General features: G+C 39.8%; 3 protein-coding genes across 6 annotated transcripts; 2 read left to right on the top strand and 1 right to left on the bottom strand.

Moving 5' to 3' along the window:
* Positions 1-7,208: 7,208 nt before the first annotated feature.
* On the top strand, positions 7,209-56,043 carry cnga1b (cyclic nucleotide gated channel subunit alpha 1b). Its single transcript, XM_072568855.1, has 8 exons — positions 7,209-7,503; positions 24,099-24,223; positions 29,061-29,123; positions 30,406-30,456; positions 30,555-30,707; positions 35,027-35,143; positions 42,301-42,407; positions 52,952-56,043. Exons 2-8 carry the CDS (start codon positions 24,120-24,122, stop codon positions 54,364-54,366), a joined length of 2,010 nt encoding a protein of 669 aa, XP_072424956.1. The 5' UTR covers positions 7,209-7,503; positions 24,099-24,119; the 3' UTR covers positions 54,367-56,043.
* A 14,681-nt stretch (positions 56,044-70,724) lies between these two features.
* On the bottom strand, positions 70,725-106,823 carry LOC140476354 (ubiquitin-protein ligase E3A-like). Of its 2 annotated transcripts, none has more exons than XM_072568833.1 (10): positions 106,664-106,823; positions 105,106-105,422; positions 101,877-103,096; positions 91,688-91,832; positions 90,886-91,091; positions 86,533-86,697; positions 77,186-77,341; positions 73,066-73,139; positions 72,264-72,407; positions 70,725-71,850 (listed from the first exon to the last, which is right to left on the bottom strand). In XM_072568833.1, the coding sequence occupies exons 1-10, from the start codon at positions 106,726-106,728 to the stop codon at positions 71,730-71,732; spliced, it is 2,613 nt and encodes an 870-aa protein (XP_072424934.1). In that variant the 5' UTR covers positions 106,729-106,823; the 3' UTR covers positions 70,725-71,729. The 2 variants fall into 2 exon arrangements, with proteins under 2 accessions (XP_072424934.1, XP_072424942.1); XM_072568841.1 differs by lacking the exon at positions 106,664-106,823 and adding an exon at positions 103,753-103,844 and having other exon boundaries at positions 105,106-105,192.
* A 1,968-nt stretch (positions 106,824-108,791) lies between these two features.
* nfxl1 (nuclear transcription factor, X-box binding-like 1) lies at positions 108,792-275,856 on the top strand. 3 transcript variants are annotated; one of them, XM_072568801.1, is made up of 22 exons: positions 108,792-109,106; positions 121,945-122,112; positions 133,969-134,081; positions 135,336-135,466; positions 139,439-139,617; positions 139,703-139,864; positions 141,631-141,731; positions 144,397-144,511; positions 151,669-151,793; positions 157,351-157,473; positions 170,527-170,617; positions 176,682-176,802; positions 185,037-185,196; positions 192,110-192,201; positions 194,636-194,657; positions 213,913-214,050; positions 217,635-217,801; positions 221,914-221,983; positions 246,157-246,261; positions 261,499-261,585; positions 265,723-265,776; positions 274,335-275,856. In XM_072568801.1, exons 1-22 carry the CDS (start codon positions 108,902-108,904, stop codon positions 274,506-274,508), a joined length of 2,703 nt encoding a protein of 900 aa, XP_072424902.1. In that variant the 5' UTR covers positions 108,792-108,901; the 3' UTR covers positions 274,509-275,856. The 3 variants fall into 3 exon arrangements, with proteins under 3 accessions (XP_072424902.1, XP_072424921.1, XP_072424912.1); XM_072568820.1 differs by lacking the exon at positions 274,335-275,856 and adding an exon at positions 269,784-270,140; XM_072568811.1 differs by lacking the exon at positions 261,499-261,585.
* Positions 275,857-288,358: the final 12,502 nt, after the last annotated feature.

Genomic DNA, 288,358 nt, shown 5'->3' with positions numbered 1-288,358 from the left:
CATTCACATAACTAATCCTATCTATTGTAAATTTCTTATTTCTTCATTGCAACTCCCACCTATTTTAGTGTTGACTATATTATATTCTGTTTTTCCGCTAAAGTCATTAATATAGATTGTAAATAGTGTGTCCGATGAAAACATAGAGTGTTCATCAGTTGTGATACTGTTGCTCCCATTGTCCAACTCATTCTTTTCTGAAGCATTGTTTCATGTGGATGGATCAGTGAGCTATAGGTCTTACAATTTACATTGTACAGTAGGCCACCTATAAATAGTGTGAGGTTGATATATTTCCATAATCTCTGGATATCTGGGCTTATTCCTCATGATATGTTGGAAGTTCCAAGACGAATTATTGTATAAGCAGTCCGCAATGGGATATTAGATGCCTATTGTGTGCTGAGTTTGGGTGTGGGGCAAGACATTAAGTGCAGTGACACAGAGAAAATAATTTAGGTTTACCAGAATCCATGGTGCCTACACACCAAGAGATGAGAATCATAAATTTCTTTTGCTTTTGACTTTGGTCTCCCTTTCTGTGTTTCTTCAGCTACAGCACTGTCCAGGTGTCTCCACCTGTGTTATAAGGTAGCCACTTTAATTTGTAGCAAAGTCAAAGGTTTTATAATCCTCATAGGCAATGTACATGCCTCCAACTACTTCTGCACCAACACTACATTAAAGGTGTCTTAGACCTCTTCACATTTAAAAAAAAGTTTTTTTGCAGAATGTGGGTGTTGCAAACTGGCCAGCATTTGTTGCCTATCTATATTTGCCCTTCAGAAGGTGGTGGTGAACTGCCTAATTGCCTGATGAAGGGCTTTTGCCTGAAACATCGATTTTCCTGCTCCTCAGATGCAGTCTGACCTGCTGTGCTTTTCCAGCACCACTCTAGTCTTGACTTTAATCTCTAGCATCTGCAGTACCAACGTCTGCCTTCTTGAACAGTTCCAGTCCACCTGCTGTGGATTGACTCACAGTGCCATTAGGGAGGGATTTCTAGGATTTTGATCCAGCGACAATGAATGTTCAGTGATATATTTTCAAGTCAGGATGGTGAGTGGCTCGGAGGGGAATTTGAAGGTGGTGGTATTACCATGTATCTGTTGCCCTTGTCCTTTGAGATGGATGTGGTCATGGTTTAGAAGGTACTGTCCGTGGTTCTTTGGTGAGTTTCTGCAGTGCAGCTTGTGGATAGGACACATGCTGCTAATAAGTGTCGGTGGTGGAGGAAGTGGGTGCTTGTGAATGTCGTACCAATCAAATGTGCTGCTTTGTCCTGGATGGTGTCAAGCTTCTTGAATGTTGTTAAAACTGCACCCATCCAGGTAAGTGGGGAGTGTAACATCACATTCCTGACTTGTGCCTTGTAAATGGTGACAAGCTTTGGGGAGTCAGGAGATGAGTTACTCACCACAGTATTCCTAGCCTCTGACCTGCTGTTATATCCACTATGTTTATGTGGCAAGTCCAGTTGAGGTTTTGGTTAATGGTAACTCCCATGATGATGAGAGATTCAGTGATGGTAACACCATTGAATGTCAAGTGGTGGTGGTTAAATAGTCTCTTATTGGTGATGGTCATAGCCTGGCATTTGTGTGGCATGAATGTTACTTACCACTTGTCAGCCCAAGCCTGGATATTGTCCAAATCTTGTGCATTTGTACATGGACTGCATGTTGATCTGAGGAGTTGTGAATAGTGCTGAACATGGAGAAAAGTGAGGACTGCAGATGCTGGAGAAATGTGGTGCTGGAAAAACACAGCAGGCCAGGCAGCATCTGAGAAGCAGGAGAATCGCCGTTTCGGGCATAAGCCCTTCTTCAGGAATGAGGCTGGTATGCCAAGCGGGCTGAGATAAAGGGTAGGGGGGAGGGGCGCTGGTAATGCGATAGGTGGAAGGAGGTGAGGGTGATAGGCCGGAGAGGGGGTGGGGGCGGAGAGCTCGGGAAGAAGATTGCAGGTCAAGAGGGTGGTGCTGAATCCGGGGGTTGGGACTGAGATAAGGTGGGGGGAGGGGAAATGAGGAAGCTGGAGAAATCTACATTCATCTCGTGTGGTTGGAGGGATTCCTAGGTGGAAGATGAGGCGCTCTTCCTCCAGGAGTCGTGTGGTCAGGGTCTGGCAATGGAGGAGGCCAAGGACCTGCATGTCCTTGGCGGAGTGGGAGGGGGGGTTAAAGTGTTCAGCCATGGGGCGGTTGGGTTGGTTGGTGCAGGTGTCCCAGAGGTGTTCCCTGAAACATTCCGCAAGTAGGCGGCCTGTCTCCCCAATGTAGAGGAGACCACATCGGGTGCAACGGATACAGTAAATGATGTGTGTGGAGGTGCAGTGAATTTGCGATGGATATGGAAAGATCAATTGGGGCCTTGGAGGGAGGTGTGGGTGCAAGTTTTGCACTTCTTGCGGTTGCTGAACATCCCCACTTCTGATGTTATGATCATGTTATGGACCAGGCCAAACCCCTTCAAAACATTTCAAGAAAGTAGCCCGGACCCTAACTTTGCTAGTTGTTTCGAGCAGGAGAAAGTGAATATTGCAGGAGTGATGCAGCTGGCACAACCACTTAGTTTTAGATAAAACAGAACCTATTTGCAAGATTACCAAATTAAACACTAACAAAAGAGAACAGAACATAGAATAACAAACTATCTGAAAACCCAACAGATTATCCCAACATAATGATGCTGTTCCAAATTCCTGCAACTGTTCCCATAAACACCTCTTGGCAAAAAAGGCAACATCAAACACAGCGTCTTACAGGAGAGAGAGATGGCAGAGGGATTCAGAATGGAACACCTTTTTCCATGTAGCTGTTTCTTGGACCAGCAGCCTCAAAACTGACTGACTGTTTTCCCTGAACAGCCAGACTGCTAGAACCCAAACCAACCCAACCTAAACTACAGAAAAGCTGAGCTGGGAGAAATAGGCACTCCCCTTTCATTGAACAAGTGTTTTTAAAAAACTTTTTAAAGTAGATCAAGCCAGACATTTCGGAACCTGTGTCTAAAAACAGTTTTGAAAAAAAACCAAGGACACCACAACCTTGTTAAAGAAGCAGCATCATCACAATGAAGGGAAAGCCATTAATGAAGCAGCTGAAGATGGTTTGGCCTAGGACACTACCCTGAGGAATTCCTGCAGAAATGTCCTGCAACTGAGATGACTGACCTCCAACAACCACTACATCATCCCATGTGCCAGGCATGACTCCAACCAGGTACGCATCCTGGTACCATTTATTGCAGTTTTGCTAGGGGTCCTTGATGTATCAAGGGCTATCTCTCTCACCCAGCCTCTGGAATTCAGCTCTTTTGTCCATGTTTAAAGCAAGACTGTAATGAGGTCAGGAGCTGAGTGGCCCTGGCGGAACTCAAACTGGGTGTCACTGAGCACTATTGATAGCACTGTTGATGACACCTTCTGTCACTTTTCTGATGATTGAGAGTAGACTGATGGGGCAGTTATTGCTGGGTTGGATTTATCCGGCTTTTATGTACAGGGCATGCCTTAGCAAATTTCCTCATTGCCAGTGTTGTAGCTGTATTGGAACAGCTTAGATAGGAGGTCAGCAAGTTCTGGAGCACAAGTCTTCAGCATTATTGACGGAATGTTATCAGGGCCCATAGCCTTTTCAGTATCCCGTGCCTCCAACTGTTTCTTAATATCACATGGATTGAATTGAATTGGCTGAAGACAGGTATCTGCAATGCTGGGGACTAACTGGAGGAAGCAAGGTGGATCATCCACTCGGCACTTCTGGCTGAAGATTCATGTGCATGCTTCAGCCTTATCTTTTGCACTGATGCGCTGGGCTCTTCCATCATTGAGGATGGGGCTATTTGTGGAACTGCCTCCTCCAGCAAGCTGTATAATTGTCCACCATCATTCATGACTGGTTGTGGCAGGACTGCAGAACTTGGATCTGATTGTGGGATCGCTTAGCTCTGTCTATCACTTGCTGCTAATGCTGTTTGGCATGCAAGGAGAGTCCTGTTCACCAGGTTAACACCTTATTTTCAGATATGCCTGGTGCTGCTCCTGGCATGCCCTCACTCTTCACTGAACCAGGATTGATCCCCTGGCTTGAGGTAATGGTTAAGTAGAGAATATGCCAGGCCATGAGATTGCAGATTGTGCTGGAGTACAATTCTACTGTTGATGGCCCACAGCGCCTCATGGATTCATAGTTTCAAATGGCTAGATCTATTTGAACTCTGTCCCATATAGCACGGTGATAGTGCCACACAGTACAATGGAGGTTATTCTCATTGTGAAAGTAGGACTTTGTCTCCAGAAGGGCTATACAGTAGTCACTCTTACCGATTCTGTCAGGGACAGCCAATAATATGCACCCAATAATGTAGGGAATGGATATCAGAATGAATTTATAATATTAAATTTCCACCATTGCCTTATCTGCCCTTATTTCTTATGCTTCAACTGACTGCACGCAATCTATTTTTAAAATTATACACTGATTAGGCTTACAGATGAGTTGGTTCTAATAGGATTTGGGAGAATTACACAAAGCTGACCAAGCAGCATTTGATTTGAGATTAAACCTAGCCTAGTAAAAGAACAATCCCAATGCAACATTAGCGATTGCTCAAGGTTACCCAATTGAAGGAATGTGTAACAGAACTTAACACGTGAAGGTGTAAACAAAAAGATGTCAGAATAGATACAAGGCCGATTCATTATTACTGTTAACAGATGTCTGAAATATTAGTGAAAAGACTTTTTCCATAATGATGTGTAACTGTGGGCCTAGTTGCATCAGCGGGTTATTCTTCTGGGGAAATTCTAAATGTAAAGTGACTCATAGCAAAATTAATTTCATTTGTAAATGTACTTGATTTCAAAGGATAAACATGAACAGTGACAGTTACAGCATAATACTTGGTGTATCTTGTGACCCCTTTCTCATGTATTCAATGCCAATGAACATATTTGTATGAGCCATGGGCTAATAACATTAATCAGGTACATATGACATCATGATTCAACAGTCAGGAAAATTATGCAAAAATAGTACTTTCAAGAATGTTGGGGTCTATCATGCAATTTCCTGAACATAGGGTATACTGGTAGATCTGGTAGTCCCAGCAAACAAGAAAATGTGAGATAAAATACAGTTCAAATAAATAGAGAAGCAAAATATAATTAATCTAATAATTGCCTCTCTTGCTCTCACTCTCACTTTCACTCTCACTCTTACTCTTCTCTCTCTGTCCCTCTCTCTCCACCTATCCTTGTTGACATATCTTATTGTGGGGTTGGCAATCTGTGTTTTGCCAATCAACTATCTAAACCCTTTTCGGCCTCAGACAGCTACTCATGATGTGAGGATGAACATTGCCCCCATGCCCACCTTTACCTGAGGGTTAGCTTAACATGCTGTTGAACAAGAAAACTTGTAATTTTCCTGAAAAAAAGCAACTATAGGATAGTGTAGTGCCCAATACATTTTTGGTGTCAGTTATAAGCTCAGTGATTCTTTTCCTTTGTTTTCACATACTTGAGATCTGTTTATATTTGTAGAAAACTCGTTACTGCTGTAATACTTTACACAGTAAATACTAAATATGAAATACTAAAAGAATTCAAACTTTTAAAGGATGGCCCCAATTTCCAACACCACCACCACTTATAAGTTGTACCTCCAAGTCACACCATACTGACTTAGAACTATATCATCATCCCTTTACTATGGCTAGGGAAAATTCCTGGAATTTTGTCCCAAACAATCCTAAACCACATGGACAGCAGCAGTTCATGAGGCAGCTCACCATCATCCTCTCAGGGGCAATTGGGAATGGGCAGTAACTGTGGACCTAGCCAGAAACAAGCACGAGCCATCAATGAATAAAGTAAAATTGCTTTTTTAAAAATTTGTCTGTTGCCTTCAAATAATTCTGTAATTACACCTCCAGATCTCTGTCTGGCTCTGCATGCCCTTTAATATTTTACCGTTTGGTTTACATTCTTTCTTTCAAAATTCATCATGACACCATTCTGTGCATTAAAGTTCTCCCAAGTATTTTCCTACTTCACTCATTTGTCCATGTTCTCTTCATGCCTGTTATTACCTTCTGTTCAGTTCCATTCAGTACCACAGATGACAGGCTTAATATTTATCAGAAAAACATTTAATTTGAGTACAATTTTCTAGTTTTCTCCTGAATTCTGGCTTTATTTCACACATTTTTATCTCACAAAGATGCTGAATAGAAATGTTATAATATCTGGAAGCATATAATATAATTTATTTAACTTCAAACATTTTGATGAATTTTGTTATGGAAATGCTTGAAGTAGATTCATCAGAACCAGTTTTGTGTGGTTATGAACACTTGACAAAGGTTAACTTGTTATGATTTGGAGGTATCAGTGTTGGACTGGGGTGTACAAAGTTAAAAATCACACAATACTAGGTTATAGTCCAACAGTTTATTTGGAAGCACAATTCTGTAAAAACTTGATGTTTGTGTTGATGTGTGCAAACTTCTTGGAGGTCGTCTTCCAAATAAACCTGTTGGACTATAACCTGGTGTTGTGTGATTTTTAAAAAAAACTTTTAACTTGTTAATCACAGTGAATAAATCAGAATACTTAAAACAGCCCCAACATCCTGATTTGGTTTGAAAGTTACCTTTGCCATTATTAGCAAAGATTTTTAAAATGCTGCTGTGCTGTGCAATATGAATCCCAAAAACAGCATTACCAGAACTAAGTACAATATTTTGTTGTTAAAAATCCAAAGAACTGCAGATGGTGGAAATCTGAAACAAAAACAGAAATTGATGGAAAAGCCCCAGAGACCCAGAAACGTTAATTATGTTTCTCTTTCTACAGATACTGCCAGACCTGCTGAGTTTTTTCAGCAATTTCTGTTTTTGTATGAATAATTGTTTATAAATAATCTTCCTAGACATACATTTACTGTCATTTTCTTGCATTACAACTGTGACCAGCTTGCAGTTAAATCTTTTAATATTATTGGAAAAAGTTTCAAATGCAGCTGCATTTGATTTTGGTTCGTCCATCTATATTTTTATTTTCATTGGGACTGACATCATCTCATTTCATCCACATACTGGGAAGTTAAAATCAAAATTGATGTTGTGGTTGATTATGCTAATATAGGAATAGGAGATTAAGTCATAATGCACAGTATTACAGTTAGTAGGCTGGCTCTGATAATCACCTGAGATGGTTCCAATTCTTTCAAGGTGGACAGTGAAGGAGATGTCGGAGTTATGGGTCTGCAGATTTGCTGATCTTTCATCGTAACTGCAGATATTTGCTTAACTTTTCTGTTATCTTTCACATAATGTGTGAATTTTCAATCTCAACTGGGCTGAGGATTCTTGCTGCCATTGAATGAAGGAGGAGGCTTCCACATCGATTAATAACCTAGTGTTTTACGTGGATCCAAATTAAATGTAGATTATTTGTGGGAATCCAGGACTTGTTCAAGTGGTCCATTCCACTGTGGTAAGTTTCATTTAATTCTGTATCAAATGGGTGTATTGTGGATATTGTTTTCTTTGTGGGTTTTTAAAAAATATCGATTCATTGAATTTGATGGTTTGGACATATTCTGCACAATGGCTCACTTATTCAGCATTGTGAAACTTAATTGATCAATGCCCGAACTCATTTCCATTTCATGTTGGGGAGATGTATGATTAACTTGTAATTGTTTTCCTCAGTCATTGATTTTCAATGTTAAATTACTGATTAATTATTCTATGTAATCTTCAAGAGTCTCTCAGAGCAATGTATTGGGTTAAGTGATATCCAAACATGTGCCATTGAGAGAATGAAAGTATAGTACTTATATTAATTATATACTGTGTATAATTAAATCATGCAGTTCTCTTTTCTTTCAATAGAAAGCAATTTTATGTCATTAAAACTGAACTGAAAATGAAATGGAGGATATTCTAATACACATTTTTCAAAGATTATTTTATGTTTACTGTAATTACTCTTTAAGCACCTCATTACTTCACTTATTTATTATCAGATAGATCTGGATTTTTTGAATGGATGGAACAGGAAGTGCAAATTTGTTTCACAGAGGATGCTAAACCAATTTAATGTATCTGGAAGTTTAGATGTTAGGTAAATGTGGAGCATACTTCTTGCACAACGGTATGCTATTGCCATCTTCATACTTAGTTCCATTCTTTGATAACTTTGGGCCAGTTTTTATTTTTTTGCTCTGATAATATTAGAGCCTGCTGCTTTATGCTCCAGCATTAATTAGTTAATAAACACAATATTGAAAATCCAATTCTCCTATTAATTCTAGAATAAGGACAACTATATTTATGTTGCTTTATGTGCACTCTGCATTGGAAATTATCCAGATTTCCCCCGTAAAACAAAGAGGAACATAATTTTCTCAAAGGGGAGGAAAAGTCTTAAGTGGAGAGTGGAGAAACTACATTTTCAGTTTAATTATTTAGGTGCAAATAAAGCCCAAAATGGCAACAAAAAAAGTGCACCTGGTCAAAAGGGAGTAAAAGTCCTTTTGTGTCCATCATTTTAAGTTGCTTTCACACATTCCCTAGTGGATGTAAAACACTGAGGAGTTTTTGGCAATTTTTAAATTACAACTTTGTTTGTAAATAAGTGACATTGACTTGGATAGGAAATGTAAGGTGGTGGAGCATTCTGGACAGACTAGACAAGTTAGGTGTTTTGGAGCAGAATAGATTTTATTCTGGATCTATTCTTCACTACACCTGACTAGAATATTTGTTGTTAACAATGAATGCTAAATAGGGAAAACATTCAATTTCTGAAAACTGACATTTTTCACTTTGAAGATCATAAATGCCACACAAAAAAAATAAAAAGGCAAAGAAATTGGACTGATAATGATGCCGAGAATGGTAATTAAAATACTGTTGTGTTAATGTATTATTCTAGGTTTGAATTTTTATGAGTATCTGGCAATACCTAGCATTTAAGCGTCAAATATGAAAGTAATTCAAGATCAGCAACTAAGAAAATTTGAATTAGTTAGGCTAACTTAACCAGTTATGTCAATGCATGAACTTCTAAATGATTTGTGTAACACAGTGCTTGGACTAACACTGGAAATCTGTGGTTTTATTATTTCATTATTTATGTTTATTCGCTGCCTTTCTAATAGAAGTGGAATTTAGCTATAAATCTGTTTTCCTTTCCATCTGGATACAACTGATTACAAGAAATACCAGAAATTTAATAGGATTAATGAACTCTTATGACTTTGTAGTGTTACTGAATGTTCAACAATATACCCACCATTGTTAATTAATTTGCAATGCTTCTAAACCTGGGCTAGAAAAGGAATGATGTGACTGGTAAACCGATCATTACTTTATGCAATGTATGATTTTAGCAGTTAACACAGACCAGTAAATCCAAGTTCTTATTGTCACATTGCATTAGTTGTAATGGATGGTAATAAGGGTCCACTTAGCAAAGTAGATCGCCATTGAAATGACCTGGTTCTCAGTGTGAAGATTAGGAGGATGATAACGAGTATTGTGTGTATCTGTGGTGTTGCTTATCATGTAATTCTCACCTGTATGAAGAGGTTAAATGTACAAATTTACAAACTAAGAGCTAACAAATGTATGTTTCAAAAATCAATGATGCTTGGTTAAATGGTTAACTAAGGTTAAAACAGGAGAGCAGAAAGCTCATTGCTGCTGTTGCACAATCTAACTTGTGGGGCAGGAGGGGCACTCAGAGAGCGATGGCAATGAAAAATTGTGTTCCAGTGAACTTTAAAAGAACTTAAAAGAGAGACAATCAATAAGAAATATAAAAAGAAAAAAAAAAGTTCTGAAAACTTGAATTAGATTCAGAAAACCTAATCCATCTGTAGCATTTTCTCAAAGAGGGTCAGGGTCAAAACATAGCAGGCAACAATGAAAAGGCGTAAAGAACTTTTACAAATGTGTGTTTATAATTTAGTACATTTTGTAAAGAAAGCAAATCTGTCTTTAAAATGGACAAAAGGATTCATAAAATGGGTCTCAAAAGCCACATGACTTCTCTTGTGGATTCATCTACAACAAATATTCAGACTGTGTTATCTTCACAGTCAATCATAAAGAGTCATTAAATAATTCAAGAACTCCAGAGCACCCACTCAACCCCCAAAGGCATGAAGACTTAAAGCTTCAGTGTTAAATAGGGGTCAGAAGGGATATTACAAGGAATTCCAACAAGATTGACTTTGCTTTGTGGAACAATGATTCATTTTAAAGTTAACATTTAGCTGTTTAATTTAGCAATTGTTGATTTGTAATAAAAGCCAGAGGAGAACACCATCAGAGTGAGACATCTAGAAACCGCAATAAAGACTGAAAAGATGGAGAACTTCATCAGATCTGGCAGCATCAGTGGAGTGAGAAAGAGTTAATGATTTGAGTCCAAAATGGATTTGAAGAAGAATCTTGGACACAAAACATTAACTTTGTTTATTTCTTCACAGATTTTGGGGAATGTGCTTCATTTTTGTTTTTTCTATTTCCAATAAGACTTCCTCATCGTCATCCCTAATTTCCCCTGAGAAGTTAGTTGTGAGCCATCTTTTTGAATGACTGCAGATTCTACAGTGCAGGGACAGCCCAGTGCTTTAGGGAAGGGTGTTCCAGGTGAACGTTGTGTAATCATCAGTGAATATCCCACTGGGGATGACGACACTCTGAGAAACTCCTGTAGAATTGTCCTGAGATTGAAATAATTAAAATCAACAGCTTGAAAATGAGACAAACTGAAATTTGTTAACGGTTTCTTCAAGAGATACATGCTTCTGGACAATCTATAATCATTCTTACTTTTAAACACTGTATTTTCCAGCAGTCTGATTTATTTTCAGGGTTTTAAAAAATAAATTGTGATGCTTTTACGTTTTACTGATAACATCATCAATTATGGACGCACTTCCTTTCACTTTTAATCTGATGCAAGGTTAATTAATGATATGTACTGAAATAGTCCACAATTGCGCAAATAAAATGCTCTTTGTGTTCTGTGTACTGATTGAGGAAATAATGAGATAGTTTTTCCAATTATCAAACTTGGGTAAGTGCCTATCTTATTAACAGACACTTTTTCAATTGCTATTCAACACATGATTCTGGAGACATAGAAACAATAAGAACATTTAAAAATCTATAATTGAGTTTTAGGATAAATTATTCCTGTTTGTCACAGGAGCAGATTTTTTCAAAAAAATTCTCCAGTGAGGACGTAGGGCAGAACCTTCCCATTCCCTGAATGACATGGGCATTGGTAAGTCAATTTAGAAAACAAGGAAGGCAAAAATGGCCACTCCAGCTTTCTATTTGCTCCTCCCGGCTTCAATCTATAATCCCTGAGGCATGCTGCATAGGCAATGACTGACCATAACCGTGTCCACAGACATCTCCCCCTCACTTATACATTGTGTTGCCCCTCCATGTATGATTGTTATTCCCTTTGCATCCCAGCAAACTGCATCCCAACCTGACATACACTTTGAATGCACCAGCAAATGACAGTTCTGTCATAATGCCCCAGAACATCCTCATTTGGTGGTGTCACAGTGCCTCACTCATCTGGAGGACATTCTATCAAAGACCAAAGTCTGTGGTCCTCCTGCACTTTCCCTGTAATGTGAGGGCACCATTGCCTGAAAACTCTAAATTTTGAGGCTGCTACACATCCACCAGTCCTGGAATGCTGGTTCTGGACTTTCAGATGCAGGTGCTCCTCACCTACTCCTGTGGACATTCATGGTTCAACAAACAGAGGTGACAACAGCTTCCATTGGTGGTGATCTCAACGTGTGAGGAACATCTGAAATAAAGCAGCTCCTCATAATGTGATCAGTGAGCAGTTGCACAAATAACTTATGACCATTATCTTTCACATACTGGAACATGGAGGTCTCCAAAGTGGAGGGAAATGGCATACCTCTTCATGGACCATTTACAGGTGGAAATATTTCAGCTGTATGCCACACAAACCATGTGGCATATATATAGGAGGAGTTTGCAAGTGTGGTAGGAACAATCTCATGACCCAAGCATTGCATGTAAGAAAATAACAGTCAAAGGATCTCAGATTACTCACAAGTAGAATCCACTCCCTCAGCCAAATCAATTACACTAATTGCACCTACTCAAAGTTTGGTAGCAGATATGCTTCATTTCCATTGCGCATTTGTGATTCAAGTTAGGAAGTAGCACTTGATAGAGTAAGTAGCAGGTTCAACCATCGACAAAAGTGACCCCAAAAACTGGTGACAGTCTTTGAACCACACCCCCCACCCCAAAATGCCCCCATAATCTCTTGCAGTGGTTCCCAAACTTTTCAATTACAAGGCACACTTCAATAAGTCAAACAATTCCATGGCACACTACATTTTTCAGCTGAACTGATTGCTCATAAATGTCACTTCAATTTGCATTTCTTATGAATACAATCTTACCAGAGAGGTTTGCAAAATAGTTGCCTACAGCAAGCCCTTGATAGTTTCATTTGGCGTCATGTTCAGCACAACATCGTGGGCCGAATGGACCACTCCTCTGCTGTACTGTTCTATGTTCTATATCGAGTAAATTGCAATTTTCCAGGTTAGTGACTGACCATGGCTAACCCCTGTACTGGAGTAGAATGAGCCCCTTGAATAGTGTCATTTGACTGACTTTAGTCCCTCTTTACACCACAAAGGACTGGTCCCCTTTGACTTTCACACATGGCCATTAGCTTGAAACACATGAAATTTGTTTGCTGCACAATGCTGACACATGCTACAAGTATGACATTAACATAATGCAATGTTGCACAGTGACATTTCCACCCCCTTGACTGTTCAGTGATTCCCATCTTGACAAGTGCTAGCTTTCCCCTAAAAGGCAACATAATACATCGTGATGGGCACCCAGTAGAGGACTAAAGACCCTATACATTGAGAAAGCAATATTTGTGAAAGAGATACATGCATACAAAGAGACCTGGCAATAGGATGCAAGTTGTAAGTAACCTGAGCTTCAAAGTAAAGTTTGGAATGGCTGAAGTGGTCGATGAGTTGATTCAAGAGAAGAGGTGAGGAGGCAATGGGTTTGCTGATGCTGATTTGTGTGCCTGGTGATTCAAGGAGGATGCTGGCCATCGAGCAAGCAGTGATGATGTTTTCTGAAGGCCAGGACAAGTATTCAACATGCGGCAGCTGCCTGGTACCTACTCTGATTTACTTTTGGAATTTCTCATGAAAGGAGTGGAAAATTAGTATGTAACTAAGGCAAGTTGGAACTTTTTGTAGATATTAAGGCACAGAAATTAGATAATGGCTAACCAACAATGATGCCATTTCAAGGTTTGATAGAAAATTGCAAACATTTTTCTCAACATCAGGATTCAGATTTTATCATTCTTCGTGTGTTGATCCACCTTTCTCACATTGTTCATGCCACATCTGACAAGAAAGAATTCTGGTCAATGTCTTCTAATATTTTCTAGTACTGAACTTTCTTATTAATCACACCAATATAAACTGGGAAGTATACAGGCATGTATTAAAAGACTCAATGTTAAGAACTTGTCAGGTACCAAAATTCTTGATTATCATTTCCTGTTACGTTGTGGGCTTTAATGAGTATGAATTCCATAGAACATAGAACAGTACAGCACAGCACAGGCCCTTTGGCCCTTGATGTCGCGCTGACCTTTAATCCTACTCTAAAATCAAACTAACCTACATACCTGTCAATTTACTATCATCCATGTGTCTATTCATGACTCGCTTAAATGTTCCTAATGTATCTGACTCTGCTACCACCACTGGCAATGAATTCCATGTACCCACCACTCTCTGTGTAAAGAACCAACCTCTGACATCTCCCTCAAACCTTCCTTGAATCACCATAAAATGATGCTCTCTTGTGATAACCATTTCTGCCCTGGGAAAAAGTCTCTGAGAATTCACTCTGTCTATGCCTCTCACCATGTTATACACTTCTATCAAGTCACTTTTCACCCTTCTTCACTCCAAAGGAAAAACCCTAGCTCCCTCAACCTTTCTTCATAAGACATGCCCTCCAGACCAGGCAGCATCCTGGTAAATCTCCTCTGCACTCTCTCTGAAGCTTCTACATCCTTCCTATAATGAGGCGATCAGAACTGAACACAATATTCCAAGTGTGGTCTAACCAAGGCTCTATAGAGCTGCAGCATAACCTCACAGCTCTTAAACTGAATCCCCCTTCTAGTGAAAGCCAACACACCATATGCCTTCTTAACAACCCTATTAACTTGTGTGGCAACTTTGAGGGATCTATGGACATAGACCCCAAAATCCTTCTGTTCCTCCACACTGCCAAGAATCCTGCCTTTAACCCTGTAAACTGCATTCAAATTTGATCTTCTAAATGAATCACTTCACACTTTTCCAGGTTGACTCCATCTGCCACTTATGAGCGCAGTCCTGCATCCTGTCAATGTCCCACTGCAACCTACAACAGTTCTCCACACTATTGACAACTCCACAAACCTTTGTGCCATCAGCAAAGTTACAAACCCAGCCGTCCACTTCCTCATCCATGTCATTCATAAATATCACAAAGAGCAGAGATCCAAGAACTGGTCACCGAGCTCCAGGCTGAATACTGACAATCTGCTACCACCCCTGGTCTTCTATGGGCCAGTCAATTCTGGATCCAGACAGCCAAATTTCCCTTTATCCCATGCCTCTTTATTTTCTAAATGAGCCTACTATGGGGAACCTTGCCAAATGCCTTGTTAAATCCATGTACTCCACATGAACTGCTCTACTTTCATCAATGTGTTTTGCCACATCCTCAAAAAATCCAATAAGGTTTGTGAGGCATGACCATAGTTGGCCATGCTGACTATCTCTATTCAAATTATAGTTTTCCAAGTAATCATAAATCCTGTCTCAGAGAATCCTGTCCAATAATTTTCCCACCACAGATGTAAGACTGACTGGTCTTTAGTTCTCAGGATTATTGATATTCCTTTTCATGAACAAGGGAGTAACATTTGCCACCCTCTAATCACCTGGCACTACTCCAGTGGACAGTGAGGATGCAAAGATCATCGCCAAAGGTGCAGCAATCTCTTCTCTTGCTTCCTGTAGAAACCAAGGGTATATCCCATCTGGCCCAGGTGACTAATCTATCCTTATGTTTTTCAAGGTTTTCAGCACATCCTACTTCTTAACATCAATCTGTTTGAGCATATCAGTCTGTTTCATGCTGTCCTCACAAACGACAAGGTCTCTCTCAGTAGTGAATACTGAAGCAAAGTGTTCATTAAGGACCTCCGACTTGAGGCACAAGTTCCCTCCACTATCCCTTATCGGTCCTACTCTCACTCTGGCCATCCTCTTTCTCCTCACATAAGTGTAGAATGCCTTAGGGTTTTCCTTAATCCCTACCCTCTAAAGCTATTTCATCCCTTCTCGCTCTCCTAAGTCTATTCTTCAGTTCCTTCCTGGCTACCTTGTAACCCTCAGGAGCCCTGTCTGATCCTTGTCTCCACAGTCTTAAGTAAGCTTCCTTCTTCCTCTTGACTCGAGGTTCTACATCCCTTGTCCTCCAAGGTTCCTTCTCCCTAGCATCCCTTCCTTACCTCAGTGAGACAAACCTATCCAGCCTTCTCAGCAAGTGTTCCCTAAACAGCCTCCACATTTCTGTTGTGCATTTTCCTGAGAACACCTTTTCCCAATTTAGGCACCCCAGTCCTGCCTAATGGCATCATACTTCCCCCTCCACTAATTAAATACTTTCCCATGCCATCTACTCCTATCCCTTTCCATGACTATAGTAAAGGTCAGGGAGCTGTAATTACTATTACCAAAGCGCTCTCCCACCAAGAGATCTGACACCTGGCCTGGTTTGTAACCAAGCACCAAATCCAGTATGGCCTCCCTTCTAGTCAGCCTACCTATATATTGAGTCATGAATCCTTCCTGGACACACTTGACAAAAACTGCTCCATCCAAACTATTTGAATTAAGGAGATTCCAATCAATATTAGGGAAGTTAAAATCACCCTTGATAACAACCCTGTTACTTCTGCACATCTGCCTCCCAATCTGCTCAGCTGTGTCTCAGTTGCTGTTGGGGACTCTGGAGAAAACTCTCAATAAAGTGACTGCTCCTCTCCTGTTTCTGACTTGCACCCATACTGACTCTGTAGACAAACCATCCCCAACAACTTCCCTTTCTTCCCATTAATTGTCTCAATTGCTTTCATTTGGAGATGAGACTGAGGTGAAAGTAACTGCCTTTTAGCATCATGGCGCCATTTTACTGAGTGCAGTATCAAGGAGCACTCACAAAATTAAGTTCAATAGGAATTGGGGTTAACTCACAATTGGTGGAAGTCATACATTGCACAAAGGAAGATGGTTTTGGTTGTTAGAGGTCAGTCATTGTAGCTCCAGGACATCTCTTCAGGGTAGTGTCCAAGGCCTAATCATCTTCAGCTACTTGATCATTATAAGGTCAGATGTGGTGATGATCACTAATGGTTTCACAATGGTCAACACTATTTGCAACTTCTCAGATCTTAAAATAGTCCAATAGACCCGGACAATTTTTCAAATTGGCTAAATGTCAATTACCAGGCAATTTTCATCTCTAACAAGAGAGAAGATATAACTGTCGCATCTTGATATTCAATGGCATTACCATCACTAAATCCCCCACTTCAACACCCTGGCCAATTACCATTGACAAGAAACTGAACTGGACTAGCCACATAAATTCTGTGGCTATAAGAGCATGTCAGAGGCTAGGAATCCTGAAGCAAGCAACACACACCTCTGGTTTACCAAAGCCTGTCCACCATGTATAAAGCACAAGCCAGGAATTTCTTGGAATATTCCACATTTGTCTGGTTGAGTGTTGCTCCAACATCACTTAAGAAGCTTGATACCATCCAAATCAAAGCAGCACACTTTATTGGTATGAATCCCTAAACTTTCATCTCTCCACCAATAATGCATAGTGACAGCAGAATGAACCACCATCAAGATGCACTGCAGAAATTTGTCAAGGCTCCTTAAACAGCACCTTATAAGCCCATCTTGAAGAAAAAGGCAGCAAATACATGGGAACATCACCACCTGCAAGTTTCCCTCTAAGCAACACACCACTCTGATTTGGAAATATATTGCTGTTCCTTTAGTGTCATTGAGTCAAAGTCATAGAACTGACTCCCGAACAGCATTATGTGTCTACCTACATCAAATAGACTGATAGCAAGATGGCAGCTCACCACCACCTTCTCAAGCACACCTAGAGATGAGCAATGAATGTTGGTCCAGCCAGTAGCACCCACTTCCCAATTTAAAAAAGTCCAGTTGAATCTTAGGGCCCTAGTTTAGTTTATTATGAACATACTGTGCCGAATAATCAAGAAAACATTTTGATACCTGTCGACAAGATTGCATTTAGGTTTCTCATCAGACAAAGTAATGGCCATTTCTTCCAAGCAGTGGCAATGATCATGGTCAGAGTGCCACTGCTCTCACAATTTCTCTTGACACTGATGTGAATTTATTTCACGGTCTTCTAAACCCAGCTTTCCCAGGAATGGCCAGTACAGTGTCTCTCAGTTGAGGGTCATTGGAAGGGAATAGAGCTAGGGAAGGCAGGATGTAGCACCTTTTTTTTTGGTGCTAGCTCCCATATGGTAAGTTTAAATGTCCAGTTTGAGTGTTAGTGAGTGAATGGGTGGGTGGGTGGGTGGATCAGTGGATAGTCAAAATAGTTTAGGGGGTGTAGTCAGGCCAGGGGTTGGGCAGTTCTTGTTAGGGGAATAGTTGGATGCTAAGGATAATCTAGTTGGGGAAGTGTTCAGGTCAGATCAGGTAGGATGCTTTGGTTGGTTTGGGTGGTGATCGTGTCAGATTGGGGGTTTAGTTGGGTGATTAATGGGGGCTGGATCTGGGCTCAGATTAATGGGGTACTGGCCTAGTTGGTTCAGGACCTAATTAGGTAGTCAGTGCGGATAGTTGGTTGATGAGACTTTAATAGTGTGCATAGTCAGGTACTCAGGGTTATATTGCAGGATGGTGGAGGTAATGGAGAGTCAGTTGTGGAGGTGTCCAGCTGTTATAATAGGTTTTAATCTACCTTACAATTTCTGTGTAACTATTCAGGAATGTATGGCAGAGTAGTCCAAAGTCGCCAACTCTAGCTCAGAGTCGGAGATATTCATGGAGTCTCCCAGTGAGGAGGTAAATTGGCCATCAGGAGTTGAATCATCAAGGGCACTTCCCATATATGTTCATACATCAGGGCTTCCACAGGTCCTGATGGCCATTTTCAATTGTATGTTTGGGGTTCAGTGACCTGGCCTTTTATATGTTGTTATATGTAGTGAAATTGATTAAAGGACATCATTATATGATTAGAAAATATAACAGGCATAGCAATCTTACACTAAAACCAAGAAATTTAGAGATTATTTTCTCTGAAATAGCAAAGAAAATGTCAGTGAATTATCCTAGATATGGTAATTTCATAATTCACAATTCCAACAAAATTCAACTTCGCATTGCCAGTGGTGTCAGTGATACTGAAGCCTGGAATCTGAAAATGGCAGATGATCCATTGTCAGCACACCCAGTACAACCCATTTTGCATACCATATTTGTGAGGGAGTTAGTGTGTATGTGTCAGGGGTATGCAGAGTGGAGCGATTGTGGTGACACTCAGTATCCAACAATGACTTGGTCCCCTTACTTGTCATTCTGTGCCTCATGGATCTCATTGATGTATATTTTAAACACTCCCAGCTGATCATGTATTCAAGTGAGTGGGCAACCTGATAGGCCTGATAGAAGTATATGAAATAATGATAGGATGGATAGATGGAGCCTTTTTCCCCAGGGTATAAATGACAAATACTAAAGGATATAGGTTTAATGTTAGAGGGGGAAAGTTTTTTTACACAGAGGTGCTTGGAATGCACTGCCAGGGGAGGTGGTAGATACGGGCACAATAGCAAACTTTCAGAGGATTTAGATAGACACATGAACAGGCAGGGAATAGAGGGATATGGACCGTGTGCAAGCAGATGAGATTAATTTAAAATGGCATCCTGGTTGAAGCAGACATTGTGTTCTTGTGTTGTAGTGTTCTATGTTCTGAGTGCACAAGGAACCACAAACTACTGCTATTTAAGAAGATCAGTGTGGAACTTTAAGGCGAGGTGCTTTTGACATTAACTGTTGGAAAGTTAGTGAAAGTGCTGTGAGGTAGAACAGCTGTTAGAGTCAGAGTGGAGTGTTGCTGGACTTCAATGAGAATATTGATAAGTGAATGGGCAAAGAGCTGGCAAATGGAATATAATGCAGAAAAATGAGAAATTGTTCATTTTGGCATGCAGAATAGAAAAGGAGCATGTTATTTAAATAGTGAGAGATTGCAGACCCCTGAAATGCAGGAAGATCTCGGTGTTCTCATGCGTGAATCACCGATATTTAGTATACAGGAACAGAAGGTATTTAGGAAAGCTAATAGAATGTTATCATTTATCACAAGGGGAACTGAATTGAAAAGAAGTGAGTTCATGCTTTAGTTATACAGGGAACTAGTGAGACACATGTGGAGTACTCTGTAAAGTATTGATCACCTTATTTAAGGAAGTACGTAAAGCATCGTAGAAAAGTTTGGAGAAGGTTTATTAGGCTAATACTTGGAATGAGCAGATGGTCTAATGAGGATAAGTTTGTATCTGCTGGAGCATAGGAGAAGAAGAGATGAATTGTTTGAAACATACAAAATCCTGAAGAACCTTGAAAAGGGTAGTTGTAGAGAGGACATTTGGTTTTGTGGGAGAATCTAAAATAATGGGCAATGTTTAAAGATCAGGGGTCACCCCTTTGAAATGGGGGTGGGGGGGTGGAAATAATTTCTTTGAGTGGATCGTGAGTCTTTGGAGCATTGTCCCTGAAAAGGCAGTGGAAGCAGAATCCTTAAATATTTTGAAGCCTGAGATAGGTTCTTGTTAGTCAAGAAGTTGAAATGTTATTGTGGGTAACTGGAAACGTGGATTTGAGAGTACAGTCATATCAGCTATAATCCACACACATTATTTAGCTGTGTACTGTAGTGAGGATCTCTGTTTGATTCTCTCTTAGCAGTGACAGTGGTTCAGTGATGTTCATTTTTGCAGCAATGGGAACTACCATGAGCTTGAATTTTCAGAGTTCCAAAGCCAGTCTAGTGGTTCTGGCATAGGGTTTGAATCTGGCAGGATAGACCACCTCTAATGGTTTGTGGTTCATAAAATTAAGTAATTCCGACCCAATGCTGGACTAGCACGTGTAGAATCTGTCAGAGATCTACTTGCATTGGTATTAGTCGCAGGCACTCCTCATCCTTTGGACTGGCATCTACAATGACTTCTGTTGGCACATGTGGGTCATAGTATCCCAGGGTTTGAGGAACTGTGAAGTTATTTTTCAAAGATTTGAAAGCACCTTCTCTCCTTCTGCAAATATGAACTGTTCCTTCTTCATGGTTAATTTCCTCAATGGATCAGCCAGGGTAGCAACATTTGAGATATACCTCGGTCAATAGTTCACAAGTCCCAGAGAACATCTCACTTGATTGGAATGTTGTGGTTCACGTGCCTTTTGTTTTTGCTTCTCTCTTGTCTGTGTCTCAATTGATTCAGTCGCTTGTAAATTTATTTCCCATGAATATTTGCTCTATAACACCCAGCAAGGACTTTGCTGCATTAACAGTAAGTGCTGTTGACTGTACTCGAGCAAACAAAAATCTAAGCCTTCCACCATGTTCCTTTCTGTTGGCTGTATTTGGGATCCCTTATATCCTATTATAGATGTCATGTTGCTGGATCTCCAGTGCCAAATTTGTGCCAAATGTTAATCACCTGTATGAGTACAGTCCATAATGAGTGAAAATTGTCACTTTCCTCAAATCCGGATGTAGCTCCAGCTGCTTTAGCACTAATTTAGAGAACATTTTGCTTGTTAACAACCTTTGAAAGACTTTGTCCGCTGTGGAATTTAATGTCATTCTCTCACAACCATTTCACTAATTTGTTGCATATCAACACAGAGTTTGATGCTACCATAACAGCACTCACCTCAGTGTTGGATCAAGACATCATAGAGCCCATTGAAGAATCATCAGTTCCTTGAACCTTGCCTCAAGTTGCCCTCTCAGTCAAGAAGGCATTCTGTGTACTGGCTGAGCTATAGGCTTCACATTCTCATCAACGGTTAATCTCACTTGGTGGATGTGCAACTTTCAATTCCTAAAAACACTGCTCAAAACTGCTCTCTAAATTTTACATAGAATTTTACTGAATTCACTTTCAATCCAATGTATTGCACCCCCAAGGATTAGGCAGCTCCTTTGATCAGAAGAAACTTCCTTTAATGTGTTAAATTCTGGCTCTATGTTCTGATTCCCAGCTCTCACACCCATGGAAGAGTTTGAAGTGGGATATAAGGTGTGTGAGGATAATACCTTTTGGCACATTTTCAAGATGTGCACTTGATCCTCTGTCTTCAGCTCCTCCCACAATGTTCTGCCAATAACAATGCGGTCAATTCAACACCAGCAGAAATCACTGGCATGTTCACACGGTTGTTTTCACTGAACAAAAACATGTCTTCATGATTGCTAGTTATTGTTAGGTTAAAAATCACACAACACCAGGTTATAGTCCAACAGGTTTATTTGGAAGCACTAGCTTCCAAGGCGCTGTCTTAATGCTTCGAAAGCTAGTGCTTCCAAATACACCTGTTGGACTATAACCTGGTGTTGTGTGATTTTTTTCACTTTGTCCACCCAAATCCAACACTGGCACCTTCAAATCATGGCTAGTTATTAGCTCACTCTCTGTATCATCTTCAACACACCTCACAGTGGCACTTTCATCTCTCTTTACACGGTTTCACTCTTAGTTCATCTTTACTTCTACACATCTTATCAAAATAATCTTTGTCCCTATATTTTCTACTGACAGGGCCATAGTCATAATCAAAGTATCCCAAGCTGCCATCATCTGAAATAGTCTTTTAGACTTTTTGATGTTTAAATTGACATGGATCTGGATTCTGTGGGACCACTCAGTGAACCTGTTTTTGTCAGGCTGATAGTAGAAGTGGGACCAAACTTTATCCTGCAAAATTGTCCATCCAGTGCTTCTAAAGTGAGGCTGCTATTTTCAATGTGTCATTCAATATTAATTTACCGCAAATAAAAGCAAAATACTGTGGTTATTAAACTGCAGAAGATCCAAAGAAAAGTCTTATTGGACTTGAAACATGAGCCAAGTTTCTCTCTCCACAGACACTGTCAGACCTGCTGAGTTTCTCTAGCACTTTCTGTTCTTAGTTCAGTCAATTCCCCTTTCCAGCAGTTTATGATGTTGTTTATCAGACTTGCCATCTTGGATTACTTGATGCATTATTTGGTTATTCAGATCTATCACAATATAATTGCATCCATCTGGCACACCTATCTCAAACAGTTCTCAAATCTAGCTATTGCTTTGCTCTCTTTGAACCCCATCTCTCAGAAAGCATGGGACAGAATTTTATAAGGGTGTGAGCAATGCCAACAAGGGCAAGGCACATTGCAGAACTGAGCAATAAGTGCAGCGAAGCCCATCTCAATGTTGGGAGCATCTCGCTCCATATTGTATGCTATTCATAAGTAGCATGTCGAGATTTTCCCTTGGCAGTGACAATATGCCAATTGACGGGGATTAGCGATTTTAAAATACCTTGCTAATGGCACAACTGGGTGCATTAATATTCAGACTCCCATCTTACCGAACACAGCAAACAAGCTTGATGTTAAGAAATCTTGATATGCAACTTGACCAAGCACCTGGCAGGTTTAGCTTGCTGTTTGCTGTGACCAGCCTCCATGTTGGAAATATTGTACCAATGTCTCACGGCACACTCCATGGGCACCAGCCATATGCGCTCCACATCACTGTGTCATCCACATTACCAGACTGTAGGAATCCTTACGGTACACCCTCATTCCACCTCTTTACTTCAAGTTTACACCTCAGGGTACACTGGCAGTTATCAGTGTAATGTGGAACAAGGACACAGTGCACTCAGGGACATGCATTCAGCTCATGGACTGAACCAGGCTCCATCTCTGGACTCTTCACTTGCTGTCATAGTGTGAACTCATCTTAACCCTATCTGGAAGCTCACAGCATTCCTGCCTTGCATTGCTTTGTCATGCTTTTTACATTTTGCCCCTGAGCTAGAGATACCAGCTTCCTATTACTGCTGTCTTTGTCTTGCCATTTAGCACAGCCATATAGTCAGAAAGCTTGTCATGGTTGTCAGCAGGCCCCAGTGAAGTCAAGCGGGATTGCTTTCCCTCGGGCTCTGACTCAATAAGATAAAGATAGTCTTCAAAGTCAGTCCAGGGCCTGCTTGGGGTGCTCAGTCAGGATAAGAGTGAGGTAGATATTACAGAACCTATCTCAGCCTTCAAAATATTCAAGGTTATTCATTTGTCAGATATTATCAACCACTATCAATTTTCCATGCCAGCATTTCCAACCAAGAATTACTTGTTTATATTTTTCTGAAAATGTTGCATATGCATTGTGCAAAAATTCAATTTCCCTTTTACAGTGTAAGAAAATGGCAACTTTTTCTTTACACGTATAATTAGCTGATGTAACAATAATGTTATATGCCACATTATGAAAGAAAGGTGCTTTGCTCTCAACAGAGTAGACTCATGCTCTCCTTTTCACACCCAACATTTCCACCAATTTAACACTGTTAGCATTCCATTTGTCAATTGCTCTAAACACCCTCGCTATCTGTTCACTCACTACCTCTCTCCCTCTGTCAGAAGCGTGAAAATCATCATTTCTAAGTCCCTTTCAACTCTGAACAAGAGTCATACTTGAAATGTTAATTCCGTTTCTCTCTTCATAGCTGCTACCAGATCTGTTGAATATTTGTAGCTTTTCTGTTTTTATTTCAAAATATCCAGGTGCACAGTATCTTGTTTTACTTTATTTGCCTTGTTCCTTTTCAGGGAATCAATTTGGTCATCAAGATGGCGACTGTGATTAATACACACCAGAGCTATCTTCGCATTCCCCGAGTGTCTGTTCATCCTGCAGATGATGAGGTGGAACAGATGGAGAATGGACAAAGCAGGTATAGCAGAATGATACAAGTCATCTTGTATCAGAAATCTTGTCACTTAAGAAAAGTTTCATAATGAAACTCAACAACACTACACTATATAAGTATCTACACAAGTTTAAAAAAAGGTGTTTGCTATTTTGAACTATATGGTTCTGAAGAAACGTGGGCACTGATATTGTCCATTACATGACTTTTGAGCTTGTCTTCAGGTATTATCCATAAGTAACAGAAGCCTGCAGCAAGCATATAATTTTAACTCTGTATCTGTCTGTCTATCATTGAAAGATGAAAAATTAAGAAAAAACTCTCCCATGAAAACATGCATTTGGGTGAACTAATGGACCTGTAGGCTAGTTCTAGCATTGCAGGGCTTTGTAAAATTTATCCTTTTCATCCCAGGACAAAACCTTGCCTGTAATTTTCTCTGAAGTTAATCATAAAAAAGCTTTCACCAAAACTGAGATATGTAGTGAATATTATATACACAGTTTGACAAATAGTCATGGAGATAACCCTATTTCACCTAAAATTTTATTTTAAATGTTGATCTGTTTGTTTATTTGAAAACCAAATGATGTACCATGAAACAGGTCTGTGGCATAAATCAAAGCACTAATTGTAGTCTCTAATTTTCTTGTTGTCAATAAAATATCTGAAGTGTATGTGCAAACTGTCTATAATAAATAATGGGGGCAATTGTAAATTCCAGGGGGCCAATGGAGTAGGCTGATGGTTGGGGATGGGCAAGTTAAAAATAATGTAGGAACCCAACACTATCTGAACCCACCCATATCTTGTTAGAAAAGAAGCAGATCAGTGGAATTGGTGAAAGTTTGACTGGTCTGATCTTCGGGGATGGGTTGGTCACTAAAATCTTAGAAAGAAACGGTGCCTACATTTTTATCAGAAGTTACATTTTTAACACTTGCAAACTAAGGTACCTACACTTTGGAAATTTGAGCAGATAAAAGGAAGTGAGCAGTGTTTTTATGTAAGGTTTCAAAGTAGCAGAAGTGTTTACCCCATTCATTAAGGTTACATTTTGAACTTTGAACAGGAGTAGGCCATTCACCCCATTGAACCTGTTCCTGCCATTTAATGCATTCAGGACAGATCTGTAGCCTAACTCCATATACCTGCCTTGGCCCATCTCCCTTAATAACTTTGACTTAACAAAAAATTATCTATCTCAGTTTTAAAATGAAGAACTGATCCACATCCACTGCCATTTGTAGAAGACAGTTCCAAACATCTACCACTCTTTGTGTAGAGAAGTGCTTCCTAATATGTCTTCTGAATGGTCTGGCCCTACTTCTCAGACTTGGCTCCCTAGTTCTAGAATCCCCAACTAGTGGAATTAGTTTTCTTTATCTACCCTGTCTTTTCCTGTTAATATCTTGAAGACCTTGATCAGATCATCACTTAACCTTCTAAATTCTAGAGAACGAAAGGACTAATTTGTATAATCTCTCCATGTAACTTAACCACAAAGTCCATTCTTGTAAACCTGCATTGTACTCTGTCCAAAATCATATATCCTTCATAAGGTGTGGTGCCGGGTTTTGTGTACTTGCAATGTAACTTTTGCATCTTTATACTCCAGTCCTCTATAAATAAAGGCCAGCATTCCATTAGCTTTCTTGATTATTTTCTGCACCTGTTTATGGCATTTTATAGATCTTTAGGCCTGAACCCCCAAGTCTCTTTGGACATTGTCTATATTTAACCTCATATCATCTAGAAAGTACTCTTATCTATAGTTTTTTTGTCCAATGTGAATACCCTCACACTTGCCTCAATTGAATTTCATCTGCTACAGTTTTGCCCTTCCACTTAGCTTATCAATATTGCTTTGTAATTTTATGCTACCATCAACAAAGTCTACAATGCCACCTAACTTTGTGTTATCAGCATATATAACACTTGCAAACTAAGGTACCTACACTTTGGAAATTTGAGCAGATAAAAGGAAGTGAACAATGTTTTTATGTAAGGTTTCAAAGTAGCAGAAGTGTTTACCCCATTCATTAAGGTTACATTTTGAACTTTGAACAGGAGTAGGCCATTCACCCCATTGAACCTGTTACTGCCATTTAATGCATTCAGGACAGATCTGTAGCCTAACTCCATATACCTGCCTTGGCCCATCTCCCTTAATAACTTTGACTTAACAAAAAATTATCTATCTCAGTTTTAAAATGAAGAACTTTGAACATCCACTGCCATTTGTAGAAGACAGTTCCAAACATCTATCACTCTTTGTGTAGAGAAGTGCTTCCTAATATGTCTCCTGAATGGTCTGGCCCTACTTCTCAGACTTGGCTCCCTAGTTCTAGAATCACCTATGCTATTGTGCTGTGATGGTACATGCTTGCAAAATGATAGTTCCACTTAATAGTGTCCTTTTCACATTCCACTCTCATCCCTGTGATGTCAGAACGCTGGCGAATGCTCACAGATTGCCTATGGTCAATCTTGGCTATTGGATGGTCAACCTACCGAAAAATTATAAAATAAATCTTGTCATTCATTCTGTTAGGATCTGTACAAAGGCATTATTTTCATGGCAGCGAGGAAGAGCACCTTCCCTCCCAATGACCAGGTGCTGTGTCTTACCACGGCTGACATGGGGTAAACCCGATGCAGAGTCAACCCATGTAAGGCTGCTGGACCAGATAACATCCCTGGCAGAATGTTCAGAGGATGCTCTGATATACTAGTGGATGTTCTCACAGACATCTTCAACATCTCCCCAAGTTGCGCCATAGTTTCAAAGTGCTTCAAGGCTACCACCATCGTCCCCGTGCTGAAGAAATCTTCAGCATCCTGCCTCAATGACTATCTCCTTGTTGCGCTAACACCCATCATCATGAAGTGTTTCGAGAGGCGCATGATGAGGCTTATTAAGACATTGCTGTCCCCCTCACTGGACACCCTGCAGTTTGCGTATCGTCCCAACTGCTCAACAGATGATGACATCTCTACCACTCTCCACCTGGCCCTCACCCACCTGGAGAAGGATACCCACATCAAATTCTGTTCATACACTTCAGTTCTGCATTCAACACTATCATTCCTCAGCACCTGATTGGAAAGGTGAGTCTGCTGGGCCTGAATCCCTCCCTTTGTAACTGGATCCTGGACTTCCTGACTGGGAGATCTTAGTCAGTCTGGATTGGAAACAGCATCTCCAACACCATCACACTAAGCACAGGGGCCCCCCAGGGCTGTGTGCTCAGTCCACCGCTGTCCACCCTGCTGACACACGACTATTTAGCGATGCACAGCTTGAATCATATCATTAAGTTCACTGATAACGCGACTATAGTGTGTCTCATTAGCAGGAACGATAAGTCAGCAGAGAGAAGGAGGTGCAGCGGCTAATGGACTGGTGCAGAGCCAACAACCTGCCTTTGAACATGGACAAGATGAAAGAGATGGTTATTGGCTTCAGGAGGGCATGGAGCAACCACACTCTGCTAGACATCAACAGCTCCCCCGTGGAGATTGTGAAGAGCACCAAATTTCTTGACATATATCTGGTGGAGAATCTCACCTGGATCTTCAACATCAGCTCCTTGGCAAGAAAGCCCAGCAGCGTCTCTACTTTCTGCACAGGCTGAGGAAGGCCAACCTCCCACCCCCCTCCGTCCTCACCACATTCTATAGACGGTTCATTGAGAGTACCCTGAGCTGCTGCATCACTGCCTGGTTCAGGAATTGCACTGTCTCGGATCGTAAGACCATCCAATGGATAGTAAGGACAGCTGAGAGGACCATCAGGGTCTCTCTTCCCTCCATTACAGACATTTGCATCACACGCTGCATCCAAAAAGCTAACAGCATTGTGGACGACCCCACACAATCCATATTCAAACTCACCTTCCTCCCTCTGGAGCATTCAGTCTCTCACAGCCAGACTGTGCAACACTTGTTTCCCCCAAGTCACCAGGCTCCTTAACACTGTATGATCGCACTGCATTCCATCTGCAATTCTTTGCATGACTTTTCAAATTGCTGCTGAAACAATCGTTTATGAATGATTATTCATTATTACACTGTAATTTTCACACCACTGTGCCTATTGTCTTGTCTTCTCAGAAATTACTGTGCTATCTTGTGAGTTTTTCACTTATCTTATACACTTTATGCTGTCCTGTACTCCATGTAATTTGCATTGTCCATGAAGCACATTGTTCCTGGAGAAACGCTGTTTCGTTTATACTGTAGCAGTTGTATGTGGTAAAAATGATAAATAAAGCTACTCGTGACTCTTGACTCTTGATTTTTTTAGGATACTCTTCCCTGTTGGGTTTTTTTCCTGACTCTGAAAGTCCAAAGGTTTGGAAAAGGTGTTATCTAATTCTTTTGATGTACTGTGCAGCCATCCAACACACTCTCATATAAATGATTTACTGCAATTAGATTTAACTGTTTGACCTGGATACAATATTTGGTACACAATGTAAGTGAGGAGTCAGATTTTCAGCTCCTTGGAGATTTAGTTTGTTTATGGAAACTATGAGACTAACCATGCGCATATACAAGGGTTGGGATAAAGTTTGAAACTTATCAGGCAGTTGTTTTAACTACTAGGTGCAGGATTTTGCAGTTAAATTCATTATTGACCTGATGCATATATCTGGCTATTGCACCTTGGCTAAAGAACTTTATTTATATCCCTAACACATTCATCCTTGTATTTCATTATTTTGGGCTGTCCAATATTCATTCATACTGATTATAGGTTGTTTTAGATCAACCTTCTCAAAAGATGATGCTCAATTAGCCACTTCTAAAATTTGTTTTAAATTAAACTTATTTCTAACCAATTTGCTATCATTAGGACCCAGACCCTTGTTGATGACAGGGAGATGTCCAACATTAACAACAGCAACAACAATGATGAGTAAGTATAGTGTTAAATTTCTGAAACAAAGTATTTTTTATTGTTCATTTTGTACAGTTTATGCAAGTAAATCAATGTTAAACATAGTTCTTTCATCTCTAAGTTGAAAGTTTGAATTAAAACTTTACATAATCCTTACACTGATATTTCAGTTCACTTACATAGGAACAGGAGTAGACCATTCAGCCCCTTGAACCTGTTCCACCATTCAATGAGATCATGGCTGATGTGTGCCCCAACTCTATACACTTCCCCATGGCCCATATCCCTTAATACCATTGCTTAACAAAAATGAATCTATCTCAAATTTAAAATTAACAACTGATGCAGCACCCACTGCCATTTGTAGAAGAGAGTTCCAAACCTCAACCGCCCTTTGTGTGTAGAAGTGCTTCCTTACATCTCTCCTGAATGGTTTGTCCCTAATTTCTAGACTATGCCTCTTAGATCTAGAATCCTCAAACAGAGCAAATAGTTTACCTTTGTCTACCCTGTCTTTTCCAGGTAATATCTTAAAAACTTTGATCAGATCACCCCTTAACTTTCTAGCAACTTAACAAATGCTGCATTAACTGCGATCTTTTGATAAGACATTAACTCAACCACATTCCTGAAGAAGGGCTCATGCCCGAAACGTTGATTCTCCTGCTCCTTGGATGCTGCCTGACCTGCTGCGCTTTTCCAGCAACACATTTTCAGCTCATTAACTCAACCACCCCTCTCAGATGAACATGAAGTGTTATCTGGCCTTCATAAAAACCGAAAGAAGTGCAGACTTACCATTTTAGGTTATGAGAAACGATCACTCAACCCAAAACATTACCTCTGATTTCTCTCCACAGATGCTGCCAGACTTGCTAAGTTTTTCCAGCAATTTCTGTTTTTGCATATTATCTGGCCTTGTTTAAGGAAGGGCAGAAAAGCTTTTCCCATTGTCTGGGTTAATATTTATTCCCCAATACCTGTAAGAAATGATTTAGTATTTCTTTCATTACTCATTTTGGGAGCTTTCTGTGCTCAAATTGACATTACAACGGTGACTACAATGCAAAAATATTTAATTAATTATAAAATATGTAGGGATATCCTGAATTGATGAAACTGTATTAGTGTAAGTCTTTCTGATAAATTTCAGACAATATGAAAATTAAAACAATAAGTGAGAAATATTGCAGTTTAACGTGATATTTCTTTGTGAACTCTGACACAAATACAACTGTAGATGTAATTTTAAATGAAATTCAGACTGGCTGAATAATTAAAAAACAACTTTCTTCATTAGAGAGAAAGAGACAAAGAAGGAATCCAAAAAGAGCAAAAAAGAGAAAAAGGGGTAAGGAGCAAAGACTTATTTTTGATACATATCTATCTAAGCAACTCAATTATTTCATTCTTTCTTGTACAAGTGCTTAATCTCAATCCATTTGACAGCAAATCTGGTGGCAAAAAAGAAAAGAAAAAGGATAAGGAAAAGAAAAAAGATAAAGATAATAATAAGGAAAAGGATGAAGAAAAAGATAAAGATGAGAAGAAGGATGAGAAGAAAGATGATGAGACCGATAAAAAGCAAGATATCAAGAAAATGTAAGTATGCCAAGCTTTTACTGAAGTTTGTCGGTAATATTTTGAATTTTATTCAGAAGTATTAGTCTGGGTGACTCCAGAAATCTTTATGAATGGTATCGAAGTGTGGAAACTGTGCTCTCATTTCCAATGGATGCCACTTTTGCACGCAGAAAGAATGCGAATCACATGGCAGGAAAATACTGCTGAGTTCAAATAGACCCCATTTTTGTCTTTCCAAGAGTCTTAACCTGCTGTGTTAGGTTTATGGAGTAGAGGCAATTGCTCTTGATGGGAAAATAAGATCTATATAAATGATGTGAATTGAAGTTATTTTAATGTCTATGGTAAAACAAAGACTTGCAGATACTGGAATTCTGATACAAAAATAGAAATTGGTGGAGAAACTTAACAGATCTGACAGTAGATGTGGAGAGAAAGCAGAGTTAATGTTTTGATTGCAGTGAACGTTTTCCAGGATTAATAAGTATGCCGCCTTTCCTGAGCTGCTATTCGTTCTGAAGGAAGGTTATTGAACTTGAAACATTAGCTCTATTTTCTCCACACAAATGCTGCCAGGCATGCAGAGTTTCTCCAGCAATTTATGATTTTTAAAAATTTTAATCCCCAGCTCTTTAAACATTAAAGAAAAGGAGACGTTATTAGTTGGAGTTAATACAGCATTGCTATACAAACTATTACACTAGCATAGTAGAGATTATAATACTACAAAAGAAAGATATAAAGCAAATAACTCACTGTGCATAAGCAGTCTATTGACATGCTCTAACAATTAAAGCATCAAAGGTTAATGGTCAGGTCGACTCTACTACATACCACACGGGCCCTTGCAACTGTCCTGCAACTTCTGTCTACAGTCCCATAATAGTAATCATAAACAGGTAGTTCTTTTATAACATAATGGTTGCATTCTTGTGCAATCCCACATTATAGGAAAATTGTGCTGTAGAAACAGCGCTTAAACTGTTGACGATATATTCAGGTTACAGCCAACACACGTTTTAAAAGTTCGCGCTTTCGAAACAGTGTCCCCAATTCGTTAATCATGTTACAGTGAATTCATGTTAATGAAACACGCTTTACAGCAGGGCAACCTGTACCAAAGAATATAGTCCTGAAACTTGACAGGCTCGCAAACCTTGCAATTGTAATAAAGCTATAACACAGAATGACTTGCATGCTAAAAAGGAGAAGTAGTGTACAGCAGACATTGCTAAGTAATTCTACAAGCAATGGATTAGATAATAACTCTGCAAAATTGAGAAATCCAGTTATGAATGGTGGTATATAATTACAGAACAAACAGGAGGAGAAAATTCTACAAATCTACTCAGTATTGGAGAGATCTTGCACATCAATTCAAATGTCAGCAATGACAATGGGACCTGACAGCACCTGGCAATAGTACTGAAGGATTGTGCTCCAGAACAAGTTGCACCTCTAGTCAAGCTATTCTACTAAAGTTACAACACTTTCATCTGTCTGACCATATGGGAAATTGCCCAGATATACTCTGCCCCCACAAAAAGCAGGAAAAGTCCAATCTGGGCAATGAAAATTGCATAAGTCTGTTCTTGATTAACAGTAAAATGATGGAGTGGGTATTTGACAATATATCAAGCAGCACTGAGGCAGCAAGACACTGCTCACTAATGCTCAGTTTAGATTCGGTCAGGTCACTCTGCTCCTGACCTTGTTACAGCTATGGACAAAAGAGGTGAATTCAAGAGGGGGCATTGAGAGTGACTCACTTTCTCTCCATTTGAGGGTCAGCGTGGGATTTTCACTAATGATAATTGCAAAATATTCAGCCACATTTACGACTCCTCAGACACTGAAGCAGTCCAGTCTTCATGTACAGCAAGACCTGGACAACCTTCAAGCTTGGGCTCATAAGTGGTTAGTAGCATTAATAACAATGCCATCTCCAGTATGAGTAAAATTAATTCCCCATGACATTTGTTGGCATTACAATCGCTGAACATCACACCATCAAAATCCTAGTAAGTATTATTGAACAGAAATTGAGCTGGGCCAGTCACACACCAAATATTCTTTTGTTAAAGTCAGTTTTCTAAGATTAAATTAATTTGATGGTTGAATCAAACAACTTCCTGTGTGCTATTCTCTGATTCTATCAACAGCTGAGGTTGCATTAGGGCAAGTGAGTCAGGGATAAGTACAGAGAGTTTACATATTTTTGACTGAAAGATAAGGGTTGACCCTTACATGACATACACAAAAAATCATTTTTGGCACAATACAGGGGCCTTACCTTTTACATAAGACTGACCATTACTTGAGTGTATTTAGTAAGTACTATAGCTCTGAGAACGGGTCAGTGGCTGGAAATTTTGCAGTGAATAGCTCTTGACATGAGCTACTGGCATCAGAAGCAATAATTAGCCAATTTCAGCCTCTTCCAAGTACTCTATATCTCCCATCCACCACACTTTCACTCTTGAACTGTTTAAACCTCCCTCAAACAATACCTTCTGTTGAGGTTTCTACCTCACTGCCACCTCTCCACTCATACTAAGCATTGTCTAGGTCACCTTACTCACTAGTCAGCCCGTAATTCTTCAGAACTGATAAGGACTTTCTGCCACCTGTAATTCTACTCCACATGAATAATTAACATTCCATTTCTATTTCTGCCTGCTGGTTATTCCGAAACAAAAAAATATGTTTTTGGTAAAACTTTATAACGGATCATTTATTTTCTGCCATTTTTGTTTAATCTGTTTAACAATGGCTCAGTGGTTAGCACTGCTGCCTAACAGTTCCAGGGATCCAGGTTCAATTCCAGCCTTTGTGGAGTTTGCACATTCTCCCCTTGTCTGAGTGGGTTCCCTCTGGGTGCTCCAGTTTCCTCCCACAATCCAAAGATGTGCAGATTAGATGAATTGGTTAGGTATAGGTTAGGTGCATTTGACAAAGGTAAATTTAGAATAATAGGGTAGGGGGTGTGGGTCTGGGAAGGTCAGTGTGGACTTGTTAGGCTAAATGGTCTGTTTCCACATTGTAGGGATTCTATCTCTGAAAATAAATAATTTTCTGTGCTAAAATTAATTTAAAAATTGAACTTATGAATGAACTAAAATAGAGTTTACATGAATGAAGGTTTGCTCGCTGAGCTGGAAGGTTCATTTTCTGATGTTTTATCTCCGTACTAGGTAACATCTTCAAGTGAGCCTCCAAGTGAGCAAACCTACATCCAGAGCCTCAACCTGAGCTACAAATCTTCTCAAAACTCACTAACAGAGTCTACATTTTTCTAACATATATATAACCAGGCATTTTAAATGATTATTATCATGAATACAAAATATAATTTGCTGAAGACTATGACAAAATTGAGAAATACAAACTTTTAAAATAAAATTTTAAATTTGCTCTTTCCACACAACTATTTTTCTTCACATTAGTAACTTTTAAAATGTACTGGTAGTAAGATTCTCACTTGGATTGTCAACAACTGGTGTTTAAGCGAAAATGAACTGTCCATTGATGTTGGACACGTATAGTTGACAATTACAACTGTTAGAATTGTTAAACAGCTGTCACTTAAAATTGTTTTATCACAATTTTTTAAAGATAGTATGTTTGAAATAACTCCACGAGGCCAATATCCCATCATCAAGTCACCCTTTATTTATATATCCACAATACATGGACTTTGACCATTTAGCTCAGAGCCAGTCCCTAGTGTGAAGAGAATCTCTGATACTCCTATTTATATTTGTCAGCCAAGGCTTCCTGATTGGCCCAGGTTAACATCTGCAAACAGGGATCTCATATGCAATGAGCTCCACCTGACCCTTGTTCCAATCACTACAGTGTTTAATGTCGCTTTTCTCTTTCAAATTCACATTTTTTTAAATGGTCATGTATATTAATTTTTTAAATTCATTCATGGGATGTGTATGCTGCTTGCTGGACCAGCATTTATGATTGATCCCTAATTGCCCAGATAGTAGTTGAGTCAACCACATTGCTGTAGATCTGGAGTCATATGTACATCAGGCAGATAAGAATCTCAGATTTCCTTCTCTGAAGGATATATTTGAGTAAGAGTTTTTTTTTAAATGACAATTGACAGAGGTTGCCATTATGCTACCTTTTATTTCCAGATTTTCATTGAATTTAAAATTCACCATTTACCATGGTGGGATTCAGACTCACATAACCCAGAACCATAGACTCAGGTTCAGGATTACTAGTCTAATGATATTACCACAATGTATTACCTGCCCTAAGTTGTATATAAAGTACTAACATAATTGTTTTTGCTTCTATTTTCTACACTTCATGTTCAGGCTGATGAATATGATTCCTACGCTTCCCATTCTTGATCCAGCAGGAAACATGTACTACAACTGGCTCATGATTATTACAATGCCTGTGATGTATAACTGGACAATGATCATCGCTAGGTAGGATGAAATGCAAACAAAACTCACAAATAACCCAATATAAATATTACACTGACATTGTGAAGTGCTTAGTGAGGATTGTAATTCTCGATATACTTAATCATATTAAGTCAATCTCAATACTGTAGGAAGTGACAATTGTATCTGGCGTAAGAAGGTGAAATTGAACATTAGTTATCCATGGAATATTATCAAGAACTCTTTAGTAACTGAATCAGAACAGAATGATCAGATGGCAAGACCTGTGACCTTAAAGCAATAAAGAATATTTGTAAGTTCTTTAAAATTCTTGTGAAGTCTCTAATGACCCTTGACATGGAAGTAGCACCAACTAAAAGGAGGTTATGATACCATATTACTGGCAGACAGAAGGACAGGAAGAAGGGACAAAGAAGAAATTGTTTAAAGGAGAGATTCAAGGAAATATTCAGTTCATAGAATGAAGTCTCAAAGAGAAAGCAGAGACAGGAAGAAGAACATGTAGAGCCCACTTTTCCTATTTGGCAGAAAAGGACAAAAGAGTTTTTAGTGGCACAATGCAGGCTGGTAAAACCAGGATATTGGTATGAAATGCTTACAGACACTATAACCAGGATATCAGTGTGAATAGCTTAAGACACTATAACCAGGATATCGGTGTGAATAGCTTACAGACACGATAACCAGGATATCAGTGTGAATAGCTTAAGACACTATAACCAGGATATCGGTGTGAATAGCTTACAGACACTATAACCAGGATATTGGTGTGAATAGCTTACAGACACGATAACCAGGATATCAGTGTGAATAGCTTAAGACACTATAACCAGGATATCGGTGTGAATAGCTTACAGACACTATAACCAGGATATTGGTGTGAATAGCTTACAGACACTAAACAGATATGTGGCTTCCAGACATCACCAAACCATAATCCAGGGTGTTATTGATTTTGAAAAAACGGAACTCTGAAATCTAGACCATTAGAATTGCTGTGACCCATGGGAGTGAAACTCAGAAGTGAAAGTTTCTGACCCCACAATCTACAAAGTGTGAATAAAGAATACCTCAGATTACAACAGGATCTTGACCAGGTGGGCCATTGGGCTGAGAAGTGACAGATGGAATTTAATTCAGATAAATGCAAGGTGCTGCATTTTGGAAAAGCAAATCTTAGTAGGACTTAAAGACTTAATGGCAAGGTCCTAGGGAGTGTTGCTGAACAAAGAGACCTTAGAGTGCAGGTTCATAGCTCCTTGAAAGTGGAGTCACAGGTAAATAGGGATAGTAAAGAGGGCTTTCTTTTATTGGTCAGAGTATTGAGTACAGGAGTTGGGAGGTCATGTTGCGGCTGTACTGGACATTGGTTAGGCCACTGATGGAATATTGTGTGCAATTCTGGTCTCCTTCCTATCAGAAATATGTTGTGAAACTTGAAAGGGTTCAGAAAAGACTTCCAAGGATGTTGCCAGAGTTGGACGATTTGAGCTATAGGGAGAGACTGAACAGACTGGGCTGTTTTCCCTGGAGCATCGGAGACTGAGGTGTGACTTTATAGATGTTTACAAAATTATGAGGGGCATGGATAGGATAAATGGACAAAGTATTTTCCCTGGGGTCGGGGAGTCCAGAAGTAGAGATCATAAGTTTAGGGTGAGAGGGGAAGGATATAAAAGAGACCTAAGGGGCAACTTTTCACACAGAGGGTGGTATGTGTATGGAATGAGCTGCCAAAGGAAGTGATGGAGGCTAGTATAATTGCAACATTTAAGAAGCATTTGGATGGGTATATGAATAGGAAGGGTTTGGAGGAATATGGGCTGGGTGCTGTCAGGTGGGACTAGATTGGGTTGGGATATCTGGTCGGCATGGATTGGTTGGACCGAAGGGTCTGTTTCCATGCTGTACATCTCTATGACTCTATGACTGTAATAACATATTGTCAGATAGTTTAATTACATAGTATCAGTGTTAGTGAGAATGATGCTGATGCTAGGGGTTATGTAAGATTACCAACTACATAAAGAGAAATTTAACTTCTTATTTAAAACATCATTTGCCTGTTAATTCACGTTCATTCTAGATTAGTTTTGATTCATACTAAACTAAATGTTAGTAAAGGTGATCTCTTATTGGTAATTTCTTCATTTTGGGGTCATCTGGTAAATTTGTTTATTTATTTAAAGGAAATCATAACAATCTGGAAATTGATTGTCTTAACTTTATGTTAGTGTACAGCTTATTGAAAATCAAAAAGTAGAAGTTAAAGGGCTCTAAACCAAAAATTATGTAACAGGTTTCAAAAGAAACAAACGAATTTTTATTAAACTATTAAATTATTTAGTTTATATCCTGTTCTTCATAGTGTCTCCTTGACAATTCATTTGGAGCAAGATCCATTGCTATTGAGTGATTGTTATTGAGTGATGTATTTCTTGAGGGAAACTTTAATTATATGTTATGTGTTGGGGAAGATATCTGTAAAGTGAGCTGTACCTTATATGATAAATGAGTAATGTATTACAAATAAACTAAATGGAATAGATACTTTTGTTGTGTGTAACAAAGCATTGAAATGTGAGTTTGCACCTTTGACCCTTGATATTGTTAGTTACTAACTGCAGTCAAAATATTTTTATTTGTCAATGGAAACAAATAGTAAGGAATCACCTAGATTCATCCCAAATGCTTCATTATAGAGTCGTAGACCTGGAGAGCATGGAAACAGACCCTTCGGTTCAACTCGTCCATGCCAACTTGGCAATTGTGGATTACTTTCTTAGCCTAGAATGATGATGTATTGGATAGGAGAAATTAAAAGTAGAATAGGAAAAAGGTTTTGAAAAATATATAGAACAGCATCAACTACAGGTTAGATATTATCATAATTTCCTACACGCAGAAAATATTATCAAAGCACTTTACAAAACAAAAGGAAGGGAAAACAGAAAGAGATTAAGCTGTGTTCTGAAAACACAGCCCAAGGAGACAATTGCCTCTAAAGAGGGATAGAGCCTTTGGGGAGATACTTCCAAAGGACACAGCATAACAAATAAAAGGAATCCCACCAATAATGGAGACAAATGAGTAAGGTACGAGAAGTAAACCAACTTCAGAGAAAGCTGGGTATATTCAAGGAAATATAACTGAAAGGGATCACTGAAGTTGGAGGTAAAAGTATTAGGGAGATTTGAAATTGAGAATATGATTGTCAACAAGCATGGTGGATAGTGAATTTTGATCACAATAGGGTTGACAAGATTTAAGAACTTGTTGTAGGTGTAAATGTTTTGTTGGGAATGGCATGGAGAATGCCTAGCAGACTATTTGAGTTATCCAGCTTCAAAATCATAAAGTAATACTACCCAAATCTTTTGCCCTGTATGATCCTATTTTAATATACCTAATGCTTTGTCACATCAGGGACTGGGAGGTGTTCTTTAGCTAATGAGTAGGTTGGGGTTGGGTTGGGTTGAAGGTTTGGGGTGGTGCTGGTTTAGCTCCTGAGCTGGGAAGGGGTGAGATGTTCAGGATGGGGAATCATTTATACGCTAACTTAGGCAGCTACCTGGATCAAAACATTTGTCTCGACCAGAACTGCTTTGTAGAATTGTTTCAGCCAGATATTTCCAGATTCTGTTAGGTGAGCACAGTTTGAGTAACAGTTTCCTTTCATCATTAGAGGATGCTTTTAGGTGTTGGAAGTAGAGTGAAGCTCAAATTCAACTGTATTTTCTGCAACATCTGTACAGATGTGTGTTAGACCTTTTTATTTGCTTATAGTTATAGTGATGTTACCTCAATGTCACTTTGCTACAGTATCTATGTATCCATTGATGTTACTAGTTTCCAGAAATCTACTGTTTTCTGTCTTGAGGCTGCTCAGTGATGACGCTGCCACAGTCCTTTGGGTTAGAGAATCCCAAACATTCACCACCCTCTGACTGAAGAAATTTCTCTTATTTCAGTCTTAAATAGCCTATCCTTTGTCCTGAGCTTATATCCCTTAGTTTTAGACACACTAGCTTGGGAAAGCAAATTATTTACATCCTCCCCGCCATGCCTTATACAAATTTTCAATGAAGTCACTCCTCAGTGGTTGAATCTCTAGACAACACGATGGGCGGCACGGTGGCTCAGTGGTTAGCACTGCTGCCTCACAGCACCAGGGACCCAGGTTCGATTCCAGCCTCGGGCAACTGTCTGTGTGGAGTTTGCACCTTCTCCCTGTGTCTGCGTGGGTTTCCTCCGGGTGCTCCAGTTTCCTCCCACAGTCCATGCTAAATTGCCCATAGAATCAAATCTAAAAACAGACCCAGTTGCCTTAATCTCCATTCGTAGCAAAGTCCCACCAATTCAGGACTATTCTAGTGAATCTCACTACACTTCCTCAATGACAAGAATATACTTCCTTAAATAAGGGAAACAAAACTGTACACAATGCATCAGATTAGATTTCACCAATGCTGTCTATAAACTGCAGCAAGACAGCTTTATCCTGTACTCAAATCACCTTGTGATGAAGACTAATATGCCTTCATAATTGTTTGCTGCATTCATGTCTTAACTTTAAGTGACTCATGAACAAAGGCACCAAATTCCCTTGAAACACCCACACTTCCCAACCTCTCACCATTTAAGAACTATTCTGCTTTTCAGTGTGTTTTTTCTACAAAAATTAATAACCTCACACTTGCATATAGGGGATAAAAAGACAGTTCTTTAAAAACTTTCAACAAACACTCATCAGGAAACTGTGCAAGAACATAATTTCTAGGGAAAACCAACATTTATACTGTAAAAGGGGAAGTGCTGATTGATTGTCAAATAGACTCTGATTTTAGAGGTGTTGCCATGGAAAATGAGTCCATGAATGATTGACAGGCGACTATCAGGTTTTGTTTAAATTTTAAAACAGGCCAATTGCTGACTGTTGACTGTCAATCATCATTCACGGGGACATTCTCCATGGTAATGTCTCTACCAGTTTGAGCTCATTGTCTATTTAAACAGCGCTCTCCTTTTATACAGTGTAAATGTGATTTTCCCTGAGAATTGGTATTCATACATAGAGACCTGATGAATGCAAGAGAAAGGGCAGGTGGTACTATCACTGGACTGTTAATCCAGAGACCCAAGTAATGTTCCATGAATCCTACTATGTCAGATGATGGAATTTGAATTCATAAAGTATCTGGAATTAGGAATCTAACAATGACCATAAAACTGTTTTTGATTGTCAGGAGAAATCCGTCTGGTTTACTCATGTCCTTTAGGGAAAGGAAACTGCTGTACTACACATGACTCCAGACCCACAGTAATGTGAGTGACACTTAACTGCCTCCTGGACAATTGGGGATAGGTAATAAATGCTAATATGGCCAATGACAGCCACATCCCATGAATGAATTTGAAAGAAAGATTTGACAAAATAGTTTTATCTCAGCAACACTCAAGTTCTTAGCTACCAAATAATTTCACAGTGTGATCATGTTCTAGCCCATTCACTTTGAATATCCAAGTCCTTTAATCCTTCTCATATCTTCCATTCCTACACAGGAAATTTGTGAATATTACAATTAGTTCCACATCCAAATCATTTATAAAGATTGTGAACAACTGTGAACCTCGTATTAATCTTTGCAATATCACTCTCATAACAGCCTGTTATCCTGAGAATGATCTATTTATTCCTGTGCTGCTTTATTTCTGTTAAACAATTCTCAATGTATACCAATATATTTTCCCATGCACACTTATTTTCTTTACTAACCTTGCGTATGATATCTCATCAAAAACTTCTGAAAATCTAAATTATCCATACTTTCTGGTTTTCCTTTATCAATGCTACAAGAAAATATCTCAAAATTCTTCAACAGGTATGTCAAACTTGATTCTCTTTCATAAATATATACTGACTCTGCCTAAAGTTGCTATTCTTTCCAAACTGTCCAGTTATCCATCCTTTATAATAGATGCTAACATTTTTCCACTACTGACATCAAACTAACAGGTCTATAATTCTTCATTCACCTTCTTCCTCCCTTCTTAAATAGTATGGTTACATTTACTACTTTCCAGTCCATGGAATCTTTCCAGAATATATAGCATTGTGAAATATAACCACCAATGTATCCATTATTTCTCTCGCTACCTTCTTCTCGACATATAATGGACTTGTATTTCTCCTGAGTATACAAGCAGGAGGCTGGAAGAACACAGCAAGCCAGGCAGCAGCAGGAGGTGAAGAAGTCAACGTTTCAGGTGTAACCCTTCTTCAGGCTATTTCCTCCTAGCCAAATGTTTCCTTTTCTTAAATGTAAGAATCTTTCACGGTCCACCTTTATGTTCCTCCCTCATTTAAATTCACTTCCCTTTCTTGATCAGCTTCTATGTCCTCCTTTGTTGGTTTCTAAATTATTTCCAATCCTAAACTTACCAAATGTTCTGACGAAAGCCAAATCCTTTGATCAATTGCAATCTTTCACTTCTTTCATTGACCATAATTGATGTATCTTCAACTTTGGGTGTTTGTGCCATAGAGGAATGTATTTATGTTCTAAACCATATTGTATCTCTAAATACTTGCTGTTGCCAAGCTACTATCCAATACTTTTGTCAACCATAGTGAATGCAGCCCCATTACCTTCATAATTTATTTCAGGTCTAAAGAACCTAGTTTCAAAATGAACTCTACCACATTCAAACTTAATTACGACATTCTATCACTTTACTATTTCCCAATGGCTCTGTTTAGCAAGATTATTGATGAGCACTTGTTATTACACAATAATTTAATATCAATAAATCCCAAATAACACGACCTTTAGTTGGTTTCTCAATGTACATCTGCAGAAATTCACCTCATACACACTAAGGGGTATGAGCTCAGTGAGCTATTTGTCCTCCTTCTGTGCTGTAAATGACTCTATAAAGGCTAATAGCATAATTAATATATGGACGTTTATAGTTCTGCCTGTGCTGAGATTAACCAAAAGGAACTAGAAAATTACCATAATCTCTCAATAGTTTATAACTTGTTACTTCAAGAAGATCATTACTGATCCCCTGGTAATTCATTGAAACATCTTAAATACCTTGGTAGAAAATGTTAAATTCAATTGAATGAATACGGAGGTATTTTTCATTTTGTTTTCACTTCTTTTCTCATTTAGAGCATGTTTTGAAGAACTTCAGTCTGACTACTTGAGCACATGGTTCATCCTTGATTATGTATCAGATGTTATTTACATACTCGACATGTACTTAAGAACAAAAACAGGTAAGTGTACAGATATTTATTTTGTCAAAGAGTTTCGAGGCTATTTGCCATCTATGTGAGGGTCGATTTTAACCCCCATTGCTGGACTGTAGCAAGCAGGAATGAAAAATTCACAGTGCTCTGTCACTTTCTGGCACCTAACTCCAAATCACCTCTGGGAGAGGATATCTTAGATATGGTTTTGTGAAATGAGAATGGGTTAATTCATAATCTTGTTCTGACAAGGCTTGTGATAGAATTCTTCATTGGAACAGAAAGTAAAGTAGTTCAATCCAAAAGTAGGATCTTAAATCTAACCAATGAAACTATACAGGCATGAAAGACAAGTTGACTGCAATATAAAATACACAAAAGGCATGATAGCTTTCAATATTTAAGGACTAAATGCATCCATTACAAAAATTATATATTTCGTTTGGGTGAAAGAACACAACAAAAAAGTTTGTCCAACCTAACAATGAAATTGAGGATAGTATTAGCTCCAAACATACATCATATAAAACATAGCAGGCCAGAGCAATGGAAGCAGTTTAGAATTCAGGGAAGGAAGACTAATAGGATGATCAAGATGGAAAAATAGAGATGGAGAGTAAACTTGCAATGAAATTTAATGTAGACTGTAAGAGCTTCTAGAAGTATGTAAAAAGAAAATAATTAGTGAAGACAAGTGTAGGCCTTTACAGTCTAAAAAGGCAGAATTGTTCTTTATTCATTCATGGGATGGGGGTATTCCTGGCTAGGCAGCATTTATTGCCCATCCCTAGTTACACAGAGGATAGTTAAGAGTCAACTGTATTGCTGTGGGTCTGTAGGCCAGACGAGGAAGAGATGGCAGTTTCCTTCCCTAAAGGTCATTAGTGAACCAGATGGGTTTTTTCAATAATTGACAGTGGATTCATGGTCATCATCATCAATAGATTCTTAATTCCAGATTTGTAAAAATATTAAATTCAAATTTTAATATCTGCCATGGTGGGATTCAAACCTGGGTCCCCAGAACATTATCTGGGTCTGTGGCTTAGCAGTCTAGCAATAATACCACTAGGCCATCATCTCTCTATAATTGCTAAAGAAGACCAAGGAATTTGCAGAGCAATTAAGCAATTACTTTTTTTAACTGCTTTGCAGAAGAAAGCATCAAAAACCTCTGAGAAATGTTAGAGAAGCAAAGTTCTGTTGGAAAGTAGGAATTCAAGGATATTGGTATTACAGGTACTTTAAAAAAACTACAAAGAAATTAATGAAAGTGAAAGCCGATAAATCCCCAGAGGGAAGGCCTGATAATTTTCATTTCAGAGTAATAAAGGAGGTGGTCATGGAAAGGGTGGAGATAGTAGTTGACATCTTCTAAACTTCTATAGATTCTGGAACAGTCCCAGCAAATTGGAGGGTCGCAAATTTAACCCCACAGTTTAAATATGGAGGGAGGAGAAGACTGGGAACTACAAATTGGTTAGCCAACATGAGTAGTGGGGAGAAAGCTGAAGCCTATTATAGACAATGTGATAACAGGACATTTAAAACATACCAACAGTATTATACAACATCACATGGATTTATGACAGAGAAATCATGTTTAACAAACCTACTGGAGTTTTTTGAAGATGTAACTAGGATATATCAGATAGTGATCTGATCCAGGATGGCAGTGCCGGCAAGGAAAGCAGTGTTCGGGCTCCTGAGTCCATCCATTCCAGACCAGCTGCTTCCTTCCTTCTTTCTATACTCTTTTCATCGTCTTTCTTTTTCTTTTCTTTTTCTTCACCTTCTTCCTGTCAGTGGTGGCAGAGAAGGTGACATCATAAAGGAAAATGGCCGGAGTAGGACTCTCTGGTGTTGGTCTAGCCTGGCAGCAGAGTGAGGGACACATGGTTGTGGTAGGTCCAGAGGTGGACTCCTAGTTGTGGTAGGCTTAGAGAGGGAGACCTGGTTGTGATAGGCCCAGAGAGGGATTCTTGATTGTGGTAGGCACAGAAGGGGACTCCTGATTATGGTAGGCCCAGAGGAGGACTCCTGGTTCTGGTAGGCCCAGAGGGGGACTTCTGCTTGTGTAGACCCAGAACGGGGGACTCCTGGTTATTGGTGAGGCAGCGGTGACAGCGGAGCTGGGTGTTCCTGGTTAAGGGGTAAATGTGGATCCAGCATGGGACCCAGCATCGGCATGAGATGGATGAGATGGGTACGGCGGCAAAGAGCTGGCACCTGAAGTGTGGTGACTCTGATATTGGTGGATCCAGCACAGAGCGCGGTAAGGTGGTAGAGGAGGAATGATAGTACAGGTGTCATTGGTGAACCTGTTCAGGACTCAGAACCCATGGCAGAGGCAGTGAAACAAAGATGGACTCTCTTTTAGCTATATCTTTTTAATTCTTTCTGTTATTATTCAAAATGGCATTGGATTGTGGTGAAGGTTGATGCTTTTCACTATATTTTACTGTATTATTCACTGTAAAGTACAAGTCACAAAATATCATTCAAATTCAAATTCAGACAAGAGAGAACCAGTAAATATGCTGTATTTGGATTTTCAGAAAGCTTTTGATGAAGTCCATTTAAATGATTATTGTGAAAAATCAAAGCACATGGAATTTGTGATAAAAATGAATTAAGAATTGGGTGGACAAGCAGGAGGCTGGAAGAACACAGCAAGCCAGGCAGCATCAGGAAATTAAGAAGTCGACATTTCGGGTCTAACCCTTCTTCAGGACTGTGGTGGGAGGAAGGGGAGCTGTGGATAAAGGAGGTGGTGGGGGCAGGGTGATGAGGTGAGGATAGGTGAAGACAGATAGAAAGTATGACCTGGTTGGTCAATGAGAGGGATGAATCCAGTTGGTGGCTGGGAGAAGTGGAAGGGAGGGGGAGGGGCTGGGAAGGGAGGTTATTTGATATTGAAGAACTCAGCGTTGAGTCCTCCGGGCTTTAAACTGCCCACGTATAAGATGAGGCGTTGTTCCTTCAATTTGCGGTTTGGTTCATTGTGGCAAAGGGGGAGGCCAAGGATGGTCATGTCAGAAAGGGAGTGGGAAGATGAATTAAAATGGGCAGTTACTGGGAGGTCCATTCAGCCCCTGCGGACCCGGCTGAGATGCTTAGCGAACCGTTCCCTAAGTTTACGTTTGGTCTCCCCGATATAGAGAAGACCACATCGTGAGCACCGGATATAATAAACTAAGTTGGAAAGGAGGAAAGTGAACCTCTGTCTCACCTAGAAGAATTGTTTGGGGCGCTGGATGGAGGTGAGAGTGGTAGTGTACTGGCAGGTTTTGCGTCTGTTCTGGTTGCAGGGGAAGGTACCTGGGGGTTCGGGGGAATTGGTGGGGAGAGTGGCGCAAAGCAGGGATTGGCGAAGGGAACGGTTCTTGCAGAAGGCAAAGAGGGGTGGGGAGGGGAAGATGTCCTTAGTGGTGGGGTCTAGTTGGAGTTGGCGGGAGTGTTTAAAGATGATGCATTGAATGCGGAGATTTGTCGCTGTCTTTATTGCATTTGGAGGGGATTGGCTTTAGAGCAATGGAACGGGGAATGGAGGTGGTGCGGTAGAGGGCTGTCTAGATGACATGGGGGAAAAGCGCATTGTTCGAAATAGGTGGACATCTGGGATGCTTGGCAGTGAAATGTCTCCTCGTCTGAGCAGATGAGGTTGAGGCAGAGGAATTGGGAGAACGCAATGGAGTTCTTGCCAGATACTGGTTGGGAGGAGGTGTAGTTCAGGTAGTTGTGAGAGTCTGTGGGTTTAGAGTAAACGTCCATCTGGAGACTGTCACTAGAGATGGAAATGGAGAGGTCAAGAAAGGGGAGAGAGGTGTCTGACATGGACCAAGTCAGACGTTGTGGGCGAAGTTGAGGAACTGGATTAGTGGTGCTGGAAGAGCACAGCAGTTCAGGCAGCATCCAAGTAGCTTCGAAATCAACGTTTCGGGCAAAAGCCCTTCATCAGGAACAAAGGCAGTGAGCCTGAAGCATGGAGAGATAAGCTAGAGGAGGGTGGGGGTGGGGAGAAAGTAGCATAGATTACAATGGGTGAGTGGGGGAGGGGATGAAAGTGATAGGTCAGGGAGGAGAAGGTGGAGTGGATAGGTGGAAAAGGAGATAGGCAAGTAGGACAAGTCCGGACAAGTCATGGGGACAGTTACTGAGCTGGAAGTTTAGAACTAGGGTGAGGTGGGGGAAGGGGAAATGAGGAAACTGTTGAAGTCCACATTGATGCCATGGGGTTGAAGTGTTCCGAGGCGGAAGATGAGGCGTTCTTTCTCCAGGCGTCTGGTGGTGAGGGAGCAGTGGTGAAGGAGGCCCAAGACCTCCATGTCCTTGGCAGAGTGGGAGGGGGAGTTGAAATGTTGGGCCACGGGGCGGTGTGGTTGATTGGTGAGGAACTGCTTCAGTTCAACCTGGGTCCAAGATGCTGCACCGATGCAATGCCTGTGTAGGTACTGAGGAGGCATGGTTTGACATGGCTGACAAAGAGGCAGGTATAACTGGGGTCCGTCCGAGTGCCCATGCCCATTTGCTGGATTTGGAGGAAATGGGAGGAGCTAAAGGAAAAGATTGGGAAGCAGACAGAAAGAGAGTTAAGTGTCTTTGCACACAGTTCACTAAAAGCAAGCATGCAGATACAGCAAGCAGTTAATAGGGCAAGTTGAATGCTGGCCTTCCTGACAGTACAGGTACAAGGAAGTCTTAGTGAAGCTGAAAAGGTTTTGGTGAGGTCATACACGGAGTACTTTGTATAGTTTTGGTCTCCTTACCAAAGAAAGTATATAATTGCCATAGGGGTAATGCAACAAAGGTTGACCAGATTGATTTAGAGTCATAGAGTCATAGAGGTGTACAGCACTGAAACAGACCCTTCAGTCCAAGCCGTCCATGCCGACCAGATATCCCAACACAATCTAGTCCCACCTGCCAGCACCTGGCCCATGTCCCCCCAAACCCATCCTATTCATATACCCATGCAAATGCCTCTTAAATGTTGCGATTGTACCAGCTTCCACCACATCCTCTGGCAGCTCATTCCACACATGTACCACCCTCTGCATGAAAAAGTTGCTCCTTAGGTCTCTTTTATATCTTTCCACTCTCACCATAAACCTATGCCTTCTAGTTCTGGACTCCTTGATCCAGGGAAAAGACTTTCCCTATTTATCCTATCCATACCCCTCATAATTTTGTAAACCACTATAATGTCACCCCTCAGTCTCCGACGCTCCAGGGAAAACAGCCCCAGCCTGTTCAGCCTCTCCCTGTAGCTCAGATCCTCCAACCCTGGCAACATCCTTGTAAACCTTTTCTGAACCCTTTCAAGTTTTACAACATTTTTCCGATAGGAAGGAGATCAGAATTGCACGCAATATTCCAACAGTGGCCTAACCAATGTCCTGTACAGCAGCAACATGACCTCCCAATATTCAATACTCTGACAAAAAGGAAAGCATACCAAACGCCTTTTTCACTATTCTATCTACCTGCGACTCCACTTTCAAGGAGCTATGAACCTGCACTCCAAGGTCTCTTTGTTCAGCAACACTCCCTAGGACCTTATCATTAAGTGTATAAGTCCTGCTCAGATTTGCTTTCCCAAAATGCAGCACCTCGCATTTATCTGAATTAAACTCCATCTGCCACTTCTCAGCCAATTGGCCCATCTGGTCCAGATCCTGTTGTAATCTGAGGTGACCCTCTTTGCTGTCCACTACACCTCCAATTTTGGTGTCATCTGCAAACTTACTAACTGTACCTCTTATGCTCACATCCAAATCATTTATGTAAATGACAAAAGGTAGAGGACCCAGCACCGATCCTTGTGGCATTCCACTGATCACAGGCCTCCAGTCTGAAAAAACAACCCTCCACCACCACCCTCTGCCTTCTACCTTTGAGCCAGTTCTGTATCCAAATGGCTAGTTATCCATGTATTCCATGAGATCTAGCCTTGCTAATCAGTCTACTATGGGAAATCTTGTCGAACACCTTACTGAAGTCCATATAGATCACATCTACTGCTTTGCCCTCATCAATCTTCAAAATCTTCATTATTCAAAAAACTCAATCAAGTTTGTGAGACATGATTTCCCACACTCAAAGCCATGTTGACTATCCCTAATTAGTCCTTGCCTTTCCAAATACATGTACATCCTGTCCCTCAGGATTCCCTCCAACAACCTGCCCACCACCGAGGTCAGGCTCACCAGTCTATAGTTCCTTGGCTTGTCTTTACCGTCCTTCTTAAACAGTGGCACTATGTTTGCCAACTTCCAGTCTTCCGACACCTCACCTGTGACTATTGATGATACAAATATCTCAGCAAGAGGCCCAGCAATCACTTCTCTAGCTTCCCACAGAGTTCTCGGGTACACCTGATCAGGTCCTGGGGATTTATCCACTTTGAACCGTTTCAAGCCATCCAGCACTTCCTCCTCTGTAATCTGTACATTTTGCAAGATGTTACCATCTATTTCCCTACAGTCTATATCTTCCATATCCTTTTCCACAGTAAATACTGATGCAAAATATTCATTTAGTATCTCCCCCATTTTCCGTAGCTCTACACAAAGACCGCCTTGCTGATCTTTGAGGGGCCCTATTCTCTCCCTAGTTACCCTTTTGTCCTTAATATAGTTGTAAAAACCCTTTGAATTCTCCTTAATTCTATTTGCCAAAGCTATCTCATGTCCCCGTTTTGCCCTCCTGATTTCCCTCTTAAGTATACTCCTACTTCCTTTATACTCTTCTAAGGATTCACTTGATCTATCCTGTCTATACCTGACATATGCTTCCTTCTTTTTCTTAACCAAACCCTCAATTTCTTTAGTCATCCAGCATTCCCTATACCTACCAGCCTTTCCTTTCACCCTGACAGGAATATCCTTTCTCTGGATTCTTGTTATCTCATTTCTGAAGGCTTCCCATTTTCCAGCCATCCCTTTACCTGCGAACATCTGCCCCCAATCAGCTTTCGAAAGTTCTTGCCTAATACCATCAAAATTGGCCTTTCTCCAATTTAGAACTTCAACTTTTAGATCTGGTCTATCCTTTTCCATCACTATATTAAAACTAATAGAATTATGGTCACTGGCCCCAGAGTGCTCCCCCACTGACACCTCAGTCACTTGCCCTGCCTTATTTCCCAAGAGAAAGTCAAGTTTTGCACCTTCTCTACTAGGTACATCCACATACTGAATCAGAAAATTGTCTTGTACACACTTAAGAAATTCCTCTTCATCTAAACCTTTAACACTATGGCAGTCCTAGTCGATGATTGGAAAGTTAAAATCCCCTACCATAGCTACCCTATTATTCTTACAGATAGCTGAGATCTCCTTACAAGTTTGTTTCTCAATTTCCCTCTGACTATTGGGGTGGGAAGGGGTGGTCTATAGTACAATCCCAATAAGGTGATCATCCCCTTCTTATTTCTCAGTTCCACCCAAATAACTTCCCTGGATGTATTTCCAGGAATATCCTCCCTCAGCACAGCTGTAATGCTATCCCTTATCAAAAATGCCACTCCCCCTCCTCTTTTGCCTCCCTTTCTATCCTTCCTGTAGCATTAGTATCCTGGAACATTAAGCTGCCAGTCCTGCCCATCCCTGAGCCATGTTTCTGTAATTGCTATGATATCCCAGTCCCATGTTCCTCACCATGCCCTGAGTTCATCTGCCTTCCCTGTTAGGCCACTTGCATTGAAATAAAAGCAGTTTAATTTATTAGTCCTACCTTGTCCCTGCCTGCCCTGACTGTTTGACTCACTTCTGTTCTCAGCTGTACCCATCTCAGATCGATCTCTTTCCTCACTATCTCCCTGGGTCCCAGCCCCCTCCCCTCCCTCCCCCCACCTTCCTAATTTTAATCCTCCCAAGCAGTTCTAGCAAATTTCCCTGCCAGTATATTAGTCCCCTTCCAATTTAGGTGCAATCCGTCCTTCTTCTCCCCCAAAAGAGATTCCAATGATCCAAAAATGTGAATCCTTCTCCCATACACCAGCTCCTCAGCCATGCATTCATCTGCTCTATCCTCCTATTCCTGCCCTTACTAGCTCATAGCACCTGGAGTAATCTAGATATTACTACCCTTGAGGACCTCCTTTTTAAATTTCTGCCTAACTCTCTGTAATCTCCCTTCAGAGTCTCAACCTTTTCCCTTCCAATGTCGTTGGTTCCAATATGGACAATGACCTCCTGCTGGCCCCTCTCCCCCGTGAGAACATTCTGCACCCTCTCTGAGACATCCTTGATCCTGGCAACAGGGAAACAATACACCATTCTGTTTTTTCTCTGCTGGCCACAGAAACGTCTGTCTGTACCGCAGACTACAGAATCCCCCAACACAAATGATCTCTTGGAAGCCGACGTACTCCTCGCTGCATTAGAGCCAGTCTCATTACCAGAAACTTGGCTGTTCGTGCTACGTTCCCCTGATAATCCATCACCCCCTACATTTTCCCAAACAGCAAACCTGTTTGAAATGGGTATATCCACAAAAGACTCTTGTCCTAGGTATCGGCCTCTCTCACCCTTCCTGGAGTTAACCCATCTATGTGACTGTATCTGAGACTTTTCCCCCCTTCCTATAACTGCCATCCATCACATACTGTTGCAAATTCCTCATCGCTTCTATCTGTCTCTCCAACCGATCCACTCGATCTGATAAGATTCGTATCCAACAGTATTTACGGCAGATATAATCCACAGTAACCCTTAAACTCTCTCTAAACTCCCACATCTGACAAGAAGTACATATCACTACAAAGGCCCTTTTTGCTCCTTCACAATCTACAGACCCAGAAAATAACACAGTCTTATTCCTCTACAAACACTGCTCCAGGTTAAATTAATAGCTATGGCTTATATTTTAAGTGTAATCAAGAGACTTATCTCAAAAAACATATAATCAAGAAAGAATCCACTATACTCACTACTGCAGCCTTTCTCTTGGACAGACTTAGAACAACAATTAACTTATCTGATTCTGTGCTGTGAACTTCGCCCAACAGTTCCTCCAAAATTAGTTGTGAATTTCACTGTTTGTTAATTTTCCCAGATGCACTCCGATGTCCAACGACACACATTTCTGGAATGACAGGTTTGTCATAGGATAGGTTACGTTGACTGCACCTATATTCACTGGAGTTTAGAAGAAAGTTTTGGTCCCCTTACTTGAGGAAGGATGCAGTTGCATTGGATGTAGTTCAGAAAAAAAAAATCACTAAATTAATTCCAGAGATGAAAGGCTAGGCTTCAGGACGGTTTGAGCAGTGTTGCCGTATACATGCTGGAATGAGATGAGATCTACTTGAGCTACGTAAGCTGCTAAATGGAATTGACAAAGTTGAGCTGGAGCAGATATTTCATCTTGTGGCGTAATCTAGAACAAGACGTCATAGTTTTAGGATAAGGGGTAGCAGATTTAAAACAGATGAGGTGGAATTACTTTCTGAAAGTGTTGTGAATATATGGAATTCACTGCCATTGAAAGCTATGGAGGCATGGTCACTGAATATATCTAAAAAAGAAATAGTTTTCTTAAAGCTGAAGGTGACAAGGTTTAGGAGGAGAGATTGGAAGTATGATGTTGATGTAAAGTATAAACTGTTATTTTGTTGAATGGCAAAGTTGGCTCAGTGGCTGAATGGCTTTCTCCTGCTCCTATTTTTTATGTTTCTCTGTTTCTCCCCACCACTGTTATGTCTTGGCATTTGTAGCCTTGGAACCTGGCTGCTTCAGGTGGATGCCTCAGTCCATAAATTAACCAGAGACATGTGACATTCATGGGAAGGCCCATTAAGTAAGCACAGCTTGCACTTCAGTCACTTGTACTCGATGTTGAGTGGCCAAGCTAACCAACTGTCCTTGATGGGACTGTTCAGGAAAATAAGATATGTCTTGCTTTATATAATAGTTAGGTGAGGCCAGAAAGCACTCTATTTGCAAAAGGTGAAATTTGAAAATGTGTGGAATTTCATGTAGAATGCACAGATATTCTCACACTAATGCATTGCTTTGTGGCTAAATCCTAAAATAGAAATTAATACACTAGTTTTCAACATATTTGGCAGTAGATTATATTTCTGACTGTGTGGAAACAGGCCCTTCGGCCTAATAAGTCCACACCGACCCGCCGAAGCATAACCCACCCAGACCCATTCCCCTACATTTACCCATTCATCTAACACTACGGGCAATTTAGCATGGCCAATTCACCTAACCTGCACATTCTTGGACTGTCGGAGGAAACCAGAGCACCCAGAGGAAACCCACGCAGACACGGGGAGAATGTGCAAACTCCACACAGAGAGTCGCCTTAGGCGGGAATTGAACCTGGGTCTTTGGCGCCGTGAGGCAGCAGTGCTAACCACTGTGCCACTGTGCCGCCCACAAAACTTAATGTATTTTGATTGAAGTGTGTTTCTTTTATATTTTATTGCTCTTCTTGCTTAAATCTTACACCATATCTATTTCCAAACATATCATTAATTAATTATTTTGGTACTTTTTCTCATATCTATTTCCAAACATATCATTAATTAATTATTTTGGTACTTTTTTTCATAGGGTATCTGGAACAAGGTCTATTGGTCAGTGATGGAAAGAAACTCAGAGAAAAATACTTTGCCACAATCCAATTCAAATTAGATGTCATCTCACTTGTACCAACTGACTTTCTGTATTTTTTATTTGGACTGGAATATCCAGAAATTAGATTAAATCGTTTGACTAGGATTAGTCGATTGTTTGAATTCTTTTCAAGAACTGAAACTCGGACAAACTATCCAAACATTTTCAGGATTTCCAACCTTGTCATGTACATTGTGATTATTATTCATTGGAATGCTTGTGTGTATTTTTCAATTTCCAAAGCTATAGGGTTTGGGGCAGATACATGGGTATATCCAAATGTATCCATTCCAGAGTTTTCCCGGCTTGCTCGGAAGTATGTGTACAGTCTCTATTGGTCAACACTGACACTAACTACCATTGGTGAAACACCTCCTCCTGTAGAGGATTCAGAATACTTTTTTGTAGTGGCTGATTTCCTGGTTGGAGTGCTGATTTTTGCCACCATTGTTGGTAATGTTGGTTCTATGATTTCCAACATGAATGCAGCTCGTGCAGAGTTTCAGTCAAGGATTGACGCCATCAAGCAGTACATGCACTTTCGAAAAGTGAGCAAAGATTTGGAAAAGAGAGTTATCAAATGGTTTGACTACTTGTGGACAAACAAAAAAGCTGTAGATGAAAGAGAGGTCTTGAAGTATCTTCCTGACAAGTTAAGAGCAGAAATTGCCATCAATGTCCACCTTGATACACTGAAGAAAGTTCGAATCTTTGCAGATTGTGAAGCTGGTCTGCTGATTGAGTTGGTGTTGAAGCTAAGACCCCAGGTGTACAGCCCAGGGGATTATATCTGTCGCAAAGGAGACATTGGTAGAGAGATGTACATCATCAAAGAAGGAAAACTTGCTGTTGTTGCTGATGATGGAATTACTCAGTTTGTGGTTCTAAGTGATGGCAGCTATTTTGGTGAAATTAGTATTCTGAATATCAAAGGTAGTAAAGCTGGGAATAGAAGAACAGCAAACATTAAGAGTATAGGCTACTCAGATTTGTTCTGCCTCTCCAAAGATGATCTAATGGAAGCACTCACAGAATATCCTGATGCAAAAGCAATGCTGGAAGAAAAGGGAAAGCAAATTCTAATGAAGGATGGACTTTTGGATTTAGATATTGCCCAGCTTGGAGCTGACCCAAAGGACATGGAAGAGAAAGTAACAAGACTTGATATGGCAATTGATCTTTTACAGACTAAATTTGCTCGACTTCTGGCAGAATACAACTCTACACAACAAAAACTAAAAGAAAGAGTAACAAAGATTGAGAATAAAATTAAACAATCAGGGATGCAATTTGAATATTCAGAACTGGTAGATGCTGAAGCACCAACTGAAACTGAAGAAAGTAAAAAGTAGTGTAAGTATGCATATTAATAATACAAAGCTAATACTTATTTTTTGCATTACTGGATGTACTAACAATACATATCTCAGGATGAAAATTAATTTAAACTTTGACATATTGTTATAGAAAGGATATTTCACTGTGTTTAAAATATATATTATACATAAAATTCATACATATTGATGAGTTACAACTGAAAGCTGTCTGTTGGGAATATATTGGAATTTAATTACAGGTCACAAGCAAGTATTTGTATCAGAATAGGATATTTCTTGCAGTACTCAAAATTAAAACTGCACTGTTAAGAAAAAATGTCAACAATGCTTCTTACTTAAATCTACTGTATGTGTAAGAAATTTATATTTACAGTGCACCTTACTCAGTATTTTCCAAAATACTTTACAGAAAAAGGATTATTTTCAAAGCTCAACCATGATTGTAATGGAGACATTATGTATAATATGTTAAAAACAACTGTATTCAAAAATCTATATTATCAAGTTTATATGTTTTTGTGACTATGGCTGTGCAATTTCTTGGGTTGGTAGCTTAATGTTAGTCAAGTTCTCACCTTACACTACTCTCCAGTGCTAAACCAAATGGCATTTGCAGAGTCATGGGGCTGGGGAGAGGGGAAAATCTCTTGTGGAAGAGGTCTCTTCAAGTGCATTCTGTTTTCTTACCAAATCCACAATCTTATGACATTGAGGCAGTCTTACAGATGCTGCCCACACACCCAGACTTTTCACATAACTTTGTGAATATTTCTATTGGCGCCCTTGCTCAGGCCTGGCTGTGGGAACTAAAGGAAAAATAAGGAGTCATTACACCTGGATGAATGCCCGAACATTCACCTTAAAAGGAATGAAGACATCTTCCTGAAATAGTGGTGGTCAGTATAACCAGATTTCTGCCATTTCCCTGGAGATTTGTTAATCTCATGCTGGAGTTACAAGATGAAACTGGTAGAATTCTTGGAGACTTTGGGTTCCATGATTCAGTAATAAATTATTGTTAACTGTAAAGCAATCATGTTTTAAAGAATAACTTGACATCTGAATTGTCACATAATTTGAAATAATATATGAACATAAAATACAAACAAAGAATGACTAAGTCATTAGTAATAATTGACAATTTACATTTAGTGAAGTTGCAATCTGGAAATAGAACTATAGTGGGAATTTCTAGCTTCAGTTTTATCTTGGTTCTTCAATGGAATCTATTGTTTTATCACTCTCATTAACTAGGTCTCGGAAGTGCATGAGGACAGGGAGATTCTGCACAAATTATATATTGTCAGACTACCTCTGTAGCAGGTTAAAATAACTGTAAAATTGATTAGACTGGGAAGGCAACAATTTATTTCTTTACAGAATGTTGTTAAAAGATGAATGTGTACTAATAAACGTGTACTGAAAAAAAGTAACATACTATGGAATAATACATTTTATATATTAATTCATCATACATTATACATACATGATGTTGAATCTTAAATATGTTGTGCTGCCTGACCTGCTGTGCTTTTCAAGCACCACACTAATCTTGATTCTGATCTCCAGCATCAGCAGTCCTCACTTTTGCCTATGTTGTACAAAAGTCCATTACTTTATGCTGCATTTGAAATTCTGTCAGTATTGTATTTGATCAAACATATAGAAGAAATAAATATTGAAATAAATTTACTTTATACTATTATTCATGATGACTATAAAATGGCTACTTAGAGTCTGTTTGCATGGTTCTTAACTTTTCAGATACGTGAACAGAGTATACTTGAGCAGAACTCTCCAGTGGTAGAGTCGAAATTTTCTTTCTATATACTCATGACATTATTACTGTGTGATTGTATAAAATTAAACACCATAATAATTCACAGGTACATTTTAAACCTTGTGGGTTCTTGCTAAAAGTGTAATAATCCAGGACCTCTGCTGCCTACCCTGCTGAAGCTGCAGTTAGATGGAAGTGCAATGATTTACCTAGTTATATTAACTCTTGCTAACGAGACTAGAAAGTTTGCCAAAACAGCAAAAGGCTTTTATTTGTTGAGTCCACATTTAAGAAACTATTCTGAATGTATTCGGGATTGTTGCTGGATCCTTGAGTGGAATTTCTTAATTGAGCTTGTCAGTAAACCAGATGGACCAGCACAATAGAAAAGCTGACAGCCAAAGAAATGCAGAATCCAGAGAAAGTGCTTTCCACCACAGGTTCATTCCCCTGCTCCATAAACAATGATTTTATTTTTTAAAAAGGCAGAAATTCCACTGTTACATAATTATCCTGAAAGTGAAGATTAATTCCAGGACTTGGTGCACCCCATTTTGCCCTGATTCCCTGCTGTTCCAGTGGTTTGGTACTGGAGTGATAGTGGGAATGCATTGGAATGGACACAGAACTTCAGTTCTTTGTTAAAAAAAGGGATGTTATTCATGACATCTTGCAGCCAAATAATTAAGAATAAATTGTGTATTTTGATAAGGACTATTTTGGCCCACGTAGAAATATATTGCGAGGTTAAAATAGATTTTAGCTTCATTTTTATTCTACTTTACAGGTCACAAGTCAAACGTTTTTGCAGTATTAAAAAGTACTCTCTAGATTTAACGTAAACAGGTTTTGAAGTAGTCTTTTTGTTCGACTAATTCAGTCATTTCTGCTGTTCAGTTTGAGTTCATCAGGGTAAACCAACTAAATAGGAATGAAGAATATCAATGAATACTAGCAATATAACAGTAGGGCGGTGACAATGAACTCATTTTTATATAACAGCTACCATAAATTCGAAGTCAGATTTTTTTAATTACACTTAACAGTTAGGCAATTTTTATTGTTTGGTGAGCAGAGTTTTGTAAGTCAAGTATTTATCCTGCAGATATTTCAGGTTTTTATCTTTAATATGATATTCTAAGTGGTTTAAATTTTTTATATTATTTAAAATCGAAGTTGTGCACAAGCCATGGATTTGCAAATAATTGATTCATTTAATAGGCTGGCATTTGTCTGACATTTAGAAGGATTGGAAATACTCTGAAAATACAATACTAATAAACTTGAAATAATGTCAATTATATTTGTTGTGAAGTTAACAGATCTGTTCCTGAAGTTCACCCTTAACTCTTCTTCTATACATTCCTGACATGTTAATTTAAAAGGTTTTTCTACAAACTAGAATTTCTTATTAAGTTCATTCATGCAATGTGGGTTTCATTGGCAAGGCCAACATTTGTTAAACATCTCTAATTACCCAGAGAGTAGTTTAGAGTCAACCATGTTGCGATGGGTCTGGAGTTATGTGTCAGCCAGCCAGATAAAAATGACAGTTTTCTTCCCTAAAGGACATCAGTGAACCAAATAGGTGTTTGGAACAATTGACAATTGTTTTATGGTCACAAGGTGTGACGCTGGAAAAGCACAGCAGATCAGGCAGCATCCGAGGAGCAAGAGGGTCGATGTTTCGGGAGTAAGCCCTTCATCGGGAATATGGGTTTCGTTTTATGGTCACCATTTGAATAGCTTTTCATTCCATATTCTTTAATTAATTTAAAGTTCTCCATCTATTGTGATAGGATTCAAATCCATGTCCCAAGAACATAGGGCTGCAGTACCTGGTTTATGAGTCAGTAACACTATCACTACACCTCCACCTTTCTTTTCCAACTGGGATGGTGAATGACTTCTAAGAGACAAATATTGCGGTGGCATAAGACATGGATTTGCATTGCAAACCAAATTCCAAATGGAATCAGTCAGTTCAGTAGGGGAGGTGGTGGTGCAGTGATATTGTTGCTGGATTAGTAATCCAAAATCCCAGACTAATGTTCAAGGGACATGGGTTAGAATCCCACCATGGCACCTTGGGAAATTTGAATACAATAAAATCTGGAATTTAAAACATGGCCAAATGGTAGCCCGAAAAATATTGTTAATTGTTCACAAGTCATTAGCCATTTTAGCTTATTTGTGGCTCTTCAGGGTGTGACTCATTCTGCAAGCCATTTAATTCAAGTGTAATTTGAGTTGGGCCGGAAATGCTGACAAGAATTTAAAGAAATAATAATTTTGTAAATTATACTACAATAGCATACTATAGAATATGGCACTATGAAAATCAGTTATAGAAAATCGCGCTGTAGAACATTGCTATACCCGTTCAGCGGAATGTTTGCGTTATCCAAACAGCGCCCACAATTCGTCAATCATGTTATAGCCAATTCACGCTGATAAACCATGTTATACCAGAACTACCTATATTTCTGGTACCTATCTGTAATCAGTGTGTAATATAGTCTGATGAGAGTCTGAAAGCTAATGAGGTCATGTTACATGTTCGCTTTTGAAATATCCTCACTGTGGTCTGGCAGGTTTAAGGCCCCCAATCAATGAGGACAATTAAGAACAGGCAATAAATTTTGAAATTGCTCGTGATACCTATTTTTCCAAGTCATTTTAAAAAAACTGTCAGAGGAACAGCAGCATTCTGTAGAAGACCGATGTTAGTAGTGCTCAGGAATGTTATGGTGAAGGTGAAATTTGGTCCCTCGGGTTTCACAACAAGGAAAGTAAAAATAGAATAGTTTTAGGAGGCACATCAACTTCATCACCAAGACAGCCTGCTTACCCATCTGTACTATTACCTGTCTTCACCCTGTTTCAGCTGAACTATGGGTAAGCTCACATTAATGCCCTTGCTATTCTAAAGCTGATTATTTTAATGTTTTCCTGCTCAACTTCTCAGATTACAGCCTCCAAAAACTTGAAACTCATAGAATGGTGTTATTTTTCCATCATTTCCCTGCTCACTGACTTATATTGTCCTGAGTCAGGTAACACCTCCAATTAAAACATTCACATCATTGCCTTCAAAAGTTCTTCCATGTCTTCCTGACTCTCCAACTCAGAAACCTTCTCAATCCTGCAACCCTTCAAGATATCTGCACTCCTCCATTTCAGCCAGGAGCATGTCATTAAGTTTCATCATTTCACCTCACCTCCAGCTTTCATTTGTGATATTCAATTGTTTAATTGGTTTGTGTTTGATGATGTTAGTCTATTTATTGATCTATGTTCACTGTGCTTGATTGATTAAGACTGGGCATCTGAGAGTGAAACTAAACAGAGGCAAGAATTGTACGTATGTGTGAAGATATCTTGTAATTGAAGAGATACATTAAAGCAGTGCAAAGAGACCTTTGACCTGGAACTATCATCTCTGAATTGTTCTGAGATAAATCAAGTTCCCTTTAAATAAAATATTTAACAAAGCAGTGAATGGATAAGAATATTTAAGGGAGTTCTAAAACCTTCTTATTCAAACAAAGCTTTGGTTGATCATCCTAATATCTCTTTATGGGTTTTTTTTTCATTTTTTTGCTTGATAACGTTTCTGTGAATATAAAAAAAAGGAAATGGGGAACATGATTTTCCCTTTGAATGTGCTTCACTGTTTACTAGAATCATGGCTTGTCAATTACTTCACCTTCTGAAATAACGCATGCATTCCTAAATTTCCTTATGGATAAAATCTGTCAACCACAATCATGAACATGCTCAGTGATGGACCATCCATAGCACTCTGGGGTACAGAATTCCAAAGATTCACAAACTCTTGAATGAAACTATTTCTGCGTGTCTTAGTATTAACTGGCTGCCTGAGGCACATCCAGCACTGTAGGTTGCCCAACCATGAAAACACTTTTTCAGCATTTATCCCAGTCACCCTTCTTCAAAATTCTTCATATTTCAATTAGATAGAGTCATAGAGTCATACAGCATGGAAACAGACCCTTCGGTCCAACCCATCCATGCCGACCAGATATCCCAACCCAATCTAGTCCCACCTGCCAGCACCCGGCCCACATCCCTCAAAACCCTTCCCATTCATATACCCATCCAAATGCCTCTTAAATGTTGCAATTATACCAGCCTCCACCACATCCTCTGGCAGCTCAAGACCTTCTCATTCTTCTAAACTGCAGAGAATGTGGGCCCTGGATACACAATCTCTCTTCATTGAGACCGTCCTGTCATCCTGCTAGGGCAAGTATGCCCTTCTTTAAGCAAGGAGACTGAACAATATATGATTCTTCTGGTGTATTTTAACTAATGCCTTGTACGGTCCTGAGACCTCTTTACACTTGTACTTCACAGCCTTTATAACAACAGTCAACATTTCATTTGCCTTCCCAGTTGTACTCTGTACATGTGCTAATTATTAGTGATTCATGTATAAGGATACCCAGATCCCTCTGAATGAAAATACTTCCCAGTCTCTCACCATTTAAAAATTATTCTTTTCTTACTTTCTCACCAAAAAGGATAACTTCACATTTTGTCATATGCTTTTCCATTTACATGTTCTTACCCACTCACCTAGCAGGTAGATTTTAATATGTAATGCCGCCCCATGAGGTGAGTTTGGAAGTGGGAGAGGACATTTGATTGGGCAAGATAGTGCGAGATGTGCACTTCAATGCCTCATTGCTTCTACCCAGTTAAGTCCAGACAGAAAGGCAACAGATGTCCTTACCACACAGATGCTTGGTGAAGTCCTTAAATGGGTGTCTAATTCCCCAACAGATACAACATGGCTCTCACACCATTTCTTCAACTCCCTTGTTGTCAAGATTAAATTCTGCTTAATATGTTCCTGTCCTTCAGAGCTTGGTAATATTCTGCTCACCATTTATTTTCCCAGCAGGTCCTACGCTTGTTGAGCGCATCCTTAAAAAGGCATCAGATCACATAATGAAAATGGTTGCCTAACACAGCCTAGTGTCTGAGAGTAATATGGCATTGAGTGTATTTCAAGTACTGTATCCTAATTTGCAGGACATTGCCTTCTTATGTTTTACTTTTGTTTCCTGCACAGAAAACAATCACAATCAACATATACCCCTTTGATAGTGTTTGTTTCTTGACTACACACTTTGAACCTAAATTCCTGACCAGTGAGATGAGGTACCTGAAGCCAGGAAAAAGAACCAGCTGATGAAAACCTCTCGGGCATGAGGGAAGGTTAGAAGTAGGACCAAGAGGGTGCCAGTTAGTAGATCATGAATTCTGCTGGCTAAAGAAAAATGCAGTAAGGATGGGAATTATCCTGGAACATAATCCAAAACAGGAGCAGTAGACCTGAAGTAGCTAAATATAAGAAAACTAATGAATATATTAAATCTATATTAAAACTTAAGTAAGCAGAAAATAGCTAATAGACAACAGATAATGAAGAAATACTGCAGAAATTTAGTTCCCATTGCCACCTCGAGGCCACAGCCTGTAACTACACTGTGTAAGTATTTTGTTTCAGTTGGAAATATTCAGCAGGTCTGTGTCTGTGAGGACCTTTCTCTTCAACATGAAATTTTAACTCTCCACCTCTCTTCACAAATACAGATTATTTCACCATTTTTGGATTTTATTTCAGATTCCCAGCATTCACAGTTTTTGCATTTGTATATATGATACCTGTAACACTCAGAAATTTCTAGAAGTAAATATGGATTCCAATTTAATAAATGAAAGGAAAACACAAAAGATTTCATACTATCAAAAATCTCACTTCACAGTTCTGCGTCACAATTGTCCTTGATGCAGACATCTAATTCTCCTGTTCAAGAGGGTGGTGCTGGAAAAGCTGGAAAAGTACAAGGCATTAGTTAAAATACACTGCTCAGGCAATATCCAAGGAGCAGGAGAGTCGACATTTCGAGCTTAAGCTCTTCATTGGGAATGAGGGGGTGGCCCACGGGGGCTGAGAGATAAATGGGAGGGGAATGGGGCCAAGGGGAAGGTAGGTGGGAATGCAATAGGTAGATGAATTTGGGGGTGAAAGTGATAGATTAGAGATGAGGGTGGAGTGGACAGGTGGGACAGGTAAAGAGGGTAGTGCCGAGTTGGAAAGTTGGATCTGGGATAAGATGGGGGGAGGGGAAATGAGGAAACTGGTCAAATCCACATTGATCCAGTGTGGTTGGAAGGTCCCAAGGCAGAATGTGAGGCGTTTTTCCTCCAGGTGTTGGATGGTAAGGGTTTGGCAATGAGGGAGGACTAGGACCTGCATGTCCTTGGTGGAGTGGGAGGGGGACTTAAAGTGTTTGGCCACAGGGGCAGTGGTGTTGTTTCGTGTATGTGTTCCGGAGATATTCCTTGAAGCGTTCTGCAAATAGGTGTCCTGTCTCCCTAGTGTAAAGGAGACCACATCAGGACCAACAGAAATAGTAGATGACATGTGTGGAAGTGCAGTTAAATCTCTGATGGATGTGGAAATTTCCTTTGGGACCTGGGACTGAGGTGAGGGGGAAGGTGTGGCACAGGTTTTGCAATTCTTGCAGTGGCAAGGCAAGGTGCTGGGAGTGGAGGGTGGGTTGGTGGGGGGCATAGACCTAACAAGGGAGTTGCAGAGGGAATGGTCTTTACGGAACACCAATGGAGTGGGGACGGAATTATATCCCTGGTGGTGGGGTCTGTTTGTAGGTGACAGAAGTGGTGGAGAATAATGCGATGTATCCAGAGATTGGTGGGGTGGAAGGTGCGGACCAGGGGGTTCTGTCCTTGTTGCAGTTGGAGGGGTGGGGTTCAAGGGTGGAGTTGCGGAAGGCGATGTGCTAGAGGGCATCGTTGACCACGTGGGAGAGGGAAATTGCAGTCTTTGATGAAAGAGGCCATCTGGGATATTCTGTCGTGGAATTGGTCCTCCTGGGAGTAGATGTGGTGAAGGTGAAGGAATTGTGAATTAGGCATAGTGTTTTGACAGGAGGCAGGGTGGGAGGAGGTCCTGTCAAGGTAGCTGTGAGAGTCAGTGAGTTGTAGATGTCCATGTTGGGTCGGTCACCGTTAATGGAAATGGAGAAGTCCAGGAAGGGGAAGGAGGTGTCTGAGATGGCCCAGGTGAACTCAAGGTCGGGGTGGAACATGTTAGTGAAGTTGATGAACTGTTTAACCTCCTCATGGAAACATGAGGTGGCGCCGATATAGTCATCGATGTAGCGGAGGAAAAGGTGGGAAATGGTGCCAGTATAACTGAGGAAGATGGACTGTTCCATGTACCTGATGAAGAGGAAGGCATAGCTGGGGCCCAAAAACCTTCTTCACTATGCTGTCTACCTGCAACTCTACTTTCAAGGAGCTATGAACGTGCACTCGAAAGTCTCTTTTTGGTCAGCAACAGTCCCTAGGATCTTACCGTTAAGTGTGTAAGTCCTGCTAAAGTTTGCATTCCCAAAATACAGCACCTTGCATTTATCTAAATTAAACTCCATCTGCCACTCCTCAGCCCATTGGCCCATCTGACCAAGATCCCATTGTAATTTGAGGTACCCTTCTTCGCTGTCCACTACATCTTCAATTTTGGTGTCATCTGCAAACTTACTAACTATACCTCTTAAGCTCACATCCAAATCAGTAATATAAATGATAAAAAGTAGTGGACCCAGCACCAATCCTTGTGGCACTCCACTGGTCACAGGCCTCCAATCTGAAAAACAACTCACCACCACCCTCTGTGGAGCCAGTTCTGTATCCAAATGGCTAGTTCTCCCTATATTCCATGAGATCTAACCTTGCTTACCAGTTTCCCAGGGGGAACCTTGTTGAATGCCTTACTGAAGTTCATATAGATCACATCTACTACTCAGCCAGAGAGGCTTGGAGGCCTTCATCATGGTGGATAGATATGTATAGAGACTGGATGTCCATGGATGTGGTCTCCTCTAGACTGGGGATTCAGGAGGTCTAATTGCAGAACACTTCAGAGAACATCTCTGGGACACATGCACGAAACAACTACACCGCCCCGTGGCTGAACACTTTAACTCCATCTCTCACTCCACCAATTCCTGTGCCTCCTCTACTGCCAAACCCTTACCATCCGACGCCTGGAGGAAGAATGCCTCATCTTCTGCCTTGGGACCCTCCAACTACACCGGATCAATGTGGATTTCACCAGTTTCCTCACTTCCCCTCTCCTCACCTTATCCCAGATCCAACCTTCCACTCGGCACAGCCCTCTTTACCTGTCCCACCTGTCCATCTTCCTTTCCACCTATCATTTCCACCCTTCTCTCCCACCTATCACTTTCACCCCCAACATTGTCTAGCTACCTTCCCCCCAGCTCCATCCCCTTCCCATTTATCTTTCAGCTCCATTGCACCATCCCTGATGAAGGGCGTATACTCAAAACGTCAATTCTCCTGCTCCTGCTCCTTGGATGCTGCTTGACTGGCTGTGCTATTCCAGCCTGTTTGACACACTCTTCAACTCTGATCTCCAGCACCTGCAGTCCTCACTTTCTCCCATTTAATTGTCCTGGAAGAGTTCAAAGTGACACAAAGTTCCTAAAGGTTTAGTTTTATTTTCTTACCTTTCCCATTCAGGTAATGTTCAACCACATGCACAGCAAAATTCATTTTTGCTGAAGATTCTCCCATTTAGTGCAAGCCAGGCAAATCTTCCAGACTTTTTTCAAATCCTCTCAAATTTTGTCTTTTTATCCAAGCATGAGCTGTCAAACACACTCCTGTGCAATGAACCAAAGGGACTTATAGCTGTTCTCCCTTTCTTCTGGATTCTGCCAGTCTAACTTGTCTGTGACACTCGGTGATAGTTTCAGAAACTTTGCAACCCTATCCTTCAATGCTTTCCTGAACACTGTCCTTGTCTCAAACCTATCTCATGGCAATATAAATCACATAGGCTTTTAAAAAAATTATTCATTCATGTGATGAGGATGTTGCTGGCTAGGCCAGCATTTATTGCCCATCCCTAAGTGTCCAGAGGGCAGTTCGACTCAGCTGCATTTCTGTGGGTCTGGAGCCACCAGGTAAGGATGGCAGTTTCCTTCCCTAGAGGACATTAGTGAAACAAATGGGCTTTTCCAACAATTGCCAATGAATCCATTGAAACTGCCATCATTACCTTGTCTGGCCTATATATGTCTCCAGATCTACAGCAATGTGGTTGACCTGAACTGCCCTCTGGGCACTTAAGAATGGGCAATAAATACTGGTCTAGCCAACGACATCCTCATCCTGCGAATGAATAAATAAAAACAATATAAGACCCGTGATTCACATTACTGTGGAAATTGGTTTGAGAGGAGGACAGTGTTCAGGAAAACATTGCAGGATTGAGTTGCAGAATTGGCAACAAAGGTGCTGGATTTATTGCTGCCTGTGACTTACCTCCCAGTTTGCATGTATGACATTTATGGCAAAATTTAACCACATCCTTATGCATTCCAGACCAATAGAAGTGTTTTTGTACCTTAGCCTGAGTCTTCCTCACACCTAGATGACCTTCTACTGGTAACTCATGTGCTATCTGTAACACTTCCTTTCCGTATGCTACCGGCAACACAATCTGGTGCATTTCTGCCTAATCCTCCTCTGCACTAACCTGCCGTGGTCTCCATTTTCATCTTAGGATTCTATCATTAAGATAATAACAATCGTGAATATATTCAGATTCCTTTCCTGCTTATGCATTATGCTATACATGTTTTATCATCTCATCTTTCTGTTCTAAGTCCATTAGTCTTTCAATCTAAACACCTCTGCCTGGCCCTCTACCTGTTCAGGTTTTTCTTGTACCATTACATCAAACAGGGTGTCAAATCCTCTGTTTTTCTGTTTAATTTTTCCTTCTTGTTGTAAATTATGACAGTGGCATCTTGTTACTAAACTATCTGGAAAATTCCAAAGTATTTTTCTTTTAACTCCTCAGCTCCCTGGTTTTCCTTTTGGCTTCTTCACTACAAAAGGGCTTCATCCTACCTTGAATCCTGCTAGGTCATTCCCAAGAACAAACTGTATTCCTGGAACTGACACTCAATCACTCCCACTGTTACTTCCCCAGTCTTGATTTGGCTCTCCAACCTGATCTTACACAGATAAATGCTACATTTCTGTCCATCTATTCCACAAATTATCACACTCTCGTGTGAACATGTCAGAAAGAGTGCAAATACTTTCATCTCTTGGTATTAGAGACTGACCAGATCCTGTATCTCTTAAAATAGTAACTGTTTCCCTTCTCCCCGTTCTTCCTGAGTAAACTTTACGTTCTTATGTAAAGCAAACAGAAAAGAATTTATACAAGGAATTAGGAGGGCTAAAAGGGCTAAGAAATATCCTCGACAAGTCAGATTAAAGAGAACGTAAGGCATTTAGACATATGTCAAGAACAAAAGGGTGGCTAAGGAAAGAGTAAGTCCACTCAAGGACTAAGGAAAGAATTTCTGCGTGGAACCTGAGAAAGTGGGTGAAGTCTTTAGAGTATTTCACATCTGTGTTCACCAAGGAGAAAGAAAGATATGGATGATGGCAAAATTAGGGAGAGGTATGGTGTAATTAAAAAAGGTATTGGGTGTCTTGAAAAACATTAAGGTAGAGAGGTTCCCAAGGCCAGGGCCTGTTGGGAATGTATTTGTGGATAATGAAGGTAGCAAAGGAGGAGATTGCTGCAGCCTGCCCAGAGATGTTTGTATCCTCTTTAGCCACAGGCGAGGTCCCAGAAGACTGGAGAATAGCCAAAATTGTTCCATTGTTCAAGCAGGGCAACAAGGATAATCTAGGAAATTATAGACCGATGAGTCTTCCATCAGCGGTAAAGACATTATTGGAGGCAATTCTTAGGGACAGGATTTACAGGCATTTGAAAAGAATTGGAATGATTTGGGATAGTCAACAAAGCTTGGCCTTGTCTCACAAACTTGAGATTTTTGAGGCAGTGACAAAGAATGATTGAGAAAGGTGGGGCAGTGGATGTTCTCTGCATGGACTTTACTGAAAGCATTTGACATGATCTCTCTAGATTGGTTGGTCCAAAAGAACTAGGTGGCATAGAATCATGAAGTTGGCAAGTTGGATACAAAGTGGCTTGGATGTTTTTCTGACTGGAGGTCTATGACCAGTGGTGTTCCACCAACATCAGTGCTGGAACCTCTGTTGTTTGTAATAGATGTATGAATGATTTGGAGGAGAATGTAGGTGATCTGATTAGTAAGTTTGCAAATGGATCAAAAAATTGGTACAGTTGTGGATACTAAGGAAGGTTACCAAACAACAGGATATTGATCAATTGGAAAGTTGGGTGGAGAAATAGGAGATAGAGTTTGTTCTAGACAGTGTGAGGTAATGCATTTTTGGAGGTCAAATGCAAGAGTGAAGTATACAGTAAATGACAGGATTCTTAGGAGCATTTAAATACAGAGGGATCTTGTGGTGCGAGTCCATAGGTCCCTAAAAGTGGCAACACAAGTGGATAAGGTAGTAAAGAAAGTGAAGGGCTTGCTTATCGTCATTGGTCAGGGCACAGAGTATAAAAGTTGGCAAACCATGTTGCTGCTGTATGAACTTTAGTTAGGTCACATTTGGAGTGTTGTGTGCATTTGCATTCAGCACACAATAGTTAGCATCTGGAGGCTTTGGTAAGGTTTCAAGGGAGGTTTACCAGGTTGTTGCCTGGACTGGAGTGTATTAGCTAGAAGAAGAGATTAGATAAACTTGTTTTCGCTCGAGCATCAGAGGCTGAGGGAGCAACCTGATAGAAGTCTACAATTATGAAAGGCATGGATAGGGTGGATAGTCAGAAGCTTTCTCCTGGGGTAATTGTCAAATACTAGGTGCATTAGCTTAAGGTTAGTGGGGGAAAGTTTAATGATATTGGAGGCAAGTTTTTTTTTAGATGCCTGAACAGATTAACAGAGGAGGTGGTAGAAACAAAATAATAACAATGTTTAAGAGGCATTTAGACAGATATGAACAGATAGAGATTGGAGGGATACAGACCATGTGCAGGCAGATGGGATTAGTTTAGAATGGCATCATGATGGGCAGAAGGGCCTGTCCCTGTGTTGTTCTATGTTTTAAGTATGAAGATGACGTAAGGTTGAGGGCGGTCAAAAATCTAGCGGATGAGTATAATGTGGGATAATGTGAAGTCAGTCACGTTTGGAGAAAGAAAGAAAAACACATGCAAATACTTAAACAGAGAACGACAACCGAATTCTGAGATACAGAGGGATTTAGCTATTTCAGTGCATTAATTACAAGTTAATATGTAAGTATAGCATCTAGTCAAGGATGCTAATCGGATAGCAGCATTTATCACCAGAGGAATTTAACAAAAAGTATTATGTTTTAATTGCACAGACATAAATAAGACCATATCACAAATATTGTGTGCAGTTTTGGGTTTTTTTATATAAGGTAGAATGCAAATGGATTGGAAGTTGTTCAGAGGAGGCATACTAGATTAATAATTGGAATGAGTGGGTTGTCTTGAAAATAGGTTCAACAGACTGGGATTATTTACAGTTAGGGGCGTGAAGGGTGGCTTGTTTGAAATACAAAAGATCCAAAGATCAGTCTTTTTGCAAAGTGGATTTGGAATGGATATTTTCCTTTCAGTACAGAGACAAGATTTTCTTTCTTTGAGGTTTGGGTGATTTTGGGACTCTGCCTGGGAAGGGGAGGTCATTAATTTATTTTTTACAGCACAGGTAGATAGATTCTTACTGGATTTTCTTGCTTAAGGTTATTAGATGTAGTTGGGAATGTGGATTTTGAAAAACAGTTCAACCATGATCTTATTAAATGGCGGAGCAGGCTTCAGGGTGAAATTATCTACTTCTGCTCTTTTGTATGTTCCTATGATCTTTGATATTCACAGGTGTCTTGATTTAGTACCATTCTATTTCCTTGTGACAATATATTTGTTCTGAACCCATTATTATTTCATGCACATTGCCTCCACTTACTCTAAACCTTTATGTACCTATTTCTGCCAAGACATATTTCAGCAATTGACCTTTCACTAATTTTTGTGGATATGCCTACTGCCTGCCAATAGACTATGGCAGTTCAAAGCAGCTTAACACATCTTAAGAGCAATTAGGGGATCAGCATAAACAATGGCTAGTGATGCCCACATCCCATAAAGGAATTACAAAATGTTCACCAAACAGTTCCTCTTCGATCTGCCCAGATTCATTCCATAAAACCAGGTACAAAACTGCCCTTTCCCTTATTGGGTTTGTTATACACTGTTGAAAAAGGATGTTATGTTTCATTTTTTACTTTTTCATTCATGACTATATAAAGGGTTGTTGCTTAAAAAATAAAGAAATGCTAACTTACTGCTTGGTGTGCTTTATAAACAAAGTCATATAACAAGCAGTGTAGAAATACTGACAAAAAACAGACAGCATGTTACGGTTCCCAGCTCCTGATTCCATATGTCATTAATTTAAAATACATGCATCTTTAAAGTCAACACTTAAAGTTGCAAAGGTCCATTGAGTCAGGAATAAACAGATGTAGGCGGAAGTAGAAACCCAAGCTTAAAAGTCCAAGCGAGCAGAAGCAGACAGTGTACTGGGGTTGCTTTGCTTACATCATATTCTGGGTATTATGATGTAGGTGCAGTTGATAATCAAATGCGGAAAACACGCCATGGATACAAGATTTATATCTTTAAACCAGGAACCTGCATATTGCAAACTATACTAGTGAGACCAATGATTAGGAGAGACCTTCTTCTGAGTTCCAAAGCGTCCATGTTTGTCTTACATGCAGAGGGTGGTAGGTACTGAGCAGGCTTTGATTTATTTAAGACTGCATGACTGTGGCCTGGGCACTGATTCTGTAGCCCAAAGACATGATTGATCATGCCAATTAGGGACATAGCAGTAGGACTAGACCATTCAATTCCGACATTTTAGATTATGACCAATCTACCGCAACACTATTTTTTTGAGCTATCTTCATATTCCTTGACATGATCAGTATCCAGAAATATATAGCTTTCTCTCTTGAACTTGCTCAATGATTCATCTTCCATTCCTCTCAGGAATAAAGAATTCCAAAGGTTCACTGGCTTCTGAAGAAATCCCTCCTCTGTTCAGTCCTAAATGGCTTGCCTCTTAGTCTGGAAGTGGGTCCTCAGTCTCTCCCTCACTTAGCCAGAGGAAACATTCTTTCTGCATATATTTCGATTAGCTCATAAATTCTTAAAATTACTTGAGATAACTCAGGCTGACCATACTATGAAGTTCACATTTTGTTGCACCTAATTTTTCTTGTTTCTAACATTAAAGTCACCAATTTGCAGAATCATGTTTTCTAGAGTCTAAACCCTTCACTCATTCCATGGAACAAATTGGGTACTTTTGTTGGAGGAAATTAAGATATTAAAGCGTAATTGATCCTAGATTTTATTTTCAATGGCAAAAATGAATAACAGAAAAATATAATGGTCAGATGATTGTTAACGACAAACAGGCAGCATATCTAAATTTCTTCCCTTTCCTAAATGTTATTAACAATTGTCAGTAATTTAAAGAAGACAGCATACAAACATTAATGCAAGATGCTACATGACACCATTTTAATTCAAACATTATAGATCAATACTCTATTTTACACACCTCAATCATGTACTGTCTACATAATCATTATACATCCTGTTCTCAATTTTATTTATAATTAAATACAACTATGTATCATGTGACATGATTCGCATTTTATTCATGGGCAAAGATCAGAAAGTCCAAATAATTTCTTTTAAGTCACAATATTTTGAGGTTTAATCATACAACACACAATAGTATTCACTACGAAACAAGATTAGTAACATGCAGTTCAGGCCTCCTAACAAAGTGGCTTGATACTTGTGTGAATGCACATCACCTTTGGGAAAATCAAGCATAAAAATATACAAGATAGTGACTACCATCCCTCAATATATCAAAGAAAAATAGATAGGAAAAACCTTGAGATACAGGAAGACTGGCAGTGGTTTAGTTTAAAAACACACCTTCATTTATGACTTCATTATTCTTCATTAAACTGGAAAAAAAATTCTCCAATATTTTCACTCACATAAAATGGTAAATAGCCTTACCTCATCATATTTAGTATTTTTTTTGAGGGGGGGGGGGGGGGAAGGGGGGTAGGAGGAGGCATTAGGATAGAAATGAAGGTGCCAGAGAATGAAAAAAAGATTTTAACACCATCTCCTCTATTTTTATAAACTGCAGTGACCACTGCTCCAGATGGCATTACCAATGTTCACAGCTGTCAGCCACTGCTTGACTGACAACTCAATGTTATGTTGAAGACAGATGGAAGTCCTGTCTCATACTAATGAAAGGACCCTTACCTGTAGCATATTGCCCAATTTAATGCTATGTGTAGGTGGGCTCTCCCCTATCATTTATGCTGGTGTTCAGGGAGCCAACTCATAACATTTAATATTATAATTTGACATTTTTCTGAACACATAACTGACTAGTCTATATTTCAGCAGGAGTTTTTGCACCTTTCTTTAAGTTAGGCTTATGAGGTTGCTTGCATCGCCACAAATTAATTACAGCATGCCAAAGCCTTTTGAGTATGTGATTGCTTTAAGGAGCCTTTCCTTGAGCTTGTCTTTGCTTGAGTAGTCTGGTAGCAGGAGTACATTAAAGCACGTATGTGTTGTTGGTAGCCTATTTGGGGGGAGAAAGAATAGTCATGAACATTGAGAATTAATAATTCCAAATTCTCATGTAAGAATAATTTCAGTATTATGTAATGTACTTGTTTTAAATAACCCTCAAATGTGTTGAGGAAAATATACATAAAACATCACTTGTGTCTTACTCACTGTTCTACAGAACATGTTTACAGAACATGAAAAGGGATAGGATGAGGCAGTAATAACATCAGAATTGATCAAATGGGTCAAATCACCTGTTTAAATACTGTAGTAAAAGTAACTCAATGAATGTATTACAATTTGAAATGATATTTGCGTCCCTCCAACAAAGTTATTTACATAGATTTTTGCCAATTGTAATTTCTAATTGAACTCTTCCTAAAAACAAACTGTTCACAGGAAACATATTAACCTAAAACATACCTGTCTGAATCTGGTCCATTCTTAGTTATGATCAACTTAATTTTGCCAAGACCGCCAACAGGAGCCCGATCAGAACCTGTAGTGAATTGCAGAAACTGACGCTTCTGTTCTTCTGACAGACTGTGGGTTATCCCCCAGAAATCTCTATAACAGCATTTAAAAAAAGAGGAGGAGATTCAGTGAAAAAAAAAGCAGTTATTTGGTACTTCTAATCATACGCCTGTGCTGTTCATACATTAGTATATTTTGTGTGCTAATCACCAGGATTCAGATTGCTCAGGCTGCACTTACTGTATTACATTTGAGCTTACTGAGTTGGATAAATTTGGGATAAAATTAAATAAAACATGTGATCAATATTTTATCCAAGTCCATGTTTTGACGTATTAAAGAGCTAATTCTATCATACACAACAACATGAAAAAAAGTGAAAAAGCTGCTGGTTCATTTTGATTCAAAATAAAAGTATATTTCAAAAGCAGACTAATTTTCTAGGGAATACATTACACGATCTCTCTCCCATTCTGCAAATGCAAGGTGAAATAGACTGTCATGATGCCATCACAGCAACAGATTATTTTTAAACGGAAAAAAACATTACTCTGTCATGCTATGACAAGTGAGTGAAAAAACTGAGACTCGTGTAGTAAAAAGCATTATATGTTTCATATATATACACATTATTAATTAACCTGTTGCATGCCTCTAAGGATGGAGTTAAAACCTAAATGTAGAACATGGCTTGGACAGGTAATATGGAAAGTACAGAAAACATATCAATGAGAGAAGACAAAACAATTACCTTATTATCCTAGATTCTTTTGTAAATCCTCCATCATACTCTGTAGCCTCTTCAAGTGCATGAAAATCCAGATTCTGAAACATAATGAAACTGTAGATTGTAAGTATCAACTCAATTGCCACGTAAATATGCTACAGAATACCGAAACAAATAGTTCTTTGCAAGAGAACAAGAAAGGACATTGAATAGAAGATAGAAACAAAGAAGAAAAATGGAGAAATTAGACACTGACAGAAAATTTTGAAAAGATTTTGAAAGTACTGAGGTCGGTAGCAAGGGAATGTGGTCTAGACATGTGACTTCAGAATTGTGCCAGGAGAGTGCTGAAGGATTTCTGAAGTTAAAAGGAAAATCAATGATAATCTAGCCAGAAGGTAGAAGTAGGACATACAGATGGAGTAATTTGCCAAGATAAAGTAAAATGAAAGTGCAGGAGAATTTGAAAATGGCAGAGAATTCAAAAATGTCGATGCACAGAGAACTTGTGACATTTGGAGGCAATTGGTGCTTAGACACTTTGAAAAAGGTATTATTGAGCTCAAGGTTAACTTAACACAAAGGATGTGCATCAATTGTTAACTAAGAATTCTTCATGCAAGTAATGAGCATATGAATATGGAAATAAAATCTCTATTATGTGCTTATCAATCAGTTTTTACAGAGTTGAAAAACAAAGTGATCAGCAAATGTTATTTAACAGAATTGAATGATCGTGGCCACAGTCCTCACTAAGTCAGATGATGTGCTTCTTATATAAAGGACAGGAATATTATACCGCACAAAATAAAATAAAATAGAGGTTTCTGTTCGTTTAAGATTATTTGCAATTACTTGACATGCTTGAAGTTAATGCTGGGAAGTTAAAACTTAGGGATCAAATTGAAGGTGAGGCTGCTGGCTTTGTTTGATTACCCTGTCAATTAGGGTTTTATACATTGTGAAACTGAATGTGCTAAAACAAAACTATGTTAAAGATGTTTGTAATTGCAAGATTGTAGGCTGCTTGCAGATGGTAGAACAGGAAAGATATTTCAATTCCAGGTATTACTTTTATAAGGTCCTAATAGGGAGAAAATTTGAGAAAAAGATTAGCAAAGACAAACGTAGATCCCTTACAAAAAGAAACAGGGGAAGTTATAGTGGGAAACAAAGCGATGGCAAATTGATTACATTAAAAATCTGGTTCTGTTCTCACAAAAGGAAGAACATTGGGGATCACAGGGTCTAGTGAGAGGGAGGAACTCTTGTAGATCAGTTTTAGTAGGAAATTATTGGGGCAAATTGATGGCATTAAAGGCTGACAATCACCAAGGCCCAATAATCTACATCCCACAGTACTTAAGGAAGTGTCCCTAGAAATAGTGGATGCATTGGTGGTCATCTATCAAGATTCTATAGACTCTGGAACAGTTCCTATGGTTTGGAGGGTAGCTAATGTAACCCCACTATTTAAAAGAAGAGGTAGAGAGAAAACAGGAAGTTACAGACCAGTTAGCCTAACATTAGTAGTAGGAAAAATGTTAAGAATCCATTATAGCAGAGCACTTGCAAAACAGTGAGAAGGATTGGACAGAGTCAACATAGATTTACAAATGGGAAAAATCATGCTTGACAAATCTACTGAATTTTGAAGATTGAACTAGTACAGTTGATAAGGAGGAGTCAGCCCATGCAGTTTACTAACTTAAACCTTCAGAAGGTTTTTGAATAAGTCCCACATAAGAGACAAGCATGTAAATTCAAAGCACATTGGTTTGGGAATAGCGTACTGACAGACAGAGAACTGTTTGGCAGGCAGGAAACAAAGTAGAAACGGCCAGGTCTGTTTCTGAGTGGCAGGCAATAACTAATGGAATGCTGCAGGAATCAGTACTTTGACCTCAGCTACTCACAAATCTGCAGAGCTGCAGACAACACAAAGACTGGGTGAGGGGATGACCTGTGAGGAACATACAGAGACGTTTCAGTCTGATTTGGACAAATTGAGTGAGTGGACAAATGCATGGCAGATAATGTAGATAAATGTGAGGTTATCCACATTGATAGCAAAAACAGGAAGACAAGCTGGGAAAAAGAGAGGTGCTATGAGACTTGGATGTCCTTATAAAATCATGAGGGACATGGATAAGGTGAATAGCCAAGGTCTTTTCCCCCAGGTAGAGAAGTCCAAACCTACAGGGCATAGGCTGAAGGAAAGAGGGGATAGATTTAAAAAGGAGCTGAGGGGCAAATGTTTCACAGACAGGGTACTGCATATATGGAGCGAACTGCCAGAGGAAGTTGTAGAGGTGGGTACAATTACAACATTTAAAAGAAATTTGGACAGTTACATGGATAGGAAGGGTTTAGAGGGATAAGGGCCAAATGCAGGCAAGTGGGACTAGTTCAGTTTCAGAAACCTGGGTCTATTTCCTTGCTTTGTGACTTTGAAAGTAAGCATGCAAGTGCAGCAGGTGGTGAGGAAGGTCTCCACAGCGAAAGGAGTTGAGTACACTGCCAGGATGTCTTGATGCAACTCTACAGAACCTCAATGAGACCACACCTGGAGTGTGGTGTGGTTTTGGCTTTCCTGTCTGAGAGTGGAACTAAGGTTTACCAAACTGATTCCTGGGATGACAGGACAGACATATGAACAGACTCTTAACTAGTTAAGACTATATTCACTGGACTTTAGAAGAATGAGTGGGAATTTCAACGAAACTATAAAATTCTAACACAGGTAAGATGCTCCCAATGACCAAAGAGCCCACAGCCACGGGTTACAGTCTACTGGAAAGGGGATAGGCCATTTAGACTGAGATAAGGAGAATGTTCTTCACCAAGACAATGGTAAACCTGTGGAATTGTCTACTACAGAAAATGGTTGAGGCCAAAACACTGAATGCTTAAAGGAGTTAGATCTTCGGGTTAAAGGGATCAAAGGGTATGCAGAGAAAGCAGAAATAGGGTTACTGAATTGGATGATCAGGCACAGTTATATGAATGGCAGGGCAGGCCCCAAGGGCCAAACGGCTTAACTCCTGATCCTATTTTCTCTGTTTAGTAAATAACTGAGGCTACAACATTGATTCTTGCAGTGCTCCATTAGTTACTGGATGGCATTGGAGATATGAAAGCAAGATTCACTAGATTGGTTTCTGGGATCAGACAGCCATCCTATGATGAGAATTTGAATAAACTGAGCCTGTTCTTTGTAGTTTAGAATGAGAAGTGATCTTACGGAAATATACAAGATTCAGAAGGGACATGACAGATACTGAGGATTGGCTTTCCCTGATTGGGAGGAGAAAGTGAGGACTGCAGATGCTGGAGATCAGAGCTGAAAATGTGTTGCTGGAAAAGCGCAGCAGGTCAGGCAGTATCCAAGGAGCAGGAGAATCGACGTTTCGGGCATGAGCCCTTCTTCAGGAAAGGGCTCATGCCCGAAACGTCGATTCTCCTGCTCCTTGAATGCTGCCTGACCTGCTGCGCTTTTCCAGCAACACATTTTTCCTGATTGAGAACCTAGAATAAAGGCAAAAATCTCAGAATAAAGCAGAAATCACCTACAATTTAGAGGAAGAGAAATTTCTTCAAAGGGTGTGAATCTTTGGAATTTCTACCCAAGAGGTTTATAAGTACTCCTCTGTTATTATGTGTACTCCTGCTTAAGCTAGATTTTCTCTTGTTGGAGAAAACAATGGATATATGGAGTCGACAGGGAATTAGAATTGAGGCAGATCAAACGGAAGTACAGGATCAAGTGAATGTAAGGACTACACCTGCTTTTAATTCATACACTTTTTTTCTATTCAAACATTCTCATAACTTAGATATACACTTATGCTACACCCCAACAATTGATTTGGTGCCAAAAATGTAATGCTACAAGATTTCATCAGCAAATGTGAGAACTTTAAATCTGATCTAAGAAATGAAACATAAGTAGCTATGAGCTTATTTCATTCAGCAACCTGGAGTGGAATAAGTTTGATTTGTAGAATGTCATAGGCACCTTGAATCAATCACCTCCGAGACTTACTGACAGCACAGTTGTACAACTCCAGTGTCAACAGATGGCAATTAGCAAAATAAAATATTGTCCCATTGGAATGTCATACATCTGGTAAACAATACTCACTCTACTGCCACAGATCAGCTGTTCAACTTCTTCCGGTCTGAAAAGGTATCTTAAGGGAGACTCATTTGTGACCATTTGGAAACCTCGACTGAATGCTCGGAATTGTTTTTCCACTGACTGGTTCAAAATATAATTGGTGTATAGTTGGACAAATTCCTGCACCAAGAGAGACACGTTAGAAGCCTAAATGAGACAGTTAACTTAAAAACGCTCAAAATAAAATAACACTTTCTGTCCTGCCAAAATCAATGTCATATTAAAATAAAACAATATTTATACAGTGCGCAAATAGCTGTTACATCATAGCCAAAGGTATTTCTCCTTAAGTTTCCTCTTGGGTCTTCGGATTCTTACCATAGTTCAACATCACCTGGTTATTGATCCCTCAACTAATGGAAAAAGTGCTTCCATGGGAGAGTCTAGGACCAGCAGACATTGTCTCACAATAAAGGGGCACCACTTTAAGACTGAAACTGAAGTATGGTAGAGTTTCTTCTCCAAGAGATCTGTGCCTTTGGAACAGCTTGCTTCAGAGAGCTGTGGGGGGAAGAGTCCCTGTGTACATATATTTAGGACTGAGATAGTTACATTCTTGATCAGTAGGGGGCAGAAAGGTTACAGGGGAAAAGGCAAGGAAGTGGATGTGAGGAATGTCAGATCAGCCATGATCCTGTTGAATGTTGCAGCAGCCTTAAGGCGCCAAATAGCCTACTCCTGTTCCTATTTATCATGGTCTTATGCACCGTATCTGTGCCCCTTGGAATCCATACACCACTACCAGGTATTAATCCTAATCCTAACCTTCACTCTGCAAAAGAAAACAATCCCAGCTTGTTTAACATTCCCTCAAAGCTCAAATCTAGCAGAGTTGGAAATAACCTGGTAAATCTCTTCTACATCGTATTTATTGCAATAATGTATACTCTATAACATGGTAACTGAAGCTGTACGTAGTATTCCGGCTGTGCCCTAGTTTTATACAGTTTCAGTATAAACTTACTGCTATTGTATTCTATACTTCAGCTATAAAGACAAGTATGCTTTCTTAACCACCTTGTGTACATGCCCTGCTACCTTCAGGGCTCTGTGGATATGCACATGAAAGTCCCTCTGACCTTTAGTACTTTCCAGAGTCCTACCATTCATAATGCAATCTCTTGCACTGTTAGCACTTCCCATTTGTATCAGCATCCGGCTGAATTCCATTTCTCACTACTCTGTCCATCAGACCAGTCTGTTGACAACCTTCTGCAGTTTATAGTTACCCTCCCACTATTTACCACACTACCAATTTTAATGCATTGTGAATTTCTTTATAATAGATTTAAGTTCAAATCATTAATGCACACCACTAACAGCAAGGGTCTGAGATCTCTTAGAATCCCAATGGAAGCAGAATTCCAGTCACAAAATCATCCCTCTACTATCACCCTTCTGGATCCAAAGTGACTAAGAGACAATGTACCACTTTGTTTTTTATCTGTGTTATGGACTAGACCAGACCACTCAAAACATTCTTAAGCAGGCAGCCCAGACCGTAACTTTGCAATTTGCTTCAGTAAGTGTACAGTGAAAATTACCCGAAGTTAGCTAGGTTGACCACCAGGCTTTAAAACAAACTAAAATTTGTTCACAAAATTACACAATGAAACACAAAGAACAGAATAAAGAACCCCTACAGAATCCAAACTAAACTTCATCATGCTGTTCTGAATATACACAACAGTCCCAATAAGCAAACCCCCTTTTTAAAAAAAAGTAAAATAGTCATAGGGACATAGAAATGCACAGCACGGAAACAGACCCTTCGGTCCAACCCATCCATGCCGACCAGATCTCCCAACCCAAATCTAGGCCCACCTGCCAGCACCCAGCCCATATCCCTTCAAACCCTTCCTATTTACTGATCCATCCAAATGCCTTTTAATGTTGCAATCATACTAGACTTCACCACTTCCTCTTGCAGCTTATTCCACACACACAACACCCTCTGCATAAAAAAGTTGCCCCTTATGTCTCTTTTATATCTTTCCTCTCTCACCCTAAACCTATGCCCTCTAGCTCTGGACTCCTCCATCCCAGAGAAAAGACTTTGTCTATTTACCCTATCCATGCCCCTCATAATTTTATAAACTGCTAAAGGCTCATCCCTCAGCCTTGCGACGCTCCAGGGAAAACAGCCCTAGCCTATTCAACCTCTTTATATAGCTCAAATCCTCCAACCCTGGCAACATCCTTGTAAATCTTTTTTGAATCCTTTCAAGTTTCTTACTAGTTGAGGTTAGAAGGGCAGAAGGAGAGAGACAGCCTGTTTCCACACAGCTGAACTCCTAACTAGTTCTGAACTGAACTGCTCAGCTAGAGCGCTGACCACTCCCATTTCTAAAACATGACCATTTTGGCCTGAAGTCTCATCTGTTTAAATATAAACAAAAGGCCTCTCAAAATCCTCTCTCATCTCTGTACCAAACTAGTCATCTCTGAGCCAGGAGGGATTTATGACCACTCTGGAAAAAAAACCAAGGACACAGTATCCTTGAGAAAAGGAATAGCTTTTGGAAAAAAAAGAGACCAGCTTTGTGACATCCCATGGACTCTTGATTGACCAGTCTGTCATGAGAGACTTTATCAAACATCTTGCTGAAGGCCACATAGGCAATATCAAATGCGTTATCCTTATCAACACTCCTGGTTACCTCAAACAAATTTCACCAAATCTGTGAAGCAACCTTCTCTTACCAAGTCCATGCTGACTATTCCTGATTAATCTGAGTCTCTTCAAGTGCAGAAATATTCTGTCTCAAAATTTTTTTCTATTAACTTCCCCACCATAAATGTTAGACCAACTGGTGTTCAATTTCCTAGTCCATCACTTCTTCTATTTTTCAATAATAGGAAATTTTAGCAGCCCTTTGGCACCTCAACTGTGGCTGGAGGACCCCTGATATCTGTTCCCCTACTTTCCTCAATGGTTAGGAATACATCTCATTGGGATCAGCAGATTTATTGAGGTCTGCTACATCCTTTAGTATTTCCTCTGTCAATTTCTTTCTAATATTTCACAGTTTCCCCAATGTCTATACCTGTGTTGTTCTTTTCCATTGTAAAGATTAATGTAAAGTAGCCATTGAAGACAGTGCCCACATCTTCCAGGTCCACCCATATATTACATCTATAGTGGTTAATGGGGTCTACTCTTTTCATAGTTATTCTTTTGTTCTTCATATATTTAAAAAAACAACTCTTTGGGCTTTTTTGTTTATTCTACCCGCCAATGCTTTCTCATGTACATTCTCTGATTTTCTAATTTCCCTTTAAGTTCTCATGCAATTTTTGTACTCCTCTAGGGACTCTGCCATTTGAGTCCTCTAGGGACTCTGCCATTTGAGCCCTCCATATCTACCCTAAGCTTCCCTTCTATTCTTAAGCCTAAACCCTCATATCCCTTGACATCCGGAGTTCTTCAGCCTTGCTCCCACTATTTGTCTTTGTGCTCTGAACAGTTACTTTTTGCCCCTAAATGCTTTCTGCTGCTGACACAGTTTCACCTGCAAGTAGCTGCTCCTAGTCTACTTGAGACAAATCGTATCTTAGCAAAATCAGCTTACTCTCATTTAGAAATTTTATTACCAGCACATCTTCATCCTTTTCCATAGCTATTCTGAATTTAACTGCTGTATGGTCAATCTCTCCAAAATATTCTCCTATGGACATGCCTTCCACCTCAAGGTCACAGAATCACTTCAGCATGGAAACAGGCCATTCGGCCCAACAAGTCCACAACGACCTTCTGAAGAATATCCTACCCAGACCCATTCACACTATCCTACTACTCTACATTTACCCCTGAGTAATGCACCCAACCAATGCATCCCTGAACATTATGGGCAATCCCAACTTGGCACCACTTTGGCCTGAAGTCTCATCTGTTTACATATAAACAAAAGGCCTCTCATAATCCTTTCCCACCTCTGTACCAAACTAGTCATCTCGGAGCCAGGAGGGATTTATGACCACTTTGGAAAAAAAAACAAGGACACAGTATCCTTGAGAAAAGGAACAGCTTTTGGAAAATCGAGGTTCCTCTGTAGAGGCCTATAAAACACAGCCCAAAGTATGTCCCTTTTTGTTTGTTTTTAACTTCTACCATATGGCCTCACTTGATGATCCTTCCAAGATATCATCCTTCCTCACTGCTATAATTAATTTCTTGAACAATATGACAACATTGTGTTCTCTTAATACCATTTGTCATTCCATCTGAATCCCCTATAACCAGGAACGTTGAGTTGTCAATCCTACCCATATTTCAGTCAAGTCTCAATCATAGCTATAAAATATAACTCCCATGTGCCTGTCCTCAGTTTGTCTTATTCTTTAAGGTTGCTGCTTTAAAATATATTATTTAGTCTTGCAAACTTACTTCTTTCTTATCAAGTCGAAGTTTCCCATGCCTTCTAGGCTCGCTTACTCACATTTTAACTTCCAATTCCATCTCAGCATCTCCATCCTCCAAACTACTTGACGGGATCCCATCCCCCTGCTAATCTAGTTTAAATTTGCTTCCATGAGAAAGCTCATCCTGTTTCTGTTCAGACGTAATTTGTTTAACTTGTACTGTTCCCACATCCCCAAGAAAGTGTCAGTGCCTCAGGAATCTGAGGGCGGCACGGTGGCACAGTGGTTAGCACTGCTGCCTCATAGCGCCAGAACCCGGGTGCATTTCCCACCTCAGGCGACTGACTGTGTGGAGTTTGCACGTTCTCCCCATGTCTGCGTGGGTTTCCTCCGGGTGCTCCAGTTTCCTCCCACAGTCCAAAGATGTGCAGGTCAGGTGAACTGGCCATGCTAAATTGCCCGTAGTGTTAGGTAAGGGGTAGATGTAGGGGTATGGGTGGGTTGCGCTTCGGCGGGGCGGTGTGGACTTGTTGGGCAGAAGGGCCTGTTTCCACACTGTAAGTAATCTAATCTAATCTGTCTTGCACCATCTCTTCAATCACATTCACCTAGTCTGTCACTATTACGTGGCCCTGAGAGTAATCCTGAGATTATCTTTGAAGCAATTTCCTACTGATCTCCCTAAAGACTACTTGCAGGACCGAATTTTCTTTTTCTCATGCGATTGGTTCCAACATGAACCACAACCTCTGGCTGTTCACCCTCTCCCTTCAGAATGCACTGCAGCTGTTCCATGATATCCTTGACCTTGGAATTCGGAAGGCAATAAACCATATCAGAGTCATGTCTATGGTTGCAAGAGCACTGGCCTACTCCCCTGACTAATGAATCTGCTACCACTATTGCCCTTATACATTTCCTCTCCCAGAACAGCTGGACCACCCACACTACTATGTCTTTGGCCTCCACAGGAGTTTCCAATTCTGAAAAACAGTTTTCAAGTGAAATGTACTCAGTAATGGTTTTCACTACACTCAACTCCTTTTCTGTCAGGCAGTCACCTTTTCCCATTCTGCTTGTATTTCCTTAAGCTGTGGGGTAACCACGTGTTGAAATGTGCTATCCATGACCAACAGCCTCATAAATTCACTATATTCATGAATTCAGCAGCTGCTTAAGCTCCAAAGCCTGGAGATTGCATTGCTCCAGCTGGCCATCTAGACTGCCAGAAGTATCTAGGATTTCTCATAGTTCAAGGTTTTCAAATTATGAGCATGAGCTCCTCAAATATACCTCAATTAAACAGAAGACAGACCCTTACTTTCATGATACCGTACTCCTATTTAACTAGAGACCAGAAAAAAAAACTTACTCTCATTTAGATTTCAGTCAAGTAGACTGTTTTTCAGTGAGGGTCCTCACATCACCTGCTACTCTCAATGATGCTGACTGCTGCCACGGGATGCTCACCTTAACCACTCCTTTCAATGATGCTGACTACCTTCCACAGGCTCACTTCACCTGCTCCTTTCCAACTAGTCAACACCTTGAACTTGGCAATGCTTGTGCAGCTATGCAAAGAAATTTAGAGGTACTACACTTATGTAAAGTACCCACACAAAATAACAAGGAACATAGCTCTTTAGAGAGAAAAACATTTCAGGGATTCTGGTAAAAAACAGTGGAATGGTACTAGGTGAATTGCTCTTGCAGAGAACAAGCTCAGATATTATCGCTGGCGTGGCTGTCAGGAGAATGATGTCTAGTCAGGTTTGCAAATTTCAGTCATGGGTCTTCATGTCACTGAACAAGCTGATTCTTGACCCACAGATGTTAGGCATCTGGGATGGGATGTCTCCGGAGGTAGTGAGTCTGGATTGCAGGATTCCTTTCTTCTTCTTTCCACTTCTACTTCATCGCTATGGCACTGCAGCTTGTTGGCACTTTAAATGGCTGCTATGTAGCTCTTCAGTCATTAATGTAAATACTGCCATGCTTCAAGATAAGTTTCAGAGTACCTTCAGCATTTTCCTTGTCCTCCCCTGGATTACCTGAGATTTGAAATTTGAGGAAACAGGGCCTGGTGCGAAGACGCTTTTTGGCCATGCAGATAGTGTCCAGTCTGTTGATTTGCAGGAGTTTTGCCTGACCATCCTCTTACTGCCACACCCCCAACTCCTGACAACCCAACTCTGTGTCTAACTGCCAACCCCCACTCAGTGCCTCATCGCCATGCACCATCCAGTCTTCTACCATCGCTCCCCTGCCATGTCCTACCAGTAACCAAGGGTGTCCCAGAAAATCAGATTATTACATCTTGTCTTTTCCCATGTATTGAACATGACAAGATATACAAGCAGAAGTAGGCCGTTCAGCCCATCTAGTCTGCTCCTCCATTCAGTTAGATGAAGGTTGATCTGATATTCCTTGGCTCCTTTCCCATTTAATCCTCGACTCCCTCACTGATGAAAAATCTAACTCACCTCTGAATATATTTAATGACCCAGCTTCACAGCGCTTTGTGGTAAAGAAGTCTACAGATTCACCACCTTTTGGAGAGAAGAAATGTCTCATTTCTATCATAAGTGTGTGACCCCCTTATTCTGAGGTGATGCCATCCAGTCCTAGACTCTCCTACAAGGAAACAACCTTCCCACATCCACCCTGTCAAGACCTTTAAGAAACCCGAATGCTTCAATAAGGTCACTTCTCATTCTTCTAAATTCCAATGAGAAATTCCAAAGATAGATAGGTTCTTAATTGTGGAGGGGATCAAGGGTTATGAGAAGGCGGCAGCAGAATGGAGTTGAGGAACATATTAGTTATGATCAAATGGTGGAACAGACTCAATGGGCCAAATTACCTAATTCTGCTCTTATCTTATGAGTACAGGACCAAAGGTAGGGAGTCAGAACAAATGGATCATTTGTGGACGGGCTTCAAGAAGGTTCTAGCATTTGTTCAGAGTGTTCCCACTGAATTAAGAGGATGCAGCAATGATATTACTAACAGGATTTCTCTAGTGCCCTTACCTGGCTGATGCACAGTCAAGGACTCACTGCAATACTGGAGTGTGGCTCCTAGTCAATGGGGGCTTTTGAAAGAGACTGCAAATGTACACTAAGGACTCAATTTATTCTAGTGTCTCTCTTTCAACATATTTGAGGTGGTCACAACAGGCCATATTATCCACTCTTGTACTGTCATTATTGTCTTTGCTTCAAATTTGACAGTTCTGAGGAAGTGCTGCATTATTGCAGGTACCACCTTTTGGACTAGTCTCTAACAGAAAAAGAATATCTAGTCACCAGCTGACAGTTACACAAGATACCTAATGTTCTCCTCAAAATTGATTACTATTGCATCGTACATGAGCAGTCACTACAGTGCAAAATAATTTAGTGAAATATTTTAGAACTGTTTTTAGTCACTTTTCTCCTATTATATTCAATTAAAATACAACAGGCTGTTTGGAGCAAAACATTAATTGTGTTATCTTAGATGTTATGAATTAAATCGCAATTTTATTGCACATCCAATTTCTTCTTTGACACTGGGAAAGACGTTAACTAATTCCACTGTCAAAGGATTGATACTGTTATGAACTAGGCCAGACCAATCAAAAGATTTTTGAGCAAGCAACCCAGATCATAACTTTGCAAATTGTTTCAGTAAGTGTACAGTGAAAATTACCCAGAGTAAAGTTAGCTAGGTTGATTACTAGATTTTAAAAACAGACAGAAATTTATTCACAAAATTATGCAATGAAACACAAAGAACAGAATAAAGAGCCCCTACAGAACTCAGTCTATCCAATCTACTTAATTATGCTGTTCTGAATATACACAACAGTCCCAATAAGCAAACTCCCCTTGAAAAAACAGTGAAAAAAAAGGAACAGATGTTTACAGGTTGAAACTAGAGGAGTAGAAGGAGGGAGGGGGGGGGAGAGAGAGAGAGAGAGAGAGAGAGAGAGAGAGAGAGAGAGAGAGAGAGAGAGAGAGGAGAGAGAGAGGAGAGAGAGAGGAGAGAGAGAGGAGAGAGAGAGAGAGAGAGAGGGAGAGAGAGAGCCTGTTTCCCCAACTGAACTCCTAACTAGTTCTGGACTGAACTGCTCAGCTAGTATAACACTGAAGCAATCCATTCAGCCCATCTAATTTATGCCAGCCTTACGATGCATGTTCAGAGTAACTATATTCAAAAAATCATGAAAGCTCTGAGCAGTTTTAGCATAGTGCACTTTGAATTGTGTTATTTTGACAACAGAATAAAAAATGCAGGTCAGTAAGTTAATATAAGTTCTACTTAGATCCTTTGTAGAAGTCACAAAATGTTACAGCTTTCAATTTACAAGCATGCAAATTGAAATTTATTCCTGCATACTGACTAACTGATCAGTATTCAGAACCTGACAATTTTAGTTAGAAATATAATGGCTATTTCATCACAATGGAAGGAATCACATTGAATAATTAACATGTTACCACTTACCCTGTGTCAAGTGAAAGGTGGAACTCAAGTCATTCAAATCAAAAAGTGGATTTCACACTACAATTGTGTGGGTCTACCAACAGCTCATGTGCTGCAGAGGTTCAAGAAATGCTGGCCCACCAGCGACACCCATCTCCCTGATGGAATTTTTTAAAAAAGCATATAACCTAAAATTGTCCTGTGTCTATCTTTTCACTTCATTCACACCTCCAGAACTTTATCAGTACTGCAAACAAGTTGAGTTAACGTGTAAGGACATCCTGGAAGCAATTACTCATTAACAGGCTCTCAATACTTCCTCAAAAGAAGAAATTAAAAATTATGTAAGATGAAAATTGAACTGTGCTTCATCATTCCACCACACTGTTCGAATACAGAATTTCATGAGCTTAATTCTGACTATTTTAAGTGAACACAGTTAGGCTTGATTGCTAAGTATAATCAAAGCCCATACTAACCTTTTTGTTTTGGTTTGTGACTGGAATCTCAGCACTGTTTTCTTTCAGATTGTGGACAATTGGCACCCCAAAAAGGTCACTATATGATATTTGAAAGGTGATCATCATATCTTCTTCTAAATTCCCTTCATATTCCAGAATGTCTTTCAAACTTCGATATAGTATCTACAAAGAAGTAGTTTCAAATAGTTAATTTCATAAAGAAACATGAACATTACTTACTTTGAGCTGTAAGAACTCCACTGCCAAAATGTCCACAGATTCTGGGGTGTGTGCAAATGCAGTCTGTGCATGCTTTGTGCTGTTGTTTGTTACAGACGAAGGGCACAGCCACTTAAAGGAATTGGGCACATGTGCTGAAGACTGGAATGAAATGGAGCTCTAGGGACTCATTCAGTTGAATAGAGCCAATTAAAACAGAAGGGAAGAGAACAATGAAGCTCTGAGCAAAAGAGGTGTTGTCAATAGTCTGAAGAGCTGAGAAGGCAGCAGAATATCCCTGAATCTGTCCTGGAGAAAGAGGAGCATCCAAATAAAGTGCTTCTACACAATTATAGTACTGCTATCTCAGAAGAGTTGGGAGCTCATTAAATTCCAAGAGCCATTTGGTAGCTGAGAATCAGGGGTTTAACTAGGCTCACAAGCACTATTTGTTTGATACAGTTCAGCATACTGGAATTCAGAGTAGTTGGGGGGCTGAGTCAGCATTAGTAAAGCTAGCGATACGCTAATAGCTGAAATTGTGCCTGAGAGTAGGTAAAGTGTAGCCTTAGGAATCTTGTGTAATTCTGTCACAGAAAAATAAATTGAATTAGCAGGACATGTATAATCATTGAGAAAGGTTGTGCTAGAGCAACATTTGAGGAAATTCAGAGGTTAGCTCTTTGAAAGTGAAGATTTAGAGAGAGTTGGTGAACCCCAGCGTCACTAATGTCTGGGTGAGTTGCCAAGGAATTATGGAATCTGTCTTGACTACATCCGCGATATGATATGCTCTGTGGGGTGTCTGACTGCAGTTTGTCTGTTCACACATATGTATCTCATTCTTTAACATTAAGAATTAACAATATGGTGAAATATATATTGCAGACTGTTTTACTTCAATAACCTTGTATTGGAAATTTTACATTTTTCTGCTTTAAAAATACATGGATTGTCAGGACTTCATTTCATTAGTAATTACCTGGGATCTCAAACATTGTCTACTTTAAACAAGATGCGACTGGGCCTTAACTAGATTGCAACATGATTGGGCAGTCGCACCTGCAATCATAACAATATGTACAGCATTTCAAAAATTGATCCTTAAATGCAGCACTAAGAAAGTGTTGTCTAACTTCACTCAGAGTAATATAAAAAATAACTAATGATGGTAAATTCCTTCATTGCAATGCTACTCATTAAATCTAATTCCTTTCCCTATTGAATGGAGCACATTCATTTTTCTATTTGCAAATGAGAATTGTATACATGTAATAACCTGAATTTAAGGGTTTAATTACATATACGCTGACCGATAAAGACCCTTTCATGTTGTAAATTTTGAAACAAGCATTACATAGGCTTCTGAAGAAGAGTCAATGGACTCAAAACATTAACTCTCCTTGCTCTTCAGAGATGCTGCCGGACCATCTGAGTTTCTCCAGCAATTTCTGTGTTTGTTGCAAACTTTCAACATCCAGAGTTTTTTGTTTTATTATAGAGGTTACATTACACATTGCACAGGAACAGGCCAAACAGCCCAACCTGCCGAAGGTGGCATTTATTTTCTTTTTGAGACTTCTAACGTTGTCACTCATTAATCAGCATATCCCTCTATACACTTTCTTACTCATACTTAGGTAGTCTTCCCGGAGATGGATCTAAACGATTCACCTTAACCACTTCCTAAAATAGGAGATTCAGATTCTCGATCCTGTGGCAAAGAACTTTCTGAATTCCACTTTTGATTTTTTTTGGTGAATCGGTATTGATCATTCTTCGTGCCTACTCTATCAAACCCTGCATAATTTTAAAGATCTCACTTAGACCACCCTTTTCAAAGGGAAACAGATCGAGCATATTCATCAAGCTACCAATGGATTGCTGATATTGTTTTAGTGCATTTTCCCCTCTCCAATGTCTCTATCCTTGTTATAATACATGACCAGAATTGTGCAACAGGTGGGGTTCAATCTTTTCATTACAAGTCCAAATGTTCCATTCCTAATGATTCCCCTCCTCTACCACTATGAACAGGTGAATCCTTACAAAGTGGTGTAACCAATTCAATAATGCAGGAGTAAATCAAATAGATAGAAAAGAGAATCAGCACACAGCGGGGCCCAAGACTTTATTCTCTGTCAGAATTGCAAACCAAAGAAATGGAACAAAGATCTATCATTGCAATGTGCAGCTCATCTCTTTCAGAAACTTCCTGATACAATTTGTGAAGCAAAATAACATTTGTATTTGTGTTTAAAATAAAAGTAAACCCACATTAGAACACTAATTTGAAATGTAGCAGGGACATACCTGACAGTGTCTGACACAACCTGCAGTTTCCAGAGTCCTACAACTTCAGAGCAGCTCTCAGCAGAGTCCAAAGTCATAGTTCCCAGTAGTTGCAATTGTGCTGGATTCGGAGCACCAAGCATGGGCAGAGTTAGGTTCTTGAAGGAATTCTAAATGAGGGCAAGGACACTGAATTCAATGTGTTGGGAACTAGGGAACCACTAGATTAGTGATGATAAGCAGGAGTTGGTATATGACAAAACGTAATGGAATAGATATAAACTAGTTGAATTTGAATAAAGTGAGAGGTCAGAAAACAGAGGTTGTGTATAGAGGTAACAATAGAATAATTAACAATGTTAGCAGTAGTAGAGTGAGGCAAGGTGGTTGAACAGTGATGGCTCTAAGCCAGAAACCAGCTTTCTCAGTGATGGACTGTAGATTGGAAGTTTAACTCTTTGTTGCGTTATGACATTAGAAATGTAAGTCATTTTTCCAGCTTCAGGCAGGGAGAAGGGAAAAAGATTTTGATTGCTGCTGAGTAAGATGGCTTTGGCATTCCCAAAGATCATTGGAAGATTTTAAAATTAATATTGTTGAGGAATACTTTGAACTCAAAAAAAGTACATTGCTCACTTTCCTTTTAACCCAGACAAATGATAATTGACTCACTAACATTTGTACATAACATATACAAATTAATACACATGCATTTCATCTATTTATTTGACATGATTGCTAAGGTGATAGCTCTGTTGAAAATTGTGATCTTAACAGCTGTTGGTTCATTCAAAGAGACAAATGTGCAATTGACAAAATATCTATTAAATACGTATTTAACAATGTTGGAAAGTGATATGAAAAGTACCCTTTATGAGCCTTTAGTTTTTTGTAAAAGTATGAATGGAAGGGTGACAACAGCTTTGTCGTGTTGGTAGAGAACAAACTCCAATGGCTGGGTCCCATCATGAATTTGCCTAGTCTGGTTGAAGTAAATGACTGCCAAACTCATTCAAGAATCCCTTGCTTCAGCGTGCAATGTAGGTACATGTATGAGAATCTGTCATAATAAGAATGAGACTCTGCCATCTTTCTTGTTTAGATTTACCCTCCTCATTTCTTGATTCTGTAATGTTCCCTTCTTTTAGGATTCTCCATGGAGCACATACTCAGTTTATTAAATAGCATCATGCTCTTTAAATAACAAACAGAAAACTTGCATTTAAATAATGTGTGCAGTAGCCATGGCTATGTTGGCAGTACATTTGCCTTAATCATAAGTATTCAAGTTCAACTGCAAGACTTTAGCACAATAAAAATGATTAAAGTCAAGTAATAATTAAATGCTGCACTGTTGGAAGCGCTATATTTTAGATGAGTTACTAAACAGAACTCCTGATTGCCTTTTCAACTGGACATAGAAGATCAATGTGCTATTTTGAAAAGCAGTGGGGTTATCCCTGTTGGCATGGCCAATATATATCCCTCAATCAACTTCACAGAAAAGGTTATCTGGTCATTATGACAATGCTGTTTGTGGAGTTTGTTGTGCACAACCTGGCCGATGGATTTCCTACAGTGCAACAGCAGTTACATCTTTAAAAGTACATCATTGTCCAAAAAATGGAATATCCAATGATCACAAAAGATTCTTATGACTTTTTATTTTAAACTTCTAGTTTAATATACATCATCAACCCAATCTATTGCATTGGCTTAGTTTACTAAAATCAATTAACTGCCTCAGTTCCACTTGATTCACTGATGATTCGTGACTTTTTAAAACTTGTAATAGATGCATTTTAGTTAAATGGATTTGATGAAAAATTACTTCAAAACAGCAAATTGGTATTAACTTACTGGGTGAGAGTCAGCCAGATCTTCTAAAGTTCCCTTCTTGCCCATCAACTTCCTGTAAACCACCATAGGAAAATGGACGTCAAGGATGCAGTGATTATAGATTGCTAGACCAAGCACGATTCCAATTAATGTGAATTGTCCATCATTCTCAAATGAGGTAGGGTTGAACCAAAACAGTTTTGTTTGATTATCGTAAGCAAACATTCCTACAAGAAGGAAAAAAAAAGTATTTCCTTGTGAGCAACTGGGAAATTTAAGTAAACTAACCACTTACCTGAATAAGAGGGGCAATGGGAACTTTAATTCATTCACCTTCCTTGACAGTCTGATGATACTTAGTGTCTGCATTGCTGGAACGTATGATTAAACCTGTCAGTACTTTTATCAAACATAATTCAAACTCTTACTTCCCTATTGAAGTTACCCCATTTAAATTTACCCCATTTAAATTTACCTAACAATACCATTAGAACGATAAGAATCACAGTTGGCAATAATTATTCAATAGTGAACATTTGAACAGGGTTGTTCAGTGCATTCAGTATTTCACCATTTGAATTCAGCCTAAAAACAAATAAATGATCTGTCAGACATTTAAGTGAATGCTGTTTAAGGATGTCACTCCTATATTTATCATAAAACATTTTCTCATGTCCAAGCAACCAAAGAATAAAGCAACTATCAGAGAGTAGGTTTTTGATCTTGGTTAAATGTATTTAAAGTATTTCACTTGAATGAGATACTGAAAAAGAATCTGCATTCATTCTGGCTATGAAATGATGTACTGAAGTTGAAGAAATACCTATATCTGGGTTAAAAATTTCCTCAACCACCAGCTGAAAGAACTCCTTGGAAACTCCACCTTCATCCACGCCTTGTTCCCCCTCAAACTCCACATAAAGCTGCTTTTTCAAATCTGAAGGATTTTCTGTGGCAATCATTTCCAACTGAAAAAGAACAGAAGTGAAGTATTTTAAACAAGAAAAATAGTCAATGGAAGCAGAAAAGTAACCCATCAACTCATGGTACTTAAAGAAATATTAGGAATCAAATTCCCATCTGTGTTACCATTTTGTTCTAACCTGCACAGTTACACTTTAAAAAAGATTGATAGCTGGCTCCCATACAGCAAGTAGAATTACATTAGTGACCTGCAATAAAGAAAATCATTATGCTACCATGTGGGCTTAACATTCAGCTTACATGGCTATCTATTATAGACAATAGCAAATGTCAAAGTTCACAACAAATAATAGTGTGAAGACCACAAGTATTTGTTCAAATTGGTTATCTTCTGTATCTTAACAGTTAAATTGCTTTGCTATTTATCAGTTTTAAAGATTGGCTTTTATTTTGGCTTCTTTGAATTACCACTTGATGGACATATTTAGACAGTCAGCAAATCATAACCAGAGCACAGACAGAAGCTGTGATATGGCAAATATAAAATTAAGGTTCTGAAATTCTTTAAACTAACTGATGGAACAAAAGTGGGGGCAAAAAGGAACACTGTAAAAGGTTTTTTAAAAAAATTCTACGCCCACTGTGTGTAGCCGAAATAAAGTTAAAAACTTCTAAATGAAAATACTTGCATACGTTGAATGAAATTATCACTAAATAGGATTTCAATGTACAGAATTATATCACACACCTAAAGATGTCAAAGTTGTCAAATACAGTGAGCTTCTCAATCAAAACCCATTTCACTTATTAACATATTGACAGTGGTATCTGCTTGTGTACTCACTAGCCTGCAATTATTCCTTCATCATTATTTTTACAGAAAAATAAACAGCTTGGTGAATGCATAGGAGAAAAATATGGCCACATAACTCTATCATAATTCAGGAAGGCCAACCTCAAGGAAGGACTTCAGGATCTGCATATATTACAGAAAAGATCAATATCAGTGGGTAAGAGGAAGAAAACCAGTACTCCTCAAATCTATCAAAACTAACAACAGCAAACTAAAATGTGAAAGTATTTCACAACTTTCAGGCTTAGCAGTAACATGGTACAATCTAAGCAATGATATAGAGGTTCAATTCCACTTTCAAAATTATTGCTCGTCTTGTGTATGATTACACCAGATTTCAACTATAGCAACAGACAGAAGCTTTACTGCAGATTAATTGGACTGAGAGGTAAAACAGTCATATTTCCATATGCTTTATAACTTTTTTTTAAAAATAAACTTTTACATCAAGCCTAAATTAGCAGCTGAGTAAAATTAAGGAATAATTGAAACCGTTCTGTTTTGTTATCCAGAGTATAACAACTTACCATGCTTAACATACACCAAGTCAAAACAGTAACAATACATTTCAGATCACATTTTTTAACATATCAGATATGCATCATTTTCTCAATTATACGTCGCTTACTCAAATCCAGAGAACTTAGTTGCAGGTTGGCAAGTATCAAAGATGGAAGAATCACCTATGCCTAAGTGCACAGTAGTACCGCTTGGTTTCCATCAGCTAAAACTTCAGTAAACTGCGTGTAGCACACTGGCCTGCTGTTTACTTTGGAAGAGTGGGATGAATTCACTTCTAGGGGGTGGGCTTAACCCCACTCAGTTTGACTGGTCAATTGGCACCAGTATCCAAGAGCACCAAAGATGTATCCACTTCTGATGTGAAATTACTAACATTACCACTGAGTGTGTTTGCTTACCACCTTCCATAACTGAACCGCATCTTGAAGCCTACTTAACTTTAAAGATAAATTTATATCTCCCTTCACCTTTCAATTCCTCCCCACAGCATTATAAATGTAGGTTTAAACTTACATTAGACTGATGCTAGAAACTCCATGTGGGAACAAACATATTAAAAAGCATTAACAGCAAATTTAAGCAATAGAAACACAAAGCAGCAATTTAAGCATAGAGGTCATCTAGTCAGTGTTGCATGCAAGCATTGATGCGAGCTTCATACTGGAACTAGCTATTTCCTATTTGTTAAAACACTCTTAAAGCAGTGCATCCCCAACTTTCTCTCTGAGCTGGAGGGTGGATGGTAGGAAAGTAGCCAGTTAGAAAGGGAGCACAAATAACTTGCTTGGAGATCTACACTTATTGTCGTCTAAGAGCTTGGGACATCAAAATTTCAGCTCCCCTCAAACCCACTTTACAGGTCCTGCTGTAAGCTTATTTAAGGTCAGGCACAGAAATGATGGGCTTAATGACTTCATCTGAGCTGTTTTATTCTACAAAGTATTTAAGTTGCTAATTGACTGTAATTCTATATTCTACAACCCTTTGCAGGAGTAAAACAATTTCATAGTGATCCCTTGAAATGAACATTTCTCAAACTAATGTAAAACCTACATCAATTATTTACTGTCATGTTGTTGAAGATTTCAATTAGGAAGCCTGAAAACTTTCCTGCTGGAATGAAAAAAATCCTTAGATTGCAGATTTTAAAAAAGCCTTCGCTGGAAGCAATGTCAGAGTAGAATGACAGGCCAGTAATTGGATTTGTTGTGCTTTTATGCACAGGACATACCTGGGCAATTTTCCACTCTGCTTGGTGGATACCTTAGATGTTTTCTGACTAGCCATGTGCACAATGGTAACACTATTTGAATTGATCTGATTATTACCACATGTACCCAGGTAATGTTTTGTATCAGTGTAGACAGATCATACCATAACATAGACGTAATAGAACAGAGTGAAGAATACAATGTTACAGCTGCGGAGAAGGTGAAGAGAAAGAAGACTGTTAGTAATTTTAAATGATGTAGAATTGAGGTTTAAAAGAGCAGATGATTGTAAGTCATGTAAGAATAAGGTCTGGTGAGAACTGGCAGCAAAGAGTTGCTGTGCTCCAGTGCCATATTGAATCCAAAAAAAACAAACAGTTGAGTTTATGGAGGTTTTCCTGTTTCCTATATCTTATTTATAATAAGTCAACAAAACCAATCCCAATTCTTCCACAGGTTCAACATTGTATCTTTCTGTTCAATGCCCTTACAGATGACACCCAAATCTGATTTTTACTTTTTAAAAAATCCTTTTGCCACTTGTAATCTGGCTTTAAGAAATGTTTGCACGCTGTCCTAACTTTAATTCCTCTGGTCCAGTAAGAATTTTATAATTAAAGATATATTTTGAATCTATGATCTATTTCTCCATAACTGAAATGTAATGTTTAACTTTATCAATGCTGAACTGCATTTGCTCATATCTGTCCAGTTCTCTACAGTTTTTCAATTCTTTTGCAGTTAGCTGGGTTACAATTTAGAATTATGAGCAAATTTTAAGATTCATTCACACCCATGTTTAAATTGTTTATATGAGGAACAAAGTGGTTTGAGCCCAATTCCCTGGGAAACCACACCAATTTACATTTCATCAGCAGAATAGCAGGAGACATTCTAAAAATGAGATGTCATAGAGTCAGAGAGATGTACAGCATGGAACCAGACCCTTTGGTCCAACCCGTCCATGCCGACCAGATATCCCAACCCAATCTAGTTCCACCTGCCAGCACCTGGCCCATATCCCTCTAAACCCTTCATATTCATATACCCATCCAAATGCCTTTTAAATGTTGCAATTGTACTAGCCTCCACCACTTCCTCCAACAGGTAAAACTAAAATGCAGGACGACTTGATTTTCAAATAAAGGAAACAGCATGCCACTGACAGAGTTAAGTGATCCCAGAACCAACAAATCACTTGTAAGTGCTGTAAGCCCAGCCACATCCAGTGAATGATGGCGTATAATTTAACAACTAATAAAAGGAAGAGGCTCCACATATCCAAGCTTCAATAATGGGGAGAACCAGAATTTCAGTGCTAAGATAAGGCTAATACATTCACATCCATCCAGAGACATAAGAGCCAACTGAATTTTTTTTGCAGACTCCTCCTGAGGTCCCTTAGCATTACAGATGCCAGCCTTCAGCCAATTCAATTCACACCAAGTATTATCAAAAAGTGGCTGACGGCACTGGCTAAAGCAAAAGTCCTAAAAACATTCTGGCAATAGTATTGAAGACATGTCCTTCAGATCTATACATGATCCTAACCAAGCTGTTCTGGTACAACTATAACACTGGGATCCATCAGGCAGAGGTAAAACTTATCCAGGTATGTCCTGCACACAAAAAGCAGAACAGGTCATACATGGCAATTACTGGCCTATCATTACGCTTTGGCATCGCCTCCTGCACTCTTTATTGAGCTTGAGTTGGGTTCTCAGCTTGATAGTATGATAGAATGGGGAATATGCCAGGCCCTGAGGTTCCAGATTGTGGTTGAATACAATTTTGCTGACTGCCTACAGCATCTCGTGGAGACATAGGAAATAGAAGCAACAATAAGCCATTATGTTGATAGAGTCCAGTCCATCATTCAACATGATCCAACTTGTCAGCAAAGCGATTAACAACACTATCAGGCAGCATGCACTTAAGAGTTCAGTTTGGCTTCTGCCTCAGCTCCTCACTTCATTAATGCCATTAACCAAGTATGGACAAAAGAGCTGAACAAAAGAGTGGAGATGAGAATCACTCATTTGATACCAACGTAGCAATTGACTGAGTCAAGGAGTCCCAGCAATACAGGTATCCCAGGAATACAGGATTATGATCCACCAGTCTGGAAAAGGGCAGGTTTTAAGGGTCTAAAAGTTGAACAAGTGCACACTGACTGGAAACCCATTTTGGTGGATAAAGAGGGGATGGAAAGAAAGATGAATAAGGTGTAAGCTAAGTATGTATTCATGAGAAATGAATATGGAATGCCCAAAGTTAGAGTACTCTGGATGATTAAGGATATTGATGAGAAAATAAGGAAGAAAAAGGAGGCATATGATGCATACTGGAATAATAATAGCAATAGAAATTTGGAAGAGTACCTCAAATACAGGAGAAGAGCTAAGGCTGGAATAAGGAAGGTTAAGAGGAAGCATGAAGGAAGGATAAAACAAATAGTAAAATGCTCTTCAAACATATTAATAGTAAAAGGTTAGTGAAAGATAGAGTAGGGCTTTTAAGGTAAACTGCTCAGTGAAGCAAAGCATATGACAAAAGTACATAGAACATTACAGCACAGTACAGGCCCTTCGGCCCTCGATGTTGCGCCGCCCTGTCATACTAATCTGAAGCCCATCCCACCTACACTATTGTACGTACGTCCATATGCCTGTCCAATGACGACTTAAATGCACTTAGCAACTTGGCAAATCTACTACCGTTGCAGGCAAAGCATTCCATACCCTTACTACTCCCTGAGTAAAGAAACCGTCTTATACCTATCTCCCCTCACTTTAAAGTTGTGTTCCCTCGTGTTTGCCGTCCCCATATTGGAAAAAGGCTCTCCCTGTCTACCCTATCTAACCCTCTGATTATTTTGTATGTCTCTATTAAGTCACCTCTCAACCTTCTCTCTAACGAGAGGAGCCTCAAGGCCCTCAGCCTTTCCTTGTAATACCTTCCCTCCATACCAGTCAACATCCTAGTAAATCTCCTCTGCACCTTTTCCAAAGCATCCACATCCTTCTTATAATGCGGTGACCAGAACTGTACACAATACTCCAAGTGTGGCCATCCCAGAGCTTTGTACAGCTGCAGCATAACCTCCTGGTTCCGGAACTCAATCCCTCTATTAATAAAGGCCAAAACACTGTATGCCTTCTTAACAACCCTGTCAATCTGAGTGGCAACTTGCAGGGATCGGTGTACATGGACACAGATCTCTCTGCTCATTTGCACTCCCAAGAATCTTACCATTAGCTCAGTACCTTTGCATTCCGATTACTCCGTCCAAAGTGTATCACTTCACACTTGTCCACATAAAACTCCATTTGCCACCTCTCAGCACAGCTCTGCACCCTATGTCTCTCTGCAACCTACTACATCCTTTGTCACTATCCACAACTCCACCGACCTTAGTGTCGTCTGCAAATTTACTAACCCACCCTTCTAAGCCCTCATTCAGGTCATTTATAAAAGTGACGAACAGCAGTGGACCCAACACCGATCCTTGCGGTACGCCGCTAGTAACAGGACACCAAGATGAACATGTTCCATCAACTACAACCCTCTGTTTTCTTTCAGCAAGCCAATTACTGATCCAAACTGCTATGTCTCCCACAATCCCATTCCTCCGCATTTTGTATAATAGCCTACTGTAGGGAACCTTATCAAACACCTTGCTGAAATCCAGATACACCACATCAACCGGTTTACTCTCATCTACCTGTTTGGCCACTTTGTCAAAAAAGTCAATAAGATTCGTTAGGCACAACCTACCTGTCACAAAACCGTGCTGACTGTCCCTGATCAGATTATTCTTTTCTAGATGGTTATAAATCCCATCTCTTATAATTTAGTGGTTTGCTTCTGGTTTTATCCAATAGAAAAATGTTGATAATGGCCTTGTTGAAAACGTGGACGCTGAGCAATTGAGCAATATGGTGTTAGACAAAAAAGAGGTGGTTAAAAGGCAGCAGTATTCCAGGTAGAGGAGTAGACTGGCCTGGATGGATACATTATTGATTGCTGAGAGAGGCAAGACAGCGAATTGCAGAGCCCTTGAAAATTTTCCAGGCCTCTGAACACAAAATCAGTCTTGGGAGAATGGAGGATTGCAAATGTGACACCATTGTTTATGAAAGGGGCAAAGGGTAACCCAGGAAACTATAGACCTGTCACTTTGACATCAACACTGGGAAAACTGATGGAGGTCATACAGGATAAGGTAAACCTACACTTAGGGAAAATAAGTTAATACTAGACAATTACCATTGCTTTGTCAAGGGCAGGACTTGTCTGACAAATTTAATTGAGTTCTTTGACGAGATGACACAAGATGAGGGTAGTGCTCGTGATGTTTTATACTTGGATTTTCAGAAAGTATTTGATTCTGTGCCACAAGGCAATTTGTTTGCCAAATTAGAAATGTTTAGGATGGATAGGTCTTTTGCAGCATGGATTAGAAGTTGGTGAAAACAAACAAACAGAGGATAGGTATAGATGTGCATTTCTCAGATTGGTGAAGAGTTGGAAGTGGTGGTTCCCTGGGATCAGCGTTGGGACCCTTGATTTTTCTGATTCATATAACAATTTGGAAACTGCTTTGAGGGCAATATCTCTAACTTTGCAGATAGGCTAGGGATAATAGTGAATTGTGAAGATGATGCGACTTCAGACAGATATGGACAAGTTGGCCAAATGGGCAGACACAAGTTGGCCAAATGGGCAGATGAATTTCAATGCAGAAAAATGTGAGCTGGTGCATTTTGGTTGAAGAAACACAGAGACACAATATAGGTTCAATGGTACAACTCTGAGAGGAGCCTAGGAACAGAGGAACATTGGGAACACGTGCACTGTTCTCAGAAGGTGGCCAGTCAAGATGAAACAGTTATTAAGAAAGCTTTTAGGATCCTTGGGTTTATATATAGAGGCATGGAGTATAAAAGCAAAGAAGTGATGCTACATGTCTAGAAATGCTTGGTCAGACCACAGCTGTGTGTTCTGGCATCTTATTTAAGGAAGGATGTTAAAGCACTGGAAACAGTGCAAAGGCGATTTACTGGAATGATAACAAGAATTAGGGATTTTAGATACAGGAAAGATTAGAGGAATTGGGCTTATTCTCCTTGGAGCAGAAAACAGGTGACCATATTGAATTGTTCAAAATTATGAACAATTTTGACAGGGCAAAAAAATGGTATTCTATTTCCACTAGTTGGTATGTCAATAACTCGGAGTCACAATTTCAAGACCATCAGCAAGAGAGCCAGGAGTGAGATGAGAAGAAACTTCTTTACTCAGAGTTTTAGGTTTTGAAATGCGCTGCTGAGGAGAATGGTGGAGGCAGATTCCGTACAAGTGTTCAAAAGAGAGCTGGATATATATTTGAAAGTGATGAATTTGGAGGGCTATGGCAATAGGGCTGGAGAATATGACTAGCTGGGTAGCTTCTTCTGGACAGACACAATGGATCAAATGGCTTCCTTCCGTACAATAAAAGTCTACGATTCAATGGGATTCAAACGAACATTCAGCTCGTTGGAGTCATACCTAACACAAACGATGATGGTTGTGGTTCTTTGTAGTCAGTCATCTCAGCTCCAGCTGTTAAGCGTCCCAACCATCTTCAAATGTCCTTCCCTCCACTATAAAGGTTCGCTGATGATTGCACAATGTTCTACACCACTCATGATCCTTCAGGTACCGAAGCATTACATGGCCATTTGCAGTAAGACCTTGACAACACCCAGGCTTGGACTGGTAAGTTGCAAATAACAGGTGCTTCAACAAATGCCAGGCAATGACCACCTCAAACAAGAAAGATTCTAAGCATTTCCACTTGACATTTTATGACATTACCATCACTAAATCCCAACTATCAACATCATGGCCTAGATAATGATACCCACATCCTGTGAATAAATTTTTAAAAATCCTGGTGACTTAACCTTTGGCCAGAAACTGAACTGGATCAAGTATATAAATATTCTGGCAACAAGACGTTCCCAATGCCCAACCGTTTACAAAACAGGTCAGGAGTGTAACAAGCTATTCACCCTGTGCCTGGATGGGTGCAACTCCAACAATATACAAGATACTCAATATTATCCGGGAAAAAAAAGCCTGCTTAATTGGCACTTCATCACCCACTTTTAATATTTACACATCTCACCACTGTCTCACAGTGGTAGCAGCTGGTGTTATTTGCAAGGTGCACTCCAACAACTCACCACAGCTCCACTGATTACAATTTCTAAACCCACCAATGTCTACCACCTAAATGAATAAAGGCAAAAGATACATGGGAATACTGCTAACTGCAAGATCTCCTCACAAGCGAGAACTGGAACTGCATTGCTGCTTCTTTACTGTCACTGGGTCAAAATCCTGAACAATACTCTGGGTTTACATACACATCAATACAAGGAGGCAGTCTAGTACCATCTTGTCATGGGCAATTATTGATGGACAGCAATACAGATGCCATGGAAGAATTTCAAAAATACTTTCTTGCGCATTGTGACTAATAGCTGACTGACCTATGGTTTGTGCTTTCATTTTCCTTCCTTTCCTTAATAGCTATGCTTTCTAGCTTCCGATCTGCTAGGATTGTCCCAGAATTTAGGGAATTTTGGAAAATTACAGCCACTATCTGCAGTAACTCTGCAACTCTCCTTTTTTGAGCCTTGAGACATGGAAAATCAGCTCCTGAGAACTTGTCAGTTTCGTCCATCAAGTTTCTCCACCGATATTAATTCCCTTAACGTTTAATCTCTATTTCTTGTGTCTAACTTGTACCTTCTACTTTAAATGGCAGACAGTGGTTCAATGTTTGCCATTGTCTCATTTTCTGTTTCCAAAGGAATAGTATTTGCAATAACTATTTTCCTTTAGATTTACTTTTAGATTTCATTTTTACAATCTGTTGTTATATTTCTGGTTGGTTAACTCTCAAATTTTTTTTTCTCCCCTTTTTAATCATTTTTTTGGCCTTTATTCACAATTTTCAGAGTTAACACTGTTCTTTGCAGTGTTGGAAGCCCCTTTTTTCCATCTAATATGACCCTTAACTTCCTGAGTTACAGATGGATCTTTCTTGCTGAGTTTTTGTCTTTCAATGGAATGTAGTTTTTGCTGAAATTATTTGAATTTTTCCTTCAAATGCATGTCAGCGTTTATTTACCATCACACATTTTAGCCTATTGCCCAATGAAGCTTGGCCACTCCTCTCATCTATGCTTTGTTTAAGATTATGATTGGATTATGTCATTTAATAAAAAATTATTGTTAGAAACTTGACTTTTTCATCCCTATTCAACATTACAATTGATAAAAATTGTCCCAGAATAGAAGACATGTCAATAAAACACATCTCATTAGAAAAATAATTTAACTCTTAACACCTATTTATACATTCATCTATCAGTTGTAGTTAAATAAAATTCACAGAAATGCTTATATTAAGCAAGAATCTTTGAAAAGAAAATGCTGGTACATACCCGCACAAGAGCATCGTCAATTATATGATCACGCCGTACTTTAAGTCGCAAATAAGGTTGAACCTGTTGACCTTGTACCAAATTGTATAGAACAGTTATACGTCGTTCACTAAACATTCGTATTCTATTGTCATAATAGAGGCCTTGACTTTTTGTATACGGGGTAAGGAGGAATGGACATGTCAAGAAAGAAAACTTCTTTTCACTGTCTACTTTAAAAAATATGTAGTCTTTATCCATTGCAAGAATATTGTTCAATGACTCGTTAACAAATTCATCATAAGATATCACAGGTTGACAGCAGTCAATAGCCTTAAAATTAAGTTCTTTTTCCAAGGGGTCCACCCGGGGACCCTTCTTGTAACGGGTGTCCTCAATCAAAATGTTCTGGTGCAAATTTGCTTCACTGTTTTCTTGTGACAATTCTTCATCTTCATCCTCTGTGGTTAACGTGCCACCCAGCAAATTTGCATAGTACACCAATTTTAGACATTTAGCTGCTGCAACTGCTGTGTCATCTTCATTTACCAAATTTCGACAACTATAATCATTGCTTATTACTTTGAATGTGATAAGCTGCTGAAAGACCTCAACCATTCTGCGAATGTCACTAGAAGTGTATGTTGACCACAGACGTATCAATTTGGCTTGTGCTGACAAAGGAAGCTTGCACATTGCTTTACAGAACATTGGCAAGGCTCCTTCCAGATACTCAGGACTATGTAGGTTGTGATTTTCCATGACAATTATGAATAAGTTTAGGTAGTTTGGATCTCTGGTATATGCATTATGATAACTTAATTCACATTCCACATCCGGTGATAGATACATCAAAGCATTAATCAGTGCAGTTTCTATCCGGTTATGTGACAGTAGTTTTGTGTAGACTCTTCGTACAGATTTCACATCAACAGTTAATTCTTCAAGCTTAAATGTTTGCCCAACACAATCACAAGGTTTCTGCTGTGAGCAACAAGGTGCTGAATGATCGCCTTCCGTTATTGTTTGCAGTTCAGCACTTTTTTCCAAATTATCCGGTACATTTCCTGGTAGACAACTCAAGCAATTTCTCTTCATCTCAGGTTTCCTAAAGCTCTTAACTAGTGTTTCTGAACGGGAGAATATCCGGCCTATAACGTGAACCAGTGGTGAGAAGTCTCCAGTTTCATTGCATACACTGAGAATTTCATCCACTTTTTCTTCAGTAAGATAGGTTATATCTAGCAATAAAAATATCAGTTGATCAAATAAGTAACACAGTTAAAACAATACTTTCCTTCTCCATTAGATAATAATTATATTAAATCTTTGCATTAAAACAAACAAGGTGTTCTATTTTGTAGTCAAACAATTTCAGTTTCTGAACATATTTCACAATCAGTAGCGTTAGACAAATTCACTGTCAAGAAGAGCTACTATTAACTAAAGAATGAAGTTTAAAAAAAGAAATTAGCATCTCAGGCCATCAAGCTCCTGAAGACCTAAACAACTGCAAATGAAAATTTGCAAACACAAAACAAAATGACCTTTTGGATAATTTTAGTACTAATGAAACTTAAACTTGATTAATATAGTCTGTTCTTTGATATTTTACAATTTTTTCATTTTAGAGAATGAAAACAAATAGGATCATCAGGAGAAAGCCAACCTCAAGTTAAGGGGTACAAAAAAAGGTACAGAAACAAAACCTGCAGGAACTACAAAATATATGAAATGTGACACAACGAAACCATCACCTGCACATACAAAACTAAAGCTAGTAAATCATGCAAAAAAAATCTGTTACTTCAACCCAGGGAGCACATGAACAGCTGAAGTGACAAGTTCACTCTGAATAAAAGGCACTCCTGGTATAGGAATTTCCAAATATACTTACTTGCAGAAATGCTCCACATGGTAGAATGTAAAAACAAAATCAACGTGTTTCAAGATGTTTATTTCAAGGACTTTGCTAGAGGGTCAGAATATCTACAATATGACAGTTCAACAACACTCAGGAATGGAGGTCACAAATATTCTGTTCTTTTTAAGAAAACACAAACTTTAATGCACATAAAGACAAAGTCATTACTGCACATAATGACTAAGCAACCATTGTCTCATTAGTGCAATTCCACTGCTATACTCCTGGAATTGGTTCTGCTAAAGTTAAGATGGAAGACTTGACATGAAAATGTATTAGTTCCTTAATTAATATTCTCAGTGGAACAAAGATTACCACGTGACATTCGACAGCAATCTAACCATGAATAAAACAGAAGTAGATCTGGTATTTTGTCTCGTGTAGTATCAATGTTGCAGATAACAAATACTATCAAAACAAAACAATGATTTTGAGTTCTCCCACACCAACAAAATACCTGAAAAGTACCATTTTTTAAAGGAATTAGAATTATAACTTAAGATAATTATTATAGATAACATAAAAAGAAAAGGGGCCGCATAGTAAGCCAGAGTTGAAAGTAATGAAATGGGGAAGTTCTAGATCTATAACAGGTAAATTAGAATTAAGTTTTGTCACATGTACTCAAGTACAGGGATACAGGAAGAAAGGGAAAGAGAGGCAGGGACTGGCAAAGACATGAAGAGATTTAAATACAAGAACTGGAATTTTAGAGGGGAGATTGGGGACATGGAGCCAATACAAGTCAATGAGGTTCCAGCAAGGTAACAGCAACAAATGCACCACCTGTAGTAGGTAGCAAAGTCAACAGAGGACAGTTGAATTTGGGTTGCTGTATCTTAAGGAAAGCTGCAACAATTGCCTCAAAGAGTTAGAATAGAATCCCTACACTGTGGAAACAGGCGCTTTGGCCCAACAAGTCCACACCGACCCTCTTAAGAGTAATCCAACCAATCCCATTCCCCTACCCTATTATCCTATGACTAATGCACCTAACATTATGGGCAATTTAGCTTGGCCAATTCACCAAACCTGCACATCTTTGGATTATGGGAGGAAACCCACGCAGACACTGGGAGAATGTGCAAACTCCACATAGACAGTTGCCCGAGGCTGTAATCGAACCCAGGTCCCTGGTGCCGTGAGGTAGCAGTACCGACCACTGAGCCACTGTGCTTAGTTCTTCAAAGAAATAAAGAGTATACCGAAACTAATAATGATCTAGCATTTGACCTTCTTGACGAAAATCATTGCTTTTAAATAAGCAATTGAGTAAATTCAATTTTGCCGATCAACATTTACCTGACAAGGAAAAAAAAGCCTTACTTTGAAAGTTGTTCTGCTGCTGTTTCTTACAACAGATCACATCCAACTCACTTCTAACAGCCTTGCTGTTATGTTTGTATTTGTCAGGTGAAACATTTTGGAAAAGCAAAGATCTTGGCTTCTTAATGGGCCAAGTTGTGCATAGCTCTGCCCTGGTGCGATATAATTCCAGAGCTCTGGCTGCAGCTTGATTATTGTCCAACTGCTTGAAACCCGGGCAGGAAGCACAATTCTCATTGGCACAGAACTCATTTCCACAGCCTTGTGTTAATTGAAGGTAGTATCTTTCAATCAATTCCTTGGCAGCTTCTCGTTTCCTATAAGAAATTTTAAAAAGTGATGTCAACCAGTATTAAAATCTGACCTTAAGTGGATGTATATAAAATGTCAGAACAACTATTTCTGGGTTAACCCTTCATGTAAGCGAGTACTTTCTAAGTTCAGAACACAAGCAACAGTTTGCTGACTGCGAATCAATATTTGGTTTTGCATATTAGTTATAAATTACTCAAATTATACTGAATCTGCCATTGTTCACATTGAGATTCATAAGATCACCAGGTTTTTTTTCCTACATTAGTTAAACTATAAGCCTTTTCATGTTGTCGTACATTAATTAAAAATCACAGCACTGTTTACTTTGCAGATCTTGGGACAAATTGGCTCCAAGAGTATCAATGTTTGCAAGAGTACGCCACATAAGAAAATGTGAAACAATATTTTATTGAGTGATTGTATCAGATACAAGTAGGAGTTACCTCTGCTGCTCCCACAAAATAATTTTACACAGCTTATTTGCTCAGTATTACAATTCATTTGAATTGTATGCAGTACACTTCAAATGAGCTGACACAATTAACCAAAGAAAGGTTTAACTGGACTATGCATAATTGCATAAATACTAACTTTGTGCTTTAAAATTATTGTCATTACTACCTGATTCAGTACCATAAATTATGGGTAAGTAATAACGGTTGGTGAGACCATACTCTTCTTATTTATACTTGTATCACACATATCAGAACATAACTCAGAATTAATTAAACTAAGGGGTGAGGGCAGTGCCAAGTTTTTGAGCCAAAATTTACATCTCAACCAACATCTTGTGTACAAATGTAATCATTCTTCTGATTACATTTTTAAAAGTCCTGAGATGGTGAAAAGAACTATTAAAAAGTTATTCCTCTATAACGAAAGAAGCTTTAAGGGTGATTAGATAAGATCTGTTCTGAATAAAAACGATCGTGGAAACATGTGAACGGGAAACACTGAACTGGTATCACTTCATAAATAACTTGACATCTCGCCGTGTTAACTAGAGATGCCTTCGAGCGTTCCAGATTTACCAATTTTTTACTACAATGAAGTGGACATGGCTGGGGACCTGGGACTGTGTTGACAGCCCGAGGGAGACTATGGCTTGAATCTGGTTAGGGCCAAGGTCCAGCTCGCCCAGGCCACTGTTATTTGAGGAGCTGCAATGGGCCGTGCACCATTCCCAGCACCATCTCCGATCGGTTAGACAAGGCTAGGCTCAACCAAGGAGGGGGACACTCACCGCTTGAGGCTCGCCGGAGAAGGGGCGAGCAGCGTGACCTGAACGTTAGTGTCAGGGGAAGTCATGCGAAGCCGAAGACAGAGGAAGATAAGGCGACAACGGCCACTTCCACCGTAAACATTACAGACCTTCACACTCAGGCCCAACCCCTCCAACCACTTCCGGCCCTTGCCCCGCCTCCTCAGTCTATTTCCGGTCCCAGATGCCCCGCCCCCGTTGCAGCCTCCAGCTTTCTTACTATGATCCACTTTTACACATCCGACTGCAGCCAGAGAATATCCAACATTATGCCATTCCTATTAATCTCCAGGTTATACCTGGTATTCCTTATCTAAATGCCATATTGTCTTTCTTTTCTTGGAGGCATGGGGATAGTTTCATGACATCCTCTCTTGACTCCTCATCTATCAGTTTGCTTGTTTGACTTCCAGACTTGGATGAGTTGCAGTTTATTCCAGAAATGAATGAACTAAATAAACCAAAACCATCACCACAAATTCATTCCCTCCCTTGCTATTGTTTTGAATTAAACTAGACTGATCACGTTCTCAGGAGAAAGTGAGAACTGCAGATGCTGGAGATCAGAGTAAAAAAGGGAGTCACATTCCTGATGAAGGGTTTATGCTTGAAACATTGACTCTCCTGTTCCTCGGATGCTGCCTGGCTGGCTGTGCTTTTCCAGTACCACACTTTTTGACTCTGTTCACATTCTCAACATTTATTTTGATCTGAAGCCAAACTTCCAACACTCTACGTTAAAGATGACTTTCATTTTCATGCTATGGACCCTTGGCTCAACCATTTCAGAAACCCTCAAATGTTTCTTTGTTACCCACAAGGTTGATTACTTCAATCCTCAATTTTGGCCTTTCCTCCAATTTGTCCTGATGACAAATCAGAAATAGCTGTTCAGGGTAAACTTCACGTCAGCTCTGATGCCGAATCGTTTCAACTCGAAACGTTAGCTTGCCCACTCTCCATGGATACTGCCTGACTCACTGCGACCTCCAGTATTTGTTGCTTTCAGTACAGATTTCAGCATCTGCAGTAGGTTGTTCCTATATTTTGAAGGATACACTATTGCTGTGCACCATTGAATGTTGCGAGGCACTTGATTGAGTTAAGACATGATATTTTTAGCTAATTAAGCCTGATGTTCCAAGTCAGTTTCACTGGCCAGACCTTCCTCAAACCAGAGCATACAGTTTCCTACTAACTTGCAGGAACATGTAGTGATGTTCAAGACTCAAAGGGATCCCTTGTCATTTGTGCCTTGGCTTTCTGAAAAGCACTATGTGACATTTGATCATTAATACACAGAACAATGGAATTTCTCCAATTCCTCAAGAATGTTAGGGCACATTAGGGCCAGTGAGCTCTTCGATCACAGCATTATAGCCAAAATCAACAACAACAGTCAAGAGAACATGCAGTTCCTCCTTGATGGCTCTGCCATGTTCTCCTTCATTGAGAATTATAACTGTCAGGACTCAAAGCAACCAGGAGAGCTGGACACCATGTTTTTCCAATTTGTAAGAGCCACACCACGCTGGGAACTGGAGGCATTCACCCAGCCCTCCTGTGCTGGTAAGATGGTTAACAACAAGATTTCTGCAGAGCACTTATTTCCTTGGGAATTCCTCACTGCAAATTGCCCCTTTGATTAATGATGTTGGGGTGTGGGTGTTGGACTGAGGTGGACAAAGTTAAAAATCACACAGCCCAAGTTATAGTCCAACAGGTTTATTTGGAAGTACAAGCTTTCAGAGTGCTGCTCCTTCCATAGGTAGCTAGTGGAGTAGGGTCGTAGAACACAGAATTTATAGCAAAAGATCATTCTGTCATACAACTGATGCGATATATTGCTCTTTAGTCTTTTATCTTTCAGAATGCGTTGCAGGTTTCGATTCATTAATATGTAAATCTCAGAATCTCTTTCAAGTCACATTCCCGAGATAACTTAAGGTTTTACTTCATTAAGATTTTTGGTATTCAACCTTGACATCCTCTTCATGCCATATTTTGTTTTACAACGCAGCTGCAACGGGGACTGCAGCAGGTGGAATACAACTCCCACAGGGCGCCTCGTGTACAACGCATGCGCAGGGGGTGGGGGCGGTACCGTCAGTCGGCGGGGCGCATGCGCGATGAGGTTCCAACCGCCGGTGGTCCGGGCTCCGGGACGAGGCCTTAAGTAACGTTCGAGGAGCCTGGAGGGAAGAGAAGCGGAGCCGGGCAATGGAGCCGGCTTGGCGGCAGGGTGGACGGGGCAGGGGCCGCGGGAGGGGTAAAAGCGGAGGCGGCCTCCCTCAAGCGGTTGGAATCGTTGGAGAGCCTGAGGCTGGTGCAGCAGGAGATAATAGACATGGAAGAGGCTCGAGCGGCTCCGGCTGGAGCAGCAGCAGCAGCGACTGGTCGAGGAGTCAGTCCGAACCTAGCAATGGTAAATAACACAGTACAGAGAAACTGAATGAGGCTGCCTAAGTGTAACATCTGGACAGTAAACTTGTCTGTCAATATCATCATCTTGTTGAAATTGCTGGTACACTGTAACCTCTGCAGTCCGGAGATCTATTGTTTGGAAACACCAGTTGTCAGAAAATATTTTGAATGGATCCAAACAACTAGTGGCCTCATTGTTTTGTGCACTATTTTGGAAGCAAAATATTTTATTTTATTGTGGTCTTATATGACTCTATGCGTTTATCACTTTGTGCTTACTTGTTTGTGTATGCTGATATCTAAATACATTTGTTGTCAGGCATTCAGAAATCCAGCAATGGCTTTGTCCACCACATTATGCACTGTGAAATCAAAGCAGAAATTGTTAGAGAAACTCTGTGGATCTGAGAACATCTGTGGAAAGAAAGCAGTGCTAGTGATTTGAGTCCAGTGACTCTTCAGAGTTGATAGTAGTGAGGGAAAGGTGATACTTATCCTAATGACCAGGTATTGGAAAGAATGAGTGGATAAGTGGAGATGGAGCCCAGAGGGAGAGAAAGATAGTTAGACAGACAAAGCGGTGGTCGTTAGGAAGCTAGGAATGGATTAGAGCTGATAATGGTGATAGTAAATCATAGAGATGTACAACACAGAAACCTTTGGCCCATCTTGTCCATGCTGACCAGATATGGGTGACAATGAGTTGACATTGCTGAAAGCAGCTCAAGTTATGACATTGGTTGGATGTGGGTGAACGACTTAAAAGGTGTTCAGGCCTGAAATTTATTGAACTTGACATTGAATTCTGATGGCTGCAAGGTTCCTAAGTAGAAGATACAATGCTGATCTTCTAGTCTGTACTGAGCCTTGCTGGAGCTGCAGGTCCAAGACAGAAATATTGGCCAGACGAAAGTGAGGACTGCAGATGCTGGAGATCAGAGCTGAGTGTGTGGTGCTGGAAAAGCACAGCAGGTCAGGCAGCATCCAAGGAGCAGAGAATTAGCGTTTCTGGCAAAAGCTCTTCATCTGGAAATATTGGTCAGCCAACCAAAACATGCTGAAGTGACAGGCAACTGGTAGTTTAAGATTTTTACAGATTGAATGCAAGAGTTCTGCAAAACAGTCATCCAGTCTGCATTTTGTTGTCCCAATATAGAGGAGATCACGTTGAGAACAGGTAATATAGTAGACTAGATTGAGTGAAGTCCAAGTAAATTATTGCTTTACTCTGAAGGTGTGTTTAGAGTCTTGAATAGTGAGGAGGGAAATGGTAAATGGACAAGAGTTGCATCTTTTATGATTGCATGGGAAGGTGCCACGGGGATGTGAGGAAGTATTAGGAGTGGAAGAGAGTGGACGAGGTTGTTCAGAAGGGAACGATCCCTGTGAAATGCTGACAAAGTAGGGAAATGTATGTCTTTGGATGTGGATACTGGTGGATGGAAAGTGAGGTTGAGGGGCCCCATTGGTGTTATGGGAGGAAAGAGAATAGGTGAGAGCAGAAGTGTGGGAAGTGGGACAGATATGGCTCAGGGTTCTGTAGACCATGGTATTGGGGAAATTACTTTCTACTTTTTACAAGAATGGCTGAAGCACAGGAGCTTTGCATTTACATAAATACGAATAGCTAGGATTGTTCTTATAGCAGAGCAGGCTTGATAGAGGTGTTGAAAATCAAGGTTTTGGAGAGAATAAGTTAGTCACTACTGAAAGTTTCTCTATAAAACATGTATAAGCAAATTGTAACAGATATAAGATGACTGGCAAAAGATCCAAAGGTACAAGAGAGCTTTAAATATTACACCCGTATTCTGAGAAAATGCATAAGTGAGTGAAGATGCACTTGGCTGAGTGACGATAAATAGAAAAGTGGCTGTACAGTAAAGGGAATTGTAATTTTTATATGATTTTGAAGCAAAAGTTCAACATTTGGCTCCCAAGCCTGCTTTCTAAGTCTGTGATGTGGTTGGAGCTGGCTAGGCCAGCATTTATTATCCCATTCTAAATGTCCTAGAGAAAGTGATAGCTAGCTTTCTTCTTGAACAGCTTTAGTTCTTGGAGTATTCATTCGCAATGCTGTTGGAAAGGGAATTCCAAGATTTAGGTCTGATGATAGAGAAGAAACAGTGATATTATTCCAAATTAGGATGGTGAGTAACTTGGAGCAGAACTTGCAAATGTTGTTATCAAGTATCTGCTGCCCTTGTCCTGTGTGCTCGAGTGGTTTGGAAGTTGCAATTGAAGGAGCTTTGGTACGTTACTGCAGTGCTTGTTGTTGCTGTTGTAGAAGTATTGTTTGATAACATTGTGGATGATCCTTCCATCACTTTGATTGTAGGCTTGTAAGGTGGCTTCCAGGTAAAGTAATATGTTTTACGTACCAGTCATGTCTAGGCAGCTTTCAACATTGTTGGATAGATGCTAGTCTTGTACTGCAGTGGAACCACTTGACTAGGAGCACAGCAAGTTAGCACAAGTGTTCAGTACTATAACTGGAATGTTGCTGGTCCCACAGCCATTTCAGTACCCAGTGACTCCCACCTATTTCTTGATATTGTACATAGTGAATTGAATAGTTTGAAGACTGATATCTATGCCAGGGACCTCAGGAAGGTGACAAGGATAAGTCATTCACTTGACACTTCCACCTGAAGTTGTTGCAAAAATGTTGTGGAATATTTTAAACTCCTCCTTAACAACATCTTTTTATTTCAAATGCCAACCAGCCTTTATTTTGCATAGGCGGGCAGATTATCTCAACAGTTAACCCAGGGGACCTCTTCAACAATGTAGAGTTTCAAGTCCTTCAGTGGTCCCTTGTCTGGACTTAACCCACAAAAGAAAACAAGTTTTAGATGTCCACCTCATCAAGGCCAGTCAGGATTGTAAATTTGACAAACAAATTGTCCCTTGCTCTTCTAAACTGCAATGAAAAGCAAGCCCAGTCTGTCCAACCTATCTGAAGACATCCTGCTCATTCCATGTATCAATCAAGTGAATCTCCTTTGAACTATCTCCAGTACATTTAGATCTTCCCTTCAATGGGGAGATCAAAACATTGTATAGTATTCAAGATGTGCTGTTATCAATGCCTGTATAATTGAAAGATAACAAAACCATAAATATAGGAATAGAAGTGGGCTGTTTGGCCTTTTGAGTCTGTTCTGCCATTCCATTGTGCTGATTTGATAATCTTCTCAATTTTCCTGCTGTTTACTGATTTAAAAATATGGCCATCTTGGCCTTGAATAAACTTAATGATCTAGCCTTGATGACTCGCCATTCACAAGTTGACTAGGTTCTGAAGGATGGAATTCCTCCTCTTCTGTCTGAAATTGCACCTTCTTTTTATGAGATTGTCCATTTGATCTGAGATCCTCACAAGGGTTAACAGTTTCAGCATTTACCCTGTCAAGCCCCCTAAGAATCTTTACAAATCTTACTCAAGTTGCCTTTCATTCTTTTAAACTCCATTGAGTACAGGCCCAACACACTTAACCTCACCCCATAAGATAATTCCTTAGATAAGGGGATCAACACTGTTAGACCATGAGACTATAGGTATAGGAGCAGAATTTGATTATTTAGACCATTTTGAGTTTGCTCTGCCATGTAAGCATGGCTGGTATGTTACTCAACCCCATTCTCCTGCCTTCTATTTGATTCCCTTACTAATCAAGAATCTGTCTATATATCTGTTTTACATACACCCAATTACTTGGTCTCCACAGCCCAATGTGGCAATGAATTCCACAGAGCTACCACCTCTGTTTGAGGAAATTCCTCTCTATCTCTGGTCTAAAGGGTTGTCCCTTCATCCTTCTAAATGTCATCAAACACAGATCCAGAGTCCTCAACCGCTCCTCATATGACAAGCCTTTCATCCCTGGGATCTTTCCTTTAAATCTCCTCTGGACCCCCTCCAAGACTAGCATGTTTTTTCTTATATATGGAGCTCAAAACTGCTCTGAATAATCCAAATGTGCTTTGGCCAAAGACTTAAGCAGTTTTCAGCTGTACATCACTGCTCTTATTCTTCTAGCCCTCTTAACATGAATACCCACATTACATTTGCTTTCCTAACCACCAACTGAACCTGCATGTTAACCTTGAGAATCCTAAACTTAGATTAGATTACTTACAGTGTGGAAACAGGCCCTTCGGCCCAACAAGTCCACACCACCCCGCCGAAGCGTAACCCACCCATACCCCTACATCTACATCTACCCCTTACCTAACACTACGGGCAATTTAGCATGGCCAATTCACCTGACCTGCACATCTTTGTGACTGTGGGAGGAAAGCGGAGCACCCAGAGGAAACCCACGCAGACACGGGGAGAACGTGCAAACTCCACACAGTCAGTCGCCTGAGGCGGGAATTGAACCCGGGTCTCCGGCGCTGTGAGGCAGCAGTGCTAACACTGTGCCACCGTGCCGCCCACTAAACTATGACTCCCAAATTCCTGTGTGCTTCAGATTTCCAAAGCCTTTCCTGTTTACAAAATCGTCTGCTCCTGTATTATTCCTCCCACATTGTGTAACCTCTCACTTTCCCACATTGTATTTCATTAGCCACTTCTTTTTCTACTTGCCTAGCATATCCAAGTCCTTCTGCAGCCTCCTTGTTTCCTCAACTCCATTTGTCCCTTTGTGTCATCTGCAAACTTAAAGCAACAATGCCCTCAGTTCCTTTGTCCATTTCTGTTAACGTATAATGTAAATAGTTGTGATCCCAACACTAACCCCTGCTGTCATCCTGAAAAAGACTCTTTATCCCTATTTTCTGCCTTCTGCCATTCAGCCAATCCTGTATCCAGATCAGTATTTTGCCGCTTGTATGATGAGCTCTTGTCTTATTTAGCAGCTTTTGGTGTAGCAGCTTGTCCAAGACCTTCTGGAAATCCAAATAGATCATGTCTTTTGATTCTCCTTCTCTAACTTGCTTGTTACGACCTGACCAAGAAGATAGATGAAAGTAGAGCTATAGATGTTGTCTACACCTTATTATAGCCTTCAAGGTTCTGCATAGCAGACTATTTAGTAAAGTTGGATCACATGGGATCCAGGGAGAGCTAGCCAATTGGATATATAATTGGCTTGACAATAGGAGACAGAGGGTGGTAGTGGAGGGTTGTTGTTCGGACTGGAGGCCTGTAACCAGCAATGTGCTGTAAGGATCAGTGCTAGGTTCACTGCTATTTGTTATTTATTTAAACTATTTGGATGAGAACAAAGGCGGCATGGGTAGTAAGTTTGCAGATGACAGCAAAATTGGTGGTACAGTGGACAGTGAAAAGGGTTATCTGAGAGTACAGTGAGATCAGTAGGCTGAGGAGTAGCAGATGGAGTTTAATTTAGAAAAATGCAATTTGTGGCATTTGGTAAGGCATGACTTGCACAGTTAATGATAGGGCCTTGGGTCATGTTGAACAAACACCTCCGGGTGCAGGTACGTAGTTCTCTGGAAGTGGCATCACATGTAGATGTGAAGATGTTTGGCACACTTAATTACGCAGAGCATTGAGTTTAGGAGTTGGGCCGTCATGTACTAGATATTGATGAGGCCACATTTGGAGTACTGTATACAGTTTTGGTTACCCTGCTATAGGCAGGATGTTATTTAACTGGAAAGGTGCAAAAGAGACTTACAAGAATGTTACCGACTCTGCAGGGTTTGAGTTATAGGGAGAGGCTGAATAAGTTAGGATTTTATTTTCCCCAGAGCGTAGCAAGCTGATTGGTAACATTACAAAAGTTTATAAAATCATGAGAGGCATAGATGTGGTGAATTGCCAAGGGGAGCCCAAAAGTAGAGGGCACAGATTTTAGGTGAGAGGGGAAAGATTTAAAAGGGACCGGAAGGGCAATATTTTTGCGTAGGCGGAACAAACTGCCAGAGGAATCGGTAGAGATGAGTACAATTGCAACATTTAAAAGATAAGACCAAGCACAGGAAAATTCCAGAGGGATATGGGATGAGTTCAGTTTAGGCAACCTTGTCAGCGTGGACAAGTTGGCCTGAAGAGTCTGTTTCTGTGCTGTATGAGTCCATGACTTCCCCTCGATGAAGCTGTGCTGACTCCGCCCTGTTTTACCATGCATTTCCAAGCACTCTGCAATCTCATCGTTAACAATGGAGTCTTAAAAATCTTACCAACAACCAAGGTTAGGCTAACTGGCCTATGATGTCCTGTCTTCTGCCTCCCTTACTTCGTAAACAGAAGTGTTACATCAGCTGCTTTCCGGTACTCTGACTCCCTTCCCTGATTCCAGTAATTTCTGAAATATCATCATGCCATCACCGTCTCTGCAGCTATCTCCTTCAGAACTCTGTAGTCCATATAGTCAGGGTCATTTATCTACTTCAGACCTCTCAGCTTTCCTAGCACCACCACCTTAATGATGGCTGCTACACTGACCCCTACTTCCTGACACTCTTGAAGTTCTGTCATGTTGCTGGTGTCTTCCACTGTGAAAATGTAATGGAAAATACATATTCAGTTCCTCTGCCATCCTTTGAAACCCATTATTACTTCTCCAGCCCTGTTTTCCAGTGCTCCACTGTCCACTCTTGCCTCTCTCTAACCTTTTTTGATATCTGAAAAAAAACTTTTGCAATCTTTATTTATGTTACTAGTTAGCTTACTCTCTCATTTCTTCATCTTGGCACCCCTCCCCAACTCCTTTCTTAATTATCCTCTCCTGGTTTTGAAAGGCCTCCCAATCCTCTGGCTTCCACTAATCTTCATATTTTAAGCTTTTTCCTTTGCATTTATGTTGTCCTTGACTTTCCTTGAGTGATAATTGCCTTATCCTCCTCTTACTATGTCTCACTTCATAGTATTCTAGGTACGGCTTAAGAGGTGCCTTGTATAATTTTATCAAGAGTCTGTTTTTACACTCTCTCATTTCTTTTGAAGTGAGTTTTCGGGATCTGACATAAGTAATGAAGAAACTCCTCTGGCTCAAAACCATCTTGGGCAGTTTTCTGGGGATCGGGAGTGCAAAGGGAGAGACTGAGTAAGGATGCAGTCGGAGCCGAGAAGATCAAACATTGACTGAAGCAGTTTGTGGGAGTCCTGGCAGTAGGGGAGATAGTGTGACATAATGAGCTATTCCTCGGGTGAGTGATGAGCAACAGCAAGAATTCAACAGTACAGACTTGCAGGCCAAAATTTGGTATGCATAGATTAAATCATTTGGAAGAATGACTAGTTCTGATTAATAACAAAGATATTTTGACCCTTAAGGCCAGGAATCCTCAGACTGCCCTCCATTAAACCTTGGAATTCATTGTACAAAGATTAGAGTAAGAGGCCAGAATTGTGCTACATTTTGCTACAATGGAAAAAAGATTACAAACACCTTGTACACAATTTGCCAACATTACGATTCTTTGCTAAGCTTATACTCCAGAATTTTATGTGCCGCTACGCAATCTGTTCCAGTCTATCTCCAACACTGGCATCAACATGAAAAATTGATGTGCTGTGTGCAAAAAGTCGAGCAACTTCAACCAACCAGTTGCCATCCCATCACTCTAATCTTAATCATCAGTGAAATGATGGAATGGGTTATTAACAGGATTATCATGCAGCACTTACTTAGCAATAACCTGCTCGCTGAAGGTTGATTTAGATTCTGCTGGGGCCTGTCAACTTATGACCCCATTACAGTGTCATTCAAACATTGAGAAAAGAACTGAGCTGCAAAGAGTAGGTGAGATTAACTGCCTTTATCAAGATTGCGTTTGACTGAGTGTGGCATCAAGGTGCTCTAGAAATACTGAATTCCATGGGCATTGGGGGGAAAAAAGTGTTCGCTGGTTAGAGTCATAACCATCACACAAAGGAAGGTTGTTGGAGGTCAGTCATCTGAGCTCCAGAAGATCCCCGTGGGAGTCCTTTCAAGGTAGTGACTTAGAGCCAACCATCTTCATCTTTATCATGAATGATTTTCCTTCCAATATCAGAAATGGGATGTTGGCTGATGATTGCACAGTTGTCATGTTATGTACACGTTATGATTATTTTATAATGTTATATACCATTCATGTCCTTGCAGATACCTAAGCAGTCCATGTTTAAATTTTGCAGTAACCGGACAATATCTACGCTTGGGCTGACAGTTACCAAGATAACCTTCTCACCAAACAAGTATCAGAGTATGACAATCTCCAATAAGAGAGAAAATAACCATCATCTTTGATTTTCCTTGACATTGCCATCACTGAAATTCCCACTATCAACATTTTGGAACTTAGCAATGATCGGAAATTGAACTGGACTAGCCACATAAATTCTACAACAACGTAAGCAGGTCAGAGAGAAACCATGCAGCGGGTAACTCATCTCTGACTCCATAAAGCCTTTCTACTGTCTACAGACCAAGTCAGAAATGTGCTGGATTATTCCCCATGATCTTTGATGGCTGCTTGCTTGAATAACACTCAAAAAGCTTGGCACCATTCAGGACAAAGTGGCTCACTTGATTGGCAATACGTACACAAAAATCCATTCCCTGTGCTACAGAGGCACAGTGGTAGCAGTGAGCCATCTACAAGATGCACTGCAGAAATTTGCCAAGGTTTCTTAGTCTTCCAAACCCACAACCATTACTATCCAGAAAGGAAAGGGCAGCAACTATATAGGGATCCTACTGTCTGCAAGTTCTCCAAGTCATATACCATTCTAATTTTAGATAAATATTGCTGCTGCTTCAGTGTTAATGGACAAAGACCTGTGACTTGGAGTCATTAGAGTCAGAGAGATATACAGCGCGGAAGCAATCCCTTCGGTCCAACTCGTCATTGCCGACCAGATATCCCAAACTAATCTAGTCCCACCTGCCAGCAACTGGCCCATATCCCTCCAAACCCTTCCTATATATACTCATCCAAATGCCTTTTACAATGGTGCAATTGTACTAGCCTCCACCACATCTTCTGGCAGCTCATTCCATACACATACATCCCTATGTGTGAAAAAGTTGCCCCTTGGGTATCTTTTATATCTTTCCCCTCTCACCCTAAACCTATGATCTCTAGTTCTGGACTCTCCCACCCCAGGGAAAAGACTTTGTCCATTTATCCTATTCATGCCCCTCATAATTTTATAGATCTCCGACGATCCAGGGAAAACAGCCCCAGCCTATTCAACCTCTCCCTATAGCTCAAATCCTCCAACCCTGGCAATATCCTTGTAAATCTTTTCTGAACCCTTTCAAGTTTCATAACATCTTTCCGATAGGAAGGAGACCAGAATTGCACGCAATATTCCAAAAGTGGCTTAACCAATGTCCTGTACAGCCGCAACATGACCTCCCAACTCCTGTACTCAATACTCTGACCAATAAAGGAAAGCATGCCAAATGCCGCCTTCACTATCCTATCTACCTGAAACTCCACTTTCGAGGAGTCATCGGAGTGCATTGAAGATATTGATGTTTCAGAATATCGTTGCAGAGAAGAAAATGTGCACACATTTACTAGAGTTTGAAATGTGAGATCTTCTTATACTTTTGGATACAAGACACTGCTCCTGAAAGTCCAGCTGTTTCTTTCAAGGAGAAACAATCCTTTTTACAAGTTAAATAAAGTTGTCCATTTGCTGAACAGCATCTGCCAAGGAGGTGCATGAATACAAATGCAGTCATGAATGACTGTTACTTCATGGATAGCTGGATTACTACTGGGAAGGAAGAAAATTGCATTTACTGGATACTGCAAGCCAGAACAGTGATATTGGAATTTGAGATATCCAGAATTTGGAGTTAGAAAATAATCTTATGAAATAGATTGGAGATTGAAAACAGAAGTTCAACAGTGAGGAAAGAATAATAAGTTGAACTTGGAACAGTCTGAGAAAACGCATCAAAGTTTAGAAACAGTCTACTAAGAGGATAGTTCAACAACTGGGAGCAACTGGCCAAAAAGCTAGCCAAAAAGAAATGGAGACACTTTAGTCATAATGGATCAACCAATATTGAATGTTCCAAAATTATTAATTTTTGCAAAAGTCTGCTGGACCTTGCAGTTGAATCTTATAAGCAAGCCATGGAAACACTCAAGGTTGCTTTGAGTGAAAAAACAAAATCCCAAATGACAAAGGCCCCTACAATACTTTTGAGGAATATTTTGCAAAAGCTTAAATTTGGCACCAATTGGAATTTGATCATGTTAAATGTAAAAAGCTTTGCAAATATCTACTTAATCAAAAAATACTGCTGAGTAGCAATCCCTGCATGACCTGTGCAGAGACAGCCAGTGGGTGGGTGGACTGGAGAAACATAAATACTGGATTAGTGGTACTGGAAGAGCACAGCAGTTCAGGCAGCATCCAACGAGCAGCGAAATCGACGTTTCGGGCAAAAGCCCTTCATCAGGAATAAAGGCAGTGAGCCTGAAGGGTGGAGAGATAAGCTAGAGGAGGGTGGGGGTGGGGAGAGATTAGCATAGAGTACAATGGGTGAGTGGGGGAGGAGATGAAGGTGATAGGTCAAGGAGGAGAGGGTGGAGTGGATAGGTGGAAAAGAAGATAGGCAGGTCGGACAAGTCAAGGCGACAGTAACTGAGCTGGAAGTTTGAAACTAGGATGAGGTGGGGGAAGGGGAAATGAGGAAGCTGTTGAAGTCCACATTGATGCCCTGGGGTTGAAGTGTTCCGAGGCGGAAGATGAGGCGTTCTTCCTCCAGGCATCTGGTGGTGAGGGAGCGGCGGTGAAGGAGGCCCAGGACCTCCATGTCCTCGGCAGAGTGGGAGGGGGAGTTGAAATGTTGGGCCACGGGGCGGTTTGGTTGATTGGTGCGGGTGTCTCGGAGATGTTCCCTAAAGCGCTCTGCGAGGAGGCGCCCAGTCTCCCCAATGTAGAGGAGACCGCATCGGGAGCAACGGATACAATAAATGATATTGGTGGATGTGCAGGTGAAACTTTGGATGTGGAAGGCTCCTTTAGGGCCTTGGATAGAGGTGAGGGAGGAGGTGTGGGCACAGGTTTTACAGTTCCTGCGGTGGCAGGGGAAAGTGCCAAAATGGGAGGGTGGGTCGTAGGGGGGTGTGGACCTGACCAGGTAGTCACGGAGGGAACGGTCTTTGCGGAAGGCGGAAAGGGGTGGAGAGTCTTTGCGGAAGGCGGAAAGGGGTGGGGAGTTCTTTGCGGAAGGCGGAAAGGGGTGGGGAGTTCTCCTCCCCCACTCACCCATTGTACTCTATGCTACTCTCTCCCCACCCCCACCCTCCTCTAGCTTATCTCTCCATGCTTCAGGCTCACTGCCTTTATTCCTGATGAAGGGCTTTTGCCCGAAACGTCGATTTCGCTGCTCGTTGGATGCTGCCTGAACTGCTGTGCTCTTCCAGCACCACTAATCCAGTATTTGGTTTTCAGCATCTGCAGTCATTGTTTTTACCTTTGAGAAACATAAAGGCAATTCCCTTTACAACCATGACCGCAGAGCTCCTGTGAAAGCAGCTATATCATAGTTACCTCAGAACACATGGAATGGGCACCTGAGTTTGTAGGGCTCCAAGTATGATATCCTTTTACCAGTCTCTGCATCTAGTTACATTCAATTAAACCTGTTCTTGTTCACTCATGTGTAGATCTCCGATGACTACAATAGCAACTTTTTTACTTGGCAAGCTGGCATTGAGATGTTAGAGTAAATCTGGAAGTGCTCATCAACTGCATGATTCCTAAGAATTTTGGTGACTTCACATTCTGTAACAAACAAGGAGTCACTGACAGAAACTTGTGGATGTCTGGGTTTAACTGTGTCTGTGTGAAAACTGGATGTTTGTTTCATAGGGTGATGGAGGAGAACCACAACATCTTGATGGTTGCAGTTATCCTTGTTTGCCCTAGACAGAACAAGAATTTGCATTGGCCTGATCTTGAAGCACACGTCAGGTCCTTTGAAAATCATTTGAGAAGTTACTTTGATACCAGAAATGATGTGCTAATTTATGCACTTAAATGGGCCAAAATAAATGTTGAACCTAAAGATTTCAGACTAACTGCTAGTTACTGTAGTTGCTTTATGGAGTAAAATGCCCAGTATTGCTGCAGAAGACTATGCCAGTCTGGAGAACACCAAAAGTACTGTTTAAAGTTATCAATTATGTTACAAACTGCATGGATGAAATACCCATGAATTCTTATAGGAGTAACAATCAAGTTCTTTAAGATCATTTAGAAAAGGATAAAAATTCAGTTCACTGAATGGAATGGAAAATATGTTGTGGAGGGGCATGTATGAAACCAGAGAGGTTATGTCTGATCTAGTATTGTATCATTGTGATATTTCCATGGCCAAAAGAAAAACTGGGTATGAATTCGATGAACTATGCATCAGATGCTGAAGACAATAATTTTGATGGTTTTTAAGATGTCGTGGTTGTGTTTCAAATTATCGTTCTGGTATATTGATTTTCCTTCAAATTACTAGTGGTGTTTTTTTTCTCATTTCAAAGTGCTGCTACTGACCCCAATGCCAGCAATCACATTTTATACCGTATATTCAAGTTGACCCTATTTTTTTTTTTGGAAGGATTTTTTAGAAGCTTCAAAGGTCAACTTGTGTTCCAAAGTCAGTAATGATTGTAGATGGAGAGCTATCTAAAAAGAACAAAACTTCTGACTTTAAATGACTTTTTTTCTTCGATCTGTACATTTTATAATCTGTGTCCTAATGCCTTACATACAGCTATAAAATATCTTTGTGTACATATTATTGTGAAATCACCTGTCTACTTTTATACTTAATGCATTATCTAATATTGAAAAGTTGTTATCATTAATACTTAATTTATCTGATTGTTATATTTGTGCAACTTGTCAACAGAGCTGTCATCATTGAAAAAATTTGAAGAAATTCGTAAGGCCAATCAGGCTGCAGCCCAAAGATTTGCGAATGAGGACACTTCTTCTGAAGAAGAAGGAGAAGAGGATTTTGAGGGTCAGCAAGGGAAAATTGTTGCAACAACATTTACAGCATATTCTAGTCATATAGGTAATATAATTTGTTGTAACTTCAGTACTGTTTTATAAATGCAATTCATTGGAAGCCCATTATGTATATTGTTCGGTATATCATGAATTCACATAAAGCATTGGGCTCTTGTGTCTTCCTAAAGAGTTAAATGTTTACTGTGAAAGTGCTTTCAAAAAGTACACCTTTTGTTTTGCATCTATCGGGTTAATTCAAAAGGAAACCAATGTTATGGAAAGCTGAAGTTTATGCTGTGAGAGAAGGAAGTGGTTAGCAAGTGTACTCTGATTTATAGAGGCATTGCTTTGGAATTTGCACCAGTTAGTGATTAACAGTAAACTGCATACTTTAGGTTTTAAACCAATCACTCTCCCTTCACGCATAGTTGTCCCCTTAGATTGGTATTTTTGCAAAATTGCTTGGTGAGTGCAAGATGAAAAGCTTCAGGAAAATTTATCTATATTTAACAATAGTCAACTTTTGTACATTTATTTTCATTTTTAATAACAGATATCCTTACTGACAATTCAGCTATAACATGATTTTACTTTTTGAATTCCAATATCTGGATAATAATGGACTTCTACGTTTATAACTTACCATAAAACAGAAATTGTGAAACTGCTTTGTGCTCACTCAAAATGTAACGAATCCTAAGATCTAATTCACGTACTTGTATTCTGGGTTGAGTACAGTTTCTATTAATGACATTTGAAACAAATGGATTAAGTGTACCTCAATTAAATTTCTAAATTTGAGGTCTGAAAACATAATCTAATTTAGTAATGAGTTTAGATTTACACAATGTGATACTTTAGTAACTAGAATATCACTGACCTTTTTATTTAATTTCTGTTGTGTGGTTTTGCTGGCAATGCCACCTGCGAAAATTTTCCCAGTTGAATATTTCTTCCCCTAAACACAACTAATAAATTATGCAAAATGATTATATGAATAAAGATAAATCACACTTCTGTTGCTTGCTTAAGTTGATTGAATAGATTGTACTTCAGTGTAATTTCTCATCAAATGGGATGATAATTCAATTAATGTGTAAGTTCAAACCTATCTTAATTTTTTGACCTTGTACTTTTTTGAATCAGATTAAATAGTAGGTCGACAGAGGCAAACACAAAAACAAGTACAAATGTGATAATGAAATTCTTCCAGTCTTAGTATGGAGGTTGTCAAAGTCGAGTTAAGGCTTGTTAATGATATTGAAATTAATATACTTGCAATTTTGAAAGGCAAATCTGATATTAAACAATGGGTTTGGTATCACCCTGTTGTGTGTCCTGTGCTTAATGGACTCAAAATGAAGAAATTATTAGAAATTGACCCTAAATCTCCTATAATGGGGGTAGTGATGATGAAACTAGAGAAAAATTCTATGACGTAGTCGAAGCCAATTGATTAATAAGAGGACAATCCCATAGTTTTCAGGTGGATTGTGTAGGAACAGTTACATAGAGAAAATAAAACAAGCGTGGGTCATTACAGACCTTTTAAATAAAAAAAAGCCATTAAACAAACCTGAGAACTATCTATGTGGAAATAATCAAGTAAGTGGCACCCAAAGCAATTTCAAAAGGAATAAGTTTGGACAGATCTTATTCAGGAATTTAGCTTTATATGAAACTTGAAGATGAATAAGAAATTGGCTGCACGAGGAGACAGTAGCTGATACGCACATATGCAAGTGGTTTCAAGCTTTGTCCTGAACAGAGTACTAAGGATTGGAGCTGGCTCTCTGATTTCCAGTCATCATAGCTGACCTGTTATCTATTTATAATAAGTGGCAAACCATTTTGATGCAGTAGAGTGATGAAACTACAACGAGTTGTTGAATGACTGAAATATTTGGAAATAAATGAGGAATATGGATAGAGTGAATAACCTAGGTCTTTGTGAGGGTGGGGTGTCCAAAACTAGAGGACATAGGTTTAAGTGAGAGGGGAAACATTTAAAAAGGACTGAAGGTTAACTTTTATGCATGAGGATAGTGTGCGTATGGAACAAGCTATCCGAGGAAGTGATAGAGGCAGGTACAATTGCAACATGTAAAAGGCATCTGGATGGGAATATAAATAGGATGGGTTCAGATGGATATGGGCTAAATACAGGCAAATGGGACGAGGTCAGATTGTGGTGTCTGATTGGTGTGCACGAGTTGGACTGAAGGGTCTATTTCCATGCTGTATATCTTTGTCTCCAAATGGTCATGGATTATGTTTAAAAATAAAACAATGCAAAGTCATTGGAGGAAAAAAAAGAGGTATTTTAGAGATGTAGAGCATGGAAACAGACCATTTGGTCCAACTTGTCCATGCCAGATATCCTAAATTAATCTAATCCCATTTGCCAGTATTTGGCTCATATCCCTGTAAGCCCTTCCTATTGGTATACCCATCCAGATGCCTTTTAAATGTTGCAATTATACCAGCTTCCACCGGTCCCTCTGGCAGCTCATTCCATACACTCACTACTCTGCGTGAAAAAGTTGTCCCTTGGGTCTCTTCTATATCTTTCCTCTCACCCAAACTCTTTGCCCTCTACTTCTGGACTCTCCCACCCCAGGGAAAAGATCTTGTTTTTTTTACCCTATCCATGCCTCTCTTTTTTTTTGATTTTTATAAACCTCTATAAGATCACCCCTCAGCCTCTGACACTCCAGGGAAAACAGCTTCAGCCCATTCAACCTCTTCCTGTAGCTCAAACCCTCCAACCCTGGCAACGTCCTTCTAAATCTTTTCTGAACCTTGATCAAGTTTCACAATATCCTTCCTATTAGAGGAGACCAGAATTGCTTGCAGTATTCCAAAAATGACCTAACCAGTGTCCTGTACAGCTGCAACATGATCTCCTAACTCCCATACCCAATGCTCTGAATAAAGGAAACCATACCAAATGCCGCCTTCAGTATCTTATCTCCTGTTGACTCTACTTCCAAGGAACTATGAACCTGCACTCCAAGGTCTCTTTGTTCAGCAACACTTCCCAGGACCTTACCATAAAGTGTAGAAGTCCTGTCCCAATTTGCCTTTCCAAAGTTAGCACCTCACATTTATATATATTAAACACCATCTGCCACTCCTCAGCCCATTGGCCCATCTGATCAAGATCCCATTATAATCTGAGGTAACTTCTTTTGCTGTCCACTACACCTCCAATTTTGGTGTCATCTGCAAACTTACTTACTATACCTCCTATGTTCACATCCAAATCACTTATAAATGATGAAAAGCAGTGGACCCAGCACCAATCCTTGTGGCACACCACTGGTCACAGGCTTCCAGTCTGAAAAGCACCTCTCCACCACCACCCCCTGTTTTCTACCTTTTGAGCCAGTTCTGTATCCTAATGGCTAATTCTCCCTATATTCCATGTGATCTAATCTTGCTAACTCTTCTATAATGAGGAACCTTGTCGAATGCTTTACTGATGTCCACATAGATCATGTCCACTGCTGTGCCCTTGTCAATCCTCTTTGTTGCTTCTTCAAAAACTCAATCAAGTTTGTGAGACTTGATTTCCCATGCACAGAGCCATGTTGACTATCCCTAATCAGTCCTTGCCTTTCCTGTCCCTCAAGATTCCCTCCAACAATTTGCCCACCACTGACATCCGGCTCACTGGTCTATAGTTCCCTGGCTTGTCCTGATCACCCTTCTTAAACGGTGGCACCATGTTAGTCAACCTCCAGTTTTCAAGCATCTCATCTGTGACTATTGATGTTACAAATATCTCCGCAAGGGGTCCAGCAATCACTCCCCTAGCTTTCCACGGACTTCTGTGGTACACCTGATCAGGTCCTGGGGATTTATCCGCTTTTATGCATTTCAAGACATCTAACACTTCCTCTTTTGTAATGGATATTTTTCAAGATGTCACCATCTATTTCCCTCCACTCTATATCTTCCATGTCCTTTTCCACAGTAAACACTGATGCAAAAACTCATTTAGTATCTCCCTCATTTCCTGCGGTTCTACACAAAGGATGCCTTGCTGGTCTTTGAGGGGCCCTATTCTCTCCCTAGTTACCCTTTTTGTCCTTAATCTATTTGTAAAAGCCCTTTGGATTCTCCTTAACTTTACTTGCCAAAGCTATCTCATGTCCTCTTTTTGCCCTCCTGATTATCCCTCTTAAGTATACACGTACTGCCTTTATACTTTTCTGAGGATTCATTTGATCTATCTTGTCTATACCTAACGTATGCTTCTTTCTCTTAACCAAACCCTCAATTTTTTTTAGTCATCCAGCATTTCCTACAGCTACCAGCCTTTTCTTTAACTCTAACAGGAATCTACTGTCTCTGGATTCTCGTTATCTCATTTCTGAAGGCTTCCCATTTTCCAGCCATCCCTTTACCTGTGAACATTTGCCCCCAATCAGTTTTTGAAGGTTCTTGCCTAATACCGTCAAAATTGCCCTTCCTCCAATTTAGAACTTCAACTTTTAGATCTGGTCTATCCTTTTCCATCACAGTTTTAAAATAAATAGAATTATGGTCGCTGGCCCCAGAGTGCTCCCCCACTAACACCTCAGTCACCTGCCCTGCCTTATTTCCCAAGAGTAGGTCAAGTTTTGCACCTTCTCTAGTAGGTACATCCACATACTGAATCAGAAAATTTTCTTGTTCACATTTAACAAATTCTTCTCCATCTAAACCCTTAACTCTTATGGCAGTCCCAGTCTATGTTTGGAAAGTTAAATTCCCCTACCATAACCACCTTTATTATTCTTAGTACTGAGATCTCCTTACAAATTTGTTTCTCACTTTCTCTCTGACTATCTGGGTGGGGGGTGTCTATAGTATAATCCCAATAAGGTAATCATCCATTTCTCATTTCTCAGTTCCATCCAAATAACTTCCCTGGATATATTCCCAGAAATTTTCTCCCTAAATACAGCTGTAATGCTATCCCTTATCAAAAATGCCACTCTACCTCCTTTCTTGCCCCCCTTTCTATCCTTCCGGCAGCATTTGTATCCTGGAACATTAAGCTGCCAGTTCTGTCCATCCTTGAGCTACGTCTCTGCAATAGCTATGATCTCCCAGTCCCATGTTCCTAACCAATTCCTGAGTTCATCTGCCTTCCCTGTTAGGCCTTGTGCATTGAAATAAATGCAGTTTAATTTATCAGTCCTGCCTCCATCTCTGCTTTGTTCTTGCCTGTCCTGACTGTGTTTGTTTGACTTGCTCCTTTTCGAACAGTACCAGTCTAAGACTGATTTGTTTGTTCACTACCTCCCTGAAACCCCACCGCACCCCCCCTTGCTAGTTTAAATCCTCCCAAGCAACTTGAGCAAATCTCCCAGTATATTACTCCCCTTCCAATTCAGGCGCAATCTGTCCTCCTTGTACAGGTCACTTCTCTCCCAGAAAAGATGCCAATTGTCCAAAAATGTAAACCCTTCTGCCTTGCACCAGCTCCTCAGCTACGCATTCATCTGCTTTAGCTTCCTATTCCTACCCTCATTAGTTCGTGGCACTGGAAGTAATCCAGATATTTCTGAATGTGTCTGAATAACCAGAGGGGAGAGAAAGAATTCTGACCTGATGGTTGTCAAAAATAGGCTATGTCTAGACAATATCGAGAAGCAATTGACAAAATATGAGAAACCTTTTCTCTTGGCGAGTTTTGAGAAGATTTGTAGCTCAGGTTGAGGTTCTGGATGTAGGTTTGCTTGCTGAGCTGGAAGGTTCACTCAGACGTTTCGTCACCATACTAGGTAACATCTTCAATGAGCCTCCAGACGAAACACTGCTGATTCCTGCTCTCTGTTTATATGTTTGGGTTGATGTCATTTCCTGTTCTTTTTCTCAGGGGGTGATAGGGTCTAACTCAATGTGTTTGATAGTTCCGGCTGGAATGCAGTGAGTCTCTGTTTGTTTGGCTCTAGGCTGGATGTTTTGTTCCTCATCTATGTGTCCTTGCATATGAATGAGGAAGGACACCACTTCAACTGGGGCAACACATCCATCTTCCGGCAAGCCAAACAGAGACACGCATGAGAATTCCTAAAAACATGGCATTCTAACTGGAACTCTGTCAACAAACACATTGACTTGGACCTGATTTACCACCCCCTGAGAAAAATAATGGGAAATGACATCACAAGAAATGACATCACCAACTCAAAAGAAACCCAAACATATCAATAGAAAGCAGGAATCATCAGCAATACTTTGTCTGGAAGCTCACTGAAGATGTTAGAGTATGGTGATGAAACTTCTGAAAGTGAACCTTCTCTAGCTCAGCGAGCAAACCTACATTCAGAACTTTTGTTTTCTATTGATGGAAGGATTGAGAAACAGTGCACAGATGTAAGCGTTTTCGCAAACATGTATCTGCTGACAGAAGTGATTTGGACAGTGCACTGATTTTAATCACACAAGTGCCTACAAATATTTCAGAATGGGGCACATGACCAGTGGCCTAGTGATTTGAGGTAAGATTGGGACCTGGGAAAGATGGGGACTAGAAGTGACAAAGAGGCTTCTAGCCCTTGACCTCTCTTTTTGTGCTGCTATCCATAGGTTTTTTTTTAAATATAGATATGTTAAAAACAGCAGAGATTAGCAAAGACAAATGTGGGTTCATTAAAAGCAAGGACAGGAGAATTTTTCCTAGGAAAGAAATGATAGGGAAGCTAAATAAATGCTTTCTGCCTGCCTTTACAAAGGATGACCCAGGAGATCTCAGTTAAGTAATTCACTTTCAAGTGTGTTAAGAGAGTGAGGAATCGAAAGAAATTGATTCCAATACACTTTGCTTTACTATTAATGTAATAAGACCGTAATTTGAAAATTCCCAGATACCTGATTGCTTTAAACTTGGAATGTTGAAAGAGATGGCCACAGAATTGATGAATCCAGTGGTGATCATTCAAAATTCTCTTCATTCTGCAAAATTGTTGACCCATTTGAAGGTTGTATGGATCCCACTATTTAAGAAAGGAGGGACTGAGCAAACGGTGTAACAACAAACCTATTATATCATTGGTGGAGAAAATACTGGAATCTATTAGAAAAGATTTGGTCAGTGGGTGTTTATATATAAAAAAAGGCTGTTTGGGCAAAGTCAATTTGGATTCATGAAGAGAAATCCAACTTTGACAAACAGTTTTTTGAGGATGTTTCTAGTGAACTTGATAAGGGAGAACCAGTGGATATGGTGTATTTTGACTTTTGGAATTTCTTTGATCAACTGAATAAAATAAAAACAAATGGGCTTGGTCTTAATAGACTAGCATGGTTTGAGAATTGGCTAAGGGGCAGAAATCTGAATGAGATTAAATGGGTTATTTTCAGGTTGACTGACTGCGATTAACGAAACGGTGCTCTGACCCCAGTTGTACATGGTCCATATCAATGATTTGGATATGGCAGTTAATGGCAGATTATAGTGAGAATTTAGAAGTTAGAATTCCTATAGTGTGGAAATAGGCCGTTTAGCCCAACAAGTCCATATCAACCCTCTGAAGACTAACCCACCCAAACCCATTCCACTACCGTACATTTATGCCTGACTAATAACCTATACTAGTTCAATTTAGCATGGCCAGTTCACCTAATCTGCACTTTTTCGGATTGTGGGAGGAAACCAGAGCACCTGGAGGAAACCCACACAGACGCTGGGAGAATATGTAAACTCCACACAGACTGTCGCCCGGGCAGGAATTGAACCTGGGTCCCTGGCGTTATGATACAAAGTTTGGTGTGAATGTGAGTTTTGAGGAGGATGCAAAGAAGTTTCAAGGGAATTTAGAATCTGTGGGCTAAGAGCATAGCAGGTAAAATATAATATAGGTAAATGTGTGTTTATCCATTTTGGTAGAAAGAGGGTGAGGAGTGTTCTTTTTCATTATTCTGCAAGCAACTTTGAAGGCAAGTAATATGTTAATTTGTTTGGTAAGAGGGTTTGAGCACAATAACAAAAAGGTCTTGCTGCGATTGTATAGAGTGCTAGTGAGATTGCATTTAGAGAACTGTACAGTTAGATCCTTTTGTTTGAGGATGGATATACTTGCCATTGAGGGAGTGAAGGAGAAGTTTGCCAGACTAATTCATGGAATGGGGGACTATTGCATGCCGAGATATTGACAGGACCTTGCCTGTATTCATTGGCTTTTAGAAGAATGAAGGGTGATTTCGTAGAAACTTACAAAATCCTTAAAGGGATTGAGTGAATAGATGCAGAAAGACCATAAGGCATAGGAGCGGAAGCAAGGCCAATCGGCCCATCGAGTCCACTCCGCCATTCAATCATGGCTGGGCATTTCAACTCCACTTACCTGCATTCTCCCTGTAGCCCTTAATTCCTTGTGACATCAAGAATTTATCAATTTCTGCCTTGAAGGCATTTAGTGTCCCAGCCTCCACTGCACTCTGCGGCAATGAATTCCACAGGCCCACCACTCTCTGGCTGAAGAAATGTCTCTGCATTTCTGTTCTGAGACTTGTTTCTTCTAAGATTTAGAATCCCAGGGCACAGTCTCAGTCCCAAAGGCAAGCCATTTGGGAGGAAGTCTTCACTGAAGGTGGTGTATCTTGGAATTCTCTACCCCAGGGGCTGGAAAAGTTCATTCATTAATTAACTTCAGGCCAGGAATTGATAAGATTTGTAGTTACTAATAACATTAAGGTACAGAGGAGCCTCGATTATCTGAATACCAATTATCTTAAAATCTGATTATCCAAAGGAAATCTTGAGGTCCCGGCAGAAACATTACATCAAAAACGTGTCAACACTGATTACGTCTTTAGTTTACAGTGATTCAAAGTGCTGCTGAGAACAGTCCTGGACTGATGGGTGTGCAGACACAGTCTTGGAATGACTGCCCTCTCACCTTCTCTCTCTCCCTCTGTTCCCACACTTTCCTTCGAGTTCTATATAGGCGTATACCCTAAACCAACGCCCCCCCCCCCCCTCCCCAGATAATCTCTCTAACATTGTCCTGTACAGTGCAAAGGTGGAACCTGTCAAAATGTTACAGTAATAAGTAGTGTGTGTGTTCGTGTGCGTGCTATTTGGAGATTCTGATCCCCCCCCCAAAAAAAAGGCAGTAGCAGCAGTAGTCTTGTTGTTGGTGTCCAGTCCGGCTGCCCTGGAGAGGGGCCAAATGGGGGCCGTGCAGGTGGCAGTGTTGGGGGCTGTTCGGCGGGGGTGGGGGGGAGCCGTGCGAGGGCTCGCATGTGCATGCACGCTGTGCTGCTGCTAGTCTCCTGAACGGGGAGCAGATTTAATTGAAAACTTAGAACCCCAGAGGAAAAGCATTGAGTTGATTAACCAAATAATCAATTATCCGAACGAAACAATGCCCATCCATCTCGTTCAGATAATCGAGGTTCCCCTGTGTATGGGGATAGCATGGGAATATAAAGTAGATAATCACCCATAATCTGGAATAGTGGAGGAAGCACAGGGATCTGAAGGGTCTACTCTTTCTCCTATCTCGCATGGCATTCTTTTAAAAGTAAATTGTTTGAAAGTACGGAATGTAAAATAACATGAAGTTGAAGCTTTTTATCTTGCACTCATTAATACTGTGAGATGTAAGAAAATCAACTTTAGAAATTAAAAATGACTTGTATGATATGAAAAGAGGGTACTGATTGGTGGAATAAAAGTTGTCGTGAAAGTGGGTAGGAACTGTTTAAATGTCCTAGTTTAAAAATTTAAATTCAAACTGGAAAAATTGACTCTGGTCAGGATATTGCTATGATGATGGAGTATGGATTAGCTATCCTCGTAGCCCTTTCCTCAGGCGTGTGGGCCTGTTTGTGATAAAATTTGGCTTCTAACAAATGAAACACTGTGAGATTGACTGATAATCTTAGATTGGTTTCCAGTGTAAATCTTAGTGCATTCTGGATAATATAGTAAATGCTGTCCAGCAGAGAAATCGCATTTATTATATGCAATGCCCTGAGTTTTACAAGCAAGAGCTGGTTGAGCATGGTCAGCATGCTCCCTCTTGTGAACAGTCAAAGGGCCTTGTTTATTTTTGATGCAATGCAGTTGTTAGGCCGTATAGCCTATGTATCAGGTGACACAACAGTACTGAAGTTCCAATATCTCATTTGTGTGATGGGAAGAACTTCTTTTTAGCTTGACAGCAGCATCCAGCAACGATTAGTGTGTTTATCGCAAAATAGCAGCGTGAAATGACTAGCATAATCCGTTAAAGTTTTTGAGGTAGCTTTCCCTCTAGGGTAATGATGGGTGGAATGGATATCTATCAGAGCCGTAGTATGATCTATGCAATGTTCAATAAGTGATGATTTGATCCAGTGGCAGAGATGTGCTGTATTTTGGGATTGAGCCTAGTCATTAAGTAGAAGGCTAGGGCCTTATTCATGAAGTTGCAAATTGAACTAATGTTTGGAACTGCAGTAATCCCTATTGTTGTGATTTATCAATTAGCACATTAAAGAAAGGGAACTGGTTTGACTGCTTCATTTCCGAGATTAATTTGTGTGCAGGATGGAGCCTAAGGTTTGTGAGAAAATTCTTTTCATCTACCTATTTGAATGTTGTAAACTTTTTATCTAGTTGTCCCAAGTACACCAGGAGTGAGAGATTAGTGGTCATTCTTAAATACATTCTGCTCATGGAAATTAGTGAATATATTCGCTAGAGCTAGGCCTAAAGGCAATTCTGGCTGTTTGGGTATATGTGTTGTTGAAACATAACTCAATTGCATGTGTGGGTACGTTGATGAATTCAAAGAAAAACCGTTCAGGCACCAGTGGTAGATGTGTTTTGCCGTGATGCAGTGACCTAGTGCAAACTCCAGTGGCTTCCTTGAGTGGAATGTTAGGGAATAAGCTGGCAATGTTGAAAGAGCACATGGACATGGTATTGCTACTGATATGTAGGTCTTGTATGGTTTTCACAAAAAATGAAGATCCTTCACAATAAAAAGGGGAAAACTGATTTAAAAATAGTTGTAGTAGCTTGCCCAACCATTAGCTAATTCATGTCACAGAACCGGTCAAAGACAAAATAGTGCATCGAGGGACATCACTTTCCATGTCTTGGACAACCTGTATATGCATGTAGGCAGTGAAGATGAATCCTTTTAATTTTACATTCACCATCTTTATAAGGTCCAACGCATGCCTCTAGAACTTTTCCTTGAGTGTGCCAATGTGGTCACATGTTGTGGTACCTAAGGATATGAACTTGTCAGAGGCCAGCATATACATTTACCTCTGCCAAGGCTTAATACTGGGAAAAATTATGTAGAAGATGATGACTTGAGAAACTATAGAATTTTTGCAAGTTGCTGTGTAAAAGTTTGAGTGGGCCTCTTATCTGTAACTATATATTGGAGTCAAAAAGTGTGGCACTGGAAAAACACAGCAAGTCAGGGAGCATCCAAAGAGTAGGAGAGTCTATGTTATTGGAGCAAGAATTGAAGCAAGTTGAAAATTCTGTAAGCAAGTTGCAGACGAGTCTAAATTTACAATACCCACGTGAGTGACCGATTTACGTATGTACATCTGCAATAAAAAGCATAATTTTGAAGCTTGAATAGTGTAAAATTAAGTTTCACATTGACTTCAGCAAAGAGTGACAGTCCATTCATTATCATGGAATATTGCTGATCTTTGCTCCAGTCTCAGATTTGTTTCTGCTTGAAACTTTTGACTTGTATTTACATTTATAATTGTTGATATTGGTATGGAAGATTATTGTTAGAGTTTGTTTGCTGCATCTTAAAATTAGAAATGACAACTTAAAGTTGGAGAAAAATTTACATTTACATATGCAAGCGAGTGGGATGTCATACACTGTTAGGAAGTAGACATGCATTAAAAATCCAAAATTTATAAAATATTTGATATGGATTAATCTTTATACTAGGTGAAGATTCTTCTAGAGAATTGGAACGTACAAAACAATATCTGAATGATGCATTTCAGTCAGGAGCTCAAACATGTCTCATCTGCATAGCCTCAGTGAAGAGGAATCAGGCTGTAAGTATTGAAGACATTTTGACAAAATAGTATTTTAGACTTAGTGTATATGCCACCTTGTGGTGAATCTGATGGTGTTAGCTTAGGGTTAATGTGGGCGTTGCTTTTTCCTTATTACAAATTGATCAAGTATTGCACTAGCTGAATTATAATTCTGTACTTAACAATTCTGGTTATTTGTATATTGTTAGTTATTTTTCAATTTCTAATAACTATATCGCAAGTTAAATGATCATCATTAAATGTTATACCGTAAGACATGAACCTTTTGATAGATTTAAGATTGAGCTTAATTTAGAAATAAGAGGTGATAGTATCATACCTTTAAAACATTATGGTATTATGATAGAGTGAATGAGAGAACTTTTTTTTAATTGGCTTGAAAGCTCATATTTTGCATATACTCAGTATGTGGGTTGACCCACTTTTCTGCCATGATGTACAATATTCTTGTTTGTAGACAGCCTCCACTTTTACACCCCACATTAGATGACTACCTTTATAACTTGAGTTCAAGAGATCAAGCAGCTGACATGGGTGGAGCTGCAAACGTTCACTGATTTTAATACATGCTCACATGGAGCAGACTCTACATGGCTAAAGATGAAGATGGTAACCAGACATAGAAGTCAAAGCCCCCCCCCCCATTTTGGGAATCTTCAAAAGTTGACTTTCTGCCAACACCTACACTAACAGTTGCTTCACAATCATGTTGCTTTTCTTGTTGAATACTCTGCAAATTGATTCTGGTTAATGCATGTTAAATTATTCTGATGCTAAACTGTTAATTCAAGTCACACCTCAAGCAAGGCATTTGGTACATGTTGAATGTTTCTTCCAAATTGTTGTCCTAGCAGCCAAATATGTATGCACTTTTTTTATTTAGGAATGTTTTTAAGTAGCTTAATTCTAGTGAGGAGCAATGATGAGGATTTTTGTTTTATTTATTATCTCCTACAATTAGTTAATTTTTCTTTTTCTGCATTATCACCAACTTGGTTCATGGGTTATGTAATTTAACAATGACATCTTTTTGTGACCTTTTTAACTGAACCATTCCTTAGGAAATAGGGTATTAGGGTAGTACTTAAAATGGCATCAGAACTGTATAGGAGTTAGAAATTTTGAAACTAGATCTGCTCATTGGATGACAGACAGACAGTAACTTATTTTAAATATATACTTTAGAAATACATTTCTCAAGTAAGCATTAATTTGTAATGCACCTAAGATTAGATTTTTTTTCTCATTTAGATCTGGAGTTGCTTCCGTTGTTACTGTATCTTTCACATCTCTTGTATCCAAAAATGGGCAAAAGACAGCATTTTTCTTGTATCTTCTGTGTTGGATGATGACTTTGGAAGAAAATATCATCCCTGGCCATGGTAAGCTGTAGATATTTGTTTTCAACTGGAGCACATTAAATACATGTTCATTGCTTTCTCTTTCAAAGATAAATTCTAACTCCTCTTCACTGTAAATCAAGCCCCACTATTCTGAGAGTTATCACAAAAAGTAAAGATTTTAAAGAGTACACTTTGGTTGACTGAATGCATTGACCAAATTTCTGCACTTCTGTACAAGAAAGGTACCTTTTCACATGAAACATCTTTGCAGCAAAAGACAACTCAGGGAGATCTACAGCCAGAGGAAGACAGGCACTGAGACGGCAGCAGCTGTAGGGTTTTGAAAATTAAGTTGATGTAATTTTAATAGGGTCATTTATGGGAACAGTATTTTGTTATCGAGTTGGAGATAGATAGCAAGCAGTTAGGAGAAAGAAGGCTTCGAGTTGTCAATAGTTATTGTTTAATGTTCACTTTTAGAGTTAAAGAATAAATTGATTTTGTTTTCTTCACTGGAATTTGGGAGTTCTCTGTTGCTCATTCTTCAAGAGATTGAGGCGAGGTGAGCTTTTCTGGGTGTTTGGTTTAATTAGCAGAGGGGTTCACTGCTGTGTCATAACAGTAGGAGTTTATTACATGTCACATAGACTGACTGCCTCCAGATTGGTGCTTTTTGAATAAAATAGAATGTATCTGCAAATAGAAATATGCAAATTCACCCGGAAGACACATATGTGCATTTATGTCGGCATTTGCATCTTTGTAGATATGCAGGTTAGGTGAATTGGCCATGCTAAATTGCCCATAGTGTTCAGGCTTATAGTGCTCAGGGATGTGTAGGCTAGGTGCATTAGTCAAGAGCAATGTCGAGTAATCGAGTTGGGGAATGGGTCTGGGTGGGATATTCTTCGGAGGGTTGGTGAGGATTTGTTGGGCCAAATGACCTGTTTCCACACTAGGGATTCTACGGTTCTATAATTACTATTTACTGTAAACAAAATCATTCTAGTTACGGATAAACAATTATGAAGCATCAAGGCGTAACTCCTACTAGTTTAATCTCTGACGTGTGTGCTCTCTCAAAAAAACGACATGGATGTAATGGATAGAGGCATGACTGTCTAAGCAATTCAGTGGTTTCTGTTCATGGATGTGCTGATCAGCATGCTGGTTCCTGGTCTTTCTTCTCCAGGTGTCTTCAGTAGTTTGCAGGAACCACAAGGTGGCTGAGTCGCACTTTTATTAAATGTCTCTGACTTCATAATTTAAAGTCCAAACCTATAACAACAGCTGAAGGAAAGATGAACTGATTTTCTTTAGGCTCCACCTGGCTTTTACAGCAGAAGACAGGAGAGCTCCTGAGCTGGTGGAGGTGGAATAGCTTTTCTTTATCATTTTTCATAGCCCCAAGCTGTTCATCAACTAAAGAACCAATCACATAGTTGTTGGAAAGAGGAGGGTCTCTGTCAATGATAACTGGTCACTAGTCCACACAGGAAATCAACACTTTGTTGCCAACTGAATCTCAATTTGTACACAACTTGTACCCAGCTCGTTTGCACCACTTTCTACACCGTTTGAATCAGCAATTGTGTAAACAATGCTTACAATGAGTTTCAGTTACCTGCAATTCAAAATCCTGCTGCAGTCTTTGTTTTTCAGAATAGATATTTTCCCATTTCAGTCCACAATGAAAATACAGAAAAATAAAAAGGTACTGTCTTTACCTTATGACAAAACTTGTCTTAAGCATTTTCTAAACGTCTCTCTGGACCCCTCCTGATGACTGGATAATAATTGTTTAGTAATCCTGCTTGGAGATTTAACTCTTATAAAACTATTCTGATTTAGTTCATGATGTAACTATTCACTTGTTACATGCATGATGGTGCAGAATTTTAATAATCTATGTATAGGTATGTCAGGTCAACTAAAAATGAATATGTCAACTGCAATCACTTTGAAAGATTATTTTTGAAATTTGATTGCTTCACATTTCAGGGAGTTTTGAGACACCTTTGATGTAGGTGTTAGTAGTTTTAGAAGTTTTAAGTAAGCTAATAGTTTTAGAATAACCTAACCATTCCTATGGTTTGATTATTACTTTGATTTGATTCATTATTGTCACATGTATCAAACTACAGTGAAAAGTATCATTTTGCCTGCCAACCAGACAAATCATATCAAGTAAGTATGTGGCATAACCAAACAGAATGCAGAATATATGTTACGGTTACAGAGAAGGTGCAGAGAAAGGTCAACTCTAATATATGGGAAGTCTGTTCATAAGTCAGATAACAATGGGAAAGAAGCTATTCTTAAATATCTTATATCTTCTGCCTGATGGAAGAGAGTATAACAATGGTGAGAGGGGGCTTTGATTATGATAGCTGCTTTCCTGAGACAACAGGAAATATAGATGGAATCAGTGGAAGGAAAGCTGGTTTTCATGATGAACTGGGCTAGTTCACAAATCTCTTTAATTTCTTGCAGTCTTGGGTAGAGCAGTTACCATACTAAGTTGTGATGTATCTGAGTAGGATACTTGCTGTGATGCTTCTATAAAAACTGGTCAGAATCATTGTGGACATGCCGAATTTCTAGAACCTTCTGAGGGAGTAGAGGCATTGGTTTGTTTTCCTAACTGCAGCATCTATGTGGCTGGACTAGGATAGTTGTTGGTGATATTTTGTCCTCTGAGCTTGAAGCTTTTCACCACCTCCACCTCAGCACCATTGATACAGACAGGGGCATGTCCTCCACTCCACTTCTTGAAGCCAATGACCAGCTCCTTCATTTTGCTGATGTTGAGGGAGGGATTGTTCTCTTTACACCATGCCATTAAGCTGTTTATTTCTTTCCTGTACTCTGACTCATTGTTTGAAATCCAACTCACTACTGTGGTGTCATTAGCAAACTTCCAAATGGAGATCGAGCTGAATTTGGCTGCACAGTTGAGTGTATAAGGAGTATAGTAAGGGGTGAGTATGCAGCTTCGTGGGTTCTGGTGTTGAGGATCATTGTGGAGGGGGTTTGTTGGCTGTTCTTATTGATTGCGGTCTTTGGGTCAGGAAGTAGAGGATTAGTAAGCTAATGTGACTACAGTAAACCACTTTGAGACTAACACAGTAGATGCTTTTTGAAATCAGGTACTGGATGCTTTGAAACCAGCCAAGAATGTTTGAAGTAAGTAGTAAGCGTAGATTATGAGTTAATTTAAACAGAGATAATCAGTAGGTATATTAATAGAGGCCGGACATATAACTGTAACAAAGTAACACAACCTTAAATTGTTATAAATCACACAACACCAGGTTATAGTCCAACAGGTTTAATTGGAAGCACTAGCTTTTGGAGCGCCGCTCCTTCAGGTGATCCAATTAAACCTGTTGGACTATAACCTGGTGTTGTATGATTTTTAACTTTGTACACTCCAGTCCAACACCGGCATCTCCAAATTGTTATGGTTTCTTACCCTGCAAGCACAGATTCCCAAGGTCATGGAAGCAATTCCATCATGAATGACCTAATGCAATCTTATCTAATGGGGTAGAGAAAAAGGTGTTTTTCAAGTGTTCAACAAAAAGCAGGAATGGAAATTTTGAGTAAGGCAATTATGTCACTGTCTGGGAAAGTGCCCACGAATGTAGGAAGCTGTTCACAGGTGGCTATCATATATTTACAGACTGTTAAGTTAACCAATTAATGTTTGATTGTTGACTCATTTGTGACTTTTTAAAAAAAAAATGACTTAAGGGTATAAATGAAGGTTTTTGAGGACACTATTTTGTTAACCTATTAATCTTTCTACATGTCATAAATGTTAATAACTCTCTTTGCTGTTATGTTGAATTCAACATGCAAACTTATTTTAGAATTGCCAATTGTAGCCTTTTTGGCAAACACATAGCGCCAAAAGAAATGTATAATACAATAAAATTTAACTTTAGGCAAATACAATTAATAATTCTGGTACTCCAACAAAATTATTTTGCTATTTGGTCTGTCCAGTCCTAAATGCAGGCACCCATATGAACAGTCTCAAACTCCAACAAGATACTACTGTTACTGTGGAAAGGTTGAAGATCCCCCACCAGACCCTTGGTTGGTACCTCATTCCTGTGGCCAAGTCTGTGACAAAGGATTCAAGCCTTTATGTGGACATAAGTGTCTTCTTTTATGCCATCCTGGTAAAGTGATTTAGAATTAACATTGTTCTACTCAACATTAATAAGCTATACAATGAGTCTAACAAGGTTCGTGTTTCTAATTTAGGTCCTTGCCCACCTTGTCCAAAGATGGTCGCCATAACCTGTTACTGTAAAAAAGCTAAACCAGTCTCCCGACGCTGCAGTGCTAAGGGGTGGTCCTGTCAACAGCCGTGCAACCAGCTCTTAACTTGTGGGCAGCATAAGTGTGAAAATCCATGTCATACAGGTTGGTTCAGTTATTAAGATTCGAGCAAGTGAGTTAAGAAGCAGGATGAAGGATCGTATAGGCATTGTTGAAACTCTCTCAGAACATCAGATTATAGTCCAACAGGCTCCACAATATGGACATTGTACAAGTGTTACATTTTGCTTGCATTTGGGGTTAATTGTATTTTGAAATTAACTACGAGGAACATACTTGGTGAGAGAAAATGGTACTATTGATTTCTAATGTGTTTCTGTCTTACCTATACCAAATAGAACATATGTGTAAAGTAATGATTTTGATAATTTTTCACTTTTTCATTTTACTTGCTTCTGTTCTCTCTCTTATATTCTAAAAAGACAAATGTTTGGAGCGTTTATGTAATTTTAAAATTTTTTTTGAAGTCAGATTTTAAATGCAGCAAGGAACACTGTCAAATTTTCTGTAGTTTAAACCACGATGAGCTAAATTGACATAACTCCATTAACTTTAACTCTATAGGTGAATGTGATACCATCCTGCCTTAAAACCTGCAAATGAATTTACATTAGAAATCCAAGGCACTACAAGATTTTTTTTTTCCAAATCTTTCAAGTCATACCTTGATGTCTGTTGTGAAACAAAATAACAGTCATAGTTTTCATATATACGGTCTTGCCAGACATAGTAAAAATTTCCAGCAATGTTTTGTTTTATTTCGTATTTCCGTTATCAGCAGTATTTTGCCAAGTTTTCATTCAAATTATTCAAGATCAGAGATGTCAGTGTAGGTGTGTTGAATTAGTATCACAGCTTGATGTCTGGTCAAGTCGTCATAAGTCTTCTCTAGATTCAGTGTTACCATCAAATTTCTGTACCATTGTGCAGTTTTCTGAATGACTTTACTTATTAGAAATCAATTTTTTGGATTAGTAAAACCTATGGTTCTATTTTCATTCCAGATGAGTAGGCTGGATTTGAAACCAATTCTGTGTGGTGAAAAGATGAGGTAGTCTGTTATACCATTCAATTCCCCTTGCAATCTTGGGATGCCTATTAAAACCTGGAATGAAAAATAAAACTCGGGTTAAATCCTCCTGATATATACTTTGCTAAATATGAACAATTGGCAGCTATTAGCTTTCTTTAAATTCTTTTATTATATCTGTGGAACACAATGATGATGAATCTAGTTTAGTACTGCATTTAACTTTTCATGGTTGCTTGACTTAAACTTTTTTTTTGCAGTTTTGGGATTTGATGCCACTGGAAAAGTTGTTCTACCATGCCCCCTAGTAGAATTGTTCTGGAGAATGAAAATATCTGTTACTTCTGTTTCATGTCTGATATCCGAAACCCTGAAGTGCTGATAATTCTGTCTATTTGGTTTCAGAATTAGTGAGAGTACACTATTCTGTATTGCATCACATGATCTGCATTTGTCTCATCTAAAATTTCATAATTTATGAAACAAAATAATCTGGATGCTGGAAGTCTTGAATAAAAACTCAGTGTGATAGAATTCAGCAGTTTCTTAGCATACACATATTTTACTGATTTTCAGCTTACTTGCCCCATCGGCAGAGTGTAGCTTTCAAAGTCTCGTTAAAGGATTTAAAGGAGAACTTTTGAGAGAACGACTAAGTGATCAAAATTAGGCAATGACCTCTCTGATATGCAGAAAAACAGAGTACTATACCATGATCCAGTTTGTTTGAACTATATATATATATATATTATATATGCTTTTGTTTGAGTTTAGAAATATATTCAAAATTGTCTATAACTGGGTTAATTTTTGTTCTTAGGTAATTGCCCAGAATGTCCTCGTGTTAGCAGACAACGATGTTTGTGTGGGAAAGAAACAGCTGAGCGGCTGTGTGCTAGACCACAATGGCAGTGTGAAAAGGTAACCTGAAATAACAATAGATTAGCTCGGTAGATCAGATGAATTAGTGATTTTAATAGTGATCCTTCTGACAATTGACCCATAATCAGTTGTTGGAAATTAAAAGCAGATATTGATCAGAAGCTGATAAGACCCCACTGAGTCAATTGCAAACTTGTTGATAATCCAAAACTACTTACTAATATGAGAGTAACATTGCTGAGGGATGTGAATATTATGTACAAATAATCAGTTCAGAACTTGTGTTATGCAGTTGCAAACTTTAGAAAAAGTTTTTATAATATGCAGCTTCTAACTATTTATTTTTACCTCCTGGGGGCTGCAGGTTCTTAATGTGCAAAGTGCCAATTTTAATTAAAGTTACTGAAGACATTTTGATGGAATGGTCAATATTTCTAAAATGTGCAACCAAATTGGTTGAGGGAGAAGTGCAAGTTGGAAATCATGGTTCTCTGGAGGTTAAAAATAAGGCTGTTGATTCACAAGTCATGTGCTTCATAGCTAAACATCTCCAATTGAATCTCTGATGCTGAAGTGACATCAAATAAAGCTTTTCCTCACTTCAGTCTTGCTTCTTTTATAGATCACTTTAAATCTATGCCCTTTAGTTCTTGTTCCTACTCTAAATGGGAACAATTTCTCTCTATCTACTATATCCAACTCATTCATGATTTTAAAAACATCTGTTTGATCTGTTCTCCTCTCTGCCTTTTTCTCGAAGAACAGTCTCACCTTCTTCAATCTGTCCTCATAGATGAACTTCCTCAGCTTTTGAAGCTATTCTTGTAAGCATCCTTTGCACTTCTCAGTGTGTTCACATTCTTCCTATACAGTAATATGGTGCCCACAACTGTATACAATACTGCAGCTAAGGTCTATCTTGTATAAATTAAACACCACCTTCTTGCTCTTATACTAAAGAAAGAAAGAACAATACAGTACAGGAACAGGCCCTTCAGCCCTCCCAAGCCTACGCTGATACATTTTGCCCTTCAATACCAAAGTTGGCTTCACTTGCAGGATCCATATCCCTCTATGGCAGTGTTCATGTATTTGTCCAGGTGATTCTTGAATACTGCTATTGTGTCTGCTTCCATTACCTCTGACAATGTGTTCCAGTCACTCACCTTCTTTTGTGTGGAAAAACTTGCCTCACGCATCTCTTAACCTTCGTTTCTTGCACCTTGAATCTTTGTCCCCTAGTAATTGACTGCTTACCCTGGGGGGAGAGAAACTCATACTTTCCATTCAACCAAGCCATTCACAATCTTATAAACTTCTAGCAGATCACCCTCAACCTTCTGTGTCCCAGTGAAAACAAACCCAGTCTATCCAACCTTACTTCATAGCTAAAATCCCCATACCAAGCAATATCCTGGTAAACCTTTTCTATACCCTTTCCAAAGCATCCACATCCTTCTGGTAGTGTGGTGACCAGAACTGTGTGCAATATTCTGAGTGTGGCCTAAATAAAGATCAATAAAGCTGCAGTGTAACTTGTCTATCCCTCTACTCAATATGACCCTATGAGTAAAGTGGAGGATGCTGTAACCTTAATGGTTTCTCAACCTATCTGCCACTTTCTGTGTACATTTATACTTGTGTCCCTCTGCTTCTGCACACCCCATTAGAATTGTACCCATATTTTGTATTGTCTATCAAAGTTTTTCTACCAAAATGCATTACTTAACACTTCTCTACATTGAAGCTCATCTGCCCAATTATCTGCCTGCTCCACCAAATTGTATGTGTCCTTCTGGAGTTTGTACTGTCCACTTCAAAGTTTATAATTCTACAAGTAATATTGTTAGCTGAATATGCCATTGCTGAAAGGTTTGAAACATGCTGCCTTTATTTTACATGACCTCTCATCCATGTTTTTCTTGCTCTCCTCATACTCCCTGTCCCCGCAACTCACCACTCTCTTTTTTTTCCCCCCCACCACCCTCTAAAACTCCCCCAACACACCCCTCTTCCCCCACGTCTCTGTGCGCTCTTCCACTTCCTTGAATTTTGAGTGTTTTCTTTAGACTATTTCTTTCAGCATCCTGTATAGTTGGGCTGGTTACTTCAGACGGGTTCCAGCATCACATCTCTGACCCAGACATGTGTTCACTGTTGTGCCAGAATTTAACGAATAGTTCTCTCAAAGATTCACTGGACCCAAAATGTCAACTCTGCTTTCTCTCCTCAGATGCCCACTGAGTTTTTCCAGCTATCTTGTGATTTACAGCATCTGCTGTTCATTGTTGTAGATTAGCTTACTGGTTTCTATTTTGTGCGCTTTTCTTAATTTATCCAGGTTTTTTTTACATTTGTGGAAGGGTTGTCAGCATTGCTGTCTGGGCCAGCAATTATTGGTCATGCAGTGGGTGTTGCACAGTGCTGATAGGATGAAACATTACAGGACTTTTGACCACAGTGAAGGAGCAACAATTATAGTTTTTGGCTAGGATGGTGCACTTGGGGGATCTCGAAGGGAGCTGTGATCCCACACCTCTGCCCTTGTCCTCCAAGGCAGTAAAGATCAGTGATTTGGAAGGTGCTGTTGAAGGAACGTCTTGTCAACATGTACTGAAGTGACTCACAATGTTAACATAAATAATTTTGAGGATTTAGATTTCAGTAAAATTGTTTATGTAATTTATAAATTTATTGCTTTTAGGTGTGTGGAAGAACTCTATCTTGTGGCAATCATACATGTGAGCAGGTCTGCCACCATGGGACTTGTGGAAATTGTCCTCGATCAGGTTACAGGGCTTGTCCCTGCGGGAAGTCAAGTATGTGTGCGCATACCATTTATCTCCCTAACATTTTTTTTGTTTAAGATTGTTTGCTGTCTACAATGTCCTGCTTTCAATATTATGGTTTTGCCCCCTTTTTTAAAATCAATATGTTATGTTCTAAATTATTTTGTTCACAGTTAGCATGCAAGATATCTCAGTCTCGTTTCAGGTTCCTGGTGCTGTTGTAATTCAGTCCTGTATCATTGCATCTGCTGCAGAGAAACTGCAATAATCCAACCAGCTCTAGTATGCTTTCAAATTTCTATAATGGTTACAGTTTGTCATCTAGGACTTATTTGCTGGCATGCTTACCTTTTTAAAAATTCCAGGTTCAAAACTCTTTCCAAGGCTTGAGCCAAAAAACAAAGCAGATGCTCCTATGTCATTCCAAGTGAGTGCTGTGCTGGCAAAGATGTTGTCTTTTAACCAAGACCCTATCTGCTTGTTTGGATGGATGTGAAAAATCAGAGGATAATTTTGAAGAGTAGGGAGTTATTTCTAGTAGGCAAAGTCAATATTTCTGCTTCAGTCAGCATCGCAAAACTTCTTATCACGGTGCTCTTTGTTGAATTTTATTCTCTGCAAAATGACTCCTGTGTTGGTAAATTGTAATAGTGAATACCCTTTAAAAAAAAATCTTCATTGGCTGTAAAGTGGGTTGGTGGTCATGAAAAGTATTCCATAAAAATCACTATTTTTTCCTCGGCTATAAATAATATGAAATCCAGTATGATATAAAACAAAAACTGGTTTACAAATACACAAGTGCCCATTTTATGGTGTGAAGAAGTAATCCCTTTTTCCTCTGCTCTGCTTTATTTGTAGATAATGGTTGGTGTTGATTCTCGCATTCATTGTCACAGAAAATTGGCTAAGTTCTGAAAATGTGTCTGAAATATAAAATAGTTCCTTGAATTAGTTACTCTTCAGCACAGTTTATAATGACAACGGCAGGAGTTTCTGGGGGTAATTCAGGAGGCACAGCAGAAATTCATCCCAAGAAAGAAGAAACAGTCTAAGGGTAGAATAAGACAGCTGTGGTGAAGATTAGTGGGAAGTGAGAGGATTGAGCAGCCTTTAAAATCCAGTGAAGGACAACTGAAAAAGCAGTAGTGGGAGAAGATGAAATGGGGGTAGGCTGGCTAGTAATATCAAAGAAGATTGTCAAAGTTTCTTTAGATACATGAAAAGTGAGAGGGGCAAGAGTGGACATTGGACTATTGAAAAATGAGGCTGGCGGATTAATAATGAGGAACAAGGAAATGGCTGAGGAACTTAATAGGTACTTTGCATCAGTCTTCATATTTGAAGCATACCGGAACTTTGACAGTTGGGTCGGAGGTGATTGTAGTAGTCATCCATTTAAGGAGAAGGTGGTAGGAAAGTTAAATGTCTAGAGGTGGATTAATTACTCAGACCGGATGGACTACTCTCCAGTATTCTGAAGGTGATAACTAAGGAGTTTCTGTAGGCATTGATGGTGATCTTTCAGGAATCACTGAAGTCAGGATGGCTCCCAAAGGACTAGAAAATGGCTAATGTAACACCACTATTTAAGGAGGTTGGGAGGCAAAAGACTGAAAGTTATAGGCTAGTTAGTCTGATCCTTGTATTTGATAAGATTTTGGAGTCAATTATTAAGGATGAGATTGTAGAGTGCTTGAAAGTGCATGGTGAAACAGGGCTGACTCATGTATGGGTTTGTCAAGGGAGGTCATGTCTAACAAATCTTTTACAATTCTTTGAGGAGGTAATGAGCAAGTTAGACAAAGTGGATGTGAGCTATTTGGATTTCCAGAATGCTATTGACAAGGTGTCACAAGAAGCCTGCTAAATAAGACAAGCCCATGGTGTTATAGGCAAAGTACAGGCATGGATAAAGGATTGGCTGACTGGCAGAAGGCAGAATGTGAGTAACGGGGTCTTTTTCAGGATGGCATCTAGTGACTAGTGAAGTTCTGCATTAATGATTTGGACCAAGTGACTGAGGGCGTTGTTGCCAAGTTTGGAGAGAAAGGTAGTGTGGAGGAAGCAGGAAGCAGGAAGTTGGAAGAAGGACTTGTGCAGGTGAGCAGAGCGGGCAAAAAGTGACAGATGGAATACAATGTGGGAAAGTGTGAGGTTATGCACTTTAGTAGGAAGAATAAAAGTGTAGAAAGTTTTCTCAAAGGGGAAAGGCTTTTGGAATCTGAAGGACAAAGAAACCTGGGAAGCCTAGTTCAGGGTTCTCTTAAGGTTAGCATGCAAACTCAGTTGGAAATTAGGAAGGCAAATCCACTGTTAATATTCATTTTGAGAGGGCTAGAACACAAATGCAAGGCTATACTGCTGAGGCTGTAAAAGTTTCTGGTCAGACCACATTTGGAATATTGTGAGCAGTTTCAGGCCCCATTTCTAAGGAATTAGAATTAGAGGAGATCCAGAGGACTTTTACAAGAATCCTGGGATGAGAGACCCATCACATGAGGACCAGTTGAGGACTCTGGCTCTGTACTTCGTAAAATTTAGAGAGATGACAGGGGACCTCATTGAAACTGGATAGAAGCCTAGATAGTTGAAGTGGAGAAGATGTTTCCACTAGTGGGAGAGACCAGAATCTGAGGACTCCCCCTCCGAATGAAGGGATGATTAGAACTGAGTTCAGGAGGAATTTCTTCAGCCAGAGGGTGGTAAATCTGTGGATCTCATTGCCACTTAAGGCTGTGGAGGCCAAGTCATCAAATGTCTTTAAGGCTGAAGTACATTCTTGTGAGATTGTGGTACAGCAGTAATATCACTGGGTAGTAATCAATAGTCCTTGGCTAATGCCCTGGGCAAATCAGTTCAAATCCCTTGACAGTACTGGATGATTTCAAGAAATGGTTAGAGGCACTGGATACTGCAAATGCTCTGTGTCCTGACAGCATTCCTGCTACAATACTGGAAACATAGAACTTTGTGGGAAGCTGGAGACGTAGTTGCTGGCTCCTTTGCTGAGATATTTGTATCATTGATAGTCATGGGTGAGATGCCAGAAGTCTGGAGGGTGGTTAATGTGGTGACATTAATTACAAAAGCTGGTAAGGAAAAGCCAGGGAGCTATTGACCAGTGAACCTGATGTTAAGTTGTTGGTGGGGATTCTGACGGTCAAGATCTGCATGTATTTGAAAAAGCAAGGACTAATTCGGGGATAGTCACCATGGCTTTGTGCATGGGAAATTGTTTCTCACTAACTTAATTGAGTTTTTTGAAGAAGTGACAAAGACATTTGATGAACGTAGAGCAGTGAATGTTGTCTGTATGGACTTCAATAAAGCTTCGACAGGTTCCATATGGTAGAATGGTTAATAAGGTTAGATCATATGGAATCTTGGGAGAGATAGCCATTTGAATACAAAATTGGCTTGAAGGTAGGAGACAGGGTGGTGGTGGAGGATTGTCTCTCTTCAGATTGGAGGCCTGTGACCACTGGTATGCCACAAGGATCGGTGCTGAGCCATTTTTCTCATTTAGACAGAGCACTGAAGAAGTCATTTGGTACATGTGCCTTTATTGGTCAGTGAATTGAATATAGGCCTAGGGATGTCATGTGGCAACCATACAGGACATTGGTTAGGCCACTTTTGGAACACTGTGTTCAATTCTGGTCTCCCTGCTATTGGAAGGATGTTGTGAAACACGAAAGGGTGCAGAAAAAGTTTACAAGGATGTTGCTGGGGTTGGAGGGTTTGAGCTATTGAGAGGCTGAATAGGCTGGAGCTGTTTTCCCTGGAGCGTCTGAGGCTGAGGGGTAACCTTTTATAGAGGTTTATAAAATTACGAGGGGCGTGGATAGGGAGAATAGCCAGGTCTTTTTCCAGGGTAGGAGAGTCCAAAACTAGAGGACGTAGGCTTAAGATGAGAGGGGAAAGATTTAAAAGGGACCCAAGAGGCAATGTTTTTACGCAGAGGATAGTGCATGTATGGAATGAGCTGCCAGAGGAAGTGATGGAGCCTGGTACCTTTTTAAAGGATAGAATTGTATCTGGGTGGATACATGACTAGAATACGTTTAGAGGGATATGGGCCAAATGCTGGCTTATGGGACTAGATTAATTTAGGATATCTGGTTGGCATGGATGAGTTGGACTGAAGGGTCTGTCTCCATGCTGTACAATTCTATGACTTGCTTCAGAACATGTCACATCCTAGCCAAGCTCTTCGAGTACAGCTGCAACATTGGCATGAAGATAGTGTGCACTTCGTTATGGTGGAAATAAGTCTGCAATGGACCATGAAACATGGACTGAATATTAAGAGCTATGTGGTGCCTTTAAAGTTGTTTTTTTTACTTCCAGCCATCCATGCATATAGCTTAGTCTGCTCTCTGTGGCCTGGTTTCAGTTACATGGAGCATAGAACAGCACAGTACAAGCCCTTTGGCCCTCGATGTTGTGCCAATCTTTTATCCTACTCTAAGATCAAACTAACCTACATACTCTTCATTTCAGCATCTTCCATGTGCCTATCCAAGAGTTGCTTCAGTGTTCCTAATGTATCTGACTTTGCTACCACTGCTGGCAGTGTATTCAACGCACTCAGCAGTCTGTGTAAAGAACCTACCTCTGACATCTCCTAAACCTTCCTCTAATCACCTTAAAATTATGCCCCCCCCCATAATAGACATACCCACCATTGGAAACAGTCTCTGGCTATCCACTTTTTCTATGCCTCTCATCACCTCGTACACCTCTATCAAGTCACCACCCCTTCTTCTTCGCTCCAATGAGAAAAGCCCTAGCTCCCTCTACCTTTCTTCATAGGATTTGCCCTCCAGTCCAGGCAGCATCCTGGTAAGTCTTCACTGCACCCTTTCTAAAGCTTCCACATCTTTGCTGTAATGCAGAAACCAGAACTGAACATAATATTCCAAGTGTGGTCTAACTGGGGCTCTATCCAACTGCAGCATAACCTTGTGGCTCTTAAACTTAATCCCCCTGCTAATGAAAGCCAACACACCGTTGATTATCCTAACAACCCTATTAACTGGGGTGGCAACTTTGATAAATTTATGGACATGGACCCTAAGATACCCCTGTTCCTCCACACTGCCAGGAATCCTGCCTTTAATCCTGTATTCTGCATTCAAATTTGACCTTCCAAAGTTAATGAATTCACACTTCTCCAGATTTAACTCCAGTTCTGTATCCTGTCAATGTCCCGTTGCAACCTACAACAACCCTTCACACTATTCACAATTCCACCAGCCTTCATGTCATCAGCAAATTTGCGGATGACCCTAAGTCGGTGGGGTTGTGGACGGTGGGGAAGGATGTTGCCGGTTACAGAGGGACATAGTTAAGCTGCAGAAAGGTGGCAAATGGAGTTTAATGTGGAAATGTGTGAGGTGATTCACTTTGGAAGGAGTAACAGGAATACAGAGTACTGGGCTAATGGTAAAATTCTTGGTAGTGTGGATAAGCAGAGAAATCTGTGTCCATGTGCATAGATCCCAGAAAGTTGCCACCCATGTTGTTAGGGTTGTTAAGAAGGCATTCGGTTTATTAGCTTTTATTGGTAGAGGGGTTGAGTTTGAGCCATGAGGTCATGATGCAGCTGTACAAAACTCTGGTGCGGCCGCACTTGGAATATTGCGTACAATTCTGGTACCCGCATTATCGGAAGAATGTGGAAGCATTAGAAAGGGTGCAGAGGAGGGATTGACCAGGATGTTGCCTGGTATGGAGGGAAGGCCTTATAAGGAAAGGCTGAGGAACTTGAGACTGTGTTTTCATGAGAGACAAGATGGTTAAGAGGTGACTTATTAGAGGAGTACAAGATGATCAGAGGATTGGATAGGGTGGACAGTGACAGCCTTTTTCCTCAGATGGTGATAGCTAGCATGAGGGGACATAGCTTTAAATTGAGGGGTGATAGTTATTGGACAGATGTCAGAGGTAGTTTCTTTACTCAGAGTAGTAGGGGCGTGGAATGCCTTGCCTGTAACAGTAGTAGACTTGTCAACTTTAAGGGCATTTAAATGGTCATTGAATAAACATGGATGAAAATGGAAAAGTGTAGATTAGATGGGCTTTAGATTGGTTTCACAGTTAGTCGCAACTTTGAGGGCTGAAGGGCTTGTACTGTGCTGTAATGTTCCATGTTCTAACTTACTAACCCACCCTTCCACTTACTCATCCAAGTCATTTATAAAAATCACAAAGAGCAGAGATCCTAGAATCGATCCCTGCGGAATACCACTGGTCACCAAGCTCCAGGCTGAATGCTTTCCAGCTACCAACACCCTCTGTCTTCTATGGGCCAGCCAATTCTCTATCCAGACAGCCAGATATCCCTGTATCCCATGGCTCCTTACTTCCGGAGTGAGCCTACCATGGGGAACCTTATCAAACACCTTGCTAAAATCCCGTGCACACTACATCCATTGTTGTACCTTCTTCAATGTGTTTTTTCACATCCTCAAAGAATTCTGTACGGTTTGTGAGGCATGACCTGCCCCTCACAAAGCCATGCCGACTATCTCTAATCAAACTCTGGTTTTCCAAATTAACCATAAATCCTGTTGCTCAGAATTTTCTCCACATCTTTGTCATACTCTGTAGAAAAGTTGGTCTTTTTATGTTGCAGGCAAACATCAGACCACCCAAGGACTGTGCATATATCACTTCCTGCATTGTAAAACTGGGGAAAATCTGAAATGGTAATATTCAGTGAATATCCTTGCCACTGACTCTTTGACCATTTTGGATCGAACCAGATTGTTCACAGCTTCAACATCCTATTTGGCTCAGTGTCTGAAATTGCTACATTTGTTCTGTTTGTTATTGTGCAGAAAGTAGACTTATTAGCTCCAATATTTCTTTGAGTATTTCATACTTTCTCATTTTTCTACAAGGATTGCATGAGGCTTTGGACCCTTTCTGAAACCGATGAAAATGATCTGTGGTATTGACCTGTGCCTTGCAAATATTGTAATTTCACACAAGACATATTCAACTCTTTAAACTTCCCATGGCAGCAGAATTTAGTTTATTTATTTCTGTTTACCTCCACGGTCTTAATTACACATAATCATAAAACTCAACATTCTTTAATGCTTTTTATCTTATTTAAATTATCATTTTTTGTGATAACATTTAGAAACAACTGAGGTGTTTAATACTTTATCTAGAGTCTGCACTGCCCTGCACAGAGGATATACCAACTTGTGGTGATACCTGTGACAAACCATTGGCATGTGGTCTTCATAGATGTTCAATGCGTTGCCATCGAGGGCCTTGTGAAACTTGTAGACAGGTAAAAGCATGCATCAGCTCACTCGCTATACTTTTATTTGTTGTTTCGTGGAAATACCTTCATGAAATATGTAAATGAATTTTGGAAAAGGCTTGCTGTCTTCTCTTCCTGCCATATGTATTTTCCAGCAATTTGTTCTTAATGTGATTTAAGTTTTTATTTTTTTTTCCATTCACAGGATGTAACCTCTGGTTAGTCCAACATTTATTGCCCATACCTAAGTGCCTTTAGAAAGTGGTTCTGAGCTGCTGTCTTGAACTGCTGCAGTTGATATGATATCAGTGCACCCATGACTAGGAATGGTGTTCAAGTGTTTTAACCAGGTGACAGTGAAGGAACAAGTATTATAATTCCAAGTCAAGTTTGGAGTGGACCTTGAAAATGATGGTGTTTCTGAACATGCAGTAGCCTTGTCCTTGGAGTGAAGAGGTTTTTGGTTTGGAAGATGCTGCAGCTTATCTTGTAGATGGTGTGCACTGCTGTCACTAGGAAAAATGTGGAGGATTTTGATGGTGTGCCAACTGAACAGGTTTGGTGTCAGGTTTCTTGAGTGTTGTTAAGCTGCAAATATTCAAGGCATGTGGAAAATATTCCATTACATGCCTGACTTGTGCTTTGTTATTGGAGGCAGTATTTGAGGAGTCAAGCTGCAAAACTTGCTAATTCTAACCTGCTCAATCATGATACTGTCTTGATGACAGGTTAAGTTTCTGGGATGACAGGTTAAATTTCTGGGATGCCAGATTTGCTGCTGTTTCTTTTGAATCAGCAAATGTTCCTGATATGTACCTGTTCATGAAGCAATGCATTGGTGAAGCTTAAATGGGAGCTTTTCATGAAAGTAATTATCATGTTGTAATGGTTATTATTTGGGTGGCCAATTTGTCCGTCTACCCTGCAACCCTGTGTAAAATACGTTTTCTTTGGTATTTAAAGAAATACAAATTATTGAGAAAGCTGAAGAGGATCGCACAGATTGCTTTGAATCGGATGTAGAAACAATTGCAATCCACTGTTCCCTCCAAATAAAACAGTTGCCACAGAATGGTCTAATTGAAGTGTGTACCCTAATTGTCTAATTTCAGTCTTAAATTGATTTCAATCCCAGCAATGGCAAGTTGACATATACGTGCATTAATAATGCATGAGAAGTTTCATCAAACCATAAGTTTCATGTAGTTCTAAATTTATCTCAGGAAGTGGCATGTGATGGCTTTCAGATTGGCTGCAGTGTCTGATAATTAATTTCATTGACTGCAATGAAACTGAATATTTGGTCATGTCTATAATGGGTGGCTAATTTGATAGCTCCTGTTTTCCACCCCTGCCTTAACCTAATTTTGATTTTGCACTATCTACATTGTCACATGAATGAAAGAGCCACAACGTGGATTACAAAATAGACCTATTCAAAGAGAATGTCATTGTTGAAGAGGTGACTAGTCTCATTGCTGTTGTTGAGACAGTTTCTGAATCATGACCGTGGATGAAGTGCGAGATTCACTCGCTATTGACGTCCAAGGCTGAGCCGTTCAAGTCAGGTGTACCTGACTTATATGAGGAATCTAGGTATAATCCTTGCAAAGCCATCAGGGATGCCAAGAGACAATACCAGGCTAAACTAGCGTCCCAGACTAACCAAACAAACTCCCGTGAGCTGTGTCAACTAGGAGAAAGTGAGGATTGCAGATGATGGAGAACAAAGTGGAGAGTGTGGTGTTGGACAAGCACAGCTGGTCAGGCAGCATCCAAGGAGCAGGAGAATCAATGTTTCGGACGTAAGCCCTTGATCAGGACCTTCCCATGAACTTTGCCGAGGCTTAAACGATGTAATGGGCTACAAAGTAAAGTTGAGTAGAATCGCTGACAGTTTTGAACAAAAGGTCAGTGAAATGATGTTACTTGCCCTAATCGCCTCAGGTGCACCTCTACCCACCACCGCAGATGTAAGATTGGCCCTCATAAGAATGAGCCCATGCGAATACTACTGACCCAGATGGAGTTTCTGGTTGTACACTCTGATCCTGCGTGGACCAGCTGGTGGGCATATTCTCAAACATCTTCACATTGTAGTAAGTTAAAGTTCCCACCGGCTTCAAGAATACCACTATTATCCTGGTGCCAAACACAAAAATCAGGAAGCTTGTCGTAATGACTCCTGCCAGATGGTTCTAACATCCACCCTTATAAAATATTTTGAAAGGTTAGTAATGGCACACATCAACACCAGCCTCCCAGATTGCCTTGATCCACTACAATTTGCCTGTTGTCGCAGTAGGTCTGAGGCCGAGGCCGATGCCACCTCCCTGGCCCTGCACTCATTTCAGAACATCTGGACAACAAGGGCACCTACTTCAGATTCCTATTGATTGACTTTAGCTCCACTATCGACACTATAGTTCTAACCAAACTCATCTTCAAATTCAGAGACCTGGGTCACTGCTTCCTCCTCTGCAACACTTCCATTTCCTGACCTGTAGACTACAGTCAGTAAGCATGGGTGACTACACCTTGTTTACAATAATTCTCAACACTGGCGTCCTGCCAGGCTACATACTCAGCCCCTTACTATACTAATTAGACACTCACAACTCTGTGGTCAAATTCTGTTCTAACTCCATTTACAAATTTGCTGATGACACCATTGTAGTGGGTCGGATTTCAAACAACAATGAGACACAGTATAGGAAAGGGAGAGACCGCTTTAGTGGCTTGGTGGTTGAGGGCTTCAAGTTCCTGGGAGTAAATATCACCAATGATCTGTGCTGGTCCATCCACATCGACGCTATAATGAAGAAAGCACTCACAATGCCTCTACTTCCTCAGAAGGCTAAGGAAATTCCTTAGCAAATCCTTAGCAATTTTTATAAATGCATCACAGCTTGGTATGGCAACTCTTTTGTCCAAAACCATAAGAAATTACAGGGTCCGCAGCCCAATTCATTATGAAAACCAGCCATCTTTCCATTGACTGTCTATATTTCCCACTGCCTTGGGAAAGTAGCCAGCATAATCAAAGACACCTCCCACCCTGCTTAAGCTCTCTTCCATCTGACAGAAGATACAGAAGTTTGAAGAGCACATATCAACAGATTTAAGAACAACGTCTTCCTACTGTTATCAAACTTGTAGCATTATACATTCTATATTCTGTTTTATTACCTTGATGCACTTGTGTAAGGTTATGATTTGTCTGGATAGCATTGAAAACTTTTCACGGTATCTCAGTACCTGTGAGAATAATAAATCATATTGTAGTGGGATTAAAATTGAGGCAACAGTATTTTCCAGAAATTTTTAACGATATAGACTGTTGGTAACCAGGTAGTAAGTGGGGAGAATTAATGCAATTCTGTAACTTGAATAGCAAAATTCATATCACCGTGAGGTGGAGAGGGTTAAGTAATCTGCCACTGAGATAAGGGTTTAAGAAATACTGGGCAGTGATGACTTAAGTTTGCTGACAGGAGGGCTCTATGTCCGGGAACGGCATGGTATATCCTAGTTAGCAGCTGGTCAAATGGCTTCAAGCTTAGATGCAAAATATCAAGTCATTTTAACTTGGAGTGGTCCACTCAGATCTGATGGTAGTTGTTTAAGGCATGTTGTCTCTCTTTACGTTCTCGATTATGGATTTGAAGTTGTAGAGGAGATGTTCGCACCAAATAGTGAACAAGAAGATAATTTTTATTCTGAGGAATGCGGACAATAAAAGTGAAATTAAGCAATGGAGAAAATGAAACTTTGCAGGCATTAATAAAGGAAAGATAGGAGCTTTAGAGGAACTTTGGGTGTAATTATTTTCCTGAAGCTGAGAAAATGAAAGCAGACTGATTAGCACAGCTCTGCTGTATAGGAGAATCCAGATGAGGAATGACCTGAATGCCTACTGTCAATGATAGGTTGTAAGGTTTCTATAAGACATGGTAATTGGAACACAGGGTGCACTTGAGGGAGCTGAAGATCTATCTGAGAATACTGTAGTGAAAATCAATGCCTTGTATTAATCTAACTAACAGAATATAGAACTTGTGTTTTTCAGTTGTCAGATTATGATTCTTTGGTTCAGAAAGTGCTATTGTTAATGCATCTTGATGCAAATGGAGAAACGTAACATCTTATTTAATGCATAAATAAAGGTTTCTTGATGGATAATTACCATGTAATTTCAAACGTCCAGGGTTATTTTAGTTTGTGCAGTCAAACCTATTAAATGTAATTAAGCACCTATCTATGTTTAGGATTATAATATGAAATTTTAATATCCTAAGCTATTAAACAATGTTTAAATAACATCTTCAGTAGAAGAACTGATTTATAAAGTACTTATGATCAATATTTTAGTTGTTGGTGTGTAGAGATAAAGGGTTATTTAAGAAATTTTGTTCCTTTTAATAAAATCAAAAGACCACACAGGGTGAATTTTTAAAGTTCATATAAACTGTTCATGCTTCACAATTTTATTTAGTAATCTATGCGCAACTTTTTGAAGATCATTGAAATAAATCTTTATAACTTTAGAAAACACTTTACGAAACTGGAACTTCTGCTGTCCAAAAAAAATTAGAACAATAAATTTGAACTTTACAAAAAGTTGACATTTACATTAAACAAGATATTACCAGAATATTCTTAATGCTCAACTCAGAACTGGAATGTGGCCATATTGATGAGGAAAAATACCCTTTAGAATATAGTCAAGAATGTTAAAAAAATCTATTTGCTATAAATACTGTCTCCTTGGAAACATTCAGAAAAATAGTGGAAAATAATCAACAATGAAAAAAATAATTTTGTTTTCTTTACAGTAATTTATTGTTACATGTATTTATGAAAATACAGCCAAGTGTGTATAAATCACCATAATTAATCTGGTGCTATTTTAATTACATAAATTATAAAAAGAAATAATGCATGCTAAGTTAAGATAAATGCCACATTTTGTTCCAACCATGGCTTCTTGATTTCTTCATAAGTGGGTAAGTGACATGCCTTAGTCTTCAGCTGCCAAAGATGCTCCCTGAGGCTACAAGGAGGAAGCATGCTGAAACAGCCCATGCTGCTGACTGGATCCAGCATGCCATCTCTGCCAAAGCCATTTCATTGCCGCTGATACTCTAACTGCAGCCACAATCAGGAGACCGTCTCAACTTTCAAGGACTGGGGCCCATCTCAACTTCTGAGGGCTGACAGAACATCCAAATTAACTCCCAAGAATTGAGGGATTGTTCACTCCATTGCGTTTGCAGAAGCCGCCAAAACACCAAAGAGAAAGAACTGATTACAATCCATTGACGCTGGAAAAGTTGCTCAAGCCGCAACCTCCATGGGTACGAGGAATAGACTGGATCCTCCTCTCAAAGCTCCCTACAACATCTCTCCTCCATCGCAGCTGCAGAAAGAAGAGAAAAATAATTTGATTCAAAAGTCTGAAGAAAAATAAAAAATTTTTTAAAAGGGATGCAAGCAGGATGCCCAAACACCACCACCTCGTCCTGATGACATCCTGAAAAATCTTCTAAAGTGTTATTCTTAATTGTTTGATTTTGATTTTCAGGAAGTGGAGAAACAATGTCGCTGTGGGAAACATTCAAAGGTTTTGCCATGTCATAAGGAGTACTTGTGTGAAACAAAATGCATCAAATTGCGTGATTGCCAAAGACATCAGTGCAAGAGGAAGGTAAGAATGAAGGAGGGTTTTTTTTCTGGCCAAAGTTCGTACTATATGTTTATTTTTATAGCATTGTCACAAAGGCTATTGCTTATGCCTCAAATGCTTTAGATTGCAGTTTTCCCACTATCTGACAATACTAATTTATTGCTATGCATTTTTCACTTTTTTTTTGTTAGATAAGTTGAGAAGAAATATTAATTCAATTTAATTCATTGTTGGGTTAACTAAACTAATTAATTAGATAGTAAAATAACATTGTATCTTCTTGAAAATCTACAAATTGCATTTATACTGCATCTTTAAATGCAATAAAATGTCACAAGGTAAAACATCAAAGTTGTACATCAAATTATATAAGAAAATCTGAAGGAAGATGTCCAAAAGCCTTGTCAAAGTTTTAGAGGAAGAAAGTGGTAGAGAGGGAGATTTACAGAGCTTCATTCCAGGCAGCTGAAAGCTTGGTCAGTGGGGGATCACTTTCAAGTTGGAGATGTGCAAGTGGACTGAATTGGTGTAGAGATCTGAGGACTATAAGACTGTTAAGGTTGCAAAGGCAGGAAACAGCAAGCTTGTGAAGGATTTTGAAAGCAAGGACAAGAATCTTAAAATTAATGTTTGACTGGAAGTCAATGTAATTGAGTGGTGAAATCTTGGTGAAATTTTGGATGTGGGCAGCAGTGTCTTGAAAAGCCAAATCTTAAAAAGTAAGGTATGCTGTGGAGGTGTACATTGGAATATGAAATTCTTAGGTGTGTTACATCATGAAGTCAGACAGCTAAATTAAATCATCCATCCTTTTCCTGCATTTGCCAATATAGTAAAATTAAAACATTGTGATCCTCAAAATTGACCCCAATGGTTCTTAATGAGGTTTTTAAATAACCAGTACTAGACTTTGTTTAAGCTATAAACCTGGTATCTATACCGTTATTCACAAAGTATTTAACAACTTATTAATAATACAGAGCAAAGTTAAACATTAATCAATGTCTATGACTTAAACCCAATCCTCTTTAATTCTAGCTCCCCCGCTCCTATAAAGACAGACAGACAAACGGATTAGATTACTGACTGTGTGGACACAGGCCCTTCGGCCCAACAAGTCCACACCGACCCTCCAAAGAGCGACCCACCCAGACCCAATCCCCTACATTTACCCCTTCACCTAACACTATGGGCAATTTAGCATGGCCAATTCACCTCACCTGCACATTTTTGGACTGTGGGAGGAAACCGGAGGAAACCCACGCAGACACTGGGAGAATGTGCAAACTCCACACAGACAGTTACCTGAGGTGGGAATTGAACCCCAGTCTCTGGCGCTGTGAGGCAGCAGTGCTAACCACTGTGCACCGTAAATCAAACGTTAAAAAAGATAAGTAATTAAAGTTCACCTAAACAGTCTCCATGATTTGTAATAGGCACGTGAATTGTACTTTGTTTGGTTTCTAAGGCACTGGTGCATGCAGAAAGCTTCCATTCGACCCTGAGAAATATTATTCTAATTCTAATAACGGAGATTCTATCCTGCAAACTTTTAGTAAATTGATAGTGAAAGAATGACCAGGGAGCAATTGAACCTGCAATTGTAGCTTGTAGCTTTTGCAGCCAAAATCATTCTTTCCTCAACACAGTTCAAAGATTAGTTCAAACATTTTTTCTGTGTTATACTGGTTGCCTCCCTATGAGGCTCCTGTTACCATTTGTTTGGGTATACAGAAGAACCTCAATTATCTGAACAACACGGACGGGGAGTATTTTGTTCAGATAATCGAATGTTCGGATAATTAAATGCCAGATAACATAGTTTAGCCAAGTATTGGGACCTTGCAATCTTGTTCCGATATTCTGAAATTCGGGTAATCGGGGTTCCGCTGTAATTCCTCTCCCAAGTCTAAGTCTCTATAGAGCACTTGTAAAATGTGTGTCCTGTTGAGTACTTGTGCATAAATAACAAGTAGAAAATGCAAATAGCAAAAGTCAATTTTGAGAATTGTGTGCAAGAGCTAATATTGATTTAAAATATGCCTCTGTGTACATTGCAGCTGTAAGATCTACTCGTGGAAAAGTTGGCACCTTACAGCATGATATGTTTATAACTGTCTTCTACTCTTCAGTAAAATGCTACACGTTATGACACGAGCTTTGGAAACCTATTTTTCATCTCTTCTGAAAGCAGCAGCTAACATTAGATGCAGTGGCTAGTATTCTCACTGGATTCAGGCTGATGGTTTGGGACCATAAATTTGAATCTGTCCATGGTAAATGATGAAATTTTAATTCCCTTCATAAATCTAAAATAAAAAAATCTAGTTTCGTATTAACTATGGAATCATTGTTAGGCATTTTAAATTGTGAATTGAGAAGAGAAAAGAACTGTTTTCAGACCAAGGGTTGCTGTATGTTTTGAAGGTGAGTAACCTGGCACCTATTGTGAACACTGTTTGCACAGTGGTAGTTGTGGATGGGCTAGAGCTGACAGGTTGTGTACAAATGGAGTTTTGGTTGGTACCAATACCTGATTGATCTTTTGGGCTAGTGACCAGTTATTGATCACAAAGACTTTCTGCTTCTGATTGTTTGGGGCTGTGAACATAATGAAAAGCTTTTAGATTAAACAGTCTAGGAGCAATCTCTGTTCTCTGACATAAAAGTCAAGGTATACAGAGATAAATTCATTGGGTCAGAGCAGGCTGAGACGATTGGCCCACTGGGGCAGTCAGGTTTGTGAATTTTGGGTGGGAGGTAGAACTGGGAGGTACGGGGTTCCCGGACTGAGGTTGGAGGCTGTTGATGGGAGATCCACTGAGATGTTGTGGTTGTGGATGGTCTGGGAGATGATGGTTTGCTGATGGGAGGTGAAGTCATGGTTGAGGGGGCAGTAGGAGGAGGTTTCCGTGAGGTGGTGCCTGGCTTCAGCGGTGTAGAGGTTGGTGTGTCAAACTGCCACTGCGCCCCTCTTGTCTGCTGGTTTGATGGTGAAGTTGGGGTTGAAGCTCTTCAGCCTTATCCTGAAGCAGACATGCTACTACAGCCACATGTCCTTCCTCAGCGCCTGCCTACAAAACTGACTGCGTGTAGACTCCGAACTAGATTCAGACCATCACAGTTTGGACCTGACCAGAACAACCAGTATCTACAACAAATCCAAAGCTTCCAGAAACGGTTCTCTCTCCTCTCCTGATCCTCATCGCAGCCATGTGCTGTCACCTACTCTCTCTGCAGTCAGCCTTGCTCCAGCTCAGCACCACATTCTTCCAGACCTGCAAAGGACCCTTGCTATTCTTCCCCTTTCGAAGAATTCACGCACCCAACAAATGCTTTTTCTCCACCATGTTGCATGCACTGCATCTATTGAGTCCACTCCCGTTGAGGTGGTCCCCTCTACATTGGGGAGACGTTTCAGAGCATCTCTATGACACATGCACTTAACAACCCCACTGCCCTGTGGCTGAATACTTGAACTCCCCCCTCCTACTCTGCCAAGGACATGCAAATCCTGACCTCCACTGCCAAACTCTAGCCGCCTGAAGCCTGGAGGAAGAACACTACCTCTTCCACCTTGGGATCATCCAACTACACTGGATCAATGTCGATTTTACCAGTTTCCTCATTTTCCCTCCCTACACCTTATCCCAGATCCAGCCTTCCAACTTGGAACCGCCCACTTGAACTGTCCATCTTCCTTCCCACCTATCTGTTCCACCCTCCTCTCCAACTATCATCTTCACCCCTACCTTCAGCCATCAATCGCATTCCCATCTATCCCCTCCCACTCCCCTCCCATTTATCTCTCATCCCCCTTGGGCCACCCCCTCATTCCCAATGAAGAGCTTAAGCTCGAAACGTCAACTCTCCTGCTTCTTGGATGCTGCCTGACCGGCTATGCTTTTCCAGCACCACGTTCTCTTTGGTCTGACCTCCAGCATCTGCAGTCCTCACTTTCTCTAAGGCAGTTTTTATAACATGAACCACATACCCTGTGCCTCTTGCAAACCAGTAGACGCATTAGGGAAAGGAAGGTAGAGAAGCACCGTCCCTGTGAAGAGACCACTGAACTGCTTTACCAGTTTTCCCTATGGGTGTGGGTGAGTGTGTGTAAGGGGGAGGTAATAAGGGGATTAGTATTTAATTAATAGAGCTAAACTCTGATAGTTCTTAATTGTTTATCTGTAACTAGAATCTAATACCTGTAATAAATAATTTTTTTTGTTAAGTATAGACACCTGGTATGCATTTTCTGACAACCTCTGCCTGAAAGAGGTAAATTAAGAAGCTTGCGTACTTGAGACAAACCTTTTAACTTTTGTGACTACTCCAGAAATAGCAGGGCTTGTTTCCAGCGTGCAATCATGATGAGGCTCGGCATGGCTTACTTTTAAGACCCTGTGAAGAAAAACAGTGAGGTTTATTTTAATGTCTCAGTGAATATTCAGCAGTAACAGCTTGTGTTTATATTGCACTGTCAATACAAATTAAATGTCCCAAAGCACTTTACAGGAACATTATGAAGCAAAATTTAATGTCAAGCCACATAGCAAGGTATTGGGCTCAATGCCCAAATTCTTAAGCAATATGTCAGACAATTTAAGGAAAGGATGAGGCAGAGGTTTATGGAGAGATGCGAGACGTTAGGACCTTGACCACTGGAAGCAAAACCATAACAGTGGAACAAATAAAATCAACTGCTCTTGAGGCAAAGCTATCTGGGAAGGTTTTTGGAGTTAGAGGAGACTATAGGGATGCCAAAATAAAGCTGTAGAAGAATTTGAAAACATGAAAATTTTAAAATTAAAACATTCCAAACTTACCAAGAAACTAGTGTACGGCCATGAGCACAGGGCATTGTGGATGAACAGGAGTTCATGTGAGTGGGACATAGGCAGCTGAATTTTAGTTATCCTTAAATTTACCTTGTATAGAACACGGGAGGCAGGCCAAATGTAGTTTAGCGCAATCAAATCCAAAGGTAAACTCAGGTACGTGTGAGAATTTCAGCAATAATATGCTGAGGCAGGATGTGATGCACCGTTATAGAAATAAATGGGTCATCTTAGAACATACAGCGCAGAACAGGCCATTTGGCCCTCGATGTTGCACCGACCTGTGAACTATTCTCGGCTCATCTCCCTACACTATCCCAAAATCATCCATGTGCTTATCTAAGGATTGTTTAAATCTCCCTAATGTGGCTGAGTTGATTACATTAGCAGGTAGGGCATTCCACGCCCTTACCACTCTCTGCGTAAAGAACCTGCCTCTGACATCTGTCTTAAATCGATCACCCCTCAATTTGTAGTTATGCCCCCTCGTACAAGCTGACGTCATCATCCGAGGAAAGAGACTTTCACTGTCCACCCTATCTAATCCTCTGATCATCTTATATGTCTCTACCAAATCCCCTCTTAGCCTTCTTCTTTCCAATGAGAACAGATCCAAGTCTCTTTTCCTTTCCTCATACGACCTTCCCTCCAGTCCAGGCAACATCCTGGTAAATCTCCTCTGCAGGTTTTCCAATGCTTCCACATCCTTCCTGAAATATGGGGACCAGAACTGTACACAATATTGCAAGAGTGGCCGCACTAGCGTTTGTATAGTTGCAACATGATTTTTATTGTAAATAGTTAATGCCCCAGCTCTGATCCCTGTGGCACTCTACTAGTTACAGTTTGCCAACCTGAAAATAACCAACCTTTTTCAATTCTATGCTCCTTGTTCAATAGCCCCTCCCAATCACCTTTCTCTCCCAGCAACCCCCCCCCAACCACACCATATCCAACCCTCACCCACCACATGCCATCACCCCTCCCCCTCCCAACCATCAGGACATCTCCAAAACCCCACCCCGAGCCTAGCCACATATTCACTAGCCCACCCCCTCAATGACCTCGAACTCTCTAAGGCCAAACAGCCTGTCCTCAGGATAGGGTTCACGTTTGTGCCCATCCAGAATCTAAATACATTTCAACTATCAGTTCCCCTTTATCTATCCTGCTTGACATATCTTAAAACACTATGTTCGCATCGAATACAGGAAATTGTGGAGAAGGCTTTTTAGCCCTGTTTACTATTGGAGTAGATATGTGGTTGGAAGTTTATTTAGGTTAAATTTCAACCAGTGTCCTCAAAAACCTGTTAGTTGGTAATTCAGTTCACTAATTCTTAAGATGTCTCATTTACTGTATGTCAAATTGCTGTGCATTTTGTCCATATATAAAACAACACATACAATGAATGCAATTCATTGGGTGTGCAGGGCATTGAAGAAGTTTGAGATTTGATGAGTAATTTTTATGTACATTTTTCTTTCAATTTAATTTGTAATCAATTTAAGGAATGATAGCAGTTTGTGGAGGGAGTTCAGAGGTATTTTTTAGATTGATACCCGGAATGAGTGTATTGTCTTATGAGGAAAGGTTAGACAAACTGGCTTGTTTTCACTGGTATTTAGAAGATCGAGCGATGACTTGGTTAAATTATATAAAAGTCCTGAATGTTTGACAAGGTGGATCTGGAAGGGATCTTTTCTTTTGCAAGTGTCTGGATCTAGGAGGTACTTTGAAACCTCCTAGATTGTCTTTTTGGACCAAGATGAAAAGAAATGTTTTCTGCGGGTTTGGAATTCTCTGCCTTGGAAGGCAGTGAAGATGTTGGCCATTGGAAATTCTTAAGCAGAGGTAGATAGATTCTTGAAAGGCGGTTTAAGATTTTTGGTGTTAGGTGAGAATGTGGAATTCAAAAAGCAAGCAGAGCACCTTTGGTCTGTCTGAATGATGAAGTAACCTCCGGGGTGGGGGTTAGCCGAATGGTCTAGCTCTGCTCCTAATTCATGTGTGTATTGCACAGTCTGTTAAAACATACATTAAATGTGAATCATCTTCAAGTATGGATGTATAATGCTGTAAAACGTGTGCTAGTTGATTTAACTTGAAAAGCTGCAGAACTGACATTGAGCAGTGATCCTGATTCAACTGACATCAGGCTTACTTTCCAGCAGATGTCACTGTTTTGTGGAGCAGAAACCCTGCGTTCTTTTTTTAAAAAGGAAACCTTTGGCTGTAGAATACTGAAACCTGTTATGGAAGTCTCTCTGGTGCACACTTTTAGATTAGCTACTCTGTAGCTAAAGTTGGAACCTTCCAGATTTGTATTCCATTGTTCAATACTTTTATCCAAAGGTCTGTTACTCCAAAGGAGTTTTTGATATATGGGTCCCACCGATTAACACCAGCACCAGATAGGCCATATGGTCAATTTCTATTCCTATCAAACCTACTGCACCATTTAATCAAATTATGCATGGTCTTAGGCTTCAATTTCATTTTCCTGCCTACCCCATAGCTTTGATTCCCTGAGATCACAAATCCATCTATCTGACTTTGTGTTCAATGATTTAGCATCTTCAACCCTCCTGGAGTAGAATTTTCAACCATTTAAATGGAGACATTTCTCCTCATCTTGGTCTTAAATGATCAAGTTCTCATTCTAGGACTGCCAATTATTTTATAGATTCTTCAGCCAGCAGAAATAGTCTTTGAAGTGTTTACCTTGTTGAGATCCTTCAAGAATCTTCAATGTTTTGATGAAATCTCCTCTCATTCTTCTGAACCTCAAAGCATATAGATCCAATAAACTCAGCCTCTCATTATAGAACAACCATCTGTCAGGCCACTGAATCTTCACAATATTACCTTTGCAAGTTTATCCTTCTTGAATATGGAAAACTGCGCACTAATCTGGGTGTGTGGCCTTACCATAGACCAGTAAAGGCAACTTTGTTCTTGAACTCACTGTCATGAAAGATACCATTTCCTTGTCTTTAATTTTATTTTTATTTGTTAATGAGGTGTGGATGTTGCCGGCTAGACCAGCATTTATTGGTTATCCCCTGTTGTCCTGGATAAGGTGGTAGTGAGTTGTCTCCTTGAACCATTTCCTTATGTTTCATCAATGCCCACAGGGCTGTGGACAAGTGAGCTCCAGGATTTGAGTCCATCAGTGAAAGAATGGCAATATTGTTTCAAGTCAAGATGACCTCTGTCTTGGAGCTGAATTTATAGATATTGGTGTTCCTATGCTTATGAGTGATACTTAGAAAAGATGGAGGTTATGAGTTTAGAAAGTGCTGTCAAAGGAACCTTGGTGAGTCACTGCATTTCAGCTTGTGCATGGTAAATTGCTGTTATTTTGTGTCAGTGGTGAAGGGACTAAGTGTTGAAAATAATATGTGGTGCTAATCAAGCAGGTTTCTTTCTCCTGAATGCTATCAAACTTTTTGAATGGTGGAGCTGCATTCATCTAGGCAAGTGAAGACTGTCTTATCACAATCCTGACTTGTGCTTATAGATTGTAGACAGCCATTGGGGAGGTGAGTTACATGTTGCAGAATTTCTAGTCTCTGACCTGTTTGTAACCACAATATTTATATGGCTGGTCCAGTTTGTTTCTGGTCAAAGGCAAGCTCCAGGATGTAATAGTGTGAGTGATTCAGAAATGGTAACACTATTTGAATGTCAAAGAGCAATTGTTAGCTTCCCTGTTGAACATCTTCATTGCCTCCACATGTCTGATGTGTATCTTACTTATTGCTTGTCAGCCTAAGCCTGAGTGTTGTTCAGGTCTTACTAAATATGAGTGTGGAGAAAGTGAGGACTGCAGATGCTGGAGACGAGAGTCAAGAGTGTGATGCTGGAAAAGCACAGCAGGTCAGGCAACATCCAAAGACCAGGAGAATTAACATTTCGGAGATAAGCCCTTCATCAGGAATGATGCTTGTGGGCAAGGGGCTGAGAGATAAATGGGAGGTGGGATGGGGTTGGGGGAAGGTAGCTGAGAATGCAATAGGTAGGTGAAGTGGGTAGGTCAGAGAGGAAGGTGGAGTGGATAGATGGGAAAGGTGATGGACAGGTCAGGAGGGTGGTGCTAATTTGGAGGCTTGGGACCAGCATAATGTGGGGGGGGTTGAGAAATTAGGAAACTGGTGAAATCCACATTGATCGCGTGTGGTTGCAGGGTCCCAAGGTGGAATATGAGGCATTCTTCCTCCAGGCGTTGGGTGGTAAGGGTTTGGCAATGGAGAAGGCCTAGGACCCAAATGTCCTTGGTAGTGTAGGAGGGGGAATTAGTGTTCAGCCACTGGGCGGTGGGGTTAGTTGGTGCGGGTGTCCCAGAGATGTTCACTGAAACGATTCGCAAGTAAGCGTCCTGTCTCCCCAATGTAGAGGACATCGCATGGGGTGCAACGGATACAGTAGATGACGTTAGTGGAGGTGCAAGCAAATTTCTGTCTGATGTGGAAGGATCCTTTGGGGCCTTGGATGGAGGTGAGGGGAATGGTATGTGTGCAGGATTTGCACTTCCTGCAGTGGCAGTGGAAGTGGTAGGGGGAATGTGTGTGGATCTGATGAGGGAATCGCGGAGGGAATGGTCTCTCTGGAATGCAGTTGGGAGAAGGAGGGAAACCTATCTGGTGGTGGAGTTGTCGCAATCTGTTTGTATTTTTTCAATAATACTCCTCCTAATATATTATCTGCAACCCCATGAACTCTTGTGTTGCCAATTAACATTTTATGTGGTACCATCTGATTGCTTTTTGGGAATGTAAGTACACTGCATCTACTAATTTGCCTTTAATTGACCCTACAAATTACATGCTCAAACAATTCTGTCGTCTAAGTTCTTCAGATAGGAGTTCCCAGTCATCAAATCATAGACACTTTGTCTGATCAGAGAGTGGGAGATAGGAGAGATTTAATGACAGTAAGCTGTCACGTAATTTGGATAGTTTCTCTGCTGTAGCGTTAGGCCACATTGGGAACAGTGATTGTGGCTTGCTAAATTCAAAGTAGTATGCACAAATAACTATTCACCTGAATAGAGTGTTTGGGGTCTTGGACAATAGACAATAGATGCAGGAGTAGGCCATTCAGTCCTTCGAGCCTGCACCGCCATTCAATATGATCATGGCTGATCATTCCTAATCAGTATCCTCTTCCTGCCTTATTTCCATAACCCTTGATTCCACTATCTTTGAGAGCTCTATCCAACTCTTTCTTAAATGAATCCAGAGACTGGGCCTCCACTGCCCTCTGGGGCAGAGCATTCCACACAGCCACCACTCTCTGGGTGAAGAAGTTTCTCCTCATCGTAAGGTAATCCCGCCATTCCAGGAATTCACCTCGTGAACCTACGCACGCTGCACTCCCTCAATAGCCAGAATGTCTTTCCTCAAATTTGGAGACCAGAACTGCACACAGTACTCCAGAGAGTGATAATAAGGTAAGTATTGCATCTTCTATGCTTGTATGTAAAGCTGGCATGTAAAGGTCTGAGGATGTTGGGATAATTGAGGAGTGAACCAGGGTGCCTTGGAACAATGGAGAAAGATATGCTTGGTAACGTTTTATTGGATACCTGAAAATGGCAGAGAATGACCAATTGGATAGAGGCTAGGCAAACCACTGTGGATCTTGGTTGAGAAAAAAGGATGCATCAGAAATGGAAGTTTTAATTATCAGGACAGATGTGACAGGTCAACTGGGCAATTGGAATGGAATCGTTGCAGGAAACAGGGTATGAGAAAGTGTAGTCAAGATAACAGTGGGAATCCATGAACTTATGGATATTTGGCATGAGCAATAAGGACAAAGAAATTGAGACAGAGTTTAGAAAGGAGAAGGTTGGAAATTAGAAGTGAAGCTAATGAAATTTTCCAGTTCAGGGCAAGACCAGAAAAACAGCCCAATGCAGTCATCAAAATGGTGAAAAAGGGTAAGGGAGGCTTGATCAGGACTGAGTTGAGGAAAGTTTCACGGATCTCAAAGTGTAGACACATCTGGGCCCCATTAAAGTGTTTAAAGGAACACTTTTTTTTTGGAGGAAGTGAGGGGAGTTGAAGGAGAAGTTATTCAATATAAGATTCAAAATTTATTCAAGGATGTTCTAGTAGGAAATAGAAAGATTGGATGTGCATTCTGAAGATGGAAACCAGGAAGTTGGAAACTTTTAAATTGATAAATAACACTGAAACTGTCATGAATGTCAGTATGGAGAGGATGGGTAGTACCAACTGGATGCTTTTGCCAAGGATAGAGATGTGGCTGTGAATTTGATTTTGTAAATACTTAGCTGAAAGTGTGTTGCTGGAAAAGTGCAGCAGGTCAGGCAGCATCCAAGGAGCAGGAGAATCGACGTTTCTGGCATGAACCCTTCTTCAGGATTCTCCTGCTCCTTGGATGCTGCCTGACCTGCTGCGCTTTTCCAACAACACATTTTCAGCTCTGATCTCCAGCGTCTGCAGTCCTCACTTTCTCCTTTGTAAATACTTAATCAAATATGTAAAGGAAAATTTTAAAAGAACAAAAACTCATAAAGCAAAAGAGACAGCCTTGAAATTCCTGAAGGAGAAAAGAATAAACTTTACCATGTAGATGTGCCTGGCAGCAAAGTGGCTGTGAAGTTAATGCTGATGTAAACACAAAATGCTGCAAGTGAAATCTGAAGTTAAAACACACTTTTTGAAATAGTCAGGCCAGACTGCATTTGTGAATGGGGAAACAGTTGAGGTTTTTAATCAATGATTCTTCGGAACTGACTAATAAGAGATTATGTGCAACTGGAATGGAAACAAGTCTCAGGCTTGCTGCAGTGTTCCAGCAAAGCTCAACATGAGCTGGAAGAACAGCACCTCATTTTCCACTTTGGAAAGCCTGCAGCCCTCTGGACCCAATATCAAGTTCAATAATCTTAGGGCCTGAACTCTCCCAAGACCTTGCCCCCAATGCCACACACCAGGCCTTGTTATCACGTAGTCTGCCATTACTCACTACCCGTTGTTAGCCACTAACAGTTTCCATTAACAACTGTTCATTCTCCTAGCCAGATTGTTATCTACTCCTATGTCTGTCCAACTGTTCTTCTCTCTCTTTGGGCTCCATCCCCACCTATCGTTTACTCCTTACTCCCTCCCTCCAACCCATCTTCTGCATACATACCAACATTTTCCTAGCTACCATTAGTTTTGAGGAAGGGCCACCGGACCTGAAATGTTAACTCTGATTTCTTTTAGACACTGTCAGAGCTGCTGAACTTTTCTGGCAATTTCTGTTTTTGTTTCTGGTTTTCTTTGGTAACCCAGTTCTTTTGATTTTTATTACGTGAAGCTCTGTGATAGTTTGAAAAACTGGAAAGATTAAATGAGAAGAATAGATGGTGCTAGGCCAAAGAGAGTAGTGATGGAACATACAAAGAAGGAAGTTAAGACTTGCTGTTAGTGTTTTCCATAACCATCGATGTCTTGATTATATACTTCTGAAGTTTAATCATTATGTAATGCTGGAAAGACACGGAAGATGCATCTTAGAGGTGGAAATAGCAGAATTATGCATTAAGGTAAGGTTGCCATGGTATTGTCAGTCCACAGGGCTGCGCTCTCATCAAGGAGAGACAACTGGTAGTGGTTTAACCTGTGGGCCACCGTGCCTTTAGTGAGGGGAGAGGTTAAGAAGGAGAATCCTTCACAGTAACCTCATCTGGTGTGAGAAACAAACCAGCTGTCCAGTCAACTAGGTCTGTTAACTCAGCTGGACAACCAGTTTGTGATGCATAGTGATGCCAACACATTAACAATTGTAATCCCTGTTCCCATTTATTTCCTGTAGTTCTGTCTTGTAGCAATTGCTGGTAGCTATTCTTCACCCACTTTGTCTTTGGGCTCCTCGGCATTTTTAAATTTATTATCATATGCTATTCTAGTATCAAAAGAATTCTGTAAACAAATTGGAGAAAAAAAAACAATAGAAGTACCAGATTGATCAGGCACTAATATACTCCTTAGGGTTATGCTACACCACCAGTTTTAGTGCTTTCAGCAGTGTGGGTTCATGCTTTTATGGTGAAGTAATTAAGTTAAAGCAAAGAATTGTAAGGGATTGTATTAGAAACCTGCAAAGTAATTTGTCCATTTTCAATTAATCTCGAATTTCAACATTTGTTTTTCTGAAATGATGGTAAGAACATTGCTTTTCACTGCTGTGAATCTCTTCTGTTCTTTGTTTTTAGTGCTGTTCTGGGAATTGTCCTCCATGTGATCAAAACTGTGGTCGAACTCTTGGTTGTAGAAACCATAAATGCCCATCAGCATGTCACAGAGGTAATTTTCATTCTTTTGAAATGCAGTTTAGTTTTATTGTAATATTGCACAATGAAAATGAAAACAACTTTCATGCATAATATTTCCAGGTTTTAGGTTAATCACAGAATTTCACGTCACAGAAGGAGGCTGTTTATCCTAACAATGCTAGCTGTCCTATAGGAACTAGCTACCTTAGTCACGCTCGATTACTCATTCCCTGTAATATTTTAAATATTTCTTACAGATTTTTGTCCACGTTCCTTGTAACAATCATGATGGAGTTTGCTTCCAATTGGCATTTCCAGACCTTAGAATTCTCTGCATTTAATTTAAAAAAAATTCTAGCCTCACTTTGTTTTTATCATAAATATGGTTGGTGACTGGTGGACTGTTATTGTCTTAGATGGCTGATACATATTGCAAATTTACCAGAATATAGTTGGAAATAAATGGGTTAAAATGTAAAGTTATTAAATAAACTTTACTTCCACTCCCTTGCGTTTAAACACTTTTTTGGCATGATTTAGTCAAAGTATTTAAAATAGTTGAGGGATTTCATGGATATGTACAGAAATATAGTTTCCTATGCGTGTGAATCCACAACAATTGCACAATTTTGAGATTGCAGCTTGATCACTCAAGAATGAATTTCACACAAGAATAGTAGAAATATGGAACTTACTCTTCAAAAGGGTTTTGGCTGTGGGTGAGTTCAAATTTTCAAACATCAAAGGTTTGTGGTACGTAAGAGTTGCAAGGGATATGATACGATTATCATATAAGGGATATGATATGAAAGGATTTTTAGTTACAATCGATCATAGCCAAATGGAAAAGCAGAACAGATTTGAGAGACTGAATAGCTTAATACTGTTTAAATGTTGCACCGTCTTCTGCACAAAACCCTGCATATTTTAAGAAAACATTAGTCTCATTTACTGAGAAATAGAATTAATATTTAAACATTTGTACTAAAAAATGACACTGAAAAACACAAGGTCGTCTTGCGTACAAACGATTTGGGATGGAAGTCATTGATTTTTGCATAAACTTTTAAAATCCACCTTTTAATTCCCATTCATGTAAATAATAAGTCTCAAATTGACCATAACTTAGGTGCTTGATTTTACTTGGGTTGGATTTATGAAGCTTGATATCCAAATTTTCAAAAGAACTGCATTCTCTACAAACATAAAAGGTATGTGTTTCTTTTCCTGATGTACATGGGATATAATTTGTACTTTGCAAATAGATTTGGCTAATGATGCAGAAACAACAAGGTCATCATGACTGCATTACAATCTGCATGGTGGTGTTCCATCGTGATTGCTATGCATTCTTTTCATTCCATGTGAACTGAAACTAATTAAAAACAACTGGCTAAAGCTATATTAAATACAACTCTTGCTTAAAGATTGATTTGAATGAAATCATTTCTTTACTGATGTTTTTTTCAGACTAATGTTATCTTCATGGCATAGCAAAACAATTTCATTGCATAAAAATGAGATACATAAGTGACAAATTTTAATAGAAGTATTTATAAGTATACTTCTTGTTCCCTGCACAGTTGTAATCTCACTATGGCTATGCAAATGCAGCAATACATCTTTGCCGTTGTATTCAAATCTTCCTGCAATAAAGGCCAACATATCAGTAACTGAGATTTTCAAAGAAAATCTAATTGAGCTAAGCATATTCCCACATGCAGCGATAGTAGGGCATCCAGAGTTGAAATTCCCTGGATGATTAAAGATATAGAGTTTAAAATGACACCGCAAAAAGAGGCTTTTGACAAATCTCAAGATCATAATTAAGGAAACGAGCAAGCTGAATATAAATAGATGGGACAATGAAAGAGGCAAAGCGAGCATAAGTATAGATTAGCAGATAACATAAAACAGAATAACTTTTAAAAATATATATATTTATAGTGCTAGCAAGGCCAGTTTTTATTGCCATTTCCAATTGCCCTGGGAAGGTCGTGGTAACTGACTTCTTGAACCACTGCAGTCCATCTCATCTGGTTCCAATCACAAGCGTTCAAGATCCTAACTATGATAATGTCATAATGGCAATATGTTTCAGGTAGGATTATGTGCAACTTGGAGGGGAATACGCATGCCATGGTATTTCTATGTTTGTGCTGCCACTATCCTTATTGGTGGTATAGATCCTGGGTTTCAGAGGTATTGTTGAAAAAACTTTGGGAAGTTTCTACAGTGCATATTGTAGATGGTGCACACTGCAGCTTGTGTGCGTCAGTGCAGTGCGTAAATGTTTAAACTAATAGATAACATACCGATCTATCAGGCTGCTTTGTTTTGGATGTTGACAAATGTTTTGAGTGCTTTGGAGTAGCACTCCTGCAGTAAGAATAGACATTCCATCAGGCACCCAATTTGTGTTTCTTCTTTTGCTTGAGAGGAATGTAGAACTGGTGCAATGCCCGCATTCGTTCTTTATAATATTAACCATTGTCTATTCTCTGTCATGCCTTTGAATGAGGTTACCCAGTTCATTGTAGCCAACAGACCCCTGATAACCTCTTGTAGTTTCCTTTATTTAGACTTAGGGCCCTTGTTTGCAACTGGACTTCACTCTCTGTTACTTTTACACTTAAAGCACCTCTTGCAACAAGATTAATTAACTCCTTCATATTGCACAAAGCTAAATCTAGGATAACCTGTTCCCAAGTTCCTCAACGTATTGGTTGAAGAAACAGTCTTCTGCAAATTCCAGGAATTAGTCCACCACAGTATTATTGCTAATTAATTGTTATGCAGATAAACGCAACAAACACGCCAAGTTCTGATGAACAGAAAAACGAGTGCCAAACCATGGAAAGGGTGGCAAAAATAAAAATGTTTTAAACAATTTTGACAAGAACAAGTGAACAACTGCATGTTAGCTGCTTAGTTTATACAACTTGATTAAAGATTTTTTAAATAGTACAAAAATATATATGGTGCTCCTTCAAAGATTATAACCAATAGTGGGGCTAAATAAATTCTATCTGAAAAGAATGCCTTTCTTCCCTTCCCTATTATTTGATTGAGGTGAAAGAATCAAAAAACACCCATGCTAAGTTGGGTTTCCTCATAATAATGGCACAAAAATAATTGCTATATAGGGGAAGTAAAGGTGAAGTCACTTTGTTACAGCTAACTCCCTTTAAGAAGTATTACAGACTTGTATATTATATTTAACTGTTACTGATTCAGCATTAGTAATGGGAAGCTCTAAAGGAGTGAGAGTCCGATACAGATTGACAACCCCAACTCTCAGCACAACTCCGACCAGAATCATTGAATTAATTTTCAATTTCCACAATAGCAAATTAAAAATGTTAGATTTATTATAAGATTAAAAGGGATAACTGCCACACAAAATCATTTCATTAAACTTAACATTTTTATTCAGAGTAAAATTGTCTTTCTCGAACATTTACTGTGCATGCCATTTACCGACATCTAATTTATGCAAAGATCACTCGTACCAAGACAGTACAAGGTGGTTTTTCATAAGAAATAACCTTTTTCTCTCCTTACAATTTGATTGAAGAAAATGGATAAAAAAAGAGCATGTTTAGAAATCAGAAATTTAGTGAAAAGGTCACTAGCGTTAACTAAATTTAATAAAGTAAAATAGATATGTAATGCAGAATTTGTCCTATTGTCATATGAATTATAGAACTATGAAATTTTATGTAAAGGTGTCTTTGTACGAAAATCATTATTCACAAAAGCCTTAGCTGTTTCAATGTTTGTTTACTAGATCTAACCTGAATGATATACAACAAATGAAAAAAAGTTTCATTTTATAATGTACTTCAAAAACCTACATAATGCCTTGCAAGGGTACATTGTTATGTAATACAATGACTGGGAATTGATTAAGAATTCCCACAGACAACGGATAGGATCGAAGCCTTGCACTCTTGCTGTTTCGAATTGTGAATGGTAGTGGATAATTAAACTAGGAAGAGCCACAAGGTAGATAATTAAAATTCTAACTGGAGGAAGAGAAGCACAAATATTCTCATCCACAAAGTTGGGGCAGCCCAGCACATTGTGCAAAAAGAAAAATGAAGCTGAAGAACCTGTGTAATCTTGAGCCAGAAGTACAAAGTGAACAATCCATCTCAGCCTCTTTCTGAGGACCCCAACATAACAGATGCCAGACATTTAATTTCATATCAAGAAATCGTTAAAAGCACCGGGTGCTTTGATAATATCAAAAATAGTTTATGGGCCCAGACAGATTGCTAGTTAAAGTACTTTTGCTTCAGAACTAACCACATCAAAGGATATGGGGGGAATGTGCATTGAGTTGGATGATCGTCAAGGTCATAAGGAATGGCAGAGCAAACTTGAAGGGCCAAAAGGCCTACTGCTGCTGCTATTTTCCATTTTCTATGCTTCCCCAATCTTAACCAAGCTTTTTCATTACAGCTACATCACTGCCATCTTCCCAACATCGAACATTCCCCAAATTTGTCTTCTCCATTAAAGGTGGGCAATTCCAAACGGATTAATTGTCACTTGTCAATTTCCTCTTGATCATCAGCAGAGTGATGATCTTTTGGAAATGCCATCAAGCAATACTTACACAACATTAACCTGTCTACACTGCTCAGTGTGACTTTGCTAGGGACACTCCGTTCCAAACTTGGGGGTTGTCAGTCATAGTGTAGGAATATCTCTGGTCACTGAGCAACTATCCTATAGAGAATCTTGGAGGCCTGAAGACAGAAAACAATAGTCATAAAATAAATGTTTTGTGGGTACTCTCAGGACATCAGACATTCATAGTGATGACTGACTGGGACACACACCAACTGCATACTGACAGACTTGTAACCCTTGTGATATTGCTCTCTAATATTGGTGGATGGCACAGAGACTGGTACACAGTACAGCATCCTACTTTCTCCTTGCAGAGGTTCCTTTCCCTCTTTCTCTGCATGACTTACTCATGTTACTCCACTGCTCCAATAAGATTACATTATTTTTTGTATTTCTTTGGTCTGCAGAAACCTCAAACCAAGTGCTTTTCCCAGCTTTGCATGAGCACAACTAAAGCTACCCAATGAGCATCTCGGCTACAACCTGAATGTCCTTTCAATATTCACAGAACAAAGTCCACTTTGGTTTCTAATAACTGTTCGTAAAGTCAATAAGGAGGTACTGCTTGCACATCCATTCGCCAATCATACTAACCTCCTGTCGCATTGGTCCACTGACATTAGACAAGAACAAGATCATAAACTTTAGATAAACTTGCTATATTCATATGGTCAGGAAATATCTATGCTTATAAACATATGAAATGATTGTATATGTCCATTGACTTTGGAAACACTTGCAACAGTTGACTCCTAGATGCCACGTGCTGCATAGCTTGCAAATAAGCATCACTTCCTGTATGTCATCTCCACAGCAGGTCTCTGTAGGGCTTTTCATGAATTTAATCTGAATTATTTTTGCCAGTGACATCTATTATTCCCAATAAAAGTAAGAAATGTTACTTCTAACAAATTTTATTATCATAATGGTTATTAAATTTCATGTTTATGATTGTCAAGACTTTCTGACCACATGAGAACAAACTTGTATAAATTTCGTGAACGTTTTCTCATTTGATTAAGCCCTTCGACAATTTCAGAAACTGTGATAAGCTTGTTTTTGATTTTAAATTGTGTTCCATTTTTAATATAATTTCTCAAAGCAGATGGAAGATTCTAGTTGGTGCTTGTTTGATGGGTAGAAATGTAAACATACTAATGATTGCATTGTAACAGCTTTCTTACATTGCAAGAGTGACTATACTTTTAACCTACTCATTGGCTTTAACAAGCTTTTATATTTCATTGGATTTGAAAGGTACGATAACAATTCCAGTCTTGATTTAACTGGCATCAGTGATGAGACTGGAGAGTCAGAAAGAATGAGGCAGTGTCTGTTTCCAAACTAAGTTGATTTTATTTTAAGTTGGAATATGTACTTTAATTTGCCATGTGTTTCAGTTGTTTACCCATGAATGAATTGTGTTTTAAGTTTTTTTTTATTGAAATTACTAGGTGCATGCTACCCATGTCCAGAGACTATAGAAATGAAGTGTAATTGTGGTGCAACTGTTCTAGTTGTACCTTGCGGCAGAGAACGTACTACCAAACCTCCAAGATGCAAAGAGCTCTGCAGGTCAGTACACATTTTTACAATTCTATCTGCAATTCAGCCTTCTGTGATCTCTGGAAATATTCTGGAAATCTTTGGAAATTGCATTTGTTCTGACTTGTTTAAGATACATATTTAAATCATGTCATCACACAGAATAACTGTGTTGTGCTGCTGCAGTAAGTCAGTCATGTTAGTGGATTTTGAGAGAGTTGTATAGATTATATTAAATTTGGATATCTGTGGTGTAGTGCAGTTGGCTAACAATTCATATCTCCGCAATTACATTTCCTGAGCAGGAATTGCTGTGATTATGTTTGATTTGTTCATGAGATGTGGGCTTTGCTGGCTAAGCTGTGATTTGTTGAACATCTCTAACTGCACAGCAATTGGGTGACTTATCATGCCATTTCAGAATGCAATATTGGTTAACCACCATTGCTTTGGATCTGGAGTCACATGTAGGCCAGAACAGGTAAAGATGGCAGATTTCCTTTCTTCAGGGAAATTGGTAAATCAGATTTTTCTTTCTACAGTGACAACAATTGTATGGTCATCAGTAGATTCCTAATTCCAGATTCTTTATTGAATTCAAATTTTACCCTATACAGTGATGGGATTTGAACCTGGGTCAACAGGATTACTGCCTTTCTGGATTAATAGTCTAGTGATAATACCACTCGGCCACTGCCTCCTCATAAGAGATTATCTCTCATTTTTTGAAACTTTAGCAAATTTACCCAATTTACCCAATCTCTCTTCTTTAAACAGTTAAGCTAATCTGGGAACAAGTCTGGTGAAACTCTGTTGCATTTCATCTATGCAATAGGGACATAGGAACAAGAGTAGCCCATTCAGCCCCTGATGCTTCTGTTGCCATTCAGTGATACCATGCTTGATCTGTGGCTTAATTTGATACACTTTTTGTCTTTGGCCCTTATCCCTTAATATCCTTTCTGAACAAAACTTTATCTATTTCAGATTTAACATTAACAACTGATTGAGCATCCACTGCCATTTGTGCGTTCCAAACTTCGACTACCCTGTGTGTAGAATTGCTTACTAACATCTCTCCTGATTGGTCTTGCACTAACTTCTAGATAATGCCCCCAAGTTCTAGATTCACTAACCAGTGGCAATAGTTTATCTTCATCTATCCCTGTTAATATTGTGAAGTCTTCAATCAGATCACTCCTTAATCTTCTAAATTCTGGCAAAAACGGACCTAATTTGTATACTCTGTTGTTGTAACGTAAGGCCTGAAGTCCAGATATGATTTTCCTAAACCTATGCTGTCGTCCCTCCTAATCTATCCTTCCTAGTTGTGGTGTCCATTTCTGCTCTGAGTACTCTGTGAAGTCTAACCAGAGTTTTGAATGGTTGCAGCATAACTTCTGCATCCTTATATTCCACTCCTCAAAAGGCCAGCATTCCATTAACTGCCTAGATTATTTTCTGTGCTTGTTCGTGATATTTTAAGGATCTATGTACCTGAAGCCTGAGGTCTGTTTGGAAAACCAACATATTTAACTTCATACCACTTAAAGTACCCTCATCTATCCTTTTTGGGTACAAAATAGATAATCTCACAATTACTGTCATTGAACACCATCTACCACAGGTTTGCCCATTCACCTACTCTACCAATATTCCTTTGTAATTTTATCCTATCATCTGCATTATCTATAGTGCTGCCTAGCTTTGTCATCAGCAAATTTGGATAGATGACATTCTATGCTATTATCCAAGTCATCAATAAATATTGTGACTAATTAATGCCCTAACATGGATGGTTGTGGGGCACCACTGATTACATCCTGCCAATTTGAGTACTTACCCATTTTCCTTACTTTCTGTCACCTGCCACTGAATTAACTGTCATGTCAGTAATTTGCCCTCTGTTCTGTGGGCTCCTACATTTGTAAACAATACCTTATGTGGCACTTCATCAAAACCCATAGACATTCCCCTGTCCACTACCTTAGTTACCTCTTAAAGGTTTGTTAGGCATGATTAACCTGTCATGATTCCGTGCTGGCTCTCCCCGATTTACCTGAACATTTCTGAGGTGTTCGGTTGCCCATCCTTGATTATAAACTCCAACAATTTCCTCACCACAAATGTTAGGCTATCTAGTCTGTAATTCACTGATATTCCTATTTTGCCCTTAAACAGCTGACTGACATGAGCAATAGGCATCTTTCCTGAGATAAGAAGAACAAAACTGCACAAATACTCCATATACAGTGTAACCAAGTTCCTAAAAAAAAACTGAAACAGGATTTCACTTCTGTTGTACTTAAATCCTCTTACAGTACAGGGCAAACACTCCATTAGCCTTCCTAATAGCTTGCTGCACCTGTATATTATCTTTAGTGACTTACCAACAAGGCTTCCTAGGTCCCTTTGTCCAACTACACTTTCCAAGCTCTTACTGTTAACATGCTTGACACATCTGTTTCTCCCATTGAAAGCCTCTCATTTTTTTCTGCATTATACTCCATCTGTATTTTCTAGCCCATTCACGAAGTTGTCCAATTCCTCCTAAGGCCACATTGCATCTTACTCACAACACACACTCCCACTTAATTTTGTATCATCTGCAAATTTAGAAATATTGCATTTATTCCCCAACCCCAAATCATTGTGATATGTGAAAAATTGGGGTCCAAATACTGATCCTTGTGATCCCCAATCATCTCAGCCTGCCGATGTGAGAATGACCATTTATTCCTACTCTTTGTTTGGCTAAAAGACAAAAACATTAATCCATGCTAGTATATTATCCACTATCCCATGTGCTTTAATCTTTTTAACCAGCCTCCTGTGGGGGACTTTATCAAAAGTCTTCATCAAATGTAACTATACCACATCCATTGGCTCTCCTTTCTCAATTTTACTATAATATCTTCAAAAAAAACACTTCAAGTTCATCAAACACAACTTCACAAAGCCATGCTGATTATGCCCAATCAAATCCGTTTCTATCAGGTGTCTGTTTATCCCATTCTTTGCAATAGATTATACTATTTGGGGGCAGTACAGCGGCTTAGTGGTTAACACTGCTGCCTCACAGCACTAGGGTTCAATTCCAACCTTAGGTGACTTTGTGTGGAGTTGGCACATTTTCCCTGTCTACTCCACTTTCCTTTCAAAGTCCAAAGATGTGCATGTTATGTCGATTGGCCATGCGAGAATTGCTCATAGTGTCCAAGATGTGCAGGTTAGGTGGATGAGCCGCGGGAAATAGATTACGAGGATGGGGGTTGGATCTGGGTGGGATGCTGTTCAGAGGGTTGGCGTGAACTTGAAGGGCCAAATAGCCTGCTTCAAAGTGTAGGGATTATATGATTTCCCATTCTAAGGCTAACAGATCTGGTCTGTAATTCCTGGTTTTCTCTTGTTTCCTCCTTAACTAAAATGATGACAGTTGATACCTTTCACTCTCCTGGAATAATTCTAGAGTCTGTAGAAACTTGGTCGATAACTACCAATGCATTAAGAACCTTTATTGCCACCTCCTTCACAATTCTGGATGTAGATCATCAGGTCCTGGCAATTTATTGACTTGCAGCCCCATTAATTTCTCCAAGATAATCATCATCTCCTCATTCTTCTTAGTCACTTGGATTTCTAATTCTCTGAGGTTCTTGGGAGATTTCTGATAGCTTCTTCAGTGAAAGCAAACACAAAGTAATTATTTAGCTTCTCTGCTGTTTCTGTATTCGCGTTATAAATTCTCGGGAAAACAAAAAAATGCTGGAGATCGCAGTGGGTCAGGTAGCATCCATGGAGAGAAAGTAAGCAAACATTTTGAATCTAGATGACTCTTCATCAGAAATCGCTTCTCGGCCTTTTGGCTCAGTATATGTGTAGCTGACGTGAAATGTGGAGGGGGCAGCATATTTGTACTATTGAGGGCTGAGGGTGGAGTTTTGGGGAGAAAAGATGTTGAAAGTTCAGATTAAATTATCAGAATGTGAGAATGGCAGAACAATGTCCAGCTGCCAGACTGGAAAGAACAAACAGTCCCACTGAGATGGGGGAAGGGGAGACATCACATAGAATCATAGAGATGTACAGCATGAAACAGACTCTTCCAATCTATCCCAACCCAATCTAGTCCCACCTGCCAGCACCTGGTCCATATCCCTCCAAACCCTTCCTATATATATATACCCATCCAGATGCCTTTTAAATATTGCAATTGTACTAGCCTCCACCACTTCCTCTGGCAGCTTATTCCATACATGTACCATCCTCTGCATGAAAAAGTTGCCCCCTGGTCTCTTTTAATATCTTTCCCCCCTCACCCTAAACCTATGCCCTCGAGTTCTGGACTCCCCCACCCCAGGGAAAAGACCTTGTCTAATTACCCTGAGTTTCTATAAGGTCACCCCTCAACCTCTGACTGTCCAGGGAAAACAGCCCTAACCTATTCAATCTCTCTCTATAGCTCAAATCCTCCAACCCTGGCAACATCCTTGTAAATCTTTCCTGAACCCTTTCAAGTTTCACAACATCTTTCTGATAGTAAGGAGACAAGTATTGCACGCAATATTCCAACAGTGGCCTAACCAATGTACTGCACAGCTGCAACATGACCTCCCAACTCCTGTACTCAATACTCTGATCAATAAAGGAAAGCATACCAAACTCCTCCTTCATTATCCTATCTACCTGTGACTCCACTTTCAAGGAGCTATGAACCTGCATTCCAATGTCTCCTTGTTCAGCAACACTCCCTAGGACCTTACCATTAAGTCCTGCTAAGATTTGCTTTTCCAAAATGCAGCACCTCGCATTTATCTAAATTAAACTCCATCTACCACTCCTCAGCCCATTGGCCCATCTGGTCAAGATCCAATGTGTCAGGTGCATTGTTTGTTTTCAGCATGTGCAGTAATTTGCTTCTTTTAAATTCTTCTGATTCTGCCTGTCAAGGATAAATATTTGTTTTAGCCAAATATTTGATTTTGAGATAGCTATAGAAGCTTTTACAATCCATTTTATGGTTTTTGCCAAACAGCTTTCATATTCTTAACTTGTTTTCTTTATTGGTTTGTTGCTCCTCCTTTTTTGAATTCTGCAAACCTCCCAGTCCTCCGAATGACTGGTACGTCTGGCAACTTTTTGGCTTCTTTCAAATGTTATGCAATCCTGAACGACCTTTCTTAGCCAAGGTTGCCTGACCCTTTTTTGAGTTTTGCACCTTGAAGGAATGAATGGTTACTATAAGTCATGTAGTAATTATGTTAAAACTATACATTATTTGTGTACATTCATGCCTTTAAATGTATTTTTCAGTCCCTCTCTGACTTCATAATTTCTCTTATTTGACTTTTACATTTTTATTTTTGGAATAAGCCACCTCACTTTCAACCATCATGTAAAATTCTATTATAATATGGTCATATCTGTAAGGGCTCTATCTGCAAGCTTGTTAATCATCAGCTTTTTTTTAATTACATAATACTTGCATGTCTGGTATGGTATGCCCTGTGGTTGGTTCCTCAACATATTGCTCTGACACACTCCAAAAATACATCCTCCACAGCTTTAATGCTCATTAGTTTATCCAGTCTAGTGCAAATTAAAGTCATCCATGATGCTCTGCTGCCCATGGTACATGTTTCGTTCATCTTCTGATTATTACCATGCCTTTGTAACTTCCATAACAATTTCGCAGGAGGAAATCATTGCCAGTATTGACCATTTAAAATAAAATGCACTTGAGATTGTAGGATCTCTTGCTGCTGCATTGTATAAAAGAGTATACTTGACCATTGTCTGTTTCTTTTTCCACCTTTTATTTAATTGAATAGAAAAGCATGACTCCATCACCTGTTACAAAGCAGTTTTGGCTATCAGAATGTCAAGGCCAGAGTTGCAAGATGTCTCCTGTGGAGCATAAACATCAACATAGACATGTTTGAATGAATAGTCCATTTCTATGCTGAGTTCTACATAATATGAAAAAGACTTTGGATGGGCACACAAAGGGCTCTGTCATTCCACCCCCCCCCCCCCCCCAAACAATGCCTTAGTATTATATCTCAAAATATATTATCCCATCATTTTTCCTTTTTGTTTTATCAGATGTCCTTTTAATCCTTGGTTTGGAACATAGAACAATACCGCGCAGAACAGGCCCTTCGGTGCCGACCTGTGAACTATTCTCAGCTCGTCCCCCTACACTATCCCAAAATCATCTATGTGCTTATCTAAGGACTGTTTAAATCTCCCTAATGTGGCTGAGTTGACTAATTAGTAGGTAGGGCAGTCCACACCCTTATCACTCTGTGTAAAGAACCTGCCTCTGACATCTATCTTAAATCTATCACCCCTCAATTTGTAGTTATGGCCCTTGTACACACTGACACTACCATCCTAGGAAAAAGACTTTCATTGTCTCCCCTATCTAATCCTCTGATCATCTTGTATGTCTCCATCAAATCCCCTGTTAGCCTCCTTCTTACCAATGAGAACAGGTTCAAGTCTCTCAGCCTTTCCTCATAAGACCTTTCCCTCCAGACCAGGCAACATCCTGGTAAATCTCCTCTGCACCTTTTCCAGTGCTTCCACATCCTTCCCAAAATGTGGGGACCAGAACTGTACACAATATTCCAAATGTGACCGCACCAGCGTTTGGTTTGGACTTGTTACTAACATCATGAGCAAGTTTGCTTCTTCTGTGCTGATCTATTTTTCTATAATGCCCTTAAAGATCATATATAACCCACAAGCTTGCTCGTGGCTTCACCTCTGTATGATGAATCAACTGTTCTCATAGTGAAAAATAAAATTCTGATAATGGAGATTGAACATTTCCAATACATTTGAAATGAATAATCATCTGCTATCTCTCAGCTGCCCCTGTTCTGCAGAGATAGAGGTCTTGTGGCATGTGGTAACATCCCTACCTCCAAGCCAGAAGGCCTGGGTTTGAGTCTCACCTTCCTCTGATGTATCAAACATGTACCAACAAGTTGATTTAAGAAAAGTACATCATTGACATATAGTCACCTATTTTCATGATTTATTTAATGATGGAGCAGGCAAGAGGGACTAACTGGTTACTCTGCATATAATTTAAATGTTTGTATGTCTACTGAAATGCCTCCATTAATACTATCAATTAATTGTGCTCAGTTAAGAACCCCCTGGAGTTTAAAGGTGCATTTAATTGTCTAACTCTGCAAAGAAATTAATTTTGTTTTGTTTCTAATAATCATCCAAGATTCTCCTCCATTGTGGGGAAACCCCATACAAAAGTTTTGTTCAATGACTTCATTCAGCAAAGTGCTGGAAGAATTCTACCAGTTAATGTATGTTCAGGAAGAGAAGAAACATGGAAGAGATATGGCTGTATGAAAAGAAAAATCTGTTCAGCTAAATAGGAAGCTAATTTTGGCCCCTCCAATGTTATTTATGAAGAGTTACAAGGAATGTGAATTGCTGTGTAAGAATTGTGATGTCATGACGCATTCATAATTGTATAGCCTGTTTCACTCCAATCTCATAATCAGAAAACAGTAACAAATCACAATTAAATAATCTGAAGTAGAAGCACTTGTATGCATTCATTTTTTTTTCAAATTATAAGCCTGTTACTTCTTTCTAATTACATTGATCTAGAGTTACATGCAGCTACCAATCAAGTAACAAACACCCTCTAGCAATAGTTCAGAAAAGCAGCAATTTTACACTCTTCAACTTTGTAACCTTGAAAGTGGTGTCATTTCAGAAGGGACATTCAAGATATTTTAGATGTATGATCTTAATGTTTACTACATGGTATTAAATGCCATATTATAGAGTGGATTCAAAACAGTTATAAGTACAGAAGTATGTAATTGAACACATTGTATCTGTGCCAGATGTCAGCAACTCATCTAGTCCCATTGCCCCCAAGCCTTTCCCTGCAGCCTTAACAATTCCTTTTCTCAAATAATGATCCAAGTCATGGTTGAAACTCCCCTAAGACCTGTTTTGTTTTTTTTGTCAATCGCCTTAAATCAGTTCCTTCTGCTTCTCAATCCTTTCACCAGTAAGAACTGTTTCTTTCCATCTGCCATGACCTGATCCTTCATGGTTTTGAAAACCTCTCTCAAATCTTTACTCAATCTTCACTTCAAAGCAATGTATCTCTTAACAAATCAAAGAAAAATTATCAGTTGTGCTTTGTTTTAAAATAAACTAAATAGTAAATTATCCTATTTAAGCTTTTTGAAATGTTTTATTACTTTTCTCTCTAGGCAACCACCGACATGTCATCATGTGAACAGAGAAAAACACCGATGTCACTTTGGTTCGTGCCCTCCATGCAAGCAGCCTTGTCAGAAAAAGCTAGCTAAGTGCACACATCTTTGTCCTGCAACATGTCATGATGAAGTACTTGTCAAGCAAGCAAATTCAGTAAGCATCTTTAAATAGAGTTAAACTTTGAGGAATTGCTGAAAGTTGGTTTGGTCTTTAACAAAACAAAAATTCCGTGTGTTTCAGTGAACTTTATTACTGGCCAGGCTCTGGAAGGTAGGACACCTGGAATAGCATTTGAGAAAGCAAAATTTAAGGTGCAGAACCTTGTGAATGATGAGACTTAAAGTTCTGTGTGCGGCTTTCATTTTTATTGTGCTTGCAGATGACTTATCCGTTTAATTTTTGAAGAACTAATCATTGTATCATTTTTCAAGCAGACAAATGCAAAATGAGCATATTAAGTGTGTTTGTGTTTTAGTTTTTGAATCAGATGACTAATGTTCTGTAATTGGTTGCAATTGAGCTTTTATACTGATCTCTTTTTCACCTGAATTCTAAACCTGCCCTTTTTCGCAACAACTGCGAGTTCTTTTCTCCTTCTATGAAATTTTTTCTGTCATTATTATGTTCTTTATTATCACAGGCTATACTTGACACTTTGCATCACATTGGATTGTAGAAGAGCCACACATTTATTGGAACAATATTATTTATCAACTACATTCTTCTACATTCTGCCATCCAATTTACTTTTGAAAGAGTGCTACATGAGAGAAGGATGGAAAACCATACAATTTGCTCTGCCATTCAATTAGAGCATGCACATCTGTATCTCAACTCCATTTGCCCACTATTGACTGACATTCCTTGATATTAAACAAATAGATATCAGTTTCAGTTTTAGTTTAAATTGACTGAGCAATCTGGCCATGGTCTGTTTCCGTGCTGTTCATCTCTATGACTGTAAATGGTCATAGATTATGTTAAAAATAAGACAATGTAAAGACACTGGAGAAAATAAATTAGGTATATTTTAGTCATAAAGATGTACAGCATGGAAACAGACCCTTCAATCCAACTTGTCCATGCTGACCAGATGTCCTAAATTAATCTCGTCCCATTTGCCAGCACTTGGCCCAAATCCCTCTCAATCTTTATTATTCATATACCTATCCAGATGCCTTTTAAATGGTGTGATTGTACCAACCTTCACCACTTCATCTGGCAGCTCATTCCATACATGCACCACCCTTTGCATCAAAATATTGTCCGTTAGGTCCCTTTTTAAATGTTTCCCCTCTCTCCCGAAACCAATGCCCTCATAGTTCTGGACTCCCCACCCCAGGGAAAAGACTTTGTCTATTTATCGTATCCATGCCTCTCGTGAGTTTATAAACCTCTATAAGGTCACCTCTCAACCTCTGACGCTTCAGGGAAAACAGCCCCAGTCTACTCAACCTTTCCCTATAGCTCAAATCCTCCAACCCTGGCAACATCCTTTGTAAATCTTTTCTGAACCCTTTCAAGTTTCAACATCTTTCCGATAGGAGGGAGACCAGAATTGCGCACAATATTCCAACAGTGGCCTAACCAATGTCCTGTACAGCCACAACAATACCTCCCAATTCCTATACTCAATACTCTGACCAATAAAGGAAAGTGTAACAAACACTTTCTTCGCTATCCTATCTCCCAGCAATTCCACTTTCAAGGAACTGTGAACCTACACTTCAAGGTCTCTTTGTTCAGCAACACTCCCCAGGACCTTACTATTAAGTGTATAAGTCCTGCTTTGATTTGCCTTTCCAAAGTGCAGCAACTCACATATATCCATTTGCCACTTCTCAGCCCATTGGCCCATCTGATCAAGATCCTGTTGTACTCTGTACTCTGATGTAACCTTCTTCGCTGTCCACTACACTGCCAATTTTGGTGTCATCTGCATACTTACTAACTATACCTCCTACGTTCACATCCAAATAATTTATATAAATGGTGAAAAGCAGTGTACCCAGCACTGATCCTTGTGGTACACCACTGGTTCACAGTCTGAAAAGCAACCCTCCATCACCACCCTTTGTCTTCTATCTTTAAGCTGGTTCTGTATCCAAATTGCTAATTCTCCCTTTATTCCATGGGATCTAACCTTGCTAACCAGTCTATCATGAGGAACATTATCCAATGCTTTACTGAAGTCCACATAGATCATGTACACCTCTCTCCTCCTCAATACTTTTTGTTTCTTCAAAAAACTTAATCAAGTTTGTGAGACATGATTTCCCATGCACAAAGTCATGTTGACTATCCCTAATCAGTCCTAAAATTTCCAATTACATGTGCACTCTGTCCCTCAGGATTCCCTCCAACAACTTGCCCATTACTGATGCCAAGCTTACTGGTCTACAGTTCCCTGGCTTTTCCTTACCACCTTTCTTAAATAGTGGCACCACGTTAGCTAACCTCCAGTCTTCTGGCACCTCACTTGTGACTATTGCTGATACAAATATCTCGGCACGAGGCTCAGCAATCACTTCCCTAGCTTCCCACAGAAGTCTAAGGTACATCTGATCATGTCCTGGGGATTTATCCACTTTTTTATGTATTCTAAAACATCCAGCACCACCACCTCTGTAATATGGACATTTTTAAGATGTCATCATCTATTTTCCCACATTCTGTATCTTCCATGACCTTCTCCATATTAAATACTGATGCAAAATACTTGTTTAGTATCTTCCCCCATTTCCTGCGGTTCCACACACACCGGTTGCCTTGCTTATCTTTTTGAGGGACCCTATTCTGTCACAAGTTACCTATTTGTCCTTAATGTATTTATAAAATCCCTTTGTATTCTCCTTAACCTGATTTGCCAAAGCCGTCTCATGTCCCCTTTTTGCCATCCTGATTTCTCTCTTAAGTATACTCCTACTGCCTTTATACTCTTTTAAGGATTCACTTGATCTCTGCTGTCTATAACTGACATATTTTTCCTTCTTCTTCTTAACCAAAACCTCAATTTCTCTAGTCATTCAGCTTTCCCTACACCTACCAGCCTTTCCTTTCACCCTAACAGAAACATACTGTCTCTGGACTTTTGTTATCTCATTTTGGAAGGCTTCCCATTTTCCAGCCTTCCCTTTACCTGCGAATATCTGCTGCGAATCAACCTTTGAAAGTTCTTGTATAATACCATCAAAATTAGCTATCCAGTTTATCCTTTTCCATCACTATTTTAAAACTAATAGAATTATGGCCGCGAAGTACCCCCCCAGACACCTCAGACACCTGCCCTGTCTTATTTCCCAAGTTTAGGTCAAGTTTTGCACTTTCTGTAGTTGGCACATCCTCATACTGAATCAGAAAATGTTCTTGTACACAATTAACAAATTCCTCTCCATCTGTTGAGGGTGTGATTGATGGGAAATGCTCATCCTGGAGTTCAGTTACTAGTGGTGTACCGCAAGGATCTGTCTTGGGGCCACTGCTGTTGGTCATTTTTATAAATCACCTAAATGAGGACATAGAAGGGTGGATTAGTAAATTTGCAGATGACCCTAAAGTCGGTGGAGTTGTGGGCAATGCAGAAGGATGTTGCAGGTTACCGAGGGACATCAATAAGCTGCAGAGCTGGGCTGAGAGGTGGCAAATGGAGTTTAATGTGGAAAAGTGTGAGGTGATTCACTTTGGAAAGAGTAAAAGGAATAGAGAATACTGGGTTAATGGTAAGACTCTCGGTAGTGTGGATGAGCAGAGAGATCTCTGTCCATGTGCAAAGATCCCTGAAAGTTGCCATCCAGGTTGATAGGGTTGTTAAGAAAACGTAAAGTGTGTTAGCTTTTATTGGTAGAGAGATTGAGTTTCAGCCATGCGATCACCTTGTAGTTGTACAAAACTCTTATGCCACCACACTTGGAGTATGGCATACAGTGCTGGTCATCGCATTATAGGAAGGATATGGAAACATAGGAAAGTGTGCAGAAGAGATTTATCAGGATGATGGTCTTATGATGAAAAACTGAGAGACTTGAGGCTGTTTTTCGTTTGAGAGAAGAAGGTTAAGAGGTGACTTAATTGAGACATACAAAATGATCAGAGGATAAGATAGGGTGGACAGTGAGAGCTAGTTTCCTCGATTGGTGATGGCTAGCATGAGGGGACATATCTATCACTCCTCAATTTAAAGCTATAGGACAGATGTCAGAGGTAGATTCTTTACTCAGAGTAATAAGGGTGTGGAATACCCTGTCTGCAACAGTAGTAGACTTGGCAACTTAAAGGACATTTAAATGGTCATTGGATAAATATATGGTCAATCATGGAATGGTGTAGGTTCGATGGGCTATAGGTTGGTTTCAAGGTTGGTGCAACATCGAGGGCCGAAGGGCCTGAATTGTGCTGTAATGTTCAATGATCTATCTAAACCCTTAACACTGTGGCAGTCCCAGTCTATGTTTGGAAAGTTAAAATCTCTTTCCGTAACCACCCAAATATTCTTACAGATAATTGAGATCTCCTTAAAAATTTGTTTTTCTCTTTCCCTCTGACTATTATAGACAGACAATAGACAATAGACAATAGACAATAGATGCAGGAGTAGGCCATTCTGCCCTTCGAGCCTGCACCGCCATTCAATATGATCATGGCTGATCATTCCTAATTAGTATCCTGTTCCAGCCTTATCTCCATACCCCTTGACTCCACTATCTTTAAGAGCTCTATCCAATTCTTTCTTAAAAGAATCCAGAGACTGGGCCTCCACTGCCCTCTGGGGCAGAGCATTCCACACAGCCACCACTCTCTGTGTGAAGTAGTTTCTCCTCATCTCTGTCCTAAATGGTCTACCCCGTATTTTTAAGTTGTGTCCTCTGGTTCGGCACTCCCCCATCAACGGAAATATGTTCCCTCCTGCCAGAGTGTCCAGTCCTTTCATAAGCCTATACGTTTCAATCAGATCCCCTCTCAGTCTTCTAAACTCAAGGGTATACAAGCCCAGTCGCTTCAGTCTTTCCGTGTAAGGCAATCCTGCCATTCCAGGAATTGACCTCGTGAACCTACGCTGCACTCCCTCAATAGCCAGAATGTCTTTCCTCAAATTTGGAGACCAGAACTGTACACAGTACTCCAGGTGTGGGGAGAAACAAAGGAGAAACAAAGCGTTTACCAAATCTGCATTTATGATTTAACTGAGTCCCTAATGTTCTAGTGAATTTGTGCTGCAACCCCTTCAATCGTGATTTGCTTTGTTACCTATCATGCCACAAACTAAATGAAACTTATTGCTCTAGTCAGGATCTAACCAGAGCTTTAAACAGTTGGAATATATCTCTCTCCATTTTACACTCCAACTCCACTTGAACTAGCAACCAACATTTGATTAGTTTTTTATACCTGTACTGTAGCTTTTAGTTATTTCCGCTGATGTGCACTAAAATATCTTTGCTTCTTCACAGTTTCTAGTTTCTTGTCATTATAAAACTACTTGGATTTGCCTTTTCTGTATCCAGAATGAATTACTTTGGTCATATCCATGCAGAACTCCAATTGTCACTCACTTAATATGCCCTTCTATAATATCCTATTCCCATTTGTGTTGCTTACTATGTTACTTATTTTGCTATCACCAGCAAGCTTGGATGCAGTCCTCTTTGTTCGTTCTTCCAAGTTATTAAATATGGTGCAGATCCCAGGAATATGGACAGCATCATCGGCCTTGTAATCCAGAACCCCAGGCTAATTGTGAAATTTGAGTTCAGACTTTTTAAGAAAAAATTTAAGTTAAATAGCAACCAGGTAGCCACTATTGATTGTTGTAGAAATCTATCTGCCTCACTCATGTCCTTTAGGGCAGGTAATCTGACAGCTTTACCTGTAACTCTAGTCTCCCAGCAATATGTTTGACTCTTAACTTCCCTGTGGGCAATTAAGGATCGGCAATATACGCTGCCCTAGCCAGTGACACACTTCCCATGAATAAATCAAAAACAAAACCAGTTGTAACACCTGCCCAGTTAGAGTGTGGACCTTTATTCTCATGCTTGGTTTCTATGTCTAAACTAATTTACAATTTACCATGTTTGCAAATAATCACTTGAGGGAAGCATGGGGAAGAAAGAAATTCTACATGGTGAGGTAAAGTGAACGAGCTTAGGCAAAATGGGGAATGAAAATATTTTGAGTAAAAGAACTTACATTTATTAAGTGTCTCATTTTTGTTGGCTCCACCCAGGCTTTATACAAGTAATTATTGTTGAATTGCAATTACTGGTTAGACCTGGAGGAGACAAATGACTGACAAAGAGAGTATAAAAGTGCGTTGGTACTTGTAAGATATAATGTTTATGATTAGGATGCAACATTCATGTACTTGATTTTCTTGTATGAAGGACAAGATTTTAAAAAGTAAGTAGATGGAAGCAAGACATTTGCAAGGCACAATCAAGACCAACATCTTATTTTTCTAAGGGGATTATTCTTGATAGAAAGATAAATTTAATTATCTTTTGTACTTCAATCAGCACAGATTGACATTCTATTTTCTTCACAGAAATTTTGAATTTTAGTACTGCAGCTTGCAAATAGATTATTGTGACACTATAATTTCAAATTAAATATAGAAAATAAATTGAAAAGAACTAGTTCAAGCTTAGTGATTAGATTAGATTACTTAGTGTGGAAACAGGCCCTTCGGCCCAAGTCCACACTGACCCTCCGAAGAGCAACCCACCCAGACCCATTCCCCTCCATTTACCCCTTCACCTGACACTATGGGCAATTTAGCATGGCCAATTCACCTAACCTGCACGTTTTTGGACTGTGGGAGGAAACCGGAGCGCCCGGAGGAAATCCACACAGACACTGGGAGAATGTGCAAACTGCACACATACAGTTGCCTAAGGCGGGAATTGAACCCAGGTCTCTAGTGCTGTGAGGCAGCAGTGCTAACCACTGTGCTGCCCAGTTTTTTAATAATTTTTAAAATATCTATGGCACAATTTTTTTTTAAAACTAATTATAAGCTATATACTGAGTAGTAAAAATTACAGTTATTCATATCTCTTATATGCATTAGCGCCAACCTGCAGGACCCTGGGAGCAACGTTCTGAACCAACTTTTATTCGAACTGCAGTACCCTGCCCACCTTGTCTGACTCCTATTCCAATGTAAGTACTGATAATGATTTGTAACTTGCATTTGAACTACTTCAAATAACTCTGGAACCTAATACTTGCAGTGCGTCTTAGCACATCATTGTATCTTAAAATTGTCTAATCAAAAAAGTTCATTTTTCAAATTCCAAATGTAGTTTAGTTTGTTTTTTGTTTTTAAGGTCAATGTGATAACTTTCAATTACTTGGTGGTTGTAATTTGTGTATTCCGAAATAGGGCTTTTGTGGTTAAGATGTCATTAAGCTTGCTCTTGCATAGCAATGTTTTTCTGAAGGCATTTCATTTAAGTTAATATTCTGAAACAAAGGTTTTGCTTCCATTATTTTCACTTTCAACATTTCTTGCTATTAAAGGCAATTCAGTAAACTAGGTACTCCATTGCATGTGATACCATTTTCATTAAACATACCGTAATTAATGGGAAATCCTCTGTTGTTATGTGAAACTTTGTCAGTCAAAAGATGCAATTAACTTTTACTGTAGTAAATACTTGCATTTATTTGATATCTTCAAAGTAGAAAAGAGGGAATAGGCATTGAGCTTAGAATAAGAACTCACATCCATGTCTGAAAGATGTTTGTCATTGTTTCCAAAGACAAAAATTTCAGTGTGAGGTGCTGCATTTTGGAAAGGCAAATCAGAGCAGGACTTACACATTTAATGATAAGGTTCTGCTGAACAAGGAGGCCTTGGAATGCAGGGTGATAATTCCTTGAAAGTAGAGATGCAGGTAGACAGGATAGTGAAGGCAGCGTTTGGTATGCTTGCCTTTATTGGTCAGTGCATTGAGTATTGGAGTTAGGAGGTCATGCTCCGAATGAACAGTACATTGGTTAGGCCACTTTTGGAATACCGCGTTCAGTTCTGGTCTCCCTGCTATAGGAAGGATGTTGTGAAACTTGAAAGGATTCAGAAAAGATTTAGAAACATGTTGTCAGGCTCTGAGGGTTTAAGCAGTAGGGAGAGGCTAGATAGGCTGAGGCTCTTTTCCCTGGAGTGTTAGAGACTGAGGGGTGACTTTAGAGGTTTATAAAGTCATGAGGGACATAAGGTGAATCAAGGTCTTTTCCCCAGGGTAGCAGACTCAAAAAATTAGAGGGCACAGGTTTAAGGTGAGAGGGGAAAGATTTAAAAGAGACCTAAGGGGCAGCTTTTTCACACAGAGGGTGGTCCTTGTGTGGAATGAGCTGCCAGAGGAAGTGGTGGAGGCTAGTACAATTACAACATTTAAAAGGCATTTGGATAGGTGTATGAATAGGAAGGGTTTAGAGGGATATGACTCAAATGCTGGTAAATGGGACTAGACCAATTTAAGATATCTGGTTGGCATAGACAAGTTGGACTGAAGGGTCTGTTTCCATGCTGTCCAGCTCAATGACTCTAAGTCAAAGATTTGAGTAGGTTGTCCCAGAAAGTAAAGGTCGTTTTGGTCCTTCAAGTATAAAGGAAGGAGGATGGAGATAAATTAATTTTGGGGGGATTATACACACTTTAGTCCTGAGCCTAAAGATCAAATTTAAAGTATTTAAGGATAACAGCAAAGTTGGAAGTAATATTTCGGCCGAATGTGCACTGGACAGGTCATTTGTACGCTAGTTCAAGGTGCTTGGAAGGTTGAAGACGGAAGGACCTTGGTCATTTTGAAATTTGATAACTTCAAACCACAAGTACATGTCAGCAGAGAAGTTGAGGGAGTGGCAAACTGGATTTCAGAGATGGAAATAAATAGCCATGGTGATTTCAGATGTGAATGTTATCTAGGTTTTAAATCTCACAGGGAACCTCAAATTTGCATGGGCTGATTCACCTTACTTGAAGGGATATTGACAAAACACGGTACAAGAAGAAATGTTCTAAACCTTGCTTGTAAGAGTGGATTTTAAAGAATATCTTGAAAGAATAAATATGGTGGATGAACGGGAGTTTGGGCAGGAAATTACATAACTGGAAATGTGATGATTGTTCTGACAGTAATGAAATGAGTTAGGAGGTTGGAGCTAATGGTGTTTGGACCGAGAAGACTGGAGGCCATTACAGACATCTGGAAATAAAGGAGAAGGAATAAGAAAGATAAGATGTATGATTTTAAATATGTAGCACCTATTCAGGTCAGCAGGAGAGGTGTGATTGGCAAATGAGACTTACTGTGAGATAAGATGCACATAGTACACTTTTCAAGTTGAAATTTATGGAGCGCAAACAATGGGAAAATCTATCTGACTTTGGAGAATAATCTGCAGTGGATAATCTAGGCTTTCATTTTGTCTTTTTTCTGTTATTTCTGGTTCATTTGGATAATCGGAAGCATAGTCATCAAATAAACCCTTGCAATAATTTCATATGTGCGATTCATAGATATGCAAACAATTACTAACATTTTTGTTTGACTTTTAACTTTTTGGTATAATTTGCTATTTTCTCTTGCAGGGCTTGTCTAGGAAAACATGAGGTGAGTCCAAAAACAACTCTTTATGGTAAATATGCAGTTAGGCATTTGATCAATCAAATTTCAGTGTGGTTTTCTCTGTTGTTGCAGCCTGGTCGTTGATGAGATCAGATTTTCACAGAAGTCAGTTAATCTTATTGATTCAATTTTCTGATTTCTGAGGCAGAGGCCTGAGAGAAATTAGTGTTCATGTTGAAAAGAAACTTTGAATGTATTTCATGTCTTAATTTGAATCTCACCTTCATTTCAGTGGGACATTATTGGTATTTTAAAATATGCCAGATGTCATTGAATATAAATTGATCTGCGAAGTTCCAAATGCTGTTGCATAAAGTTTAAATATTTTCTAGTAAATATATTATCGAATTGTTTTCCATTTATTAAAACTGATAATGATCTTTGGCCAAGTTTATGTTGTGTGTTACGTGATTCTATGTACTTTGCATTGCATAGATGAAACACAATTGCTGCTGAAGGGATGCTTGTTCAGCTGAGAGCACACTTTATATTATTGACTATGATGCCCCAATTTATCAGTTTGTCCTGTGTTTAGTTTCATGATTTTGCTTATTTAATCAATAATACATATTATTGATTTTACTCTTTATCAAGGTCATTTGATGTGGAGGTACAGTGGGCAAAGTCAGAAGTTACATGAGACCAGTTATAGGCCAACAGGTTTATTTGAAATCACAAGCTTTCATGGTGCAGTCCCTTCTTCACACCTTGTGAAGGGCTGTGCTCCAAAAGCTTGTGATTTCAAATAAACTCTAACTATAACCTGGTGTTGTGGTACTTCTGACTAAGACCATTTGAGATTGAGGTGGAAAATTATGTTCAGTTTTTAAAGAAAAGCCTTAAAGGTGGAGGATCTTAGAATTTTTTCCTGGTTTATGTTTCAGCCATTCTTCGTTAAGGCAACGGTAGTAATGCTGAAGTTGCCCTCCGGTTAGCAAGGGGAAGGATACTGCTCCTGAGTGGAAAATATGCAAGGCCAATAGCCATGGACATCAATGAGTTTAGATATGCTACACAACATGATAAACTGATTTTCTGCACTTAGAGAAAGAATGGCCCTTTAGAATGGGGTGCCGGTAGGGTTGATACTATGGAACTATATGCAAACAAAAGGCGGTGTTTACATGGGGAAAATGTTGGTAGAAGAGAGTAGCTAAATTTATGGGGTGAATAGCACATTCAGAAATTCTGATGTGGTACGGTCAGATGTTTTTAATTTGAGAAGTAGATTGAAAAGCACACTTACTGCACCTCGAAGCAAGAGGAGAGACCAGTTTGAGTAACTCAAATATGACAACATTTAATAGATCCTTGACATTGAGTAGCCTAATTGTGAAAATGTGAATGAATATTAAGTCTATTTTAATTTGAATTCTATGGCAACATGTTTTACTGTTCAAATTTTGCATTCATGATGATCAAGATCTACTGGAACTGTTGCTTAAGTATCACCAAAGGATGAAACTTAAACTAATTGCTTTACACTGTTAATTGGCAAACAGGGTGCTATCTACAATTACTGATGTTTTTATTTGTTGCCTAAGACTGCATTCTTTACTTCCTAATTTGGTAGTTTTTTATTAATGTAAAAAAACTTTTATTGCCCTGCAATGGTCAATTCTTCCCATTAACCTCATTAAACATTTTAATATGGTTGGTCACACACAATTTTCCCCTTTGAGATCCATGCTGATAATCGAGACTATATTTCTGAATTCTAGCTATACTTCTCTCTTGTTAGTAAGGTGTGAAATGAATACAATAGTTAGATTGAAAGAAGTACAACTAAACTGCTGATGGGACTTGGACGTGACGAGAGAGGGAATAAAAAGGCAAGTGTTACACCTGGGAAGGTGCTATGGGAAGGTGAGTTAGTGTTAGGAATGATGGAGCAGTGGGTCAGAGGAATTAGCCCACATGAAATGTTTACAATGGTGGGGAGGGGAAAATACATTTGGAGTTGGTGGAAATGGTGGAGGATGACATTTTAAATGTAGAGCTTGGTGGTGTGAAACTTGAGAACAAGGGGAACACTATCAATATTCTGGGGAAGAGGAGAACAGGTGAGGATAGAATTATGGGAAATGGGTCTTATACAGCTGAGGGCCCTGACAACCACGTGAAAGGGAATCCTCTGTTGAGGGAAAAAGACAACATGTCAAAGCCACCCATGTGCAAAGTGGAATCATCAGTATGAGAAGGACTGGTGATATATTTTCAAGACAGGATAGTATTTTGGAGGAGAGCTTGCAGGTGGTGTCATTCCCATGCATCTATTGCCCTTGTCCTTCTGGGTGATAGTGGTTACAAATTTAGTGAAGATAGTGTTAAATTAGATTTGATGAGATGTTGTAGTGTGTGTCATGATATGATATACACTGTGGCCACTGTGCATCAGTGATGAAGGGAATGAATATTGAAAATGATACTTGAGCTTCCAGTCAAGTGGGCTGCTATATCTTGGATGGTGTCAAGTGTTTTGATTGTTGTTGGGGCAGAACTCATCCAGGCAAGTGGAGAGTATTCCATCACGCTCCTCACTTGTGCCTTGTAGATGGTTAATAGGCCTTAGCGAGTTTTGAGGAGAGTTTTTTGCTCAGTTTGAGGTTCTGGATGTAGGTTTGCTCACTGAGCTGGAAGATTCATTTCCAGACGTTTCGTCACCCTACTAGGTAACATCTCCAGTGGGCCTCCAGGCGAAGCACTGCTGATGATTCCTGCTATTTATATGTTTGAGTTTCTTTGAATTGGTGATGTCATTTCATGGGGTGATGTCATTTATGGGGTGATGTCATTTCCAGTTCTTGGAAATGATGTCACCATGGGAAATGACATCACCACAGAAAATGACACCACCAACCCAAAGAAACCCAAACATATGAATAGAAAGCGGGAGTTCTCAGCAGTACTTCGAGCGGAGGCCCATGAAACATCTGGAAATGAACCTTACAGCTCAGCGAGCAAACCTACATCCAGATGGTTAAAAGGCATTAGGGCAACATGATGAGAGTTATTTGGCACAGAATTCTAAATGTCTGACATTTCTCTTGTAGCCACAGTATTTGTATAGCTGACCGGTTCTTTTTCTAGACATTGGTAAACTCAACACCAATCTTTGTGGCACTCCATTGGTAACAGGCCTCCAGTTTGAAAAAGAACCCTCCACCACCACCCTCTGTCTTCTACCTTTGAGCCAGTTCTGTATCCAAATGGTTAGTTCTCCTTGTATTTCATGAGGTCTAACCTTGCTCCCATGGGGAGCCTTGTCAAGCACCTTACTGAAGTCCATGTAGGTCATGTCCACTGCTCTGCCCTCATCAGTCCTCTTCGTAACTACTTCAAAAACACGCAATCAGGTTCGTGAGACATGATTTCCCACACACACAGCCATGATGACTATCCCTAATCAGTTCTTGCCTTTCCCAGTATGTGTAAATCCTGCCCATCAGGATTCTCTCCATCAACTTGCCCACCACCAACATCAGGCTCACCAGTCTACAGTTTTCTGGTTTGTCCTTAACACCTGTTGGAAATGATTGTGTGGCACTTACGTGGTGCATATATAACTTACCACGCCTTAGCCAAAGCCTGACAAGTTCTTGCTGCCTATTGGCATGGACTTTGTCAATACCTGAGGAGTAGTGAATGATGCTGAACATTATGTAATCAAGAACATCCCATTTGGAATCAGAGAGATGTACAGTGCGGAAATAGACAATTTAGCCCAACTTGTCCATGCCGCCCAGATATCCTAACCTAATCTAGTCCCATTTTCCAGCACTTGGCCCTTCCTATTCATATGGTCTCATCCAGATGCCTTTTAAATACTGCAATTGTACAGCTTCCACCACGTTCTCTGGCAGCTCAATCCACACCCCCCCCCCCGTGTGAAAATGTTGTCCCTTATGTCCCTTTTATATCTTTCCCCCTCACCCTAAACCCTAAAACAATGCCCTCTAGTTCTGGAATCCCCCAACCCCTGGAAAAAGACTTTGTCTATTTATCCTATCCATGCCTCTCATGATTTTATAAACTTTTGTAAGGTCGTCCCTCCGCCTCTGACATTCCAGAGAAAACAGCCCCAGCCTATTCAGCCTCTCTCTATAGCTCAAATCCTCCAACCCTGGAAAATCTTTGTAAATCTTCTGACCTTCTAAAGGTGGGAAGGTCATTAGTGAAATACCTGAAGATTGTTCAAACTAAAAGCAACATCTCCAACTGTGCAGCACCTCCTCAGTACCTACTGGAGTATTAACCTTTTTGTTTTGTTCAAACTCTGGTGTGACAGTGGGAACCTTGTGATTCAGAGGCCAGAATGCTACCAAATGAATCATGGCTGATTCTCAATAAGGCTTGAAAGGAGAAATAAAAGGGCAGGAAAGAATGAGATGCTCAAAATCCATGTACCAGAAAAGTAATCATACAGGCCAGAGAGTTGGACCCTGGAAATGGAAACCATGTGGTTTGAGCTGGAAACTTAGTCAAGCATCTTCAGGGTAGGGTAACCATAATAACTGGAAAAGGATCCCTGTTGGGATTTCAACAATGTGGTTGTGATGACGTGAACCAGAAAAAATACATGGAGCAAGTCTTTTTAGCAAGACAAATCCATTTTGTTTGACCACATGGAGTGGATGGATGCTTAGTAAGGAAGTCAGAACAAATGGGAAAAAAAGGGAAATAATTGATAGGACCTTGGCTATGTTGACCTTTGTTTGTTTGTTTGTTTCTTATGCTCGGTTAATGCCACAGAAAAATCTAAAGACAGGCAAACAAAAAAAAAGAACAGAAGTAGGTAATGTGGATCCTTGAGCATGCTCTGTTACTCAGACAAATCATGGCTGATCTGTTCATGTTTCGAATTCTGTATTCCCATCTACTCTCATTCACCTGAAAAACATTCAATGACTCCACCTCCAAGACAAAGTGGCATAACACTGACTAAAACATCTCTCTCAGCTCTATCCCTAAGCCAAATAAAATATATTCAAAAGTATGGCTTTTATTTTTAAATACTGGTCAAGGAATTGTCATAACGAACAATGTTTCTATAAATTATTCTGTTTTTCAAAAATGTTAAATATGAGATGACTGCCATTTTTACGCTTGTTGCACGTTGACAGATTTCGACTCTGTCAAGTTAGTGGGTGAAGTGGAGGCGAGATGCATTTTTTATATCAAGAAAAAAGTGAAGAACAGGTTGCTCTGCTTCCCCCCCCCCCCCCCCCCCCAAATCTGGAAATCGTATGAAATGCAAAGCAACCATGTCAGCTTAAAGGAAGTGAAAGAAAGAACATTGAGAAAGTACTTGCATCTCTGCCAACATTGCTAAATCTTTATACTTGTTTGTCTGGCATCTTGTGTGGCTCATTTCTGTCCTTTTCATCACTTGGGTAAAAATTGCCAAGAAAGGCCATCGATCAGTGAACCCAACAGGGGAGAATCTGACTAGTTATAAAAAGGAAGTATTGAAATTTGATAGACATTTTGCTGGTGAAGGTAACAGTTATTCCTTTGATACAGGCATAAAGCTTTTTTGTATAAAATTTCTTGTTTCGGAACATACATTTTGAAAGTTATTTTAAATCGAAAGAATGAAGATTAATTGAAAGGCCAAATTAAACTTCTGAAAATGTTGTTTTAATGTCTGGATTGTAATTCTCCCCAACCACATGGGATAAATATGAAGTAGATTTGACTTTCAAATATCTTCAGAAAGAATCCAAATGATTCCTTTTTGTTTTGCTTGCATTTGCAACAGACTGCTTTCACAGACAGCCAAGAGATATGGTGAGAGATGTCTTGTACATCCTTTGATATAGCAAATGTCAGTCATCAGTTATTGTAAATGTTGGTTTGAAGTGCATCAAGATGGGATCTGTAATCAGGCTTTTTTTAAAATGTCAGACCAGCTGTGTGAGAGACTTTGAAACTTCTCAGAGAGAGGTGTTAAGGAACAACTGTGATTGTAAGGCTGTTCACCTTGTAAAATGTTTTTCTCACAATTTCTGACAGCTGTTGGCTGCAAAGAAAATTTCACATTCGTTCTACGTGCGCAGGTCTAGTATGCTAAAGGATCTCATTAATAAAACCTAACACAATAAGAAATAATTTTGTAATCATGACCTTGAAGAGTTATAATTGTTCTTTATGTAATTGAATAATTCTTGGATTAATTAATTTTTGTTAAGAAGGCATATGGCATTTTGGCTTTCATTAATAGGGGGATTGAGTTTAAGAGCCGCAAGGTTTTGCTGCAGCTCTGTAAAGCCCTAGTTTGACCACACTTGGAAAATTGTGTCCAGTTCTGGTCACTTTAATTTAGGGATCATGTAGATGCTTTAGAGAGGGTGCAGTGGAGACTTACCAGGATGCTGCCTGGATTGGAGGGCTTGTCTTATGAAGAGAGGTTGAGTGAGCTCAAGCTTTTCACACTGGAGAGAAGGAGGGATAGAGGTGTACAAGGTAAATGAGAGGCATAGCCAGAGACTTTTCTCCCAGGGCAGAAATGGCTAATACAAGGGTCCATAATTTTAAGGTGACTGGAGAAATGTTAAGGGAGAAGTTAGAGGTAGGTTCTTTACGCAGAGAGTGGTGGGTGCCTGGAATGCACTGCCAGTGGTGGTAGTATAGTCGGAGACATTAGGGACATTTTAAGCAACTGCTGGACAAGTGCATTGACAGCAGTAAACTGAGGGGTATCTAGGCTAAGTTGATCTTAGATTACAGTAAATGCTTGGCACAACATTGTGGGCCCAAGGGTCTGTACTGTACTGTGCTGTGCTGTACTGTTGTATAGTTTGGAGATTTTAATATGAAAGCAGAAATGTTTTGATACACATGTACAGGCTGCTGCTGTGACTACACATGTCCAATTTTGATCTCCTCAACTAAGAGCAGATGATATAAATGCAGCCACATGAAGGTTCCTCCCCTACAATGATACAATAGCTTGTATCTGTTGGAATTCAGAAGAATGAGAGATGACCTTATTGAACTATACAAGTTCCTGAGATGACATTATGCGTTAGGTGCCAAAATATTCTCTCTTTGGGGGAGTGTCTAGAACTGGAAGACAGTTTAAGAATAAAGGATCACCTGTTTATGACCATGACGAGTGGAGTCCTGATTTACAATGAGTATACTAGTGCTGCTTTTGATTATAAGTTTCAATTTAAACTTTTCCAACAGATGGTTGGTGCTTCATCAGATTGCCATTGTTAGTTTTCTTGCCTGAGGTGACTTGCTTTAAAAACTGTGGGATTTATTATTATTTATTGAAAAATTCATGCTTTGATTCCCAGTGACTTCTGTGAGATGATGCCATTAGATGAAGATCTGCTAACAGCATGTCATCTTTGTCAAAGGAACATTTGAAATTGAAATCGAGAAATGCAACTTCTTTTTAAATTCAGTACTGGATGCAAGTCAGTAGTGTAAAAATATTGAAATCGATAGTCTAAGAATATTTAACAGTTCTGTACAATGAATCCTTAAATCTTAGCTACCCTTGGAAAAGAAAAAATAGTTGGTAAATTCAAATGGTTCTATGCCTAGGAGTGAATGATGCCACCACAGAGGAACCTCAGTTATCCAAGTATCGGATTATCTGGCAAGATCACAAGATCCTGATGCTTGGCTAAACTAAGTTATCTGGCATTCGATTAACCGAACGAAATACTCCCAGCCGGTGTCCTTCAGATAATTGAGGATCCTCTGTATTTGTCTTGCTGAGATGCCTTGCATCAATCAGTTTAGATTATGTTAACATTTCTACCATTCACCTATCAGAATACACACACAGTACTGAGTGAATGAATTAATCCTTGGAAGCAAGGATTTAAAATTATCAAGTAACAATTATTTATTCAAATGAACCATTAAAAATGCAAATTTTCAGTAAATCATTTTATCTACCAAAGAGCACCAATTACAAAGTTATTTAATATCATGGTAATTCAGCAGTAACTAATTAGATGAATATGATTTGATGACCAACAAATAGTAAAATGTTTAGACTCATTATGTAGCTGACTATTTACCAACATTAGAAAGTCAGGTTTCTGAACAAATGGAAATCTTTTTGCTCATAGATAGCAATGTTTCTCCACTCTTTACACCTTGTGTTTGAGTAGGAGCTATGAACTAGTTCTCTCAAATTCTGAGTTGATTGGATAGCTAATGTCTTTATGCGGCCTTGAGTTGCTTTTTCCACCTTCTGTAGGAATTTTGTATTTTACATAAGCCTCGTGGTTTTAATTAACATTAACATTTTTTCTTTCCCAATGTTCAGATTACTGATGTCATTTTCCTGACACTGATAAAACAATGCATAAGACAATCCTCCTAATTCTACGTTTTTCTGAAATGGTGTTTTGTTTATATCTTTAGGATAGAAGCATATATTTTAAAATAGCCTTCTGAACAAGTTCTCCAAAACTGACTTTATTTCTTACAAATAATGTTTATCATTAACAGCACTTCAGACCAAACCAATATATCATTTTAAGCAGTAATTCAGCTATGCAAACCTGTGTTACAAGTTGTACTGGTCAAGTTAACTTCTGCTATCTAAAAGATTCTAGGAACCCTCTTGTTCAATAAGTAAGAATATTAGTGGCATGACGTTATTGCTGAGTATTTAAAAATATTGAAAGAAAATTCTTTGTGCAATAAAAGGATTGCTATTATATCAGATTCTGATTTATCTCATGCCATGCATTAGCAACAATTTAGATAATTAACTTTATTTTTATGAAATTTGAATGGCAGCTACACATAGTGTTTTGTATATATAGAGGAATCAAATTCCAAAGTATTAATCTTAAGAAGTTACTTGAACCACTTAATGCAATTTTGTTTCTTTTTTTGTTATTTTGACTATTTATGCAAATTAACTCTAAACTGATGGAATCGCATTCAGAATCTCAGGGGAAGCAGAGTGTATGAAAATTGTTATTGACTGCATAAATTTCTCACTTCCTTCCTTGCACGTGTGGTTGCTGCTACAGGATAGCACCATGGTTGTTGACATCTTCATTGTGTATTTATTAGTTAAATAATATAGTTGTAACATAGCTAAGCTTTACCTTGTTCAACCAACTGTTTATATACACACACTATTTACTGGAATCTTAAGTGAGCACTCACCAAGAGGAACATTAGCTGTAAAAGCGGAAGCATTCCTTCCCTCTGGCTAAATATACTGACTCCAATAATTAGAGAGAGACTGGAGTAGACACCTTACCCCTCACTTGTTCTACCATTCCATTCAATCCTGGCTGATTGGCAAATGTAGTACCATATTCTTTTTTTTGATCCATATACAAATGAGGAGCAGGAACAGACTGTTCAGACCCTCTGGTCTGCTGTGTCATTCACTATGATCACGGATAATCTGACTGTAAATTCAAATCCTCATATCTAGCCTGATAATCTTTTTGCTGAACAGGAATTTTTCTATTCCTGCTTTTAAAATATTCAAGGACTTTGTTTCTATCAACTTTTGAGGATTCCTGATTTTTTAAACAGTGACCCAAGTTCTTGATTCTCCCACAGTAGGAAACTCCTTTTCCACATCGACCCTATTGAGGCCCCTCAGGATCCTGTCTGTTTAAATCAAATTGCCTTTTACACTCAAGCTCTAGCGGATACAAACCTAGTTTGTCCAAACTTTCCTCTTCAGACAACCTGCTTATTCCAGGGATATTAGTGACAACCATTTTGTGAACAATTTCCAATGCTCTTCCATCTTGCCTGTGAAGATGACCAATACTATGCATAGTACTCCAGATGTGGTCTCACCAGTGTCCTGCATAACTGAAGCATAACCTCCCCACTTAGTTTAGCTTCCCTTGTGATAAATTATAACATTCTGTTTGCTTTCCTCATTTAACTGCAAAATCTTTTGTGATTCATGCACTTGGTCATCTAGCTTCTGTATCTTAGCGCTCTGCATTTACTCACCATTTAGATAATATACTTTTTTATTCATCCTGCCAAAAAGTTCAATTTCTCATTTTCCCACATTATACTCCATTTGCCACTACCTTTCCACACTCATAAACTATCTATATACCCCTATGGTGTCCTCATGTCCTGTTCGCGATCAACTTTCTTAGCTATTTTTGTGATATCCACAAACATCCATAGAAATTCATCAATTCCATGTGCTTCAGCCTTATAGCAAACATTTTTAAGAGGTTTTTTTGAATGTTTTCTGAAAATTAGTAGAAATAAATGTACAGCTGTTCTGTTGAGTATTTTATGCACATTTCTGAAAAAGAGCAAACCACATTTGTCATGCATGATGAACCATTTATAATCACCATGGTGATCAGGTGAAATTTTTCATGGTGTCTGGTAGTTTCTTGACAAGCTGTTAGACTAGTTTATCTCTAATTTCTTGGTTACCTCTCCTACCTTCCTTCAATGGTGGTGTAACGTGCAATATTACTAACTAGCCTAATATTGATTTGGAGGTGCTGATGTTGGTTTGAGCTGTATAAACTTAAAAACGACAACACTAGGTTATAGTCCAACAGATTTATTTGGAAACACTAGCTTTCAGAGTGCTGTTACTTCAGGTAGTTGTGGAGTATAAGATCGTGCAACACAGAATTTATAGCAAAAGTTTACTGTGTGATGTAACTGAAATTATATATTGAAAAAGACCTGAATTGTTGTTAACTCTCTCATCTTTTAGAATGGGCATGTTGGTTTCAGTTCTTTTGTATGTAAATTCCAGAACTTCCTTAAAGTTACATTCTCAATGAAATTTAACAATAGGTGCCATGTTGGCCCGGATAATGCATTGAAACTGTGAGCTGCCCTGTGTGAGGTTGTCTATGCCCCAATGTTCAGACTAATTCTAATCTTAAAAAGAGATTTACAGAATTTTACATGGATACATGCAATTTTTGAGCAAAATAAAATGCCTATTCTAAAAGATGAGAGACTTAACAAACAATCCAGGTCTTTTTCAATATATCATTTCAGTTACATCACACTGTAAACTTTTGCTATAAATTCTGTGTCCTACGATCTTACTCCACCACCGCCTGATGAAGGTGCAGCACTCTGCAAGCTTGTGCTTCCAAATAGATCTGTTGGACTATAACCTGGTGCTGTGTAATTTTTAACTTAGCCTAATATTGGCTGATTTAAATCAATCTGTGAAGGGAACCTTGTCTCTGACTCCTTGTGGTAGTTTATTAACTGTCCAGCCACTAATTGAGTGCTAGAAAATTATAATTTGGGTACTTCCTATCTTCCTATTCTCATCTAGACTCCAATAAAGTGTGATGATTATGTTGTAAGTACTTTTTCACACTTTGGGTCTATTATTTGCGTTCTCTGTACTTCTTGGTGTAAAAAGGTTTTATTAATGAATCTTGTAAATATCAGCTAATTTGCTTGACAATTTTTTTCACTCCAGTTATGATTTCTTATTTTCTTTCACATTTGCAGTACTGTTTTACATTTTGTATTTTGAAAAAAAATGTTTTTTTTTACTCAAACGGCATGAAAGGGCACTTTGAACTAGTTAATGTTTAAGCAACATGAGAAAATGTGTTTGCACATTTCTTTAAGAAGTCTTTGCCTTTTTAGTCAAATATACTTAGAATCACACAGCACATAAACAGACCTTTTGGTCCAGCTCATCTGCGCCAACGAGATGTCCCAATCTGACATAGTCCCTTTACCACCATCTGGCCCATACACCTCTAAAGTCTTCGTATTCGTATATCCATCCAGATAACAACTGTTAAATGTTTTAATTGTATTTGTCTCCACCACCACCTCAGGAAGCTCATCCCAGACATATACTAATCTCTACATGAAGAAGTACCCCTCAGGTCGTCCTCAAATCTTATTCCTACGTCCTACTTTAAACCTACGTCCTTAATGTTTAGATCCTACTGTGCTCCCCCAACCCCCCCCCCCCTCCCCCCCACCAAAACCCCAAAAAAGACCTTCGCCATGCTCCTTATGTTTTTAAAAACCTCTATAAAGTCAGTCCTCAATTTCCGACTTGAAGTATAGTCAGTATTGTGAAGTAGGAAATGGAAGCACAGCAGCCAATTGTGTACAGAAGTGTAATGATGACCATGCAACTTTTCTTTTGGTGATGTTAGTTCAGGGCTAAGTGTTGACTGAGACATGAGCGAAACCTCTTTTCTTTAAAATAGTACAAAGGGGACTTTTTAATGGGGATTTTTTTATTGAGAAGGCCAATTATGGCCTTAATCTGAAAGCACTTCCAACAGTGAACCTCTCCTTCAGCATTGCTTTTAAATGCCAATCTCAACATTGTGCAAACATTTTTGAAGTGGGACTTTAAACTTAAGATCTCATGATACAGAGATGACAGTGTAAGCCATTAATCCAGCTCCACCCATATTATAACTCACATTGATCCCTTCACCTATTATTCTTGTGCTGTTTGCCTACTTTTGCTCTTTGTTAAGCAACAGCTCAGTTTTGAAAATCTCTCTTCCTTGATTTCAAATTCCTCAGAGGTAACCCTTCTTATCTTTGTAGTCTCCAGCCCCATAAGTCTCCAAGGAATTTTCTCCTCCTATTCTGACCTCTTTGATCGTCATAAGTTTACCTGCTGTAATGTTCATGTTTATGCTTTCAGCTGCATGGACCCGATCTCTGGAATTCCCACTCTCTATCTCCAAACCCCTTTATCTCTTTTTTTCCTCCTTTAAGATATTTCTTAAAGTCTAGCACTTTGATCAAAGTTTTGGTCAACTATCATTATGTTGTCTCCTTGCATGTCTTGGTGTCAGAATTTGTTTGACAAGGCTCATGTGTAGCACCTTTAACTGTGTAAGTAGAAGTGTTTATTTTTAAGAAGTTGACATTTGTAACTTTACGGTTCGGTTTAAAATGAAGCCTTTGTTCACTGGACATTGCTTATTTTCATGTATTAACTATTCCTGGAGTATGTCATTCCTGTATTATTTCATAATGAAATAAAGGAGCAAAAAGGAAAAATATCACAGCTGCATATTGTTTTGAAAACAAGGATTTTTTTAAAGAGATATTTCACTTTTCTCTTAATGACGAATCATAATCTTTAAATGAGGAGTTGATGAGCAGACTGGAGTAATTTAATATTAAGGATAATTCACTTCAAATAATAAAACAATTTTTAAAAATTTGACACATTTCTAACTATTTTATACAAAAAAAGTCCATGCAACCTTTGACCAAATCTAAAATACCACTGCCTGGAGCAAATATGTTCTAGAACCAACAAGCAAGCAAATCATAGTATATTTAGTAATGAGTAATAAACCCAGAAGGGAGCATTTATCTAACAATGGACATATGATCAAATTCAATGTTACGTTTGAAAATGAGAAACTTGTTTCTAGAGAGTCAAGTGGTTGAAGTTTCAGTGAGTGAGCATTTGGAGATAGTGACCATAACTCTTAAGTTTCAAAGTCATTGTGGAAAGAGATAAGGATAGTGCAGACATTCACTGTCTAAATTGATGTAAGGCTGATTTCAGTATCATCAGATGTAGCAAACATAGACAAAACTCAACGAAATCAGTCAGACAGGATCTCCCTCTAGCAAATCTGTACTGACTGTCTGATCATTCTGTGCCTTTCCAAGTATTAAATAATTCATTCCTTCAGATTTTTCTCATGATAATTTCTCTACCACTGTCAGACTAACTGGTCTATAATTACTTAGTCTATCCCTGCTGCCCTTCTTGAACAAAGGAACCACATTAGCTATCCTGTAGTCATCTGGGTGCAGTTGCTTGCAGGGAAGTCTACATTTGGAAAGTGGGAATTTTTTAAAATGTAGTACAGTGTGAATTCAGGACCAGTGTGTTCCTCTAAGAGTGAAAAGCAAAGGCAGCAAATCCAGGGAATCTTGCATGTTTAAGGTATTTAGAGTTTGATAAAGAAAACAAATTTTAATTATCAGAATTAGGTTTTATTGTCACGTGCTCAAGTACAGAGATACAGGGATACAGTGAAAAGTATACAAAGTCGTTATTCTCTGGTACAGTCTTAGATAAAAATTAACCTAGAATTGACAGAAACAACCATCTTAGGTACAATAAACAGAATTTTTTAAAAAATCAGAAATACAAGAAACCGAGCCAAGAAGAAAAGGAAATGTCCATATCTTAAAATCTAATCTCCAAAAGATAAGTAGGCCTCTATCCCTGAAGCTATGAGTCCCTTGCTCTCTCGCTCGTGCTCTTGCTCGCTCTTTTTCTCTCGTGTGCGACACACACACACAAGTCTAGGGGGTGAATTTGCATTTGCAGATACATTCTATTTTGTTCAAAAAGCACACAGTCTGTAGGCAGTCAGTCCATGTGACACTTTATAAATCCCTACTTTGGAAATAGAACCAGTCTGACTCAAGATTGTAATACAGACAGACTTTAACCTCATAACTTTACTGCATTGTCTGAGCTGAGATGTCACCTTTATTTTTCTAAAACCCTAAGTAATCTCGGGAATGTAACTTGAAAGAAGTTCTGGGATTTACATACTAATGAATCGAAACCTGCAACCCGTTCTAAAAGATGAAAGACTTAACAGCAATCTAGGTTTGTTCAATATATTTCATCAGTTGTCTGACACAATGACCTTTTGCGATAAATTCTGTGTCCTGTGATCCTGCCCCACCTGATGAAGGAGCAATGCTCCAAAAGCTAGTACTTCCAGATAAACCTGTTGGACTATAACCTGGTGTTGTGATTTTTTTAAAATTAATGTGGAGGAGGTATTAGATTTTTTTTCTTAGGCATATAGGTGCATAAACCCTAGAGCCTGATGAGATGTAACCCAGGCTGCTGTGGGAGGCAAGGGAGGAGATTGCTGGGACCGTTGTGGTTTCTGCTGGCCATAGGTGAAGTGCCAGAAGACTACTGGATAGCTCATGCAGTTCTTTTGTTCAAGAAGGATAGCAGAGATAGACTAGGTAATTACAGACCAATTAGTCTGACATTTGTGGTTGGGACATTATAAGAAGAAAAGTCTGATGGACTAGATTATTTAATACTTGGAAAGGCAGAGAATGATCAGGGACAGTCAGTACGGATTTTGCTAGAGTGAGATCCTGTCTGACTAACTTAGTTGAGATTTTTGAAAAAGTGACTAAATATATCGATGAGGGTAGTGCAGCTGATGTAGTTTACAAAATCCCACATGGAAGACTGCTCCAAAAGTTGGAAGCCCATGGGATTCAAGGCAAGTTGGCAAACTGGATCCAAAATTGGCTTGTAAATGTGAGGCAGAACATGATGAAGGATTGTTTTTCTGGAAGGATTGTTTTTCTGGAAGCTTGTGACCAGCATTGTGCCTCAGGGATTGGTGCTGGAACCCTTGCTGTTTATGTACATTAATGTCATGGATGTAAATGTCGAAGGTATAATTAGTAAGTTTGCAGATGACATGAAAGTAGGTAGACATTGTTAATAGTGATGAGGATAGTTTTGGGCTACAGTCTGACATTGATCAGCTGGTAAATTGGGCAGATAATAGCAGATGGAATTTAATTCTGATAAGCGCTAGGTAATGCATTTTGGGCAATCTAATAAGAGAAGGGTATACACAATAAATGATAGTTCCATACGGCATACTCAGGAACATTGGGATCTTGTTGTACATGGTCATAAATCCTGAAAGGTATCAGCACAAGTAGACAGCCTGGTGAAGAAAGCATGGAGTATATTTGCCTTCATTATCTGAGGTGTAGAATATTAGAGCAAGGAAGTTTTGGTAAAACTTTATAAAACATTGGTCAGGCTGCAGATTGAATACTGTTTGCAGTTTTAGTTGCTGCACTATCAGAAACATATGATTACACTAGAGAGGATGCAGAGTGACTTTGAATTGCCAACCAAGAGACTTTACCACTTAGTGAAGAAGAATCCCAGAGCAGTACAGCAGTGAACCAGGCTATTCACACCATTGAATCATTGTGTTCTTTTCAAAGAGAAATCCAGTTAGTTCTGACTGTGTCCCCACATTCCCATTTTTTTCCTCTTTCAAATATCTATCCAGTTCCTTGACAGGCAATGCATTTTAAATTATATCCTTTGCTTTTGTACAGTTTTCTTCCTATCACCTCCGGTTCTTTTTCTGGTTGCTTTACATTTGTGCCCTCTGGTTATTGAGCCTTCAGCCTTTGCAAACTGATTATGTATGTGTGTATGTGTTCATGCGTTCGACACCTGTGCCAGATATGTCTTTGCCCCCTCTGCCCTAAGTAACCGTAGCGTCTGTACATAATAGCATCAGATATCCAGCATAAAAGCAGTGAAGTATCCCCCTGACAACCTAAAAATAACTCAGATATAAATGTCCGTTTACAACAGGAAAAGCCGGGCAAATCTATCTAATGTTATTTCTTGAAAAGTAATCTACATAACTTACATGAAATAAAATGGGGGAGTTTGATTTTCAAAAAATCTGTTGATAATACAACTATGTAAAACACAAAACTGCTGATGCTGGAGATTCAGAGCAGTGATGAGACCTCATTTGGTGTACTGTTGACATTATTGGTTTCCTTATTTAAGGATATAAATATGTTGGAAAGTTCAGCGAAAGTTTATGAAATTAAAACCTGAAATAGACATATTATTTTATGAGACAAGGTTAAACATGCTAGGTATATAATCTGCTGAAACTTCTAAGCGATGGAAGCAACTTGATTAAAATATATAAAATCCTAAAGAGTCTTGATAGGGTGTGTTTCCTTTTGTGGGGTTATCTAGATCTAGTTGCCGTTACTGAATCCACTTCATCACAGAAATCAATCTTCAGCCCATTTGGTACATTCCACTCAACATCCCTTTTACCATTAATCTACCTCTGGTGGGTCTGTCTTGATAATGGCACAAGACACATTGAGAAATGGTGCTGAAGTAATCTGAGAAATTGGTAAAAAGGTAGGATCCTGTAGCACATGTATGTTAGACTAATGCTTGATTAGCTTGTGCAATAGCTCTCTCAATTTGGCACAAGTTCCTAGATATTAGTGATGTTTGCATTATTGGAAACTGGGAGTTTCTGTCAGTTCTTTGGACCAAAGGAATTTTTTGAAGTCATGAAGTTGTAAAAACATCTGTCAAATGTGGAGGAAAAAAATGAACAGTAAGGGTCAGAAAGACCCTGGTATTTATTGAGAGATTGACATTAAGCATCAACGGTCGGGGGCAGTTCATCTGTGGTGGTTTAGATTCGAAGGTACCTTATTTAGACTTGTATTTGCTACAACAAAATGTGAAAGGAATAGCAGAAACAAAAACACAAATTGTAAGCAAAACTCAGAAGGTCTGGCAGCATCTCTGGGACGAAAACAGAGTTAACATTTGAAATCCGATGGCTCTTCATCAGAACTGATAGCAGCTAGGAAACAGTGGTATTTGTACTGAAGATCAGGTGAGGGGAGCAATAAGCAGATAGGTGGAGTCAAAGCTGAGACAGAGAGAGATATATGAAAGGAAGGTAGGCAGACGAGGGGATTATTGATAGTAGGCCAAGGAAGAAGAGAAGCTGAAGAAGTGGTAATGAGTAGACTGCACCTGCTATTAATAATCCTTTTGGCTGCCTATTCCTTTCATATCTCTCTTTCTTTCTGTCTGGATTTTGTCTTCACCTATCTGCTCACCTTTCCCACCCCACTCCCCACCTTGCCTTCAATATAAAAAACACTTTTTTTTCATAGCTGCTGTCAGGTCTGATGAAAGGTCACTGGTTTTTAAATGTTAACTCTGCTTTCTGTCCACAGATGCTGCTAGACATGCTGAATTTGGCTAGCAGTTTCTGTTTTTGTTTCAATTATAAAAGTTCTGGACTAATCCTAAACTTTATATTTGCCTGAAATAACATTGAAATAGTTCTGAATAATGCAAAATTGTTTTGATATTTCTGTAATATCCAATCAAGTCTAAGGTTTATTTGTTTTTGAGTGAGTGCATTTTTTTGCTTGTAGGAAATATTAGAAAGAAAAGCTTTGTCCTTAACACTTGGTAAATGGAGCTGTTTAGACAAGACCAGAAGTAAAAATGTCATAAACAGTAAAATTATCAGAAATTTGTAGTTTATTCTTCAGCACTGAATCTTTGTGAATTATTTGAATGTCTTTCACATGGGGATAGAAGTGCCTACATTCCACAATGCTGCAATTTGTTACACTGATTTTCAGTAGGAAACTTTTTTTTAAGTATGCCTGCTACTGTATCACATAAAATAGATTTTAAATTCCAGGATGGAGAAGCAATGTGATAGTAGTGATTAAATATTTTAATGTATTCCTTTAGTAAAAATACAGGAATCTTTTAAATTCTTATATAATCACATGGCTATCATAGAGAAATGGTAAACAGCCCAGTTTTGAAATAAAAGCAATGGGGCTGGAGCCTGTGGATTTGGTCAGCACCAAGTCACTGATCCAAAGATGATCAAATATTAATGTCAAAGGCCTATTGCCTGCCAGCAACTGTTTGACTCCCGAGTAGCTGAACAGCTTATGGAAGTGAACAAAATTGCCAGAAAGTATCAGATCTCTGGAAAGGGAGGTGCTGTCCTTCTGAAAGAATATGTTATGCCTGATGAAAGCCAACTTATTTTATCTCTTCAGTTGTAGTAAGCTGTAGCGTTTAACCAGAAGGTTGGAGCCTTTCTAAATGTGAACCTAGTTGCTTTGTGCCTCCTGCAAGTATGTGCAAGTACCTGAAGAACAAAGATAGGGGAGCAGCAGGTCCTGTCAAGCCAAAAGGATCATCTCTATGAACTCTGGAGAGGGACCATTGAAATACCTTCTCAGTCTTTCTCTCCATCCATAATGCCGATACCTTTCTTTGGATATCTGTCTGTATGTGCATGTAAAAGGAGCTTTGCAAGGGTGTGGGGGATGCAGTTAGAGTTTAGGTTAGTAGAGTTGTATGTTAACAGTTCATAACTGTTTACCTATAGCTAGAATCTATTTATTTATAATCAATAGTAATCCTTATTAAGTGCAGAAACCTGTTCCATGCTTTCCATCTGTCTCTAAAATAGAGGTAAATTGGGATATTTTGTGTACTTTCTTAAATTTTTAAACTTTTATGACTTCACGAAGAGCAGGGCTTGAATTCCAGCATACTACTTCAGTAGCATAACAAAACCAGTTATATTTTCCTCCGAAGCGCCGTTGTACTTTGAAATTTGAAACTACGATAGTTCTAATGCATACATTTTTGTTTCAGGTTAGTCTTTTGCCTTGTCATGCAATCGGACCCTACTCTTGTAGCAGACCTTGTGGACGACTCTTGGCCTGCCTGAATCATAAGTGTGCAAAAGAATGCCATGTAGTCGCTGTAATCGATGAAGATGATAAAGAAAAGGTATAAAAACAACTCCATACTATCCTTGTACAGGGCCTTGGTAAGACCACGCCTAGTATATTATGAGCAGATTGGTCTCTTATCTGAGGAAGGATTATTTTGTTATGGATTGAGTTCAAAGAATTTTACCAGACTGATTCCTTGGATGGCAGGACTGATTAATTAAAAGAGACTACGTTGGCTAGGACTATATTCACTGGAGTTTAGAAGAATGAGGTGGAATCTCATTGAAATCTTTAAAAACCTAACTGGGCTACGCGGGAGAAATGTAGGAAGAATGTTTCCAATGATCAGTACAATATGTCACAGTCTGAGGATCCAGAGTAGGTCATTTAGAATTCGCCCAAAGAGTGGTTAGCCCAGCAAATTCCCTGCAATAGAAAATGGTTGAGGCCAAAACATTGAATGTTTTCAAGAAGGAGGTGAAATATAGGTTTTATGACTAAAGGGACCAAAGGATATAGAGCGAAAATGGCTACATTGTGCTGAGTTGGATGATCAGCTGTGATCATATTGAATGCTGGAGCAGGGTCGATTGACCAAAGTGCTTATTCCTATTCTTATTGTCTATGTTTACGTTTAAAAAACTCATGACTTTCTTATGACCGTTTGTCCTGCCTCTCAGGATGGATTCCAACAATTTGCCCACAGATTGAGTTTAGACTATCTGTCCTATAATTATTTGACTTATTCTTATTTCCTTTTTAAGTAAAGGTACAACCTTAGTTCTCCAATTGTCTGGCAGCACACTATTAAAGAACATAGAACATAGAACAATACAGCACAGAACAGGCCCTTCGGCCCACGATGTTGTGCCGAACATTTGTCCTAGCTTAAGCACCTATCCTTGTACCTATCCAATTGCCGCTTAAAGGTCACCAATGACTCTGACTCTGCCACTCCCACAGGCAGCGCATTCCATGCCCCCACCATTCTCTGGGTAAAGAACCAATCCCTGACATCCCTCCATACCTTCCACCCTTCACCTTAAACTTATGTCCCCTTGTAACACTCTGTTGTACCCGGGGAAAAAGGTCTCTGACTGTCTACTCTAACTATTCCCCTGATCATCTTATAAACCTCTATCAAGTCACCCCTCATCCTTCGCCGTTCCAATGAGAAAAGGCCTAGCACTCTCAACCTATCCTCGTACGACCTATTCTCCATTCCAGGCAACATCCTGGTAAATCTCCTCTGCACCCTCTCCAAAGCTTCCACATCTTCCCTAAAGTGAGGTGACCAGAACTGCACACAGTACTCCAAACGTGGCCTTACCAAGGTCCTGTACAGCTGCAACATCACCTCACGATTCTTGAATTCAGTCCCTCTGCTGATGACCGCTAATACACCATAGGCCTTCTTACAAACTCTATCCACCTGAGTGGCAACTTTCAAAGAGCTATGAACATAGACCCCAAGATCCCTCTGTTCCTCCACCTTACTAAGAACCCTACCGTTAACCCTGTATTTGTACTTCCAAAATGGACAACCTCACAGTTGACAGGGTTGAACTCCATCTGCCACTCCTCAGCCCAGCTCTGCATCATATCTAAGTCCCTTTGCAGCCGACAACAGCCCTCCTCACTCTCCACAACTTCACCAATCTTCGTATCGTCTACAACTTTACTGACCTACCCTTCGACTCCCTCTTCCAAGTCATTAATAAAAATTACAAACAGCAGAGGACCCAGAACTAATCCCTGCGGAACTCCACTTGTAAATGGGCTCCAGGCTGAATATTTACATCAACCACCACTCTGACTTCGACCGGTTAGCCAGTTCTCTATCCAACTGGCCAAATTTCCCACTATCCCATGCCTCCTGACTTTCTGCATAAGCCTACCATGGGGAACCTGATCAAATGCCTTACTAAAATCCATGTACACTACATCCACTACTCTACCCTCATCCCCATGCTTGGTCACCTCCTCGAAGAATTCAATAAGACTTGTAAGGCAAGACCTACCCCTCTCAAATCCGTGCTGGCTGTCACTAATCAAGCAGTGTCTTTCCAGATACTCATATATCCTATCTCTCAGTACCCTTTCCATTACTTTGCCTACCACTGAAGTAAGACCTAACTGGCCTGTAATTCCCAGGGTTATCCCTATTCCCTGTTTTGAACAGGGGCACAACATTCGCCACGCTCCTTCTCCACTCAAATAACAATCACTTACCTTCCCGACCAGCTCTGCGCTCCGACTTCACTTCCGCCCAGCTCCCGCCGCTCTCTGCTCCAAAAAGTGCGGAAAATTATAGTTGACCTTCTATTTTCTTCTTGGCTTCTTTTACCAGCCACCTTGTTTCCATAGTGAATTTAGGGGAGACCAGAGCCTAGTGTTATTATCACTGGACAGTTAATCCAGAAATCCAGGTAACATTCTGTGAACTCTGGTTTGAATCCTGCCATGGCAGATGGTGGAATCTGAATTCAATAAAAATCTTGAATTAAGTGTGTAATGATGACGACCACAAATCCCTTTTTGATTGTCAGAAAAATTCATCTGGTTCACTAATGTCCTTTATAGAAGGGAACTGCCATCCTTACCTGGTCTGGCCCACATGTGACTCCAGATCCACAGCAAAGCCTTGCTCAAGAGCATGCAGTAAAGAACTAGATTTAAATGTTAATGACAACATTTGACTGTAATGCAAATTTATGCATTTAGGAACCAAGTTCCATCAAAAATAGAATCTCGAAACTTATTCACAATCCTGATTTTTATGGTGTGTGCATGTGTGTTGATAAATTACACTGAATGTGATATAATTTTGATGCTTTTCTTCCTTGATATAATGGTAGTGATTGTATAGACTTAAAGTACATTTATTTTTATGGTATGAATGCATGCAGAGGGGTTTCCACTGTAATTAGTGCATATGACTAAATACCATGTCACCTTGTCACATTTGTGAGTGATCCTATAGGGGTATTTGCAATTATGATGCTGCTTTGAAGTAGATACTGTAACAGTATGATATCACTTCTAAAGTTAGTAAGATGTTTGATGTAGAAGTTTATCCGTCCAGAGCTTTTCGGGTTGATGCAGTTGGGAAACACACATAGTTCAATATGTGCATTGAGTCACTGCTTAAAAAATAGAATTTTGCTATAATATACAAAAACAGTTTAAGCAACAAGTTTGTTTGCAGGCTTGACTGCAGTTAACAGAAGAAGTATGCCTTAGTTGGAAATTAGATGGGAGGAATTTGGTTGCTTTCATTGTCACTACTTGGTTTCAGAGTCAGAAGAGTAGAAATACTAATGTGTAACTGTTTTTACAGCTACATGATCCCTTTGAACTAAATGTGGCTAGCACGTTTGTTTGCTGTTCTTTACTGGTTATTAAGGATCAACTGATTTATTGGTTCCTGTTTTGACAAACTAATGTTGAGTTAATCGATTATATATAAAATTGGTTATTTCTTTCAGAATATTTAGTCGAACCCTTCCTTTTATATATTGCAGCTTTTGAACTAATAAGGATCTCGATGCATTCCGCATTTCTACTTCTACATCTCATTATTATTGTTGTCAGTTGTATAAATATTGCATTATATTAAAGTTGTTTGTTTTTGACTAGGCTGGTAAAGAATGTCAGATATGTGAAGAAGGATGTAGCAAACCCCGTCCATCTGGTTGCATTCACCCATGTACTTTGCCATGCCATGATGGTGCATGTCCTCCATGTTCACAGATGATCCGAATGAAATGCCATTGCAAAATCACAAACCTCTATGTAGAGTGCACGTAAGTACAAGCTAGCAGTTATTTTTCAAATATTTGTGCTTCTGTGAAAGTGAAGTGTGCCATGCCAAACGGGAAAAGTCTTTAACTGAATCCACTGGTCATTTTGAATTCCATTAATTTAGCTCAAGTGATGCTGAGATAATCTAGAAAGCTGCAATCAATGTCCCATTTTCACCTCCGTTCACCTTTTTGCGTATTCAACAATAACAGTCTTTTGCCATCAGTATTTGTGTACGTGTCATTCAGATTCTGATAGAAACATGACTCATAAATGCGTAACTTCTCTTTTTAATCAGTTATTCTGATCAATTACACTTTGACTACCTGTTCAATGCAAACTACCAATGAATATGGGGCCCTCCTCTCCATCACAACTTAGGGACTGTCCCTACATCTCCAACACCTTTGCGTTTAACCCTTTTACTCCTTTCCATCCCTCGTTATATTAGAAACTCTTATTATCCCATTCTCCAAAACTATACCTTCATAACTGTCGTCCTTTATTTACGCCAAGCAACTTTATATCTTCAGTAATCCCCATCATTATAACTTGCCTAATCTCCTTTCTTTAAGTTTATATCTTCATTTCACCTCTCATTCTCACATCAAAACTTTTAAAAAAATCATTGAATGTGATTGTTGCTGCCAAAGCCAACATTTGTTGTCCATTCCCTAATTTCTCTTGAGAATATTATGGTGAACTCCTTCTTGAACTGTTGCAGTCCACTTGATCCATCACAATAATAGAGTCATAGAGATGTACAGCATGGAAACAGACCCTTCGGTCCAATCCGTCCATACTGACCAGATATCTCAACCCAATCTAGTCCCACCTGCCAGTACCTGGCCCATATCCCTCCAAACCCTTCCTATTCATATATCTATCCAAATGTCTCTTAAATGTTGCAATTGTACCTGCCTCCACCACTTCCCCTGGCAGCTCATTCCATACACGTACCACCCTCTGTGTGAAAATGTTGCCCCTTAGGTTTCTTTTATATCTTTCCCCTCTCGCCCTAAACCTATGTCCTCTAGTTCTGGACTCCCCGACCCCAGGGAAAAGACTTTGCCCATTTATCCTATCCATGCCCCTCATAATGTTCAAAAGGGAATTCCAGGACTTTTAGTCCAGGGATTGTGCAAGCGATATGATTTCAAGCCAGGATATTCTGTAGCTTGAAGGGGAACTTAGAATATTGCAGTCGTACCCTTGTCCTTTTAGATTTAAAACTGCCAGTTTGGAAGCTGCCATTAGATGAACCTGGGTGAGTAGCCACATGCTGTAATTGTGGTGAAATGTGTGCTGATCAAGCAAGTTGTTTATCCTGGATGATGTCAAGTTTCTTGACTGTCGGAGATCTACAGCAAAGAAAGAGGCCTTTGAGCCCATCACATCTGTGCCAATCAAAAAACAACTCTTCTAATCCCATTTTCCAGCACTTCGCCCATAACCTTCTATGCCTTGACATTACAAGTGCACACCTAAACTTAAACGTCAAGATGGATCACCCTTTCAGAGAGTGAATTCCCACCACCCTCTAGGTGAAAATGTTTTTCTAACAGACTCTCTGAACTTTTTGCTCCTAAGCTAAATCTATTCTACCTGATCATTGATCTTTTCATCAGGGGGAATATTTCTTTATCCTTCTTTGTCTTTTGACCTGTGTCCTTCAAAATTTTATATATCCCAAACATGTCCCCCCTCGATCTGCTCTGCTCTAAGAAAAACAACATCAATCCGATCTTTCTATAAATGAGACTGTATGGTGTAGGCAATATCTGTTGGAGCTGCATTCAGGTAAATGGAGAGTTTTCCATCAAATTCCTGACTGTGCTTGGTCAATGATGGGCAGTCCTCTGAGAATCTGGACATTAATCACTCACCACAGAATTTCTGGTCTCTGGTTTGTTCATGAAGCCAAATGCTCTTTCAGATAACTTTCTTGTCAATGGCAAACAATGAGAGTTAATAATAGAGCCCATATAGATGATAATTCGAGTAAATGTCAAGGGAGAATTTTACATTTATTCTTGTGGATGATCATTGCCAAGTACTTGTGCAGTTTGTACTGTTACTGATGTGTTATGTTGTAAACTTCTCACACCCTTATTTTTGTCAGTCTTTTATACATCCAATAACCAATAAATTTATTTTTTTGATAAGAGCATTTAATCCTTGTTGGTTTCATCACAAATCAGTTTCACTATTTTAATTATCTGCTGCCTCTCCTGTGTCTTTCAATCCTTTTATTTATGGTACTCCTTAAATCACTGTCAGATTCAACAACATTCAAGAAGCTTGACTCCATCTAGCACAAAACAACCCATTTTATTGACACCTACAAACATCCACTCCCTCCACCATCAATGCTCAGTAACAGCAGCGTGTGGTATCTACAAGATATGCTGCAGAAATTCACCAAAGATCCTTAGTACCTTCCAAACCCACAACTGTTTCCATCTCAAAGGGCAAGGGCAATAGCTACATGGGAACACCACAGCCTGCAAGTTCCCTCCCAAGCCACTCACCATCCTGAATAGGGAACATATTGCCATTCCTTCGCTGTTGCTGGGTCAAGATCTTAGAATTCTCTCTCCAAGGGTATTGTGGGTCAACCTGGAGCAGGTGGATTGCAATGGTTCATGAAGGCAGCTCACCATTACCTTCTCAAGGGCAGCTAGGACAGGCAGTAAATGCAGGCCAGCCAGCAACACCCATGTCCCACAGGTGAGTTTAAAAAAATACCCTTGTAACTGCAACCTCTACACTTCCTTAGTTTGTTATTCAGGAAAACCAAAGCCATCTGCCATTTGCTCATCATATCTCCTGCGAACACCTTTCCACAATCCTGATATTTGTTCCTTCAAGCTGCCTAGTGCTGGCTTGGTTTGGAATGGATAGATGCAGCTTTAACTATACTCAAAGTGGTCAGCAGAATCCAGGACAGGGAAGCTGTCTTGATGGGTGCCCCATTTAATTTCTGCAATCATCCCTTTACCACTGACATTGCACAATGGTAACAGCCATAAGATTCATTGTTGTAACTCATCTGGAGTTCCTTTTACAGCACCTTTCGAAGTCATGATCTGTACCACCTAGAAGGATAAGGGCAATAGATCTATGGGATTAACACCAATTGCAAATACCCTTTGAACAATACACCATCATGATTTGGAACTGTAATGCCACTGTCAAGTGATCAGGACCCTGGATCTCCCTTCCTAAGCGGATTGTGGGTGTCCCTGTGCCACAGCGACTGCAGTGATTCACGAAGACAGCTCACCTCACCTCCACCACCACCTCCAGGACAGTAATGGATGGGCAATAAATGCTGCCCATGCCCCAAGAATGAATTTTAAAAATCACTGGCCTTGCCATTAATTACCTGATGAAGAACTATGGCATTTTACACCCTTCAGTCTGTAATGATACCTGCTCCAGGATCATCCTGAAGGGCTATACTAATCTTATAGTTCCATAACCTGCTTTAACCCATCCTCTCCCCTTTCATTCTCTTAACAAACATCAAGGAATGTGGAGCTTATGGATATTTTTTGGTCCATCATGGGCATAATTTAGCAACTTGCTTCTCTCGATAATGTCATCCACTCACCTATAGTCATCCTCTACCCAAAGCTGCAGACAGTTTGTTGACGTGACCAAGGAAGCCCACATTGAAATCATAATGCCCTGTGGTTGGGTTCACAGAGGATCGAGAGTATCCTCCATCTCATAGCAGGCAGAAACACTCATTCTTGGGAGCTGTTGGTCAATCTGATTGGTTGATGCTTGAACAATCCAAGCTTGGTGGTGGATGCTATCAGGACTGAAGGAAAGATCCTAAAGAGGATTATAGCTGTCTCAGAGATACGTAAATCCCAGGGTGTGAGAGCAGGGAGGAATGTGAAAGCTCACAGGTGGGAGGGGTGCTGATTTGGGGACAAAACAGAAGGAAGATTGAAGTTGTTTTAATGCAAAGAAGGTGGAATTGCTATCCAGAGGGTTGAAAGCAGTAATGCCAGGAAGCTGCTGCATTTTAAACCTGTTTTGTGAAGACTTTTTTTTTACTGCAACTTTTACTCTTTTGCCAATGTTGTCTGTATTCTCTTAGGAAAATGACTACAGCTGATGCAGAAACAAAAATTGTTCTTAATTCCTGCAAAAATCAGTGTCCTAAGCAGGTAAGTTCCAACACTTGATGTGAGAATTAAGTATCTAAGAATGTTTGCTAAGAATTACAATATTTAGATGTTTGGGATTATGCCACCTATTATGTGTTACACTTGCAGAATGGGCAAGTAATTGACAAATTAAGTTCATCACAGACAAATGTAATTTAGTGCTTTTCACTGAATCAGAGAATTGTTGTGTTGCAGAAGAATACCTTGCAACCCATTGTGCCTGTTCAGGTTCGTGAGCATTTTGACTTGGTGCCGATCTCCTGCCTTTTTCCCATAAACTGCTATTGTGTCTGTGTAAATAATCAACACGTCCTTTTGAATGCCTCAATTGAACCACCTCCATGACACTTCCAGGCCTAACTATTTGCTGTTTGGAATCTTTTTGTTTAATCTTGCATTTGCTTCTTTTGCAATGCACTTTAATTCTGTGCCATCAAATTTGTGATTTTGTGAGCAGGGATAATTACTCATAGCTGTACTGTCCACACTCCTCGTGATTTGAAGATCTTTTATCAGATTTGCTCTTAGCTTTCTCTGCGGTAAAGCAGTCCTAACTCTTCCAATTTTTCCACATTAATGAAGTTTTGAACTTCCCTACTCCACGGAATAGATCTTTGCTATTCATTGTACCTATTCCCTGCTTAACCTTAACCTCTAAGGTCATCCCTCAACCACCTCTGCTCCAGTGAAAAGTCTTAGCCTATGTAGCCTCTTCTCAAACCTCATAACCTCCAGTCTAGGTAACATCCCTGTAAATCCTATCTCTACCCTCTGCAATTTAATAATATCCTTCCTATAGCAGGGTCACCAGACAGTGCACACTGCTGCAAAAGTGGCCTCACCAGTGTCCTATCCAACTCCAGCATGATGTCCCAACTCCTGTACTCAATAGTCTGAGCAATGAAGTCAAGCATGCCAAATACCACCTTTACCACCCTCTCTACCTGTGATGCAACTTTCAAAGAACTATGTACCTGAACCCCTAACACTGTCTCTTTGACAAAGCTCCCCAGAGCTCTACCATTAACTATGTAAGTCCTGACCTTGTTCATTTTACAAAAAAGCAATACCTCACATTTGTCCAAATTAAATTCTGTTGGCTATTCCTCGGCCCTTGAACCCAATTGACCAAGATACCTTTGTAATCTTAGATAACCTTCACTGTCGACTATATCACCAATTTTGGTGTCATCTGCAAACTTATTAACCATCCTTCCTAAATTCTCATTCAGATCATTTATATAAATGACAAATGACAGTGGACCCAGCACTGATCCCTGTGGAATACTGTTAGTCCAAGACCTGCATTCTGAAATACAACCCTCCACCACCATCCTTTATTTCCCATCATCAAGCCAATTTTGAATTCAGTTTTGGCAAGCTTTCCCTGAATCCCATGTGAACTAATTTTACGAGCCAGTCTGTCATGCAGAATCTTGTCAAAAGCCTTAAAGTTCATGTAGTCAATGTCTACCGTTCTGCCTTCATCTATCTTTTTGGTCACGTCCTCAAAAAAACTCAATCAAGTTTATAAAGCTATTTCCCATCCACAAAGCCATACTGGTTAACCCTAATCTGTCTTTGCTAAGAGTTTAATGATGATCATGAATCCATTGTTGATAGTCAGGGAAAAACCCATCTGGTTCACTAATGCCCTTTTAGGGAAGGAAGCAGTCATCCTTACCTGGCCTGCCCTACATGTGACTCCAGACCAATGGCAATGTGATTGACTCCTGACTGCCCTTTGGATAATTAGAGTTAGGCAATAAATGTTGGCAGAGCCAGCGATGCCCTCATCTCATGAATGAAATAAAAGGGAAAAATGTGTTTAGGGCAGGTGTCAGGTAGACAAAAATAATTGAAAACCAAGCTGAATACAAATATTTTGAAGGGAAGTGACAAAATAAATAAAGGAAGGAATGAGGAATTATGAAAAAGATTATCATCTTACAGGGGAAGCTTGACAGTTGAGAATCATAAGATCAACCATGCTCTGACTTGATGCTGGACCAGACTTGATTGGCAATTTTCTGATTCAGTATGTGGATGTACCTACTAGAGAAGGTGCAAAAACTTGACCTACTTTTGAGAAGTAAGGCAGGGCAGGTGACTGAGGTGTCCGTGGGTGAGCACGTTGGAACCAGTGACTATAATTCTATTAGATTTAAAATAATGATGGAAAAGGATAGACCAGATCTAAAAGATGAAGTTCTAAGTTGGAGAAAGGCCAATTTTAACGATATTAGGCAAGAATTTTTGAAAGCTGATTGGGGTCAGATGTTCGCAGGTAAAGGGATGGCTGGAAAATGGGAAGCCTTCAGAAATGAGATAATGAGAATCCAGAGAAAGTATATTCCTGTCAGGGTGAAAGGAAAGGCTGGTAGGTGTAGGGAATGCTGGATGACTAAAGAAATTGAGGGTTTCGTTAAGAAAAAGAAAGAAGCATATATAAGGTATAGACAGGATAGATCGAGTGAATCCTTAGAATATAAAGGAAGTAGGAGTATAGTTAAGAGGGAAATCAGGAGGGCAAAAAGGGGACATGAGTGCTTTGGCAAATAGAATTAAGGAGAATCCAAAGAGTTTTTACAAATATAAAGGACAAAAGGGTAACTAGGGAGAGAATAGGGCTCCTCAAAGGTCAGCAAGGTGGCCTTTGTGTGGAGCCACAGAAAATGGAGGAGATAATAAATGAATATTTTGCCTCAGTATTTACTGTGGAAAAGAATATGGAAGATATAGACTGTAGGGAAATAAATGGTGACATCTTGCAAAATGTCCATAATACAGAGGAGGAATTGCTGGATGTCTTGAAACAGGTAAAGGTGGATAAATCCCCAGGACCTGATCAGGTGTACCCGAGAACTCTGTGGGAACCTAGAAAAGTGATTGCTGGGCCTCTTACTGAGATATTTGTATCATCGATAGACACAAGTGAGGTGCAGGAAGACTGGAGGTTGGCTAACACGGTGCGACAGTTTAAGAAGGGTGGTAAGGTCAAGCCAGGGAACTACAGATCAGTGAGCCTGGCGTCGGTGGTGGGCAAGTTGTTGGAGGGAATCCTGAAAGACAGGATGTACATGTATTTGGAAAGGCAAGGACTGATTAGGGATTGTCAACATGGCTTTGTGTATGGGAAATCATATTCTGGGTTAGTGGTGCTGGAAGAGCACAGCAGTTCAGGCAGCATCCAAGGAACAGCGAAATCGATGTTTCGGGCAAAAGCCCATCATCAGGAATAAAGGCAGAGAGCCTGAAGCGTGGAGAGATAAGCTAGAGGAGGGTGGGGGGTGGGTAGAAAGTAGCATAGAGTACAATGGGTGAGTGGGGGAGGGGATGAAGGTGATAGGTCAGGGAGGAGAGGGTGGAGTGGATAGGTGGAAAAGGAGATAGGCAGGTAGGACAAGTCCGGACAAGTCATGGGGACAGTGCTGAGCTGGAAGTTTAGAACTAGGGTGAGGTGGGGGAAGGGGAAATGAGGAAACTGTTGAAGTCCACATTGATGCCCTGGGGTTGAAGTGTTCCGAGGCGGAAGATGAGGCGTTCTTCCTCCAGGCATCTGGTGGTGAGGGAGCGGCAGTGAAGGAGGCCCAGGACCTCCATGTCCTCGGCAGAGTGGGAGGGGGAGTTGAAATGTTGGGCCACAGGGCGGTGTGGTTGATTGGTGCGGGTGTCCCGGAGATGTTCCCTAAAGCGCTCTGCTAGGAGGCGCCCAGTCTCCCCAATGTAGAGGAGACTGCATCGGGAGCAACGGATACAATAAATGATATTAGTGGATGTGCAGGTAAAACCTTGATGGATGTGGAAGGCAAACATGATTGAGTTTTTTGAAGAAGTAAGAGGATTGATGAGAGCAGAGCAGTAGATGTGATCTATGTGGACTTTAGTAAGGCGTTCGACAAGGTTCCCCATGCGAGACTGATTAGCAAGGTTAGATCTCATGGAATACAGGGAGACCTAGCCATTTGGATACAAAACTGGCTCAAAGGTAGAAGACAGAGGGTGGTGGTGGAGGGTTGTTTTTCAGACTGGAGGCCTGTGACCAGTGGAGTGCCACAAGGATCAGTGCTGGGTCCTCTACTTTTTGTCATTTACATAAATGATTTGGATGCGAGCATAAGAAGTCCAGTTAGTAAGTTTGCAGATGACACCAAAATTGGAGGTGGAGTAGACAGTGAAGAGGGTTACCTCCGATTACAACAGGTTCTTGACCAGATGGGCCAATGGGCTGAGAACTGGCAGATGGAGTTTAATTTAGATAAATGCAAGGTGCTGGATTTTGGGAAAGCAAATCTTAGCAGGACTTATACACTTAATGGTAAGGTTCTAGGGAGTGTTGCTGAACAAAGAGACCTTGGAGTGCAGGTTCATAGCTCCTTGAAAGTGGAGTCGCAGATAGATCTGATAGTGAAGAAGGCGTTTGGTATGCTTTCCTTTGTTGGTCAGAGTATTGAGTACAGGAGTTGGGAGGTCATGTTGTGGCTGTACAGGACATTGGTTAGGCCACTGTTGGAATATTGCATGCAGTTCTGGTCTCCTTCCTATCGGAAAGATGTTGTGAAAATTGAAAGGGTTCAGAAAAGATTTACAAGGATGTTGCCAGGGTTGGATGATTTGAGCGAAAGGGAGAGGCTGAACAGGCTGGGGTTGTTTTCCCTGGAGCGTCGGAGGCTGAGGGGTGACCTTCTAGAGGTTTACAAAATTGTGAGGGGCAAGGTTAGGATAAATAGGCAAAGTCTTTTCTTTGGGGTCGGGGAGTCCAGAACGCGAGGGCATAGGTTTATGGTGAGAGGGAAAAGATGTAAAAGAGACCTACGGGGCAAATTTTTCATGCAGAAGGTGGTACGTGTCTGGAATGAGCTGCCAGAGGAAGTGATGGAGGCTGGTACAATTGCAACATTTAAGAGGCATTTGGATGGGTATATGAATAGGAAGGGTTTGGAGGGATATGGGCCGGGTGCTGGCAGGTGGGACTAGATTGGGTTGAGATATCTGGTCGGCATGGACGGCAAGCATGTTTCCATGCTGTACATCTCTATGAATCTATGGCTGAGAAAGGCCTACTTCTGCTCCTCCATCTTATTGTCTTATAGGGAAATCCTGAAGCGAACTAGTTAAATGGAGCAATAAAATAGTAAAATGAAAAATACCAAAATGTCCTCTGGGAGCATCATCTCTTCAGCATTGCAATGATCACCTTCACTGAAAAATGCCACCATCCTCTTTTCTTCTCTTTTGTGAACACGTTGTGACCAGAAATTTTGCCCTTCTGTGAAACAGATCTCAGTATCACAAATTCATCCGTGACTCCAGCTGTCACTGAAGCTCCATAACCTGGAGGTTACACTTGTGCAACCATGGATGCTTCCTGACCCTGAGTTTGTCTTGAAGTCTCCACAACTTTTCTTAGCCTTCAGACTGACATTCTGCTCAGCAGCCATGCCTTAGGTTTACCTTTAACTTTACTTATTTTATTGTGACTTTTAAACCATTTATTGTAAACTGGAGTTTAGGAGAAAATAGAAATTCCTCACCCTTACGACAAATTAGCTCCCTCTTCTGTGCCTGCACATTCTTTCTTCCCCAGTACACTCTCAGTGCTCTGTTTAGAGTGAGATCTCTCCCTGCTTTCCCCACTGTTTTTAAACTTGCTGCTCCTTCTCTCTTGGCAATGTGCTTAGAATGAAGCTTTTCCTTCCTCTCAGTTCTTTTTAAATTTGTTGCTCTTCATTTCTCAGCACTGAGTTGAGAATCCATTTTGATAGTAGGACAGTGAAGGTCAATTATTACTTGGAAGGTGCAATTCTAGGTGAGGTGCAAACTCAAAAAAATCTTTTGAATACCAATACACCAGACATTAAAGTTGCACCACAGGACAGTAAAGCCATTTTTAAAATAAAAGAATTGGCCTTTATTTCTAGAGGGATAGAGTTGAAAAATAGTGAAATCATGCCAAGCCTATGTCGAATTTGGCTTGTAGTTAGAGCACTACATGCAATTCTGTTTACTGAACTATAAAAAGGAAATAGGAGTACTGAAGATTGTACAGAAAAACTTGACAAGGATAATAACAGAATTTTTTGCACTTCCGCATCAGGAAGTATTGAGGGGCTGGGTCTCATTTCTCTTGAAGTAACAAGGCTGAGGGATCCCCTAATAGAGTCTTTCAAATTATGAAAGAGTTTGACAGAATGAATAACAAGGGACTGTATCCTCTTGTGGGGAAGAGCATAACCAGAGGCCATCAATCTAAGGTAGTTGCTAAAAGATTCAGTAAGGAATTTAGAAGAAAAAATCCTTTCTTGGAGGAATGAGTTTGTGAAAAATGCTATAAATAAAGTAGTAGTCAAAGTGAATGATATTTTTTTTGCATATAGATGCATTTAAGACAAAACTAGACAGCTTAAATGGATAAAATTAAAAGTAGGTGAGTACAGTGATAAATTTAGGAGAGGAAAAAATGGGAAAAGTCTTGTAGTTACTAATCCTGATGGATATGATAACCAGAAGACCCTGCTATTTGGTCAGATGGCTTGTTTCTCTGTCATGTATGTCATGTAGTTCTATGTTTTAATCGTAGCATTGAGTAATCTGGATAGAATTACTCTTATAAAAGGTCACGAGAGTATAGAAGTAAGATGAGCAAAACAAGAAGGGAGCTCATCACAATTTAAGGGCGTTTAGCAGTGTGATTCTTGTTAGGGCTTGCAGTTTGGCACACTTCCATGTCCTGCATGCTGTAAACATTAATATACAGGGTCCTGTTCTTTGCTGACAGAATATTTATGCACATACAGTAATCTGCCCGTACTTATGGGGGTTAGATTCCAAGACCTACCGTGGAAGCCCGAAACAGTGGGTAGGAGTGAACCCATCATTTAAATGGGAAACATACCTTCCTGGCAGCTCCTGGTCCCTGATGCTGGAACATTCCCGATAATCTCAGTCTGTGGTAAACCATGGATAACTGGAGCTGCGGATACGGGGTCACCTTGTATATTTCAACTCAACAATATAGGTGACAGCCATTCTGTGATTAATATTTTAGGGCAATGCTTTCACCAATCCAAGTCAACCTATCTGGTATAAAATTCAAATGACGTTTGGCAGTAAACGGTTAGTTACCATTACCCATTGTGTTCTCCATCTCAACACTGGAATCTGCTTGCCAACCAATCAATACTTACCTCTCATACAATGTAGATGTTCTTTACCCTTTGTTAGTATTTCTGGTTAATTGTTCTGATGAATGCAAGATGAAACTTCTAGAAAAAAGGGTCATTTTTTGGGGGGGATACTCAAGAAAAATGATTGGATTTTCTTTTTGTTGATTTTATTCTTACAATTCAGCTTTCCTGTTCTATGAAATGAATTGTTTGATATTTTGTCTAGCTACAGGTTTGTATTAACAAACCTGAGAATATCTCCATTATTTTGTGGTTTGTTTGGTAATTATCTAATGTTGACAAACTTTGAAAAATAGGATCATTATTGTTGGCATCTTTAAAGCATTGGGTTGTGCAGTGTCTTTTGAACATGTTGTGTATCTTTACTTTGCCTCATTACCCTAATCAGCTCCAGCTGGTGTTTAGTTCGATTGTGATTCACAGTTTCTGGTCAGGACATTCTGCCATTTCACACTGACAATTTAGGTTGTTCTCGATAAAGTCAGTCTTATTTCACAATGCACATGAAGTGCATTGTTTTTTCATAATTGCATTAAAATACCATAAGCTAGTATCCAACTGCAACATAAACAAAAACTATTAGTAGTTACTAATTTATTAGATATACTATAGACATTTTATTTAATCCCATTTGTGGGAGTCTTGGTCGACACAATGACCAGAAGACCCTAGCAACATGCGATGGTACCTATGTGATTTACGATAGTGATGCAAATACTGTGTTGTCGTTTGTTAGCTAGTTCCCAGAACACAACAGAAATTTGCTTCAGTTAAAAATATCATATCCACTAGGGGGCAGAGCACTAAACTATCATTTATGGATGTATATACTGAAAGTTGATTTTATCAAGATTTTATTATTTTACCCTTAATATTATATTTCAGTGCTCTTCTGGAGATATTTTACCGGTGGTTTTAGTAATCTGTCTGCTAAACCTGAACATCTTTCTCCTACTTTGATATGTGTTTGTAAATTTTACATTTGCTTCAGTTTGTTAGATACTTAATTCTTATTTTGATTATGTGGTTGACTGTAAGTTGCAAAAGACTATGTCATTTAAATTGGAAACTGGTTCATCCAAAGCACTTTTATTTTTGAAAATTCTTCTTTTAAAATTTGTACTCAATTTTAAAATAGAAGAAACAGATTATCTGTTTTTTCCCCTTTGACCATCAAATGAGGAGACCATCTGCTGTTCCTTACTAATGTTTCACTCATAATACCATTTTCCCATTCACATGAGCTATCGCTGATGTCAATATTCTAGATTGTGATTTTATACTGAGAATTTGTTCCCAGCAGAAAATGACTTAATAAGTGAAGACTACTTCATTTTATCAGGATAATTAGAGCAAATAAAGAACATTTTATACAATGTCATGACTGGATTAAATGCCAGGTTGAAGTGCTGGGGGTGGATCCTGTGCTCCTCATGTCATAACACAGTTGAAAGATTTCTAGTAGATACTATGAAGCAATATAAAGAAGAGAGAGTGCCTTGATTGGCCAGCATTTCACTTGTATCCAATTCTGTCAAACTAATGGGATTAACTTCCCATTTATCTTAATATTTTTGGAACATTACTGGTATAACTGTCTACTGAGTTTATCAATATAAAAAGCATTTTATTTTAAAAATAATTCTCTGAGCACCTTTCAGATATGTTTAAGTAATTTGGTTGATATATAAATGCAATTAGTAAGAAAAGCTTGAAGTTTTCTTTCACTTTGCAAGTACTTGGAAGTTTTAATCTGTGTCTTTACATCTATGTATTCTGCTTTTATACATATTTTACCTGATGGCCTCTCACCAGTATAAGTTCTGCACATTTCCTCCTTTTCTTGTACCTGCTTACCTTCACTCCTGTTTTATGTACAGCAAATTCTATCTTAATACCTAAGATATATAGGGGTAGAGTTTCTGCATTATGCATAGTTGACAAGCCAGGCTCAGATTTTGTCCAGAACTATGCTACTTCTGGCAAGTATTAATTTACTGCAACAAATCATAATGGTCATTGTAACATCTGCCATCAGCCAGTACAAGGCGGGCAATGTTTTGAAACCATTCTCTTTCAAAATACATATTTCCTGACACATTTAAAGTGGCAACTTGATACAGTTGAATTAATATAATTGAAAATGGGCTTGTCTGAAAATAAGCAACTCATTCTTAGTTCACCAGCTGTATTATTCCAATTTTAAATAACTTGAGATAACCTAAAACCTGTGATCATTTGCTCCTAATGTTGGTGTAAAGTAGTCAGTTTCTTAGTCTTTAAAACAAATCATATATATTCACAAGCTTTTACAATACATGTGTCAGTTTCATTATACCCAAAATAACTTAAGTTTTAGAAGGATCCTTGGTCTAAAAACAGTACAGTCATTAAGAAAGCAGAATAATTAATAGTTGTCCTGGGAGCAATGTGGCTAGTTTTGTCATTAGGAGCAATAGTTGCCAGAGCACTAGGAAGCTCCCTGGTCAGGCTTGCATCTAGAACATAGAACAGTAGAACACAGGAACAGTCACGCCTATTAGGTATCTGATCACCCCTCAGCCTCTGCTGCTGTCGTGAAAATTGAAGTTTGTCTGACTAATCTTTCTTTGTAGCTAATATACTCCAATCCAGACAACATCCTGGTAAACTTCTTCTGCACACTCTCCAAAGCCTCCATATCCTTCCTGGGGTGCAGCAACCAAAACTAAGTGCTTATTCCGAATGTGGCCTGACCAAAGACTTATGGTTGGATAAGCCCAAACATTGACTCTCATGCACCTCAGATGAGGCCCGCCCTTCTGTGCTTTTTCCAAAGCCACATTTTATCAATGAAGATGACGAGCCAACTCCTATATTCAATGTCCTGACCAATGAAGACAAGCTTCCATATGCCTTTTTTACCACTTTCTCCACTTGTGTCGCCACTTTCACGGAGCAGTGGACTTAAATCCCAAGATCGCCCTGTTGTCAGTGCTTCCATACTATATTCTTCTTTCTTGCGTTTGACTTCACTTTACGCTTGATTGGATTAAACTCCGTCTGCCATTTCTCCAGCCACCTTTTGCAACTGATCAAAACCTGCTGGATTTAGATCCTTTGATATCCTTCCTCACTATCCACAACCCCAACAATTTTCATATCCTCTGCAAACTTACTAATCAGATCACCAACATTTTCATCCAAATTGTTTGTATAAGGTAGAAAAGTGCTAGAAAAGTTAAAAGGTCTAACAATTGATAAATCTCCTGGCCCTAATTCACCTATTGTACTTTATGCTACTTTCTCCCCACCCCCACCCTACCCCTCGTCCATTTATCTTTCCACTCTGCCGGCACCCTGCCTCTATTCCTGCTGAAGGGCTTTTGCCTGAAACGTCGATTTTCCTGTTCCTCCGATGCTGCCTGACCTGCTGTGCTTTTCCAGCACGACTCTAATCTAGACCCTGATGGGCTACATCCTAGAGTTCTGAGGGAGGTGGCTGAGGAAATAGTGGAGATGTTGGTTGTGATCTTTCAAAAGTCATTGGAGTCAGGGGAAGTCCCAGATGATTGGAAAATCACTGTTGTAACCCCTTGTTCAAGAAAAGATCAAGGCAAAAGATGGGAAATTCTAGGTCGATTAGCCTAACCTCAGTTGTTGGTAAAATTCTAGAATTCACCATTAAGGATGAGATTTCTAAATTCTTGGAAGCGCAGGGTCAGATTAGAACAAGTCAACATGGATTTAGTAAGGGAAGGTAGTGCCTGACAATCCTGTTAGAATTCTTCGAACAGGTAACAAATAGGTTAGACCAGGGAAACCGAGTGGATGTTATCAATCTAGACTTCCAAAAGACCTTTGATAAGGTGCCTCATTGGAGGCTGCTGAGTAAGGTGAGGGCCCATGGTGTTTAAGGTGAGCTCCTGGCATGGATTGAGGATTGGCTGAAGGCAGAGAGTTGGGATAAAAGGTTCATTTTCAGAATGGCAGTCAGTGACAAGTGGTGTCCCGCAGGGTTCATGGGCCGTAGCTGTTCACTTTATATATTAATGATCTGGACGAAGGGACTGGGGACATTCTGGCGAAGTTTGTCAATGATACAAAGTTAGGTGGACAGGCAGGTAGTACTGAGGAGGTGGGGAGCTGCGGAAATATTTAGACAGTTTGAGAGTGGTCCAGGAAATGGCGGCTGAAATTCAAGGTGAGCAAATGTGAGGTCTTGCACTTTGGGGGAAAAAAGAATACAAGCATGGACTATTTTCTAAACAGTGAGAAGATTCATAAAGCTGAAATACAAAAGCATCTGGGAGCGCTAGTCCAGGATTATGTAAAAGTTAACTTGCCAGTTGAGTCTGTGATTAAGAAAACAAATATAATTCATCATTTATCTCAAGAGGGTTGGAATATAAAAGCAGCGATGTGCTTCTGAGACTTTATAAAGCTCTAGTTAGGCCCCATTTAGAATATGGTGTCCAATGTTTGGGCCCCACACCTTAGGAAGGAGATACAGGCACTGGAGCGTGTCCAGCAGAGATTCACACAGATGATCTCTGGAATGGTAGGCCTAACATATGATGAATGGCTGAGGATCCTGGGATTGTATTTGTCAGAGTTTAGAAGATTGAGGGGAGCTCTAATAGAAACTTACAAGATAATGCATAGCTTAGAAAAGGTGGACGCTGGGAAGTTGTTTCCATTAGGTGGGGAGACTAGGACCTGTGGGCACAGCCTTAGAGGGGGTCAGTTTAGAATGAAAATGAGTAGACATTTCTTCAGTCAGAGAGGGGTGGGCCTGTAGAATTCATTGCCACAGAGCGCAGTGGAGGCCGGGACGTTAAATGCCTTCAAGGCAGAGATTTATCAATTGATAAATTCTTGATTGCGCAAAGAATTAAGGGCTATGGGGAAAGTGCGGGTAAGTGGAGTTGAAATGCCAATCAGTCATGATTAAAAGGCGGAGTGGACTCGATGGGCCGAATTGGCCTTCCTTCCACTCCTTTGTCTTAGGGTCTTATAGCCTATATTACAAACAACAGAGGTTCCAACACTGATCCTTGTGGAACACCACTGGTCACAAGCCTCTAGTCAGAAAAAACTTCTCTCCACAACTACCCAATGTCTTCTAAGAGCCAATCGAGTACCCAATTTGCTGACTCACCATGGATTCAATGTGATTTTATATTCTGGGCCAGCCTACTTTACGGATCCTTGTCAAAAGCTTTAGCAAAGTCCATGTAGCCTACCTTCATCAATCATCATCATCATCACTTCCTCAAAAGTTTTGATCATGTTTGTGAGATGACCTCCCTTGAATAAAACCATTCTGATGAATCATAATAAGTCCACACTTCTCCGAATGCAAGTAAATCTTGTCCCTAAGAATCTTCTCCAATAATTTCCCTACAACTGATGTAAGGTCCACCAGTCTATAATTTCCTGGATTATCCCTATTGCCCTTCTTGCACAAAGGAACAACTTTGGTTATTCTCCAGTCTTTTATGACCTCACCTGTTGCTAAACAGATTACAAAGATTTCTATCAAAGACCAGCAGTCTCATCCCTTAATTTCCTTTGTATCCTGGTGTAGATCCCATCAAGCCCACCTTTTTATCTAAATGTTTTTCAAGAGACCCAACATCTCATCCTTCTTAATATCGACGTGTTTTAGAGTGTCAACAAACCTGTCTCAACTTATCATCATTCTTGTCTTTCTCCTTGATGAATACCGATGCAAAGAACTAATTTAAGGACCTCACCTACCACCTCTGGCTCCACCATGAATTTTCTCCTTTGATCTTGAGTGGACATACCCTTTCCCTCGTTACCCTCTTGGTCCTAATATAAATGCTTTGGGATTCTCCTTAATCCTGTTGGTCAAGAACAATTTCAGCCCTTTTAATTAACCATTTTAGCCTTCCTAATTTCTTTAAATTATTTTCTGCTTCCTTTATACTCAAATAGGAGCCTTGGTTGATTTCTGTTTCCTAAACCTCTCATATGTTTCCTTTTTAACTGAACTTCGTATTTCTCTTGTCATCCAAAGTTCCTGAATTTTGCCACCCTTGTATTTCATTGGCACAGGAACATGCTGGTCCTGAACTCTGGTCAACTGGCTTTTAAAAGAATCCCACATGTCAGATGTGGATTTACATTCAAGTAGCTGTACCCAATCCAGCTTTTCCAGTTCCTGCTGAATACTGTTATAATTAACCTTTCTGAAAATGTGTTGCTGGAAAAGCGCAGAAGGTCAGGCAGCATCCAAGGAGCAGGAGAATCAACGTTTCGGGCATGAGCCCTTCTTCAGGAATGAGGAAAGTATGTCCAGCAGGCTAAGATAAAAGGTAGGGAAGAGGGAGTTGGGGGAGGGGTGTTGGAAATGCGATAGGTGGAAGGAGGTTAAGGTGACGGTGATAGGCCAGAGTGGGGGTGGGGGCGGAGAGGTCAGGAAGAAGATTGCAGGTTAGGAAGGTGGTGCTGAGTTCGAGGGTTGGAACTGAGACAAGGTGGGGGGGGGAGGGGAAATGAGGAAACTGGAGAAATCTGAGTTAATCCCTTGTGGTTGGAGGATTCCTAGGCGGAAGATGTGGCTCTTCCTCCAGCCGTCGTGTTGCTATGATCTGGCGATGGAGGAGTCCAAGGACCTGCATGTCCTTTGTGGAGTGGGAGGGGGAGTTGAAGTGTTGAGCCACGGGGTGGTTGGGTTGGTTGGTCCGGGTGTCCCGGAGGTGTTCTCTGAAACGTTCCGCAAGTAGGCGGCCTGTCTCCCCAATATAGAGGAGGCCACATCGGGTCCAGCGGATGCAGTAAATGATGTGTGTGGAGGTGCAGGTGAATTTGTGGCGGATATGAAATGATCCCTTGCGGCCTTGGAGGGAAGTAAGTGGGGAGGTGTGGGCGCAACATTTGCATTCCTTGCGGTTGCAGGGGAAGGTGCCGGGAGTGGGGGGTTGTGGACCTGACGAGGGAGTCACGGAGGGAGTGGTCTTTTTGGAACGCTGATAGGGGAGGGGAGGGGAATATATCCCTGGTGGTGGGGTTCGTTTGGAGGTGGAGGAAATGACGACAGATGATACAATGTATATTGGAGGTTGGTGGGGTGGTAGGTGAGGACCAGTGAGGTTCTGTCCTGGTGGCGATTGGAGGGGCGGGGCTTAAGGGCGGAAGAGTGGGAAGTGGAGGAGATGCGGTGAAGAGCACTGCAAGAAATGCAAAACTTGCGCCCACACCTCCCCCCTTACTTCCCTCCAAGGCCCCAAGGGATCATTCCATATCCGCCACAAATTCACCTGCACTTCCACACACATCATTTACTGCATCTGCTGCACCCGATGTGGCCCCCTCTATATTGGGGAGACAGGCCGCCTACTTGCGGAACGTTTCAGAGAACACCTCCGGGACACCCGGACCAACCAACCCAACCATCCCGTGGCTCAACACTTCAACTCCCCCTCCCACTCCACCAAGGACATGCAGATCCTTGGACTCCTTCATCGCCAGACCATAGCAACACGATGGCTGGAGGAAGACCGCCTCATCTTCCGCCTAGGAACCCTCCAACCAGAAGGGATGAACTCTGATTTCTCCAGTTTCCACATTTTCCCCTCCCCCCACCTTGTCTCAGTCCCAACCCTCGAATTCAGCACCACCTTCCTAACCTGCAATCTTCTTCCTGACCTCTCCGCCCCCACCCCCACTCTGGCCTATCACCGTCACCTTAACCTCCTTCCACCTATCGCATTTCCAACGCCCCTCTTCCTTACCTTTTATCTTAGCCTGCTGGACACACTTTTTTCATTCCTGAAGAAGGGCTCATGGCCGAAACGTCGATTCTCTTGCTCCTTGGATGCTGCCTGACCTGCTGCACTTTTCCAGCAACACGTTTTCAGCTCTGATCTCCAGCATCTGCAGTCCTCACTTTCTCCTCGATAATTAGCCTTTCCCCAGTTTCACATTTCACCATTGGAACAGTCGTATCCTTTTTCTATAATTATGTTAAAGGTATGAAATTATGATCACTATTCCCAAAATGGTCCCTCACTGAAACTTCAAATACCTGGTCAGGCTAATTCTTTAATGCAAGATATAATACAGCCCCTTCCCTAGTTGGACAATGTACGTATTGTTTCAAGAACCCCTCCTGGATGCACCTAACTATTCTATCCCATCCAAGTCCTGGCACTAAGGGAATCCCAGTCAATATTGGGGAAATTAAAATTACCCATTACCACAAAAACACTATTGTTTTTGCATCTTTTCCATGATCTGCTTACACATCTGTTACTTTAATTCTCACTGGTTATTGGGATCTGTACATCATCATGACTATACCTTTTCTTATTTCTAAGTTTTACCCATACTGTCTTGCTGGATGAGCCCTGTATGATGTCCTCACTTAGTACAGTTGTGACATTCTCTCCTTAATCAATAATGCATCTCCTGCATCCCTTTCACAATCCCCCTCTATTACACCTGAAACATCTTAAACCCTGGAATGTTGAGCTGCCAGACCTGCCCTTCTCTCAACCAAGTTGAGTAATGGCTTCCACATTGTCATCCCAGCTACTAATCCAGGCTGTAAACTCATCTGCCTTAGCTGTGTTACTCCTTGCCTTAAAATAAATATACTTCAGACTGCTAGTCCCATCATGTTAATTAACTAGGCCCTCCTATTCTTCTGACTAGACTTACTGGATTTACTCCCTCTCCTTTTAAAACACTCCACATGCTGACCTCTGTGCTGGTTTCCACCCCAGTTTAAACCCTCCAGAGTGGTACTAGCAAGTTTCCCGGTAAGGATATCGGTGCCTCTCCATGATCCAGGTATCTGAAACCTTCCCTCCTCCAATTGCTGTTGAGCCATACATTCAACTGTATTATCTTCCTATTTTCTGCCTCACTAGCACGTGGCACAGGGAGTAATCCTAAGATTACAACCCAAGAGGTCCTGCTTTTCAACTCCTCACCTAACTCCTTCAATTCCCTTTGCAGAATCTCCTCTCCTTCTCTCTCTCTACCAATGTTATTAGCACCAGTACCATGTCCTCTCCTGCTCACACTCTCCTTTCAAAATGTCCTGTTCACGCTTCAATAGTGGGCGGCACAGTGGTTAGCACTGCTGCCTCACAGCGCCAGAATCCCGGGTTCAATTCATGCCTCCGGCGACTGACTGTGTGGAGTTTGCACATTCTCCCCGTGTCTGCGTGGGTTTCCTCCCACAGTCCAAAGATGTGCAGGTCAGGTGAATTGGCCATGCTCAATTGCCTGTAGTATTAGGTAAGGGGTATGGGTGGATTGCGTTTCGGCAGGTCAGTGTGGACTTGTTGGGCCAATGTTTCAGCATTGAAGAGAAACATGCACCATGCATGATGTGTGCATATTTTCAAGGCAACAAAAGAGATCCATTATTGGTAGGATCTGAAGATGGCAAGATTCTCCTGAATGGTATAGACGGTATCAACACTGGCTCGAGAGAGAGCACTGTTGAATTATTCAATCACAAGTCCACAACAGAGATACACAGTGGGAAGAACCTGCATGCCATCAAAAGAGAACTTTTGATGATGATTCAACAGTCAATGGGAAAGGATAACTCTGGCTAGGAGAGCAGCTCCCAGGAAGCAGAGTCAGTGGTGAATGATTTGCCTCCTCACTTACCAGAGCCTGTCAACCCTCTGTAAGGCCTTATCACTGCAACTCCAGTAAAATTCAATATTCAACATTCACTGTTCAGCGAAAAGTAGCCTACTTGATTAGTACCCATCCATTACCTTATCTTCACTCCCTTTCACAGAGACAACTGAAGATACTACAACCAATATAAGATTCATATGATAGCTCACCAAAACTCCTTTTGTCAACATCTCCGAAATTCACAACTTCTATCACTTGGAAGGATCGGGCTAACAAGTGCGTAGAAACATCACCACCTACAAGTTCCACTTCAATCCATGTACTATGCTGACTTGGAACTATATTGCCACATTTTCTTCATTGCTGAGCCAAAATGCTAGAGCTCTTGTCTTAACACATCTGGTGTATCCACATCGCATGGCCATACACCAGTTCAAAAATGGCTCACTACCTTTTCAAGAATGTTTAAGGATGGCCAACAAACTACATTGCTATCTGTGTTTTGCCTATAAAAGAAAAACAAGAAGTTTACAAACTCCTGAAGATTGTTTGGCGAGAAAGTGCTGGATTTATCCCCACTATAAGCTTTTGCTGCCTTGAAGTTGGTGTGAAAACATGTGTCCAAGAACTTGCGTTTCGTTTCTCTGCGATTTTCAGAAATTTAAAATAGCTGATTATGGATATATTAACCTCAAAAATGCTATCATGTAATTTTGTAAAAGTATTATTCACAGTAAGCATATCACTGACCTTTTCATTGAATATGATGAAGTGTATGGGTGGTGATTTGGTTTAGGTACTTAGTTTGCAAAGATTCTAGTTTTAATGTTGTGCTATATTTACAAATATTAATCATAATGTCTCAAGTTGGGCCTTAACATAGCATAAACCATAAAATAATTGGTTCATTCTTTTGTAAACTTTTTTTTTGCATGATTTCAAAATATGCTGAAAATATCTGCAATGTGGCTCAAGTTTGTTGATTTTTCCCCCCTCTTTCTTGGCTTGGATGTACAATGCATAGGCAATAATCCAAGACGTGCCTGCCGTAGGGAGAGTGAAACTGGGTAGTGAAACATTTCACCAAGCAATCCTGGCAGGTTGAGCAAATTGCTTGTGTCCTTTTTCAAGAACTAACGTGTGATGTCATAACAAAACTAGCCAGCATTATAAATGAAAGATCAAACGTGGATACAAAGGGATTTTCCTTTTTATTAAAGAATATGATTTGTTTTAAAGTCACTCATTATATATTTGAGCATATCTCCTAAACAACCAGGAACGTTGTCAAATCCTGATACTTAAATCTTTGCAAGGTTTAAATCTTTTTTAACATATTTGGACAAAAATGAAATATTCACACAAAATGCATGGTTAGTATTAGCTGTCTACATATGTCACCTTTTAATAAATATGTGCTTTCAAACATTCGCTTTCTAGATAATTTTAAACTTTCCTTTTAATTCTGAGACTGAAATTTTAGTTTTGGTTAATTTTTTAGTTTTGGTCAGCATAAACGGATAATTCATCCAGCCCTGGTGATTTATATAGCTTCAAGGAAATCAGCCAGTCTGGTAGTTATCTTCTCATAATGCTTATTTTATCTAATATTTCACACTCCTCTTTAACTTGAATGTCTGCATTCCTCTCCTTTTGTGAAGACAGGCAAAATGTTCATTTAGACTCTATCCATATCCTTTGCATCAATGTACAGGTAGTTCTGGGATAATGTACGTTTCAAAAGCATGATTTCGCTATAATGTCACTGGAGAATTAGCGAATGATATTTTCGAGAATGCTTACCTCTGTTGGCAATAGCATGAGTCCACCTTTGTTCTGGGCGTGTGCCAATGTCCATGCCATTCTGCGCATGCATGGTGTTGGTTTGCCGATGCTCCAGTGACTGCGACAAAGTCTCCAAGTTCTGCACATGTGCTGGTCTTTGTGCCTTGCTGTGCATGCACCAATGTCCGCTGCCAACAGAGCAGTGTTAAATGCACTGTCAATTTTTTTTTTGTGAACAAATATGGTTTTAACCTTCATGCAGACGGCTGTACTTTGTGTTAGACTTTTGGGTGATTTTTGAGTGATCATGAGTGACTTTTTTTTTGCTGGTCTGTCCCCTAACCCCACTTTTCCCATAGGCCCTATTATTTCTATTAAGCGGAAGGCAACTACATTGTTATAGGAGAACTACCTGTTACCTTTCCTCAATCATCATCTTGATCTTAATGCAGTGATAAAACATCTTTAGATTTTCCTGAATTTTCTGACTGATGTTTATGCTTTCCAAATTCCCTTTTTCACTTCATCTCTGTACTTCCTGTACTTCTCTAAGAATCCTAATGGATTGCTAGAAATATAAAAGAAACGCAGAAAATATTGAAGTGACTGGGCAGGTCTGGCAACACCTGTGAAGGGAAAGAACTAATAGTTTTGAAGAACAATCCTGTCAGACTCAAAATGAAGATGTTGTATTGGACTTGAAACATTAACTCTCTCTCCACAGATATTGCCAGACCTGAGTTTCTCTAGCATTGTGTTTGTTCCTAAAGTATTACTTCTCATGAGATTACCGTAAGTTCTATATTTCGGTTTTATCTTATCCTGGATAACCAAGGAACTCTGAAGGCATGTCTACATTGTACCCATAGAATCTTGCTTTTGAATCTCTCCCACTGATATACCACTGATATACCTTCAGTTGGCTGTATCCAGTCTACTTTGTAAAGTTTACCTTCTCTCACTTGAGAATTTTTCCTCCTATTCTACATTATCCTTTTCCATAATGATGCTAAATCTAACTATATTATGGTCACTCTCTCCAAAATGATCACCCACTACTACTGCATCCAACAGCTCAGTTTAATTTCCTAAGACTAAGTCTAGGATTGCATCCCCTTTCATTAGGCTTGATACATGTCGACTTTTGAAATTGCCCTAAAAAGCCACAAAGTTAAAGGTAGTTAGTGATTGGCAATAAAAGCAGTGCCAGCCTGTGACACCCATATCACTGAATGCAGTTCAAAATATTTTTCTCTGTGTCAATACTACTGTTGATATCCCAGTTGATATTTAGTTAATTGAATCCCTGAAATATTGTTGCCTTATTATTTTTGATTTCAGAAATTTACCTGCACTGTTTCTCCTCTAAATCTCTCCCACTACTCAGGAGCTGTCGTGCATGCCTGCCAGGGTGGCTGCCCGTCATTTGATGCTTCATCTAATGTATTATCTGTTTGCACAGCTGTGATTAATTCTTTGACTAATAGTGCTATAACTAAACTTTTTTTTTATTCACTTATTTATCTTTGTTAAAATCTCTATATCCAGCAATGTTGAACTGTTATCCTTGTCTCTCTTTTCTGTTACAGCAAACGAATGATTCTGCCATATATTTATCTGTGCCCGCAGCTCTTAACCTTTATTCACCTTACTCGTCGTGTTTTAATATTTAACTTTAAATACTGTCAATTTTCAGTGCTGCACATTTTTAAATCTCTGCTTCCTCTGTCTTTCAGTCATTTGTTAAGATTCCCATTTCCCAGTTTAATTGCTTTCCCAACAGCACTAGTAAATCTCCCTGCAAAGATATCCAGTCCTGCTCAGTGGCAGGTCATTCAAATTTCCCCAGAACCAGTCCCAGTGCTTTTGAAATTTGATCCCATGTACCTACACCAGCTTTCTAGCCACATGTTCAATTGCTCAATTTTCCTATTTGTATGCTCACTAGCATGTGACTCCCATAAGCGCATGTGACTCCCATAAGCCTATGTGACTCCAGACCCACAGGAATCTGCTTAGCTCTTCATTGCCTTTTGAAATTGCTGACAAGCTACTACGTTAAAGCTGGTTAGTGATGGCCAATAAATGCAAGCCAAGACAGTGACGCCCATATCTCATGAATGAAAAGTAAGAGCAATGAAGAATTGGAAGCACTCACTTCCAAACCTTTCATCATTTTTACCTGGTGTATTTATTCAGTGTTCATTCATTGTTGCTTAATCCTGAAAGCCAATAGTTGTGATGAAGTTATTTATCCTTCATATTGTGGTCAACCTGATATCTTTATTTTGGTTTTGAATGCTGGAAAAGTTTATATCTAGTAATGAATGTAAGCAAATTGAAGTTCTGTCTTATATTCGATCATTCCATTATATGAATATGCAATAATGAGTTTATTTATGCAAAAGTAATTAAAATTTGGCACAACAGGCTGCAAAGTGATTGTGTATAGAAAGTGTATACACTTATAAACAGTAAAAACCAAAGAACTGTGGATGCTGGAAATCAGAAACAGAAAAGGAAATTGCTGGAAAAGTTTAGAAGGTCTGGTAGCATCTGTGGAAAGAAAGCAAGGTTAATTATTCTGATCCAGTAATTCTTTTCAGAACACTTTTAAAAACTTGCCACACTTTTTTAACTGACAATTCAGCTGAAAATGCAGTGGAGTAAAGTCCTTTTAAGAGTAAAGCCATCTTTTGGCAAGGACTGTCAGCAATAGAAATACAGTAAATCCTGAGATTTATTTTTAGCTCACTTCACCACTCTTGCTGTCAACCCTCTTGTTTTTACCTTCATATCTTCCTAAATTTGTTACTTAACAATCTTTCTGGCCATCTTTTATGATCTAGTTTTATTACTTGTTCATTTTCTGGCTCTTTTTGTGGTTATGTGCATGAAAGTAACTAGTAAAATGTAGAATAGTTTATACAACAATATAGGAGGCTATATTTAAAACAAAATCAGTGCAATGAAAGCTATGCAAGCCCACAATGTGGAGATTGATCCAAGCCCAGCAAGTTAGCTCCTGCATGAAGAAGACTATGGCATGATACGGTAAAAGTATGTTATACTTAGTGAACGAAGCAGCACTACGTGATGCTTCACATTTCAGCAACTTGCATAAATACGGAGATGGTTGAAAAGCAAGAGACCAAAATAGGTATCAGGCCTTTGAGAGTGGCAGGATGAGATTTATATTTCCATTCCTGCCAATCTCATGAAGGTCACACTCTCTCTTTCCAGGGACCTGGCTTACTGGTTAGTGGGTATCTTTTAATATGTTAATATGCTTCTGTGACATACAAATGATTTTGTTTGCTATTTTAAGACTTACTGACCAGCAGGTGCACTGTGTCCAGGTAGCAGTTAATGTGAAGAGGAGAACATAGAGTAATTTTTCTTCATTTCAGTAGGATTGAGAAGTAGTATAGTTTGCATCGATGTAGCACTGCATCTATCTCCACAATAAATGAGATCCACAAATGGTTTGGTTAAAGAGTGCACATAATTATTGCAGATATTGATATAACTCATTATCTATTTTAATGAAAAGTGCAGTAATTCCTATTTGCATGTTATTTATAATGTAATAGCAAGATTTTAATTTTGAAGTTGAGTAAATACCTAACTCAGATCAGTGTAAATTGTAATAGCTTTTTGCTAGAGGTATCTTTTTAAAATGGCTGTGCTTGTTGGTATTACAGTTGTAGAGGACTTTCTCACTGCACATGCATTTGCAGAGCCTGTGATAACACAGGCAGATATCTGCATCAGAGATGGCACAGGTCAAACTCCACCCGAGAGTAATACTGTTTTCTCTACGTCCTGATTGTTGCCCCACTCCAGCTACATGCAGCTCCATTCATGACCCCATTCTGATTTGCTTACAATCCTGCTCACTCTACAGCTTTCTTGAACTGTTGCAGCATTCTTCATGATCTAGAAAGTGGGGAGAAGGTGAAGAGTCAGAAGTGGGATGATAAGTGGCAAGTGAGGAAACTGGTGAGAGTTTGGAGCATAGCAACAGGTGGGAGACAGCAAGTTGTCAGGAGTATGTTGGGAAATGGGATACAGTGGGTCAGTGAATGAGCAGCAATACATCAATGGCGAGTATTTAGTGGATGGTGTTCACAAAATGATACCAATAGTGGGAAGAGCTGTGCATTTGCTGGCAAACTGTGTGGGTGTCGACTTCCTGTTCCAGTTGGTGTCAGATGCAGTACCTTCAAATTAATCTTGAGGTGTTGGCTTTGATTGGCAAAGGTTCTTCCTGAGAAACTGATCATAGACTTTCTGAATTTGCTTAATACAATTGCCCAAATAATTTAATTCAATATGATGGACTGGTGGACTACTTCAAAGGATAGTTAAAAATTAAAGGCCGAAGTGATGTATAGGTCAGTCTAGGAATAGATAGTAGATTTCCTTCCCAAAGAGCATTGGTAAATCAGTTGTTGTTAGTGACACATTATTTTTTGTTATCCTGAAAAAGGTTAATTGTAAGTCTGTGCAACTATTTTAGCTCAAATTTTCTGGGCCTTGTTCCTGGCATTTAAAAACCTAACTGTGACCTTTCTGCAAGCTACACTTTTATCAGATGTGTTTGGTCTTTTCTGTTGTTTGAGTGAGTAGTTTAGAAATCAGAACATTGGAAATATAATCAGTAACCTTCACAGAGCTAGGGCAGTGGACAGTTTGACTTGGCAAAAATCCTCCAGCTTTCTTCCACCTGATTGTTGTCTAATGGCTGCTGCTAGACTGTACGTGTGGGAATATTGGGTCAAGATAGCATCTGGAAAAGCCACTTTGCCTTAATTGATTAGTTTGCAAGCACTTGAAATTCACAGGGAAGAGCTCTACTTAAATAAAGTACAGGAAGGTGTTTGGTGTCTGTGAAGTAGTTATATTATGTCAGCATTTGGTGGGATTGCAGAGGTTGGGGTGTAAATTGCCAATGGTTTTGTTTTCTTGTAAATTTATCTTTCTTGGTAACCCCAATAGCCTTCCGTTCTCTTGAACTCATTAAAAGTTACAGTTCCAAACATACTTGTGGTCCTGCGATGCCTCTTCAAAGTGGCTTTAACTCCAGTTCATTCCTGAACTTTGTTTCAGCAGGCTTTTAAATCATAAGGGGCATTGCAGCTGAGCCTATTTAATTTCTTGCAAAACATTGATATAGTCCATTTCTAGCAAGGGTAATAGTTCAGGGACATTAGTTAACAGACAAGCTATTGTCTGTCGTAAGAACCATAACAATGTCTACTGAAACATTTTAATTCACCACTCACTGGTCAGTTTGGCATTTGTGGGATGATGTGGCTCAGCTACTTGCTGGATGACTTCTGTGAACTATTGGGAGAGTGCAATTAGTATTTCAAAGAATACCTGCAAGAATAAGGAAAGCAAAATAGCACCATATGGTTGACAACAATGTTAGATGTTATTATTACTTCCCATATTATCAGGTTAACTCATAATGAAACACTTTAAAGCAAATTTAAGTCTCCTTTTAAAAGTTTCCATCTTACACAATGTCTCTTTTGAATAGACTTCAATATGCTTTCTTTTCATCTCCTTCATTTTTACCAGTTGTCATGTGGGCATCGATGCAAAGCAATTTGCCATCCTGGTGACTGTCCACAAAGCTGCAACCAGAAAGTGAAGATTAAGTGCCCCTGTAAGCGGATTAAAAAGGTATCTTTTAATTATAATATATTGAGATTTTTGTACCTATAACATTTCCTTCTTTATACTCTGCCTAGATGTACGTCCTTCAAGGTGCAGTCTAAATATTTTAGTTACTCCACCCCATAATCTTGAAAATTTGCCATATCATCTTAATTAGTTTGAAAGTAATGTGTAATCGTCAGAGTTGTATAAGGATGATCAGTCACTTCAAGAATAGAATCATGATTTATCTTTATTCTTAGATGACAGCTACAATGATAAACTGATACAAAAACAACAACATCTCTGTATTATTTTTTATTTATTCGTACGATATGGAGGTATTCATTGGCAAAGCCAGTACCTATTACCCATCCTAATTCAAAGAATCACACTTATTGCAGTTTGTTAATAGGTCAGTCGTCATATCATGTCTCTGCCGAACCTCTGAGCACTTCACTTAATGCTGTTCTTCTATCTTCTTCCGTAACCTGCACATTGTTATCTGAAGAGGAGCAGTCTAACTCCCTTTTGAATGCTTCTATTGAAACTGCCTCTACTACTCATAGACAGTGTATTCCAGATGCTCAATATCTGCATGTAGTAGCTGGTGATGAGTTGCCTTTTTGAGCCTTAACAGTTCACATAGTGAACTGTCAGGTAGAGACAGTTTTGCCATATTCTAACCATGTGATGTTGTTTTTTTGGTGCTTCCCAATGGGGATAAGTTTGAATATTTAATTCCTTGTTGCTGCTTCACTTTATGCATTTTAAACTTGTTGTATAAGTCAGCCTCCATTTTTGGCAGCAAAGCTTCAGCGTTGATTATTTTATTGCAATCATAGTTAACAATTTACCTCTGCTTTAACGTTCTGTGCTCTACCCATATACTTTAATTCTGTTAATGTCCAAAAATCTAATGATCTCTGATTTTGAATGCACTCAACAACTGCGCATCAATTACCGATTGTGGTAGAGAATTCCAGAGCTTTAGAATTCTGTGAATAAAGAAACCTATTTTCTCAGCCTTGAATGACTGATCCTGTATTCTGAACCTGTGCCTGTTAGCTTTAGATTCAACATCATGAGGAAATCCCCTCCCAGTAACCATTTTGCTTAATCTCTTCAGATTTTATGATCCAGAGATCTCCTCTTTTATTTGTTATGGACCAGGCCAGACCCCCTTGAAACATTTCAAGAAGGTAGCCCAGATCCTAACTTTTCTAGTTGTTTTAAGCAGGGGGAAAGTGGATATTCCAGGAGTGCTGCAGCTGGCCAAACCATTCTGTTTTAAACAAAACAATTTATTTACAGATTACTGAATGAAACACAAACAAAAGAGAACTGAATTTAGAAAAACTCAACCTATCTGAAAACCCATACGACTCTATTGCAACTTAATGATGCTGTTCCAAATGCGTCATCCCCATAAATACCCCTTGGCAAAAAAAGATAAAATCAAACACAGGTTCTCACAGGAGGGATATCAGAGAGAGAGTCAGCCAGAATATCTCTGTTGAATGAGGGAAACTTTTCTCCAGCGTTCTTTGATCAATGGCTTCAAACAGATTGCTTGCTAAAAGCTGAGCTGGCAGAACTGGCCATGCCTCTTGCATTTACAAGTGTTTTTAAAAGAAAACTTAAGAGTCTTTTCAAGTAGATATTTCCAGACAAATCAGAGCCTCTGCCTTTATGACGCCGCTCTAAACAACCCAAGGGCAAAATAACCCTGCTAAAGGGGCAACATCATCACATACCCCCCCCCTTAAAAAAAATCCAAAGATGGCTTCATTTTAAAACCCCTTAATTTTACACTGTTAGTACACTACAACACACATATACTTTACATTAACTATAAACATGCAAGCATGCATTATTACAGTCCATTTCAGTCCACTTACTCCTGCCACCAAACTTCTAATATTTGTCATCCAAGTCTCGACAATGTGTCGGCATTCAAGTTTTCTTGTCCTGCCACATGCACAATTTTCAAATTGAATGGCTGTAACAACAAACTCTATCTACGCAGGCTGGAATTTTTGTCATTAAATTTCTCCACAAACTTCAGTAGGTTATGATCAATGGTTATGATTGATTGATTGAGATACGTTACTGGTAACATAAACATTGAAATGTGGTTACACCAACACCAAGCTCTAAGTCTCCTACTCAACTGTAAAATATTTCTGCTGACGAATGTTCAACTTCCTGGAGAAATATTTGATAGGTCTTTCTATCTTCTTGTTGTCGTTCTGTAAGACCATAGCACCGACACTACATCACTCTCATCGATAGCCACTTTAAATGGCTTTGGGTAATTAGGTGTGGCTGACACTGGGGCAGTTGTTAACACAGCTTTCAGGCTGTCAAATGCCTTTTGACAGTCTGCTGTGCAATGAAGCTTCTTGCTTTTCTTTAGTAATTCAGTGAGTGGAGCAGCCATACTGCTAAAATGTGTTACAAATTTCTGATAAAATTCACTCAATCCCAGGCATCATAGTACTGCTCTTTTTGTTCCTGGTATGGGAAACTCCCCAGTTACCTTTTGTTTTTGCATTTCATAGGGCCATTTGTCCATGTCCAATAACATGGCCCACAAAGGTGACTTGGGCTTTGGCAAATTCAATTTTAGACAAGTTTATCACTAAGTCTGCCTCCTGAAGTTTGATTGAACAATTTTGATAAATGTTGGAAATGTTCCTCCAATGTGTGACTAAAAATCGCCAGGTCATTAATATATACCACACAATTGGGTAATCTGGAAATGACTTTGTTGTTTAGTCTTTGAAATGTGGCTGGAGCATTTTTCATGGAGGAGTTGAAAAATGTGGTGCTGGAAAAACACAGCAGGCAAGGCAGCATCCGAGGAGCAGGAGAATCGATGTTTCGGGCACAAGCCCTTCTTCAGTAATGAGGCTGGTGTGCCAAGCGGGCTGAGATAAAGGGTAGGGGGGAGGGAATTTAGGGAAGGGGCGCTGGGAATACAATAGGTGGAAGGAGGTGAGGGTGAGGGTGATAGGCCGGAGAGGGGGTGGGGGCGGAGAGGTCGGGAAGAAGATTGCAGGTCAAGAGGGCGGTGCTGAATCTGGGGTTTGGGACTGAGATAAGGTGGGCGGAGGGGAAATGAGGAAGCTGGAGAAATCTACATTCATCCCGTGTGGTTGGAGGGTTCCTAGATGGAAGATGAGGCGCTCTTCCTCCAGGCATCATATGGTCAAGGTCTGGCGGTGGAGGAGGCCAAGGACCTGCATGTCCTTGGTGGAGTTAGTGTTCAGTCACGGGGCGGTTGGGTGGTTGGTGCAGGTGTCCCAGAGGTGTTCCCTGAAACGTTCCGCAAGTAGGCGGCCTGTCTCCCCAATGTAGAGGAGACCATATCAGGTGCAACGGATACAGTAAATGATGTGTGTGGAGGTGCAGGTGAATGTGCGACGGATATGGAACGATCCTTTGGGGCCTTGGAGGGAGGTGAGGGGGGAGGTGTGGGCGCAAGTTTTGCACTTCTTGCAGTTGCAGGGGAAGGTGCCAGGAGTGGAGGTTGGGTTGTTGGAGGGTGTGGACCTGACGAGGGAGTCGCGGAGGGAGTGGTCTCTCCGGAACGCTGATAGGGGTGGGGAGCGAAATATATCCCTGGTGGTGGGGTCTGTTTGGAGGTGGCGGAAATGACAGATTTTGATGGGGTGGAAAATGAGGACAAGTGGGGTTTTGTCCTGGTGGCGATTGGAGGGGCGGGGTTCAAGGGTGGAGGTGTGGGAAGTGGAGGAGATGTGGTGGAGAGCATCGTCGACCACGTCTGGGGGAAAATTGCGGCCTTTGAAGAAGGAGGCCATTTGGGTTGTTCGGTAGTGGAATTGGCCCTACTGGGAGCAGATGCGGCGGAGGTGAAGGAATTGGGAATATGGGACGGAGTTTTTACAGGGGGCAGGGTGGGAGGAGGTGTAATCTAGGTAGCTGTGGGAGTCAGTCGGTTTGTCGTAAATGTTTGTGTTGATTCGGTCGCCCGGGATAGAAATGGAGAAGTCTAGGAAGGGGAGTGAGGAGTCTGAGATGGTCCAGGTAAATTTGGAAGGTGTTGGTAAAGTGGATGAACTGTTCAATCTCCTCGTGGGAGCACGAGGTAGCGCCGATACAGTCATCAATGTAGTGGAGGAAAAGGTGGGGGCTGGTGCCAGTGTAGCTGCAGAAGATGGACTGTTCCACATATCCTACGAAGAGGCAGGCATAGCTGGGACCCATGCCGGTGCCCATGGCTATTCCTTTGGTTTGGAGGAAGTGGGAGGATTATAAAGAGTTGTTAAGAGTGAGGACCAGTTCAGTCAATTAGAGGAGGGTGTCAGTGTAAGGGTACTGATTTGGGTCGGCGGGAGAGGAAGAAGCGGAGGGCTTGGAGGCCTTCGTGATGGGAGATGGAAGTGTATAGGGACTGGATGTCCATCATGAAGATAAGGCATTGGGGGCCGGGGAAGCGAAAATCATGGAGGAGGTCGAGCGGCTCCGGAGGTCGCAAGAAGGTTCAATAATCTGGAGTGTGGGGGTGAGTACATGAAAGTATTTTGTACTTACTTTCTTTGGTGTCCCGAACGTAGGTGGGGAGTTCTTGGACTGAGGGGGACAGGACAGTGTCAAGGTATGCAGAGATGAATTTGGTGAGGCAGGAGCAGGCTGAAACAATGGGTCGGCCGGGGCAGTCGGGTTTGTGGACTTTGGGCAGGAGGTAGAAACGGACGGTGCGGGGTTGTGGGACTGAGGTTGGAGGCGATGAATGGGAGATCTCCTGAGGTGATGAGGTTATGGATGGTCTGGGAGATGATGGTTTGATGGTCGGAGGTGGGGTCATGGTCACGGGGCAGTAGGTGGAAGTGTCCGCAAGTTGGCGTCTAGCTTCAGCGGTGTAAAGATCGGTGCGCCAAACTACCACTGCGCCTCCCTTGTCTGCTAGTTTGAAGGTGAAGTTGGGGTTGGAGTGGAGGGGGTGGAGGGCTGCGCGTTATGAGGGTGAGGTTGGAGTGGGTGAGCGGGGTGGACAGGTTGAGGCAGTCAATGTCGTGGCGGCAGTTGGATATGAAGAGATCGAGGGCGGGTAAGAGGCCAGCACTGGGTGTCCAGGTGGATGGAGTGTGTTGGAGGCAGGAGAAGGGGTCATCAGAGGGTGGGCGAGACTCCTGGTTGAAGAAGTAGGCACAGAGGCGAAGGCGGGAAGAAATGCTCGATGTCTAGCTGCATGTCGAACTCATTGATCCGGGAGCGTAGGGGGATGAAGGTGAGGCCTCTGCTGAGGACTGATCGTTCATCCTCAGAGAGGGGGAGGTCTGGAGGGATGGTGAAAATACGGCAGGGCTGGGAGCTTGGAGTTGGTCGTGGGGACGGAGATCGATGTGGGAGTGGGGTAGTGTGCAGTGTGGTCCTTGAGCAGGTGAGTGACGTCACTGGGGCGGAAGTGGCTGCGGAGGCAGCTCTGGGGCCGAAGTGGCACGCCAGGCAGAAACGGTGCTGGTCCCGGTAGCCGCGGATCCTGCAGCGGCTGCGTATCTGTCAGCGATGGTCTTCCTGGCGATTGTGGAGGTGGCTGTCTGGGCGGTGATCGCAGAGGCTGCATGGTCGGTGGTGGCTGTTGTCCGTGCAGCGGTGGGGGTGGAAGTGGCATCACCATTCACCGTGGTGGTGGTGGCTACAGCGGTCGTGCGGGCAATGGCGCCCGAGCGGCTCCGGAGGTCATGAGAAGGTTCAGGAACGGTCGAAGAATCTGGAGTGTGGGGGTGAGTACATGAAAGTATTTTGTACTTACTTTCTTTGATGTTTGATATGGCCAGGAAAAAGCGTTTGTTCAGTGTATGAATTCTTAGGATGAAGAACAGCAGAGGTCCTTTGCAGGTCTGGGAGAGTTGCCCTGAGCTGGGGCAGGGCTGACTGCAGGGAATGTAGGTGGTGGCGATTGGCTGTGAGCGTGGAACGGAGGATCCAGAGGTAGGTCTGTTGCTGGAGGCTTCGGGTTTGTTGCAGGTACTGGTTGTCCTGGTTGGGTCCAAATTGTGTTGGTCTGAATGTAGTCTGGAGTCCATGCGGGGTCAGTCGGTTCAGTTGGCACGTGCTGACGAAAGACGTGGCTGTAGTAGCGTGTTTGTTTCAGGACGTGGCTGAAGAGCTTCAGGGCAGAGGAGATGACCTGGAGGAGGGGGTGCAGTGAGAGAGGGACTCACTGTGATCCTTGTAGATGGAGGAGGAGAGCTTCTTCAAGATAGGCATCCTTGGAGTAGGTTAAGATCAACTAGGAGAAAGTGAAGACTGCAGATGTTGGAGTACCAGAGTTGAAAAATGTCGTGCTGGAAAAACACAGCAAGCCAGGCAGCATCCAAGGAGCAGGAGAATCGACATTTTGGGCACAAGCCCTTCAGGAATGAGGCTGGTGTGCCAAGGTGGCTGAGATAAAGGGTAGGGGGGAGGGAATTTGGGGGAGGGGCACTGGGAATATGATAGGTGGAAGGAAGTGAGGGTGAGGGTGATAGGCCGGAGAGGGGGGTGGGGGAGGAGAGGTTGGGAAGAAGATTGCAGGTCAAGAGGGTAGTGCTGAATCCGGGGTTTGGGACTGAGATAAGGTGGGGGGAGGGGAAATGAGGAAGCTGGAGAAATCTACGTTCATCCCGTGAGGTTGGAGGGTTCCTAGGCGGAAGATGAGGCGCTCTTCCTCCAAGCGTCGTGTGGTCAGGGTCTGGCGATGGAGGAGGCCAAGGACCTGCATGTCCTTGGCGGAGTGGGAGGGGAGTTAGTGTTTTTCATACCAAATGTCATGCCTTTACATTAACATAGTCCATTCGACATTACGAAAAACAAAATAGTCATAGAGTCCTGTACTCAATATTCTGACCAATAAAGGAAAGCATGGTGGCACAGTGGTTAGCACTGCTGCCTCACAGCGCCAGAGACCCGGGTTCAATTCCCGCCTCAGGCGACTGACTGACTGTGTGGAGTTTGCACATTCTCCCTGTGTCTGCGTGGGTTTCCTCCGGGTGCTCCGGTTTCCTCCCACAGTCCAAAAATGTGCAGGTTAGATGAATTTGCCACGCTAAATTGCCCATAGTGTTAGGTGAAGGGATAAATATAGGGGAATGGGTCTGGGTGAGTTGCGCTTCGGCGGGTCAGTGTGGACTGGTTGGGCCAAAGGGCCTGTTTCCACACTGTAAGTAATCTAATATAATCTAATTTAATCTAATACCGAACACCACCTTCCCTATCCTATCTACCTGCGACTCTCTAGGAGCTATGAACCTGCACTCCGAGGTCTCTTTGTTCAGCAACACTCCCTTACCATTAAGTATATAAGTCCTGCTAAGAGTTGCTTTCCCAAAGTACAGCATCTTGTATTTATCTGAATTAAACTCCATCTGCCACTCCTCAGCCTATTGGCCCATCTGGTCCAGATCCTGTTGTAATCTGAGGTAACCCTCTTCGCTGTCGACTACACCTCCAATTTTGGTGTCATCTGCAAACTTACTAACTGTACCTCTTATGCTCACATCCAAATCATTTCTATAAATGATGAAAAGTAGTGGACCCAGCACCGATCATTGTGGCACTCCACTGTTCACAGGCCTCCAGTCTGAAAAACAGACCTCTACCATCACCTTCTGTCTTCTATCTCCGAGCTGGTTCTGTATCCAAATGGCTAGTTGTCCCTGTATTCCATGAGATCTAACCTTGCTAACCAGTCTCCCATGGGGAACCTTGTCAAACGCCTTATTGAAGTCCATATCGATCACATCTACCGCTCTGCCCTTCATCACTCCTCTTTGTTACTTTTTCAAAAGGCTCAATCAAGTTTGTGAGACATGATTTCCCATGCACAAAGCCATGTTGACTATCCCTAATCAGTCCTTGTCTTTCAAATATATGTAAATCCTGTCCCTCAGGATTCCCTCCAACAACTTGCCCACCACCGATGTTAGGCTCACTGGTGTATAGTTTCCTGGCTTGTCCTTACCACTTTTCTTAAATAATGGTACCACGTTAGCCAACCTCCAGTATTCCAGCACCTCAGCTGTGACTATCAGTGATAGAAATATCTCAGCTAGGGGTCCAGCAATCATTTCCCTAGCTTCCCGCAGAGTTCTAGGGTACACCTGATTAGATCCTGGGGAATTATTCACCTTTACGCATTTCAAGAGTTCCAGCACTTTCTCCTCTGTAATATGGACATTTTTCAAGGTGTCACCATCTATGTCTCCACATTCTATATCTTACATGTCCTTTTTCACAGTAAATACTGATGCAAAATACTCGTCTAGTATCTCCCCCATGTGGCTCCACACAAAGGCTGCCTTGCTGATTTTTGAGGGGCCCTATACTCTCCCTAGTTACCATTTTGTCCTTAATGTATTTGTAAAAACCCTTTGGATTCTCCTTAACCCTATTTGCCAAAGCTTTCTCATGTCCCCTTTTTGCCCTCCTGATTTCCCTGTTAGGTATACTCCTAATGCCTTTATGCTCTTCTAAGGATTCACTCAATCTATCTTGTCTATACCTGCCATATGCTTGCTTCCTTTTTCTTAATCAAACCCTCAATTTCTCTAGTCATCCAGCATTCCTTACACCTACCAGCCTTTGCTTTCACCTTAACTGGAATATACTTTCTCTGGATTCTTGTTATCTCATTTCTGAAGGCTTCACATTTTCCAGCCGTCACTTTACCTGCGAACATCTGCCCCCAGTCAGCTTTTGAAAGTTCTTGCCTAATGCTGTCTGAATTAGTCTTCCTCCAATTTAGGACTTCAACTGTTAGATCTGGTCTATCCTTTTCCATCACTATTTTAAAACTAATCATCTTTGCTGTTTCAGACTTGCCAGTATCCTCTGAGTGAGTCTAACTTAGAAATGTGAGTGGCTTTTCAATACAGTTTTCCAAACATGGAATCTGATGCGAATCAGATTTTGTAACTGCATTGACATTGTGATAGTCCACACGTAACCATTGGGTAACATCTGGTTTTGGCACCATTACTACAGGTGTGCGCCAGTCACACTAACTTATTTTGATTATGTTGTTTTGAAGCATGTATTCAATCTCCTTTTGAACCTGTGCCAACTTCAGATGGTTAGGCCTATAAGGATGTTGCTTAATAAGAACCGCATTTCCTGTATCTAATTCATGCATGATTAGATTACAGATTACATTACATTACAGTGTGGAAACAGGCCCTTTGGCCCAACAAGTCCACACCGCCCCGCCGAAGCACAACCCACCCATACCCCTACATTTACCCTTTACCTAACACTACAGGCAAATTAGCATGGCCAATTCACCTGACCTGCACATCTTTGGACTGTGGGAGGAAACCGGAGCACCCGGAGGAAACCCACGCAGACACGGGGAGAACGTGCAAACTCCACACAGTCAGTCGCCTGAGTACTTCCCAGCTTATTTCTACATATCTCCCCATGTGATAGCAATAACTCTTTTAGGTCATTTTGATTTTCCTTTGGAAGGTAATTCAATAATTTATCCCAATTTTTCATCATTTCCTCATTGTCCAATTCAATTTGAGGAATATCCAGTTCAGAATCCTCTGAACTTGGTTCTTCACTGTGTTGTAACCAGTTACACAGTCTCTTTTTGCTTTCCCTCCCTGTCAAAATATCTTTTGAGCATATTCACATGATGCACTCTGAGAATTTTTTCTGTCTGGAGTCCTTATCAAATAGTTCAGTTCACTCAAAGTCCTTTCTACTTGATATGGTCCACTAAACTGTGTATCTAAAGGTTCACCTAGCACTGTAAATAACACAAACACTTTATCCCTGATAGCAAAATTGCGAGTTTTTGATTTTTTTTTTGTCTGCTTCTTGTTTCGTTGTTTGCTGTGATACTTTTAAATGCTGTCTAGCCAACTCCCTTGCTTTACTTAACTTCGCTAAAATTTGACACACGGTCCAAATATATGGTCATGAATTGTGACTGACTTACCAATTTCTCCTTAATCAATTTTAGCGATCTTCTCACTTCATGCCCAAAACCTGATTCAAATGGACTGAATTTGGTTGATTCACTTGATGCATTTCTGATGGCAAAAAGTACAAATGAAGTTCCTTTATCCCAGTCATCTGGGTAGTCTTGACTAGAAGCCTTCAACATGGTCTTTAATGTCAGATGCCACCTTTCTAATGCTCCCTGCTATTCTAGAAGGTACGCAGCAGATTTGAATTGTTTTATTCCCAAGCTGTCCATAACTTCCTTGAATAATTTTGATATAAAGCTTGACCCTTGATCTGATTTGTATTTTTGTGTGTAGTCCATATCTAGTGAAACATTTGAGTAACTCCTCTCTAACCCTTTTAGCTGTGATATTGTGTAACAGATCTGGAAATCTAGTGGACGTATTCAATATTGTTAACAAAGACTGACTTTTTGTTAGTATTCCCACTTTTTGTTTTAGGTAGGGGTCTTACGCAATCAATTAAGACTTTTGTAAAAGATTCCTCAAGTGCAGGAATAGGTATTAAAGATGCGGGTTTTATTACTGCCTATGGTTTTCCAATTACCTGACATGTATGATATGTCTGGCAAAATTCAACTACATCCTTGTGTAGTCCAGGCCAGTAAAAATGTTTTTGTATTTTTAGCTTGGGTTTTTGTTACCCCTAAATGACCTACAAGTAGTTCATGCACCACCAGCAACACCACCTTTCTATAACCCACTGGAAATACAACTTGATGAACTTATGCCCATTCATTACCTGCCTGAATATATGATGGTCTCCATTTCCTCATTAAGATGACATTTTTAAAAGAGTATTATTTGGGTTCTTCTTCTATATATACTTTTTGATACAATTGGTTCAAATTTTCATCTTTCTGCTGTAATTTAGTTAATTTTTCTGAGCTAAGGATTTCTGCTTTGTCATCTATCTGCTCCTGGTTTGTCTCAATCATTTGATCAAACATGGTCTCTGCTAATCCAACTTCAACTTTCTTATATGTACTGCTTGATCTCTCCTGTGTCAACTGATGACTTTGTAACCTTGTTACCACACAGTCAGGAAAAATCCCAGGATACGCTTTCTGCAATACCTCAGTTGCCTGAGTTTCCACTAGTTTTTCAACTACAGCAGGCAGCACTCCTGTCTGTGAACCAGCTATGTCGTTAGCAAGGACAAATTGTACTCCTGGAGCTGAGATTTCGTCTAAAACTGCTACTACGATGACTCCATTCTTCACTGGACACTGTAACCTCATTGTACTCAATTGAATGCTTTTTGTCTCACAGTGAATTCCCATTACTAGTACTTTTCCTGGCAATAGTCCTTCAGAGGTACATACCTCCTCATCTTTCAACATCAGAGATTGAGAGGATCCTTTTATCTCTTTATATTGTAATCTCTTTACCTACTGCTTCTGGCCTATGCTCGTTATCCTTTGTTGTACTCCCTGTACGGCAAGTGTTATGTCTTTATATTCTAAGAGTCTGGTGACCTTGAGCTAGGGTCCCTCCCTCTGGACCAGAATGTCCAGGATCAAGTCCTTTCTCCCCCAGCCATGTCAAAGCATATCGAAACAGATTGATTAAAATGACTATTCTGTGCGTTCTTCCTTGGATAAGGAAATTGAAACTATTTACAGTACTGCAGATATGATCTCATGGCTCTATACAATTTTAGTAATAGTCTTTACCTTTGTGCTCCAATCACTTTGTAATAAAAGTAAACATATCATTTGCTTTCTGAGTCCTCTATTCTGTACTTCTTTATATATTTTAAACAATCCTTAAAACCGAGCTGTATGATAAATCTTTTGATTACTTGAACTATTTTCATCATGTGGCTCCCAATCAAAAATGATTACATTGTCATGAAGCATGTTTGGGTGTTGTATATGCTAAAGCTGCAATAGAAATTGAAGTTGGTGTTAAGGCTGCAAGGTTCCTGAAGTTTTGCAGTTTTGTGGGAAAGCTAAATTTGGTGACAGCAGAATTACCCCAAAATAGGAAAGTAATTGTTTTACCTTGACGGTAATGGGGAAGGAGGATATTTATCGAGTTAAGCCTGCCTTATTTCTTTTGAGGGCAATTTGCTCTTTGCAGTTCTGTCTCTTTTTACCTATGATCCTGAAATTTTTATCCATTTAATTGCTTATCTCTTTTGAAAACAATGAATGAAATTGCTTCTGACCTTCTCAGGCTGTACATTCTAGTTCGAGAGCGCTCATTGTATAACTTTTCTTTCCTCCTATTGCCATTGGTTTTTCCCCCAGTCACTCTGGACCCTTTTCCCAATGGGTGTATTTTTTCTGTAATTCTCCAATTTTAAGCACCTCTGTCAAATCTCATGTTACCCTTTCCTTCTTTAAGGAGACAAATCCTAGATTCCTAAATATATCTTAAGTTTTCTTTTAATCAGTGGAGTGATTTTCTGCATTAAATTTCATTGGCCATGTCTGTCCATGGTGCTGGCCTGCCTGTGTCCTCTGAAGCCAATCAGTGCCCTCTTCACAATTTACAATACTTGTAAATTCTGTGTCAACTGCAAATTTTGAAATTGTGCTCTGTTCATTAAATTCTAGCTAAGTAATACATGTCAACAACAGCAGCAGTTGTACTGTTAATCTTTGGGGATCCTCATGAAATAATTAATTTGTGTCTGAGAAAATAACAGGTAATTATCACTTTCCTTCTTATCACTCAGCTGCTTTGTATCCATGTTGCCATGATACTGTTTTTATTCCAGGGACTTCAGCTTTGCTGCCAAGTGTATGTGACATTTGATCAACAAACATCTTTTGGATGTCCTGAAATGCCAAATTAAACACATTGCTTTCATCAACTAAAAAAAAAAAGAACTGTGGATGCTAGACATCAGCCAGAAACAGAAATTGCTGGAAAAACTCAGCAGGATCGTTGGACCCGAAATGTTAACTCTGCTTTCTCTCTACAAACGCTGCTGGACCTGCTGAGTTTTTTTCAGCAGTGTGGGTTTTTGTTTGTGGTATTGTTTTCATCAACTGGGTCCACATTCTAGCAAGTGCAAGTCTAAATAAGATATCTTAGAACCTAAATCACTACAAACAAACTGACCCTGAACTTAATGCCAATCTGTAAATAAATACCAGGGTCTTTCTGATGCTTACTGTTCAATTTGTTTCTCCACATTTGACAGATAGATGTTTTTACAACTACATGGCTGAAAAATTCCTTTGGTCCAAAGAGCTGCCAGCAGTAACCCCCAATTGAAGGCAACTAATGTCCAATTATGCAAACATCACTAGTATCTGGGAACTTGTGCCAGAACTTGGGACAGCTATTGCTCATGCTAATCGAGCATCAGTCTAACATACCCATGCTCACAGAAACCTACCTCTTAACCAACTTCCCAGACTACTTCAGCACCATTTTCGAGTGTATCTTGCCATATCATCAAGACAGACTGATCAGAGATAGCACAGTGATAAAAGGGATATTGTGTGGAATGTATCAAATAGGCAGAAGATTGATTTCTGTGATGATGCGGATTTACTAATATCAACTAGATCTAGATTATCTCACAAGCAGAAACATTCTTTCCAAATACATCCTGTCAAGCACCGTTAGAATTTTATGTATTTCAATCAAGTTGTTTCCAACCCTTGGAAGCTTTGACAGATTATAAGTTTAGCATGTGAGCCTTTCCTCATAAGGTAAACTACCCGTTTCGGGTTTACATCTCAAACCATCTATGAACCGTTTCCAATATGTTTGCATCTTTAAATAAGGAGGCCAATACTGTCTGCAGTACACCAGGTGTGGTCTCATCATTACCCTCAATAACTGAAGCATAATTTCCCCACTTTTGTATTCAAGTTCCCCTCGCAATAAGCTTTAATATTTTCATACCTTTCCTAATTACTTGCTGTTGCTGCATACTAACATTGTCAAAAATTCATGCACCAGGGCATCCAGATCCCTCTGCATCTTCGAGTTCCATATTTTTCACCATTTGGATAATTTTTAAAAAATTATTTTTGTTCTTCCTGCCAAAATGCACAATTTCACATTTTCCACAGTATTCTGTATTTGCCAGGTCTTTACCTACTCACTTAACCCATCAATATCACTGTAGCTTCCTTTCTTTTTTCTTTCTTTGCAACTTGTTTTCCTGCCTATCTCCGAGGGTTTCAAAGTAGTTCTGAATTTCTTAGAACAAAATACATGCTTAACTTACAAATTTAACGTGTAAAATGTAACATATTAATTTAATTATTAATTTTAAGCACATCTTCTAAGCCATAAAGTTTGTGAACTGATGCACTTGAAAGCTAATCCTTTTAAAATGTCAACATTTTCAAGCTTATCTTCAGGCTTCCCTTATCTAAGGAATAATAAAACAAGCCATGTTGTTTTATCTTCAAATGGTCACCTTTTTGGATGCCAATGTATAACGAAGACCTATTTCAAACAAAGCTAAAGGAAGCATGTGTCTGCATGCAGTTTGTATATGTTTCAAAAATCATGTTTTACTGTATATGACTCAATGCCTTTTATTCATGTTTTGACAATTCTAACAGGGTGGGGTCAATAGAGTTTGTGGAAACTTTAGTACATAGTGGAACATTATCTACTACTTTTGTTAAGGAGATGCATTACAATATGTTGCACAAGCCAACAGTCTTTGAAAGGATGAAGAAGAAAATAGAAGTGTTTTAATGAACCCATTCAGAAACTGCTGAACCTCTGAATCAGGTGGCATTTGAACCCAGGCCTCCTGGTTCAGAAGTAGGTTTCACTACCACCGTGAGAGCCCCCTTTATTACACATTTAGATATTTTCTGTTCAGTGATGTTATTGCACACTTCCGCACCAGGTTAGACATAAACCTGGGACTCCTGCCTCAGAGGTAGGGACGCAACCATTGTGCCAGAAGTGTCTCATGAAAGTGCATTATGTTCATGTTTTCTAATCAATCAATTTAGAGGTGTTATGACACACCTCTGCAGCTGGTGCAACAAGGATTAGCTGTTTTCTATTAATTTTAAACTCCAGAATGATGATAATTACACCTCTCCGAATGTAACCTACAATGGAACATCATTGGAATAATTTTCTTTATCAAATTTTTGTTTAATGAACTGATGTGAGCAATTATTATATTAACTATATACCCATTAAATGAGTGTTGTTTTAGCCAACGGTTTATCTAATCTCAAAAGATCAACTGTGTTCTTCCAGCATGCATAGTATTTATGGTTTTAAATTCTCTCAACCTTCTTTGAAGAATTAATACCAAAGGCATTTTGTGTGTTCTGTAAAGGAAATACTGTGCTCAGTGGTGACTGAGGAGAAAGTCTTGGTGGAATGTGATGAAGTATGTCAGGAAATGAAACAAAAAGCATCTGAGGTAATGTCTCCTGCCTTGTTACATTATACTGTCTTAGCTTTACTTAAGAGTGGATGCAAAGAACATGGTCTAAAATTGACTTTTGATATACAGAAACCTTCTGTGCATTTTACGTAAAAAGTACCTTGCATTCTACAAATGTTTTCGTGCAGATTGTAGGATGGTAAATATAACTTTTTTTCTTAGAAAAAGGGGCATTAAACTGGTTAACGTAGTATCAGTAATAGGGAAAATGCTGGGATCTTTTATAAAAGATGTCATAATGGGAAACTTCTTGAAAAAAGGCCAGAGCAATTACAAAAAGTCAACATGGATCGATAAAAGGGAAATTATGTTTGACAAACCTGATAAGTTTTGAAGATGTAGCTAATGTAATTCATAAAAGAGAACCAGTTGATGTGGTGTACTTGATTTTCAGAAAGCCTTTGATAAAGTCCCACGGAGGTTTATGTGTAAATGGGATTTGGTGTGACATATTGGCATACATTGACTTTTGGCTGGCAAAGAAGGTAACAGAATGGTAATGAGGAGGAATTTCTTCACCAAGAAAGTGATGAGCCAATGGAATTCTGACATTAAGTATTTTAAACAAAAACATTAAATGTTTTCAAGAAGGTGTTAGGTATCGTACTTGGGGATAAAGGGATCAAAGAGTATTGGGAGAAAGCTAGAACAGGATACTGAGTTGGATGGCATGCATTTAAGGTGAGAGGGAGAAAGTTCAAATGAGAGGTGAACGACAAGTTCTTCACACACAGAGTATGGTAGGTGTCTGGAGCGTGCTGCCAGGGTAGTGGTGGAGGCAGGTACAATAGGGGCTTTTAGATTAGTACATGAATATGCAAGGAATGGAGGGATATGGACCAAGGGGAGGCAGATGGAATTAGTTTATTTTGGTGTCACGTTCGGCATAACATCGTGTGCTGGAGGGCCCATTCCTGTGGTGTACTGTTCCATGTTTGATCATAATGAATGGCAGAGCAAATTTAAAGGGTTGAATAGCCTTCCCTCTTCTTTGTTTCTATGTAATAAATGGATCTTTTTGGAGTGAAAGACAATGACCTGGAGTACCACAAGGATCAGTACTTGGGCTCCGGCTATTTACAGTATATATTATCGCTTTGTATGAGGCAATCAACTATAATATCTCCAAGTTTGCTGATGGTACAAAACTTGGTAGGATTGTGAGTTATGTGGAAAATTTAAAGAGGCTTTAAGGCAGTTTAGACAAATTAAGCGAGTGGGCAAATACATGCAGTCTAATGTGGGACAAATCTTAAGTTATCCAATTTATCAGGAAAGGTAGAATGGCATTATTTAAATAGTGATGGATTGAGAAATGTTGAAGCAGGCTTGCAGTTAGGAAGACAGATGATATATTTCATTGCAAGAATGTTTGTGAACCTTACTGTCGCTGTACAGACTCTTGGTAATACCATGTTTGGGATGTTTTGTTCAGTTTCCGTTTCCTTCTCTGTGAGTGTATGGGTATATTTGCCGTTGAGGGAGTACAGCAAATGTTCCCAAGATTGATGCCAGGGATGGCAGGATTGTTACATGAAGTGTAGTCGTAGATATGATGGTCAAGAAAGTGATGTCTCTACTTGCTCAGGAGGGTAAGGAAATTTGACATGTCTATGAGGACTCTTAACCAATTTTTATAGGTGCACTGTAGAAAGCATCCTATCTGAATTGTTCTTCCCAACACCGCAAGAAACTACAGACGGCCATGAGTACAGCCCAGTTCATCTCTCAAACCAGCCTTCCATCCGCTAACTCCATCTATTGCCTCGGGAAAGCAATAGAAAGCATAATCGTAGACCCCTCCCTCTGTGATTATGCCTTCTTCCAATCCCTTCAGTCCGGCAAAACATATAAAAGTTGGAATACATGTACGAACAGCTTCAAAAACAGCTTCTTCCCCACTCTTATCAGACATTTGAACAGACCTCAAATGTTAATTCTGATCTCTCTCTCTCCCCCCTCTCTCCACATATTCTGCATTCTGCTCCCCTGATGTTCTTTATATGGTATGATCTGCCTGTATAGGATGCAAAACAACACTTTTTTGCTGTGTATTTTAATACATGTGACAACAATAAATCAATCAATCAATTTGAATTCACTGGAGTTTAAAAGAATGAGAGGGATCTCATTGAAATATATAAAATTGTAACAGAGCTAGACAGATTGGATGGAGGGATGATATTTTCTCCATCTGGGGTTTCAGAATAAGAGGCATACTCTCAAGATTAGCGTTAGGTAATTACAGATTGAGATGAGAAATATCTTCATTTGTAGGGTGGTGAAGCTATGATGTTCTTTACCACTGAAGTCTGTGGAGGCCAAGGTGCTGAATATATTTAGGAAATAAATAGATTTCTAATGATGTCAAATGCTATGAGGAGAGATTGAGAGCATGGTGTTAAGACAGAGGGTCAGCCATGACCATAATGAATATTGGAACAGGGTCAATGAGCCATATGTCCTATTCCTGCTGCTGTTTTCTATATTTGTGTGTGTTTAAATACAAGACTTGGCAGATGGATTGCAGTTTGTTCTGTCAGGGTTGTGCGCTGTATCAGAAATTATAGCAGAACAAGAACACTTATAATTTTGAAAGAAAGGTTTTGCAATGTTTTGGGAAAAAATTCACAATAAGGAAAAGATTAAAATACTAAGTAAAAAGGGGCTGAGGATAGATAGAAATAACAAGTATTTAGTATGATTTTAGAAAGCTGGAACAGGTACAGTGGTTTCCTGTATTTTAAAATCCTTTGATTTGAAGCACTTGTTATCTGACAAAAGAGACTCAAGTGTATGTTTAATTGTTCATGAAGTTAAATGGTCTTGCTCATCAAGTTTTGGGCGATCTTTCATGGATTAAACTTACAACAGTAAGTAATAAGTTGTCAAAATTGCACATATCTTACATTTTGAACCTGTTCTATTTATCTTTCTTACCTATGATTTCTTAGCTTATTTTTAATAAATGGCTTATTGTACTTGAAATGTTTGAATTATGCCATTTTTATGTGATTGGAACTGAGTTAACGTACATCTATTTAACCAATAATTATATTTTTATATATTAGTAAAATCCTTAATGCTGTGAGTAAAAGTAACTGTAAATTGTTAAAAATCTCTTTGTTAAATTTGTTATAGTCATAAATTCCACTTTATGTTTAATCTTTCTTGCTCAAATTGAATTTTCTGGTGCCACTGATCTCCCCAACGGATTTGCCAGCAGAACATAGGAACATTAGTTTGTTTATGATTGAAGATTTTCTGGAAATTGACAGTTAAGTAATTGGAAAACAGCAATAACATAACTTTTGATAGGAAATGGAAAACCATAAACTCATTAATCTCAAATTGAAGATTAATACTAATACTCATGCAATATTAAAGCTGCATGTGGAATTTGTAATCCTTTTATCATGATTAAGCAACTGTTTTAGATGAACACAGCTCAAAAATGGTATTAAATTGCAGTAGGAATCTTATGGAACAGTCAGCTTCCAATTTAAAGCATATGCTGATGAAAGCTGACCAGGTGGCTTGGATTTTTCATGGATCTCCTCCCGTTTTGTTTTCCTCCTTTTTTAAAAATGAACTTCTCAAATGGATTAATTGTGAATAGTAGCAGCAATTTGGATTTCTTCTTTCAACTTCTATAAACAATGAGTAATAGCATGTCTAATCAAGGTTGCCACTGGAAGAAAAAGCAAAAATTTAGGAAATGTAAAATAAAATTGTATTATAAGTAATGGTTGAGTAATTTCAGTGTGCTGTTTTGAGCCCCTACTGATTCAGTCAATTTTACAAAAATATATCAGAAATATGAATTATGAATACAAATGGACCAGTAGGAGTGGCCACTGGTGATTTTCAGAGCCAAACTATGAGCTATGATTAATAGAAAAATTACTTTTGATTTTTGGAAAATATCTTCAATTAATATAGAAATAATGTAGAAAGTAATATGACCAAAAGATAACGTGCAATTAATTTAAAGCCAGGTTTAAAAGCAGAGCTGGACTAACTTTCTAGAAGTCTTACATGCTTCAGTTAGAGTTTACAAAATTTTAATTTACTTCGATAGGCAATGAATTATTTTTCTATCTCTCTCTTCAGATGAAAGAAGCTGAAGAGAAAGCAGCACTTGAAAAAGAAAGACTAAAACAACAGGTAAGTACCTGGAATAGTGCTCTGCACTATTTTCTAATGTCAGTCAGTATTAATGCTTGCTAGATGTTTGGTAGTACACAACTTGGGTATTGCTGGGGGAAAAAAGGCAGCTTCTGCTGTTTTTCCTTCAGTTTCTCTTGTACTGAGAGCAACTCAGAAGTATACCAACTAGGGGGAAAGTCAACAATTATTCTATATAAGGGAGAGTATTGAATGATTGGCAAGTGGGCTCTGGTAGGGGTATGGTCACGGAGAATGTGCCATTTATTAATGCCTGACAGTTAACTACAAGGACAATAAGATTAAGAGCTGCATATGGTGGAAATCTGAAATAAAAACAAAAATTGCTGGAGAAACTTAGCAGGTCAGGCAACACTTCTGGAGAGAAAGCAGAGTTAACATTTAGAGTTCAGTGACTGTCCTCGAGTTCTGAAATAAATCTGTTTTCTCTTTACAGATGCTGCCTGATCTGCTGAGTTTCTCGAGCAGGTTTTGGTTTTATTTCTGTTAACTGCCAGGCTTTGTTTAAATTTTAAACTAGGCTGCTTGACTTTGATCATGGCATTACCGTCAAAAAAGAGCCAGAAAATGGCTGTCCCCTATTTTGTTAAATTGAAGCAAGTGTAGTGCATGCATGTGTTAATTCTGTCTGCAGAGGACAGGGCTCTCAGTATTATTGTTATTACTATGTTTAGCTTTCAGTACAAAGCATTCTGAGGGAGGTGGTGATGGCATCGCAGCAGTGTCCTTTGATAGTAATCCAAAACCCTCCAGTTCTGGGGAAATGGGTTCAGATCCCACATAGCAGATAGTGAAATTTGAACTCACTAAAAGTCTGGAATTAAAACTTTATCTAATGGCAACTGTATGACTATTTTGATTGTTCTAACAACCCATCCGGTTCACTAATGTTTTATAGTAAACGTTATTGTCCATCATTATCTGGTTTGGCTACATGTGACTGCAGACCCACAGTTATGTGATTAACTCCAAAATACCATTGCCAGCTAAGGCTGCTGCTGGCCTAGCCTGGGGCATCCACACCCAATGAATGAAGTTGTTAACAGTCCTAATTTGGTTGCCAGTATTATTTTTAGCACACTCGTGACTATCCAGGAAAAGCTATATAATTGTGGAATACCATCTAATATTGAACTCTGTGGTGAATTTTGCAAGTGCAGGTTGGTTTGTTATGTTCATTATCTTGCTATGAACAGCTGAAGGGATATTCGGTTAAAACAATTTGTCAGTCTTTGGGATGTACAGCCTACATATCTGGTTTCACACCAACACTATCACATGTTTGTGAGATAGGCAGAGCATCATTTTGGCTTGACAGCAACCTTCTGTTAGTGGTTGTATGTTGCTTCTGCATAGTAACAGTGTGAAGCATAGAGTTTCACCTACTGCTCAAACCTTGCATATACATTTCCAGGGTAATCTGAGGGAGATTGGTCAGTTTTCAGGTTGAAATGTGTCTACCTTAAGGTTGTTCACAAGTTTGCATGATATATAACAAGAATGGAACAGATCATTGTCCTTCAGGTTGGCTTTGATGCTTTGCATTTCAGCATCGAGTTTGCACATTGAACAAATGGTTCAGGCCCTTTTTACAAAGTTGCTGTTAAATCCAATGTTATAATCTTTGGGATCCTAAAGTGCGTATTGACCAGTGAAGGTAGGTTTGCGGCAAACAATAGTAGCAGATAGGTAAAAGGTAAAAAGGTAAAACCCTGAAATTTACCTGGACTATCTCTGACACCTCGCTCCCCTTCCTGGACCTCTCCATCTCCATTAGTGACGACCGACTTGACACTAACATTTTTTACAAACCCACTGACTCCCATAGCTACCTGGATTACACCTTTTCCCACCCTATCTCTTGCAAAAATGCCATCCCGTATTCCCAATTTCTCCGCCTCCGCCGTATCTGCTCCCAGGAGGACAAGTTCCACCATAGGACACACCAGATGGCCGCCTTCTTTAGAGACCGCAATTTCCCTTCCCACGTGGTTAAAGATGCCCTCCAACGCATCTCCGCCCTCAGACCCCACCCCTCCAACCGTAACAAGGACAGAACGCCCCTGGTGCTCACCTTCCACCCTACAAACCTTCGCATCAACCAAATCATCCACCGACATTTCCGCCACCTCCAAAAAGACCCCACCACCAGGGATATATTTCCCTCCCCACCCCTTTCCGCCTTCCGCAAAGACCGTTCCCTCCGTGACTACCTGGTCAGGTCCACACCCCCCTACGACCCACCCTCCCATTCTGGCACTTTCCCCTGCCACCGCAGGAACTGTAAAACCTGTGCCCACACCTCCTCCCCCACCTCTATCCAAGGCCCTAAAGGAGCCTTCCACATCCATCAAAGTTTCACCTGCACATCCACCAATATCATTTATTGTATCCGTTGCTCCCGATGTGGTCTCCTCTACATTGGGGAGACTGGGCGCCTCCTAGCAGAGCGCTTTAGGGAACATCTCCGAGACACCCGCACCAATCAACCAAACCGCCCCGTGGCCCAACATTTCAACTCCCCCTCCCACTCTGCCGAGGACATGGAGGTCCTGGGCCTCCTTCACCGCTGCTCCCTCACCACCAGACGCCTGGAGGAAGAACGCCTCATCTTCCGCCTCGGAACACTTCAACCCCAGGGCATCAATGTGGACTTCAACAGCTTCCTCATTTCCCCTTCCCCCACCTCATCCTAGTTTCAAACTTCCAGCTCAGTTACTGTCTCCCTGACTTGTCCAACCTGCCTATCTTCTTTTCCACCTATCCACTCCTCCTTGACCTATCACCTTCATCTCCTCCCCCACCCTCCTCTAGCTTATCTCTCCATGCTTCAGGCTCACTGCCTTTATTCCTGATGAAGGGCTTTTGCCCGAAACGTTGATTTCGCTGCTCGTTGGATGCTGCCTGAACTGCTGTGCTCTTCCAGCACCACTAATCCAGTATAGTAGCAGATACCCTGGCCAATTTCTCAACTAGGACATTGAGGAAAGGGACTACATTTGAGTGTTACATTTCAAAGGTGAATTTGAGCTCAAGACAGAGCCTATAAGGTGTGGAATGGAATTCTGTTTTCTCCCTGCAGATGCTACCATACTTGCTGAGTTTGTTAGCAGTTTCTGTTTTTGTTTCAGATCTCTAGAATCTGCAATCCTTTGTTTTATTTTTTAGGAAATTCTTATTTGAAGCTCTGTTTACACACTAATTTGTTTCAATAGATGACTGCACTATCAACAGAACCCATTTTAAATGTGTCTACACCATAAACACACTCAACAGAAGCAATTTGCTTTCACAATTAACTATACCTTTTAATAACTCTGTCTGACCATGTACTGTCTGAAAGTGAGGAATTTGACCATGCGCATGATCTCAATTTTGGTATGCTTTCATCAGGAAGAGGTATTTGCTGATTTCAAACTCCTCCACACCCAGCTATCCACCTTTGGGCCTAGTTACTGGTTCCTGTGAAACTTGAGTTATTAGCCCATGGTAAGAAACCTGTGTAGCAGGCAGATGGGAGTAGAAACATAATGCACTTTGAAATTGTCACTTCTCATCTCAGCTCTACTTCCTGACCTCCTGCGTTTCCACATTCCACACAGTCGCTGTCTACCAGCCTCTGGCACGTAAAATCCAGGATCCACTCATTATTTGCCGCTAAAGAGTTTTCTGACGTTGTAGGACACTTTTTGGACTTGTTATATCTCTGCACTGTCTTATGAAATAAATACAATAGTCCAGGACTATCCCATCTGTGCACCCGGACAGGGTTGTCTTCTCTGCACAGTTGCAATTGCTGTTCAGAGGAGGAGCAACCCACGAATCCCAGTGTGACCTCTGCAGCTGCAACAGGGTTGAAACTCACTGTTTGGGAAGTAGAAAATGGCTGAGAATACCTAAACTGGTTCACTTTTTTAAGTTCCTTAGGTTTGAAGAGTAATTTTTCTGATTTAGTGAGAAGTTAAATTTTGTTTCATGTTTTATAGGATTTTCCTGTTGCATTGTTTAATTTGATAGCTGGGTGGTGAGTTGACCTTCTTGTCCTTTTCCTCTGATTCTATTTGACAGGCTTGTATTGGGAATAATCGGGATCAAGAGCCCTCCTTGTCAGTGTGTTAGGTGTTTTAGTACTGTATAAATGAATATTTAGGATTTGGAGAAGAAAGATTAGCCCTATATTTACTGAGTTGCATATTCCCAGTATTAAAACTGTATCCTTTTATCTGCTGATCAACAACGCTGCATAATTAATTTATTTCATCAAAATGATTCTTCTCTATCATCCCTTATTTTGCATTCTTGTACTTTATGAAATTTCATCCCTCTATGACAAAATAATATTTGTGGCCATCCCATAGCTTTTGCTTGATATTTGCACATTTATTTTGATATTTAATATATTAAATATAATATTCAAAAATAAAACGACATTGGAGCAAGGAGATTATAACCCCATTAGCCTTGAAGTAGATTACAGGAAAATTGCAAGAATGTATCATTTAATGATAGCAAATACTGTTCACTGGACTCAGGAGTTGTCTGATTCTCAAGATGCATACTGGTAAAGGTGGTGTGTCTTATCAACATAGCTGATGCTTTTGATGAGGTTACAAAATTGCTAGATTACAGTTATCCAAATTATGTAAAAAAGGCAGAAAACTTAAGAGGCAGTCCTTTGGAATTGATGGGCAGATCTTTAGTAGAAAAAAAAATTGATTATGTTAAAACGTTGTTAATCATTGTGGTGCTACCTCTGCAGGATCTGGCTATTTGTGAATTACATTATGCTTCTCCATCTTAAATGCGATGCTGTTCATGAGATAAAATGATTGCAATCAGATCTCCGATTGGGACAGAGAACCTACGTTTGGCAGATGTCACTCTCCAGAGATGTGAATCATGTTGTTTGAATTAGTAGGCGTGATTCTAAGCAAGTGAATTCTATCCAGGATTGCTGTCTAAATATAAAGTGCAAAAAGATTACGTTATTATAGTAAATGAACCTCAAAGTTCAAAGTCAGTGTTTGAGGCTATAACATGAGCAAATATGAACACAGGACGTTTTTGGTAGGATAATCCCATAACCAACTGCACCAAAGAGTCTTAAACACTTGGTCACCTCGCATAGTTGGCAATATGAAACCCAAGAAAAGTTTCAGAGAAGCTCCGAACTTTATACTGAACTCGTAAAGTCTTAGTTACCATAGGATAAACTACCATTTTAATTCTAAAATACTTTGCAATGATTTGACACTAGATTATATTCATAAGGATGCACTATTTGAGTTTGACTTCTTTTTAAGATGACTCCGGAATACCAGTATAGGAAATTAAAGTAGCCCATGTCACTTTGGCAGTTCTCCATGAAGAGATCACATACATTAAAAGACCAGAGGGAGGGATTCCAGACAGAAGAATTGCAGGCGATGAATGTTAGAGATGGGTGAAAGGGACTTTGGTGCAGGAAGAGGATTGCTGCCGAAATAAGTGGGTATGGAGGTGAAAGTGAAGGAAGAAGAGTCGATTGTCATGTTGTCCTGAAAATCATTGAGGTGGGGCCATAAAATGGTAAAGTTTTGACCTTTGCTAAGTGCAGCTCACTTGGCGTCCAAGAGTATAGTGAATACAGCAAAGGTAGCATGAGAAGAAGGAATGGAGTTAAAGGGGAGGGGAGGAAGAATACAGAAGGACTTTGGTAACTGGGAATTGTTGCAGCTTGTGCCCTTTCACTCCTGAAAGAAAGAGAGAAAAGGTTTCTTATTAAAGCATCAAAGAAGATGAAAGATGAAATGATATTGGGCAAAGGACTGCTTTAAAATTATCTGAAATGGTCCTGATGAAGAGAGAGGTTGAGTGCGTGCATAGTTTGAAATGATTTCTAGGTGATGCTCCAGGTAAGTGTAAAAGATCACATGTCAGTTTGAAGAATAGCCCTATATTTTCCTGGTTTCCTGACCATCCTTTCTTTTGCAACCAGCAAACCAAAAACACTTTTATAGTTTAGGGATCTTAATGAATAAAAATTGACAGTCCCATTTTGAATGCGTGAGGAGAGTCTGCGAATGTGAGAGATTTTATATTTTGCAAGTGTTTTTTTTTCTGTATAATCCATATTTTTGTTCTAATTGCCATGGCAAAAGTCAAAATTGCAGGTACATCATACAACAAGGAGCAAAAGGAATTGTCAATTCAGTAAGATTCTCAAAGTTGTTTTGGAGAAATTCATTACATTTTGCAACATTGTCTTATTTTCTGACATTTAGAAATCATCTGACTTTTTAACCTTTTTTTTATACATTCATGGGATGAGGGTGTTGCTGGTTAGGCAGCATTTATTGCTCATCCCTAACTACCTAGAGAGCAGTTCAGAGTCAACCACATTTCTGTGGGTCTGAAGTCACATGTAGGCCTGAGCAGGTAAGGATGGTGAGTTCCTTCTCTCAACAGCATTAGTGAATTTTCCAACGGTTGGCAATGATGTCCTGGCCATTATCAGCACTTTATGATTGGTGGATTCAAACCTAGGTCCCCAGAACATTACCTGGTCCTCTGCATTAACAGTCTAGCAATAATACCACTAGGCCACCTCCTGCATGTTTTAGTTTTGATGGAATTGTTCTGTATAGCCTGGAAAATGCAAAGACATTTTTTAATTCATCCAAAGCAAAGTAAAACTAATTTGTAGAAAACAAATTAACAATAAGAACAAAAGGGCATGTAATCCCAAGAATTAGTTCTGAAGGAAGTGGAAATTCAAATGTTTTTCATATTCTGTTAAACAATTTTTAGATGTTTGAGAAAGTATCTTGTTACTGTATTCCTGTCTTTAATTCATATTTCTAGTGAAGCAGCTACTTAACTAGTCTATTTGAATATCATGAGTAACATGTATACTTAACTTTTGAGTCTGCATTTGATTTTCTTCAACATTCATTTGCCAACTACAGTCTTTACGTTTACAGTTCCTTTGAATGGTTAAGAACTACTGGAAAAGTTTTCTCTTTCTATTCCTATTATGAATGCAGAAATTTATCAAAAATCCTTCAACAGCATCTTCCAAACCCACTACCTACTTCCATTTAGAAGGACAAGGGCATCATTTATGTGGGAACACCACCACCTGCAAGTTCCCTCCAAGCCATTAATCATCCCGACTTGGAAATATATCTCTGTTCCTTCTCTGTTGCTGGATGAAAACTCTGAAACTCCCTCCCTAACAACATTGTGGGTCTACAGTTATATCTTCACAATCACTGTTAACACGCCTCCTGAGGTTTGTCAGTGCTGAGCTGTCACATAGTGGGCAAGGTAGTAGGTAAGGATGTAAGAATTACCATGAATTGGCTGGGCTTATAAAAGGCCATGTGGGTGATTGGGGCTGAGTGATAGGGGGGTAGGGTGAGAATGGGGGCTAAGAGTGACAAAAGAAGTTTGAAGCGCTACAGGGGGATGGTAGGTGGACATGTGTAGCACAGGCTTTAAAGGTTTATGGTGGATGAGTAAAACGGCCTGGCAGCCTGAAGCTTCTAACCATTGCTCTATGCCCCACTCATACTCATTTACCTTTAACCATCACCATTCTCCTTACATGACCCGCCCACTTCATCTACCATGCTAACTCATAAGTACCCACAAGTACCCAAACACTAAGAGATAGGGTGCAGAATGCATCCTATTGAGAATAAGCACTGTTGTACATAAATGTGTTTTTTGGCACTTACTGTTACGTCTTGACATATTGGACAATATTGGATTTATGCATGTTTTACTCACAGTCCAAGAGACACCTGCTGCCAGTCTGTACAGCTCCTCCAAGGTCTCCTGGTACCATATGTGCAGGGTATGCAAGGAGTATCCTGGGTATCCAGAAGAAATCCACTGAGACCAGACCTACTCTTACATAGAATATTATTCTTAATTAGAATGTTAATTAGACTAAGTTTCAGACCCCAAGAACTCCCAAATCCGTTTTCAGTGGAAGCAGCTGGTCATTTAAATGACTAGATGCCTCTGGGACTGATGCATGCATGAATAATGGATTGCCCCACAATCCCAGCCCTGCAAAAATGAGAACTGCAGGATTAGGTGAGACAATTTGAGATTCCCAATTTCTTCCAACATTTTTGCCTCAACTGAGACATTCTCCATTGTGGCAAAATTCAAAACCAAAGTATTAGCAAACTTTTTAAATGTGTTAGGCATAACAACCAAGCCAGGTCCTGTTCTATCATTGGTCTGCATGATCGGGTGCACTTTCTCGTGAGGGTCAATAGAAGCTGATACCGTTGCCTGTCTTTTCACCTATCTCTAAAATCCATTGGCTACTTACAACATATTGTCCCAAATGTGTCTCTGGCTGAGTTCAGCCAATGTAGCAAAAACCAGAAAATCTCAGGTTCAGTTTCTGATTATCTAGCTTAATACCATAAATGGTATTGAATCTTTACCTCTGAGCAATTGAAAAAGCTATTTCAGTTTTAAGTTTATTCATGCGTATTTTTATTACACCCAAATATGTCCATGACCTTTATATCCAGGTGGAGTTAGAAGCATTTGAAAAAAGACTAAAGGGTCGCCGTAAGAAAAACAAGAGACGGGACACTACAGAGACTAAAGAAACAGCTTGGCAGAAATACAGGAAGTACCTAATGATCCCTGGTTGTGGAATTGTTTTGGCAATGATTGCTTTTTATCTACTACAGCTAAATTGAAGAAATTGAAAGCCGTGGTATGGTTTAGAAAAAATATACATAATATAACAGAGTACTTCTAAAAATTAAAATGATTATATTAGAATGGATCCCACAATTGAAGAACTTTTTTTGTGCTGAGCTTACTGCCAACATACAACGGTTTACAAATGTAATTGATCAAAATGCTTTTTGATTTATGCACATGACCAACCACAATTAACTTTCATGTATATATGTTGTATGAAAACTCAGCAATACTTTGTGTGTATTTAGACACGTGAACTAACTTAGATGTTCAACAAAAACAAAATCACTATAGAGTGTTCTACTTGCATATAAATATGAATTTTATCTTGGAACTGACAGTATATGTAGTTTGCATTACCATGGTTAAGATTGTTTTATTTGCTTCTGTGATCATTTGGGTTAAGTAGGACCAGTTAATGTGTGAATTTCTTGATTTTTAGTTTACGTGAAGCTTTTACTTTTTTACTGTCAGTCCATTAATTGAATATTCAATGAAAGTTGCAAGCCACCAAGCAGAGTTATGTCTAGTTTCTGAATCAATAGAGATAGTATAGTTGACCCCAGTTAACTGGAATGTTTAATTTGCTGATTGCCTTGCCATTTAAACAAAACTCTGTGCTGTTTCAGATCAAATAAATAATGCTTGTCAGCTGGGCTTTATGTGCTTTTTATAGCACTGTAACTATTCAGAGAAGAAATCAGCAAACTGAAACGTAATGAGCATTGAGACATCACTAATGGCATAAGCACACAGAGGGAAATTTTAAGTCTACTATTATTTTACATTTCAAATGACTGAATTACTCCCAGTTCCCCATTAAACTTACCATAGAAAGTTAACTGGCTTTCCTTTTACTGTCGAAATGTATGTCTTGGTTTTGATAAAAAGAAACATTTGAGGCAAAGGGTCAAACGTTCCTTTTTACACCAGTTATGTTGTACTAATTTTGCAATTGTCAGTAATTTGAAAGTTATTCAAAACCACCTGGAAACAACTGATATGTTCTATAAATTAATTCCCATGGGAAATTATTGATAAAATGAATTCACAAGACTGAAGATATTTGATGCAGGATAATAGAATTGGTTTGCATTGTCTGCCCTGTTATATGTTGCTCTGTATTGAAATTTATCTTTGTGGTGTGCTGAATGTTGCATTAATTTTCTGGATCTATGATTTAATAAATTAATTGTTCTGATTTAGTGATTATTTATTTTACTGCACTGAGTAATTTCTGTTCTCTAAAACAAAACTGAAGGTTTTTTTTATAAGAAATGTGAAGTTTTTTTGTATAATTAAGTTCCTTTTATTATTAAATAAACTGGCAGTCAAAATTGAGAGATGGAAAGAGCCCCACAAGATCACTGTCTTTTTACTCATCCATGCTGCACCACCTGATTCTTGGATTGGATTTAAGCATCTGATAACAGTGGTGCTTCATTTTGTGAGCATACGAAAAATGTTGCAAATCTATTTTATTTCATTCTTCTCGTGTTCTAACAGGTTCCTGGCCAGCTTGATAATTTGTTGAAGTATATTTGGAGGTGGAAGGGGAAGAAAAGAAATTATGCTGTCGGGGTTTGTTGATTTTATGAGCTATTTAAGTTTTCAATTTCTAGAACTTTTGTTTTCATTTTCCAATTTGGAATTGAACTTATTTCAATTGCCAATACTAAATTCAAAACCTGGCCTTCCTGTGTTATCTGTAAGAAATGTTTATTGTTTATTGATCATCTCTTTCTGTTTCAATCTTAGGAGTATTGGTCACATAAATATTGAATTAATTAGAAATGAATCATTTAGATTAGAATGCATCATTTCAAAATGGACACTGTCATAGTCCCCATCGTGCAGGTTTTGAAAAGACTATCTACATAATCAAGACAATATTGAATAAGTCTATCATCTTCAACAAATATGAGTGGCGTCATATGATTCTTTATTTTTCTATTGGAGCTGTAACCACCAACTTTGGAACATAATTATTCATAGAAATACCACTCCCTGAATTGCTGGGAGATGTTGATTAGCAGCTTTAATGCTTTGGCATCATCTTCATTGATTTGCATGATATTCTCCTGGTGCAGAATTAGCATAGTTCGAAGCCATTACAGGAATTCTATCTTTTTGGTCGGTAGAGCTTTATACTCATTCTCAAGTCTTCATCTTGCTTGAATGGTTTTGATCTGACTAGGGGAAATCAACTGTCAGAAAGCAGGTGTGTGATGTTTGAAAACTGAGAAGTAGAAGTTCTTCACAATGTTTGAGAATATGAATTTGGGCTTGGAAAAATACTCAGATTACAAGTCTTCTGGTTCAGCCTGAATGGGGATGGAATTGGTAGTGAGGGTACAGAGTGAGCTACAGGAACAGTAGATATTAGCTTTGGTCTTCCCAAACTAGAATTAATAGTCAGGAGTGGAGTGGTCTGAAGTAGGCCGAGAACAAAACAGCAGTGTGAAGCGGGAGGGGAGCGGACTCAGTGGGTTGGGAGTGAAATGGTGTGAAGCAGACAGGGAGCAGATCGATGTGAAGCATGCCAGGAGCAGGGTAGTGTGAAACAAGTAGGGAACAGAGCAGTCTCTGGCTCTCTGTTGTCGGGAAAGTATTAAAGCTTGTTATAACAGCGAAATAGCAGACTGTTTAGAAATGCATAATACAATCAAGCAGAGTTAGCATGGCTTCATGAAGGGAAAATCGCACCGAAGAAATTTTATTACAGCTCTTTGAGGAAGTAAGTGGAGTAAATAAGTGGGATCCAGAAGATGTAACATAGTTGGATTTCCAAAATGCGTTCAGTAAGATGCCACACATAGTAAGAGCCCCTGGTGATGGTGTAGTATATTAGCATGACTCAATGATTGACTATTTAATAGAATAGTGTGTTGAAATAAGGGAGCTATATTTTCAGATTGGAAACCTGTAATTAGTGAAATTTCTTAAGGTTTAGATTTAGAACTGCAATTATTTACAATCTCCATGAATGACTTGGATCAAGAAAGTATGCGTATTATCACCAAGTTTAAAAACTTTGCAAAAATAGGTGGGAAGGAGGGCAGTGAAGATGACTTAAAGTTTGCAGAGGGATATAGATTGGTGAAGTGAATAGCCAAAACTTGGCAGATAGAATATAATGTGAAGAAATATTAACTAATGTACTTTGACAGGAAGGACAGAGGGACTGAATGTTACTCAAAAGAAGAAAGACTGCAGACACTGCAGCATAGGGATTTAGGTGTCCTCATGCATGAATCTTAAAAAAACTATCATCCAAGTTCAGCAGGCAACAGGTAAGTGGAATGTTGGCCTTTATTTCAAAGGGAATTTAATAATAAACGGAATCTAATTTAATAATAAACTGCATAAGGCACCAGTAGGACCACACCTAGAATACTAGCAACAGCTTTAGTAGCCTTATCAAGAAAGATGCACTAGCATCTGAGGTCATCTGGAGAAGTTCACTAGGAGGGATTTCCTTATGAGGAGAGTTTGGGTGGATTCAGCTGGTTCTCAGTTTCTAAGAATGAGGTGACTTAATTAAAACATATTATTGTTAGGAGAAGGTGCTTCGGGATTGTTTTTGCTTGTGGGAGAGACTACAACCAGAAGGTCTAATCTCAGAAAAGGATACCCATTGAAGACACAGAAATTGAGAAATTTATTTTCTGAGGGTTGTGAACCTGTGATTTTCTTTTTAACCAGAAGTAACCATGGATTCTAAATTGTTAAGTACATTCAAGAATATGAGAGTTTTTTTAAATCAGTCGGAATCAAGAGTATAGTGATGTGATCAAGGCGAACTGATGGATGTATTAAAATTTCCAGAAGGTCTTTGATACAGTTCCACACCTAAAGTTAAAATGGGAAATAGAATCTTATGGTATAAGTGGCAGCATATTGGCATGAATAGAAGATTGGTTAGCTAACAAGGACCATAGAGTAGGTGTAAATGGGTCTTTTTCAGATTGCCAAGATGTAATTAGTCCTGCACCACAGAAGACACAAGGAGGTTATGAAATGATATTGATAGGTTATGAGTGGCAAAGATGTAGCAAATGGGTTATAATGCAGAAAAATGTGAAGTTGTCTATTTTAGCAAAAGGAATAAAGAAGAAACATTATTTAACTGGTGAGAGAATGCACATCTCTAAGATGCTTAATGATCTGGATGTTCAAGTGCATCAATCATAAACTGTTAGTATGAAGGTATAGCAAATAATTTGGGAAAATTAATACATTGTTATCATTAATTGGAAGGGGAAATTAATACAAAAGTAAGAAAGTCATGCTGTGTTTAGGGGGAGACACTGGCATAGTAGTATGAGCACTAAACTATTAATCCAGAGACCTAGGTAATGATCTGGGGGCCCGGGTTCAAATCGTACCATGGCAGATAGTGGAGTTTGGCTTCAATTAGAATTCTGAAATTAAGCGTCTCTAAACCAATGTTGATTGTCAGGAAAAGAAAAAAAATAATCTGGTTCCTTTATCATTTAGGGAGTGAAATCTATCTTCATTGCCTGGCCTACATTTGAATCCTGGGCCACAACAATGTGATTGACTTTTAACTGTCCTCAGGGCAATTAGGGATGGCCACAAATACTGGCCTAGCTATTGAAGCGCAAATCCTGCAAATGGGAAAAAAAGATACAGGGCACTGGTGAGACCACATCTCATATGCTGTACACAATATTGGTCATCATATTTAGAGAAGGGTGAAAATATTTTGGAGGCAGTTCAGAGAAGCTTTATTGGACCAATACCTAAAATAATAGGCAGGTTGTTGCAGAGGATGTTTCCTCTCTGGGAGAATGTACGGCTGGGGGGTTCACTGTTTTAAAATGAGTTGTCGCCCATTTTAACCTGATGAGGCATTTTTGTTTTCCCTCTGAGGATCTCTCTTCCTGAAATGTTGGTGGAAGCATGATCCTTGAAGTTTTTTTGAAGCAGAGATGGGTAGATTTTTGTCAAGCAGGGGTGACAATTTATCAGGGTATAGTAGGGGATGTGGTTTTGAGGTTACAATCAGATCCACCACAATCTTATTGAAAGGTGGAGCAGGCTTGATGGCTTGAATTACCTACTCCTGATTCATATAGACTATCTAATAAGAAATATTGCAAGAAATTCGCAGAGATTTCTTTTTATTATTTTCCATTGTATTATAAAGTCACACAGCATGGAAACAGACCCTTCAGTTCAATTTGTCCATGCTGACTGAGTTTCCCAAACTAAACTAATCCTATTTGCCTGTGTTTCACCCATGTCTCAAATCTTTTTTATTTATGTACCTGTCCAAATGTCTTTTAAATGTTGTACCTGCATCTACCACTTCCTCAGGCAGTTTGTTCCATATATGAATCACCTCTGTGTGAAAATGTTGTTCCTCAAGTCCCTTTTAAATTTTTCTCCTCTCACCTTAAAAATACACCCTCTAGTTTTGAGCTCCCCTCCCTAGGGAAAAGACTTTCATCTTGTCTATGCTTCTCATGATTTTATAAACTGCCATAAATTTGCCCCTCAACCTCCTATGCTGCAGTGAAAAATGTCCCAACCTCTCCATATAACTCAAACCCTCCAGTTCTGGCAACATCCTGGTAAATCTTTTCTGAGCTCTCTCCAATTTAATAATAATCTTCCAAAGCAAGACAAGTAGAACTGTACACAGGACTCCAAAAGTAGCATCACCAACCTCCTGTACAATATGACAACCCCACTCCAATACTCAATGGTGTTGCTGTCTTTTGTTGCTCATTTTAATTTTCTTGAACTGTAATCATGTCCAAGGAGTTTCAAGTTTCAATCACATTGCTGTGGGTTTACAGTAAGGACAATAGATTTTTTTTTCAAAGACTTTTGTAAGCCAGATGGGTTTTTATAACAGTTGATCACTTAAAATTCATCCCAGTAAAAATGAACATAATGTTCTAGATTTATTGATTTAACTTCAAATTCCACCAGGTGCTATGGTGAGGTTTGAGCCCATGCTCCCGGAGCATTAGACTGGACCTCTAAATTAACAGCTCAGTGACATTACCACAATGCTGTTATCTCCTCCAAGAATTATAGAATGGTGCAAGAGTTATCAAGTAATTTTATTGCTAGGCTTAAAAAGAGAACAGGTTCCAGATGTGCTCAGGAGTGTTTTCCACATCAGTGTTTCTAGCCTAACTGAGAGAGAGAATCGCTGGATCTGGTTCTGCGGCAGATCATATGAATCATTGGGGCAACATTTAGTAGACAATGATCATAGTATCATGAGGTTTAGGTTAGTGTAGAAAGGAACATGGATTAATCCAGAGTTTTAAAAAAAACCTGGGGAAACACTAACTAATGTGAGAACAGATTTGATCCATTCAGATTGGAATCAAAGCTGAGCACTTATAGCTGTAAATGAGCAAAGGGCTGCTTTTAGAGAAAGAACAGTTTGGGTATATTTCCGTAAAGGGGAAAGGAAGGGCAAAGAATTCTAGACCACCTGCCTGCTTTTTGGAAGAGACAGCAAGATGAACCAGAGGAAGAGTATACATAAAAGCTGTCAAGTTGAGATACAACTAAGAAGCAGCTTGAATTTAGAAGGTAGTGGTGAAAAAAAAGCAAAGAGATAACAAAATTGTTCCACACATAAATAGTAAAACTGTTATAAAAAGTGGAGGTGGAGATTAAGGATATATAAAAAAAGAACTTACACATGGGGGAGACAGCATAGCTGAGACACTAAATGATTACTTGTATGTGTGTCTCAGAAGGAATTTGTTGCTTCCTAGGTCGTCATTAGGAAGGAGGTAGTTGAATCACTGGATGGCTAAAAATTGATAGAGGTGATGGTATTTGACTGGTTGTATGTAAAGTTGGTAAGTCATCAGTTCCAGGTGAAATGCATCCCAAGATGATGAAGAAAGTATTATAAAGTTCCTACCCAAAGTTGCCAATTTGCTTAGCGATTGTTAGCGAATTGCAAATGGTACACGCTTGTTCAAAAAAAAGTGTAACAATAAGCCCAGCAACTGCAAGTAAAACTCTGCTGTAAAGAAGTTTTTAGAAACCATAATTAAGGATAAAATTAACAGTCACTTGAGTGGAAGTGGGTTAATTAAGAAATTCCAACTTGAATTTGTTAAGGGAAAGTTTTGAAAACAGCAAGTTACCTCGATGGATTTTTTTTGCCTCAAGTCATTTCTACTCCATTGATTTCAGAACTTCTTAAAAAACGCTAACGCACAAATTTTTGAATTTTCATATAAATTATATTTGCATTATTTAAAAATAAATAAATCTGTTTTGTCTTTGTGTTTTCAGCAATAACTGAAACTGGTTTTCATGCTGAGAGTAGATTAGGTGCAAAGAGAAATTGTGCTGTTCATTGGATCGTAAAATCATCCAACTTGGAACTATATCACTGTAACTTCATAGTCGCTGGGGCAAAATCTTAGAATTCACTTTCTAAAAATTGCTGTGCAGATACCAACACCAAAAAGACTTGAACACCACCTTCCTGAAGACAATTAGGAATGGGAAGTAAATTCTGGCCTAGCCAGCAATCTCCATGCCCCATGAACAAAGTAAGAAAATACACTCCAACCAAAATACTGCAGATGGTGGAGATCACAAATAAAACAGAATGCTAGAGGAACTCAACAGGTCTGGCACCATATGTAGAAAGAGAAATCTGTTAACATTTTGAGTCCAGTGATTTGTCCTCCAGGAATGAGAGTTATAACTGCGCAGAGCATGTTATATGGTTGTGAATAGAAAGGAGCTGAGATGATAGGTGTGTCATGAGGGGCCAGAGGAGTTGGAGCTGTGTGAGAGTCTAGTTCTGAGCTGTGATGTTCACCCTGACTCTCAAATACTGTGACTTGTAGCAAGACCAGCATATTTCAGGAAGGGCTGCCCATGTTCTTTTTTTTAACGCTGCCTGTTATTTCAGTACTCAGTATGTGATTTGTTCTTTTGTGCAAGGAAACATTTTCACGGTCCAATAAGTAGCGTAGTTAAATATTGCTATGTGAGTAGGAGAGCAGGCACTATTCAGCCATTTTGGAAATGGGAGTGGGACAGCCAGTGAGTCAACATTCATTGAGCAATTGAAATTTTCAATTTGAATATGGCAATAGACAAAGGAAAATTACATCTGTGTAAAAAGGGCATGTGACATTTTAGAATTAATTTAAGCTCTGAATGTATGTTTGAGTGAAAGAATGAGATGGCGTTGTAAGGTGGAGAACTTTAGTCATTTTGTCAAAATGACTTTGCTGCAAAGTGGAAAGAGACTGTTTACTGCAGCTAACAACAATGGAGTAAATAACATAGAGAAAGTTTGCCCACTGCTGGGATACAAAGGGGTCAAAATGTCTGCTTGATCAGATGCATGACAGAAAGAAAGCTGTTCCTTATGTGATAGCAGGAAGCTAAAGAGGTAGAACGAAAGACCACCTCCTTAGAAGATTGGTTGAATTTACCTCTGACATCAGTTTGAGGAGCTGAATGACCTATTGCTGTTGCTACTCTCAACCATCAGGCACAGAAAGTGGCAAAAGTTGTATTGTGTGCTTCCTCACAATTGATGTAACTCATCTGAAGTAAGTGTATTATATCTTGAAAGTTCTAATTCTGACCAATATCATGCTGGTTGCTAAGTTGAAAATTTAACCTGATTATAGCTGTGAAACATTGGACCAGCACTGAGATATGTGTAAAGGGGCTAATAACAAATACTAACTTTAGTAGTTAGTGGTTATAGAGTCATAGAGATGTACAGCATGGAAACAGACCCTTCAATCCAACGCGTCCATGCCGACCAGATATCTCAACCCAATCTAGTCCCACCTGCCAGCACCCAGCCCATATCCCTCCAAACCTTTCCTATTCATATACCCATCCAAATGCCTTTTAAATGTTGTAATCGAACTACATCCTCTGGCAGCTTATTCCATTTACATACCACCCTCTGCATGAAAAAGTTGCCCCTTAGATCTCTTTCATATCTTTCCCCTCTCACCCTAAAACAATGCTCTCTAGTTCTGGACTCCCTGACTCTTGGAAAGAGATTTTGTCTATTTATCCTATCCATGCCCCTCATGATTTTATAAACCTCTGTAAGGTCACCCCTCAGCCTTCAACGTTCCAGGGAAAACAGCCCCAGCCTACTCAACCTCTCCCTATAGCTCAAATCCTTCAAACCTGGCAACATCCTTGTAAATCTTTTCTGAACCCTTTCAAGTTTAACAACATCCTTCTGATAGGAAGGAGACCAGATTTGCGCACAAATCATAAACTAATGCCTACTGAGATGTTTGTCGTGGCACTACTGTTGGTCAGTGGGAGCATTAAATTGGGAAGTGGATGGAGCTGTGATGGGTGAGATCTGAAAGGCTTAATGTTTAAGAAAATAATAGGGACAAAGCCCCCAAGAAACTAATGAAGATCTTTTTAAGCAGCTTGTCTGAGCAGTCAGCTCTATATCAAAGGGAAGCAGGTTAGACTTCAAGGTTAAAATCTCCCAGAGTGAAGATCCCACCATTTTGATTCAATTTTTCCTGAGACAGGTGTGCCAATCCAAGAAATTTCTTGACACTTCCTACTTGGTCAGGAGCAAAACTCCAGATGTAAAAGTTTACCAGTGAGTCAAATTTTGCATTTCGTTTCAAGTAGTGTCAATTCTCAGTTTCCCTTCTGCAGGATGATTGACCAAAGGACTTGCCACATTGACAAACCCTGGCAGGTCCAAAACAGTTCTATCAAAGCCTGGCATCATACCTCCAGCCTTAATAAAGCCAAGGATGGGCTATTGCTAATACAGAATTGAGGGACTACAGTGTAATAGCTAATTCCCATAACTCTCTCCACCAAATTCCAAACATCTGCCTTCATTTGCTGCATTCTGCATGACATTCTGATATATATGTTAGCTTTAAATGACTTAAAGATCGCTGATTGAAAGTTTCCACAGAATGATGAATAATGTTAGTGTTCTAAATTCCTAAAGTGCAAGTAAAGTTACATTTAATAAAAATGGAATGAAAATTGAAACTCTTGTTCAGCCACTTTAAATCAAACCTCTTATGTCCAAAATGTTGTAAGCACCTCCATTTATCATAAAACAACATTTTCTGAATTGTCATGAGCAATGCCACGGGTATTGTTTCATTTGTATATAAAATCAGTGATTTAATCATGTTGGAACGACCCGCATATTGAAACCTATGAGCAGTTGCTTTTATGATGACGCTGGATGTTAAACTATATTACAAGGGCTTAGGACATAGGAACAGGTATAGGCCCCTTTGAACATGGGAATGTATTGTATCATGGCTAATGATGGGTAATCTGCAACCCAACATTAGATACCTCCTTTGTCCATATCCTTTAACACATTGGCTATTTTACATGTACCTTATGATATACTTAGATTTTTGTTAACTAGAAGTACACTCAGCGATTTTGATTTAAAATCAACAGTTGCAATTTGTGGAAAAGGGTTCAAAAACCCCTACCCACTGTATGAAAAGCTTTTTAAACTTAATTTCTGAAAGACCTGGCTTTAATTTTCAATCTATTCCCCTGGTTATACATTTTCCCCAACCCAGCCAATGGGTTCTAACAGTTTATTTTCCATAATATCTCCAAATCGTCAAGCAAATCATTCCGAAAGTTCTAAATTTCAGCAAATACAATTTCTCCCCTCCTTCCCAGGACAAGGACAGACTTCCTCTTGTCCTTACTTTCCATCCACCAATCTCCCCAATCAATTGGTCATTGTCAACCATTACCGCCACTTCTGACAGGATGCTATCACCAAACACTTTTTCCCCTCCCCACTCACTGTCAACATTATGCTGGGACTACCCTCTGTGACTGCCTGGTCACTCCTCCCTCCATCAATCCCAACACCATCTCATCCTAGCATGGCACATTCTCATGCAGAAGGTGCAAACCTTGCCCTTTTATCTCCTCCCTTCTCGCAGTCCAAGGCCTCAAACACATCTTCTATGTGAAGCAGCATTTCATAAACATTTTTTTCAATTTGGTCTTTTCAATTTGGTCTTAACAATTTTTTGCTCACAGTGCAGTTTCCTTTACACTGGAGAGACAAAACATAGACTGAGTGACTATTATATGGACCAACTCTGCAATGTCCAAAGGACAAACTACCCAGTTGTTTACCATTTCAATAAGTCATCTTGTGCCTTTTGCCAAAATTTCTGTCCTAGAATTGCTGCAGTGTTTCATCGAAGCTTAACACAGGCTAGAGGGATAGCATGAACACTGTCCTCCATTTTAATTATCCCATCCTGTCACTTGACTTGGCTCTCAGCAGAGCTGACCTAATTTCTCCTGTTCACTTCTACCATTCACACCCTCCTTCATAACCAGTAGCACTTCCTTTGTCTTTTTCTCTGCACACCCTCGCAAGCTGTTCCACCAGCTCCTCCTTCCAATTTGTTACAGGCATCAAGACTATTACTTTTCCCTCAGTTTCACTGGAACATGGAAGATAGGAGAAGGCCATTCGACCCCTCATGCCTCCTCCATCATTCAATATGATTATGGCTGATCATCAAGCTCAATACCCTAATCCCACCTTCCACATATCCCCCATCACTTTATCCACAAGACCTATATCTACTTCTCTTCTTGCAAGCATGTAATGTTTTGGCCTCACCGCTTTGTGTACTGCAGGCTCACCACTATGTCCTCATCAGTGTGGGCGGCACGGTGGCTCAGTGGTTAGCACGGCTGCCTCAGTGCCAGGGACCCAGGTTCGATTCCAGCCTTGGGTGACTGTGTGGCGTTTGCACATTCTCCCTGTGTCTGCGTTGGTTTTCTTTAGGTGATCCGGTTTCCTCCCACAGTCCAAAGATGTCCAAAGAAAATCAGCATTTTCTATTTTTATTCCTGGTTTGTTTAATCTCTCTTTGTAATTTGGAAACGCTCTGGTAAATTAATGGAGCACTTCCTTAGTTCCCAGAACTGCTTCCTGTATACCAGAGTTATCAGATTAAAGCTTTGTGTACTTGAATTGTAAATTCTGCTCTTTGTATTCTTGTCCTTTTGTTGTAAAGGTCACCATTCCATTATCCTTTTTGATTATTTTCAGTACATGACATTTTAACGACCTTATTCCATCGGTGGTGTATAGACCCTGTTAGCTTTTATATACAGCTGAAAGATAATCGTTGCTTGATTTGAATAAGTTGTAATGCCATGAGTTCACTGATAGCAGTAATGTGTAATGTTGTCATGGTATCAATACTGTCTGCAGTTCTTACTGCCTCTGGAAGATGGAGCTGTAATCTCTTTAAAATCCATTATCACATTGCAATAGGCCTGCTACTCTTACTCCAGAGCTCATTTCATCTCAATCTGTTACAATAAACAAAGTACATTATCTCCGAATGATTCTGAACAAAGTCACATGGCATTAAAGTTATAAGAAAAGTAGTTTTGGTATGCATATCTGAAAGATATAGCAAAGATAGGTTATATCCTAAATTGCCTCTTAAATGAAATCCTAATTCTGTCCAGAGGAAACAAATACCTAAGGTGTGGGCATAACGATAGAGTATCTGAGCAGTGCTTGAAATATGCTTGAGCCTGAGCCACTGCCACAGATTGAGATTTTGTGCCCGTAGAACCATAAATTGGGAGATATCCGCGCCAACGTTTCAACGAAGAGCAGGAAAGTTCACTCGGTGTCCTATTTATGTTTCAATGAACGTTACTGAAACAGAAGATCCTACCGCTACCTCATTGATATTTATAGAATCTTGCTGTGGGCAAATTATCATGCTTTCTACAGTGCTTCCAGTTCGTTGGTGTGTTTTCCAGTTATAAAAGGAGTTATATGCTACTTATCACCTTCAGCCAGATTTCCATTAAATGTATTTTTTACCAAGTCACAGTAAAACAGGTTTTTACACAATTCATTTTCTGAACTAATGTTAATTGTGTCATCTTAAAACCAGGTTCAGCAAACTGTTTGCAAAGATTTAGGAATCCTCCTTTGTGAAGTTTTCCATTTTCCTGATGGCATTTTGAATCTGGCACCAGGTCAAGCAGATGTAGTGGCATGCAGCATCAGTGATACTAGCAAACGGGCAAATAGATATCACATCAAAATATCCACATAAACAAATCAGCTATGGATATTAAAAGTGTTTTTAAGTAGAGGATGAGAAAAGAAATTGATTTTTATAAATGCATTTGTCGGATGAGTATTGTTGGCTGGTCCAGTATTTATTTTGCATTCCTATTTTGAAAAGATGAAAGGGAGCTGCCTTCTTGAACTGCTGCAGCGTACGTGCTGTCGGTAGACTCTCAGTCCCTTTATGAAGTGAATTCCAGGATTTTAACTTAGTAACACTGAAGGAACGTGTATTGCTGTATTTCCAAGTGGCTTCATCCAGATTGAATTTAGATTAAAGATAAAATAAAGATAAACTTCTAAAAATCATGGGACGTGAGTGTCATTGGCTGGATCGGCATTTATTGCCTGTCCTTAGTTGCCCTTGAGAAGGTGGTGGTGAGCTACCTTCTTGAACTGCTGCAGTGCATGTGCTGTAGGTAGATCCATAATGCCATTAGGGAGGTAATTCCAGGATTTTGACCTAGTGGCAACTGAAGGAATGATGATATATTTCCAGATCAGGATGGTGAGTGATGTGGACATAAACTTGTATTGCATATGCTGCCCCTGTTCTCAATGGTAGAGTCTCTTGTGTGGAAGTTGCTGGTGAATTTCTGCAATGCATCTTGTAGATGGTACACACTGCTGCTATTGAGCATTGCTAGTGAAGGGAGTGAATGCTTGTGGATGTGATGCCAATCAAGCAGGCTG

This window comes from Chiloscyllium punctatum, chromosome 1, assembly GCF_047496795.1.
Source record: "Chiloscyllium punctatum isolate Juve2018m chromosome 1, sChiPun1.3, whole genome shotgun sequence".
Classification (NCBI taxonomy): domain Eukaryota; kingdom Metazoa; phylum Chordata; class Chondrichthyes; order Orectolobiformes; family Hemiscylliidae; genus Chiloscyllium; species Chiloscyllium punctatum.
The sequence above is the reverse complement of the archived record's forward strand: the minus strand, read 5'-3'. Positions and strand labels throughout refer to the sequence as shown.

Bases quoted from the DNA above. Each gene is read 5' to 3' on its own strand.
- LOC140476354 (XM_072568833.1), bottom strand. From the start codon at position 106,728: ATGACTTCCCCTGACACTAACGTTCAGGTCACGCTGCTCGCCCCTTCT. The intron at 103,097-105,105 runs GTAAGGCTTTTT...TTTTATTGCTAG, and splicing joins GCAGCAGAACAACTTTCAAA to ATATAACCTATCTTACTGAA. The intron at 91,833-101,876 runs GTATGTACCAGC...GTTCTTTTTCAG, and splicing joins TTGACGATGCTCTTGTGCGG to TTGGAAATGATTGCCACAGA.
- cnga1b (XM_072568855.1), top strand. From the start codon at position 24,120: ATGGCGACTGTGATTAATACACACCAGAGCTATCTTCGCATTCCCCGA. The intron at 24,224-29,060 runs GTATAGCAGAAT...TGCTATCATTAG, and splicing joins ATGGAGAATGGACAAAGCAG to GACCCAGACCCTTGTTGATG. The intron at 29,124-30,405 runs GTAAGTATAGTG...TTTCTTCATTAG, and splicing joins AACAGCAACAACAATGATGA to AGAGAAAGAGACAAAGAAGG.
- nfxl1 (XM_072568801.1), top strand. From the start codon at position 108,902: ATGGAGCCGGCTTGGCGGCAGGGTGGACGGGGCAGGGGCCGCGGGAGG. The intron at 151,794-157,350 runs GTAAAAGCATGC...TTTGATTTTCAG, and splicing joins CTTGTGAAACTTGTAGACAG to GAAGTGGAGAAACAATGTCG. The intron at 265,777-274,334 runs GTAAGTACCTGG...CTTTATATCCAG, and splicing joins AAGAAAGACTAAAACAACAG to GTGGAGTTAGAAGCATTTGA.